This window comes from Schistocerca cancellata, chromosome 8 (assembly GCF_023864275.1).
Source record: "Schistocerca cancellata isolate TAMUIC-IGC-003103 chromosome 8, iqSchCanc2.1, whole genome shotgun sequence".
In the NCBI taxonomy this organism is placed as follows: domain Eukaryota; kingdom Metazoa; phylum Arthropoda; class Insecta; order Orthoptera; family Acrididae; genus Schistocerca; species Schistocerca cancellata.
The window spans coordinates 399,332,251-399,548,905 of NC_064633.1; the positions used below are offsets into that span (position 1 = coordinate 399,332,251).

Below are 216,655 nucleotides of genomic sequence, written 5' to 3' on the forward strand. Positions count from 1 at the left end.
TACTTGATCTAACTTACACTAAGTTACGCTAAGGACAACACACACACCCATGCCCGAGGGAGGACTCGAACCTCCGACGGCGGTAGACGCGCGAACCGTGGTAAGGCCCCTTAGACCGCACGGATAGCCCGCGCGGCAACTGGAGAGTCCCGAAGTCCCCACATGTGCAACAGAGCGTTACACCTGGCATGACTGGTTTTAGCCTATTCAGTGATGTCCACTCACTTCTCCTCGGATGAAATCCTCATAGAACGGCAAATGGATCTTGAAAGCCTTGATGTTTTATTGCTGCAGCATTCCATATCCTGCATCACTCTTCTTTAAGGTCAAACTTCTTGTTGTTTTTTCCATTATGCCACACTGGAGTGCGTGATATGAAGCGGTCTGGAGAAAGATGCAAGACTATATGAACTGGAAGGTCTTGACGGTGGTCGGGGGTGATGCAGCTTCCTCCATTCTCGTTCGGTTGCATCTTGGCTTTGCAATTCATGTGCTGGAATGTTACTGATGATGTGCAACCAAGGGATCGATGTGGATTTTAGTGTAACCATGATAACTCTTATTGATTCATTGAGATGGTTGTCTAGTTTCCTCGTATGAACATTGTGTTGCCACACTGGGGCACAGTGTTCCATTACTGGGTGTACTGGTGTCCGAGCTGCATTCCATAGATAGGAAGCTTCAGGACCCCAGGTTGTGCCAGCCAGTTTCATTATTATGTTCAAAATGGCTCAGAGCACTATGGGACTCAACTTCTAAGATCATCAGTCCCCTAGAACTTACAACTACTTAAACCTAACTAACCTAAAGACATCACACACATCCACGCCCGAGGCAGGACTCGAACCTGCGACCATAGCGATCGCACGGTTCCAGACTGTAGCGCCTAGAACCGTTCGGCCACTCCGGCCTACTCTACAGACTTAGAAAATTTCAACGCGTGTTACAAAGCATGCAGACTCCAACCTAATGCAGCCAAGAAAGAGGTCTGCGAATTCCACATAAAAAACAGAATCACAAACCAACAGCTCAATGTGAATTCCTGTCAATAGAAGTTTAGACACAATTTCCAGCATGAAGTTTAATATTAATTTTCTGTTAAGTTAATGAGCTCCAGGAAAATAGAAACATGTTACGGTAAAGTCTAGATGCCGGTCTTTCTAATGAGTGATGTCTATATTTCTGAACCTACCTGTTAGCTGAGCTGAAATTAGTGTTACCCACTAGAGTTATAATAGCAATTTGCAATTACCTTCAATTAACATGGATTACAACAAAATTAAACGCACTATTGGGATCTAAATCTTGAAAACTATAGTGTGACTGATACATCTACATGGAGCGTATTATGATTAAGGTTTTGGAAGATTCAGGCACTTACTATACTGTATATGCACTACGTAAACAACTAGATGAAAGTTGAAGAATGAGTAGAGAAAACAGTTTACTTACAGGAATGTTATCGTATGTGTGGTTGGATTCAGCATGCTCTTTTAAAAGATCTACATATGATGTCTGTTTGCTTTGTAATGCTTATTGGTCTCGTGGTTCTTTTCTAAGTGATGTGTTGATTATGATGATAAAACACTAAATGCTGCCAATCATATTTTTAAAGTGTAAACGACTCTAATTAAGGAATAACGTGATGCCTAGAGAAAATGGTGCAATATTTATTTCCGTATTATTGACCAATTTCAACTGTATAGTCGCTTTCCAGCAAAAAAGTACCTATATTCTTAAACATATCGGTACAAGATCATAAACTATGTCATTCAAGAAAAGAAAACTAGGAAAGAATACAACAAGAACACTGGAATTCTGTAAAACATGCTAAAAACACACCTGAAATCCAGGTTTCAGTGTGCATACATATGTCCAGATTCACGAGAATTAGATCAACCTGGTATTATGATTTTCATTGTGGTCTTGAGGATGCCAATTTTCCTAGAGTATTATCTCATAATACAATATTTATTATAACATCATATATGTTATGTTACTACTACACAAACCATGAAATTCAAATTGGTTCTTGAAATTAAATGAACAGTTGAAACTAGGTAATAGCACGGAAAATTTCAAATTATTATTATTGTTATTCCTAAGGTTTAAATGGCGGTTTTACATTTTTATATAAATAATTAAATACATATGAAAAGTATGTAGTATGGAAACAAAGACTGTAAACTTTTATAATTAAAATTCTAGGTCTCTCTTAACCAGTCCATAGATTTTGGTGTAGTTCACTGAGTCCACCAGGATATTTTTGTAATAAACGCTCTTCAATCGCGCGTTGCATAACTGGAGCAGCAACTCCGCAGTTACATGCCGGGGTGCCTTGAGAGTCGTGCATAGTTTCCTGGGAAGATCAAATCGGCTTTGTAGGGTCAGCAGTGAGGCGAGAATTTGCCTGGAGGAAACTTCTGCCAAACCTCTCTGCATTCTCGGCACACATCATATATAAAAGATGCGTCTTGCATTGTCCAGGGTGGGGTCTGGGTTTAAGTCTGCTGGCGGGCATATTCTGCAGCTGGTTATAAAGAATCGAAATTTGGAACTCTCTTACAGCTACTGATTTTCGCCTAATTGATAGTGAAGTAATGCTACATAGTACAGGCAGCCAGCTTTGCTTGCATCTGCACCGATTTTACAGACTGGACCAGAGTATTCTGCCAATGAGTAAACAAATGCCAATGTAGCAGTACGAAGAGTATCTGTGTTTGAACCCTGTCCTGGCCTAGCTAGTTTTCTTATGGGATCAGTGCTGATTTTCATGTGTTGTGATGTATTTTGTTTGTGGTTCTTAAAAGTAAGGGCTCGATTCGAAAAGACCCCCAAGGATTTTGGATATGGGTTACGTTCCCGAGAAACGTTCTCAAACACCACAGTTAATTTGGAATTCGCCTCACGACTGTTGAGATGGTAAGATTTTATCTCTATTTAGCGGAGGTTGGCTTTAATCTCCAGTTCCTGAAGTAATCACTCATTATGTGCAAGTTTGTCGTTAAAGGTCTGTCGAACTCTTCCAAGTTTACTACTTGATTAGCTAGTTCTAGCTCGTCAGCAAATTGGATCACCTCAGGATTAGTGTTGGGCATGTCGCCAGTATAAAAATATCAAAGGTTAGTGATAGCACAGAACCCTGCGGTAGCCTATTAAAAAAAAAGTTGAAAAATTGTTCAAATGGCTCTGAGCACTATGGGACTTAACATCTGCCCGAGGCAGGATTCGAACCTGCGACCGTAGCGGTCGCGCCTTTCCAAACTGAAGTGCCTAGAACCGCTCAGCCACAACGGTCGGCTGCGGTAGCCTATCATTCAGCCTTCGCCATCTACTACATTTTTCTCTAAGGAATACTTGGAATCGTCTCTGCCTACATTACATTAACCAATGTTTTGCGTAGTACGATTTCTGCAAATTTAAGTGGCCGGCCATACCGTATCAAATGTGGCCGTATGATCAACAAATGCTTTAGATGGAGAAAGATGAAAATTTTTGCCAGTCCGGGACTCGAACACGGACCTCCCGGTTTAAGTGTGCAGTTGTCTTAACCGTCTGGGCCATCCGGACATGCTTCCGGTTTGACACAAATTCTCAACTTGCCAGACATTAGTAGAGTCCACTGTCCATTCACCTACTCGCTCACAGCGCGTCTTCTATTCTCGCAAGAGGCTTGGATTCTGTTGAGCATCCACACTGAAGTTATCAACGCAGCCACATTAAGAGGTATACTATACACATACTATACACATCTGGTGATATCTATTCTATCGGACATGTCGAATCACTCGACGGAATTCTTTCACGTGATAATGACTTGTCTCGATCGCTAGTTGAATGAACATTATACAAACAGAAATGTGAGTGCCCCAGAAGATAAAAACAGTGAGCACAGAGTTTTGGCCCATGCTGGTGACGCGCAGCTCTCATAGTGATGAGTAATATGAAAGACGTTTCTAACAGATAGCTTTCAACAGTTTGGAAAAGAAATTCTGAGCATGTTAGCAGGAAACAGCGTCGTACTGCACGAACTATTAGTGTTAGAAGGAACTGTCTAATTGGTGCTGAAACACCTGCGTGTTAATAATTTCTTTGAGTGGGTTGGAGCTCTCGAAATGAGCGTTAGCCTGGAGCTCTAGAGAGGGTAGGACGTAAGCAGTGGGCACTGTGTGGCGGAACTGAGGTTTTGAAAATGTTGTTGGAAGCAGGAATGAATGATGATCAACGCTCAGTAAAGTCTTCGTCTGCTACAAAAAACTGAAAGAGTTAGCAAGTATGTTCCTCATGCTTGGTTGTGAAGAACTCAGATGTTTTCTGGTTTTGTAACGAAGAGTGCGACTTAATGAACGGGCACTAGGTGGACAGAGGACTCAAACCAGAAAGTGAAGACTTCAGCGGGATGGAAACAGTGTTTGGCAACAACGATGATGCCTTGGTGAGGTCTCACGGAAGACAATAAATTCCATTTGTTCCGTTGGAAACTTATGTTTTTGTGTGTGTCTTTTAGATTGTTATCCTGTTTTGTTTATGGGGCAAGTATTGTAAACAGGCAGGAGACGGTGTCGTAGCTGTTTCTGGTGCTTGTTTCCAGTCCGGTTGTCGAATCTCAGATCTTTTTGAAAGTTGCTGGATTACTATTGGCCATTAATTAGCGGTATAAAACAAGTGACAATTTTAACGATGTTTCGTAGTTAAAGACGAAGCGGGGGACCGTTATTGCACGATAATATATGTGCAGCATTACATAGAAATGAACGCGTCCTTTAGTAAACGGTTCTGAGAAAGTTTGCAGAGCAGTACGTGTCGGGATTTATTTCGTGCTCCGTACAGCGGTAAGAGTGCTTGGATTCTTGCCGCGGCCAGCAATGGATTTTCGCCAAACACTAAGGAAGCTCCGAGGTGCGGACGAAACGAACTTTTCATATATTACGGAGAATGATAGACTACCAAAAATACTATACAAAACAACAGGACGAAGAAACACAGAAAGATAGTAAACCAGTAGGGATAACAGGCAAAGATTGGAACAGAAGTTGATGCTGATGGTGATGAAAGATTACTTGCTTAGACCCGCATCTGCATCCTGCTGTTGCCCATTTACCTATTCTGTGGAGATGCACAGGAGAGAAAATGTACTAGGGCTCGTACGAGTACTTACCTGAACAACTATAACTTTTATAACGCTTTCATATTTGGGAAGAAGGAATAAACTCCTCTTTCAGTTTATCACCAACCCAGGGATGGCAACCTATCATCGGCGCAACAGAATTAATTAGAGATTAAAAAGCCTTTGAGGTTGCAATGATATTCCTGTATCAAGTAATTAATTTTGACTACTGTCGGACTCGTGATTTTGTGTGCGTTTTGAGGGCGGACGAGAAATACTAAACACACTGACGGAAAAAAAATCGCAACACCAAAAAATAATTTGTATACAGTAATGACATTTCTGGAATATACTTGTCCATATAAGTAATTAACATTACAAGATCAGAGGTTAGTGTAAGCGCGAGATATGCTACTGCAAATGTCAAATACTGGTACATTAATAACCGATGTAACCGCCAGAATGTTGAGTGCAAGCATGTGGATGCATTGTGCTGTACAGGTGCCAAATGTTAGTTTATGGTATATAGTTCCATGTCTTGGTCAGGCAATACAGGAGTAGTTAATGCTGGTTGTGGATTACGCTGGAATTGTCGTCCGATGATGTCCCTTACGACTGGAGGCAGATCTGGTGACTGTGCAGTACCGCTGCGGCATATACGGCCCACGGCAAAATACCAGTGGGACACATATGTTTGATCTCTCCCCACGTTGGAAAACGACGAAACGGTCGAAAATTTTTTTTTTTTCATATTGTAACTTCATACAACGTTATCAGTTAAAATAGCCACATATTAATGTCTTTCACTCCGAAAAAGAAGTTGGTAGTGAAAGGATTAACTACAAAATTAAATGGTTATATCACGTCACTCACAGTCTGTAAGAAAGAGCGATGAATAGAGAAAGTATTTTGTGTAAAGTAACAGCAGAATCGGAGAGGAAAGGAATATGTGGAAAACACTGATAAGGAGAAGGGACAGGATGATAGGACATCTGCTAAGACATGAGGGAATGACTGCCATGGTACTAGAGGGAGCTGTAGAGGGCAAAAACTGTAGAGGCAGACAGAGATTGGAATACGTCAAGCAAATAATTGAGGACGTAGGTTGCAAGTGCTACTCTGAGATGAAGAGGTTAGCACAGGAAATGAATTCGTGGTGGGCCGCATCAAACCAGTCAGTAGACTGATGAAAAAAAAAACATTGATTTGGTGACCGTCAAGATAGTCAAACAGCCCTGGTTACACCGTCACAGCCAAAGGTACTGCCGGCCGGGCTGGCCGAGCGGTTCTAGGCGCTTCAGTCTGGAACCGCGTGACCGCTACGGTCGTAGGTTCGAATCCTGCCTCGGGCATGTATGTTTTATGTCCTTAGGTTAGTTAGGTTTAAGTAGTTCTAAGTTCTAGGAGACTGATCACCTCAGAAGTTAAATCCCATAGTGCTTAGAGCCATTTTTTGTGCAGGCGAAGGCAAGATGACGTCATCCTGTAGAGCATGTTGGGTTACAAACACGTTATGTGGGCGAGTGTTATCCTGTTCATGGATGGCATTACAACAGCTCGAATCACCAGGCTTACAAATTTGCAGTCAGGATACACGGGAAAACCACGAGAGTGTGTAATCTCCCCCTTCCAAATCGGCCTTTTGGATTACGATATCAATGATCGAGATCGTGTATGTCTGATGACATTTTACAATGAGTAAGGCTGTCGTTACCGAAGGGAAATAATACCGGTTAGTACTCTTCTGAAAGAAGAATCTATTCTAAACCCAATCTAAATACTGATAATAAATTTGAAATGGAGGGAATTTGGTGCAATCGCTCACGAACCACACAGGGAGGAAAAGGGGTATCACATAATATTTAATAAAAAATACTGTTTAGCAAAAATGGGGTAATTAAACTATCGCCAGCCCAGGAGGGCAATGAATATCCAGACTCCTAAGAAAGGTAAAGGCAAAGAAAATTAAACAAATAATCATTGGCGTGGCAACAAAAGTTTCTCTTCCTTCTCTGTAGAACAGTCACGAGAAAATAAATGAATCAGAAAGCACTGAGTTTGCAGTGACTTATTCTGAACTACTAAATTTTGGAAGCAAAGTTAAATGAAGTTCCTGGTTAAATAAACGGCTGACTGTAACTGAAACTTCGTTACGTACTTCAGCATAACGTAACACAAAATTTGGAAATAAGTAGGCAGTTTACTTTTAATTATTGAAAGAATGAACTGAATATACTTAAGCCAAATGACTAACTGATTTAACTTTGACGTAAGAGCAATAAAATACGTACCAAGCTAGCAGAAGTCACTTGCCAAGCTAAATACAAAATAAATTAAATTGCGCCTCTTAATTTGTGCTGCATCTTTAGTTATTATATTTTACAGTGAAATTTTACTTTAAATGGGTGAAGTTAATACTCAAAACTGTAAATTAGTTAAGCCTCTGTTACGCAATAGAGAAATGAACAGTTAATGAGGCTACAATATTTAGACTGAAACTGGTCGAAATTTGAACGGACTTCATCTTTGAGAAGTAGAAATACGTCTACGAACATGCGTTCATGTCGAACAACTCCTCCTTGGTGTCACGATTTTTTTCTCTTCGGTGAAGAGAGTAATGATATCCCAATGTAGATATATTGATCGTCACTTTTGCTGGTCGTAAGTGCAATTTATTCAGAAGGTTTCAGTTTTCTCCAACATGGCGTTTTCCATTGCGAGGGACCTCCACGTGCTAAGTTTGAACGGTTCTCCAAGCGTTAATGCTCCAGAGAGGCGCCAGAGTTCTGGCCATTAAATTAGATAGAGCCTGGTAACATAACGTAACTTAGTGGCCTGCCCAGAACTGTGAAAACGACCACAGTTAGGTTGGCTACAGAAAGCAGGACCCTCTGCAGAGTCAGCCATTTTCTTCTAAACATAAGATTTTAAACAATTCCCACAGCAAGAGCTTTACTTTGCTAGAAGCCGAGTTCTTGTGCCGTCGAGGTATAGTTAGTCACCATACCACAAGGTTCTGTAGTTCAGGCGCCGTACTGAGGCCATTTAATTAAGTGCTAATGTCACCAGAAGGTTAATAAAGCAATGGTGATTGATTAGAGAAAAAATAATGGTATTGTTGCTCTCTACTTGATCAGGTTTTGTGGAATTACGAGGGAAATCCGTAATTACGATCGTGCCCCAACCACCGACACCTCCATGCCGCCGCTACCGTTATCTGCCACGTTCTACAGCCACGTGTCATCTGTAGTATCTGTCTTGCTTGCACTTAGCTTTCTTCTTTCTTTCTTTGAGTCATCAGCCTTATGACTGGTTTTATGCTGCCCCTCACGAGTTCCTCTCCTGTGTCAACCTTTTCAATTCCAGTCTCTGTTTTCGTCTACAGTTTCTACTCTCTACAGCTCCTCCGTTGAAGTTATTCCCTGATGTCTTAACAGATGTCCTACCATCCTGTACCTCATTTTTGTCAGTGTTTTTCAGGTACTCCTTCCATCTCCGATTCTGCACGGAATCTCCTCATTTATTACCTTAACAGTCCACAAAATTGTTAACAATCTTCTGTAACACCACATCTGAGATCTTTCGATTGTCTTCTGTTTCTGTTTTCTCACAGTTCATGTCTCACTACCATCCAATGTTGTGCTCGAAACGTAAATTCGTAGAAATTTCTTCCTCAAATTAAGGCCCATGTTTGATACTAGCACACTTCTCTTGCTCATGAATGCCTTCTTTGCCAGTGCTAGTCTACTCCATCCGTCATGCGATATTTTGCTGGCTAGATAGCAGAATTCCTTCCTTTGCTTCATGATCCCTAATTCTGATGTTAAATCTCTCGCTGTTCTCATATCTGCTATTTCTCATTACTTTCGTCTTTCCTCAATTTACTTTCAGTCCATATTCTGTACTCATTACACTGATCTTTCCATCCAAATGATACTGACTGACGTACTTAACATCATCTTTTGCCGGTTTATGGCGGTCTACTGCTGCATCATTAATGCTGGTGAGAAAAACTGCATTGTTGCCACCAATCTGTGGATGGGTGGCGTCCGACGTTCGCCCTCTAGTTTTACGGGGTATGTCAGATTGATGCCATATTTTTAGATTTTCAGAAGGCTTACTCACAAGGTACTTCTAGTCATATTGGTTGCCTATCGGTTATCTCCTCAGCTGTGCCACTGGATTCATGAGTTGTGCCTGAAAGGTTACAGTTCCTAGTGATTAAGTCATCGAGTAAAACAGAAGTAATATCTGGTGTTTCCCAGGGAAGTGCTGGAGGCTCTCTGCTGCTCCTGATCGACATAAACGACATACGTGACGATCTGAGCAGCCTTCCTAGATTGTCTGCAGATCTTATTGTCATTTACCGTCTGGTGAAGTCACAAGATGATCAAAACGAATTACAAAATGATTTAGCTAAGATATCTGTATGGTGCCAGGAGTGGCAATTGACTCTCAAGAATGAAAAGTATGAATTCCATCATATGAGTACTACAAGAAATTCGCTAAATTTCGGTTACACGATAAATCACACAAATCTGAAAGCTGTAAATTCAACTAAATATTTAGGGATTATAATTACGAATGAGTTAAATGGGAACGATCAGATAGATGATGTTATGGGGAAAGCAAACCAAAGACGGCGATTTATTGACGGAACACTTAGGAAGTGCAACAGGTCTACTAAAGAGACTGCTTACACCACGCTTGTTCGCCGTCTTCTGATGTACTGCTGTGCGGTGTGGGATCCACATCATATTTTACTGACGGAGGACATCGAAAAAGTTCAGAGAACGGCAGATTGGTTTGTATTATCACGTAATAGGGGATAGAGTGTCACGGACATAATACATGAATTAGTGTGGCAATCATTAATATAAAACTGTTTTTCGTTGCAGCAGGATCTTCTCGTGAAATTTCAATCACCAAGTTTCTCCTCCGGCGTGAAATCAATAATCATCTTGTGAGTGTTGCAGTGCTTCTTACTTTCGTGCTTGCTACGAAAATTGTAGAGACAAGGACTCAACATACAGCATAGGCTTGGAAGAAATACCACCAATACTGACAAATACAGCCGGTCTGGAATATATCAACTAACTTGTAACTGCTGTCTGTATATGTGGGTCAAAAACGTTGTAATTTTACTTCAAAGTACACACAACATCTAAGAGCACTGAAAAGCAATAGCGCACACTCAGAATTTGCAGATCACCTAACAGCACGGATTCACCACCCAGCAAACATAGAAACCGACTTAAAAATTCTTACAATTAGCAACAACCTGTACCAAAAATTAACAATAAAAGAAAACGATCAGATCCAAAAATCAATAGACCAGGGAAAGAAAGTAATAAACAAATGCACATTAATGCCTAATAAAACTCTCTTTTCCACAATAGATGAACTGTATAAATAACACCTACTCCAAGAGTGTATATAATCAGCTTCTTAAATTAAATTCTTGTCTCCCCACAATGCGTACCAAACACTCCACATTCGCCAATCCACAAGTCTGTCTGTCTGTCTGTCAGTCTGTCACTCTCTCTCTTTCTCTCTCTCTCTCTCTCTCTCTCTCTCTCTCTCACACACACACACACACACACACACACACACACAAGCTAAACACCACAAACATCAACAACACTTCAAATCAGCACGCCACATCCCAAATAGAAACAAATGAACACGGCACAGTCACAACAACAAGTAATGATGACAAAAACTATTTGTTTGGCAAGAAATAGTATAAAATGAATGTGTAATGACAAAACGAAAGAAACAAGAGTATTATGTCGACACCAAAAAGCAAAAACACCGCAGCATAAAAAAGTTGTAATAAGTAAAACACCAAACAACACGATACGTAGTGATCCTCGTTCGGGAAACCAATATAACAGGAATGAAAAAGAACGTCTTGCCGTTTACAGATGACTAGTTGTAGACTGCGTAGTAGACCTAAAGCTACTAGCATAAACATACAGTAGCTCCGTGTGAGGTGTGTAAACAAATGTACCCGTCCACTTTATTTACAAATATACTATAAAACCAGAAACTTTAGATATATTGTAAATAAACAGCACTGAACAGCTCAGCTCAGTGATACAGGTCTCAACTCTGCACTGTATGCTAAAAAATGTAAAAACATTCGACAGTAATTATAACTGTAAATATTTTATTGCAAAAAGATTCTTCAAAGGTTAACATGCAACAATTTTGTAGAAGAAAATAAGTAAACCCACTTAAGGCAGCACAAAAAGTGTTGAAACACCTCTGGGTGAAGTCAAAACTACAAAGGTGTCTTGGTGTCTCGCAAAGGCGTAAATTCGTCTCCAAGAGAAATCAAGCACCGCACGAAAACGTTGAAGTGCTCTTTTTTCTCGCGCTCCGTTTGCGAGTGGAACGGTAAGGAAAGTACACTGAAATGAAGACCCCTAGCTGCTTACAGGCGTTGATATAAGTCAACACGGACAGCTGAAAATGTGTGCCCCGCCCGGGGCTCGAACCCGCGACCTCCTCTTTACATGGCAGACGCCCTATCCATCTGAACCACTGAGCACACAGAGGATAGTGCGACTGCAGGGAGTTATCCCTGGCACGCCTCCCGTGAGACCCACATTCGCAACTTATTGTCCCGCACTATATTCATAGTGCCTCTGCCCATCATGCTCATTACTCGCAACTTCACTGTCGATTCCCGTAAGAGTTCGGGCACTGTTTGTGAGTCTGCACAGAATATTTATATTTATAGGTAAGGAAAGTGGTGGTGCGATGAACCCTCTGCCAAGTACTTCATTCTAAATTGCAGAGTAATGATACAGATGTAGGCGTAGACAGATTTCTGAGCCTCCCTCACAGCGGGGGTTGCCTGTCGGGACGTGACGCGTCGCCCAGAGTCGGGGAGTCCTCCAGCTGGTGACCGCGACTCAAGCCACACAATACGCGACGCCAGCAGCTTGGGATGGGCTGGGCTGGGCTGCCCATATCGACCCCGTGACGAGCCGCCGGCCGCGCCGGCTTGGCGGCGGTTCAGCCGCCCTCGCCCCAGCGACGCCGCCCCACGCGTCTGCGGCATCGGCTGCGGACTCGCACGCCTCACCTTCCCCCGAGTCCTCTGCACTAGCGAGCGAGCACCAATCAAACGTTGAGGACTGCACACCTCGGGTGACGCTTTTACGGCATTGCTCTTGCTTCCCGTTAAAGGTCCGCGAGTGAGGCGAGAAAGGGAACGATGGTCGTGCCGCTGCTCGTCCACTCGTTCCCTCTTACTGAAGCGTGCAGAAATGTGAGGCTAGTCGTGACTTATGTGGAGCACACGGCAGGTGCCACAGCACGACATCCCAGAAGGTCTGCTTAGTGGAAGAGGGGTAAAAAAAAAAAAAAAAGCGAACACTTATCTCGCCTTATCCGAAGATGCTCGGCCATTTCTGAGAAAATGACGGTCAAAGTTTTCGAGATACTTTATGGGCCTGTGAGCGAATGGCTGCTTCAGCTGAACCTGTGGCGCAGTGGCTAGCATCGCGGCATCACATGTCTGCACCCCGTGTTCGAAACCCGACTATTATATTTAGTTTTCTCTTCCGTTTATCTACCTATATCCGTTTACTTGCCTTTGTATACTGAAATGACAATGTGCTTGTTCGTCCACTAATCGTATGTCCGGTGAATGAATTAAAAAACAGTAACAATAAATGAATGAAAAAAATATTTGAAATTGTTTTCAGTGAAATTCCTAGTGTGTATGTTGATTCGTAACCAATTGCAAGCGCCATTGTTCGAAAACGTGATCTTTCATACGTGGTTTTCTGCAAAAGTGTTGTCAACGTGTCAAATTTTCAGCAATATTAAGGAAGTTTCATTCCCGACTAAGATTTATACGAATATACGGCGCTGTGGTAAACCTGACTTTTCGGTGATGCTCTCGGTGTTCAGAATTTCTATGTTTCGAATGTTTCTACGATCGGTGTAATCCAAGGGAATGCACAAAATATTCGTGAACAATAAACAACAATTAAGAACTGATATAACGATGAAATAAAAGAATATGAGAATTCAAAAAGATTGTAACCCTGCAAATACTATACGCACACGTATTATATAACGAATGCATAACACCTTTGTGAAACCAAGTTATAATTTTACAATTAATATAACGCCCCAATCCTTCGAAGGCAGCTGAAAATTTATTTCAGTAAACGATACCTATTTAGAGAACACATTTCACCGCCGTGACAACACCTATTGTGAAACTCAGTTATAAGTAATATAACGCCCCAATCCTTCCTGAAAATTTATTTCAATAAACCATCCCTATTTAGAGAATACACTTCACCGCCGTGACTTGTTTCCTTGTACTGTGTTCACAGAAACATGTCGAAAGTTACACATTCTCTGAACATAGATTAAATCATTTAATAAAGTTGCAGTAATCTTTGAAATAGTTTTAAACATTTACTTGGATAGCAACATATATATATACATATTCACATTTACGCATACTTGTACACAACAAAGGAATTATCTGAAAGGGGCAGAAATCTGTAGATGTGTTGTACATGTACAGACAGACAAAGAAGGTTGGATGATCTGTTCAACAGAAAGCTTCGCAACTCGAGAAAGTCAGAAAAGGGCTCATAGTCTGGGGCTCCCTTTGGTCTTCATCAGCGGCACCCTTAGAGTACATCAGTACGTCGACGATAATCTACGCCCTGTTTTATTGCCCTTCAGGGCAAGCCATTCTGGCCTTACATTTCAGCAACATAATGCCTGCCCGCACATGCTTATACAAGCATTATTTAGCTTGGCACTCATTCACAGAGTTGTTGGATGTCCTCCTGAAAGACATCACGCCAAATTCTGTCCAGTTGGTGCATTAGATCGTCAAAATCCCGAGATGGTTGGTAGTCTCTACCCATAATTCTCCAAACCTTCTCAACTGAGAAGAGATGCAACGACACTGTTGGTTGAAGTAGTGTTCGGAAAGCACGAAGATCCATGTGCGGAAAAGCATTATGATGCTGAAATGCAAGCCCAGAACGGCTTGCCGTGAAGGGCAATAAAACAGGTCGTAGATTATCGTCGACGTACTGATGTACTCTAGGGGTGCCGCTGATGACGACCAAAGGGAGCCCCAGACCATCACCCCTGATTGTCAAACTGTGTGCTGGGCGACAGTCAGTTTGGTATCCCACCACATGCGGGCCATCCCAGGACACGTCTTCACTGGTCATCAGGACTCTCTTCCAAGCGGGACTCGTCATTTAAGATGTTGATTTCTACTGCAGTCAGAGGGAGTCAAGACCGAAGACGTGTCTGGAGACGTCCCAATCTGACAGCCAGTCCTCTCTCCCCACACAGCCCGCCAATCCCTTACAGCACAGCGGTACGTCGACGGTATTCTAGGACCCTTTTCTTCCCCTTATTGCCAAGCGATCCTATGTTTACATTTCGACAAGATAATGCTCGTCCACATGGTGACAGTTTCTGCTGCCTGTCTTAGTGCTTGCCAAACCCTACCTTGTCCCGTTAGATTGCCGGATCTCTCCCCAACTGAAAACGTTTGGAGCATGATGGGCTGGGACCTCGAACTAGCTCGGAATTTGGACGATCTAACGCCACAATTGAAGAGAATCTGGCATTATTTCCCTCAGGATGACATCTAACAACTCTGTGAGTCAATGCCAAGCCGAGGAGCTGTTTGCACAAGGGCCAGAAGTGGACCAACGCTTTATTGATTTGTTCAATTTGTGAAGCTCTCTCTCTCTCTCTCTCTCTTGAATAAATCATCCAATTTGCCTGAAACTACAATAATTTGTTTTTCTGTACACGTACAGCACATCTACCGATTTCTGTTCCATTCAGACAAGTCCTTCATGGTCCGTACTGCTTTTGTCTTAGAGTACACAAACACGGTGAAGAAAAAATGCCGCAGTTGTAGGTCGGCATGGGATTCCTCATCCACATTCAAGACAAAAGTTTATCTATCAAAATCATATCGGATGCATTTTGAAAGAACTTGTATGAAAACGAGGTGCTGGCACATTGTTAGTCGTACTGTGCATCGAAATCTACAGAGGAATAACTGGACACTACCATACCAGCTCGCATAGCTCAATGAGTGGACTGCGGGGCTGACAAACCAACATCCATCATGGAACTATGTTTCGAATCCTCTTCAGGTTCCTTTTCTAATTTTTTAGACGTCCGTTCACTAGTTCTCGTCATTTATAAGTAGGACATCGTCTTGTCAACGACAATAGTCTATCACATGACAGTGGGATGCATTAAACTGCATGCATGTATCTTCTAACTATACACTGCACAACTAAAACTGGCCATGTGAAATGCATTTAGATCCTGTCAAGTCATGTAGGGCAGCTTCGCGATGGAATACTCAAACAATGAATACGTCAATATGCGTTTGGTGTTGGGTGCATCCGATAACCAAGCTGCTGCTGCTGCTGCTCGTTGCTTACATTGCTCGGTACCTTCAAAGGCATCCCGGAAAGGTTATTTCTCTTTACCTGGAGCAACGCATTCTGGAAATCAGTTAGCATCGTCTACAAGTAATGGACAGAGGTCATCCAAGGTCGAGTCATATTCCACAAACACAGTACGCGATTCCTGAAACCGTTCACCAATCACCTCGGTGAAGTAGCCGTGATGTTGCAAAGCCATTCCAGATGTCTCAAGGACTGGTTGTTGACCTGCTGCACATTGAAGAACAGCATCCATATCATTACAAGTTAACTCAGCACCTGTGGCTAGATGACCACATCGATGAGTAGATTTTTTGAAAAGGCTTTTGCACCAAGTGCACGTTTTATAAATAACGTAATGGGAACTGACGAGCCTAGCTTCACTCGTGAAGGTGTTCTTCGACCTCCACAACAGCCATTATGTTTATTGGTCGAAACACAACACACATGTCACGCGTGAGCGCGCCTTTCAGGCTTTTGGGCCCGTATCTACTGCCAGACATGTTGAATGCGACCCTATATCGTACGCGACAGCTATGGTTTCAGCATGATGGTGCACCACCTAACGTTTGAATGGATCTGCCTAACTATTTAAATGAAGCGTTTCAACTGAAATGGAGTGGTCGAGGAGCTCCAATGTTCTGGCCTCCACTTTCCCTGGAGCTTAATCCATTTCAATTTTATTTATGGGGCACTTAAAAGAACAAGATTACAGCACTCCAATCATGTATATAAACGACCTAATAGCTTGCATGCATGCGACTTCAGCAGTGGTGAATGCAGTTCTGTATTGCATAGGGTCCAGCAAAGTATCATCCAGCAAATGGCGAAGTGTTTGCAGTGCAAGGTGGTCGCTTTGAACATCTTCTTTACAGTGGCTGGCCGCTGTGGCCGAGCGGTTCTAGGCGCTTCAGTCCGGAGCCGCGCTGCTGCTATGGTCGCAGGTTCGAATCGTGCCTCGGGCATGGATGTGTGTGATGCCCTTAGGTTAATTAGGTTTAAGTAGTTCTAAGTCTAGAGGACTGATGACCTCAGATGCTAAGTCGTGCTTAGAGCCATTTGAACCATTTTTTTTCTCTACAGTGATCGTTGCTAGTACGCACATGTACTGTCTCTGTAAAATAAGCCTGGACGTCTTACGCTCAGAATGGAATTACTGTGCGTAGCACAATGTGCAATCTCACAGCCTACCTGTTGTATTTTTGTACCTAATTTCATGCAGACAATATTACCGTATGCATTATTATTTTATATTGGCTTTATTGTCCGCTCCCGGTAGCTGAATGGTCAGCGTGACGGATTGTCAATCCTCTGGGCCCTGGTTCGATTCCCGGCTGGGTAGGGGAATATTCTCCACCCAGGGACTGGGTGTTGTGCTATCCTCGTCATCCTCATCGACTGCAGGTCGCCGAAGTGTCGTCAAATTGAAAGACCGGCACCCGGCGAACGGCCTGCCCGAGGGGGGCCCTAGCCATACGATTAAATAAATAAAATTGGTTTTATTTGTATCACGGACGAAATAAAGCAGTAGTTACATTTGTAAGAAGTTCACTTTATGTCTTAATGTTTAGATAAAGGTATCACAAACAGAAAGAACGAAAAACACAAGATACGGCATTGTGGAGGTGTAAATTGGATACAATTTGATTCTTTAACTGTAAAAATATTTTTATTTTGAGCGGAAGCGAATCGAACATCGGCGAGTCTGCATATCCGTTCTCCATGGGAGTACATCATCTCACTGAGCTCCAGCACAGCCCAGAGATCATTCTACCTGTTCACGCCACGCTGCACGCAGGTGCAGCGTTACCACAGCCTCGTTTATTAAATCGCATTCCTTCTAATATCATGTCGGATTTCCTATTGTCCTTTGTGATGTAGCAGCTTGACGTGAGATACATTCAACAATAGCTGGATATCCCTTCGTGAACTATTGAGACGTACTGCCTCTGTAACCGTCCATAATTGCGAAACTGTTGCCGGTGCACGGTGATGTATATGAACTGACCTCTCGATTATGTTCCATAAATATTCGATGGGTTCATGTTGGGTGATCTTAGTGGCCAAATCGTTTACTGTTCAGAATGCTTTAAACTAGTAGCAAAAAATTGTGGACTGATTACATGGGGCATTGTCATCCATACAAATTCCATACAAGTCCATGAATGGCTGTAGTTAGTGTCCAAGAAGTCGAAGATAATCATTTCGATTTAATGATCGGTTCAGCTGGACTAAAGGACCCGCTCCATTGCATGTAAACACAGCCTACACCATTATGGAGCCACCAAGCAGCTTGCACAGTGCCTTGTTGACAATATCGGTTCATCATTTTGTGGGTTCTGTGCCACTCGAACCCTACCAGTAGTTGTTACCAAATGAAATCGGGACTCATCTGATCAGCTCGCGGTTTTCCGGTCGTCTAGGGTCCAATCGATATGGTCACAAGGAGAGGCGATGTTGTGGTGGAAAGGCACTCGCCTCGGTCGTCTGCTGCCGTAGCCCATTAACGCCAAATTTCGCCACACTGCTCTGACTTATACGTTCGTCGCACGTTCCACATTGACTTCCGCTGCTGGTGCACACAGTTTTGTTTGTCTGTTAGCACTGACAACTGACTGCTCTCGGTCGTTAAGTGAAGGCTGTCAGCTAACGTGTTGTCCGTGATGAGTGGTAATCTCCGAAACATTGTACACGCTCTTGGCTCTGTGCATCTCGGAATACTGAATTCTCTAACCATTTCCGGAATGGAATGTCCCAGGCGTCTAGCTCCAACAACTGTTCCGTGTTCGAAGTCTGTTAATTCCCATCGTGCGGGCATAATCACGTCAGAGACCTTTTCACATGAATCATCCGAGTGCAAATGATTGCTTCACCAATGCACTGCTCTTTTGTATCATGTGTAAGCTAGACTACATCTTTCTGCATATGTGCATATCGCTATCCCAAGATCTTTGTCACCTCAGTGTACAGTTACAGGACAGATGTTATGTTGGTTATTGCTGTAATGGCTACATAGAAGGAATGTGGTCTGTTGGTTAGCAATTGTAACTGGACTGTCAGTATTCTGCACACTTCTGAATAAAGCCACCAATCACAGCCCGATTGGTGCGCCGACTCGCTCACCGATACCTCCTGCACCCTCCCCCTTCCCCCTCTCCCTCCGCATGGGCAATAGAGTTTCGGAGTGTGGGCCGCCAGGTAACCATCAGGGCTGGTCAAACCGACACGCCTGGACCCAACTGAAAACTCATTGGCCACACATAAATGAACAGGTCGGGACAGACCCGCTCGGCAGGGTGGTCGGGCAACTGGTCGGCCTGTGTAAGGGATCCTCGCCAGGGGGCGCTTTCTCAGGAAGTGGAGGTTCCGCACCATTTCACCGGGAACTTCCATATTCCTCCTGTTGAATGTGAATAGAGAGTGAGAAAATTCCAAATAGTTGGCCTTCATAGCCTTGATGTGCCGTCAAGTCCTCAAATAAAGTATACACCTATGAACCGAAACACCACGACCTCCTGCATAATAGGGTAACGTAGCACAGCAGCAGCTCTCCGTGACGCTGATCCAACAAGTCATTCGTAGGTTTCTGGAGGCAGGTGGCACCAGATGTTTACACACAAGGCACGAAATTTCCGAAAATTCGGGCCGACAGTTTTTGGACTCGAAGGTGAAGTTCGGTAGCGTCCCAGAATTGTCCCATCGTGTTCGTCAGGCGACTTCGGTGGCCAAGGCGTCGACGTGAGTCCACTGTCATGCTCATGAAACCACTGTAGGACGATTCTGACCTTCACACACACAGTTATCCTACTACAGGAGCGATCGTCGTGAAGGAATACGTCAAGTACGAGGTGTGTGAGAAATGTAATAAGAGAGAAACCGCGATCGATCTGGTAACGCTGTGTTGTTCTGCTTGCGCAGACCGGTGTTCAAAAATGGTTCTGAGCACTATGGGACTTAACATCTGAGGTCATCAGTTCACTAGACTTAGAACTACTTAAACCGGACGTCACACACATCCATGCCCGAGGTTAGGATTCGAACCTGCGACCGTTGCAGCAGCGCAGTTCCGGACTGCAGCGCCTAGAACCGCTCGGCCACAACGGCCAGCTTAGACCGGTGTGTTCAACACTTCCAGATGCTCAGTCCAAGTTTGAGCTCCATACAGCTATCACATGCTTTTGGAGAACACCATCAGTGGAGTTGTGTTTCTGTTGTGTGTTACGAAAATGGAACAGCCATATTTTGAGCAACGGCATGCCATCAAGTTTTGTGTTAAAGTCAGGGAATTCGAGACCTTTTAAAATTTGAAACAGGCTTATGGGTAACATTCCTATTCAAGAACACAAGTTTTTTCTGGCACAAATCATTTTTGGAAGAACCGAGGACACACTAAAGATGATCGTCGCTCAACTTCAAAAACCGACGAAAATGTCGAACATGTGCATCCTTGTCGGATCAGTCAGGCCTTTAAAATAAGGATGATGGATGACCAGTTAAATACTTTCACTGTACATCAAATTTTGAGCGAAATTTTGCACATGCGGGTGGTCTGTGCCAAAATGGTACCAAAAAAGCTCACAACTGAGCAGGAGGACGGTCGAAGAAACGTGTGTCTTGATCTTCTTGACAGGATTGGTAGTGACATGTATGGTGCAGTCATATGACCACACATGATGAATCCTGGGTTTTTGAGTACGGTCCTGAGAGAAAGCGTCAGAGTGAGGAGTGGCAAACTGAGACATCTCCTCGACCGAAGAAGGCGCGAATGAGCATATCAAAGATCAAAGTAATGCTGATTTGCTTTTTTGAAAGTAGGGCACTGTGCATAAGGAATTTGCTCCTCCAGGAGAAAATATCAACCAAGAGTTCTTTGAAGGCTCAGGAAAATGGTGAATCGAGAGCAACCGGACACTGCAGACAAGTGGAGGCTGCATTATGACAACGTCCCATGTCACACAGCCTCTTCCATTATGGAATTTTTGATCTCAAAAGGAATTCGTGTTGTTCCAGAGCCGGCCTGTTTACCTGATCTGAGTCCTTGCCACTTTTTTCTTTTCTCGAATTTCAAAAATGTCTTAAAAGGGTGTCATTTTGCGACCCTGGATAACATTCAAAATAATTTGAACTACATGTTATAAGTCCTACCAGTTGAAATCTTTCAGCGCCGTGCGGGGGGCCTAGAGAGCTTAAACCACGTGAGCTCCCGAGACCCACTGCACGGCGTCCATGGAGACGAGGCGCACGCCAGAGCTTAAGTCTTGGTGTGGACTTAGTACTTGTGTACCTCACTTTTAAAAATGTGACTACGGCTATTCAGGCTGTTTCACTTGTGTTTCTAGACAATGACCACTTAGACAAATTATAGATTCAGGTATATCTTCTGAAGAAGGCTCAATTATTTGGGCTCAAACCTAGGTAAAGGTTGGTTTCATTACCGCAATCGAGGCTGATAGTTTCTTATACACTAGATTACCATGAGAGATGACTGTGTTCCAATGTTGAAACTACAAAAATTGTTGGATGTTTTCCTAAGGGATATCGCGCCAAATTCTGTCCTATTGGCGGGTTAGATCGTAAAAACCTTGGTTGGAGGGCCTTGTCCATAATACTCCAAACTGTCTTACTTGTGGAGTGATCCGGCGATCATGCTAGCCAAGATGAATTTGGCTAACACGAGGACAAGCAGTAGAACCTCTCTACGTGTTCAGGCAGTCATTAACTTATTGAAATGTAAGCCCAGGACGGCTTACCATGAAGGACAACAAAACAGGGAGTGGAATATTGTAGATGCGCTACTGTGCTGTAAGGGTACCATCACTCCAGGTTGACAGGCTGTATGGCAGGTGACAGTCAGGTTGTTATTCCACCGCTGTCCAGAGTATCTACAGACATGTCTCCACTGTTCATCGGGGCCTGGCATATCACTGACTGTAGTACAACTGCCCTCAATCCCGGTTTCGAATTGAGCTCCGGCGACCAACGAGGACGTGTCTGGAGAGGCCTTGGACAACAGTGAGATATCAGCCTGACTGTCGCCAGCCATATGGCCCCGACAGTCAGTAGTGATGGTCTGAGGTGCCATCTCTTTTCATAGCAGGCCCTTTGGTTTTCATCCGCGGGAACCTTACAGCACACAGGTACGTCGAAAACATTCTACGCACTGTTTTTTGCCCTTCGTGGCAAGCCATCCTGGGCTTACATTTCAGCAAGCTAATGCCTGCCTCCACACGGCGGAAGTTTCTACATTTTGCCTTCGCGTTTGCCGAACCCTACTTTGGCCAGAAAGGTCTCCCGTTGTCTCCCCAATTGAGTACATTTTGAGCATTATGGGAAGAGATCTCCAATCAGCTCGGTGTTTTGACGATCTAACGTATCAGTTGGGTAGGTTTTGGCACAATATCTCTTAGGCGGACATCCAGCAATTCTGTCAATCAATGCCAAGTCCAATAACTGCTTGCGAAGAGCCAGAGCTGGACCAACCCGTTATTCACTTCCTCAATTTGTGAAGCTCCTTCTCTTGAATAAGTCATCCGATTTTTATGACATTGCAACCATTTGTTTGTCTCTACATGTACATCACGTCTACCTATTTTCGTCCCTTTCGCATAATTACTTCGCGGTGCGTCGTTTTTTCTCTCTCGTTTTTTTCTCCCTTGGAGTGTATCTTAACTGTGTTGAATCGTAATTTGTAAATGTGGTTTAGTGTGCAACGATTTTTTTCTTGTGAACAATCGTACGATGTTAAAGTAATTTGTAGAGCATACATACATACATAGAGCATACATACAGAGCAGAAGAATTTATCGAGAACTACCATTCTATAATCGATAAAAGGCGTATTTCAGTATGAAGAAAAAATGTTAGTATCTAGGAGGTTACTAAGATTGTAATTTGATGAGTCGATTGCGACTGTTCGTGAAAGTAAAAGCAGGTTATCGGTGTCTGTAGCGTATTAAAAAGCTATCTACCCTAAAAGAAATGCATCACCATGCATACCTATCTGCCGAAACTTTACAACCATTCTCCGTCTCGTATAGTGACAGGCGAGGTTGCAGGCACACAATCCAGCAAGGAAAGTGTGTAAAGGGAGCAGAGATGAAAGGGGGCAATCCCCTGACGAAGAGCAGATAATTATTGCCTGGCGCCTGGGAACGAGTTGGTCAGCTGTTTGCGTCTTACCGTTCTAAGCATCTATGGAAAGTGCTGAAAGACGGTGAATCCATGAGTAGGCAACGTCTCATTACAGAGTGTAGTCGGAAAGCTGCCTGTTCTGTAAAGCAGGATGGTTGCTGATCTGTAAAGCAGGATAGGTAGTGATCTGTGGTTATCTGACGTCAGAGTGCTGGTGCAGACAAAAGTGTTTCCGAAGATACCGTTTAGTGTACTTTATTGATCAAGGGGCCCCGCAGCAGACGACACGTGTTTCATTGCTGATCCAAATCGTCGTTAGTGGGTACCGGGAGAATCGAGATTGGGAAAGAAAAAAAGAAAACCGCACAGTCAGGCCCTAAAGACCATGCAATAGTCGACCGATTGCCATATGATCTTTCGTTATTCGTTGCCAGATGCAGTGTGGAGGGACATGGGATTAGCACATTGCAGTCCCGGCCGTTCTCGACCTTTCGATGCCGGCCGGCTTGGCCGAGCGGTTCTAGGCGCTGCAGTCTGGAACCGCGCGACCGCTACGTTCGAGGTTCGAATCCTGCCTCGGCAGGGATGTGTGTGATGTCCTTAGGTTAGTTACGTTTAAGTAGTTCTGAGTTCTAGGTGACTGATGACCTTAGAAGTTAAGTCCCATAGTGCTCAGAGCCATTTTTTGACGTTTCGATCTTGAAAACGCCACCTCTCAGTCACGTATCTATTCACTTGGCATCAGCAGCCTCCACGCACCCTGATCCAGTCCTCCCATCAAGAAAAAATCCATGGCAGTACTGGGCATCGAATCCAGTTCCCCCGCTTGAGTGTCCGTCGTGTTGACCACTCGGCTACAGAAACGGGCGATCGAGATTGGACCATAGATAAATAAAAACGTGCCACCTGGTAGGACGTATTTGTTACACCAGTTTTGATAGTCGTCACCGGAATGTCGGGATCCAGGCCAATGGATAGTCGAAACATTCAAACCGGCCGTTGGGGGTAGTATAATGGAAGGCGAGACATTCACCGGGGATTGGAATGTGTGAGGATAACAGAAGGCACAATGACCTGTGGACTACGTAAACATTATGGCTGACCATCTCCACCCCTTCATGCTTCATGTATTCCTTCACGGTGATAGCACTGACCAGCAAGACAACTGTCTACAAGTCCAGAATCGTGCTTTAGTGTTTTTACGAGCATGGTAACAGACTAACGCCGATGTATTGGTTAGTAAATTTTCTTGATTCTAAAACGATAGAACACATCTAGGATGCTATAGGGTGCCGGCTTCGAGTCCACGAACTACTGGGCCCTAGTTTGCGGGAACTACATGAGCTTTGGATAGACATCGCGTGCCACATACCTCTGCCAGCTTACGAAATACTTGTTGGATCAGAGTCACGCTTATCTCTGCTTCGCTGCGCTTCAAAGGTAGGCTAATACGTTGTGAAGCAGACGGTCATAATATTTTGGCTCATCAGGGTAAGCTTGATTTGAGAACTTAACTGCATCCCGAGGCTACGATTGCCACCTGTTTTGAATTCCCTCATTCTCTGTTCAACAAGAGGAACTCGGAGGTTCTCAGTAACATATTAACAGAAACTCCACCTCCTGAGAAACCGCTCCCTGGAGGGCGTTAGTCAGGACTGTGCAGCGTACTGACAGCGACAGTTGCTGGCCAACAGTAAAAATGTGTTCCACGCACACACTGGTTTGGTCTACGGCAGTCGATACTCACTGGTTTGGTCTACGGCAGTCGATACTCAATGCGTCATTTGACCAGGGGAGATGTCACGTTTATTAAAAGAGGGTCTTCAGTCAGATGTACGTACATAATACAGAAAAATTATAAAAATATATGTATATGTGGACGTTCTACATCTCCTCCAAAACCACTGGAATGGTTTCAAAGATACGTGGTAGACATATGGTGTCATTCACTGTGTGAAAAGAATCACTGTGGGGTTATGAACCAGTCACAAAGTGGTGGGGTCGGTGTGAAAAGATGTAACACAACCTACGAGAGTATCCATACTTTAGCTGCCCAGTATTTGAGGATGACAGAACTTAGAGATTTGTAACAAACTTTACACATAATTTCAAACTTTTAAGAAACTTGTTCTCCTGACGGCAAACAAAAATGATGAAAGGAAAAAAGTTTATTGCTTACTGAATTTTCACTTTTGTTGCAGTAAAACTGCCACATGAAGCAATTCGTTTTAATTTATTACTTATTTACTGAAAACTGTATTCGTGACACATTTTGCAGAAAGTTGTCACGTATACATCTGAATGTACCAGAAAAGTTGCATCTTTTGCGACACTTAGTTCAGGAGATACATCGTCATAAACACTGCAAGACGTTTATTACTTCGTTGTTACTGATTCTATTCGCAACGTTTTTTACAGACAGTATCCACTTTTGCCACTGAGTGTACCAACAAAAAGATATCATTGTAGGATACGTAGTTCAGAAGATATGACGTCAAACATTGGGAGGCAAGAAAAAACTGCCACATCATACACAACGTTTTAATTTATTACTTCTTCGCTACTAACTCTATACGCAACAAATTCCGCAGAATATCCACAGTTGCCACTGAATGTACTTGCAAAAATATATTATTGTACAACCCATATTTCAGGAGATATAACATCATAAATTTATTTATTTACATATTATACGTTCACATTGGAGCACTTTATTCAATCCATGTAAATTTAAGTCTTAATACTAGTTGTAGATTTGACTTTCCTCTTCTGCTCCCAAAACTACTTCATCCTTTCCGACCTGGCTGCCCTTTCTTCATCAGTTATGGTGTATTTTTTGCGCGTAAATGTCTTAAGCTTAAATCTCGTGTCACTCTGTTTCAGGACCATCTTGTCTTCTCTGCCTTCAGTTTGCTGCATTGTCAAGCCTAACTCGTCTAAATCATCTTGAACTTCTTTAAACCAGTTGTTCTCGGTCTTAATTTTCCAAAAGTAGGTGAACAGTTGTTTCAGTAGCCTGGTTTCTGGCAGTCTGGGGATGTGGCAGAATAAAGCAACCCTGCTTTTACGCATTGTGTCAATTATTGACTCAGTTTATTGGTATAAAAATTCGTTAGATAATGGCCGCCACTGTCCCTCTACTTGGTATTTTTTGTTTATAATTGTTCTATGGATTCTTCTGTCTGCCCTCTATAGTTTGTCTGTGGTTGGTTTGGAGTTTATCTAGAACAGTGTTTCACTAGCATAGGTTGCTTCAGGTTTAATAGCAGAGTAGTAGTGTCTGAGTTTTGCATTTATCGAGAGACATTTCTTCTTGTATGTTGACTAGGTGATGCGTTGCGCTTGTTTCAGTTTAGTTGTTCTGCTTTCTATTGACATTTTCTCGTTTGAATTCCAACTTATAACCTCCCCAAGATATTTGACTTTATTTACAAAAAATGGTTCAAATGGCTCTGAGCACTATGGGACTCAACTGCTGTGGTCATAAGTCCCCTAGAACTTAGAACTACTTAAACCTAACTAACCTAAGGACAGCACACAACACCCAGCCATCACGAGGCAGAGAAAATCCCTGACCCCGCCGGGAATCGAACCCGGGAACCCGGGCGTGGGAATTTATTTACAATTTTAATTTGTTTGTTATCGTTCAGTGTAATGGCTGGTGTTTCAACCTTGAAGGATGGCATCGTTTCTGTCTTTTCAAACGAGATCTGTAGTCCGACTTTTGCGGCCATTTTTTCGATTCTTCAGTTTGGTGTTTAGCCTCTTCCACGCTATTTGCGAGCAGCGCTAGATCATCAGCAAAGGCCAGGCAACTGAGTTTGATATTTCTACCGATCTTGCTGTTTGGTTGGCGTTTCTTATTCCACTCTCTCATAACTTTCTCCAGTGCGCAGTTAAATAGTAGTGATGAGAGACCATCCCCCTGTCGAAGCCGCGGGCGGATTTCAAATGATTCACATAGTTTCCCTCTGAATTTAACTTTTGATTTAGTGCTCTTAAGGGTGAGTGCAATAAGATTAACGAGTTTCAGGTGAATCCAAATTCTGCAAGGATTTTAAGTAATGACTCACGATGGATTCTGTCATATGCTTTCTTGAAGTCAACAAAAGTGGTGACCAACTTCTTGTTTCTCACTCTTTGATGTTTCATGATTCACTTAAGGCTGATTATTTGATCTGGAAATCTTTTTCCAGGACGAAATCCTCCTTGATATTCTCGAAGTTCTTGGTCGAGTTGTTCCTGAATTCTTGTAAAGATAATTCTAGACAAGATCTTATACGTGACATCAAGCAGCGGAATCCCCCGATAGTTGTTTGGATCCGATCTATCACCCTATTCGTGTGTTGGGTGGATTATAGCTGCATTCCACGCTTTTGACATTTTTTCAGGATTCCAGATGTCTACTACGTGCTTATGGAGGTTCTGAAGTGTTTATTTGCGTTCTTCCACAGCTCTGCGACCAGTTGATTCTCCCCTGCTACTGCTTAGTTCTTGAGCCACCTAGTTGTTTCGATCACTTCACTGAGATCTGGTGGTGTAAACCTCTCTGGATTTTTTTTTTTTTGCTTGTCGTTCGAAATCTAGGTATTCTTTTGGTTCCTCGGCATTTAGTAATTCTATGAAGTGATCAGGTAGAATGTTGGTATTGTTTTGATTATTTTGCGCTAGTTATACATTTTCATTATTCATCATGAGTGTGGGTGGAGTATACTTTGAGTGATATTTTCTGAATGTCCTATAATAGTCCCGTGTTATATGTTGTTTGAATGATTCCTCTATGAAGTTTAAGGTTTCTTTTTGATGGTCTCTTTTGATTCTTCTGATTTCCTTGGCCGTTTGTCTTCTGGCAATGGTTAGCTATTCTCAAGATTTTTCAATTTTCTTTTGCTGGTCATTCAGCCATGCTTTGTGCCTTTTGTGTAGTGCTTTATCACATTCTTCAGTCCGCCAGGCACGTTTCTTTCTTCTTCTGACAGGGGCAATCTCTTCGGCAATGTTTTTCAGTTTATCATTAATCGTTCCCAGTTCGTCGCTTGGAAATGTTTTGGATCTCTCCGAATACAACAGATTATTTATTAAATAGCTAGGGTAATATTTTCTCCTACTGGTGGATTTTAATGGTTTGTTTTCCTTTATTGGGGTTAACTTGATTTTTATCTTTGAAATGTAATGATCTGCATCGATGTCCACCCCACGAAGCACTTTGACGTTATAGATTTCCTTGTGGTACTTTTTATCCATTGCTATATGGTCTACTAGACACTCCTCCATTTTAACATTAGGGCATTTCCAGGTCATTAACTTGTGTGGTCTTCTCTTAAATCTTGTAGTTTCGAGAATAAGTCCATTATCTATGCGGTTCGATTCGTCTTTGACCGTTCTTGTTAGTCAGTTTATGAGCTGGCCATTTACCAACAACAGTGCGATATTTGTTTTCTTTCCCAAATTTACCATTGAAATCTCCAAGCAAGATTTTAATATGGCTGTCAGGGATGTTTGGTATCAGTTTGTCCAGTTTTTCCCAAAATATTTCCGTTCCTTCCTTATCTTTCATACTGAAATGCTTGAGAAACTGCCGCGTCATGCATGATGTTTTAATATATTACTTTTTTAATACTACCTCTATTCCCAAAACATTTCGCAGACAGTAGGCACATGTAGCACTGGGTGTAGCTGCAAAGTTATATTACTGTACAGCACAGAGATACGACGTCATAAACATTAAACTTCCTGTAAATGGAATGGCAGGGCAGGGCGAAATTCTCTAGACATACAAATGAAGTATGAGCACAAATACACCTATTAAATAAGTGGAAATATATTTGATATCTTCGTATGCGAGCAAAGCTCCCCGAAAAACGCTCATCCTAAACGCCTTGAACGATTTCAGTCAAGTTTGGTCCAAACTGGAAAGAAATAGGGAAGGGGTAAAAACCACAAATCTCATACTGAGATGAGTATGATAACGTGAAGAGAGAATGTAGGGCGAGGAAGTGGACTGAGAACGGGGGGGGGGGGGGGGAGAGGAGACAGACAGAGGCAGGAGGAGGAGGAGGAGGAGGAGGAGATGGACAGAGATAGGGGAGGAAGACATAGACATAGAGACGGGAGAGGAGCCGACAGTGAGAGAGTGGGGGTGGAGGAGGTAGACAGAGGGGTGGTGGAGATGGCAGTGAGAGGGAGAGGTGGAGGTGATGTACAGGGACAGGGGGGATGGATATAGAGAGGAGGGTGGAGAGGTGGTTAAAGAGAGAGGGGGAGATGCATAGGTAAAGGGGGAAGGAGGAGGATGGACAGAGAAAGGGGGAGAGATAGAGATGATATGGTATGGACAGAGAGATCGGAAAGCAGGAGATGGACAGAGAGAGAGGAGGGAGGAGAAAATAGACTAATTGAAGGTTGGAATAAATAAATGCCCCCAACGCTGGATTTCTCAGCTAGTAAATCTATATTATTGACATCAAAATGTTGTGAAATAACGTCATGACATTTCAGGGACAGAAAATCTCCTGAATGGGCATTAACTTGGATTCCGAAGACAGGTATCGTGTTGAAACCCAGCTCGTTGTCTTCGTCCAAATAACTTCGGGAGTACCGGAGAGGAGTAATATAGGCCACTACTTTTCACTACACAAATGAATGATCTGGAGGATAACATAGGTCGCTCTGTGAGGCGGTTGAGTGATGACGATGTTGTATACAGAAGCTTTACAGCTCCGGGAATCTGAAACGAAATGCAGAAAAACCAGCTGAGGATCGACGTTAAACACAGCGACTAGCAGTGGGCTCTTAGCGTAAATAAATCGTATTTACTGAGCGTAAATAGCAGAAAGAGCCATTAGTGTACGATTAAATATTTGAAACAGTGGCAACCGTTAAATGCATAGGAATAAGCGGGCTCATCTACCTGAAGTGGAACGATCACCTAAAACAAGACGTAGGAATAACAGGTGCCAAGATGAGAACCATTGGAAGAATCATAAAGAAATGTAACTGTTACAAGGCGGAAGTGATTTAAAAACACTAGTTCGACCGATTCATGACCAATAGAAGGTAGTATTAACTGAGGGGATCGGGGAAGCTGCAAAGAAGTGAGACACTATTGGTCACGGATTCGTTCAGTAAGTACATGAACGTTGAGAAGACGTAGAAGAGAGCAACGATATATCGCGGAGAGGTTTGCTGTTAAAAATGTGAATGAAGATGTTGCGAAAATAGTCACGCTACAGATTACCCCTTCCCAGATACGCTTCGCGAAATAATCATTATGGGTAAAACGAAGAAATTATGGTTCATTCCACATGACAGAAGTGGAGAGAATCATAAGATAAATGTAAGCAAAAAAAAAAAAAAAAAAAAAAAGGACAGTTAAATGGTCACAGTGTTAGTGTTACTAAATTGGGTCTGTCAAAACAACAGTCAGATCATGTCATCGTGACATTCTGTCTCTGAATGATGCAGTGTAAATGAAGTCGAGTCATTGCTTCGAACAGCTTCCTAGCTCACGGTGTCTTCATACTATATTGTGTGTAAGACTTTGTTAGCAATAGCACGTCTGTTAACTCGGTATGTCTGCAATTTATTTCGCTAATGGGGTTCGCTTTGTCCATGACAAGGATGGCAGCATCACAACACTAACCTTTTCTAAATGCGCTGCTGAGATACGAAAGGCAAATGGAGAGTCCTAAGTAGTATAATGGTATTAGGCATGTAAAGTTAACTCAGCAATCACACTGGCCAACAGAGAATGGAACAGCGGCCAGCAGGCAGAAATAAACTTCCATTTAAAGACGGAAGTTGCCAATATCCGTAACTGCCATCCTGTCCCCTCCAGCGCCCTCCCCTGCCTGGACGCCCTGTCTCAGTTGGTCAACCCACGTCTCTCGTTTCATACTCCCTCAGACCCACATGCACACCCGGCAGATCTTCGGCAGCCATCTTATTTCCAGCTGAAGCAATATACACTGATTCAAGTGTGTAACACATAAGAAAAAATGCTTTTTCCTGTGTTTCACAACCTTTAATTTTTCAAGATCTAGGTTTCAATCAGTCAAAGAAGGTAAAAGTACCAAAAATATTGTCATAACTCTAAATTCATCGAGATCATGCAAAATACAACAAAAATTTCTTATAATGGTATTAATTGTAGATGCCGTAGTATCTGCTAGATTACAGGTTACTTACCGATTTCTCTTTACAAAATATCTTAAGTAGCCTATCGATTACTACACAATAGAAAGTCAAAGTTGTTTCAGTAATTTATGAAGTATTTAAGGATGGAATCTGCAATACAAATTATGTCGCTGAACACTACAGTGTGGGTGGGGAGAGATTTTGTGTCGACAGCTGTAAATTTCACTCTATTGACACTTCCAGAGAGAAAAGCCGAAGAAATGGTTAAACTCATGATAAATGACTTAACAATCTACAAAATAATGCAACAGTATTAGTTGTTAATATCAGTTATGTAGATAAAATGGGCGCTACTTAAAGAGTTGCGCTGTACCAGAACTACGGTTCGACGCTTTACGTACCCTTCATAAATGTAGTAGCAGATGGTAGAATTTACGGCAGTAACGGTAGCGTTCGTAGGGAAAGAAACACAAATGAATGTGTAAGAGAGCAACTGGGAGCCGTCGATTTTGCTTCGTTTTCTGTTTCTTTAGTTGTTTGTTTTGCACACAATTAGAAATGCACGTTATTCAATGTTACTTCATTGTGTATATTATATGCTTACAGAACATAAACTGCACTTTATAGCTAATAAAAACGAACTCATTGTTTACCTTCTGCGCTCTTATACAATGAAAGTGATTACTTTTGCTGCAAGTACAGTTTACATGCACAAAGATTTAAAAAATATACAATTATTGTTGCTATTTTGTGCTCAACAGAATGTTCTACATCATGATCAAAGCTAAGATTTTTTGTTACTACTGTTTATTATTGTTTATGATTAACAGGAGCATGTTTTATCTGGGTTCGACTAAGTATTAAAGTGATGTATGGTATTAAAGCGATGCATGGTATATTTTTGTTTTATGTTTTTTTATTATACTTTCTGTTGAGGAAATATCATTTTCTATCATATATGATAAATCTGTATAGTTTCCTTTAGGAGAGTTGTACCACAAAATCCCTCTGTTACCGTTACAAATCAACAATTTTCGAAAAATATCCGAATTAAACAGACAGTTAAACATTGACAATTTTCTCTTTATTCTTAAGTAACAGGCGGGAGGATAACTACATAGAACAAAATGTTCCACTGGTTACATGGCCCTTTATATATATTCTCACTCAGTTTGTAGGTGGTTCACCATTTCAGATTTTTAGGGGAATCTAGTAATACATGATTGCATACGTAAAGAAAGCGATCATTAGGAGGTAGCACCTGATACATATGCATCACACCTACGTACGTGTAACGGAACTACGACCTTACGTGACCAAAGCTACTAGGGAAACAACTGCACTCTACGTTTACTTATGACAGTCTACGGTAGTTTCACAACTCTAATGCTACTCGTGTTGTGCACGGAGCCCTCTTATCCTCTATCAGCGAACTTCTTGAGATTTCACCTGTAATCAATACGTATCCATGTATTTAGATTCTCGTTTATGGAACGTACGAATTTACAGTGCATTCAAATATTTTGTGATTGGAAACACATTTGACTTCCAAGTCACACGTATTGGGAGAGAATACCACAGCATTCAGAAGCCAAATGAACAAAGTTACCGCGTGGTCCAGTGGTTCTAGGCGCTTCAGCCTGGAACCGCTCTGCTGCAACGGTCGCAGGTTCGAATCCTGCCTTTGGCATGGATATGTGTGATGTCCTTAGGTTGGTTAGGTTTAAATAGTTCTAAGTTCTAGGGGACTGATGACCTTAGATGTTAAGTCCCACAGTGCTCAGAGCCATTTTGAACAAAGTTACAGCGTGTTGTAGGGAGACGGCTGGATATGTGGTCAGCACGAATAGTATTTGTAGCATATTGCTGTCGTGTGTAAGTTTAGGTCTATCATTGCCGTTTCTTCAGTGCCGACGCTACCGCTTTCTGTCATCCAGTGAGCGCCAAGCCTGTCACGTGACAGGTAAGGTAAGGGACTCGCTACGCATTCAGCTACCTGTTTTTGGCCACTTTTCAAGATGACCCAACTACCCATCACGTGCACATACATCATTGCAAATGGGAAACATCTCAGGATTTTGGGAAAGTTAGCAGATAAGACAAGCAAATATTTCCGTACAAAACTTTATTAATTTCTGTACATACATTTTCACAAAGAGAAAATTTTTCTTTATGATTATTTGGTGTAGTTTTTATAATATATAGCGTAATCTTTAACTTACAATCTGGATTAATATGAGACTCTTTTAATTCTTTCCCAGCCAGTAATTTGAGAAATACTCTGGATCACATGCTCTGCTGTTCTCGAAGACCACTCATCTGCTGCAAGATGGCAATGACAATCTTGATAAATATTAAAATAATGACTAAACCTGAAATAAATGTTAACAGCGACGATTAGCGGCAGAACACTCAAAAGAAATGAAATTTTCCAAAATGGTACATTCTTCAATTCTAATACTTATTTAACTTTTTCCTGTAAAATATCTGTCTTATAGTCTTATAGTTCCGTTCCTTCCTGCAAATCTTTTAGATGATAGCTTGCAGGGAGTTTAATTTTACCTGTTGCTTGCTGTATGAGGTTTTTGTTCTAACACTCCACATATTGCTAGCTGTGCGGCACCAGATCTTCTGCTGAACATCCTTGCTCAGTTGGCAGGCAGAAGATAAGGTTTACAACTTTCGAGAATGAGTGCCCATTAAATGTAGTTATGCCGTTGGCTGCTCTGTAGTTACGTGCACAAGTTCAGTCCACCAAATTTAGACACACCCTAGACATTCTTTTTAAGCTGATACGGATGGGAATTGAGGTTTATAAAAAAAAAAGTTTACATGTATTCCTTAACATTCTGGACTCCATTGATTTCGGCCAGTACTCTAACAAGCTACCGAGCGGGGTGGCGCAGTGGTTCGACACTGGACTCGCATTCGGAAGGACGACGGTTCAATCCCGCGTCCGGCTATCCTGATTTAGGTTTTCCGTGATTTCCCTAAATCGCTCCAGGCAAATGCCGGGATGGTTCCTCTGAAAGGGCACGGCCGACTTCCTTCCCAATCCTTCCCTAATCCGATGAGACCGATGACCACGCTGTCTGGTCTCCTTCCCCAAACCAACCAACCACCCAATCTAACAAGCTGTTTCCGTTGATGTTTACTGTAAATGCACGTATTTTATATTACCCGTCATAATCAGATTTTTCTATATGCTGTATTTTAAGAAAAATGTAAACCTTGGCTGCACATCTGGAATAACTTCTTAATTTGAAAATGGAAGTTGTTTTCGCCAAATACTCCAGTTTTGATTTTTTTGACTTTGACCTCTTCAATTTCAATTTTCTTTTGCTTGTGCATAACACATTAACTGCACTTAAATGTATAATTTCTTTGATTGGAAATGCTTGAATTCTGTTCGATAGACTTACTGCTTTTCTTAATACTTGCGGAATAACATTCGGAAATATCTGTATATGAGGGTATTGTGGAGAACAATGCCCTTGACTGAGAAAAATATGTTTCTCCTGCTTTGCTATAACACTTTTGTGTAATACTTACAACGTCTGTGGTGGAGTCAATGTTAAGAATCTCCACAGAGTTTATGAGCAAGAGGTTAAAGCTGCATTCAGACAGAACAGAGTTTACGAGCTTTCCTCGGTCTTGAGTGCCTCGAGAACGTACTTGCCAACTTCTCAAATTTCAGGTGTTCTTATTCCTCCAGTAGACAAACTTCATAACACTGATAGCACCACATAGCAGCTGTTCTGTCAGTTATTCATTAATTGGCACCACACGGAAGCACATGGCACAGAGTGCAGTGGAACACTTTGTATATAATGTCTGGCATCATTTAAAACACTTAAACAGTGCTGCACATGATCAAACAGACGATCCATTTTGTAGTTATATATTGTAACCTTCATCCTGGTTTAATACAATGTCCCTTAGCCAAGGAACACATAAAAGTAATTTCGTAGTCACGTAACAGGGCACTTTATAAAATCTATAGTGTGATTACTGGTAACTTTGTGAACTCCTGGACTTACCATGTGATATATATATATATGCTCTACATTTGAGCTCATATAGGTAAGAAAAGAGGATTATCTTATTTTCAGTTACCTAGTTTTGACTGATTTTCAAGGTCACCCAGCTACCCATATCTCATACACGCAGATTTTGATTTCCTTGAAAGAAATTGAAATTAGGCACACTAGGTGATCAAAAGTATCCGGATACGTCGCTGAAAATGACTTACAAGTTCGTGTCGCCCTCCATCGGTAGTGCTGGAATCAATATGGTGTTGGTCCACCCTTAGCCTTGATGATAGCTTCCACTCTCGCAGGCATACGTTCAATCAGGTGTTAGAAGGTTTCTTGGGGAATGGCAGCCTATTCTTCACGGAGTGTTGCACTGAGGAGAGGTATCGATGTCCGCTGGTGAGGCTTGGCACGAAGTCTGCGATCCGAAACATCCCAAGGGTGTTCCATAGGATTCAGGTCAGGACTCCGTGCAGGCTAGTGTCGTGTAACCACTCCGTCACAGGCTGTGCATTATGAACAGGTGCTCGTTTGTGTTGAAAGATGCAATCGCCATTCCCGAATTGCTCATCAACATTGGGCAGCAAGAAGCTGCTTAAAACATCAATGTAGGCCTGCGCTGCCACACAAAACAATAAGGGGTACAAGACCCCTCCATGAAAAATACGACCGCACCATAACACCATTGCCTCCGAATTTTACTGTTGACACTACACGCGCTGGCAGATGACGTTCACTAGGCATTCGCCATACCCACACGCTGCCGTCGGTTCGCCACATTGTGTACTCCACACTACGTTTTTCCAATGCTCAATCGTCTAATGTTTACGCTCCTTACACCAAGCGAGGCGTCGTTTGGGATTTACCAGCGTGATGTGTGGCTTATGAGCAGCCGCTCGACCATGAAATCCAAGTTTCCTTACCTCCCACCTAACTGTCATAGTACTTGCAGTGGATCCTGATGCAGTTTGAAATTCGCGTGTGATGGTCTGGTCTGCCTATTACTCGAACCTCTTCAGCTGTCGACAGTCTCTGTCAGTCAACAGACAAGGTCTGCCTGTACTCTTTTATGCTGTACGTATCCCTTCACGTTTCCACTTCACTATCACATCGGAAACAACGGACCTAAGGATAGGAGTGTGGAAATCTCGCGTATAGACATATCACCTGACGACGTTCGAAGTCCTTGAGTTCTACGGAGCGCCCCATTCTGCTCTCTCACGATATCTAATGACTACTGACTTTGCTGATATGGAGTACCTGGCATTACCTGGCAACACAAAGCACCTAATATGAAAAACGTATGTTTTTGGGGGTGTCCGAATACTTTTGATCACATAGTGTAGTTGAAAGCAAGGCATACCTTGCTTCTTACCTATATCAGCTTATAACCAGCCTTATGGGACAATGAAGCCACTCACTCAAGTGATCTTATAAAGTCATGAGAGGATTAGGAGAGCGAACTTTTGTTCCATTGGTCCAGAGGATGAAGGTCATTTTCCCACTTGAAGGCCACATGACCAGCTCCTGGAAACCTTAATCAGTGAACTCAACTGGTTTGAGCCAGTGCATCAGTGAGGGTTATCTGTAAAATGACAGCAGAAGTCCTTATATGTGGATGAAACCGGTCATAACCGGTTGCGCATTTCTACCAGCAGTACCTCCGGTGCGTTGGGTGGCTGGGGGCGGGAGATGGGGAGGGGAAGGAGGAGTAGGAAAGGTGCATGGGCAGGATGTGTAACACCCTCTCAAGGGGATTTGTATCTTGTATCCCCTTGGTGAAGTGATACCTGAGACCAGAAGTCCTAATCATGTGAATCGGCAAGAGATGATTGTTGTGATGGGTGACCTTCAATATCAGTATTGCAGTTGCATAACACCGGAAGTGATGTTATCAAATTCAAGGTTAATTATATCTAGAGCCTGTACTGAATACCTACTTATGTAATTAATTTGGAGGCATCGTCAAAGCGCAATATCTGTGCATCAACTGCTATTCCAATACAATTTGGACCTAATTTTTTAGACATCCATCTTCTGACTGGTTTGATTTGGCCTACCACAATTTGCTCTCTTGAGCTAATCTCTTCATATCTGAGTAGCCCTTGCAACCGACGTCCTTAATTATTTGCTGAAGGTATTCCAACCTTTACCTTCCTCTACAGATTTTACCCTCTACATCTCCTTCTAGTAGCACGGCAGTTACTCCTTGATGTCTTTATAGATGCCCTACCGCTCTGTTGCTTCTTCTTGTCGTTGTTTTCCACTTATTCCTTTCCTCATCTTATCAGTCCATCCAATTTTCAACTTTCTACTGTAGCACTACCTCTGAAATGGTTAGATTCTCTTCTATTCCGGTTTTCCCAAAGTCCATATTTCAGTGCCATACAATGCTGTGCTCCAAATGTACGTCGTCAGAAATTTCTTCCTCAAATTATGGCCTACCTTCGATATTAGTGGACTTCTCTTGGCCAGGAATGACCTTTAAGCCAATGCTGTCCTGTTTTATATATCCCCATTGTTCCGTTCATCATGGATTATTTTCCTGCCTAGGTAGCACAGCTCTTTAACTTAGTCTACCTCGTGATCATCCGTCCTGATTTTCAATGTCTCGCTTTTCTCATTACTGGTTCTTCTCATTACTTAAGTATTTTTTCGATTTACTCTCAGTCCATGTTCTATACTCATTAGACGGTTCATACCATTCAGTAGATGTTGTAATTCTTCTTCTCTCATACCCAGGATAACCAGTCATAAGCGAATTAATCTCGGTTTTTAATTCCACTCTCGAACCTTACTTTTATTTCCATCATTACTTCTTCGATGTGTAGATTCAACAGATAGGACTAAAGACTACATCCCTGTCTTACAGCCTTTTTAATACGAGCACTTTGTTCTTGATCTTCTATTCTCACTGTTCCCTCTGGGCTCTTCTACATATTGTATGTTAGCTGTCGTTCCCTATAGTTTCCCCTTTTTTTCTCAGAATTTTGAATGTCTCGCACCATTTTATATTGTCGAATGCTTTTCCCAAATCGACTAATCCTTAAACGTGTCCTGATTTTACTTTAATCTTACTTCCATTATCCATGTTGGAATTGCCCCTCTGGTGCCTTTACCTTTCCTAAAGCTAAACACATCCTGAATTTTCTTTTCCATTCTTCTGTACGTTATTCTTCTCAGCAACTTGGATGCATGAGCTGTGAAGCTAATTATGTGATAATTCTCGCAATTGTCAGCTCTTGCTGTCTTTGGAATTGCGTGAATGTTCCTTCCGAAAGTTAAATGGGTTATCGCCAAACTCACGCAAACGTGAATAGTCGTTTTGTTGCCACTTCCCCCAATGATTTTAGAAATTTTGATGGAACATTGTCTATACCTTCTCCCTTATTTTATCTTAAGTCTTCCAAAGCTTTCTTAAGTTCTTATTCTCATACTGAATCCCCTATCTCTTCCGTGTCGACTCATGTTTATTTTTCTATCACATCCGACAAATCTTCCCCCTCACAGCGGCCTTCGGCTGTATTCTTTCCACCGAAGCACTCACTTCTCTGCACTTAACAGTGGAATTCCCATTACGCTCTTAATGTTACAACCCTTTCCTGTAATTTCACTGAAGGCTGTTTTGGTTCTTATAGATGGAGTCAGTCCTTCCGATAATCATTTCTTCTTCGATTTTCTCACATATTTCATGCAGCCAGTTCACCTTCCTATTTATTTTATTCCTGACTGACTTGTATTTCTGTAGTCCTAAATTTTCCTGAACATTTTTGTACTTCCTTCTTTCATCAACCAACTGTAGAATTTCTTCTATTACTCATGGTTTCTTCTCAGTTACTTTCTTTGTACCTACGTTTTTCTTCCAATTTCTGTTATTGAGCTTTTTAGAGATCTCCATTCCTGCTCAACTGAACGGCCTACTGAGTTATTCCTTGCCGTAGTATCTATAACCTTGGAAAGTGTCATGCGTATCTCTTCATCCCTTAGTACTTCCGTATCCCACTTCTTTGCCTCTTGATTGTCCTGACTAGTCTCTTAAACTTTAGGCTGATCTTCATGAGCACTAAATTGTTATCTGAATCTACATCTGCTCCTTGGTAACCGTTCCATTCCAGTACCTGATTTCTGAATCTCTGTCTGACCATTACGTAAGCTAACTGAAATCTTCCCGAATCTCTTGCCTTTTCCAAGTATACCTCCCTCTCTTGCTTTGTTTGAACAGAATATTTGCTATTAAGATCTGAAATTTATTGCAGAACTCAATTAGTCTTCCTCCTCTGTCGTTCCTACTACCAAGGCCATATTCCCCCCGTAACCCTTTTTTCTACTCTTCTACTCTTTACTCTACAACCGCATTACAACCTCCCGTGAGTATTATATGTTCATCTCCATTTACGTACTGACTTATGCGTTCAATATCCTCATATACTTTCTCTATCTCTTCATCTTTCGCTTGCGACGTCGGCATGGATACCTGAACTATTGTTGCCAGTGTGGGTTTGCTGTCGATTCTGATGAGAACAATACTGTCACTGATCTGTTCACAGTAAATCACTATCTGTCCTACCTTTCTGTTCATATCGATTCTTAGTTCCGTTATACTATTTTCTGGTGCTGTCGATATTATCCTATACTCATCTGACTAGAGAGCCTCGCTTTTTTTTCATTTCACTTCACTGACCCCCACTATATCTAGGTGGATCCCAAGCATTTCTCTTTTCAGATTTTCTAGCTTCCCTACCACGTTACATTCAAGCTTTGACATTCCATGCTCCGACTCGTAGAACATTTCATTCCGTTTATTATTCAATCTTTCTCTCATGGTCACCTCCCCCTTGGCAGCTCCTCCCTGAGATTCGAATGGGGGACTATTCTGGAATATTTTTCCAATGTGCATATCGTCATGACGCTTTTTCAGTTAAAGACCACATGTCCTATAGATACACATTATATGTATTTAACGAATTGGTTTCCACTGCCTTCTGCGTCGTCATTCCGTTAATACTTGCTGATTCCTCCGCCTTCACTAGCAATTTTCCATCACAAGGTCAACAGAGTGCGCTGAACTTCTCTCTGCTTCTTCGCCCTCTTTGACAAGTGCATTGGCAGAATGAGGGTGACTTCTTAAGCAAGAAGTCTTCGGCCACCATTGATGTTACTTTTTATTCGAAATTTAATCAGTGGCGGAGTTCGAATCTGGGACCTAGGACGGTTTGATTAAGAATCAAAAGAGCTACCACTAGACCAAGCGTGCTTCATCCAGAGTTACTGTAGCATGAAAAGAGTTAAAGAGTATTTCTTTGATGTGTTCTGGCGCTAATTGACGCGACAAGGCAGCCATTAATATTTATTTCAGATTTGGGCATTGTTTTAATAATTATCAAGATTGCTTTCACCTTCTTGAAGCGAATGAGCGCTCTTAGAGAACAGTAGAGCATCTGATCAAGAGTAGATCCTTCGTAGCAGCTGAGACACCATAGGCACCATAGGCTCTGCCCTGTTGAAATTTGAAGGCAAGGTATAAGTCACGTGAGCCCGAGCAGCAAGCTAGACTCGTTGCAACAAGCCAAATCTCTGTCATTACTCGCTATGCGAAGTGGAGCTGATAGTTTTTCTGATTTATACCTGAAATCGAGCATAGATTTTACCAATAAAATGACTTGCCTTATTGCTGTTATACGTAATGTACTAATACAGTTAACCTTATTTTTCAGAAATTCCTAATAATGATGCAGTGGTTATCGCTATTTTATCCCACGTGGCCATAAGAAAAATATTGACAGTTCTTATCATAAACGATAGAATTACAGTCATTTGGTGAATGCCTGTTTTTGTTGCACTGCCGTTCTTAATTCACCACTTCCACAGGAGTAGAAGACTAACTGTCGGTTTGGCAGGCAGCATTAGTTTTCTCACGATTCCTCAACAATATGTGTGAAATGTTTTATTACACTCTTTTAAGAAATGAAATCCGTCATATCCATAACGTCCGTTTTCTGCCATAATAAGCGTTTATACTTTATGGCTTTTGCTTAATCTAGTACAGATACCAAACAGCGGACATAAAATATTAGAAAATATAGTAGAGAACTCCTGTAGTGAGTTAAATACTAACGTTCTGCCATTTCAAAACATTAGCCTTTCATTGAGTTTTACATATAAGTATCAACATACATCCTAACTTTCAACTCATGGAAAAATCTCTGCAAATATTTTAAAGTAGTGCACTTCCACAACTGAGATTTTCGTCAGTTTACCTAAACAGCATATAAAACAAGACTTATCTGCTTATCTTATTATTTCTGCTTGTAGTAAAACCCACAATATATGATCTGTAAGAAAAATGTCATATATTGTGCATTATAAATGCGTATTCGACTTCGTGCGTCATGTGACTTGGATGTTGGTTTCACTAAAATGACGTCATGCGCAGTATATGTTATCTATGAGCTACACAGATTAGACAAGTAAATACATCTGTACTTCGCCGGCTGGAGTGGCCGAGCGGTTCTAGGCGCTTCAGTCTGGAACCGCGCGATCGCTACAATCGCAGGTTCGATTCCTGCTTCGGATATGGATATGTGTGTTGTCCTTAGGTTAGTTAGGTTTAAGTAGTTCTAAGTTCTAGGGGACTGATGACCTCCGATGTTCAGTCCGATAGTGCTCAGAGCCATTTGAACCAATTTTGAACATCTGTACTTCAAGCCCGGGTGCATCTTAGTTTATATCACGTAACAATAGGATTATTACTCTAAAACGTATGAACTGAAACGAATAGCATTGACAATCTTAGTCATTTTTTAATAAATAAGTAACAGTGCTAACCAGAAATTCAGGTGCATAAGTAACATATAATTTTCCGTCATAGTCAGATCGTCATAAAAATGTGATATAATTGGAGTTTGTACATTGAGTAATATTTTCCTCCATTTTTATTTTTTTCACGCTACCAGAATTATTTACTTAATTATTTACTTAAATACGCTTTGGAAGAGCTACAGGTCAGATTTAGGACTACAGGAATTCACTTAGGTAAAAAAATTAAAGCTAGATTTTATTGTGAAGTGAACGGTAGATTATCGTTTGTTTGATAGCTACTTTTAAACGAAACAACATGCACATGCGATACACCTCTCGCGACACATGCGAACAGAAGATGGCGTAAGATTCTTGATCATAAACAAAGTGCGAAAGTTTTGTATTTATGTGTATAGAATCAGCTACATACCATCCAACGAACGTGACTACACGATTAGCTAAGTAACATCTCAGTACATAGCAAATAACTGGATTCCACAACACTACTGCAACCCCAGGTGTATATTGATGACATACAAAGTTCACCTTTTAGTATTTTGTTTACTAACAACCGCTTACACAGTTGCAGATGACGTGATGTTCGCTGAGTAAAAAACAGCAAAAACAAGAACGCACAGAAAATATGTCGCAAACGGCGACAATAATTCTCGAAAACATGCTGTAACATACAATAAATAAGGTAGTATGAAAGTATCCATAGAAAACTATATTTCAAAAAACCAATAGTAAAAATGTAATAAAGTGCCACTGTGTTTGTATATCCACACTTTCTTCTGCATGTTTCAGATTAAAAAACCCACTGATGATGGTGATATTTGTCGCCGAAACTAGTTTGGGAAAATAAAGAAATAAACGAATAACAAGGTGTTTTGCATCAAGGTGGACTCAATTTCTGATATTGTTTTTCTATGCAAACACGGACCAAATAGAAGAGTTCCAAGATAAAATTAATATATACGCAGGTGTCGTTAACTTTCAAACATCAATGAGTAACTTACAAACATAAATCAGTATTAAAAGTAATCTACGTCCGATTGTAACTCAGATTGTCATATGATACTAGTACACAGAATAACTGACAATTCTTTATTAAGACTGAACTTTTGCTACATTTATCTGCCAACAAACGCCAGAAAAGTTATTCTAAGCGTATAATAATTCCGGAAAATCTCCCACAATCTACTTCCATAATTTACTGTTATCAGTAACTGTCAGTACAGCAGCAACTACAACATTTTACTTAATTCATTGTTTGTAGTGTGAGTGTGGGTGTACTCGTATTTGTGTGTCATGTGAATCATATCAGTCAGCTGCCAGATATTTGCATAAATACATTCGCTCAGGTTGGAAGTTTTTTATATTAAGTGGAATTTCACAGAAGAGACGTGGCATTTTGAGATACATTCAGTCAGCAAGAGGTAGTGGCCATGTCGAGTACAGAGATGCTACGTGTCAAGCAGCATAGTATACTCCTGCTGTCAGAGTTTAAACTATACAGTGTGAGGAGAGGATATCGATTTAAATCATATGTGTTAATTTACATCTGCGCTATTGTAGTGGACGTTAATTGGTTACAAGGTCCATCAATTTTCATGAAACTTTCCTAACAGTCAGAAAACGGACGTGGTGACAAGTAGTTCTAGAAGTAAGATAGATTGAGAGATTGGAAATTAGGACCATGTTAGGAGGAGGAGATGGACAGAGAGAGGGGGAGGAGAGGGAGGTGTAACTGGCAGGTGGAAGATGGAGGGGGGTAGTGAGTAGATCTAAATGGAAGAGGGTGGAGGAGGTGAAGAGAGTGAATGGAGAGAGGGCAGGATTATATATACAGACAGGGCAAAGGAAGAGATGGACAGAGGAAAGGAGGAGGTAAGGGGAGTATGAGGGGGTATGAGGGGATGGACAAAAAGAGAGGAAGTACGAGATATACATGGAAGGTGAGGAGAAGATGGTCAGAGAGAGAGAGGAAGAGGGAGAGGAGATGACACAAAGGGGGTAGGAAGGGGAAGTGTAAGAGGCAGATGGAAGATGGAGAGATGTAGGGGGTACCTGGAAAAAGAATAGGGGGAGGAATGGATGGACAGATGGAAAGGACGGAGGAGTATATAATAACAGAGATTGGGAGGAGGAGATGGACAGAGAGGGTGTGGAGAAGATGGACAGAAATAGGGAAGGAGAAGGAGGAGATGCATGAAGATAGGGAAAGGAGAAGATGGGCAGAGGAAGGGGTAAGTAGGAGATTGACAGAGAGAGGAGGATGTATGATGGAGAGAAGGCAGAGGAGATGGAAAAGGAAGAGGGGGTAGGAGGGGATGGGTAGATCGAATAAATAATGACATGGTACTGACTCGAATTGAGGAGAAAATAAATTTATGTCATAACTGGGCTAAATGAAGGGGTCGGTTCTTTGTAATGGAGGGAAGTAATAAGTACAATTTATTGGGGGGGGGGGGTAATACAGTAAGTACACTGACTAGCCAGAACATTATGACCACCAATCTACTACCGCCTGGCGAGGAATGACTGCAGGTCGATCACCCCTCATTACAGATTTTGGACGTCGTGGGCTAGGCATACTGGTAAAACAGGGCAGGCGGTATACTGTGGTGGAAGTAACATCAGACTTTAGTGTATCTGAACATATAGTGCACTGATCACCCCTAACGATGAGCCCCCGCGGCCGACGACCCTTGCATGCACTAGTGTTATAACAACGAAATCGACAGCTCTAACTGAAATGGGTACTTGTATATCGGCACTGGACGATGGCGCAGTGACAGAGTATTGTATCCTGATACCATCATGCCGATGGGAGGTCGTGAATACATAGTCTTCCAGGGCAACAACTCCTTGACACATGTACTTTGTGACGGAGACAAGTTGTCGGCGGCTCCTTTGTGCTCTGGGAACAACCACATGGATATCCAGGGTCCAGTGGCACCATGACGGCCAAGGAGTATACTGTTTGCAGACGACATACACCCTTTATAACTATCATGTTCCCCGATGGCAGTGGCATGTTCCAGGAAGATAATGCACCACGTCACAAGGTGAGGAGTGAGTTGGAGTCGTTCGAGGAACACAGCGGGGAGTTCCAGTTGACATACTAGCCCCACAACTCCCCAGATCAGAACCCGATCGAAAACATCTGGGACGTGACTGAACATGGCGTCAGAACTCATCGCCCTCTTCCCCAGAATTTTCGGGAATTGGGTGACTTGTGTGTGCAGATGTGGTGCCAGCTCCCTCCAGCGACCTGCCACTAGAGATGGGGGATCCGCTCTTGAACTAATTCATAGAGTTGAATCTTTCAAAGGAGTGAACAATCAGTGATTCAGAAAAAAAGAACGGTAGCTCCAAACGTTTCCCACGGCAGAGAGAGAGAGAGAGAGAGAGAGAGAGAGAGAGAGAGAGAGACGGAGCATATCAGCAGCGCCTCTGCTGCTCACAGCACAGTGCACGCCACACAACACAGCCAGCGCCGGCCTCTGCCCTGCTTCTACCTTGGCTGCCTGCATTGTGCAGTGCCCCATTGGATTTTGTGTTTCACATATGCCGTGCCGTCTCTGTGCGTCGTCTGCCGCAGCTTAACTTCGCATCGCACTCTGTCGGCGATCGTTTCAGTCGCACGTCCTGCCCTCTGGGCAGTTGATGCGAGCAACAGGACAGAGAGCCACCTAGCGGATAACATAGGAACTACTTGCAACAACCTGCTCGCAAGGGAACGGACGATTTGTCTCGGAGCGGGTGAGTTCACCGCTCCCCCCACCCTCGGAACTCGCCCGCTCAACGCTCACCCCACCGTCTCGACTCTAGCCAGAGCGTTGAGCAAAGCGACTCAGGTGTCACTCTGGTCTCTGCGGTCTCAGCTCACGCAGTAATACAGCTCGCGGCTCGACCTGCTCGACTCAAGCGCCTCTGCATCGGAGTTCGTCCCTACTGGATATTGTTCTTCGTAGTAATACCGCTATGTATATTACATTATTATATTATGTATACATCAATTATTTTTATTTTATTTTTATTTGTTTAAACTGATTAGATTAGGTTCCTGATGACTCCTCTTACTATAGGATTTTTATTATGGACACTCGAATTTACGCTTTAATTACGAGCGAACCGATAAACGTATCGCAAAATGTGATACGCCAATATTTTCCTTGTTTTATTCTGCGTAAGGCTATATGCAGCACTTTCGTTTTACAGTCAAATTTATATTTTATTTTCTTATTCTGGTACGGATTTTGCGATTTTAGGCGTCTTCAGAAGGAAACGTTCACTTTAAAAATATATGGCTTGCGATGTATTTGTGTGAGGTTAATGAAATTTTAATACATTATAGCCAAATATATTGTTAATGTAAATCTCAAGTTACAACATTTTCCGATCACCCAAAAAACCACGATAGTGCAAAATAAATCAATAATCAAAAACTTTGTCATATCGTGGAAATTTCAATAAACAATACAAAATTCTTACTCATTATCTGTGTTACTTCAAAATAGGATCAAATAAGATCAAAATACAGGTATAGTACTGGAATAAACCAAGTTTAAAGGGCAATGTGCCTTCCATTTATTTTCTATTGTAAATGAGAGGTGAGTCATGAAAAAGAGCTAATTCATTTCAGGGAGTGAACAGTTCTGATCCAATCTCTGAAAAGAACAGTTTTGCCCATCTCTACCTGCCACGGCCTCATTGCTTCCACGCCACGACGCGTCGCAGCTGTTATCCCTGCGAAAGGTGGACATACCGGCTACTAGACAGGTTGTCATAATGTTCTGGCTGATAAGTGTACATTCAAATGGGGGGGGGGGGATAGGTTGCAGCATTCGTTCAGAGAGGAAGAGAATGAGATTATCCAAAGTATCTTGGGTAGCTGTATCATACCAGTCTTTGGACTGAAGACCACAACAACAAGACAGTAAGTAGTTATATCACTAACTGCAGTTGTCAACCATAACCTTTGTTCGTGGGACACCAAAACTGCACGCACTGTTTCGGCGTCAGTAACGTAAACGCGTATGAAACGCTTGATACTGAGTCTCATTAGGTCAACAGCACTGAGCAAAAGTCACTAAGAATGCAGTGCATCTTGGAATTCACTCGTCAGTCAGTACAGAATGAAATGGTGTGTTGAAACGCTTGCCAGTTTTTTTGTGTTGAAAAACACGTAACATGCCACAATACGATCGTAATTTGTAGAGTTCGTAGTTTCTCGCCACAATTGTTTATAACGATGACTCCCTTGAATTTAGCTCATTTAACATCCTGGCACAAGAAGAAGGAAGGACCGCCTGTGTTTTTATGTCCCTTCAGTGGGTGGGATTTTGAAATATGAAGCTTTGCTTCCATTCCTCCTACGGAAGGGGAATAAAGGAACCACCCCAGCATTTGCATGGAGTGACCTGGGGGACCGCAGGAAACCGATATCAGCATGACCGACTCGAGAACTGAAACCGATTCTCTCGAATGCGAGTTTAGGGCGTTAGCCAGGACACCATTTCACTCAGTCCCCGTGGAGATATTGCTGAGTTACAGTTCACTGAGATATTTTATAGGCTTTTCCATAAGTTACCTATGTGAACGAGCCTTTTCGACTCTACACCTTTTGTGAAATAAGTAAAGGAATAGAGTGACAGCAGCAGGCTCAAATTAATGAGTTCTAAACCAGGTATCGATTCACTCTTGGGTGATAAAGGATGTCAGTAATTCCAGTCAGTTCTTTTTAACACTGACCATTCGATTTTGAGTTTTCATCTAGCTGTGGCATCTAAGTGAATATAATAAAAAAAAAATTTCTTTATAAAAAAATATGATTATTTTTCATACCTTGTTATACAGTAAGGTTTTATTACACAATAGGTTGGGCATCGCTGATCTAACGATAAAGTGCGTCAACGACGTGCCATGCTGTGTCAATCAGTACATTATATTCGTATTTTGTGGAACAAGGTCTCTGTTTTACATGCAGTTTCGCTAGCATCTATGCAAATATCGGCGGAGACATGTGCAGTCCTATCTCTGACGTCTGCTGTAGGCATGACCAGCCAGACGACAACAGACGTCCAGTGGTGAATAATGGTTTTGCGTAAACGACGTCTTTTAAGTGGCTGTAGTGATTAGTGGCCCACAGTTTCACTGTTGGAGTGTGGTATCTAACTACAGGGTCTGGAAGGTGTCTGACGTCTGGAATACGTGAAAACGGTACTTACTTCAGTATAGTATAATGATTGATATGATGATTTCTCTGTAGGAAAACTGGCGTCAGATAAAGAGCACAAATCCTGCAAGTGGGTGAGATACGCGATTAAATCATATACTACATTGCAACCTAAGATCGCGTAGAAGTTACAACGAAGATTATCTTCTGTACATACTTTACCCACCGCAAGTAACTTACCTAAAAACCACTGGAACACAACTTTCCTTGTTGTGACACGTAATCTACAGTGATACATTAAATAACTGCAATATTTCAGAAAGTTTATATTCAGAGTGAAGTATTGTGTGAGTTACAGAGATCAAGGGAAGACTGAGGAAGGGGAATATAAACCATTTCAAAAGTAGTGCTACAGGGGATATCAATAATTAAGTGGACAGATGAATGCGCTGAGCTGAGTTATTCACAAATGAACAGATTGATTCTCTTCTTCTTCTTCTTCCTCTTCTTCTTCTTCTTCTTCCCAGGATGCCTCCTCAGGCCCTGTGTTCTCCTCTTAACAACGCTGGCGCAAGAACTGCGTCTAGTGGTTCTGCCAGCTTGCGCCTTCTCCCGGCTGCCAGACGAAACATCAATACTGCTAGTGGCACCTTGTGGGCATTCAACGAACCTCCAAGGAAGCCCACTACACAGAACTCAAGTGACACATTATTTCGCAAAACAATGTAAATAAAACAAATAGGAAATCTTCTTACCTCCGCCAGATAAATGGATATTTTTATTTTAGTACGTTGTGGGACATGGAGCTTCTTAATTTGATAGCTGCCTGTAACGGTCGTTCAGTAATATTTTAAAAAGAGACAAGTGCATCATGTTGTTGCTTATTTCATCCCCGATCTGATGCATATAACCTTGACTAAAATAGGTATGGAATTTTGTGGATATCGGAACAAATACAAAGGCATGTGTGGCATTTAACCTGGCTTCCTAATTGGGCAGCCTAGTCGCGTTTAACATCCCCAAATGTCACGCATTACTTTAACCACCGCAATACCAAGGAGAAAGGGCTGGCGTACTTTGTGTTCACACTTTCAAAATATTATAATCTTGTCAGTTATGTTACATTTTAAAATGTTGCAAAAAAGTATTTGCTGCTCCTAATGAATTCTTTTACGTGATTCCATTAATGTTTTAAATTTTTCAGTTAAGCTCAACCCACAAATTTAACTCTCAGTAGTAGATGTCACTTTCCCCAGTGAACATCATATTCAATATCTTCAGGTTCAGGACCTTACTAACACATCAGTATCTCTTTAAAAACAACAATGAACGAAGTTTGCATTTTTGAAATCTTTTAAAGGTGGACATAAAGTACCTTCTCGCCGCCTTCCTTCTTGGTAGTATACACAACTGAAAATATGTTTATGTTGCTAAAAGTGTGCTAAGACATATGTTTATGTTATAGACGCTACTAGCACATCAGTATTTCTTTAAAAAGTATGTTCTTAATATAGTTCAACAACAATTAACGAAGTTTGAATTTTTAAAATCTTCTTAAGGTGGACATAAAGTACCTTCTCGCCCCCTTCCTTCTTGGTAGTATACACTACTGAAAATATGTTTATGTTGCTAAAAGTGTGCTAAGACATATGTTTATCTTATAGACGCTACTAGCACATCAGTATTTCTTTAAAAAGTATGTTCTTAATATAGTTCAATAACAATTAACGAATTTAATGTTTGTAGATAGTTTGGGGTAGGCATAAAGTACTTCCCCCCCTCTGTAATGTACGTCATGAAAACTAATTTGGTATTGCTAGAGTCAATTGATATTTACAGTTAACAGTTCTCGTTTATTAACTTTGATGTCATTCGTACACCCATCTGAATCTTCCAACAAACAACCTGAAAACTACAACGGTAATTTGCTATCTGTACTAAAATAAGTAAGTCGGATTAAGGTTCTCTTCCAAGAAAATTAACAATATATCCATAATATAAACACAATGGACTGGCATAACTCCCATACTTACAACAACAACGTTCTGTCAACAGAATAACAACCCAGGTCATGACGAACAATTTTGTAAACAGAGTACACCAATACTAGAATGCTTCATCGCTCACATAATCATTAATGAATACACAGTGTGAACCCAGGCCCCAACGGAAAAATTTTGGAGTTTGTTAAGGGATTTTACAGGAAACCCATGGCCCGTTGCGGATAATTGCATTTCGTATGATTTCTTACTCCAGTTTATCTTTATATCTGTACAACAATGGAAATATCGATGTTATGCACTGTGTATTTTGTTTGGAAATAAACTTCTTCATGTCGATGATAAAACTTGGTGTTGTCAACAGTAATTCCCACTCTACTGTTCGCCCTCAAGCTTGCATTCGGTACTTCTTGGTTCACTCTCGGATTTGGTTTGCCGGTAGTATTAGTTGTACATAAACAGTGATACATAGAGTGGATGCGTTTACTAACGGGAAGTTGGCCGAAATGGAGCTCGAGTGCGGGTCCATGGACTGAATGGAAGAGCGGTACTACGACGCTGTGCTAAACTGTCCTAGCCGCAACGGCAGCCACAGCAAAGTACTTTCGCATATGTAAATAAGTCCCTGCGAGAAGCTAGAACGTTTCATGTTAGGGTGATGGCATATTTCTCGGTTTATCCCTGTTGAATAGATATTTTCACAGAAACAGAACTAGCGGGGGTAACAAAAACGAATAAATTATAATTACAGTATTAATATGTTATGAGCCACATAAGACTACCGGTCTCTTGTACCAAAGTAGTATTCTGCGTACAAATTAAATTGACTGAGGGACTGATAAGGAAATGGCCCCATGCTGGGCGCTAAGATATAGTGAACTACATTCCAAAATGACACATACATACATTTACGTTTATTATTATTATCATTTGCAGATGTATCTTCGAAGGGTGATGGTGTAGCTTAGTTGGTTCAGACTCTGCAACATCTGCTATGGCTGGAATGTCCCTCTCGAGAGTGCACTTGAAATGTGAAGGACTTCTTCCAAAGGCCGCTCTCTCCTTCGGTCTTGCCTTCTTCCTGATGTCTTGCGTGCGATCGTTCTCAAGCTTAGCCCCATTGCACACAGTTTGTCGCCGCTTGACTCGGTCACCAGCTGTCTTTTCCCACTGACTTGTACCGATGCTGGCCTTGGTCAGATCTCTCTTGGAGACATCTTTGAAAAGACGGTGCGGTCTTTATACTGGCCTCACACCCTCCCAAAGCACTTTTTTCGGTTTTCGCTCTGGACTCATGAGCCGGACATGTCCCAGCCACCTTAGACGTGGCTGGCTCAGGAGTGCATGAATGCTGGTTCTGCCTGCGAGCCGTAGTACTTCGGTGTTGGGCACTCTATCCTTCCAAGAGATCTGAAGGCTCCGGAGACAACGGAGATGGAAGCTGTTGAGTCGAGATTCGTGTTTAGCAAGAGTTGTCCATGTCTCACAGCTATACAGAAGGGTGCTGATGACGCAAGCGTTATATACTTCCAATTTAGTTTTTAATGTGGGTAGTCCATTCTTCCATACTCTGTTTTTCAAGCTACCCGTAACAGCCGATGGTTTTGTAGCTCTGTTAGTAATCTCAGTGTCCACAGACAAATTGCTAAGTATTGTTGATCGCAAGTAGGCGGAATCATAAACTACCTGGGGAGGGTGCCTTCAATGCTGATGGATGGAAGGTTGGTGGTGCCCTGCGCCATGATCTTAGTCTTTTGGAGGTTGATGGTAAGACCAAATTTTCAACATGCACGTGATAACTTGTTGATTACATACTGCAACTCATCCTCTGAGTTTGCTACCAGATCTGCATCATCTGCATATAACGACTCGCGAGTAACAATTGAATTGATTTTGGTCTTGGCCTTGAGACGGGCAATCTTGAGGAGGTTTCCACCAGACCTTGTATGTAAATACTCTCCCTCCTCCCACACTTCAAAAGCAAGTATGAGCAGAAGAGAAAGGAAAATGCCAAGCAGAGTAGGAGCTGACACACACCCTTGCTTCACAGGGCTATTTACGGGGAATGGTTCCTATGTATTGCCGTTGAAACAGACTGTTGCTTGCATTTTCTCATGGAAAGAGACAGTTAGTCGTAATACTTTAGGTGGGCATCCAATCTTTTGCAGCAACTTGAAGAGTCCAATTCTTCTCACCAAATCAAATCCTTTCACGAGGTCAACGAAAGCAATATACAGTGGTCTCTGCTGCTCACGGCACTTCGGTTGCAGCTGTCGTGGAGAAAAAATCATTTTCACAGTTGATCGGCCAGGTCTGAAGCAGCATTGAGGTTCTGGGTAAATTCTAAATACTAGGAACTACAATCGCCTGAGGACAACTCTTGTGTAATCCTTCTCGGCTGCACTCAACAGTGAAATGCCTCAGCAATTGTTGCAATCACTTCTGTCTTGTTTCTGTTTATACAAGGTAACAATCTTTGAATTTACCATACTTAGTGGGACGCAGCCTTCTTCCAAGATGGTTGTGAGAAGTTAACGTAGGTGCTGTAGAAGGACAGGATTTATATTTAATAATCTCTGCAGAGATCCCACCTTCACTTGGAGCCTTTCCATTAGCTAGGGAATCTATCGCTCTGCCGCCGGCTGGGGTGGCGGTACGGTTCTAGGCGCTACAGTCTGGAGCCGCGGGACCGCTACGGTTGCAGGTTCGAATCCTGCCTCGGGCATGGATGTGTGTGATGTCCTTAGATTAGTTAGATTTAAGTAGTTCTAAGTTCTAGGGGACTGATGACCTCAGAAGTTGAGTCCCATAGTGCTCAGAGCCATTTGAACCATTTTTATCTCTCTGCCAAATTCTTTCATAGTGGGCATTGCAACAAACTCTTCTATAACTGGCATTTGTTTGATTTCATCAAGTGCATCCTTGCTTACTTCATTTTCAGCTGCATATCAGCTCGAGGTAGTGTTCAACCCAGCGCTCCATCTGCTTGCCTTCATGAGTAATAACTTCCCCTGTTTTCGTCTTCAGAGGAGCTGTTTTTCTGACAGTTGGACCAACTGCATTCTTAATACCATCGTACATTGCCTTAATGTCCCCACAATCGGCAGCTTTCTGTACATCTGCACACAGATTTCGCCAGTAGTTATTTGCGCATCATCTAGATGTTTGTTGTGCCCTGTTCTTTACTTCTCACCAGCCATCCCGAGTTCTTCCATTTGGGTTTCTTTTATAAGCGAGCAGGACTTTCCGTTTTGCCTCAATGACTGGTTGCATCTCCTCCAAATTTTGCTCGTACCAGACCTTGTTTTTATTCTCTTTCATTCCATAGGCCAATACTGCTGACTTGTCGATGGCGTCAAAAAGTTGTGCTCATTTGTTATCAATATTCATTTCTGTTTGTGTATTTTTTGATAAAGCCCTTTCAAAACTACTAGCAAATTCTTGTTTTCGTTGTGAGCTATGAACATGATATGTGTTGATCCGCGGTTGACCTCTCTGTTTAACGTGGTGATATTTCTCAGGGGTGACCTCACTCTGCTCGCCACCAAAGCATGGTCAGTGTTGCAGTCAGCGCTATGATAGCTTCGTGTCAGTAGGACATTTTTTAGATCTGTGCGCCTAGCTATGACAGAATCACGTTGGTGCCAGTGATGAGAGCGGGGCTGTCCCCAGGTCGCCGTGTGTCGATCTCTAAGTTGGAAATACGTGTTTGTGATACACAGACCATAAATACAGCACACTTCTAGCAGTCTCGTCAGTGTATCTTGGAAACATGGGCCTGACATTCCAGGTGGCAATACGAAATGGTGGTATCTTCATTATTTCCTTTTTGTTTTTGTAGGTGTACTTTATCTACCCGCTTGTTGAAGATCACTTCTAAGCTCCACACACCCTACGAAGCAGGCGGATAGTGGCGGGACAGCACCTTATTGGCTTCCCAGTTTGAGGCGGGCGTAGCTGTCCAGCGATATGCGATGGTCTATCCCACCGGCGGAAGTGGCCCCCGGCGCTCAAGTCTTACGCCAGTCAGACAGCTTATAACCGGTAACTGCCTCTTCCCGTGTTGTTCCGATGTCTTTAGACGTCGCTGAAGTGTCCTCTCAAGGACGATAATTGCCTGGGTGCTAAGTGAGTCGCCCATGCGTCTCCCTCTCGACCAAAATGATAGTGTCCAGAGGAAAGGCAAGCCAATACGTGTGGTATCACTTTGTTTGCAAGAGTTGCCGGGAGGGGATGTAGTACGCCTTCCAACCGCCTTTTGGGCCCCACTCCAGATTTTCTATTAGGGTTTTCTCCCTTAGCGTTCATCCCTCCCGAGACTAACCACAAGGCAGTGGTATGCAAGATGAGGAAAGGAGTGGTAACTGAGGAAAGGGTAGGGTAGGGAGTATGTAGGATATAAGATGGGTCATTGGCTCCTCTGCTGAGACCTGTCTGGCTAGGTTAGATCTGCCAGTAGCTACACTACCGCCAGCATAGCTCTCAGCTTCCCGGAGCACGGACAGTGGCACGATAAGGCGGTGGCTCCTGGGAGAGAAATACACGGTACTGTCACATTAATGCGATCATCACCTCTGTTCGACGTGAACGTGCAAAATCAGTCACAATAACAGCTCAAGATGGCAGTTAGCAGCAGCACTAGCAGCGGAGGGTATAAAAAACGTGTTGCAATGGGGAGGGGGAAGGGAGAGGGGGCGAAAAACAGGACAGTCTTTGTCATAATGCGGAAACGGAACGATTTATCTGACGTCCAAAAGACTAAAGTCTAAATTTGTTAACTGTTCGCGAGCCGCTGTAGTAAAAGTACACTTGGATAGCAAAATAGTGGTATCCAAAGCCGACGGCGAGGCGACTGTGGTGCACCGTGGGCTGTAGATGACAGGGGTACAGATGGCTGCAGAGAAGTGTAAGGGCCAGTAGTCGCGCAACTGTTGAGGAGCTGGCCGCCCAGATGAACCAAAGGGCTACCATCAGTGTCTTCTCGACGACCATTCAGCGAACGTTGCTGCGTATGGACCTCTGCAGCACGCACATGGCTCATGTAGCCGTCCAGACCGCTGTTCATCAATGCTTTAGGCTGGAATTTGCACACCAACACCGCCACTGTACATCCAATACGTTGGCAACAAGTGACCTTTTTTAAGATCAATCACGTTTTGTGCGCCATCAGACAGAGCATACGGAATAGGTTCCCAAATATGTGACCTGCTAGAAGACTTCTTAAGTATTAGACTCCACCACCTTGTGCGCGATGGCAACTGTTCTCCAGGGACAAGGGTATTGTCAGGAATGCACCGTGGAAGAGTGATAGGACCGCTCTGTGTACGTAATTGATCTCGCGGATTGGGCGGACAGCAATCTACTGTGGCGTGCGTGAAGGTATCGTCGTTGAGCGACTGTAGCAGGGTATAAAATGAATTAGACAAAATTTATAGTTGGCATGGTGAGTGGCAGCTTGTTCTAAATGTAGAAAAATGTAAGTTAATGAAGTTGGAAAAACAAACACGGAATGATTGAATACGGCATTGGTAGTGTGCTGCTTGATACAGTGATGTCGATTAAACGTATAAGCATAACGCAGCAAAGCAACATGTAATGGAACGAGCACGCAAGGACGGTAGTAGAGAAGGCGAATGGTCAACTTCGGTTTGTTGGGAGAATTTTGGCAAAGTATGGTTCATTTGTAAAGGAGAGCGCTTATAGAACGCTGGTGGAACACGTCCTTGATTGATACTCGAGTCTCTGGGTTCGCACCAGGTCGGATCAAAGGAAGACATCGAAGCAGTTCAGAAACAGGCTGCTAGATTTTTTACCAATGAATTCGATCAACGTGGGAATACTACACAAACGCTTCGTAAACTCAAATGAGAATCTGTGGAGGGAAGACGACGTCTTTTTCACGAAGTACTGTTTAGAGGCTGATTTGATGTAGATTCCAGAAAGATTCTACTGCCACCAACGTCCATTTCGTGCAAGAAACACGAAGATAAGAGAAACTGGGGCTCGTACGGAGACATATAGACAGATGTTTTTCCCTTGGTTTATTTCCGCGTGGAACAGAAAAGGAAACGACTAAGATTGATAAGGGGACCCTCCATCATGCGCCACGCGCTGGCTTGCGGATTATGAATGTAGATGTACTCTCTTTGTCGTTGGCAGATTCAGTTTATAATCTCGTCGAACGAACGATCGACACATCCTAACCACACCTCCAGTCTTCATACAGGGTGACAAAATTGCCAACCTAGTGAGTCGAAAAATTCCCTCGGCAGCAGGTGGGGAATCCCACGTTGCTCTCACTCTGATACATGTTACGATACTTCATTCTGTGGACTGTGGGTTCCCTAGCGGGTTCCATGTCAGATTTTGTCGCGAACCCTGCTTAAATTTGTATCAAGTATTCATCTGCATTCCTGAGTTGTCAAGAAGGTTGCGATCCAACAACAAACACGCTTGTTTCTGACGAGAAGGCCTGTGCTTTGCTCGCGTCTCCAGATGTTTGGAAATCGGCAATGGCCATCTGTTGCCAGTCAGTCCTTCAGTCGCACAACCCTCTCAGAGAAAAGCAAAACCTTCAGTTATTCTGTGCTTGTTTGACTTTCTGGAATGTTTCACAGTCAGATGCAGCCTACGTGAAGCCCCTTTCTACTGAGAATTTCCTGGTGAAGTATTATAAAACACAGGAAATATCGCTGAGAAACCTCTGAAATTTTATCGATGAGTTAGGGCTCATCCCGTTCTCGTATATACAATGAGACGTGATAATTTCTGAATAAGCTACTGAATGAACAAGCTTGTTGCAGAGCATTTCGATTAAAATTTTTTAATGAATGTAGGACGTGCATTAACTAAACGAGTGTTTAAATTTCTTTACAGTGACAATGGGTAGTGATTTCTGTTATAGTGGCAAGATGATAACTTTACTATCTGTAAGGAAAAGCATAAACGTACCAGAAAGATCGCTATTTACGTGTTGTGAAAACGATTTTTAACTGTAATGAATCTAAATGAAGCAGTTAGCAACCCTGTTCGTGATCTACATGAAAGCAGCAGCTACAAAGCAAATCCACCACTTCCGCTGTCATGTGGTGATCGTAGTTTATTTTTACCTGTCCTTAAGGGGATGTTTATTATCTTTGGCCCGAAAAAAGCATGTTCTTTGAGAATTTTTTCCTGGGTGTGTTATAGATATCAATGTCAAATTTGGTCAAAATGTTTATTGATATTTCCTCTACAAACCGGAATTTTTTCGACCGGAAATGTCGAAGAGCAAAGGCGGAAGTGCCGTCGGAACGAAACAAAATTTCGATGTACACTTCCACGCGCGGTATGTCACAGGTCAGCTGGCTCGTCTGAAATCAAATTTGAGCTGACGGTAGCGAAGTATATAAGATTTTTTAGGAGTTATACCTCGCTTAAGTTATTTGGACCATAGGAAACAAAATTGCGACCATGTGAAACATAATAGGATTTTTTCATCGATTTTTCGACTTAGTCAGCCAAGTAAAAATATTTATAGTTGATGGATCGGAATAAAAGTGGTACACGTCCTAGAAAATTTAGTTAGCTTCGTCGGAAACAAAGAATCATGCCAATCGGTTCAGTAGGTTTGAAGTTACCATAACGCGCATTAAAAAAAAGAATCATTTCGAGAAAAACGCGTTTGAAGTTTTCACTACATATAAATGCAATATTATGCAATTTACGTTCAATCTGCTCTTCCGGGTCCATAAACTAGTCCTTTCTCTTCCTCATGGAGGGCGTTCTGCTCGATCTGGGCCATCCTGCGCTGCTCCAGAGCCGCTGGTACGGCCGGTGACAAGAGGTTTTCGGCCTCTTGAATCCAGTGGTCGTCCGAATGCTTGGCGAACTGCGTCGAATAGAGTCCCAGGGTGACGTCCATCGTTGTCATGGTCTTCGGAATTGCTGAATACCCTTCGTTAAAGCTGCTCACTGCCAGGAAAGTCGCAATCTCCACAGTCTTCGCACCAGAATGCAAATGCTTGGGGGCTAACTTCCAAACACACGCGTTCAAACTTTCATTTGAATTTGGGTGTTTCCTCCCAGGCACCGGTACAATAACTCGTCCTCCGAAAGGGCCTCGTAGATCGGATGAATCACTTTTTGAACTTCTTTGGAGAGCGACTGGTCGTGTCGATATTCTTCCAGACGTCCGGTAGCTTCTGTAGTGCGCCACTTGCACCAACTAGTTTCTCAGCAGGACAATTTTGGTGTTGTGGGTGGTCATCCGTCGAAATTCGTTGCTCAAATTGCCTTCTTCATCTGTTCCACCGAATTGGAATGCCGTCGGATTGCCAAGCCATAGTATATCGTAAGCTCCTTGATCGCTTGATCACTTGACCCTTGGGCAAGCACATAGAATAATTTTTCGCGGCTACAAAATCGAAATTTCCGAAAAAAACTGGTACGTGAAAAAGGACGATTTCAGGCAGGTGCATTTTTTTGTTCAACCGCGAACAACAAACATTTCCGTTCCGTATTCGGAAAAACTGTTTCAGGGGTGGATTATAAACATTTTTATGGATTCAAAAATGCAATTAAAAAAACGGGTTTTTGAACCAAAAGATAGTGAACCTCCCCTTAAACCTGAGCACACCTTGCTCCGAACAGCACTACATGTGGTTCTGTTCGGTGCCTAAGTGGGCAGGTGTCAAATTACACGGCAAGTGTCAAATTACAGACCATGAATTCATTTATGTTTACATAAGACATGGATCCGCCGCTAATCGCAAAAATGGCTCTGAGCACTATGGGACTCAACTGTTGAGGTCATAAGTCCCCTAGAAATTAGAACTAGTTAAACCGAACTAACCTAAGGACATCACAAACATCCATGCCCGAGGCAGGAGTCGAACCTGCGACCGTAGCGGTCTTGCGGTTCCAGACTGCAGCGCCTTTAACCGCACGGCCACTTCGGCCGGCCGCTAATCGCAGCCCACTTGCTTGTTATCTACGACACCGATAAGATTGCTTAATGGCCTTGTTAGTGTGCTATCGATGGGCTGCCTGTAGCTCGTCTAAAGTAAAATTTAATGATTGTTATCAACCTACAGAGATGTGATACCTATTTAGAAACTCATGAAAAAAGGAAAAATCATTTCAATTTCTTTTTTAACTGTTTTCATTGTCTGCCACCAGTTTTATATCGTAAGGTACGTGGACAAATATTTTTGCTACTTTATGTGCAACACCTACCAGAACAGTAATCTGTGCATAGAAGATACTGTTTGTATTGTTATATTTGTAATTGCTACTAATATTTTCGAATTGTGGTTGGTCCTTCATAACAACATCCATAAGAAGATGGGTGTATTATGAGGCAGTTTTTACTACACACGTACCTAGGTAGTATACAGGCCGATAATTCGTTAAACATTCGGTACACGAGGTACGAGATGTGTGGAACTTAAGATTTATATAACGTTTATTTTGCAAGGATGTGAGAATTAACGAATATACAAATCCACAAATTTTTAGAAATACTTATCGTTTCTATTACTTTATTTTATCTATCGATGCCCTGCCATGGCTTAGCCTGATGTCCACAAGATGTTTCAGTTCCATGTTACGAAAGGATAACAGAAAAACTTTGCGCAACGCTTGTTTATTTTCCGCTTGGAGTCCAAACAAAACAAGAATGCAGACAGTTAAAAATTTCTTGTTAATGAAGCCAGCGTTGGCACCATAAATTTATTCGAAGCTAATGCACTAAGGCGAGGCGCGGTACACACGTTGTTCCAATCTACCCTCAACACTGACTTCAACACATTGCCCACCTTCAGTTGGCGCCTTTTTTAAAAAATATTGTTGCTCGTGGCGTCATTGCATCAGCGTCAACAGAGCTTCACACCATGTTGATGCTATTCTTAGTAATTTAACGTATGTTTCAAACGTCGTTAATTTAATCTGTAAGCCAATTTATATGGTTCAGCCTACTATAAAACAAATGAGTTTCTCGCAAAATCGTGTTAAAGTATGCATACAGATCAGATTTACAATAAGTTGACTGAGACCAAACTGAACCAAGCTGTCGGGCATAGAAGCACTGGAAGTATAAGGAGCGAAATTTTACATAAATATGTCAAAATAAAACTTGAATGAAATATTTTTGTCATCTTCATCAAAAGATGGCATTTTTTTAAATGCGAACGAGCCTTGAGTCAGATTTGTCAAGGTAGTGCATATATAAAGTAACTCATATTTTCATATTAAACAAATATTTTCTTTTAGGAGAAATTAGATGTCTTAGTCGGTGTATTTTGACACACCACGTTGACACAGATCACTCAGTTGGTTCAAAAGTCTGGAGGAATGCGTTGATATCACGCTTGACGGTATTAGCTCTCGCAAGGTGTCTTCCATAAAATCCATTATCTCGCGTTCAATAACAAGGGAATTCTGATTTTCAGTAATTCTTAGCGCCGTTAGGCATAATTTCCATAAAGGGAACCAAATGCAAACTTGAACCTAATAAGCTGATAGAGTGGTTAGAAGTAAAATGACTGGTATGAAGACAGACGGAGAATTTCAAGTAAATTTTTGTTGCATTCGAAAAAGTACGTCGCATTACATCAGAACTAATATGTTAAATGATTTCATACATGAAAACTTAATTTCATGGAAATTTATTTAGGTTATAGAAACAGAAGCCAATGAAAAGAAATCAATCAGATATCGATCGAGTGTAAACTAGCAGTTTCTGGCTGTTTGCAAGCGGTGAATTCAACAGATATATACTACAGGTCGCACCAGAAAATTACTCCATCTGTCATTAACAAATGGAAATATGGAATATAAGTTAATCTTCTGATGTTTTCATCATCAAAATCAATAATAATACACAAAGGAAATATTGCTAATATGAAGGACTTGCGAAGCTCGATACTGTGATTTTCAGCACGATGTTTATAAACACGCACACTTAGGTATTTTGAACATACCGGTTGATATATTTTCTTTCGAGTATGCTATACTGTCATAGTTAATGATAAATCCTGAACGGAGTTTTTCCTGAGTTAAGTGATGATCCTTCTACCGAGAACCAGTCAATAATTTCTCTGATTATTTCGTTTGCTGTTCTATTGTTGCAACTCTATTGGACTTAATTCTGATGAATGAACAGCAGAAAGTAAGATTTATGCTGCATTAGTCGGAACACCAGTAGTCGTATGTCCCCATTCAAAAGAAAACTCTTTATGAAAACTAAGTAACGTATCTGATGTTACCCTTTGTTTCTTATCACAGAATTATAAAGGCAACGGTTGTATTCATTGAGTTTGAGAACGATAAACTTAAAGAATGTTTCCTTTTGCACATTCTAATGTCAAAGCAAGACAGCACTGTTTGCAAGCGAGACAGGCCTCCGTTCGATACTTTTGTAATTATTCGTGCACTTTGCATCTGAATATACTTCTCCAGTTGCGAGACACCATTCAATTTTATTTCTTCAGTAATAAATTAACGCTTTTGCACCAAACGTCGTGACTTTTCCTCATTTATTATACTTTTAGCAATATCTGCCTTTTCCTCAGTAAGCATTATTTTTTCCATGATGATCATGCCATCAAGAACAGAGAGAAGTTAATTACGAACCTCAAACATGTAACTGTAACCGTGATACGAATCTAGCCAGTTTTGACATCGTAAGCATGTACACAAATATTCCCATTAAAGAGGTGATTCCTATTATTGAATCCAATTTACGGATGTTCTCTCGTCTAGATTCACAAAAAATTAACGAATTCCTTCATTTGCTCAGAATTGTCCTGGACCATAACTACTTTGTCTTCAAAGACACCATATATGTACAAACAGATGGGTTGGCCATGGTATCTCCCATTGCCAGTATAATATTTACATTAATCACATCGAACATCAATTTTTTTCAACCCACCCACAATATCCTCAAGAGTAGTATGCTACAAAAGACACGTCGATGACATCATACTTTTGTATAACAGGACCGACGCCAAGCTCCAACTTTCTCAACACAACTTTAACAAAATGCACCCCAAGCTTCAGTGTACCATAGAATACCACTTTGGCTTTACATTCCCATTTTTAGATCTGGAAATTTCATTACCGAACAATAATGTTCACTTCAAAATATTTAGAAAACCAACTACGACTAGTTCTATTATTCATTACTCTTCAGTTCACCCAAAGCAGCATAAAATGGCAGGTTTTCGTGCTGTGCTTTACCGCGCGGCCAGAATCCCTCTCGCAAAAGAAAATTACCAGCGCGAGTTGGATACCATTAAATTCATAGGACATGCTAATGGCTACCAGCCAAATGTTGTTGATGTTCTTCATCAGCAAATGTAATCGAAAGGCGTTTCTAACGATCTGTACGGGATTAACCTGTCATCTACCAATAATGATAACTGTAAAAAAATTTTTGCAGGATCCCATATGTAGGTGTTATATCTGACAGGATTGGCAAATGGCTTAGGAAAGAGGGGGTTATACCTGCCTTCTACACCCCGCATAAGGTCGGGCACCTATTGAAGCACCACGAAACCAGAGAAGGCAATCGCTAAGCACAATCGGGCGTCTATCGCATCCATTGTAGTGAGTGCCCTTCCGCATACCTAGGCCAAACTGGCCGTTCCTTTAACATACGGTTCAGAGAGCATTAGTATCTTAGCAATTACAAATCCTCTCTCACTAACCACCTGAAGGATCATAACCATTCCATTTCAAATATAAACACAAATTGCAGGATTCTACATATTCAACGTAAGGGCTCGGTTTTAAACATTTTAGAAGAAATAGAGATCATCCGCAGCATTTTCCGTGATCCGTCTAGCATTTTGAACGAACAACCTGCGCTTAAGCACGCCGTCCTGCTGAATAACTTTTCTTTTCTGAAGCAGCGTCCAGCCTCATTTCCTTCTCTTTCTGGTTCCTAATTACTGTACGCAATACATGTGTACTATTTTTTATCGTCTCAGTGTTTTTTGTGGCCTTAAATAGGCTTAACAAATGTACGACATATGCCTGTTTCCTATAGTGAGGTCCGCTAGGTCCACCCACTTAATTTTACATAGCTTTAAAATTGTCCTCTCTTAATAAAAGTTCAATGGTTTCATTTTATCCTACTACTACGGCGCATTATAGTACTGTGGCATTATCTGTGCCCTCACTAATTAAAAATTTCCCTGTCTTTCAAGATGTAAAGGACGTCTCAGGCCTCATCTAATGTAAGCCTCGATTAGTTGTCGACGGTTGGTTAGCAGTTTTAAACTGATCCCACTTTTAATGTGTTCTTTTAATGCTATTTCTGCTAGCTATTAATTTGCATATTACTTTCTGACAGTATAGACTGTAAGGCTTCGCTACTTTCCTTGTTGATCAGGAACGAGAGTTTGTCAATAGGAGTGGCACATGTGCATGTTCTTTTATCTGATGACTGTTGTGCTTTGTTCCACGTTGCCACTTACATATCCCCACCAAATTTTAAACTTGTTTGCCACTCATGTAAAAGGAAAGTTTACGGTTTATATAATAATTTTATATTGCACCTTCCACTCACTTACCACAGTTCTGGACCGACCCGGTCAATGCGCTCCTTTACTACGCATAATGCACTTATAACTTATACCGTGTACTTTTTATGTATTTTTTTGTTTTTTCTTCATTTTAAACGTAAACCACTAAATTCAAATAGTGAACTGCCGGGCTAGTGTCCCCGTGTTCTTCTCTCTGTCAACAGATGGCAGTACTTTTGCCACTCTAGTTTTCCAATTCGCCTCCTCGTTCGTATCCGCTACTCCCTGTTCTGAGCTCATAGGCTGCACACCGCGCCTGGTATACGCGGCGCTCGGGGACAACAGCACAGCGTAAGTGTCGTGATGTCATTTACATACATTCCATACCCAGGCAGTCGTCCGTAGTACTCGCTGGTGCCACTTGCGCATTGACATAGGTTTCATAGCACCTAACGCGACCGGGGTTTCGAAATGTTTTTAAAAGTTTTTAAAACTTTTTAGGAAAATTTGTTTTTTGTTTTTTATGTGTGTTGTGACGTGTGAAAATTATCTCCCGTCTTTTGCTATTTCCAGTACGACATCTGAGGATGGGCTTATAACAGTCCTAGACCGATCGTGTGAAAATAAAGTAATTTACAACTGAAGCGGTAGTTTCAACCCCTGATTTTCCCGTTTCATGGAAATTTCATGTACATCGAAATACCTAAAACGGCAGGAGAGATCATAGACCTCTGGCGTACCTTGTTTTTAAGAATATTACTGCTCTCGTAATTACAAAGGTACGAGCCGACTACGTGAGAACGCGCACTAAGCGTGCGCAATCAGCTGATCGCCACTGAATGTCAAGGAGCTCGCACGTCTGCCGCTTGGAGCGCTGCCTCGCGCTTATTTCTTGTCGCGGCGTGGACGCTCTGTGAATTCCGTGATTTAGGAATTAATTATTCTGTTGTAATTGACTAGTAACTAATTTTTGCACAACATGTGAAGGAAATAAATGTCCATATTCTCTCTCCTACTCGAGTTTATTACACACGTGATTGAAAGAAACGTATAACTCAGAGCAGGGAGTTGTTAAATGCAATAACCGCCATCCATAGCCCACACGCCGAGCATGCCCAATAAACTGCTCCCTATTAACCCTACGAGTTCAGCGATACTGCTGATCCCGACTTGGCTCGGTTACATTTTGCTCTACTGAGCAGTCAAACGATGATACACACATTGTCGGAAAGATTTCCTCGCCTGACAGTGTAACGTAATCCTTAAGTCAAATTTCATGTCTTACTGCAGTTATTCGCCTTCGTTATTCGACGTCAAATTGCAGCGGAATATTATCGGAGAAGGGGGAAAACGTATGGCAGAAGAAAAAAAATAGTGTAAAAATTGATCAATAGATACCGCTGTAAAGGTCAGAATACGTAAATGAAAGAACCTGTCATGCGCACGACCCATTGAAGTAGGTATAAACACGCCATGTACACGGCCTTTTCCTCCTTTCGAGTCTGCTACGTTCGCCGTGACTGTCTCAATGCAGGATCGCGCTCTGTTTGTAAAGCTCTGCAGAAGTTCATGACACTGAAGGGTTTGAAAAAATGCGTTGGTCCGATGACTTCCGTGGGTCTGGAGAAAATGATTCGGAAATTCGAGAAAACGAGTTCTTTTGTGTGTAATATGGTAGAGGGAGAAAACGAACTGATTCGACGTCATTGGAAGGAGTGGCCATAGCAATGCAGGAGGGGACGAGTGGTGGTGTGCAAACGTGTAATGCACGGAGAATTGCCAGAACATTGGACATACCCATGAGCACGGTGCGCAAAATAATACGGAACATCCTTCTTTGCTATCCTTTCAAAATTACGCATATGCACGAGTTGCTTGCTGTTGATCTGCCAGCAGAGAGACCGTCGCTTTAGAATTTTCTGCTCGCATGGAAGTGGACAATGATTGGCCGTGGAAGATTTTGTGTACAAACGAAGCCCACTTCCATCCGACAGGATATGTCAATACACAGGATTGTTGAATATGGGCAACGGAAAATCCACACGCAAAACAACCAGTACCACTTCATCCTGAAAAGGTCACTGTGTGGTGCAGGTTTACGGCATCATTTATCATAGTGCCATATTTTTTCGAAGAGAGAAATGCTTCCAGTCCCGTTGCCTTTACCGTCACTGGTAAGCGCTACGAGTGTCTTTTGCAACCGCGTCATTCCAGCTCTACAACAGCGTGGATGTGTGATGGGATCATATTTATGCAAGATGACGCACTTCGGCACATTGAAAATCCAGTTAAGCAGCTGCTGAAGCGCCATTTCGGAAATGCTAGAATTATCAGCCGCCATTTTCCTATAGCCTAGCCGTCCCGATCACCTGACTACTTCACCGTGTGGCTTCTGGCTGTGGGGCTATCTGAAAGATGTTGTGTTCAGTGTTCCGATAGCAAACTTAGCTGCATTGAAGGCACGCATTGCGCAACACATTCTGAACGTGACCCCGGAAACACTTCGATCAGTTGTGGAACATGCTGTTTCTCGATTTCAGCTTGTTGCAGAAAACGGTGGACAGCGTATTGAACATGTTTTGCGCCTGTCACATGGAAATTTATAATCGGATTTGATTTTGATTGATGCTTTTTATGCGGGTTGCGGCCTCAGAACAATTAAAAAACCGATGCGATTGATGCTTTTTATGCGGTTTTTGGCATCGTGACAGTTAAAAACCGATTTTTCCCATCCGATGTGATATGACCTTGTCGTGTTGGATGGGCTTACGTAACTAACGATATCACATCTGTACACCCATGCAAACAGAGTAGTACAGTTTGTTTAACGTCAAACAAACACCTTAGGCATTGTTGTATGATTCATTTGCCATTTGTAGTTGACCAATATTAAATACTGATGCTAACAGCGCCGTCCGTTGCTACATTTTGTAACTATTTATTTTTCTTCTGCCATGCGATATCCCCCTTCTCCGATAATATTCCGTTGCAATGTGACGTCATTCTGACGAGTGGTGTTGTTTCTACAGCGGTTTGAAAGTTTAATTATAATCACCCTGTGTTTACTCGATCAGATGTCAACATCTTTCCAGAGCGTGTTCGGAAATTCCTATTACAAACTTCTAGGATTTGTAGAGGCGGAAGAGTACGTAATATTTACAATGGCAACCCAACTCCGGAAACGTCATCCAACGACACTCCAGAGTGTCAAAGGTATAGGCGTCGGGGTGATTCCATGATGATGTTACAATCTTTCTAGTGTGGTGAAGAATAAATGTCTTAATTTGAGGTTAGAGGCCTTGTACCGGAAATTGACGAGTCGAAAGTTACAAACAAAACCCGTTCTGATACCTCTGACTGTGGAATACATGTATCGGTTCTGTTACTGGTAAGAGTGTAGGGTAGGCAACTTCCATGGGTGGTAGTATGGAACAAAACAAGAAAAAATGCCTATTAAATATGGGCTCTAAAATGCACACCTTAAGAGCTAGAACACTTGTTCCATAGAGGAGATGTCTTCCACACTAGCGAAGATGAACAAGTGCTCATATCTTCTCAGGTATGCATTTTGGAGCCCATGGTTAGTAGACATTTTTCTTGTTCTGGTCCAAACTACCACCTCTGTAAGTTGTCTACATTACAATCTTAACAAAGACAGTGTCGGTAAAAATGTTCCACTGTCAGAGGTATCAGAATGATTTTCGCTTGTAACTTTCGACTCCTTCCCTTCCGAACCAGGGACCCAAACCTCAAATCGATACATTTCTCCGTCTCCATCATCCTTGAAAGTTTGTAACGTCATCACGGAATCAAATGGATATACAGACATTTACAGGCGCCGGCGCCTATAATTTTGACGCTCTGTAGCGTCGTTTCCGGACATGGGTTCTTATTCTAATTATTGTGTGGTCATTCTCCTCTACGAGTCATATAAGTTTGTATCGCAGGGAGATAATAGTTTTGTGTGTGACAGCTTATACTGTTTTCTCGGTGAATTGATTGATGAAATATTCTCAGACTGTCAGACGAGCGCAAATTGTCTTTAAGTTACATTTCTACGAGTTTTCTTATCGTCACCTTGAGGAGGACTGTCAGTTTCTGATGGAATGTGACCTTTTCTCACTACGGAACAGCAGCATCCCTTACCGTGTGGGTAACAGGTGATCCAAACGACAAAACTAATGCCTCTGCAAACATATGTTTTGGCCTGTGATGGTGGTTGTGCGGCGGAGGCTTTTGGTGGCTAAAGCCGCTTCTCTCGTGGAACTTCCTTTAAAACCGCTGTCCAGGGGCCGAGATCGCCATTTACTGGCATTTTCACTACGTGTTTGAAGACGGCGTCGGAACTCGTTGGCACATACAATATATCGAACGTGTGTTGTCGTTGCTTTGATCTACAAGTGAAGACTTGTCTGCCTGGTTGAGGGGTGTTCTTACGTGCTCCACACATTACTGCGGGATACAGAGAAGAGTGGGTATGGTTATAGCTCGATGATACTTTGTTCCAACACAAGTACAGGGTGGCGCACGAAATGTGTGACCTATTGTTTCTTTCACAATTTACGATGCACGTTAGATATCCCGCTGGGATCTCTACAGCAGTACCAGCAGAGCTTGGAAAAACAAATGAGTTACGAAATGACGTGTAATTCACGATACTCCCGCTAGGAGACTAGTAAGCAGCAATGGCTGACAATGGAAGACTGACGACACAGCAACGATAAGCAATCGTGTTACTTTTTCATGAAACGAAAAGCCTTGTTGTGACTCAGAGGCGTTTTCGACAACAGTTTAACACACGTTGGATCCCTTTCAATAAGACCATCCTTAGGTTGTACGATAAATTTGTACAGGAAGGAGCAGTATTGGAAGCGAATCGACCACGGCCTAAGCCTCTTTCGTGATGACTGGGTGTTGTGTGATGTCCTTAGGTTAGTTAGGTTTAAGTAGTTCTAAGTTCTAGGGGACTGATGACCATCGGTGTTATGTCCCATAGTGCTCAGAGCCATTTGAACCTAAGCCTCTTTGTTCGACGGAGAATATTGAAGCGGTACGAGTTGCTGTACAGAAAAGTCCCGGGAAATCGTGTAGAAAGGCAGCAGTGCAACTGGGAATATCCAGACGCTCCGTTCAACGCATTCTTAAAAGTGACCTCCATATGTACCCATACAAGATTACTTGTGCACAGAAGCTCACTGAAGAACACAAGCAGCAGAGACTATTCGGTCAGTGGGCGGAGGATAGGGAAGAAACGAGGCGCATTTTCATTTAGACGGTGTGGTTAACAAACAAAATGTACACTTTTGGGCCACTGAAAACCCACAAGTGCTTCACGAACGACAACATTATGCTTCGAGGATTACAACGTGGGCAGCAATTTCCAGTAACGGACTTATTGGACCCTTTTTCTTTGAAGAAACCGTGAGCAGCGAGCGTTATTTGAGCATGCTTCGCAATAGCCTCATTCCACAGCTTCTTGCTACTGTCTTGCCCTTCAACACGAAGTGGTTCATACAAGATGGAGCGAGGCCACGTACTGCAAACACTGTGTTGGAGTTTTTACACGAGAATTTCGATATGCGGATCATTTCACTCAGGTTTACAGGTCGCTTCAATGACGGACAAAATTGGCCCCCCAACAGTCCAGACCTCAATCCATGTGACTTTTTTTTGGGGGGGTACCTAAAGGAAACAATTTTCCCGGAACGTCCACGTGATTTAATGGACCTCAGAAGACTTATTCTTCAGGCTTGCAGTGAAATTACGGAAGACATGTGCCTCAGGGTAATCACTAACTTCAGTGTTCGTTTGAAGGAAGTTAGGAAACGAAATGGTGGACATATTGAGCATGTGCTGACTTAGAACAAATCTCCATCGACGGCTCTTCACTGTAATATATGTTCCTTTCAGATTGTATTGACAATAATGTTTCTATTCAAAAACAAAATGGTAACACATTTCTTGCGCCACCCTGTAGATACTTCAATTAATATGGATTAATGAAAACCTCTGTAGGTAAACATCGATAACATTTCATGCACGTTCCCCACCTTCCCCTGTTCCATAGATGAAATACTTCAGTTAAAATGAGGTCTTGTTGGTTTTTTCAGGTATGAATTCAATAGATCCTGTTGGATTCGCGGAGCAAATGAAGGAGTAAACACAGTGAGTGTCCTGTAAACTGTGGACAACTAGGACAGGTCTTTGTGTCAAGGGGAATATGGCAGTATAGGCAGGTCTGTCAAAAATCTCAGATAGGAATTTAGGAGATCACAGGAGTGGCACCTGTCAAGGTCTGCACCGGGTACACTTACTCTCCAGTAGCATTACAGATGAATATAAAAATGGTCCCAATACTAACTTCCGAGAGACACCTGACTAAATTACTTCAGTTTTGATTTTTCGTTAAATATGCAATATGTATCAACATATGTTATTCTGTTTCCATTCGTGGTCATACATCTTTGTAGATGATCATCAAATTAAAGAAATCAATCAACTTACGACAGATGTAATAGACTGATAACTCGTAGTAATATTCGATAACATGAGACAGCAGATACGAAATGTGACGCTATGTTGAAGCGGGATACCTGTTCCGCTCGCTGCGAGCGGGGTCCGTACTGGAGAGAGCGGGCAGTAGCGAGCCGCCAGCCGACATGCCAACATCTCTGCCGCTGCTGTTCGCAGCCATCTTCCTGTGGACCGGCGCGGTATCGAGTCGCCGTTATCCAGCTGAGATCGTGAGTAGTCCACGTCATTAGACGCTTTCTTGCTGCTTCATTTAATGCGACAGTGACGTTAACACAGCCGATATCGGTGTACCGCATTACGGGTGCGACAGTGAAGAGCAGTAAACTTTCCAGTACGTTTTTTGAAGTTAGAGCAGCTTTGCAGGAAACCTTCCGTGAAGTTTGGAAAAAAGGAAAGAGGTAATGGCAGAAGTAAAAATCAGAATCGTGAATCGTGCCTGAATAGCTCACTAGGTAAGAAGAAAAGGCGAGGTCCCTGCTTCGAGTTGCGTTCGGGCAAACAATTTTAATATACCAGAAAGTTTGAAAATAATACACACGCCGCTGTAGGGTGAAAAGATACGTTCTGAGGAATTGTGATCGTTTGACATAACTTTCCGATGTATTCAGTGGTATTGTATAACGGTTAACGTTGCTACCGCCGTAAACGTAATTCCAAAAGTCATTCACATTACCGTCCACCAAAGTGCCATTGTGCAGCAAGGATGGTTCTATATGTTAACGTGTAACTGTGTTGCCAACGAAACAACTTACATAAGGAAAAGTGTTAAAATTCATTAATCGTTCGCCAGTAATACTAGTGTTTCAGGTCTCTGCATTACTTCTCAGAGAACCTTCGCTTAGTACTTCGTTTTTATCGTGTGTTTTCTATATCTTCCTACCGTAAGCTGATTTTCAATTCTGCATAATATTTGTACTAAAAATTCTCATTAACCTATACTTTGTATTCTTGCATTTATCCTCCATTATAGACTACTGCCCTTTCGTGCACACTTTACAACGTAGAGCAGGTTCCCGCCCAATATTCTGGTATGTGTTCCTCCCGTGTTATTTCTTATATCCCATCATTCTCCCTTTCTCAATTTCTGTTTAATGTTTAACATTGTTCTGAAACATCAGATTTTAAATGTTCACAGTTCTTCCTGTAAGCTCTATTCGATGAAATTCTCTACTGAGATCATTCTTGATTGTTATACAAGAGTGCCTCCATGTTTTCGCTACTTCACTTCTGTCTTGTGCTCTCCATGAAATCGCCTTAATTGGTGCAAGCCTGTATCTTTTAATCAAATTGTTCTTCTCGGTATTTTTCGTAAATAAACGTTATTCTAATCGCTGCAACTAATTATACAGAAATTAATGCTTTTCTCTGAAGGTCCTGACAGGGAACAAAGAGGCTACTCTCCTTGGGAAAATTTTTGAAATAAATACTATATTTTTTTTCAAAGCGGCTAAGAAAGCAACATCCTCGAAAAACAATGAATTATTTCTGAAAAATAGAAACAGAAAAGTAAAGCACTAACTTGCAGGTTGCTTTTAAGACACCATTAGGCTATTATTTTGTCAAAACTATTTCTTCCTCTTTAGCATAAGGGAACCCTGGATTGTCTCTTTTTATTTTCCCCTGAACGCAGAACTAAAATTATAGTCTTTACGTTCAAGTGACGAAGAAGCTACTGTACACAACCAAAAAGAACTCAGCAGGTTGCCACACTGTGGACCCCTAATCTCTCATTCCTCAGCGCAGTATGAGGATCATTGTTAAAGTCGCTGAAACATGGATATCAAAGCGTCTTGTCAGAGGTTGTTTGTCATCTTGGATGTCAGGCCCCCTTCACTCTCTTTTCTGTCACTCTGGGTCATTTTTAGCTTAGATGTGTTAAACTTAAATTCTGTGCTGTATAGTTTGTCCTTTAAGTTCAGTACTTCTTTTGAGGATTCCTTATTTCGGTCAAAACGGTGTCAGGAGTCAGACTGATAGATTTTTTAAATATATTTTCCCCTTATCTGGGTTTGAGATGTTGATTATTCTGAGAAATCTTTTAGTCTCCTATTTCGAAGATTACGGACATCAGATAAATACTACACGAAATTGCAGATTATGAACGATGTATTACGTAACACAGACACAACTAGTACTCCAGACATCGAATAAAAGTTGCTCTACTGCATTAGTAGGCTACAGTTAAAAACTTTTTCTGTTTCTTAATTTATTGTTTGGAATATGTTTACTGAAACGACATACTACTTTAAAGACATTCCGTAGCTTTTGACGAGTATAGTACTGCATAATTGGTTAATGTAGTTTTCGAAATCGTTTTAGAAATGTTGCATCTTGGAAGGCGGACAGTGACTTAAATGTGTGGCCAAAATCTTCAGGCACAGAGCAGCTTCACCATCGTTGGTTAACTACGTCTGCTGACTGCTAAGCGGGAGTTTGCCTGCTGCGGTCGGCATTCGAGGACGTGCTGTGTTTACGTCCCAGCGGCGGTCGGACGAGACGAACATGTCGCAGGAGAGTACTGAGACTAAGTCGTTCGACGGCAGCACCTGTAAATACGCGCCTACTGAGCACGTAGCGAACATGGAAGAACTTTGGAAGAATAAGTTCAGATTTAGCTTCCCGTACGGTTGCAATGACTTCCATGGTACTAGAGGGAGCAGTAGAGGGCAAAAACTGCAGAGGAAGACAGAGATTGGAATACGTCAAGCAAACAATTGAGGACGTAGGTTGCAAGTGCTACTCTGAGATGAAGAGGTTAGCACAGGAAACGAATTCGTGGCGGGCCGCATCAAACCAGTCAGTAGACTGATGAAATAAAAAAAAAAAAAAAAATGGTTGCACTAAACAGCGGATAACCGCGACAGACGAGCGGTGTATTGTGAAACTAGGTTTTCCTGCAGCAGATAAACTGACCAGCTGGAACTTTATGACCACCTGCCTAACAACCGGTATGTTCACCTTGGGCACGGATAACAGCGCCGGCGTGGAAGCAGCGAGGCCTTGGTAGATAACTCCTGTAAATTACGGGGAGGGGAGCGATGTGCTTTTTACGCCACGCAAATCACATCCCAGGTGTATTTGATCGGTTTCAGATCTGGCGAGTTGGGTGTGGTGAGGCACGTCAGTTTGGAACTCATCACTTTTTTCCTCGAACCACTCCATCATTCGTGGCCTTGTGACATGGGGCAATATTTTGACGTCGGGGAATGTGGTCGTCGTGAAGGGATGTACGTGGTCTGCAATCAGTACGATACTCTTTGGCCGTCATGGCACGATCTCTACTGACCCCACGTGAATCTTGCCCAGAGCTTAATGGAGCCGCTTCCGGCTTGTCTCTGTCCCACAGTACAGGTATCAAGGTTGCTCTGGAAGACGTCAGATTCACGCCCTCCCATCAGCATGATGCAGAAGGTGTCGGGATTCATCAGACCGTGCAACGTTCTGCCACTGCGCCAACGTCCAGTGCCGATGCCCACGTGCCCATTTCAGTCGCAGTTGTCGATGTCGTGGTGTTGACAGTGGTACCCGCATGGGTCGATGACCGCTTGAGCCCATTGTTAGGAGTCATCCGTTCACTTGTACTCTGCCCAGCATTAAAGTATGATATTAGTTCCGCCAAAGTTCGCCGCCTGTCTGTAACCTCCCCCTCACTTATCGACCTTAATGACAGTGAAAAATTAAACCGCGTGTACCTAATGGAAATTTGGGAAAAGCAATCGTCACCGAAGTTAATCAGTCGGCAAAGAGGGAGGAAAGGGTTACATCTAAATGAAAGGAAAAATGCAAATGAAACCGGTGAAAATTAATTTTGAAAAGGGGCAAAGTTAATAAAGAAGTAAATGTGCAGTCGTTATGTTAACAATTAACTAGCGGTAATTAGGTATTTGAGATTTGGGGGAAATTACGGTCGCCAGTCCTAAGGACAATTACTATAGTAACTGAAAAAGAAAGGTTATTACACATATAATTAGCACTAGAAGTGTGGCAACTGAAGGTTGACACATGTAGTGTGAAAACTGAAAGTTTGCCAGAAGTAATAAATTTCGCTACACTCTGACTTAATTTAGCAAAAGAATTAATAAAACCGGAAAATTGAAAGTTAATTTAGTGACTGAAGTTAATAGTGAGCTTTCTTTCTGAAGCACATCGAAATTCAGTAAAATACGGTTAGTCTTGGACTACCTCAACAATCATTTCAAAAGCTACTTGAATCTACACAATTTAGAAATAAGAGATTTAACTTTGAACTTGAATTAAATGATTCTGAACAATTAACAATAGTAAAATTTAGTACGTACCAAGCTGAGCTGCAGTCACAGGTAAGATAAAATACAGTAACAAAACTCGCACTCTTAATTTGTGCTTGTGTAATCTGAATACCTTAACTGAACTTTGAAATTAAAGCAGTGAAATGATGTTACTTTAATGCTGGCGTTTGAATTTCAACGACACTCGGGTTCATTCCGGAAAAGGAAGGGACCCTGCTTGGTAATGCAATTGGGACAATGAGCAGCAAAGGTTCTTGCTACGTTGCTGTAATTTAGTTACGAAAATGGTACAGTTTGAAAAGCTGAGGTCTGCCATACAGTTCTAAAACTTTACGTGCTTCCAGTCTTCCTTGTTGGTTGATTGAAGGTTTGAAGCCGTCGATCGAGGAGGTGGCGACAGTCACTCATGTCGGCCGTCGCTGTTGCAGAAGCTGGATGTTGGCTCGCCTTCTTCTCGACACGGTCACCAGGCGAAACGGGCTCTTGATGTGCGCCAGCTAATGGTTCCCGTCCGCGACACCATGTCAGAAACTATCATCGAGAGTCGAGCGCAATTACATGCTGCCAAACCCCGAAAGCGCGGCAACTCGCGGGAGCTTCACACAACGCACCTGCTCCACTCGCTACTCCAGCCAGACTCCCTCTGCTCAGCCCGCGCTCCACGCGGCAGAGTTAACACTACCAAAGATCCTAAACACTTTCGTTCTTCACACGACCTATCGATGTAATCGTTCGATAGCAGTTTTCCCTAGGCAAGACCCAGCGTAAAAATACAAATAATATTTACGAAACAAACCAATTATACATCGACATAAATGCATAAATATATATATACAAATAGTAAAACAATTACAATATACGAAGACACAGAAATGTTATATATTCAGGTAACAAAAATAAGGAAAACAAATTTATAGTACAATAGATGGAAATAGGAGGATATGCATTTCCGGCGTTACATGTCCTCTTTTTACCCGTATACTCAGCCTACGACGCCCGGTGTAGGCCGCCCAATCCCACGAAGTCTGACCGTGGTTTCACCTCGGTTTCGCCACGCATAAAGAGACACTCATCACAGCACTCTTTGAATACAAGTCATATAGTTTCCGAACTGCTCATACCTAGCTCCGGGCTATCAGAATCTGTCCTAGGTCAGACTTAAACAGACCGCGCGCCTTCCCCAATCTACTTCCGGACAGCACGCTCGCTGATACTACACACGCCGTGAGTGTGTATGATAGCAGTCGTTCCTCGTCAGGTGACGCAGCTCTCGCCAGGTCGGGCTTATACCAATAATAACTCTGTGGTTGTAATGTTCTGGCTATCAGTGTATGCACTGTGTTTCGAAAATAATTTTACGAACTTCTGGGACAAGTTCTTCACAGCAGAACATGGCTCTGAGCACTATGCGACTTAACTTCTGAGGTCATCAGTCCCCTAGAACTTAGAACTACTTAAACCTAACTAACCTAAGGACATCACAAACATCCATGCCCGAGGCAAGATTCGAACCTGCGACCGTAGCGGTCGCGCGGTTCCAGACTGTAGCACCTAGAACCGCTCGGCCACCCCGGCCGGCTAGCAGAAAATGAAAAAGAAGTCACAGTGAATTAGTTATCTAAAATGCTTAAAACGCATAAGAGCTACGAGTACTTGTTCATCTGCGATACTGTGAAACACGTATCTTCTAGTGCAAGTTTTTTGCATTACATATTGCGGGAGAAGGTAGTACGGACCAAAACAAGAAAAAAATGTCCAGTAAACATAGGCTTTTAAATGCATACCTTAAGAGCCACGAGCACTTGTTGAGTAGAAAACACGTGTTTCGCAATAGCGATGATTAACGACTGCTCATAGCTCGTAAGGTATGCATTACAGAGCCCATGTTTACTCGAATTTTTTCCTTGTTTTGGTGTAAGGACCCTGCTCCCAAAGTCTGTAAAAGTATTTTTGAAACATCCTGTATGTGGAATTCAATTTTGATCTAGGTCGCAGTTTTTGTTAAAGTTAATTCAGAACTAGTACGTCAACGATTCATGGGAAAGACTACAGAAAAGGCTGATTTTGTGACACTCGGGCGAAGTTATCAAGGTACAGTATCAGTACCGCAAGCTGCTTTGGAATTATGCACTAAAAATGGTAACGGTTCAAATGGCTCTGAGCACTATGGGACTTAACATCTGTGGTCATCAGTCCCCTAGAACTTAGAACTACTTAAACCTAACTAACCTAAGGACATCCCACACATCCATGCCCGAGGCAGGATTCGAACCTGCGACCGTAGCTGTGGAGCGGTTCCAGACTGGAGCGCCTATAACCGCTTGGCCACCGCGGCCGGCAATGGTAACGGAACCAACATATGCTGCCGGGACTAACAGCTCAGTGCAGCTAGTGTTTCGGGCTACCAACACTTTAGAACAACATATTACAGCCAAAACACAAAAACGTGAAGCATGAAAATTTAGGCTAGCCCACGAGGCCCACAGTCGAACCGCTTAGCTCACAGGCGAACGAGTCACTGACACAACAACTTTCGGTCCATTTGCAGCCGCAAACACGATCGGGAGATTTTCAGCAAAGGAGGGAATATACTTCCTTTCGCGACGTACACATGGTTCTAACTGAATCACCAACAGAATGTCAATTTCTAGTTACCACTGAAAGTCAAAACGGTGCAATCACACCAATATATAAAACGAAGTCATTAGACAATGCTACGTCATTCTCTCACCTAGATTCAAGTAGAGACAGTCTAGTTCTAAACGAGCCCTGGCCTCAGAACAAGAGGATACTTCCAAATAAGAGGACAGAAAACAACGAAAATTTAGGAAATCAAGTAATAAACAAACTGGAGAGCTTCAGCTGTCAGTTAAAAACGATACCAAGACGCATTCAACTGAGAATATACATTCGTTAATGGAACATAACTGCAAAATTAAAGCCAACATGTGTGGCCGAGCGGTTCTAGGTGCTTCAATCTGGAACCGCGCGACCGCTACGGTCGCAGGTTCGAATCCTGCCTAGGACATGGATGTGTGTGATGTCCGTAGGTTAGTTTGGTTTAAGTAGTTATGAGTTCTAGGGAACCGATGACCCATAGTGCTCAGCGCCATTTGAACAATTTTTTTGCAAAATGAAATTCCACGTCCGGAACTGCAGCATGACCCAAAGGTTCCCTGATGTGAAGACGTATCTGCTTAGGCGATAATTATGAATAACAGCAAAATAAAATTTCATCTCCGGAACTGCAGTATGACCCAAAGATTCCCTTTCTGAAGAAGTGTCTGCTTAGGCGACAATCATGAATGGAAAAACGTATCATTTAACTATAAGGATGGATCAAAAAGTTTCCGTTTCAGTGTACTGGTTCAGCATATATACAACCTAGCGTGATTCCCGTGCGGGTATAAAAGCATCGAAATGTAGGCAAGATGCCAACATGGCCTTTGAACTGCAACTTTTTGATGCCCTTAAACCAGGAATGGGCAATAATTTTGGCTCGTGGGCCCTGCATTAGTTAACTTTGCATTTCAGAAAAGGTAAAAATAGTTACATGAATATTATGACTGTCTTGGCAGGCCGCACAAAACCCATTAGCAGACCTATATTTGCCCACACCTGCCTTAAATTATAAATGTGACGAGGGTATTTTCTGCCATCGAGATACTTGAATTGTGACAGCAATTACGAGAAACAGTTGATGTGGCCTTTTTGCACGAATTATGCTCTCCTGAAGTTGCAAATTTCACCAGATTATCACAATGGTATCAGAAGCCGGTACAACAGTCTTGTTCAGGCTCTGCTCCTAGCTGGTAGAGGCATCACATGCCTCTTCGAATACAAATTGTAAACATTTATGCACTACCATGGTCTGGAGCTAGGAGCGACAGAATGCAATTATCTAAAGTGCATGCAACTTGACGCCTCACAAATTTCAGACCGTATACGATTGTGGTGGGTCATTTTAATTGCGTGCTCGAACAGTAGGACCAAATTCCTTATTTTAATTATTGCACCAATCTCTAATTGATGGATGAGTGGTGCTAATGGATCCATTACAGTCGGCCTAAAGCTACGTCGCAACTGCTGTTGTTAGAAGTCTTGATACTATATACTCTTACATGTAAGTCCTGTTGGATATAATTGACTGTGAAACACTACCACTTAGTTTCTCGGAGCATCCCGCCTGTCGCTTTCTCTAGTGCCAAGAGTGTCAACCTACTGACAGAGGGATAATTATATCAATGGATAGCAACCCTTTGGGACAAACGCGTTTTTTCCCGGCCGAGATGCAAAAGCAAAAACGAACGGTGTTTCAGATATTCCAAGCCGAAAATTGCTAATTTTTTAAAGCATTGTACTTGGACGAAGGCTCAAAGGTGACGACATACTCAGTTTGTTTCACAGCGCTCAGAGAACGATATGAAAATTCTGACCACCCACAAGAGAGCCTACCACGTATGAAAAATTTACAAGGCTAAGATAGTCCACCTTACTAGCAAAGCAGCAAAAGGATATGTAGTCACTTCGAGGGATGGAATTAATTCAAAGCACAAGCACATGTCATGTAATTAAGGAATACAATCGAGAGAAACAACAACTCATGGCCATTTTCGTGGATTCGCAGAGACAAGTTCATAACACACAAAACGCAGTTAAAGACTACATAATCCAGCACTTTCAAGAACCCTACATCGCCGTAGTTGCCCCTGCCACACAATTTCCGACGTGACTTGCTCGATCCCCAGACTATACGCAGAAGGTGGAGGACGCGAACACCAGACTTTCTCAACCCTTCGACCTCGAAGATCGAACGCAGATCTTAAGCAAAGTCTTAGTTGATAAGGCGTACGGAACAGACAGTATCCTTACGAGCTTTTATAAGAGATTTGGGCACTTACTGAGGCCACATCACCTGCAGATCTTGACCCCAGAACATTAAAGGGGAGAGGGGGGGGGGGCATTTTGCATTGATACTAAACCATCGAAATCTTACTACTCCATATTTTATTCAAAGGGGATATAATTTATGATTTATGCACCAATTAATTAAAATTTTGTCGCCAGTGGTGTGCCACATACAAAATAAGAACAAAATGTCCTGTTTTACAACCTATACTAACAATACCAGACTGACGGGAACGGTGAATTGTACCAACTGCAATCATTAATTTTACGAGGGTTTAGTAATTTAGGGTTAAATGAAGTTTCAAATAGTATACGATTACCGGAGACTTTCAGTGAGGGAATAACGGTACTTATAGCCACAGAATCCAAATCAGCAATGTTGCAGAATTGTCGAACTATTACGTGGCTTAACGCTAACTTCAAACTATACTCTCGGGCACTTAAAGCACGAATGCGGACATTCACCAGCAAATATTGGGATACTATCAATCTAGCGCGGTATCTGGTCGATCTATGAGAGTTTCTTGCACTATACAGAATCGTTGTATAAATGCGAAAAAACCCTGGATCTTCTCAATTTTAGACTTTCAAAACGCCTACGGCCTCATCGAATATTCCTACCTAAGACAATACTTATTGACTTACTGCTTTGAGCCATATTTCGTTTAGCGTATTTTGCACACCAAAACCAGAGTTAGAGCCTATCAGTCACACACGTCACATGTAAATTTCCACCGAAGTTTGAGACGAGGATCTCCGCTATCGGCGACGTTACATGCGTGAGCCATTGAACTACTTCAACGGCGCCTACGTTCTGACGTCAGGAGATTCACGTAAATGACGACCTCAGCGTCGTCCTTGCTGGCAAAATAGATCTGCGTCTTACGCAATAGCTCATACTGGGTCATGAAGAGAATAGCGGCGCCATCGTTAACTGGCAAAAATCGCCCCTGCTACAGGTGGTTCCCACATGTCACGCTCTGTACGCAGCTCGGTTTGTGCATCTCAGCCAAACCCAAGCATATGTCACATAGACAATGGATGAAGAAAATGCTAGCCTTTTGGATAATCTTACGGGTGCGCCGACCGAGATATTTTTAAGGCAGCCGCTGCTTGGGCAATCTGGCCGTCTGACATTAACCTTTCCAGTGACAGCCACATCCATTTATAAATGCCCCTTGGGTCTGTGCAGTACTCTAATGTATTACAATATTGTTTACTCGAGATTTTCAATTCCTGTCATTTACTGGAAATTGTGTAACTAAATTTTTGTTCAACGCCTCTACGCCATTAGACTCGTATCCGTCACTCTTCATGCCTGAAACAGAATCCCCGCCATGTTATGGCAGTCGTATTTCATTATTACATTGTGAGAGGAACACCTCCACCGTTCTACAGCTTTTTTTGTACTAGCAAGTATTTCGGCGTCCATCAGTACACCCACTTTACAGGAGTTACCCATGGACAGACTGGAGCAGAATTTGGCGAAATGTTCATAAGAAATTCTTACATTCAGTTGTCATTTCCACTTAGGTTGACGTAATCTACGAGAAGGTTCCAAATAGAATGATGTTGCACAACACCATGTCCGCACTAAAGAAAGTGTCAGTTACGGTATACTCTCGCTCATTTATCCATTTTGAAACTAAGTCTTTAATTATTTTTTATTAGACACAGCCCAACAGAATTTTCCCTGACAAAGACAACTCACAATCTATTCTTTTTTCACCCACAATATACAAGCCCAACGCAATCTGACTGATATACCATTAATTAATGCAGAAGAATAGCGCTGAATTGCAAGAAATCCTAACAATAATTCAAATCCAAAAAACATGAAATCAAAGATGTATGAAACTACCTCCAGCCGTGTTAATTGCCTAAACTCATTTCCATCACGGATACCGATAGTGGAAAGTCCTTTCTTTTTCAAAAGTCACACATAAAGTCTTCATAACACGAACTACAGGAATTACAGCAAGTAGCAACAAAAGCCGGCTAAATAAAGGGATTCTGACTAGTATAGACTTTAACTACTAGGAGGCATACGGTTAGCAAAAGAAAGATTTTGTTGAAGAGCAAACAATGTCTTTAGAAAATTTTACCTTATTCATGTGACATCCACTTCCAAAAATTATATAGTTGTCAATAATTCCACTACGCAAACATTATCAACCATACATCTATTATCATTCCTTTCCTTGCATCTTTTCGTATAAGAAATTTCATCTCACTCTACATTGTGTGTCCTACCAACAAAGAGTCTCTACTAAGAAAAACATGTCCATACACTTCTGTATGTACTCGCTAATTTCTAGTACATCCAACAACATAATCTCTTGTCGAGGGCTCAGAGTGGTGTCAGCGTGTTTCAGTGGTGTCTACAGCGCTGCCAACATATAAACAGGCCAGTTACATAGCCCCCCTTCTCCCCTCTAAAAATCAAAGTGTTTTGCGCTGTCGCCAAGAACAAGTTGTTAAAATTTTTTATATTAACAATATAAAATAGAGCAGATGCACACAAAAGTTAAATAATATGCTGTTGCTCAATAAAGAAAAAATTCTCCTCACAGTCCCTAAAGACAGTCCTAATAATTCATCAGAAGAGAAGTCTACGCCAGTTTTACGCACAAAAGCTGAGCAGTATATGAAAATGCACAAGTAAGTAGTGGACAACCATGCAGTCTTGAGGAGGCAGTATTGTCCTCCCCACAGAAAGGTAGTGCTGACTCTTGACATGAAGATTTCTGTTGGTATCGTAAGATTTGTAACACAGGTCTGCAAAAAGATGTTTTTTGAATAATGTTTGAAATTTGATAACTGACTTTTATGTACTTTGTAGCGCTGATTTAAAAACTGCAATCCATTTTTTTGTATCACGTCAGGTTTTATCACAGAAAAGGAGTATTTTTGGGTATAATAACAAAATTTAAGCAATTTATCACACTTTTTCCAACATTATAAAATTTTATTTTATTTATAAATCATGTTCTATTCTACATTTCTAGTACTCTTCCATTTCTCTTGAAGCTCATAAGTCCTTATATTAACGCTTTCGTTTTCAGTCGAAGCCTCTTATATTGCTTTTCCTGCTGTGAACTCGTTGAGGATCATCTCTTTTTATCATCCGGCAGAAGTCCGCTATCATGTTGACGTTCCATCTTCCTTGATATCTTCTTTCCATTTCTTTGATGTCTTGGTGGAATCTTTCGCCCTGCTCTTCACTTACATCACCAAGGTTTGCAGGGAAATAGTCAAGATGTGAGTGGAGAAAATGAACTTTAATGCTCATGTTACAGACCACCTTCTTAAAGTTGCCGCGCATGTCTGCGTCGAATGTCTTGTAGTTTGGATCTCTTTTGTTTCCTAAGAAACCGGTAACAACTAACTTAAAAGATGTCCATGCTTCCTTTTCTTCTATTTCCATTTTGTCCACATAGTTGGGATCTGTCATTAGTTTTCCAATTTCTGATCCGACAAAGATTGCTCCCTTTAGCTTTGCCTCTGGTAAGCCGAGAAACTCTTCACAAAGATATCTTAAACATTCCCCTTCTTTTGGCAATGCCTTAACAAATTGTTTTATCAGCCCCAACTTAATATGAAATGGTGGAAGTAACACCTTTTCGGATCCACAAGGCTTTTCCTCTCAACATTTTTGACCCCTACCTGTAAGGTTTCCCTCAAGGACCAAGTTTTTTTTATGTAGTGTTGCTTTCTTTCTCTACTGCCCCATTCATAGAGAAAGCAAGGGAACTTTGTGTAGCCACTTTCTTTACCAACCAGCATTGAAATCACTTTTAAATTACCACATAGTGTCAATTTGTGGTCTGAATAGCAGAGTTTGCTTAAAACCAGTTCAGGATTTTCGTAACATTCTTTTAAGTGAAGCGAGTGTCCAACTGGTATAGAAGCATACTTCCTTTTGAAGGATCAGTTAAGAGTCTCCACTCATCAGGAGCATATTCTATTTTGATACGTGCCATAAGTCCAGGAAAATCACTGCAAAACACCAGATCACCTTCTTGAGGAAGAAAGATACAAACTCGTTTTCCCTCGATCGATACCAAAAAAAGGATCTACCCAGAGCCAACTTATGTTTATTTTTCCATATAGATCCTAAAACGTCTGCCGATTCTTTAGAAAGGCCTAGGTCTCTAACTAAATCGTTCAGTTCAGATTGTGAGAATGGAATGCGATCGGTTGTGCCAGGATCATAGCAACCTCTGTCTTCTTCACTATCACCTTGCTGAACTAATGGCTCGTGATCATCTATATCATCCAAAGAATCTGGAGGAGAGGGTATTGGTATTTCAGGTCCATGTGGAACAGGGCGAATGGCTGATTGAATGTTAGGGTAAGAAATATCCGTTTGTTTTTCAAACTGAAACCTCGTACGTTCAAGAACAAAAATAACAGTCATCACTATGATTTTTGGGCTCCCTCCAAACCATTGGTATTCCAGAATGTGAGGACTGCTTTTTACGTTGAAACCATTGCCTCAGTTCTTCAACACACACTGAATAAACTTTTTGGGGGGCCCAAGGTTTATCTTGATCGCCTAACTTTATACCAAAGTAGGCGAAAAATACTTTTTCAACAAAATCGGAAATGTTTCTTTGTTGCACAGCTTAGTGATGGCGGGGGAAGGGGCAGCGCAACAGATAGGCACCGACATGAAAATACTGCTGGTTTCTCCTAATTACTCTTTATTTTAGGTATATTTAATATAAAAACGGCTAAATCACAGTATATGGAGATTCTTAAAACCAAAATTCAAAATTAATAGAGTGCCGAAATATCGGAAAAAGCTAAAACTAGACAAGCAGTTTGTGAAATACGCGATGGAATTTTTCACTATTTTTCCAGAAATCAGCGTTGAAAACACTATAAAAATCACGTAATAAATCTGAAACAATTTTTATGTCGCGGACCTGTGTAATGGGCCACAACAGAGCAGACCCACAGCGGTATCAATCGAAATCTTGAAGAATATTGGTAGTATTGGTGGTTCACCACAGAGTAGACCCACTGCAGTCTTAGTAGAGATTGTGATAGTAGTGGGCCACTCACTGTAGCCCTTGTAGAGACGGCCAGCAGCCATCCGTTGCGACAGTGCGGGTGCACATTCATAAATGAAGAGTCTTGAGGATAATATAGCAAGTCCATGAGCCACCATTGTGTAGTCAGTATTGATGTGTATTACAGGTCACTGAGCCACCACTTGTGCACTCACTAATAATTTTTTGTAATATCCTTACAACTACCAATGCTTTTAATCAGTCCCTTGCTGAATTATCAACACAAGTGCAATCAGTAACACAGCCATACATATAGTATGACCAACAGACAAATGTGTGAAGTAAAAATAATTCCTACTGTTTACCTAACTTGAAGTACTGGTGTCTATACAATTACAATTTTAAAACGTAAGAATACAATTACAAACGTAAAGAAAACATCATTATTTGTATTATCATGTTTTTACTATAACATTTGTAGTAATACAGGCTTTACAAAAAGAATAGAAATAAGCATATATATTACTATTAGAGGAATTATAACATAATTAAATAAATAAAAAATGGGACAACATAACAGAATAAATAACGTCTGAATATCTTCTTAAAGTAAAGAACATGGTACAAAAACAGAGGTTAGGTTTGAGGATGACAGTATTCCTCATCATAGTGAATGTACCTTAGTTTTAGAAGGGAAAAAAGTTCTACCACATTTATCTTATCAGGTAAACAGAAAGAGATAGGAAGAACATAGAGACACAACGGTACACATAAACATATTGGAATAATACGGAGGAGAGGACAGGATCTATTTTCAAGTGTAAATGTGTCAAAGCATGCGTGTAAGTGTAACATTTGATGCTGCAGTACTTGTGGTGTGCATTTTACACCTCTGTTTCATTTTCCTGGTTTCAAAAATATCTTTCATGCTGATCACTCCTTTACGTTCAACCAAAACTACCTAATTTTGAACCAAATCTTCATTTAATTCTCGCAGACCTCTCTTACTTCAACATTTGTTTCCACAAAAAAAATCCTATCTAAGCATTCTATCTCCATTTATACTTTCAATCAGTGCTTATACATCCATATTTTTCTTACCTCATCATTCATTTCCAAGAAAATCCTACCTAAACCTGTTGTCACTATACCCTACTTATATCTGTTCATTTCCACTTCCAAAATAATTGTTACTCATTATACAAACTCTTTGGCCAGACCTTTTCCCTTTAGCTTCGTAATGCATTTCTGCCCAACTCATCACAACTCATTTTCTTATATAGCATGCCCTCTCTTAAGCTAACTTAAATCTACTGAGCTCAGATACATAAACTAGAGAACGAGGCAATGCAGCAGCACAAAAAATTAACACAAACAACAGCAACAAAAATTCAGATTGGCAAAGCAAGCAGTAGTATATCTAAATTAGCAAAGCAAATGGAACATTACAGATAATACAAGGCAATATGCAACAAACAAGAAAAATATATCAGTGGTAAAACTGGTTTAGCACAGTAATACAAAGTAATATTCAGTAGGACATCGCCTGAAAAATAGCAGCAGCAGATGCAATAACTTATAACTAAACATGACAAAGTACAATCAGAACAAATCTTACAGTAAAGACAGCAATGCAGATAAGGGAAATATACGTGTAAGCCTAAAATAGCATGTGTGCATCTGTGATCATCAAAACTATGCAAAGTGCCAGCACAAGGAACGAGATCTATATTATTTACAATGTGAAATACAATGATTCATGTCTTAACACTAAAGTCGTGCCCCACAACAACTTATTGTAGAAAAAAAAAGAGCCAAGTTCTTGAAAAGAAAGTTATGTTTGCATTTCCTGTTACTAGTCCCTTCTCCTTCTTACTGATCTTTCCTTTCCAAGTGATCTTCTGTAAGAATGTGGATCACAAAATTATTATTTAATGGAACTGTTGACAGAAAGTGTTCACATTAGCATATGTATTAAATTTTAATATATAAATCCACTGCTGCACACAGCTAGAAACCAGATATCAAATAAAATAAGCAATTCTGTGCAAAGCAAAGCATGAAAACATCATTCAATAGCCACGTGGCATTTCATAAGTCAGTACAAATTCTCTCAACTGTCGTAGAGAGACGTCATAACCATGTGTGTAAACGTAAGAATATTTTTTATCAATTCATAAGCAGTTCAGTAAGGAGCACAACGTTCAAACTCCTAAGTGTAATCATATGTTTATATTTAGTAGTGTACACCGTATTTGTGGTGTTTTCTGCAAAGAAATGTCAATAGCGAGGTCAATGGCCTTTTTTTACTACAGCTATGCGAGCGCTTGCGGGAGTACGGCGAGCTTCAAAGCGCCTGAAGCGGCAACAATAAAGTTGGAAGGCAACACAACAATGGGTATATTTCAAGGCGGCTAGTGCACAGGCCTGCACAGCAGAGCATTACGTCAAGGTTACATATACTCTTTACCAAAATATTTACGACAGCAGTGACAGTTTAATACAAATAAAAAAATTCGCATGTTGAAAAATTACAGGAGAAATGTGTATAAACGAAATCTCATCAATGACAGTTTCCAAAAATTTCCGTCGGCATTCGGGTACTCACATTCACATATACAGGGTAACTTTCAGGAAACATTCCTCACACACAAAGAAAGAAAATATGTTATACGGACATGTGTCCGGAAACGCTTACTTTCCCTGTTAAAGCTCATTTTATTACTTCTCTTCAAATCACATTAATCATGGAATGGAAACACACAGCAACAGAACGTACCAGCATGACTTCAAACACTTTGTTACAGGAAATGTTCAAAATGTCCTCCGTTAGCGAGGATACATGCATCCACCCTCCGTCGCATGGAATCCCTGAGGCGCTGATGCAGCCCTGAAGAATGGCGTATTGTATCACAGCCGTCCACACAATACGAGCACGAAGAGTCTCTACATTTGGTACCGGGCTTGCGTAGACAAGAGCTTTCAAATGCCCCCATAAATGAAAGTCAAGAGGGTTGAGGTCAGGAGAGCGTGGAGGCCATGGAATTGGTCCGCCTCTACCAATCCATCGGTCACCGAATCTGTTGTTGAGACGCGTACGAATACTTCGACTGAAATGTGCAGGAGCTCCATCGTGCATGAACCACATGTTGTGTCGTACTTGTAAAGGCACATTTTCTAGCAGCACAGGTAGAGTATCCCGTATGAAATCATGATAACGTGCTCCCTTGAGCGTAGGTGGAAGAACATGGGGCCCAATCAAGACATCACGAACAATGCCTGCCCAAACGTTCACAGAAAATCTGTGTTGATGACGCAATTGCACAATTGCGTGCGGATTCTCGTCAGCCCACACATGTTGATTGTGAAAATTTACAATTTGATCATTTTGGAATGAAGCCTAATCCGTAAAGAGAACATTTGCACTGAAATGAGGATTGACACATTGTTGGATGAACCATTCGCAGAAGTGTACCCGTGGAGGCCAACCAGCTGCTGATAGTGCCTGCACACGCTGTACATGGTACGGAAACAACTGGTTCTCCAATAGCACTTTCCATACAGTGACGTGGTCAACGTTATCTTGTACAGCAGCAACTTCTCTGACGCTGACATTAGGGTTATCGTCAACTGCACGAAGAATTGCCTCGTCCATTGCAGGTGTCCTCGTCGTTCTAGGTCTTCCCCAGTCGCGAGTCATAGGCTGGAATGTTCCGTGCTCCCTAAGACGCCGATCAATTGCTTCGAACGTCTTCCTGTCGGGACACCTTCGTTCTGGAAATCTGTCTCGATACAAACGTACTGCGCCAACGCTGTTGACCCGTGCTAATCCATACATCAAATGGGCATCTGCCAACTCCGCATCTGTAAACATTGCACTGACTGCAAAACCACGTTCGTGATGAACACTAACCTGTTGATGCTACGTACTGATGTGCTTCATGCTATGGAGCATACTGTGGAGCAATGAGTCGCATGTCAACACAAGCACCCAAGTCAACATTACCTTCCTTCAATTTGGCCAACTGGCGGTGAATTGAGGAAGTACAGTAGATACTGACGAAACTAAAATGAGCTCTAACATGGAAATCAAGTGTTTCCGGACACATGTCCACATAACATCTTTTTTTTATTTGTGTGTGAGGAATGTTTCCCGAAAGTTTGACCGTACCTTTTTGTAACACCCTATATACTACTTTTCATATTGATCATAGCTATATCTCGACTTCATAATACACATTGTCGTCGAAATAATAGCATCGCAACACACCAATCAAATATCAAAATTGTCGTAGCTTCCTTCAATAATCTCGAAATGTCTAAAAAAATGCTCTCTGCTCGTTTCAATAGTATCATCTACCGCAGTATCAAAATGGTTCCGAAAATATACAGTGGGACACCATAGTCTACATACACCCTAAAAATAACACTTGAAGTCAAAATCAATCAAGAAAATGTTATGCATTCACTTTCTGTGACATAAACAGACCTGTTAGTAACTGAAAAACAACATATACACCATATAATTAATAATAATTCCATATACTGACGTCTTGAGCATAAAAATGAAACAATGCACTGTGATGTTCTTCACTTTCAGGCTCAATCTAATTTTTTGTATTGCCACTTCTGCTTCGATCACAGCTTCCGAATGTCGAGGCATAGATTCAACCAATGTTTTTTGTGTACGCAGGTGTTAAGTTATTCCACTCTTTCACTAAGGCTGCTTTTAAATCATCTTTGCTTTTGATATTGTAATCACCTATGTCTTTATGTCGAAGTTTATGTGTCCTCTGGAAAGGTACAAGCTCTCTGATTCTCTTCTGTGGTTGCTCATTCTTCAGTACAAGAATAGATGGTAGAGCATTTCATTCAGTACATTTTGAAATAAGTGTAAGTATCTGTTCGAATACTGATGCTTCCTGTGACAAAGTCTGCAAAGCTTATTAATTTCTTTCATAATGCGTTTAGATGGGTTACAAAGTGGAGAGTACAGTAATACATTAAAAAAAAGGTTTTATTTTACGATTCCGAAGCATGCGTGACCAACTAGCAGATATGAATTGTAGTTCGTTATCTGAAATGACCTTGCCAACGTTTTCGACTTAATGTAAGAAACTTTTAACAAAGGCATTTGATATAGAACGTCCTGTGACTTTACGTAACGGTGTGAAAGAAACAAATTTCGAAGTAAGTTTAACAGTGACCAAAACGTACGAAAATCCATTCAATGTTTTAACAAGGGCTCCCAGGAGATCAATTGCAGCTAATTCTTTTAACCAAGTAGGAATAATAGAAAACAATGAAGCACGATGTGAGATGGTAGACGGTTTAGCTTTTAACGAAGTTTGAAAATAGAGAGAACTCTCCTAATTCTCTTTTTCATGTTGTGTAAATAACAAATCGTCCGAAGTATGTGATAACATTTTCGTGGACCAAAGTATGCATAGTTGAAATGATTGTACCAAATGAGTTTATCAACAAAATCGTCAGGAATACAAAGTGCCCATAGTTTGTCATCAACAGTACAACGTTTGAAGAGTATGTTATTTCTAACCAGATAATAATGACGAGTCTGCGTGTGTGCCTTTCATGCCATTTACTTTTAATATCTTTCCAAATTGGATCGCCAGTTATTGAAATTTTATTGAAGAGCCGAAGGAAGACTTCCTTCAACCGTCGGTCTAACTGTTACAACGTGCTGTATGTTGTCAGGTCGTTTCCAGGCGTCGTATCACAAGCAACTGACAATGCAGAATCCAGCTCCCACAGAGAGAAAGGCTGGTTGTATTCTTCCATGTTGGTCGAATGGAAATCAAGATCACCATTCTCCTAGGCCTGCCGATATCTATGGGATCCTGGATGGAATCAGCAGTAATGGATTTATATGATTCAGCCATTGTCTGAGCTTTATCCCTCATCGATGTTACAAGAGACCCCTGTATTCGTACAGCTGCTACTGGCGGTCGACAGCTGTGTCTTGAGATCATCCTGATGGCTTCCCATGCTTTACTTGCGGCTGTGGACTTATTGATGGAGTTCGGGAACCCTTGCCAAGACCTCTGCTTACTCTCCCCAATTATTGTCCTCGTCTTTGCACGCGCCATTCGAAAGTTTGCAAGATTCTCATCTGTACGGCATCGATGGAATCTGCGCATAGCTGCCATCCTGTGTCTCATTGCAAAACGACACTCACCGTTCCACCAAGGGACAGCACGCCTCCTAGGCACTTCCACAGACTTTGAGATGGATGCATCAGCGGCATTGTGAATCACAGCTGCAATGTGATACGCCCAGTCCTGGACGGCGTCACATTGCTCTAAAACAGCTAACTGCCTGTAAAGCATCTATTTAGCTTTCTTGACTAATCATCTCGGTGGCTTTTTTGATGATAAGGCATCGTGACAAAACATTTATCATCTGCTCTGATTCTCAAAGTATCCTTCTCGCTGTTGGACAGATGTACCGAACAGATCGGATGGTGCAACAGGTACAGGACGCTTTCCTCCTCTTGCACAGGCAAAACAAGGAAATCATTTTTTGCTGGGTGCCAGAGCACATAGGAATCCAGGGAAAAGAACTCACTGCTGCTGCTGCTAAGAAGGCTTGCTCCCTTCCTTCTCCTGCCCGCTGTTCAGTCCCTCTGCGGGCTGTCACTTCATTTGTGACCAGGAAGGCCATATGTTGGTGGGAGTCTCAGTGGCTGGCAGTGAGGAATAATAAACTGCGTTCCATCAAGACTTCAGTGTGACCATGGATCACCTCTTTCCGCATGCTACGGTGTGAAGAAGTATCCCTTCTTGGTCTTAGAGTGGGACATTGTTCATTGACACACGACTTCCACTTACGTCGGGAGGAGCCCCAAGTATGTCAGAGATGCGGGACACTGCTTTCAGTACGACATATTTTAACTGAGTGCGTTTTAAACGACAACCTGAGGGTTGAACTGGGTCTCCCACAGGATTTTGCCTCTATTTTAACTGATAGCGAGGCGAGTGTCGTTCGTGTCTTACGATATTGTGTGGTGTCCTGAATTCTTCCCAAAATCCTGGGTGTGAGATCTTAATGTGCCACAGAGTGGCTGGGTCACGTATTATTTCTAAGTCGTCATCCAGCCACAGTTATTTGTCACTTTTTACAGCATCTTTCCAAGTATTTTATCCATAAATGTTTTTAGTTATCCCGCTGTGTCATGCTGGGGTTTTATTGCAAGCTTCTCTGAGCCTCACCATCTTGGAGCTGTTTTACATTGCCTGTGGTGGGATCACACGTAGTTTTCCAGTTTCTTGATTTTCCTCCATAGGTTGAGAAAATCACCTTCGGTATAACATTAATGCAAGGGCGCCGATAACCTAGCTGTTTAGCGGCCTCTACCATAAATAATAATAATAATAATCATCATCATCAAATCGGATGCTTGTCTTGCTCAGGAGCATTGTCCTTTATAGATGCAGTGACGGAAGTTTTCAAAAGCTACTTTTTGAATGTAAAGAATAGTGAAATTTTTCTGAAGGTTAGCTTCTGTGTTGTTTTTCTCAACACCGGCCGGTACACGGGAATGTGAGTTCGCAACAATGTTTTCCGTGCCAGGAATGTAGACTACTGTGAAGCGCAATTCTAGCAGAAAAAATGCCCAACGTTTCGGTCTGTCATGATTTAATTTTGAAGACATAAAAAATTGCATTGCTTGATGATCACTACAAACTTGTATAAGTTTACCAGAAAGAAAGAAACGAAATTTGTCAAATGCCCAAAGGATAGCGAAAGCTTCCAATGTAGTGACGGAATAGTTTTTCTCAGATTTTGTTAGCACACGGATAGCAAAAGCTATGGTTTTCTGAACAGTAATGTCATTTTCGATAATGCCTTGAAATAAATGGGCACCAAGACCAACTTTAGAAGACTACATGCTAAGAAGAAATCCTAGGACAGATCCGGGTGTACCGAACGGAGTGGTGCAGTGGTTGGCACACTGGACTCGCATTCGGGAGGATGACGGTTCAAACCCGTCTCCGGCCATCCTGATTTAGATTTTCTGTAACTTCCCTAAATCGTTTCAGGCAAATACTGGGGTGGTTCCTTTGAAAGGGCACAGCCGATTTCCTTCCCAATCCTTCCATAATCCCAGCTTGTGCTCCGTCTCTCAAAAATGGTTCAAATGGCTCTAAGCACTATGGGACTTAACATCTGAGGTCATCAGTCCCTTAGAACTTAGAACTACTTAAACCTAACTAACTTAAGGACATCACACACATCCATGCCCGAGGCAGGATTCGATCCTGCGACCGTAGCGGTTGCTCGGTTCCAGACTGAAGCGCCTAGAACCGCACGGCCACAAAGGCCGGCACTCTGTCTCTAATGACCTCGTCGTCGACGGGACGTTAAACACTAATCTCCTTCTCTTCCTCTTCCTCTGAATTAATGCTGCCGAAAAAATGTTCAAACCAAAAGGAAGTTTCCGAAATTGATAACAAACGCCGAAACAAAGAAGCGCCGTACATTTTCTGTATTCTGAATGAAGTTCAATTTGTCAAAAGCGGAAAGATCAATAGAAGACAGCACTTTTACGCTATTGAAATTTTGAAGAAGTTCTTACAGCATTTGAAGCCTGTCTGCTTCAGGAATAATCATGATATTTATTTGTCTGGAATCTAAGACAAACCTGATGGATCCGTTTTTATTCTCAACAACAAGTAATGAATTATTCTATGAGCTTACAGCTGATTCAATGATGCCATCGTCAAGGATAGATTGTATTTCCGTTCTAACACGGCCCCTATAATGTGCCGGAATTACGTATGGTCTGACGCAAAATTTTGTGTGCTCACGAATACGAAATTTGTACTGAAATCTTTTAATTGTTCATGCTGTGTGAGTAAAAATTGTGGAATGTGATTATAAGCTGTCAAAAAGGTCCTGCCTATCAGTGCCATTACAGTTCTCAATTGTTTGAATTTTTTCTCAATTAAAACCTTAGTATCTAATACATCATCAATATCATCCCTGTCAGTACTTACAAAGAGATTATTAGTGTCAAATTTCGCCGAAGGTTCCAAACTGTGAGCTGACAAAAGGTAAAGCCGATTGATTTCCTTGTCATGGTTTGAAAGCCAATCTTCAAACTTCAAAGCTATTGGGTTACCTTCTTTCTCTAAACTTATTTCAACATCGTGAAAGTTTAAAATTGCTTTACACTCATTCAAAAAATCTGCACCTAACAGAATTTCCATCAACAATAATGGAACAATAAAAAAAATAATAAATCTGTGGCTCTTACAAAAGAATTCATAGTTGGTTTGTTGGTGTATATCTACACTTTTTCCAATAACTGCTCCTTGTAATTTAATTATTTTACGTAAAGGAAGTGTGGGGCAACCGTTCGATTTGTTACATTTACTGAAAGCTGTTTCACTAATTACCGAAACAGGACTGCCGGAGTCAAGTACTGCCGTAAATTTTGTCATTTGTTGACAAATTCTGCGTTGGGCATGGGTGTGTGTGATGTCCTTAGGTTAGTTAGGTTTAAGTAGTTCTAAGTCTAGGGGACTGATGGCCTCAGATGTTAAGTCCCACAGTGCCTAGAGCTCTTTTTTTGTTGTGATGTGAATTACAGGATATGCATTATTGTTCTGTTTCATGTCATGTTCCTGGAGTAAAATATACCTAATCACTTCCATTTTCACATAATTGATAGTCATGGTAGCCACATCAACAGCCTCATGAGTACGTTTTGTAGCTGCCTGCAGTGTGAGTCATTGTCTATTACCTCTTTGTTGTCGCGCATCGTTACTGGCATTTGGAGGTCTAATTTCAACAATCTTAACTTGCCGAGAGGGCCCTGTCATATTTGAATCACGCCAGTTCTGATTAAATTCAGGTCTCTTGTCATGACTATAGCGTCTGTCGTCTTGTCGGTAATTTCTGTAGTTTCTTTCTTGTTGATTAAGTGGTGGAGAATTTCTCCTAGAAGCGTAATTACAAGGTGGATTGTTGCGTCTGAAGTCATTTTTCTCCCTTGATAATAATTGTTGTTGTGGTCTTCAGTCCTGAGACTGGTTTGATGCAGCTCTCCATGCTACTCTATCCTGTGCAAGCTTCTTCATCTCCCAGTACCTACTGCAACCTACATCCTTCTGAATCTGCTTACTGTATTCATCTCTTGGTCTCCCCCTACGATTTTTACCCTCCACGCTGCCCTCCAATACTAAATTGGTGATCCCTTGATGCCTCAGAACATGTCTCCCCAATCCTATTCAATACTTCCTCATTAGTGATGTGATCTACCCATCTAATCTTCAGCATTCTTCTGTAGCACCACATTTCGAAAGCTTCTATTCTCTTCTTGTCCAAAGTATTTACCGTCCATGTTTCACTTCCATACATGGCTACACTCCATACAAATACTTTCAGAAATGACTTCCTGACACTTAAATCTATACTCGATGTTAACAAATTTCTCTTCTTCAGAAACGCTTTCCTTGCCATTGCCAGTCTACATTTTATATCCTCTCTACTTCGACCATCATCAGTTATTTTGCTCCCCAAATAGCAAAACTCCTTTACTACTTTAAGTGTCTCATTTCCTAATCTAATTCCCTCAGCATCACCCGACTTAATTCGACTACATTCCATTATCCTCGTTTTGCTTTTGTTGATGTTCATCTTATATCCTCCCTTCAAGACACCATACATTCCGTTCAACTGCTCTTCCAAGTCCTTTGCTGTCTCTGACAGAATTACAATGTCATCGGCGAACCTCAACGTTTTTATTTCTTCTCCATGGATTTTAATACCTACTCCGAATTTTTCTTTTGTTTCCTTTACTGCTTGCTCAATATACAGATTGAATAACATCGGGGAGAGGCTGCAACCCTGTCTTACTCCCTTCCCAACCACTGCTTCCCTTTCCTGTCCCTCGACTCTTATAACTGCCATCTGGTTTCTGTACAAATTGTAAATAGCCTTTCGCTCCCTGTATTTTACCCCTGCCACCTTTAGAATTTGAAAGAGAGTATTCCAGTCAACATTGTCAAAAGCTTTCGCTAAGTCTACAAATGCTAGGAATGTAGGTTTGCCTTTCCTTAATCTATTTTCTAAGATAAGTCGTAAGGTCAGTATTGCCTCACGTGTTCCAGTATTTCTACGGAATCCAAACTGATCTTCCCCGAGGTCGGCTTCTACTAGTTTTTCCATTCGTCTGTAAAGAATTCGTGTTAGTATTTTGCAGCTGTGGCTTATTAAACTGATTGTTCGGTAATTTTCACATCTGTCAACACCTGCTTTCTTTGGGATCGGAATTATTATATTCTTCTTGAAGTCTGAGGGTATTTCGCCTGTTTCATACATCTTGCTCACCAGATGGTAGAGTTTTGTCAGGACTGGCTCTCCCAAGGCAGTCAGTAGTTCCAATGGAATGTTGTCTACTCCGGGGGCTTTGTTTCGACTCAGGTCTTTCAGTGCTCTGTGAAACTCTTCACGCAGTATCGTATCTCCCATTTCATCTTCATCTACATCCTCTTCCATTTCCATAATATTGTCCTCAAGTGCATCGCCCTTGTATAGACCCTCTATATACTCCTTCCACCTTTCTGCTTTCCCTTCTTTGCTTAGAACTGGGTTTCCATCTGAGCTCTTGATGTTCATACAAGTGGTTCTCTTATCTCCAAAGGTCTCTTTAATTTTCCTGTAGGCAGTATCTATCTTACGCCTAGTGAGATAAGCCTCTACATCCTTACATTTGTCCTCTAGCCATCCCTGCTTAGCCATTTTGCACTTCCTGTCGATCTCATTTTTGAGACGTTTGTATTCCTTTTTGCCTGCTTCATTTACTGCATTTTTATATTTTCTCCTTTCATCAATTAAATTCAATATTTCTTCTGTTACCCAAGGATTTCTACTAGCCCTTGTCTTTTTACCTACTTGATCCTCTGCTGCCTTCACTACTTCATCCCTCAAAGCTACCCGTTCTTCTTCTACTGTATTTCTTTCCCCCATTCCTGTCAATTGTTCCCTTATGCTCTCCCTGAAACTCTGTACAACCTCTGGTTCTTTCAGTTTATCCAGGTCCCATCTCCTTAAATTCCCACCTTTTTGCAGTTTCTTCAGTTTTAATCTACAGGTCATAACCAATAGATTGTGGTCAGAGTTCACATCTGCCCCTGGAAATGTCTTACAATTTAAAACCTGGTTCCTAAATCTCTGTCTTACCATTATATAATCTATCTGATACCTTTTAGTGTCTCCAGGGTTCTTCCATGTATACAACCTTCTATCATGATTCTTAAACCAAGTGTTAGCTATGATTAAGTTGTGCTCTGTGCAAAATTCTACCAGGCGGCTTCCTCTTTCATTTCTTAGCCCCAATCCATATTCACCTACTACGTTTCCTTCTCTCCCTTTTCCTACACTCAAATTCCAGTCACCCATGACTATTAAATTTTCGTCTCCCTTCACTATCTGAATAATTTCTTTTATTTCATCATACATTTCTTCAATTTCTTCGTCATCTGCAGAGCTAGTTGGCATATAAACTTGTACTACTGTAGTAGGTGTGGGCTTCGTATCTATCATGGCCACAATAATGCGTTCTCTATGCTGTTTGTAGTAGCTTACCCGCATTCCTATTTTCCTATTCATTATTAAACCAACGCCTGCATTACCCCTATTTGACTTTGTGTTTATAACCCTGTAGTCACCTGACCAGAAGTCTTGTTCCTCCTGCCACCGAACTTCACTAATTCCCACTATATCTAACTTTAACCTATCCATTTCCCTTTTTAAATTTTCTAACCTACCTGCCCGATTAAGGGATCTGACATTCCACGCCCCGATCCGTAGAACGCCAGTTTTCTTTCTCCTGATAACGACATCCTCTTGAGTAGTCCCCGCCCGGAGATCCGAATGGGGGACTATTTTACCTCCGGAATATTTTACCCAAGAGGACGCCATCATCATTTAATCATACAGTAAAGCTGCATGCTCTCGGGAAAAATTACGGCCGTAGTTTCCTTTTGCTTTCAGCCGTTCGCAGTACCAGCACAGCAAGGCCGTTTTGGTTATTGTTACAAGGCCAGATCAGTCAATCATCCAGACTGTTGCCCTTGCAACTACTGAAAAGGCTGCTGCCCCTCTTTAGGAACCACACGTTTGTCTGGCCTCTCAACAGATACCCCTCCGTTGTGGTTGTACCTACGGTACGGCTATCTGTATCGCTGAGGCACGCAAGCCTCCCCACCAACGGCAAGGTCCATGGTTCATGGGGGGTTCCCATGTTGTCTATTTCTATGGTTGTCCTTGTCATAGTCATTACCACGGAAATGTGATCTTTCTCTGTAATTATTAATATTCTGCCAATGGTTGTCATACGGGTGGTGTCTGTTTTGGTCACGATTTGGGCTGTAACAGTAGACTTGTGTATGGTTATTGTTTCTGTCGTCACGAAATTGTGATGAATATGACGTGTAATTGTCGTTGCTTCCCTGCTTTCGAATCATGCGATTGTCCGTGTCGATTTCCAGTTCTTGAAAAAGTCTCTGAAAAGATTCGATTATCAGCTTTGCAACCTTCAGACAAAATAATATGTCTTAAGTGTTCAGGCAATTTAACCAAGCAAATGCGAATAAGTTCCTAGGGGCCTTACGGGTCTGACAAATACTGATTCTTGTGTAACGTATCTTCAAAATATTTTACAGGGCTGGAAAATTCAGACTGTTTCTCAATGAGTCATCATTATAATACAGTGTTTTACTCGATCTTGTGTAGCCTGAGACCAATATGCAAAAGGAAGGCATGATAAAAATCTCCTTCAGTGTGACAGTCGCGAATAACCAATCGCATACTTACAGCTGGTTTATTTTCTAAATAACCACACATAAATTCTAGTCTATGCTCTAATGACCAATTAGGAGGAAAACAATGAGAAATTGATGAAGCCAAGTCTGTGGATGTGTGTCATTACTGGAATTCTTGAATGTTTTAAATTTACGCATTGTGATGAAGAGTTTACAGTCAAAGTCATCGTGTCGGTGAGACACAAATCGGACATTGTTATGTCGTGTCGGCGCACAGTGGATCGGAACCCCAAAAAACTGGTCAGTTGTTGAATTTGTACCGAACTTAGTATGGAAGAGTTAACGAAGTTTCTGATTAAGAATATCAAAAAGTGAAAAAAAAAACAAAATTGTGGGTCCAAGACGGCGGGTTCTATGTACACTACTGTCATTTTATTCAAATAAAAGTAACGTTTAAGGAGTTATCGAGGTTGCTGATGAAGACTGAGTTCAAAAATTTAAAGAAATGATGGATCCATGATAGCGGTCAGAAATTAATGTCTTTTATTTATATTTATTTATATACTTATATTTATATAGTAGTATTTTGGGGGTGTTGTAGGGAATGGTTAAAAATATAAACCAAAAAAGTGGAAAGCTCGAAGAAAGGACCAAGTAGAGGATAGAAGTTGTGTAAAATATTGCAAAAAAATATTTCATTTTATCTACAATTATTTATTTTGTAACTTTTTTATAACTAAAATTAGAAGTTTTCGTTTTCTTATTCTTTTTTATCTTCATCACCTTCTTTTTCTGCTTCAGCTGAATCGTCATCATCTTCAAACACTATTTCCTCATCACCTGCATCTGAATCTTCACAATCTTCCGCCACAGGAACTAAGAGGGCAACGGCTTCTGGCCGCAATCTCTTCACTTTCTTTGGTGAAGATTTGCGTAAGGAAGAAATGTAGGTGTCTTCCATAGTATTAACTCTTGAAAACATTCGAGAGGAACTCCGGCAATATTGCTCTATCAACTTATTGACTAATTCCTGAGCATCCTCCGAAGATGAACGATCGGTAAAATGGCCGAAGAAATAATATACGGACCGTGAATCAACAATCTATGGATTGCTGTTGGCATGTTGCGTCATGGTTATTCTTTCACTTAGTACCTGGCAGTTGCTAAGGCGTATGCTCGAAACTTTTCAACGTCGATCTGAAGTCCGCTCGAAATCGTATGCAAAATTATATGAAAACGGTGGATTAGTTCTTCGTAAATTCCAGTTATCAGGGCTGATGTTGGAATGTTTTCAAAAAAACGTCGAGCTGTGTCTCCGTCGTTCGTACTGCCAAAACCTTGTTTTTTCAAGTCGATTAAAACTCCAAGCTACTCTTTGACAGCATTTTGAATGTTGGTATTCAGTATTGCTTTTTCCTCTTTATTATCTATTGTACGTCCTTGCTACGTTTTTGTTTTCATTTGGTATGCAAAATGAATACAGCATTCAAAACATCGAATCCAGGCGTGAAGATTTGACAGTCTGTAATGCAGATAATCGGCGGTAACTTGTCTTTTCAAAACATCGTCAATGTTATTAAACTGGGCCGACGTGGCCTGGCAGATTTTGTGTTGTGTTGGTGATAGCATTGCACACTTTACCATCTACCATGGTAATGCTTAAATTGTATTTAATGGAAATGTCTTTCCCATGAATGACTGTTTAGAATGCCTGTAGTTGTTCGGTCTGTTTGTCGTAATACGCTTTCTCATTTAAAGACGTTTGCTTTGTAAATTCTAACTTGAGTGGTCTGCAAAACGGGGCTGAAGACGGCTTCGGATTAATCCAAAAGAAATTTTCTTCTTTCATTTCTTCATTTACACCTGCAAGTTTCAGTGAAATACGCGAAGTGAAAAATAAACTTGCATCTGAAATACTCGAATCTGAAAAATTCATTTTATACATGATTTGCCCAGAAGTTCCGTCGAAGCCCCATTTAGAGATAAAAGCCATATTAGACATTTCTGAATCACTCATATGTACCGTATCGTCTCGTTTCAGCAGCAGGACACATTGAACGTGGTCTAACAAAACTTGCAACCTTACCTCAGCTTTTGATTCGGTAAAAGTGAGGGTTTCGCCTGGAGGGCTGCAAGCTTTTTTTGCTGTCAAAACAGTTGAGTACGGTGAATAAAATGTGTTTAAGCCTTTTCCTTCAGCCCCATTTCTCAAATGCTGGTAAGATTCTTTTGACTATTTCAAGTCCGAAAGAAGTGCTGGACCTTCGTTTACATCATACGAGGATGGCGATGATGTTGACAATCGCAAGCCTGCCTCGTATTTTTTCGCCGTGGATGGACTTGAGAGTGTGACGTCTTTCACAATCTTCGCAGCGTCCGGGTGCCCCGAAGATCGAAGACTCATTTCCGCAGCGAACGATAATTCGACAGGAATGAACTTCGTACGAATCTCCTCAGTTCTCCTTCTTTTGAACCTATGCGATAATGTTTCAAATTTTGTAGCAGGTCACCCTGTGGATTTAGTCACACTTGCAGGTTTAGCATCAATCGGAATATATACTATTGTATTTAACCAGCTTTCGCTCTTCTAGAAAAAATAATCTTGTCGACTAGATGTTTCCTTATATTTCTTAACTTTGTCAACATAATCGAAATGGCAGGCCACATATCATCGGGAATTGTAAATGTATGTCCACTTTCTTGTGTCAACGACTTTTCCAAATGTTCTATGACCACCTCCAAATCGTTTGACTACTACTCTTTTGTTATTAGAAAAATATCTTTAACCGAAAATCCGATTCTGGAATACTCTGGATCAGATGAAACTGAAATAAAAAAATAGAGTTGTGTTACACTTTCCGTCATTTTTCTAATAATTTTATTCTTTACAATGCTCCTACGCGTCGATTATAATTTAAATTGTAAAAAAAATGTAGCTCATAATTAATTAATTCTATTATAATTTTTGAAGATGTCTCAACAATGACTTTTGTAAGTATCATTTAAAACGTGACTCAAAACCAGAGCAGCAACTAGTAGCAGGATTTGAAGCTTAATTTACAAAGGTAATAATATATACTTGCGGACACCGCGCATAAGAAAGCGGAATGTCGTGGAATTAATAACTTATCTCTATTTTTAAGTACATTTTACAATTTTCTCTTCCATTTTCCTATAGTACGTTGATTGAAAATAAACTTACATAATTGATGATTTAACAGTGACATAAATGTTTCTGCAATTTTGTCATAGTCCAAGAGATGTGAATACATTCCCACTGCATTCTTATCGTTGCACACGTAAATTTTTCTCACTGAAGACTTTGGATTTGTCACAGTATAGATTTCTAACACGCACCACATGTTTCGATTCATACAAAGCATTGACTTTCTAGTAAATACTTAACATCTGAAACAAAAAAAATGAATCTTTTAGGAAAGTTAACACAAACCTTTTCGAGTTGATTGATGATGCTGCGTGCCGCAAGTATCTGTGTGTCATGGTTATTTTAGTTGCATTTGGAAGTCAGAGAGATTGCATGTGGACACCCTCTGTTATTTTCGACATTGTCGTACAAGAAAAGAATTAACGTGCGTGAATTATCAAATGTTTTGCACCTCGTTGATTTTTCAAGTAAGCACATCATTGTTTTTCTCATAAAATCTGTTGACCCAGCGAAAGTAAGTTTCGTTCCAGGAGATGTGAGAAAATACCTGTGGAAGAAATATTTTAACATATACTGCTACCTCATAAAGAAGAATTGCGCTGAACATTGAAAGAAAGACCGACCGTAATGACACTAGAAGTGAATTAAGAGATTTATATTTTCTGCAAAAAGTGAGTAGACTCTCATAAGTACATTTCAGTGTAAATTGTACACGATTTCAGAAGATATGATAAGCAGGCGAAGCGAAGATTGCCGCTCTGGTCCAGATGGGCCAGTCAAGACTGACCGACCGCCGTATCATCCTCTTGCAATGGGGGTGGGCGGATACGTGAGAACAGTCGTGCAGTCAGCAGACTGTTTTCCTAGCTGCTATAGGATTTTTCGAGTTTGGAGCCGCTGCCATATATTCAAATAGCTCCCCAGTTGAAGAGAAGTTGAAACGTCCCCTTAGAAAAATTATACATGACTGTGTTTAAACTGACACACAATATTTTTAGCGCAACGCAATCTGACTTTCAAAAGTCCCTACAAAAGAATGGCTCTGACTAACATTAACCTATACCTTTCACAAATCGCTTACCTCACCAAAAATCTTCGTTACTAGAACTACTGCAATGCAGTGAGCGCCACTACTGCCAGCTAAATAAAAGATTCAAACTACTGAAGGCACTAACTACTAATAGGCATAGTTAGCAAATGAAAGATTTTGATAGAGAACAAACACTGTATTTACCTTACTAGTGTTCAAAAGTCATAATATATATAGCAGTTCATGATATCCAGTCTTACAAATTTCAAAACGCCGCCATCTCTCTCCCCACATCCACCACTGCTGGCGGCTCACCTCCAACTGCTCAACGCTACGCGCTGTTCACCTCCATCTGCCCAACACTACAATGGCAGACAACAATGCAAACTAGCCACAGACTGCACACAGCACAGCCAGTGATTTTTCATACAGAGCGCTACGTGGCGTTACCAATAAGAAAACCTAAACAGCCTACTTACAAAGTGGACATCTCAAGAAATGACAATCATAAAAGTTGGAAAGAAAAATATAGGTACTAAGAAGGTAAAAGCGAAAAAACCATGAGTAACAGAAGAAATACTTCAGTTGATCGACGAAAGAAGAAAGTACAAAAATGTTCAGAGAAATTCAAGAATACAGAAATGCAAGTAATTTAGAGCTGAAGTAAATGGAAAGTGTAGGGAAGCTAGGGCGAAATAGCCGCACGAAAAATTTAAAGAAATATAAATGATTACTGGAAGGACTGACTCAGCATATAGAAAAGTCAAAAGAACCTTCGCTGCAATGAAAGGGAACGTGATAAAATTAAGAGTGCAACGGGAATTCCACTACTAAATGCAGACGAGAGAGCAGAGAGGTGGAAAGAGTACATTGAAGGGCTCTATGAGGGGGAAGAGTTCTCTGACGAAGTGACAAAAGAAATAACCTTCGATATAGAAGAACAAGGGATCCAGTATTAGAATCAGAATTCAAGAGAACTTTGAGAAACGCACGGTCGAATAAGATAGAAGAAATAGACAACACTCCATCAGAATTTCTAAAATCGTTGGAGGACACGGTGACAAAACGACTATTAACATTGGTGTGTACGATGCATGAGTCTGGCTATATACCTTCTTACTTTCGGAAAAAAACATCATTCACACAATCCAGATGACTGCTAGGGCCGGCAAGTGCGAGAATTATGACACAGTCAGCTTAACAGCTGATGTATCCAAGTTTCTGACAAGAATTATATAAAGAAGAATGGAGAAGGAAATTGGGGATTTGTTTGGTAACGATCAGTTTGGTTTTAGGAAAGGTAAGGCAACCAGAGTGGGAGTTCTCACCTTGCGGCTAATAATGGGAGCAAGACTAAAGAAAAATCAAGACACGTTCATAGGATTTGTCGACCTGGAAAAAGCGCTTGATAATTCAAAATGGTGCAAGTAGTTCGAAATTCTGAGAAAACTAGGGGCAACTTATAGAGAAAGACGGGTAATAAAAAATGTGTATAAGAACCAAGAAGCCCAATAAGAGTGGGAGACGAAGAACGAAGTACTCGGATTACGAAGGATATTAGACAGAGATTTAGTCTTTCGCCGATACCGTTAAATCTGTACTTAGAAGAACAATTGCGGAGGTGAAAGAAAGGTTCAAGAGTGGAATTAAAATTCAAGGTGAAAGGATGTCAAGGAAAAGATTCCCTAATGACTTTGCTACCCTCACTGAAATTAATGAATAATTACAGGATATTCTAATTGGAATCAATAACCTAATGAGTACGGAATATGGGTTGAGAATAAATCGAAGAAAGACGAAAGAATTTGAGAAGCCTCAGAAATGAGAACAGCGAGAATCTTAACATCAGGATTGGAGATCACGAAGTAGATGAAATTAATTCTGCTATCTAGGCAGTGAAATAGGAGGGAGCACATCGAAGGCAGACTAACCCTGGTAAAGAGAGCATTGCTGGCCAAGAAGTATCAATCATAGGTTATAATTTGAGAAAGAAGTTTCTGACAATGTACGTCTGGAGCGCAGCATTGTATGGTAGGGAAGCATGGACTGTGGGAAAACCAGGAAAGAGGAGAAATCGAAGTATTTGAGATGTCCTGTTACAGAAGAATGTTGAAAATTAGATGGACTGGTAAGGTAATCAATGAGGAGGTTCTCCAGAGAATCGGCGAAGAAAGGAACATATGGCAAACACTTACAAGAAGAAGAAAGAGTAGGATAGGACATCTGTTAGTACCTCACGCAATAGCTTCCGGGTTCTAGAGGGAGCTGTAGAGGGTAAAAACTGTAGAGGAAGATGTAGATTGGAATGTATCCAACAAGTAATTGAGGACATAGGTTGCAAGGGGTATTCTGAGATGAAGAGGTTGGCACAGGAGAGGAATTTGTGGCAGGCCGCAACTAGCCAGTCAGAAGACTGAGTTGTCATCACGCACCAAGAGCCGAACCCAAGCCCTCCACAAGGACGGAGATGGGCAGAAGAGATAAGATTGCATGTGGTTGTCAATTCAGTACATTGGCTCTCAACGGCAAGAATAGCGTTATTTGACCGTGTGAATTGTAATGAAACGTTGTAAGCTTCTGACACCGATGTAAAAGGAGGCGGGGCATATCACCACTGTTGGGATCGCGTGTTCTCTGCCAGGATGGTGGAGGGCGTGACCAGCAGACGACTCCTGATGGCAAATGCAAAGGCTTTATTTTAGTAACAAGAAGTCGTTACGATTGCAGGATGGCCCTCAGGGTGAATTTTCATCTCTTCGCATACACCGGCGGAGACGGCGGCTGGCATCTGTAGCCGAGAGAGCAGCCGCTTCTGACGATGATGCTTGTAGGACGATAGATTGCTCCGGCAATCCCTTGCTGATGTAATCGCGGCACGGTTACTGCACACCGAGCCGTCTCTTGGATGTGGAGCGCGCCATCGATCGTCACTTAACTCACCTGTTATTGTCCAAGTTTCGCCCTCCTGTTGTCTGACTCGCCTGGTCAGCAATCCACTTACAGGCCCTCATCCTCCTGAACTCTTAACAAAAGTCACAGCACTTCTTCAAACCTTCTTAATGTGTTTAGCCAATTAAAGCGTTTTTCCTCTTCAGAAGTTCCTTCTACTCATTCTTAATATTTACTTGGAGTTGGCTGTGTGTGGACCAGTAGTTTGTAGAGGAATATTTGGAATTTTCTCTGTTTTGTGGAGAGAGTGTTATGCAAATGAAATGATCGTGTGGCATTGTTGGCCGGGAGGCCCCTCCGGGGAATTCGGCTGCCACTTTGCAAGTCTTATATGAGGTGACGTCGCACTCGGCGACTTGGGCGTCGGTGATGGGGAGATGATGATGAGGACAACACCCAGTCCACGAGTGGTGAAAATCCCCCCCCCCCCCCCAGGCGGGAATCGAACCCGGGCCCGTTGCATGGTAGACAGACACGCTGCCACCCAGCTAAGCAGGCGGACAGTACTATACAGTACATTGGCAGCGAGGCGATTGCAACAAACCCATGTTTAAGTGTACTAAACTAAGACATATTTGCAGGGGGACGATGTGATCGTAACGGTGGAGACGGGTGCCCTCAGGGGCGTGGTGGCCTCCTCCATCAACGGCACGCTCTACAACAGGTTCGTCGGCATCCCGTATGCTCAACCTCCTCTTGGAGACCTCCGTTTTCGGGTAAGTCTTGCATTTTCAGTTGTTTTATTCAGGGGTTCCTTAAACAGCTTCACTAGGGGTACGAAATGCTTTTATTATTAGTATCATGACTGAACCATCCTTCTGACGTCAGGTTACATACTCGCCATGAACTTGTTGAAATTTAAAAGCAAGATTCTACAGTGACCAAACACAGTCAAACATTAAAATATTATTGCTGCATTATGACTGCTCACCTGTGACGCACTTCTTCTTAAACGTGCACTTGTCACTTGTTAATTACCTCTAAGTTTCAAACTGATCAGACATGACGTCAAAGGAATAATTTTTAGGGAAAAGAATACAGCTGAAGAGAGTAAACGAATTGTTTGACAACTACCTCTAATGATAAAATTAGCCAGTCGAGTTGTGTAAAAAAATATAATTTTTGTGTAAAGCTTACAGTGCAGTGGAACCATGATTTGATGATTTTAACCTTTACAATTTCATCGTGACTGTTGAACCGAAAGTGAAGAGGATAAAGTTGCGCCTGAGATACAAAATTCATACTTTATTTATTTATTTTTTGTTTTGTGGCTATGAACTACAGATTTTAAATAACTAAAAATACCATGATTTAGCACAACAGCTGAATGTCACTTCTTTATTGAAGCATTACCAGTTTCTAACTCCCATGTGGCCTTGCACTTCACCCTCGCAGTATGTGGTATCATTCATTGCCATTTTGTATGTCTGATACAGCAAACTCGATCGTGCGTGGACGGATGTCCGAGGATGGTCTGTTATTTGTCTGGAATTGGTAGTGTTCCATTACAGCGAGGTACAGCTATTGTGCCAAATCATTATTTTTGTAATTATTTTATCTTTATTTTGAGGCTGGATGACAATTGTCATCACAAGTGTCATTTACCCCAACGGGTGCAATGGTCAGGTGACGGGATGTTTGGCGGTTGCGGGAAGGTAGTGTGTGCATGCTTTGCTGTGATTTATAAAAGCTCTGCTTAAAAGTAAATCTGTATTTTCCTGAAAAACTGTGGAAACGTCACACTCGGTTATAGTTTGTAAACTATAGCAGCACTCTTGGAGGGAGGAAGGGAGGAAGTGGCATTCCTTGGAAGAACCCTGAAACTGGTCTTCAGGGTCACCCAAAATCAGTTGTCTGTTACCTGTCTAGTGGTATAGTTCAGCGTGCAGTGATTTGCGTCGATTCTTTTCGTGGGATTTTACTCACTAGTATCAATCAGTTTCCTTTTACTTACTTACTCATTTATTCCAAAGTGACATATACGCTTAACAGATTGCAAGAAAACTGGGGAATACGATGAAGAGGAGGTACTTGCGGAGTAACGAGGGTTCGGACGCTTCCTATGTAATTACAGCTTGTGTTAAAGAGGAGACACAAAATTAACTTTTTGCTAATATTACCAACCCCACTCAAAGGGCTGCTGTTTATACAATCGTCAGTCTCATCACTATGGGACGTATTAGAAAGAAACGTTTACTGGAATCGTCACGAAAGAAAACTAAGAATTTTGGGAGGAAACCCATCGTTATAGATAGTTTTATAAAATCGGTGTTTCCACAAACGGTGGAGAAATTTAACATAAAACAAAAAAGTTGCCTATGTTATGAAAATTACTTACTGCTGCAGAACAAAGAAATCCATTTTCCTTGGCAGAAAGACACAAGGCACTGCGTGTAATAGGATTTACCTCGAAGAGATCTGTAAAGGAAAGAACACGTAAATACTTGATACAAGTAAGGAAATTAAGGGAGCAACGTAGGAAGAGTTGCAGGGAGCTGGCGGTGATGGCATCATGGGCAATGTTAGTGGAAGGAACAGTATTATTGTGGTCAATATTAGATCAAAAACTGTGTTTTTTCCCATGCAGAGCATACTTATAAAGTGGGATGTACAACAGAGGATTCCAGGGGAAAATGAATTATGAAAATTTTTTAATCAGTTCTTGACTAAGTCAGTTCCGAATCTGCCACCCAACTGTGTTGCAGTTATGGACACTGTTTCTTATAACAACAAGGAGTGTAACGGAGCTCCACCTAGGTCCTCGATTTAAAAGGGAAATTACTCAGTGGATGCTGATGTGTCAGTGAGAAAGACGAAATTATTTGACTTATTGTACAACATAAGTACTCGAAATTAACAAAAGAACTTGAATCTCATGGACGCACTGTGGTGCCACTTTCACCCTATAATTGCGGATTAAATCAAATTGAACTGGCGTGGGCAAAACTCACAACTTTCGTCGGAGGAAGAAATAATCTTGGAGATATGTTCATGATGAAGTTACTGCAATAGGCGAAAGAAGATAGATAGCAATTTTCTGAGTTTTATTGTCGGTGTGCCACAATGTCATTCATTAATCATAAGGTTCATAGGCGATTCGAGTCTAACTGATCCCAATGTTTCAGGCAGGACACTGGAATCGCATTCAGGAGGACGATGGTTCAAATCTCCATCCGGCCATCTTAATTTAGGTTTTCCGTGATTTCCCTAACATTCCAGCAAATGCCAGAATGTTTTCTTTGTAAAGGGGGCTGATGATTTCCATCCCTATACTTTTGTAATCCAGCCGTGCTGTCGATGGGCCGTTATACTCTAATTTTCCTTCCTTTCTCCATGTCTCTCGAAGAGTGCGACAGTGAGCTATGTTATACAGAGTGCAAATCACTCTAGTTTACGAAAAATATAGATGCGTGGTGTAAGTGTGCGGGTGTTCCCTGGAGGAGTTAGCGGGGTAGGTTAAGCTGTGGGCAGCTGAAACATTTATTTATTTATTTGTCAACAATTTATAATAACAGGCTCGTGCCCATATCAGGCAGAGTGGTGGAGGTCGGACCCACTGTTCACCGTGCCCAGTGGATGGACGCCCATTTGCGTGCTGACTACACAGCTCGGGGGTGAAGCGACCTTGCATTACGCGAGGACTATTTTTTTCAACCTCCAATCGGTTGCGAAATGGAAATCACTGTGAAAGTCAAAGATTTTTTATTTGCTACATTTAGCTACTGATTCCAGCTACTTTCTACATAGTAACCGCCAGTTCTCCAAGCTGGACTGTACCTCTCTGTCTGTGCCAAAATGCTGACCTCATAGGCAGCGGTTCATGTGAGTGAAGAGGTGAAATCAGAGAGAGCCAAGTCCGGGCTGTACGGTAGGCTATCAAACACTTCCCATCGGAAACGCTGCAGGAGTATCGTCATTTCTCCTGTAGAGTGCGGATGAGTTTTGTCATTAAGAAGGAAAGTATAAGAGTTACGTTGTGTAGGTTTCAAGACATCAGGCGGGGTCCCTGAGCAGGGTCTTCACGTTTGGCAGGAGACTCTCTTATTCCAGGTATCTTCACGCGCTCACTGTGAGCTCAGAACTGAGAAGTACGAAATGACGGGATCGACGGGAATATTAGAGACACTGCACAACACATCTGCACAAAGCTTCATCAGGTTTTCACTGAGGTTTTAATTTCGCAACCGATCTGAGATTTAAAGAAAGTCCTTGTAAATTTTTAGGTCAGCTATAGTCCGGGTTGCGTAAGACTTTGGCGGGGCAGTTTGGCCCTGCTTTGCTGTTAGCAAGACTAGCATGAATCGTGCCCATCCTTGGTGTTTGATGGAGGCGTAGACATCCGAGGTACGAACCCCGACCATGATCTCTGGCTGACAGCGCCTGGCCTCCGTGAGAGTCCATGTGATCGGCCGCTGGGAGAGCCTCGGTTCGACGCTCAGTCCATTGATATTGTGGATGGACACGCTAGCAGGCGATCCTGTCAGGACTGGCGGTTGTGGGACGTTAACGTCAGGCCAGAAGCCTACAGGCAGCGGACGCTGACTCGATGACTCACCCATTTGTGGCCAGCCTTATCGGACGATCAGTACCTGTATGATACAGGACGGGTTTGTTGCAGTAGGTGCCGCAGTTTTCACGTACATCATTTGCCAGAACACTGCCAAATCGATTCTAGGTTATTGTTAGGTTCGCTAATTACGGACAGGATAGTCATGTTGCAGCTCCTAGGCATAGCGCTGTGCCAGCGGTTTGTGACAAGCAGTATGCTTACATCAACGATCCATTGTCTTGTCTCACGTTACAGTGGAATTACATACCGATACTGTTAACGAGCATCTTGTACGGAATCTTAAAGAGTATTCCGAGCTCAAACATTACGGCATTCCTGGTGAAACAGAGGCTCCTATCCAAAAATCAGCCCCGGTTCAGAAAAAGAACGCTCATATGAAAAACAGTTCGCTTTTCTCACACATAATATCTTGAAAGAAGTAGATGCAGGTAGATTTCGTCTTCATAGATTACGAAAAGTGTCTGACACTATACCACATTTTCGATTGATAATCAAGATAAAATCATACGAAGTATCTCTTGATATATGCTGTTGGGACGATGTTTGACTAACAGACCCAGGTACGTTATACTGGACGGCAAACGTTCAACATAAACATATCAGATGTCATAACAAAGTCTGTTTCTGACTCTGTTTGATAAATCGTTTACTTATTTTGCGAACATTAGAGAACTATTAAATTGCTCGCTGATGATGTTTTGTCTGCATGGAAGTCTTGTCGTTAGAAGATAGTAAGGAAATGGGGAAAGATTTAGATAAAATTTGGATTTGGAGTAATGAGTAACAGCTGTTTTTAAATATGCATAAAAGCATGATAATATCTGTAAGAAGAAGCAAGAACCTTGTAGTAATTGATTACAAGTAGTTAGCAACTTGAAAATTTCACATCATGCAAGTATTTAGGAATAACACTAATAAGCGACATGAATTGGGACGAACTCGCAAACCCTGTGGCAGGAAAGGTGAAAGGAAGACTTGGGGTTGTTGGAAACATTCCGGGAGAGTGCATCGCGGAAGTAACATGCAACACACTAGTGCGATCAATTCTGGAGCACTGTTCCAAGGTCCTTATCAAGTAGGCGTGACAATCCACATCGAACGAAATGAAAGACAGGTTGATAGTTACGTCATAGGTCGGTGCAACCGTATGCAAATACGAGATGATCTGTGGAGCTGAATGGGGATTTGAAGAAGAAAGCCCACAATGTTCTCGCAAAATTCACAAAGTTAAATTAACAAGTGTCAATAAATGATTCTGATGAAACTTGACGGGTGTGGAGAGGGGGCAACAGAGTGCAATACGTATTTTTTTGTTTGTGTCTAATTTAACTTTTAAGCGGCAAAACACCCTGGAAGGTAATTTGGCATTTCAGGTTTAGAGGGAATATTTTCGAAACGATTGCATATAAAAAGTGTTTTTCATACAAAGGTTGGTGTGTCGGAAGTTTTACTATCAAAAATTATTGTTATTATTATTATTATAATAAGCCTGGTGAAAGTTTAATCATCAAAAATCATTATTACGGCAACAAACACACGGAAATGTGTAAAGCTCTGTTTCTGACAATATTATCGTTATCCATATACACTCCTGGAAATGGAAAAAAGAACACATTGACACCGGTGTGTAAGACCCACCATACTTGCTCCGGACACTGCGAGAGGGCTGTACAAGCAATGATCACACGCACGGCACAGCGGACACACCAGGAACCGCGGTGTTGGCCGTAGAATGGCGCTAGCTGCGCAGCATTTGTGCACCGCCGCCGTCAGTGTCAGCCAGTTTGCCGTGGCATACGGAGCTCCATCGCAGTCTTTAACACTGGTAGCATGCCGCGACAGCGTGGACGTGAACCGTATGTGCAGTTGACGGACTTTGAGCGAGGGCGTATAGTGGGCATGCGGGAGGCCAGGTGGACGTACCGCCGAATTGCTCAACACGTGGGGCGTGAGGTCTCCACAGTACATCGATGTTGTCGCCAGTGGTCGGCGGAAGGTGCACGTGCCCGTCGACCTGGCACCGGACCACAGCGACGCACGGATGCACGCCAAGACCGTAGGATCCTACGCAGTGCCGTAGGGGACCGCACCGCCACTTCCCAGCAAATTAGGGACACTGTTGCTCCTGGGGTATCGGCGAGGACCATTCGCAACCGTCTCCATGAAGCTGGGCTACGGTCCCGCACACCGTTAGGCCGTCTTCCGCTCACGCCCCAACATCGTGCAGCCCGCCTCCAGTGGTGTCGCGACAGGCGTGAATGGAGGGACGAATGGAGACGTGTCGTCTTCAGCGATGAGAGTCGCTTCTGCCTTGGTGCCAATGATGGTCGTATGCGTGTTTGGCGCCGTGCAGGTGAGCGCCACAATCAGGACTGCATACGACCGAGGCACACAGGGCCAACACCCGGCATCATGGTGTGGGGAGTGATCTCCTACACTGGCCGTACACCACTGGTGATCGTCGAGGGGACACTGAATAGTGCACGGTACATCCAAACCGTCATCGAACCCATCGTTCTACCATTCCTAGACCGGCAAGGGAACTTGCTGTTCCAACAGGACAATGCACGTCCGCATGTATCCCGTGCCACCCAACGTGCTCTAGAAGGTGTAAGTCAACTACCCTGGCCAGCAAGATCTCCGGATCTGTCCCCCATTGAGCATGTTTGGGACTGGATGAAGCGTCGTCTCACGCGGTCTGCACGTCCAGCACGAACGCTGGTCCAACTGAGGCGCCAGGTGGAAATGGCATGGCAAGCCGTTCCACAGGACTACATCCAGCATCTCTACGATCGTCTTCATGGGAGAATAGCAGCCTGCATTGCTTCGAAAGGTGGATATACACTGTACTAGTGCCGACATTGTGCATGCTCTGTTGCCTGTGTCTATGTGCCTGTGGTTCTGTCAGTGTGATCATGTGATGTACCTGACCCCAGGAATGTGTCAATAAAGTTTCCCCTTCCTGGGACAATGAATTCACGGTGTTCTTATTTCAATTTCCAGGAGTGTATTTTCTCATAAAATTGCTAGGCTAAGTAGTGAAACTTTACTATCGATATTATAAAATCTAATATGTAGCCGTACAAGTTGTATTATTAAAACCTTATTCCGAAATGTCAGTACTCAAACATTTTCTCGAACTTCCTACTATCGGACGTGTGAATATTCTGACAGAGAATAAATATCAGAACTTAATTACTCAATTACTCCCCCTATAAATCACGAAAAATCATTTCTCTTACGTGTGAATGCGATTTTTAAATTCTTATTTAACATTTCCTAACAATTAACACTGTATTGCTGCAACTGCGTGAATATTCTGCATCCAACAAAATGCTACAATAATTCAAAAGAAATACTCCGATCCATGCAGAGTGCAATGCATGGCCACAACTGCTGATGCAAATACTCCCCTTTTTCTTTTTATTATAGAAACTGAATGATAAGGAGGGGTTCGATCAACAAGTCTTAAGCGGTGTAAAATATGAAAGTAATCAATAAAAACTTTTAATTTATTCTGTTCTGAAAATCGACGATTCAAAAACTGACAAACTTTACTCAGACTTCTTTTTTCTTCGACAGTTTGATTATCAAAAACTTTAATTATTCCACAATGTCTTTAATCAGTAATAACGTATCTCATCACAACTTAGATACGAATATTACTTTCAAGGTACTCACACAGATCCCACAAAGACTCTTCAGTGACCAAGCAAGCAACGGCTACGCACAGCAAAAAGGCAAATTACCGAAAATCCTCGATTAATACCAAAATTTCCTCTGACGCCTGGGTAGGCTGACACCTCTCCTGACGCGCGGCTTTTCTCCACGCCAGGCTGCGTCCGACTCCTCTCAACAACTGTTCGCTGGCTACCTCTCGCGACAATAATATCTCAGACTCAGAGTTTGTGTAATAAAGCTGGTTTCTGAAATACCTTTTCGGGGAAATAAGCACTATGCGCTGTCGGAGTATATTCAACTTACCTGATTAAAATATCTAAACGTACATTACTACTCTAATCATTTATTTTACTTATATTTTTTATGTTTTAAATTATTATTGTATGTTTTACATTGGTCTCTTTTTTGTTTTGTTTTCTAGTTTACCATTGCACATACTTATGTTTTGTTAACTGAAAGTAGTAACTCATTATTTTGATAGAAAATAATTACAATAATAATAATCTGTAAATAAATGTTCTTACCATTACGTGTTTTTACACCATGCACATAAAATGAACGAAATCTCTTCAGGTAATATGCACGACGGAGAAGAAAATATAAAACAAAATTTAGGAGGATTTCAAATTTTCATAAGTGATCCTCTAAGTATCCTGATTTGTATCAAGCGTATTTCAGTACATTGGTAAGCCATGGCAAAGAGAACTGGTTATGCACTAATGACTACAGCTTGAGTGTAGTGTTTCTCATGCTGAGACTGGCATCATAATCATGCAGCAGAATTAGACATGGAAATCTTCTCACAAAGTTCTTCCAACATTGAAAGCTGTATATATATCTTATGGTTGTACCAGTGCCGTCAGTTTCAATTAACAAATACACGTATTTGAAAAGGCAAACAAAGAAATCAATGTGATACGTCAAATAACACTTTAAAACATACAACAATTACAAGTAAAATAAATAATTAAAATATTAATTAATGTTCAGATAGTTTACTTAGGGATGTTGAAAGTACTTCGACAGAACAGTGGGTACAGCTTATTTTCCAGAAGTGGTAGTTAAGAAACCAGCTTTCTTGCACAGGGATGTATGTGGCTTGAAAGATTTTTTAAATTTATGTTGTAACAAAAGATTTGATTTTTAAAAATTAATTAACGGTGGTTTGGTATTTTGCAAAAAATTCAAATTAAATTTTGATTATACAATTTTCAACAACATTAATGACGTATCAATTTTATATGAACAACATTTTTATATACCATCGTTTAGAATGCATTACCTCAAACCCTAAAATACAGCCGGCCGGAGTGGCCGTGCGGTTCTAGGCTCTACAGTCTGAAACCACGTGATCGCAACGGTCGCAGGTTCGAATCCTGCCTCGGGCATGGATGTGTGTGATGTCCTTAGGTTAGTTAGGTGTACGTAGTTCTAAGTTCTAGAGGACTGGCGACCTCAGAAGTTGAAGTCCCGTAGTGCTCAGAGCCATTTGAACCATTTGAACCTAAAATCCAAATTACCTTTCTGGGTGTGTTTCATCCCTTAAAATGAAATCAAACACAAAAAAATACGTGTTCCACTCTGTTGCCACTTCTACAAACACGTGAAGTTTCATCCAGGCCAGTTATTGACTTTTGGCAATGTTCCCTTGGCAGCTGAGTAAATTGAGGGATCTGACATTGGAAGAAGGTTGAGCTGGAATTCTGCTGCCACCATTGTATACTACGCTTAGGCATCACGAGAATAAGACAACAGCCATTGGTAGAAGGTGACCACAAGTGATGCTGCCTCTTCCCTATCCTCAATGCTCTAGTGATATTCTATCCTTTTTTGGGAAACGGACAGAAGTTCGGTTGATACCAGTCGTTACCGGATCTCAGACTGTACAAATTATTACTGAAATTATAACTCGTTTCGAACCAATTAAACTACACTCAGTTTTAGCAACGTCCTTCGTGCCACAGTACAACGTTTATCACTCCACACCGAAACTTTAATACCTTCAGAACACGACAAAACAATTAGTTCGAGAATACGTTAGCAAGCGCAGCCACCCAACGACAACGGCAAACTCTAAGTATCCAGCCACTACCACAGCTGTATATGAAGTTATTGTCAGTTGGCAGAGATAACTTCTTAACGTGGACATGAGAAAACCGTCAGCAGCTGCAGTTTATAATCAATAAGATTACAAATATTACATTATACTAAATCAACACTTGCATGGATTATATACTCATATCAAATGTCTCTACATAGGAAAGTAACTTCGAAAGAATAAAGACAGGAGACATCAGAAAATAATCTTACAAATGTGAATATGAAACAAATGTAACTGGAAAACCGACAAAAAATACAATTTGTCCATTATCTAGAACTACAGCAATTAGCATGAAGGTAACTATTAATTAATAAGCACATTTCAGAAAAATTCTCAATTGTATCTTCATAATACCAAATGCATAATTAAACTTTTAAGAAACGTTGTTATCTGTGTAACATATTTAGCGAAATGAGTAAAGGAAGTGTATGGCATTAATTCATTGTCTACTAATTGCAATGTAACTCAGAATTGTCTTTTTTTCTTGCATTTTAATGTTTGTCACAGAAAAAATTAACTACCTCTAAATCAGAACATTCTTGATCCTTCTTGTCAGTTCTAATCTTCCTTTAAATAGAATTCATTAGGTGAAAAAAAGTTTTATTTTGAGGCAAAATGATCCTCTAACTAGTATTATAATTGTAGACAGACATCAAATAATTAAACAGGTAGTAAGAGTAACCGTTTCATCTAAAAAGTACTAATAGGATGCATAGCTATCAAAGATAACACATAAATGTCAATAATTAATCGGTTCAAAAATAAAGAAAGTAAGTTAGACGGGGCAGAGGTAGACTTCTGCTCCACAGTTTACATTGAATAAATGCGTGCTTGTGCATAAATACGTAAAAACTTTGGAATATTCAAACGTAAACACGTTTTACATCGCACTATTTCACTGAATCACTCATTGCGCTGAGTGGTTTCTCTGGTTTGTAAAACAAATGGCCAGCACTTAATTCGTTACACACAACTGAGGATTCCTGGCATAACGTTGTCTTGTGTAGCTTTCTTCATAAGTAAACCGATTCCATGTTGCTCTCAGTGGCCGCTAGCGCGCAGCCTGTTTGACGCAGCGGAAATTGGCAGCGCCACTCAGTGGAAGATACAACTCCTGAGATCAAGTCCTGTGACATCAGACTTCTCCTGTCAGCCACCTTATTCGATAGACTATGATGTGGCTTTGCTCTGAAAGAAAGAAACGAGACGACGGAGTCACTCCCAAAACAAAGCTCACACTGTCCATGACGTCGAACATGTAAATAATCACAGGCAATTAACGCGAGACGGCACCAAAACGTGATTTTTTACACACCATCATTCAGTCTCGTCATTCACACTGATTGTGTTTCCACACTAGTTCACTGGTACAGAAGTACTGGTCTCTAACCTAATCGCAAGGCGCATGCTCAACCAATTTCTTACATCAAATCACTGGGAAAGATATCCAGTCAGTCTGTCATATCCTAATACACTCCTGGAAATTGAAATAGGAACACCGTGAATTCATTGTCCCAGGAAGGGGAAACTTTATTGACACATTACTGGGGTCAGATACATCACATGATCACACTGACAGAACCACAGGCACATAGACACAGGCAACAGAGCATGCACAATGTCGGCACTAGTACAGTGTATATCCACCTTTCGCAGCAATGCAGGCTGCTATTCTCCCATGGAGACGATCGTAGAGATGCTGGATGTAGTCCTGTGGAACGGCTTGCCATGCCATTTCCACCTGGCGCCTCAGTTGGACCAGCGTTCGTGCTGGACGTGCAGACCGCGTGAGACGACGCTTCATCCAGTCCCAAACATGCTCAATGGGGGACAGATCCGGAGATCTTGCTGGCCAGGGTAGTTGACTTACACCTTCTAGAGCACGTTGGGTGGCAAGGGATACATGCGGACGTGCATTGTCCTGTTGGAACAGCAAGTTCCCTTGCCGGTCTAGGAATGGTAGAACGATGGGTTCGATGACGGTTTGGATGTACCGTGCACTATTCAGTGTCCCCTCGACGATCACCAGTGGTGTACGGCCAGTGTAGGAGATCGCTCCCCACACCATGATGCCGGGTGTTGGCCCTGTGTGCCTCGGTCGTATGCAGTCCTGATTGTGGCGCTCACCTGCACGGCGCCAAACACACATACGACCATCATTGGCACCAAGGCAGAAGCGACTCTCATCGCTGAAGACGACACGTCTCCATTCGTCCCTCCATTCACGCCTGTCGCGACACCACTGGAGGCGGGCTGCACGATGTTGGGGCGTGAGCGGAAGACTGCCTAACGGTGTGCGGGACCGTAGCCCAGCTTCATGGAGACGGTTGCGAATGGTCCTCGCCGATACCCCAGGAGCAACAGTGTCCCTAATTTGCTGGGAAGTGGCGGTGCGGTCCCCTACGGCACTGCGTAGGATCCTACGGTCTTGGCGTGCATCCGTGCGTCGCTGCGGTCCGGTCCCAGGTCGACGGGCACGTGCACCTTCCGCCGACCACTGGCGACAACATCGATGTACTGTGGAGACCTCACGCCACACGTGTTGAGCAATTCGGCGGTACGTCCACCCGGCCTCCCGCATGCCCACTATACGCCCTCGCTCAAAGTCCGTCAGCTGCACATACGGTTCACGTCCACGCTGTCGCGGCATGCTACCAGTGTTAAAGACTGCGATGGAGCTCCGTATGCTACGGCAAACTGGCTGACACTGACGGCGGCGGTGCACAAATGCTGCGCAGCTAGCGCCATTCGACGGCCAACACCGCGGTTCCTGGTGTGTCCGCTGTGCCGTGCGTGTGATCATTGCTTGTACAGCCCTCTCGCAGTGTCCGGAGCAAGTATGGTGGGTCTGACACACCGGTGTCAATGTGTTCTTTTTTCCATTTCCAGGAGTGTACAATGACAATACGAAAATTTCATTCCTGCATCAATTCGCTTTCATTCTCTTCCATTTATTGATGGTTCATCTTAATGTTCTCCACATTATGAATACCAGAGCATTTTTTGCCATTTAGCCTCTACAAAGTGACAAAATTTGGATGCAATATATCTCGAATTCTAAAGGGTCCCAAATAATAATGCAGATTTTTTTTTTAATTTCACCTTTTGCCTTTAAAGACTTGAAACGTTATCGTGTCAGCACATAATATCCGAGCTTATATACGATGGGCGGCCATGTTTTATTTTCCTAGGCAGAACTGTCTTCTCTATCATCCGTAATGTACTCGCCGTCATTCTTTGGTGATCAGCCCTGTTCGTGACAGAAAATCAACAATCTCATCGAAAGCATTGTGGTCCTTTTGTCAAGTAAAACTGTACAGAATGGCAGACAACTTATTAATCCAATTTTTATGTTTCTTTCCGCAGTATGAACAGACTCCCTAACACTCACATGTTACGGCCAGCAGGGTTAGACACTGGACGATATGTAGCCGTAACAATGTTCCACATTTTACAGCTATGTTATGGTCCATTGTATGAAAAGATACGCTGTGGCCAAATGATATTCAGAAAATAATCTTCCTTTTGTTTTTTAACTAAGATCTTTCTGTTGGCTTTTCTTGACAGGAAGAAGTGCAAAAATTTTGAAATAAATTCGATTACTACTAAGATCTGTGAGAAATTTACGCGAGACTGAGGGTGTGGTCTGAAGAGATCCAAGAAGACGATTTCGTCTATGGCTTGTGGGAGAATATTAGGAGTTATGTCTGGCTGTAGACTCCTAGTTACATTGACATAAATGCTCTGATAACTCTCCATACTCGCTGACATGTTGCTGAAGATCATTTATCTTGTTTTCATCATTTATTCAAACGTACAAGTGCGAAACTAGTATGTGTTCATTTAATCAGACCGTAAATACTGTGTTTTGGTATGCAAAATCTCCATGATTTTCAGGTTAAGTGCAATCTGCAGTGGAAAACACCATTATGAATAACGTAAAATTGCCAAATTGTATTCTGTATTTGATCCTGATGCATTGTATTAATGATTTTTAATATTTCATCCGTCACCTGCTCAGATTTTATGGTATGTAGAAACTTGCGCATTTTTACTGTTCTTCCATGCCGTTTTTAAAATTAATCTTGGTTTTCCGACAGGTGGACTCATCATGTACCTTTTAAATTCTCCAGCAGACATGATAAAGCATCGGGAACCACATTTGTTTCATCAGATATTGCTAGATTTAAAAATTAAATTCTTGTAAGACGAGGCCCCATCTAGCGAGTCGATTGTGCATTAATTTACACTGCAGTAGAAAATATAATTACTTATAAACGGTGCAAAATGTTGATGACTTTTTTAAGTAAAAGAGAAATGCTTCTGGTGCAAGACATTTTTAAATTGCAAGTATGCTTAAGATAAAAACAGAAGTAATGAAGGCACGGAAACTACTGAGGAACACGGGTTTAAAAAGAAATATTGGCATGAAGTAGCCTCTACCATTCATTGTGCAGTAGGTTGGGAAGATGTAGACAGATGTGTTAGTAGTGAATATACAAGGGAAAAAGATAGTAAGTGCATTACGCTTGTACAGAAAGTTCTACTTATCACTCGAAACAATAATTACAGTAAAATACCTAGAAGTTACCATCCAGAGTGATCTCATAAAGTAGCAGCAAGAAAAGTAAATCGCAGACTCTGATTCATTGAAAGAAATTGTATTTATCCAGTAAAGAAGTTGTGGCGGCTCCCTTTTCAAAAAAATTCAAAGGATTCGATCTTGAGTTCGTTCTATAATTTGATTTATTATAGTTTGTGGCAGGTCAACCACTGCTATAAGGGACCTAAAACGAAAATACCCTAAGAAAATTAGCTTTTCAATGTAAAAACATAACTAAGGCTCTAGGATACACATCTGACTGCTGTTAATGTTCTGCCGCTATGGACTCAACTAAGTTCCAAAGAGTACTACGAGACAAAACAAGGAATCAATTGTAGCCTCAGTTCCATGCAACAATAAAAAAGACTGTACACCCAGCAATTAATTAAATATAAGATAAACTTGTAACACTACCGGCCCTTACCAAATAGTCCCTTCTGTGAAGGGTTGAGCCTGACCGTAACAATACGTAATGACAAGGAATCTGTAATTTCGTAATCGCGAAGTTAGTGAAACAGTAACAACAGCAACGTAAACGGGTTTTGAATGGAGTTGTACTATATATGTACACACGGTCACCAGCCTAATTAGGCAATGCGGTGTCAAGTTTTATGGCAAAATGGAAAGAAGCTTCACCTAAAAATACTAACCTGACTTCATAACCGAACTAATCTCTTCTAACACAGTTACTCTCAATATAATACAGTAACTTGCCCTATCAAACAGCACCACAGCTAACCCTTATGCAGAGCGCGGAATGGCCAATAAATGTGGCAATACACACTGTCTCACAATAACACTTGGTAATGACAAAAACTGTTATGCAGTACAATGAGCAAATGCAGAATGACATATAAACCTACTAACAAAGTCCGACTGGAAATAGCATGAACTATTATTATTTGAATTAACTATCACAAAAAACCATCATGATTTTGAAACAGAACTGACTACTGTGGACTTCATAACTTCATAAATTTGCACATGAAGTTACTCTATACAAACGGGCGGTACAGTCATTGCTTAAAAGAAACGTTTTGGTGCAGGATAACTGATTGTACTGGTCTACCAATTTGAATGGATATAATCACGGGTGTCCACGCGTAAGATATGAGTTCCACAAAAAGTTGTTATTCAATACATAATACCTGGTCCATAGGATGTACATATTTCGATAACAGTTCTGCTGAAGGTGGTAGCGCTTGTGGAAAATTGCAGTGGCTATGAAATTAGCTATAAGGCAACCAAGGTTCTTAATGTTAGCCACGCCCTGATATAAATCTTCTTGATGTCGTAAATGTAACCAGACAGGATCAATAATGATACTATGTGCTGTAGGCCACTTTACGTTCAGTCCGAGGCTAATTTACATGCTCGGTAGCTCTTCTTGTCTCAGTGTCACAGTCAGAAGGCGACTATATCACTCGCCACAAACAAAAAAGCCTTGCGCGCCAAGTCCATCTCTTCCAGTCCCGCCAAACTGCTTCCGTAGCAGCGGGGCTTTGTTACAGGTTATACATTTAGCTTCCCTACTTATGGACCAGTAAAATACACAAAGTTTGTACAAATTATTACATTCACAGAGTATTACATATAAAACCAAAGGTACAGTTACTATATAATTCCTTAAAACGCCAAAATAATTAAAATAATTACTAAATATTTATAGACCAAAGATATTGACAATGCAGATACACTAGTGTACAATGTCGGCAGAGAACTTAAACGAATTATACTTACATCTGTCGATTATTGATGTTACAAACTCACTTCAGCCTAGTTCTCGTGTACCTTTCCACAGTATGCTTGGAACAGTTTTCGTTAGTCTTGCACATTACTCTCAACAGAATTAGACACTGGACGATATGTACATCGATGTGATGGATGTTATCATCTTGAGTGAATGAATTTCACATTTTAGAGCAACACCGTGGTCCGTTATCCGACAAAATACAATAGAGCCAAATAATGTCCAGAATATAATCTTCCTTTAGTTTTTAACTATGATCTTGTAGTTAGTTTTCCTCGGCAGGAATAAGCAAAAAGATTTTGAAAGTCATTCTACTATTACTAACATCTGTGAAAAGTTCCAAAAGACTCCTCTGGCAAGGTCCAAACAGATGATTTCGCCTAGTGTTTGTGGGAGAATATTATACAATAATCCACTATATTGCATTGCAGACATCATGGCATGTCGGCATAAATCACTTTCTCTGATAACTCTTCATGCTCCCTGAGATATATTATTGAAGATCACCTGTTCCTGAAGTATTTGTTTTTAGTTAAAGAGAGACTGACTACTGAATTAACAAAAAATTTTACAGAGTGTTAGGAGTATAATTGCAGATATTCCCACTCGTATTAATGGATAAGAACAATATACTGGACCACGTTACACCAGCATTTACTTCATTTACAGGCTAAAAACTGGAGCTATTGTGAGTAGTTTATTTTCAGGTTGGTTAGTACCTCCAAATACGTGTAGTACAAGGAAACCACTAATGCTTATTTTCCCCTCATCATCAAGTTAAGTACTAAAATGTGGACACGTGGATGTAAAAACGGTAGTCGATACTGCAGGCATAGCCCATTTCGTGGTACATATGTAATGTGTTTGCAGGAAAACTGGTAGATGCCAAGAAAAAACAACTGCTTTGCTGAAGCGGGTGCATATTAAGGTACAAATTCTCACCTGCACATATATCACTAACATCCTGTATATTCTGCCAGTAACAGCAAAGTTAATGTACCTCATAGAACTGAACTTCCTAACAGTCTTCTAAAACGTTAACCACAAACACACTAATCATAACCTAGAGCAAATATAAACATCTCAGTCCAGAATGGACACAATGCTAAGACTGAATAATGCACTATGTTAATTATCTTGTTTCCGCATGTACCCAGTGGTTGTAAACTCAGTGTGATCTGATCAGTTTCTTCCACACCTCCACCACATCAACATCATTCTTTCAGATACTGCAGTCTCTGGAACTCGAAGCTGGCCTTCGGCTCAGAAGTTCTTTGTAGGTTACATACATCAAATTTTCCCAAAAACCATTAACAAAAGGATTTTTATCCACTTATCGGCCTTCTCCTATCACTCATCACCAATCTGAAATTAATATTTCCCTCTCGTGTATTTGAAATTAATATTTCTGGGGGGAGGGGGGGCAGAAAAATATTTATTTAACAGGACCATTACGAAGTGCCTTCCAGAACAATAGTTTGGCTGATTCTTCAGTATGACTCAGTCAGCAATCCAGAAAAGGTTGGATTAGTACAAGAGACAGAGAAGACCCATCATAGAGCAGCGCGTTTCGTCACGAGTGGGAAAGAGTTGTGCAAGTGGTCAACAGATCCAAGTGGCAGACGCAACAGGAGAAGCGTTGCTCCTCATGGAGGAGTGTACTGTTGAAATTTATGGAGAGCACGCTTCAGGAATAGTCGGGCAGCACATTTCTTCTTTTCATATGTCTCACAACTAGAAAATCTGAGAAATTTAGTCTGTACAGAGTGTTACAGTCAGTCATTCTTCCTACAATAAACACTCTACGGTGGCTTTCGAAATACAGATGTGTAGATGAATCACGCCTGAAAACTGCCTAATTCATTTCAGTCTGCTGGGCGGTGTAGTTTAGATTACCGGCTGAAGAACGCCGTAGCTTATAGGTGGTCTTATTTTGCGTGCTCAGGCGCCGCAGCCGGCGGCCAATTGGTCCGGAGTCCGCGACGCGCTGACCATGAGCGACCAGTGTCCTCAGGAGGGCACCGGCAGCGAGGACTGCCTCTACATCAACGTGTACGTGCCGCTGCAGAACTCCAGCTCCAGCTCCCCGCTGGCCGTCATGTTCTACATCTACGGCGGCCGCTTCGCCCGCGGCAGCGCCACCAACAAACCACCAGACTACTTCATGGACCACGGAGTCCTGCTGGTCACCTTCAACTACCGCGTCGGCTCCATCGGTAAGCTTCTGCACAGACACGTGTTTCTAACGTCGCGGTCTCGTGTATTTTCAGCATCAAAAGTACTCTGGCGTGCAAAACGTAAAGGCGAAAGTAGCTGTCGTGTGACATGACCCTACCGAGTAACATAGCCTCGGTGAAACGTGGACCGTACATAGAAAGGACTATTACAGTACAGTATCACAAGGTACCTGACAGAAATCCTCAATGTGATGAAAAGAAATGACACTTTTATTCAAAGACAATAATTGCACTAAAGTCACAGCTATTTGGGACGGTCCCGTGGTCATTACAAAAGGCGGGACATGGTTCTTAATAAGGTGTAAGGTGTGTGGTCACGACGGAGGCAGTGCATGCCCTGTAATGTGCTTTCAGGATATCCACAATGTTGGTAAGGAGTTCCATTCCTCCACCTATGTAATTTACAACTGTTGAATAGTGGTCGGTGTTAGTGGACGTGTTGGAATACGTCTCCTCAAAGAAGTTCACACACACTCGGTGTGATTTAAATCGGGAGAACGGGGAAGCCAGTACATTCGCCGAAATCATCACCTTACAAGAGCTCCTCCACGTCCACAGTTCGATGCGGTCGAATATTGTCACTCATAAAAAAGAAGTCAGGACCAAGAGGACCCCAGAAAAGACGCACATTGGGAAGGAGTATTGTGTCACAATAACGCTGACCAGTGATTGTACCATGTTCAATGATTTAAAGGCTAGTACGACCATAAACATCATGAATGCCTATACCATAACACCTGGATCACCAAAACGATCACGTTCGACAATGTTGCATGTCGAAGAAGATCTCTGTGAGGTGAATAGCCTTCTGGTTACATACTCATACATGTAAACTAACTGGAATTTTGATACTAACAACTACGTTGACGGCTGTTCTTTGATGAATCTTCTCCCACACGTTCCGTCACCATCCCCTCAAATTATACCTTGTGAGTACCTATTTGTTGAGGACCTTGTCCAACTGTGGCCAGGTCGGTCCTGTTTCTGGTAAGTTCCTGTCCAAGAAGATAAATTTCTTTTAATTAGGATGACACCTGCTGCTTTACTTCGCTCTGTACATTTGTTCGTTTTCAAACAACCAATCATTACTTCACAGACGATTTTGTATTGATATTCCAAGAAGCACTTCAAGGATCGACGCGTTATGAGAAATAAGCACTTTATAAAAGCCAGTGTCACACACACTGTTCACTCAAGTTCTAGAATCACCTGAAATATTTATTTATGATCACTAAAATCGCAGTTTAGGGTCTCTATTGCTTGTATTATTTTAAAAAGCTGTCCTCTCTTGGGGACGTTTTCTTCTCTCAGTACCACATTTGCTCAAATGAACTGATGTGAAGCAGCAGCTGAGTTCAGCCTCAAGCCTGAGTTCAGTGTGAAGAGGCGTAGCACTATACTGCCTACACACTTTTCGCAGTAGATGTTTCAAAACGAGTTTTAATAAAACTACTAAATCGTTTACGGCGTAGTCTTTGACAAAAAAACTCTAGACTAACTTGTCACATCAGATTCGGACAAAATTCCAAGCTTTTGATGACAGTCTCCATATCGCCATCAAGGGCTATCTTAGAGTCGGCGAAAGAAAATCTCTGACAGTTTCAGTGACCTTGGCACGGCTTCTTCGCGCATCTACCTCTACCAATCGTCTAACGTCTGATCACAGCTCAAAGCTCTACAGCAGGCTACTGTTTTCGCCTGCATATTTTGTGCTTCGCAGTTGAAAGATGGCAACAATGTGACTAGCTCACAGGGATATTTCCTTTACTGGCTCTACTGTAGGCCCGACAGCCGCGAAATACGCGAGTCTCTCATTTTTATGGCTAGAGATTCGATTGGCTACGTTGTACATGACATAATGGAGAAGGTGAATGCTGACGTGGTTCCTTCTGCACCTACAGATTACTTTTGCAGTCGCCATCCAGCGGCAGTTGTGGCGCCATCATTCATTAACAGACGGTAAACATCATCGTCTGCGACCTATCTTTCTCAAGCACCCACTTTCATGCATTGCTGCCGTCACACAGTTTAATTTCCACGTCTATCCTAATCGTACAATCCCATAAAGTTCCGAACATGAGTCAGGATTCTCTTCTCTTCAAATATACTAATGTTAAACACAACGGTCAGCAATAGTCCTTATAGACTGCTGCACATAAGTTCTGCCACACTTACAAAAATATATAAATCACCGTGATCCTCAGATGATTATCCTTTACAGATAGCGTCCTTTCTTTCAATTTTCTGGGTGGCGAACAACTGATCAGTCGCGAAACAAAATGCGCCGCGAGGTGTCAACTTTAAACTGTCGTCCAAGATGTTGGAAACTGGCACATGACTGATTTTCAATTTTTCTACCGTCACATCGATTGTGATACGCCGATTTCAGAGCGCCAGTTCCTCGACATCTCTTGTGATTCCTCAGAGCGACATGGCCTGCCACTTCATTCTTCGTCATTCAGACAGTCATACACTAGAATCATCTGCCTCCCCTAAGCACTGTATCGTATAATGGTAATCGTTAGCATACGCTTCCACTAGTTCAGCATGGAGCGTTGTTCTCCTTCATTTGAACTAGACCAATTACAGCATTACACTGCACTTTAGCAGTGGACTGCCTCTATTTGTTTTGGTTCGTCTGGTGGTATGCTACGGTACTGCGGCGCGGTGATTTTGGTGAGTATCTTTATTGTAAGCGTGCATCTCTCTACAAATTAGAGAGCTATGAAACTTCACTGAAAATGACATTCAGCTGTTTATTTTTAAGCTCAATGCTATCAATTTCTATCAGAAGACCATTATGAAGCGGAAGCAAAGCGTAATCACCTTTTCACTACAACATTTGAAGTAAACAACTTCGAGGTGTGTAGAAAAACAGAGCTTCTATTACAGTAAATAATCTCCAAAAGACACAGCGATGTAGCAGATTATTTATTCTAACAGAAGATACACTATATGATCAAAAGTATCCTGACACCTGGCTGAAAAAAAATTACAAGTTCATAGTGCCATCCATCGGTAATGCTGGAATTCAATATGGTGTTGGTCCACCCTTAGCCTTGGTGACAGCTTCCACTCACGCAGGAATACGTCCAGTCAGGCGTTGGAAGGTTTCTTGGGGAATGGCAGCCCATTCTTCACGGAGTGCTGCACTGAGGAGAGGTATCGATGTCGGCACGACGTCGGCATTCCAAAACATCCCAGAGGTGTTCTATAGGATTCAGGTCAGTTCAGGTCAGACCTCTGCACAGGCCAGTCCATTACAGGGATTTTTTGTCGTGTAACTACTCCGCCACAGACCGTAAATTATTAACAGGTGCTCGGTCGTGTTGAAAGATGCAATCGCCATCCCCGAATTGTTCTTCAACAGTGAGAAGCAAGAAGGTGCTTAAAACATCATTTTAGGCCTATTCTTGATAGTGCCATGCAAAAGGAGTGCAAGTCCCCTCCACAAAAAATACGACCACACCATAACGCCACCGCCTCCGAATTTTACCGTTGGCACTCCACACGCTGGCAGATTCGCCATACCCAACATCCTGTCATCGGATCGCCACATTGTAAATTATGAACAGGTGCTCGCTCGTGTTGAAGGATTCAATAGCTATCCCCGAATTGCTCTTCAACATATGGAAGCAATAAGGTGCTTAAAATATTAATGTAGACCTGTGCTTGATAGTACCACGCAAAACAAGAAGGGGTGTAAAACCCCTCCATGGAAAACACGTCCACACCACAACACCAACGCCTCCGAATTTTACTGTTGGCACTCCACACGCTGGTAGATGACGTTCCGTGGGCATTCGCCATACCCACATCCTGCTATCGGATCGCCACATTGTGTAGCGTGATTCGTCAATCGACACAACGTTTTTCCACTGTTCAATCGTCCAATGTTTACGCTCCTTACACCAAGCGAGGCGTCGTTTGGCATTTACCGGCATGATGCGTGGCTTATGAGCAGCCGCTCGACCATCAAATCCAAGTTTTTTCATCTCCCACAAACTAACAACTGGCTACGCCCAGGAAACGAAAATTTAATGTAATCCACTGAGACACCTCAAGATGATGGTGGAAACCCTCGGAACGTGTCGTGAGAGTAAATAAAAAGTGACGGGCACAGGTAAACGTAGTCATTTTTCTTTTACATATGGACACGTGTATTTCATCACGTAATATACAACTAACGGAGACATAGACAGAGTCCTGATGCTATTTGGTCTTTATGAATTCTTACTTCGATACACGGAACTAAAACACTAAAAAATAGAATTTCTGAAGCCACCGGGCGTGTCTGGCTAAGAAACATAGCTCGATTACAAATTCATTTTACATTTCACTGAGATTTAATCAAATAACACAGCGATCTGAACCAAAGAACATTTCTGAGCAGTAGCTTAGGTAAGCTGGTGATCCCCTTGTTGTTCATGGTAGGGGTAACTTATGACATGTTCTTCCGAACATGCAATGCCGGGGCAAATTGATGATTACTTGGAGATGAATATTGTCCCATACGATGAAATACAATCTCGTCAATCTGCTCTGTGCGAATAATTCTTTATCGGATACCTCTGCCATCTCTCTGTGAATCGAACGACGCAGTTTCTTGCAATCTTCAACGTGAAACATAGGATTTGTATAAAAATGTGCCTCAGACGTATAGTTCGTTGAATGCGTCGCAATGCTTGAAACACACATTTCCGTCCGTTGGTTACTTACCTCAAAATAATTTCAAAGTCTTTTCCATCTGCATCATTTTTATTCTAAAAGTTCGCGACATCCTGTATTTAGAAGAATGACTATATTTAGAAACTTTAACTTCATGCGTTTGATAGAGAATGGTTGCTAGGTTATACTTGAGAATGAGCAGGTGTCAATAAAAAAATTGTATTTACGAATGTTAATAAGCTATGTCGTTCTTCTCTAAAAGATTTAGTAAGAGAGCAGGAAATTTTATTGTTGATGGTCTCGACGTAATCATGAGCATTGTCTTATGTATTCATTATTGTCAGCAAAATCAGCAGATCGAAGCTCACAGGGCTCTTAGTGAGATTAGATATATCAAACAATCAGCAAATCACATTGAACTGCCGCCGCAGGGAAGGCAACAAAACACTTATACATAGACTTTCAAGAGGCATCGTAAGTGTTTTGTCACTCATTAACGATATAATCACCAGACTTGGTGGAAGAATTATCTCTTCCTCCACAGGGAAACAACAATTATGAGAGTCATCATCGAGGAGGTCTCACACGTCTTTCTCAGAATTTCAGTGTGAAACATAGTACCTGGTACCACTCAAGTGGTTTGTTGTCTAATGATAAATCGTTCATGAGCATGTTATCACAGATCACTGCTTTATCCAAAAAAAAGCGGTTTTTATTAAAAATTCGGCAGTCTGCGCTACAAGACAGATAAAAATATCAATTAACGCAAACGCTTGATAACGTAGCGATCTGTTGGTGCATTCTACAAACGACGGACTTGTGTCACAAGGTCTGCTGCAAATTTCAACCTCATCGGAGAGGGCAAATGTTTGTAAAATCATTAAACAATACAGTACAAATTCACCTCTGGGATGCACCCGGAATTAAAACACACTGATCTGTTACGCAGCTGATTAAATCGAGTCGTTATCTAGGTTGAGAAATTATTTTTGCATGACAGCATGCGAACCACAAACTTCATCTCATGAGCTCTCAACACCAAAAGCAATTTCCACTGGAAGAGTTCCATTTTAAAAAGAGCACTTGTATAATTTATGTGTCAAAATGTGTGTTGTCTGAAGTCTGTACTCAGATGTAAATTACTGTTGATAATACCAGCTGCCACAGAACGCCGCATTTTTGTGTGGAATCACTATTTATTTGTTTAAACTTTGCAAGAGCTAGACAACAGGGGAGACGTTTTCCCTAAAAAATTACGAATGCCAAAATGAATTATTCATACTTGAATTTTACTCTATAGGAATGGAACCGTTTTTTACAATTATTTGTTTCAATTGGATTTGGAAGAATAAGACAACATGGGAGACCATTTTTCTCAAAATTTAGAATAACGAAATAATTTACTAACATGTCATTTACTCAGAGGTTGTTTCTGAAGCTAAAATCTTTCTTAGGTATACATGAAGTATTAGCGGTTTAATGCGACTCTCAAAATAATAATATAAACATCCATTAGGCGCCTTGTGTCACTTTATCTCCGTGGAGTGTCTCACAAACCTTTCTGACACGGTCGATTCTACGTATAAAATTGTTTGGGCAAGACTCAGTATTAAAGGTGGGCAAAGAATTATAACTGGAATCTACCGTCGACCACCAGATTCGCCTCCTGATGTAACCGAAAACTGTAGAGAAAATCTGAGTTCGCATGTACGTAAGTAACCCAATCACACTGTAATTATCGCAGGAGACTTTAACCATCCAAGAATCAACTGGGTGTGACAAGACATCGCGTGAAACATTATTAAATACCTTCTCCGTAAAGTATCTGGAACAGACAGGTCGGAACCCCACTAATAGTGAAAATTTGTTAGATCTAACGGCAAAAAATAGACCTGACCTCCTTGAGAATGTCTGCAGCGAAACTGTTTTCAGCAACGGTGAGGCGTTTACAGCAACAATGAATACCAAAGTGCAAAGGGCAGCTAAAACAAAAAGAAAGATTATAAGTTCAGCAAAGTAGACAAAGAAACAGTAGTGGCATACCTCGGTGAGGAATTGATGCTTTTAGCTCAGTATAGGAACAATAAGAGATGAAGAAGAAGAAGAACGAAGAGCTCGGATTAAAAAGGGTATAAGACAGGGATGTAGTCTTTCGCCTCTACTGTTCAGTCTGTACATTACTTCATCAATGGCGGAAATAAAAGGAAGGTTCAAGAGTGGAATTAAAATACAAGGTGAAAAAATTTCAATGATAAGATTCGCTGACGAAATTGCTAGCCTCGGTTAAAGTGAAGAAGAATTACATGATCTGTTGAATGAAATGAACAGCCTAGTGAGTACAGAAAATAGATTGAGAATAAATTGAAGAAGGAAGAAAGTAGTGAGAAGTAGCAGACATGAGAACAGGGAGAAACTTAACATCTAAGTAGACGAAGTAGAGAAATTCTGCTACGTACGCAGCAAAATAAGCCATGACGGACGCAGCAAGAAGGGCATAAGAGAAATTTCTGAGAATGTACGTTTGGAGCACAGCATTGTATGGTAGTAAAGCCTGCACTATGGGGAACCGGAAAAGAAGTATTTGAGATACGGTGCTATAGAAGATTGTTGAAAATTATGTGGACTGATAAGCTATGGAATGTGGCCGTTCTCCACAGAATTGGCGAGAAAAGGAATATATACATCAGGGATTAACTTCTATATTATTAGAGGGAGCTGTAGAGGGAAAAAACTGTATAGGAAGACAGAGGCTGGAATACATCCAACAAATAATTGAGGAAGTAGGTTGAAATTGCTACTGTGAAATAAGGTTGGAACGGAAGAGGAATCCGTGGCGACTCGCATCAAACCAGTCAGAAGACTGATGATGGCTCGCGCTTAGTAACTGACCATACGCTGTGTAGATATATAGCCAGTAGAACAGTTCGTATGCAGTGACTGTAAGGAAACTTCTACTGAAACACAGACTACTTTGTAAAAGATATAAAGCAAAGCATAGGCCTATAAATGGAGAGATGCTGCATTAAACGCTGCCGGCCGCTGAGGCCGAGCGTTTCTAGGCTATTCAGTCCGGAACCGCGCTGCTGTTACGGTCGCAGGTTCGAATCCTGCCTCGGGCAGGGATGTGTGTGATGTCCTTAGGTTAGTCAGGTTTAAGTAGTTCTACGTCTAGGCGACTGATGACCTCAGATATTAAGTCCTATGGTGCTCAGAGCCATTTGGGCCAATTAAACGCATGTGGCTGGCGAGAGAGCAATACGTGAAGCCGTCAATGACTACTGTAGCAGAATATTTTCAAAATATCTTCCACAAAACCGAAATAAATTCTCATCGTATGTAAAGGCTGTTAATAGCACCGAAGTTAGTGTCCAGTTACTCACGGGCGAGACAGGAACTGAATTGAGAATAGCAAAGCAAAAGTAAAAAATGCTTAACTCTGTTTTCAAAAGTTCCTTTACAAAGGAAAACCCAGTTGTATTGTCCCCGTTTAATTCTTGTACTGTTGGAAAGATGAGTGAAATAGATATTAGTGTCAGTGGCATTGGGAGACAGCTAAAACTGATAAAATTGAACAAAGCCCCAGGGCCATATGGAATCCCTATCAGAGCTGAGTTAGCCCCACTGTTAATTATAATCTACCTTACATCCCTCGAACACAAAAGCGTGCCCAGTAGTTGGAAGGGGGTACAGGTCACACGCATCTACATGAAGGGTAGCAGACGTAGCCACAAAAATTTCGTCCAGTATCCTTGAGATCCATTTGATGCTGTAACGTAATGAGGAACCTCGAACAGAATGACCTCCTCCGTGCCAAGCATCATGGATTTCGAAAACATCAATCATGTGAAACCCATCTTGCATTTTTCTCACATGACCTATCGAAAGCCATGAGTCAAGGCAGGCAGGTAGATACACTATTTATCGATTTTCAAAAAGCATTTGAAAGCCCTACACCTAAGCGTATTATAAAAAGTTTGATCGTATGAAGTACCAAGCGAAGTTTTCTGATCGGATTGAGGGTTTCTTGGTAGGGAAGATGCAGCAAGTTATCTCTGATGGAGAGCCATCGAATGACTTAAATTGGAGTGCACGCTAGGAAAGTATGTTGGGTTCCTTGTTCAATTTGTATGTTAATGACATTGAGGACAATATTAACACTAACCTCAGGCTTTTCGAAGATGATGTATTCATATACAATGAAGTACAATGTCCAAGAAGCTGCACAAAAGTCAGTGAGATCTTGATGAGTTTTGAAAGTAGTGCACAGATTGACAACTTGCTTCAAATGTTCAAAAATGTAAAATTATTCAAGTCACAAAACGGAAAAACCTAATATAACTACAGTATCAACGAGTTACAAAAATGGTTCAAATGGCTCTGAGCACTATGCGACTCAACTTCTGAGGTCATCAGTCGCCTAGAATTTAGAACTAATTAGACCTAACTAACCTAAGGACATCACACAAATCAATGCCCGAGGCAGGATTCGAACCTACGACCGTAGCGGTCGCCCGGTTCCAGACTGTAGTGCCTAGAACCGCACGGCCACTCCGCCCAGCCAACAAGTTACAGTTGGAATCTATCATCTCATTCAAATACCTGGATGTAGCACTTGATAGGAATATGAAGAATCACATAGGCTCGCCGTAGCTACAGCTAGTAGCAGACTGCGGTTTAGTGGTAGTGTACTAGGAAATGCAGTCAGCCTAAAAAGTAGACAAATTTGTAAAACTTTCGTGTCGTCTGAACAACAATTTTCATGGAATTTTCACATGTAACTTGAGCAGAGCCTGGGGCACCGTATAGGCTTTAGCTCATCAAAATCGGGTCACGAGAATGAAGGATATCAGGAGGTTGTACGGTGCTACTACTACTTCTACTACTGCTACTACTATTTCAAATGCGCCGATGCATCGATGCTCACTCTTGCCGATGCCCCTCTGTACGCACTAAACGCACCAATCGGCAGCGATGCTGTGCATGCCGACGCATCGTGCATTCGGACAGCTTGGGAAGGGGGAGAGCGTGGCGCACATCACGAGCTAAGCTTATCCAACAGGCAGACACCTGAGAGCAACTGATGAACCTTAATGACTCGCCGTCATTCACATACCAAAACTGTGGGTATATTTCGAAGGTACAAAAAAAATTATTTTGCTAGTACAAAATTAAATGATAAGAAAAATACTTAAAAGTATATCACTTCATTGTTATAATATTACAAGGTGTGTCTGAAAGTAGTCGATAATTGGTATACATTCTATGCAGTCAGCACCGTTTATATACTCCACAAAAAAAGGTACTCTCACAGAGGGGTTATGCAAATTGCTCACAAATTGATATTCACACAGGTATCAACGGAAAATGCAGAAGAGTAAATTTTCGTTCAAATGGTTCAAATGGCTCTGAGCACTATGGGACTTAACATCTGTGGTCATCAGTCCCCTAGAACTTAGAACTACATAAACCTAACTAACCTAAGGACATCACACACATCCAAGCCCGAGGCAGGATTCGAACCTGCGACCGTAGCGGTCACGCGGTTCCAGACTGAAGCGCCTAGAACCGCACGGCCACACCGGCCGGCTTAAATTTTCGTATGCGATGGATGAATGTGCAACGCTGCAGCGCAGTTTCACCGCGCAGATGGCGAGGATAGTAAACAAGGGACATGTCGATGTCAAGGAATAGATTCTTTGCGAATTTTATCCCGTGTACTCAGTTGGATAGTAACCGCCTCACAGATAGGCGCTTGAACAATATACTCAAATGTTATCGTTTGAGAGCGCACATGTAGTTGGGCTCAAAGAGATCTGTTTGAGTAATCGGCGAATCGATCGACATATGAATAAGAGAGATGCTGCTATTCGATAATGCTGGCAGAAATGTGTGAACCATGGCCGAACACAGCGTCAAGAGAGAATCAGTTGACCTGCGTCAAGAAGGAAGCACTCCACCTAGAGAGACAACGGGCCGAGAGGACCAAGCAGTCGTCAGAGAGGCGTTCAGACCCGGATTCATCACTACCGTCGGTCCGACGTGCAGGTGGTACTTTAGTTGTCACAAAGAATGTTAATAGGTGGCTCACAGAATGGGGCCTGCGCTCACAGCGCCCCTTGCGTCGACTAACTTTGACCTCTGTACACCAAAAGGTCAGTCTGCAGTGGTGTCGGGCACATTCAGCATATACTCTCATTGACTGGAGTAGAATTGCCTTCAGTGAGAGCCCTGTCCCTTAACGTTCTACATCGACCACGAGAGTCGATTCTAAAGGAAAACAGATGAACTGTCATTAACCGATACAACTGTGCGTATGAGTATAATCGATTCATCTGCATCTACCTCTACATACATACTCTGCAAGCCACCTCACTGTGAGTGGCGGAGCTGGCGCGTACCACCACCAGTCATTTCCTCTCCTGTTCCACTCGCAAGTAGAGGGACGGAGAAACGACTCTCTGTATGCCTATGTACGAGCGGTAATTTCTCATGTCTTATGTCTTATCTTCGTGGTCCTTACGCGAAATATATGGTGGCGGCAGTAGAGCCGTTCTGAAATCAGCTTCAAATGCCGGTTCTCTAAATTTTCTCAGTAACATTCCTCCAAAAGAACAACGCCGTTCCTCCAGGAATACCCATTTGAGTTCCCGAAGTATTTTCGTAACACTTGCCTTTTGTTCGAACCTACTGGTAACAAGTCGAGCAGCCCGCCTCGGAATTGCTTCGATGTCTTCCTTTAAGCTGACCTGGTGCGGGTCCCAAGCAATCGAGCAGTACTCAAGAGTAGGTCGCACTACCGTCCTACATGCGGTCTTCCTTACACATGAACCACATCTTCCCAAAATTCTCTCAATAAACCGAAGTCGACCATTCAATTATCTACCTTTGTCCTCAAAAGCTCGTTCCATTTCATATCGCTTTGCAACGTTGCATCCAGACATTTTAACAACGGGACTGTATCGAGCAGCACGTTACTAATGCTGCATTCGAACGTTACGGGTTTGTTTTTCCTACTGATCCAAATCAGTTTATATTTTTCTACATTTCGAGTTAGCTGTCATTCATCACACCAAATAGAAATTTTATCTGTCTTGTAGCCTCCTACAGTCACTCAACTCAGACACCTTCCCATACACTACAGCATCATCATCAAACTGCAGATTGTTGCCCACCCCTGCCACCGGATAATTTGTGTATGTAGAAAACAACAGCGGTTATGTCACACTTCCGTGGAGCACTCCTGGCGATGCCCGCGTCAATGATGAACACTCGCCATCGAGGACAACATACTGGGTTCTATTACTTAATACCCTCTCACGTATCTGGGAACCTATTCCGCATGCTCGTACCTTCGTTAACACTCTGCAGTGGAGCAAAGTGCTTTCCGGATATCTGGAGGTACGGAATCTGCCTGTTGTCCTTTGGCCATTGTTCGCAGTGTATCATGTGAGAAAAGCTGAGTTTCGTGCCACTGAAACTGAACATTTCCTCGCTAAGGATATTAGGTAGACATCCAAATACTGCCTTCTCCTACATGTATTTTGAGACAGTACTAACTCTGTGATAGACGTTTTGCTTATTTTTTTGCGATTGAAAACTGATGAAAACGCATGTCACACATTTTCATGACAATGAGGACGAGATACAGAGCTATACACATGGGATGAAACAAACACGAGGTCGAACGCCCCCTGCTGTGTTGAGGTTACGTGGCTTATTAACCAAAATACGCAAGCGGAGTCGAGACGAATGAGGGAGCATTCAGAAGGGCTACTAAGGGTGAAATCCACTGACATAGGCAACTTTGAGAGTGAACAGACTATTATGATCCATCGTCTGAGACCGAGATCTTCGAAACACACCGTTCAGCGCACAATGTTGAACGGCGGACTCGATCACTACATGTTCCCATGTTCACCCAACGCCATCATCAAATGCGATTGCAACTGCACACGAGATAATCGAGAATAGACCTTATAGGCACTAGCTGGCGGCTGTGACGTCACTTTTTCTCACGGTGTAGCTATATATGGGCATATGTTGCCTCGGTGTGCAGTGTGCCCGCTTCAGCCTTGCGATCACTGGAACCTATGCCGCTTTGAGCTGCAGGCCACCATCAGAGGAGGGCTTACCAGCAGCCAGCTGGCAGTCGTACCACTTCAAAGCGACCAAAGAGTGCTTGGCCGAGATGTAATTTTAATCACTCGAAGTGGCTGGAAATCCGAGAAATTTTTATTCAACGTTACCGCTGTGAAACTCTGCTTTCTTACAGAGTCTGGACCATGAATTAAACGTGTAGACCGGTGGAATGAATCACTTTTCTTGTTGCACTGGTTGCATTTACCTGTGATAATAGACGAAGCCTTCACGGCAGTTCTGGACCATTATCGCCGACCACATGCATCCTGTCATACTTGTCTTCCTCAATGACAGTGGTATTTGCCAGCAAGATAATTGCATAAGATCAGAATCGTCCTACAGGCGTTAACAGGTATGAAAGTGAAATGAGGCTGATATCTAAACCACCAAATTCTCCTGACCGAGCCCCAGGGAAAACTTCTGGTATGCTATTGGGCAACAGCTCTGCAGCCATAAATCACGAATATGAAGTTTGTAGGAATTGCGCGATCTGCACATAGACATCTGGCGCTACACACCTTCGAAAACCTACGAACGAATTGTCGAATCCACAGGAAGTAGGATTGCTGTTGCATTGCATTCCAAAGGTGGATCAACAAGTTATTAAACAAGTAGTCATTATATTTGCTTCCTCATCGTACATTAACAAGTGTGTCGCAAGGATTTCGTTACGAAGTTTTGAAACAATTTATGATGTCATCCCTGTAATTTTTTATATTGGGCTACTAGAGTGAGGAAATACCGAACATGACTGTCCTTGTCAAGCATACTGTTCATGGCAGTGTGTTTTCAACATCCCATTGAAACTCCACATTTGTATTTCGATTACGAATATCACGTAGTAACTTCAAATTTGATAAATAAGTATCGTATGCATTAACGTATATTGTATCAAGTAAATCTTTAGGTTTCTGCCAAATAATATCTCAGTGACGACACTCGTCTTCCCATCATCATCTTGGACAGAGTCAGTCCCAGGCTGGGTCAATTGGGAACATAAGCCTCGCCATCCAGTGTTGTTTTCCCACCATCTTCCTGTGCTTACTCTAGGCCAGTCCTCACCTTTTTTATCAGTCCTCCACACCTTTCAGCCGTCTACTCCTTGGTCTTTTTCTTGATCATTTCCTTCGTATCTCCGTGTCATGTACCTTCTTGGGAATCCTCTTGTTTTCCATTCTTTTTTTAAGTGTCCATAGAATCTTAGCTTTGAAGTTTCTATCCTGCTCCTCGAGGATTCCTCTTCCGCTATTTTCCCTATCCTTTCATTCCTTATCCTGCATCTCACTGTTATCCCTATCCTAAGTCTGATGATGATCATTTGGCATACCTGTAGTCTGCTTACATCTCTTTTCCCCATTACCTATGTTTCAGTATTGGCATGTAGTAACGTCTGTATATTACTTCCTTGCTTTTCCTGTGGGACATCTTTGTCCCACACCAGGTTCTTAACAATTCGCAAGAATGCTTGTGTTTGTCTGCGACGTTCACTTATCTCTTCCTTATTTCTTCCATTTTCCTGTTTCACACTTCCCAAGTACTTGAAATTCTCGATTTTCTTCAGTTTCTCGCCTCCAGTCTTTATTTCGCTAGTTGGTTAGTCTTTATTTTTAGTTATAACCAGGATCTCACACTTGTTTACATTAAATTTCATTCCATATTATCTGACAGTTTCTTTCCAAGCGTCCGGCTCTTCCTGAATCTCCTCCTTCCTGTTTCCTCAGATCATCAAGTCATCTGTGCACACCATTACTTCCCACTTCCCCAGTTTTTTCTACCACATTTGTCATTATCTCATACAAGATCACACTCAAGACGACAGGTCACAATGTACTGCCCTGTTTCTCACCACTTGTTTGCTGGAACCAACCAGCCCTTTATTTTCTCACTGTCACACAACTCAGACTTCCACAGTAAGTGTCCTCTACTCTGCTTGGCTTTTTTATTGCACTCCCTTTTTTTCTAGTGCCTCCCAGACTTTTTTCTAAAGATGTTCACAAATGCGTTTTCTGCACCAAGAAAGGCCATCACAACGTCTTCCCCATACTCATAGTGGTGCTCGTGGAGCTGCCTTTCTATTCTACTGGTCGTAATTGTCTTTCAAAAGGTATTACTTTTTCAGCGACTCAAGTTTCTTAGTCTTCAGATTGGTGGACATCCAAACGTTGATTGTACAAAAAGACAATGTCTTACAGAAACTGACGTGGATGGGTGACGCTTGTCAATACAACATAGTTACATTGTGCTATAATGTTTAATTTTTGGATCATTATAAATTCTCCTTGTAGTGTCAATAGCAACAATGATTTATGCCCCAGGCTTTCTGAGCCTCCTCAACGACGACATCCCGGGCAACGCTGGCCTGAAGGACCAGGTGATGGCCCTCCAGTGGGTGCAGCGCAACATCGCGGCCTTCGGCGGCGATCCGGACAAGGTCACCGTGTTCGGGGAGAGCGCAGGAGGATGCTCCACGTCACACATGTTCCTGTCGCCGGCTGCCAAAGGTACGGGAGCCGCCAGGTCCACTCACGTATCTGAAACAAGTAACTGATCCACACGCCTCAATACTGAGCAAACGTAACGTTACTGCAACAAGCTTTGCTTACATTGTAATCTAGGATAGGCGACGATCGTAAATGGTCTCTGATAAGGTTGGGATAAAGGTCCATCGCAAATGCGGCCTATAATTATTCACAAAATTAATGTTTTCAGCAAAATCATTAAGGGTACTGCATTTTTCACTGAATTTTAAATGCTGTCACGTAAGCACAAAAAAAAAGGTTCACGAGAGACATCACTCTAATACCGTGTGACTCGCCTCAACTCAGAGAGGAACAGAGGCCACAATTTATTTCACGTATGCTATTACGGCTGAAGCTACTCATACTGTAGAGCTACTAAATTGGGGGAATGTGGATTTCTGCATTCCACCCGCTGTTCCACGTAATTGCAGATATTTTCTGTTCGGTTAACTGTGCAGTTCTGTTCTAATGTACTTCACATACATACAGCTTTCATCAATTTGACCTTATTTTGTCGAAAGTGGGCACAAAATGGAAAATCAATTGCTTAACATTAATTCCTGGAAGAGTAGGAGATTTATTAATAACTGTATACAGCTTCATACTCTTTCTTAAATAACAATACTATTATTTCTGTGTTGTTTTTATATAATGCATTCATATTATAAGGTAGGACAGTGATAAACACACACACAGGGTGAATCACCTGCCACTACCTATAGGTCTTAAACAACTCGTGCACTCGTGTGTGGGCTTTTCATATTCTCTTGCTGGCTACAAGCAAACTATTAGTCACAAAGAAAAAAATGAACGGTACCTTTTTGTAGGAAACTCAATACACTTAAATTTTGTTCAGGGATACGTTGTCGCTAGAGACCGTAGTTTTCGAATTATTCCAGAAAAAACGTTATAAAGTGACGTACAAATGAGTTGTTCTTGAATAAAACGAAAAAAGTGGCCTCTAGCGAAAATGTATTCCAGTATAAAATTTAACTAAATTAAATTTCCTACAAAAACTTCTGTCATTTTTCTATAGAACTAATAGTTTGCATGTAGCAAGCGAGAGAGTACGAAAAAGTTGTACATGGCTTTTGAATGCATGGCAGGTTCCATAAAACCCATGGGCGGTGGCAGCTGAATGACCGTGCAGAGTGTATACACTACCAACAAGATAGTTGTATTCATTGCTTACAGTTTGGACGCGAGTGCATGATGAGAATAAATTGCAGTTGTTTCAAAGAAAATGCCTTTTTTGCATGCTGCACATCGAAATTTTTATTTTTATTTATGCACCCAGACGCGTTTCGCCCTTTTTACAAGACATCATCAGTGGGTGTCAAGTAACTTCTAATTCATTGCATCTAAGCAACTTAAAAAGATGGCGTTTACAGTGACGTTTAACGTAAACAATGAACTGAAAGTGCACTGTAAGATGTCCACCTGGTTGCCAGATGAGGAAAAGCAGTTTGCTTAGATGCAAACCACTGATGATGCCTTGTAAAAAGGGCGAAACGCGTCTGGGTGCATAAATAAAAATAAAAATTTCGATGTGCAATTTGTTAAAAAGGCATTTTCGTTGAAACAAGTGCATTTTATATACAGCTGCTGCGAAAATGGCCACTACAAGAAACGTGTTATATGATGAGAGTCTTATGAACATGTACGTTGGAGTTTCCATGCATCAAATTCTTTTTATTGTAATTGTTCGATGGGTAGAAGTTAGAGCGCTTGTGTTTTACAGTTTTTCCAGAACTTGCGGGCTCTAAGCTTGGAAGAATATTCCCAGTTTTTGGGACTTTTCTTGGCATCACTCAGTGATTCATCTGATCTTCCTTTATGGGAACTTTTCCAAATTATTCTAAGAATGACCTCACTATCACAATGTTTGTATTCAACCCAGGATCTACTGAAGTCCACAAAACATAAGCTTTGTATACAGTAAAAATTTGAATAATATCGCTGGCCGTCAATTTGTCTTCCGCTTACAGATATAAAGTTTGTTACTTGACTGTTTCAAAAGCCCTTTTAATTTTGTACTAATCGTAGATCATTTCTGGCATGTTTTCATCTTGATTTCTGATTTGGCCATTGTGGTGCATAGTACTCATAAGTGCGATATTTCTGTTTTTCTCTGGGATGTAACTGACCGCAGGAGTGACATTCGTGATGTACAACCATGTATAGTGTCCCTTTAATTTCTTGCAGCTGCTGTCTGAAGCAGTAAGAGAGAAAAAAGTTGTCGGAGGTTACATTCTGACGCCTTAGATTACTTATGAAGTCAAGTATAATCTCTTATCTTATTTTTTTGATGCTGCTCATACTGCTCTGCGTGCAAAGACGTTTGCTTTCAGAACATATGACGTTTTACTGTCGCAAAGCGCCCTTACTTTTATCCCACACTCTGCCGTTTACTTAGCACAGATATTTAAAATTTCTTCTGTGTCAACATTTATTAGTGATTTGTTCACCATCGTGAGTATTCACGAACACACTACAACACTACAACATTGAAGTAACCCACAGAAATCTCTTCCAGCTAGAATTCTTATGATAATATTATAGTACAATAATTACCATAATCCATGTCCATACAAATTATAAAAAATGGATTCACGTATGTATGTATCCATGTTTCACGTATCCTCCTAAACCATTGGACCGATCTCAATTGAAGTGTCTGGAAAGAATCGCTGTGGAGGTAAGAAACATCCACCTATCAAAGGAATGGGGCGAAAAAGTAGTGCAGCCCACGACGCGAGACTACTCATATTTTAGTCATCAAATGTTTGAGACTGAGAGCGCTTACAGACTAGCAACGAACTTTACACATAATCTCAAGCCTTTGTGATGCTTTTTCTCGCTGATGACCCTCACAAAATAATGATGGAATAAAGTTTGTCGCCTACTACATTTTTGCTCTTCATGCAGTAAAACTGCTACTTGAAGCAGGACGTTTTAATTTATTATTTCTTTACTATTAACTGTATTTGTGACACATTTTGCTGACACCCACATACACCACTGAACGTACCAGGAAAATTACATCATTGTACGACACTCAGTTCAGGAGAAACGACTTCATAAATATTAAGCTGCGTGAAAATGAAACTGCGGGGCGAAATTCGCCACACAGACAGGCGAAATATGTGTAGAAATACGCTTGAAATACGTTAAATATTTGTGAAACATATTTGAAATATGCCTGTGTGAGCAGAACCACGGGTTTTAAGCTCATCCTAAACTCCTGGAACGATTTCAGTCAAATTTGGCACACATGTTAGTTACAATCTGGAAATAAAATATACTGTAGGGGTAAGAAACAGCAGCCTTATGTTGGGGTGTGTGACAACGTGGAGAGAGAGAGGAGGAGGTTGAGGGCATGAACAGTCAGCGAGGGGGAAGGAGGAGATAGGCACACGTAGGAGGAGACTTTGAACGCAGATTGTAGTTTGAGCTAGACATATAGGACATTCCATTTCGGAAATTGGTTTGGAATTCGATATTCTGAGATCCACAGTGTAAAGAGTGTGTTGACAGTACCAAATTGCAAGCACTACCTCTCACCCCGGCCAACACAGTGGCCGATCGCCTTTACTTAACGACCGAGGGCTCGAATGGTTCAAATGGCTCTGAGCACTATGTTACTTAACAGAGGTCATCAGTCTCCTAGAACTTAGGACTACTCAAACCTAACTAACCTAAGGACATCACTCACATCCATGCCCGAGGCAGGATTCGACCGGTAACAGAAGAGTTTGCGTAAAGTAATCAATGCTAACAGACAAGCAACACTGCTTGAAATAACCGCAGAAATCAATGTGGGACGTGCAACGAAAGTATCCGTTGTGACAGTGTGTTGAAATTTGGCGTTAGTGGGCTATGACAATAGACTAATGATGCGAATACTTTTGATAACAGCACGAAATCGCCTGCAGTGCCTTTCTTGGGCTCGTGGCCACGTAAGTTGGACATTAGACGACTGGAAAACCATGACGTCATCAGATGAGTCCAGATTTCTGTGGGTAAGAGCTAATGGTAGGACTCGAATCTGTCGCAGTCCCCACGAAGTCATTGACCCAAATTGTCAACAAAACAATGTGCAAGCTGGTGGTGCCTCCATAGTAGTGCAGGCTGTGTTTACATGTAAAGAACTGGGTCCTCTGGCCCTACTAAACCGATGATGGACTGGAAATGGTTATGTTCGGCTAGTTGGAGACCATTTGCAGTCATTCATGGACTTAATGTTCCCGAACAACGGTGCAATTTTTGTAGGTGACAATGCGTCTTGTCATCGGGCTACAGTTGTTTGAAGAACATTCTGGACAATTTGAGCCAATGAAATGGACGCCCACGTCGTCTCACAGGAATCCCATCGAAAATTTATGGGACATAATCGAAAGGTCGTTGGTGCACTACTCATGCACCTACAATAGTTTCGCAATTATGGACGGTTATAAAGGCAACATGACTCAGTATTTCTGCAAGGAACGTGCAACGATTTGTTGAATCCACGCCATGTCGAGTTTCAGCACTACTCCGGGAAAAAGGAGGTATCTCATGCCTTTTGTCAGCTCAATGCATAAGGCAAATACATTTCTATGCATACATTATGATATGAAATTGATCCTTCACAACATCCACGAGTGATAAGTCAGTAAATTCAGAAAATATACTGAGATAAGACAGAAAATGTCTGATTTCTTTGACATAAATTCACGATGCCCCATACGGCGCCTTCTTAAATTAATAAGGAACGTTCTGCACCTAGGACTGTTTTTAAAATAGTGAAAATATTTCTTTTTGTGTCATATTGACCCTGAAAGGTCGTACATAACGATATTATATAGTACAAATCCAAACAATCACAAATTTTTTTGAGTTACAAACACCGCTTGCAATTGCAGACAAAGTCAACGTATTTCAGAGCCTCATTTCACAACATAGGTGATAAAAGAATACTGTTGTCAGGTCATGTAGACAGGAACGAAACAGCACAGTCAAGCGGGCCTTGAGAGGTGCGACAGGGTGCCTGAGCATTCATCGAACAAGCAACGTATGCGTGCAGCGCTGTGAAAGTGGCTGGTATCGTCTCTGGAAATTGGTGTGCCCACAGCGTATCTATCATGTAATGTCGTACCCATCATGAACTGTCATGCTATTCTCTTTTCAGAATATTGCATCTACATTATTTTGGTGTTGTTATAAATGACCTTCAAGTCTACTTTCAAATTTACTCTGTTAAGATGTTCCTTTCGTTTCTTTACCAGCACTAGAGGTACTCTCAGAATTATTCGAACGATCTGAACTGAGTTTCGCCTGATATGTATGCAACTTACATAACGTAGCTGTCTTAGCAGATCCTCGGCTCGCTTTTCGATACAGTCAAATGGTTCAAATGGCTCTGAGCACTATGAGACTTAACTTCTAAGGTCATCAGTCCCCTAGAACTTTGAACTACTTAAACCTAACTAACCTAAGGACATCACACACATCCATGCCCGAGGCAGGATTCGAACCTGCGACCGTAGCGGCCGCGCGGTTCCAGACTGTAGCGCCTTTAACCGCTTGGCCACCACGGCCGGCTCGGTACAGTCGTTTCATTATACAAAATGCTTACTTCAAGTGGCCAGAAGACATAACTGCTCCGTATGGCTATAGTTCCAAATGGAAATTAATATCACGGTAATGATAATTCTCGTATAACAAAGCACATTATTTTAGAAATGAATCAACTGTTACGCTTGTGATCTCAAATTGATACAGCACGTTTTAACTTGAAATTTCATAACGGAAATTTTTGCGTTGCACTGGGATCCGCCAGTCTATGCTGATTGAAACTAAAATGACGAGACGAAAAGTTTTCACCTAGCGGGATTTGAAACCAGTACCTGGGGTCATTGACTTTGTTACGGATAGACATTAAAATAAGTTTTTTTCACCAGTAGCGAGAAGTGCTCTTGTCTGAAATCGAAAAAAAAACATGACGTGAAGTTCTGTGGTGACTGGGAGTCGAGCCCTGGACTTATCGCTGTCGTTGACTACATACGAAGAGATGCTGAATATCGAATTCTTTTTCACCAGTAACTAAAAGTGGCATGTTTGAACCTAAAATGATACGAAGACCATTCTGTGTGTGACAGGGAGTTGAAACTGGTACCAACCGTTATTGCTGAAAACGGAAGGAGAGGTGTTAAAAATCATAAGCATTTGTCACCTGCGGTTTGGTGTGCGCATACTAGAATTTGAAATGAGACGATGGAAACTTTTGTGGGAACGGAAGCACTCACTTTATGGAGAACTTGAGACGTTCTTAATCTTGGAGAAACAATGAAATGATGGAACCGCATCGCCCCAAAGGCGTTAAATCCAGTGAGAGGAGAGATCTGAGCTCGAATCCCAGTCCAATATCAATATTTTCGGTATCTCAAGTTCATATACAATAAGAAATAAGTGCCCTCGACGATTAATAATACTAATAAAAAACTTACGTCATAAAAGCAAACTCGTGACTTAGTTATTGCCTGGTATAACTACCGCCCCTGTCATACTCCAAACTTCACCGACTCTCCTAAAGTAGGTGACAAAGGGACATGTGTAATGTGGCGTTAGATACACAGTGCCACCCTACATTGTTCATATAGACTTGCCAGAGGTGAAGAGGGTCCTCTTGTGCTTGTCATAATCGGTTGGCTCATGTGTGATTCGAACCCTGACTTAAGGCATACGTAGCATCATTCTAACAGACAACCACCCCACACAGAGAAAACATTCGTGATTGTTTCGTAAAGAAGACTACTCCGCACTCTATGGAGGTTGACTACAACCTGTGCGATGCATTCATTTCCTTGTTTGTCCACATCGGCGTATTCGACCACATAGGTATATACAACCAGTCTACCCCATGCGTGACTTAATTTCTTTAACACTAAGAACAAATCCATAATGTCAGCTGCACGAAGTGGTAACACGCCTAGGATTCGGAAATTTCTGCTGGAAGGCTTGCCTTCCTCTTTCCGTTCTGTGCTGGTGTAGGTGACAGACGTGAAGAAGGCCCCACCATCAAGAACGGGTCCACCCCCATGTTCACTGGCGTTTAACTGTCGTGATGTGAAGCAACTGCAACCTATTTAGCTACCGCAGCCGACATTACGTCTTCGATTTCGTCGCTCCACACAGTCAGGCTCGTGCTGCGATCACCCCTCAGTATTAACAGGGCGGCTGAAGGTCGCAGTACATCCGTAATATGGACACATACTGTACCCATTCACTGTCTGTCATCCATAAGCATGGCACTGTGAGAGGTCACCTTCGAATCTGCTGCTGATGGAATTCTGTCACGGGAACCGACGATCATATCTTTCTGCTGGGGATTGTCGCCACCGTCGAGATTTTTGACTTCTGTTAACATCGTCCCGCTGTTGTCGGATGGAACCAGTCGACGTTTCTTCTGTCGCTTTGGACTTGAGTGTCGGTATCCAACAACGACTGGAGTCGTTGCCATCAGGGACTGTCCGTTTGTAATGTCCTGCCACGACATCGGAGGCTGCTCAGTGTCATCTGAAGAGGACGCACCTGTCGACAGTCGATGATCGGATGAAACAGATTGGAGGGTCCCCATGTAAGTCAACGGGAACAACGTTAGATCAGGCGACATCTTCTCCTCCAACGTCGACGGTTGTGTGAAGCGACACTGCATACAGCTTGATCTAAGATATACTCCTTGCCCGTATCCCGAACAGGTATTTGACTGGCCATCGTAAATTATGATAGCCTGGCATCCGCAGATTTTGAAATAGGATGGGACATGCTTAGTAAAGTCTATGCCCACTGGCACATCCCACTCAGAACAGAGTACATGGTAAAGTGTGCCCATTTCTCCACCATAAGGCTTATTATATTGCTATAGGACCTCAACATTGCACCTCAGACGGCAACTCGAACGCGCGGACCATACTCTGACTGAGACTTGCATGTTACACTTTCACAGGTCCAATGTATCCGTCCAAATGTTGAAATTGAAGGTCACTCGTCTTTTAGTTAGACAATCCTTTCACAAGCCACGTCGCCCACGAGTTTCATGTAGACCACTCTGTTCACGATGGACAGGTGAATCCCTGTTAGTTCGTGATAATCGATGTGAACGTCATCTTGTAAAAACTGTTCAGCTTCCAGTGCATTGGGTTGCGCATACTCGGTCGTAAAACTGTACTTCAATGTCGACTTTGGCTGTGGGAATGTCATGGTTCGTCGAAGGAAGTAGGCTACATGGAGTCGGCTTTAAACTACAACAACCTCGCGCGTATGCTAACGCGGCAGGGACGTAAATAAGACATCTGAGTCGCTGCCCTGCCGAAGGCAGATTGTCAGTTCAGCGGGTGGGCCAGTGCTGATAAGTGTTCGCGCTCACTGCGGTACCTCTGATTAACAGAGATAACTGGTAACGTTAAATACTACATAAGTTACACGTTATATGTGGAATGGCCTCCCTGGAATCAAATAATAAATGACACACCAATGTCACAACTTAAGTGGAAATCATTCAGATTACTTATCGGAAATGGCAATGGAATATCAGTTGAATTAAGCAGCACAGTTCTGAACCATACCAGGAAGTGAATCGCCGGTCGCGTTGTTGCCAAAAGTATTCAACAATGTTGCTGATTCTCCATTAGATTAGCGATAGCCAACGCTGAACTGGCTAGCAGTTGTGAATCTCTCCTTTCGAAGATGCTACGAAGCCTGCTATTACCGTGTTGCCTGGTAGCCGAAATATCTAAAGTATAACCAAATGACTTGTAACTGTATTTTGATTAAAGCATAGTTAAAAATAATCTGCAGACTCGCCGACTGTAACTCAAACATCATAAATGACGAGGATGGGGAATTATGTGGATGGTCCTATTCTTCAGTAGCTGTCGTAACTACAGAGAAAAAATAAATAAAAATCTCCGAGTTTTCAGGATGACATTATAATTCTGTTGCTAACGGAATAAGACTGACAGGAAACCCGAATGGTAGGATAACATCGTGAAAAGAAGTGATATGGCAAATACCAACAGAATTCGAACAAAGATAATGAAACGTAGTCGAATTAAACGAGCTGATGCTGAAGGAATTAGATTAGGAAGTAAGGCACTAAAAGTGGTAGATGAGTTGTGTTATTGAGGCAGCAAAATAAGCGAAGGTGCTGAAATTGAGAGCACAGAAAATGCAGTAAGCAAATCATTTCCGAAAATGAGAAACTTGTTTACGGCCAATATATATTTGGATGCTGGAACGTCTTTCCGGTTGGTATTAGTCTGGAATAGTGTAACCGTGAATGGAATTGAAGCGTGGGTCGGACAAGAATAAAATAGGAGCTTTTGAAATGTGGTGCTACAGAAGAATGCTGACGATTGGAAGTGCAGCTCAGACAATGAGGAGATACTGAATCTATCTGCGAAGGATAGATATTTATTTCACAACTTGACTAAAAGTATGGATCGTTAGTTAGGACACGTCCTGAGGCATCAAGGAATAGTGCTTTGGTAATGGGTGGAGGTGCGTACAGGGAAAGGGGGTAGAGGGAGAAGATTAGTTGAAAAAGACCACTGTTTAAATACGGCAACAAGATACAAGTTTCAGCAGGTCGGAATAGTTATGTAGAGATAATGGACTTGTTAGTTTTCCGCGCGGAGTGGCCGCGCGGTTGGAGGCGCCATGTCACGGATTACGCGGCCGCTTCCGCCGGAGGTTTGAGTCCTCCCTCGGGCATGGGTTTGTGTGTTGTTCTTAGCAAAAGTTAAAGTAGTGTGTAAGTCTAGGGGCCGATTACATCAGCAGTACGGTCCCTTAGGAATTCACACACACTCGTTGGTTTCGCGTAGATAACTGCATCAAACCAGCCTTCGGATTGAAGACTATACCTGAAAAAACAAAGACAACAAATGAAGTGTTATGTTTCCCCCCGTCTTCTGAATGATTTGATGCAGTTCGTCATGACTTCCTCTCCAGTGCCAACCTCTCCATTTACACTGAAAGCGCAGGGTTATTGTAATTGATGGACCCATTTTCAAAACTTCGTATTTATTCAAGCACAAATCCTCTTGACGAACTGTAAGCTTCCAGATCTAAAATCATTTGGGAAATTTTGATTTCACTATTTTAAGACTAACAGCAGAAGAAGTACAATAGGGATTGCTTTCCAGTAACGCTCCTGAATAGATTCCTATATGAAACCAGAAGGTGTACAAGGGCATTTTACGATATAGCCTGCTCGTGGGCTTCACGCATTGAATTCATATCAAATACGTTTAGGAAATCGACAGTACATTTCAACGTTTGTCCGAAATATGCGCGGCCAAACACTATAGATGTGGAATGTTTCCACTCTGAAGATGCTAAGATGCCGCTGTCAGAACTACTGGGTATCCATCTCTCGTTTCTCAGTAACACAGGTTATGTCAAGATGCTCAATGATGCTGCGTGCCAGCGCGTTCTAAACGCGACCAAACAGATCCTCCGTTTTCATCAGGCTGACGGTAATGTCGGCGTGGTAGAAGTCGAACGTTCGGTATTAGGCATTAGAACTGCCATTCGAGTTACCTCTAGAGGACGTCATGACGGCCTTCTGATCATACGGCGCTGTTCGTGATCATAAAGGAGAACGCTGGTCCCACGTTCCACACATACCCTGTTCTCAACAGGGTGCGCGAAATAACAATTGATCTGCACAGTCACGTTCCGTCTTAGCTGACCATCAGCGGATGTTCGGCCATAATCACGTACGACGGACAGCCGTGTACTCGTTCTCGGTGTGAAAAAGAGGGCCATATCAGATCTGAATGTCTGCTGCTACGCATAACGCCACTACCAACTTCCGTTGTCGTCTACGGTACTTCCGGCCACTTATGCGACAGCGCTCAAGTCGCCACCGGCCACTAGGCGGCTCTTGGAATCACGTGAACAGCTATGTGTAGTGTGGTCGACGCTTATGTCGAACGTGGCTCCTTGGTCGACTTTTGGTTGACCCGACGGCGGCCTTTCTGCCTGACCGGCGCGAGTCCCTCCCGTCTTTGGACACGGAAGGGCGATCGCGCAAATAACGCTCCACTAAACGGCGCAAAAGGAGGCGCCGTACCAGGTCGCAACGGGATTCTTCTTCCTGTCCAGATGATACTCTACCTGTTGAGAAAATCAACGTTTTCAGCGTGTGAGACCTTGGACGATGTTGTCAATGCGTCTGTGGAACGGTGACCTTCAGTGGCTCTCGCATAGAAGGAACAGAAAGTCTCTATCTCTGAAGTCCCTACCGAAGAAAGAAGAATGCCAGCCGATATGGTGGTGTCTGCGACGTATTCACCTCTGGCGCGGAAAGGGGCTTTTGAAAAAACAGCAGATCCCATAATGGAGCCTCTGCCGTTAGGGGATCCGATCTGCTGATGTCAACTTCTGCGCTGTGCGATCGGCGCTGGCAGCACCCGCCACCGGATGCCTCCGTATCTTCACTGCAGCGACCTGTAGCTGCACCCCCCCCCCCCCCCCACCCCCACCACGCGCGTCACTGAATTTCGATGGCGTCCGGATGCTCGTCAAGATCCATCTCGTGAAAGAAATGATATTGACTTCGGAGCTCCACATTGCACTGCTACAGTAGATGTATTTAGAGCAGCGCTCCAGTGGATAGCAGCAAGTGACTTCTATGACTCTCATGGTGGTCGCCGTGGCCGTGAAGTGGCAGTGTATGTACTGGAAGATATCCTGACTGTCGTCATCATGTATCTCCCGTCTGCCAGGAGTATGGCGTTACAACTCACTCCACGCTTGTCATTAATGTCTGTGCGCCTTCTGACATCGGGAGGAGGAGATTGCCCTACTGTTCTTATGTCCACATGAACATCTTCTTCTTGGAGGGGACTTCTACTGTGTACATGCCCGGAAAGATTAATACAAGAATTTCACAACGTGCCAGGAGCTGCGCCTCATACCTCTACGAGGTGCATTCAAGTTCTAAGGCCTCCGATTTTTTTTTCTAATTAACTACTCACCCGAAATCGATGAAACTGGCGTTACTTCTCGACGTAGTTGCCCTGCAGACGTACACATTTTTCACAACGCTGGCGCCATGATTCCATGGCAGCGGCGAAGGCTTCTTTAGGAGTCTGTTTTGAACACTGGACAATCGCTGAGACAATAGCAGCACGGCTGGTGAATGTGCGGCCACGGAGAGTGTCTTTCATTGTTGGAAAAAGCCAAAAGTCACTAGGAGCCAGGTTAGTTGAGTAGGGAGCATGAGGAATCACTTCAAAGTTGTTATCACGAAGAAACTGTTGCGTAACGTTAGCTCGATGTGCGGGTGCGTTGTCTTGGTGAAACAGCACACGCGCAGCCCTTACCGGACGTTTTTGTTGCAGTGCAGGAAGGAATTTGTTCTTCAAAACATTTTCGTAGGATGCACCTGTTACCGTAGTGCCCTTTGGAACGCAATGGGTAAGGATTACGCCCTCGCTGTCCCAGAACATGGACACCATCATTTTTTCAGCACTGGCGGTTACCCGAATTTTTTTAGTGGCGGTGAACCTGTGTGCTTCCATTGAGCTGACTGGCGCTTTGTTTCTGGATTGAAAAATGGCATCCACGTCTCATCCATTGTCACAACCGACGAAAAGAAAGTCCTATTCATGTTGTCGTTGCACGTCAACATTGCTTGGCAACATGCCACACGGGCAGCCATGTGGTCGTCCGTCATCATTCGTGGCACCCACCTGGATGACACTTTTCGCATTTTCAGGTCGTCATGCAGGATTGTGTGCACAGATCCCACAGAAATGCCAACTCTGGAGGCGATCTGTTCAACAGTCATTCGGCGATCCCCCAAAACAATTCTCTCCACTTTCTCGATCATGTCGTCAGAGCGGCTTGTGCGAGCCCGAGTTTGTTTCGGTTTGTTGTCACACGATGTTCTGCCTTCATTAAACTGTCGCACCCACGAACACACTTTCGACACATCCATAACTCCATCACCACATGTCTCCTTCAACTGTCGATGAATTTCTATTGGTTTCACACCACGCAAATTCAGAAAACGAATGATTGCACGCTGTTCAAGTAAGGAACACGTCGCAATTTTAAGTATTTGAAACAGTTCTCATTCTCGCCGCTGGCTGTAAAATTCCATCTGCCGTACGGTGCTGCCATCTCTGGGACGTATTGACAATGAACGCAGCCTCATTTTAAAACAATGCGCATGCTTATATCTCTTTCCAGTCCGGAGAAAAAAAATCGGAGGCCTTAGAACTTGAATGCACCTCGTACAGGAAGCCTGGTAGGTACGGCGCACAGAACACCCGGTATTCAAGTTTCACACAACCCGTTTTGTTAGACCCCATTTATGTGCCCCGTGGTCAGGTTGATGCAGCGCTTGATTTAGAGCGCTGGCCTTTGGTGTTCTCTGACCACTAGACGTTCCTTTCCCGGCATGAGGTTTGGAGGAGTCGGGCATCAGGAAAACTCAACACTCAGTATCTGCAGGATAATGATTAATGCCAACGTATCACTGAGACGTGGACAAAGTAGAAAACGGCGTCTCTGATCCTACGCATCAGAGGTGGACTGGTGGTTGGAATGTCCCAAACCGATGCTCCGTCGCACATTCATCACTTACAGCAAGGAGGTGACCGCTTGGCACAGGCTCACTACAGACGTCAGCGCTCTCCGCGACCTTGATGCCAGCCACCTTCCCCTGAAGTGCAAACTGAGCGAAGAATGCTTAAGGCGAAGCTACTAGCGATTACGCGCCGGAAACTGTAGAACTCATGTGGTATGACGGGAGAATCCCTCCATACATCGTACTGTGCGGGATCGCAGTTATAGCAGACATTATGTTTCGACCGCCAATTTGTTATATTCTGAAGCCGCGTACTGGATTGACTCCAGAAATCTGAAAATAAACGCGTAGCTCTTGAAGAACGTCAGTCGTTACAACTGGAGTCATTGCGTACTAAGCTGTGTCGCGTACCGGCACAGTATCTCTACACCATTTTATTTTTCTTGTGGCTTAGATGTAACCTGAGTGGTTCAATCAGGACGCTAACAACAATATCGGTTTATTAAACCTGTTTGTCAATCTGTATAGCGGAGATGAGAGGGAGAAACTCTCCTTCGTTGAGATGGGTGATCGGTTACCACAAGTTGGTAATTTTCATGGAAATGGTAGGACTGAACTGCTGAAGTAGTAACTTGGCAACTTGGCAATATATCATCAGTCCGTTCTATATTTACAATATAGTGAAAATTGCCTTACTTCCATCAGTTAACTTCATCCTCTCAAGAAGTATACTATCTTATCAAAAGTTTTTGGACACCTACTAGTGGATATTAATAGGGGATGCTTCCAACCTTCGCCTCTATGAAGGCTTGAACTCTAATGAGGCTCTGAAAGTCTGTGGAAGAATGACTGCGCATTATTCCTAAGAAGACAGTGCTGTTGAAAACAGGAGTCTGGAGCAAACTCGACATTCTATTTCGTCCCAGTTGTGTTCTCTTGGGTTCAGGTCGGGACTCTGGGTAGGCCAGTCCATTTCAGGAATGTAATTGTCCACAAACCACTCTCACAGTTGGTGCTTTGCCATGCTGATAAAATTACTGTCTCAGAACTGTACCTCTACTACACACGATGCTGTACAATGTACTCATATGCTTTCACATTAAGCGTTCTCTTACGTGCAGTAGGGGGACCACACCCTAAGCATGGAAGACACTGACCTACCGTAATACCAACTCCTCCGAACCTCGCCGGCCCCTGTGGCAGAGCGGTTCGAGGCGCTTCAGTCCGGAACCGCGTCGCTGCTACGGTCGCAGGTTCGAATCCTGCCTCGGGCATGGATGTGTGTGATGTCCTTAGGTTAGTTAGGTTTATGTAGTTCTAAGTCTACGGGACTGATGACCTCAGATGTTAAGTCCCATAGTGCTTAGAGCTATTTAAACCATTTTTCTCCGAACTTCTTTGTTGGCACTACACATGATGTCGGGTAAGGTTCTCTAGGCATTCTCTAAACCTGAAGTCTTCCTCTGCGCTTGGTCATGGTTTACCGTGGCTGTTCGTCCGTGCTCCACTTCAAAGTCATATCACCAACAGTCGATTTGAGCAATTTTATAAGGGTTGAAAGGTCTTTGATGGATCTGTTACTCATGTGACAACAAGTGTCCAGTCCATGTACGATATCACCGAGTTCTTCTGATCGACCCGTTCTGCTGTTTGTGCTTTTCTGTTGACAACGCAAGCTTTTATACTGGCGGCTCCGCCTCTCTTGATGTCTACTGCGCAGTTCGGCATTACATGAGATGTCCAGATACGAAAAAAAAAGAAAGGCCCACCACGAAGGAAAGAAAGGAAAGACGCACCACGAAGGAATTCTCCGAATGAGACGGAAATCGGTAGATGTGATGTGCATGTACAGACAAACAAATGATTACAATTTCAGAAAAATGGATGAGTTATTGAAGAGAAATTGCTTTACATAATGACGCATTGGTCCACATGTGGCCCTTATGCAAGCAGTTATTCGGATTGGTATTGATTCATAGAGTTGTTGTATGTCCTTCTGAGGGATATTGTGCGAACTCGTGTCCAATTGGCACTTTAGATACGGTCTGACAACGAGGAGATGTGGTCTGGGGTGACATTTCGTTTTACAGGAGGACCCCTTCGGTTATCATCAGTAGCAACCTCACATCACAGCGATACATAGACGATATTCTATTCCTCGTTTTGTTGTTTCATGGCAAGCCATCCTGGTCTCACATTTCAGCAACACGATGCAGATCCGATTACGGCGAGAGTTTCTACTGGTTGTCTTAATACTTGAAAATCCCTGCCTTGACCAGCGACGTCACCGGACCTCTACCCAACTGTGACCATTTGGAGCGTTTTGGTCAGGGACCTCCAATCAGCTCGGGGTTTTGGCGATCTAGAGCGCTAACTGGAGAGAATTTGCCAGCCGGCCGGAGTGGCCGTGCGGTTCTAGGCGTTACAGTCTGGAGCCGAGCGACCGCTACGGCGACTGATGACCTCAGAAGTTAAGTCGCATAGTGCTCAGAGCCATTTGAACCATTTGTCTGTACATGTTCATCACATATACCGACTTCCATCCGATTTAGATAATTCCTTTGTGGTGCGTAATTTTTTCTTACTTAGAGAGTGAACTTTTGATCAGATAGTGTCGACTGGACTGAGAAACATGCAACAACTGACAACCTTAGATCCAGCTGTGATGTATGTCTCCAGGCTTGTTCAGCGGGGTGATCATCGAGAGCGGTCAGGCGTCCGCCAACTGGACGGTGGAGCCGGTACCCCGAGAGAAGGCGTACCGCCTGGCGGCCGCGCTCGGCTTCCAGACCGGCAACCTCTCAGTCGCGGAGGAGGACGAACGCCTCGCTGCCTTCCTGAGGGCCGCCAGCCACGAAGACCTCACCGTCGACGACACACGTGCAATGTCTGACTTTGTGAGTTCGTTTGAGTCATCTTCCGAACCGTCTGTCAATAAACTGCCCAGAAAAAGTTTTTCGCCGCGCGGAGTGGCCGGGTGGTTAGACGCGCCGTATCACGGATTGCGCGGCCTCTCCCGCCGGACGTTCGAGCATGGGTCTGTGTGTTGTTCTTTAGCATCAGTTAGCTTAAGTTCGTTTAAGTAATGTGTAAGTCTAGGGACCGATGACCTCAGCAGATTGATTCCTCTGGCATTCAGACAAATTTCGTTTGAAAAAGTTTATCGTCAACTGTACGTCTGCGAACATGCTTAGCTTTGCTCCAAGGCGAACAGAGAAAGGAAAAATTAGCCTTATGAAGCAAGAAATAGCAATTTTATCGTGAAATAAAAACAAAATAATACTCAAAATAAGTTGAGGCTACTGTGTGGCTTAGGAAAGGGTGGGACTGTAAAATTGGGTATGCGTTGTGTGGGCGTAAAGCTTTAATGTAAATCAATTTTGTTAAATAATTTAAACCAATATAATAACTATAGTGCCTATACGAGAAGGGACAAACCAAAACATAGCGCACAGCTTATCAAAAGACACTTGATGCTTAGTAGATTAAATAATGCTGTACAGAACTCCCGCCTCACAGAAATAATCAGCTTTAAAAAGGGGCACGGATAAATACACAGAGTTACGAAAGCGGTACCCGTATACACATCACCAAATACCAGTGAAGTGGCACGATGTATCATACAGAAGTAACATACCAACAAGCAAACACTTCGATACGTAATCTTACATTACAATTAACAACTGCTGACACCTTAAGCTAGCTCTAGACAGACAAAAATTCGGAATTTGTTGTGGGAAATTGTGGAATACTCCCGCTACAGATCCTATAAATTCATAAAGTTCCGATTGGGAGGTGGGGTGGTGTGGAAGGGGGTTAATACAGCCTTCAAAACGGTAATAAAGGTGCGTTCAAAGAAGATATTTGTCTTTGAGTTTCGTTTTGTGGAAAACCATTGGATCACAGATGTTCGTACAGGCTTGTAGAAAATCTACGGATATCAGGTAGCGAACAAAAGCACGACGAGTCGTTGGGCGATGCGACTGTCATCGTTGCAATAACCTGTCCGGTCTTCCATGTGTCGGGCGGTCGCATCACAGCTGCACAGCTGTAGCTCCTGCAGTGCTGGAATGTGCGACATGCTCATTCGAGATGATCGACGACTCGCAATAAAATACCTCGCTGCACAACTGGACGTCTCCGTTGATAGTGCTGACACACACACTGGATTCGTCGCTGCCTGACAGAAGACCATAAAGAGCAACGAAGGAACATGTCTGCGGAGTTGCTTGCTTATTAGGGGGGCGATTGTGTCACTTTTTTGTCTAACATCGTCACAGGCGATGAAAAATGGATTCATCACTTCAAACCAGAAAAATGAAGTGGCGCTACACCATCTCTCTCCGATGGAAAAGTTCAAAGCCTCATCCTCATCCGGTAAAGTCATGGCAATGGACTTCTGGGACGCTGAAGTGGTTATACTGTTTGATTTCCTCTCTCAAGGTCAACGAACAGCTCTGAGATGTATTGTGCTACCCTAAAGATACTGCAGAAATGACTTCAACCTGTTCGTCGCCACAAAAATATGAACGAAATTCTTCTCCACGGAAGGCCTTACACAAGTGTGCCACCCGAGAAGAGTTCACAAAACTTTATTTGGCAACATGAAGAATGTACTCCGTGGGAAGCAGTATGTAGATGATGGGGTGGTCATCGTTGCAGCAAGATGTTGGTTCTGACGTCAACCAGTCGATTGGTATCATGTGAGCATACAAGCCCTTAGAGTAAGGTGGCGTAAGGCCGTCTTATTGCACGGAGATTATGGTGAAAAACAGAGTTTTCTAGCCAATCGGGAAATAATATGGTATACTGGAATTCTGCATAAAACGAATCTGGTTTCAGAATAAAGAACTGTGTTGCCTTATTTATTGATCGCGCCTCATATGTACACACACTATATGCCTTGGGTTGTGAAGCCAAAAACCGTCTGCTGCTCCAGTTGGAACGATGCCCCATGTTGACAGTAAGGCACACAGCTGTCACATCTGCCCAGCTGCCTGATGATCCACCACGCTTCCAGCTCCGTCTCCATGCGACCGTTCTCGAGATCCAACGTGCTAACTGTTCTCACTCTCACCGCCGATTCCCACTCCTCTGCTCCATGGCGCTGCCTGTTCCTGATAACGGCCAAGCCAGTACCAGAATAAGCTCTGCTATTGTACCTTGCAGTGCCCGGGACGCACGAGAAACACACGCCCCGCAACGTACTTGTGTCGCCACACTAGTCGGCTTGTTCACCACACTTTGCGAACGCTCGTCTCTGTGCAGGGCTCACAGGAAATCAATATTTAACTGAAAAGTTAACCACTAAAGTGTTAATTTTGTCTTGTGCTGTCGAGAGCTTGCATGCATTTAAAGGTGCACTCAAGAATTATTAAATGCGTCTGAAATAGTTACTATCCAACCACCAAAGGCAGCTGCTGGCGATTCTAAGACCTGCAGTGTCGCGTGCTGTGAAGTATGCGCTTCAACCTCTCATTGTCGCGGACCTCATGCATTGTGATACACCTGCTGCCCACGGTGGACTGGTGCTGTTTACATGATGAAGTTCCCATTTCGATTTTGTGCGTCACAATCTGCTTCTCTCTGACGGGATGCCGCTTCTCACTTCACCGTAGCGCTGCACTCTGCGACTAGCGGGTACCCGCACCCTCTGGTGCATCAGGAATGCATACATAGCGCAGGCGAAAGTGCAAGGAGTGCCAAGAATTCCACTGTGCTGTGGAGTTGCTGATTCATGGCCCAGTTTTGAAGGATACATCTATGAAATCTAGATCTCCTGCTGGACGACGTTCAGTACCCTTTTGCTCCAACCTGTGAACTGTAATGTACTCAGGTACTCCTTGTCACGCTTTTCACAAGTGGCCGAGATGTTGCTGTCGAAGCCAAGGATGAGCAAAAACAACAGGTTACAACAGATACCTCTGGTTTACTTCTGAATAAACCATATATTTCAGTATTTGTTTGGTCTCGGCTATAACAAGTGTTTTTAACTAATAAACGGGTAAAAAACCGAAGTATGAACTAGCCATACAAGCAGTGCTAAAATTTTACGTTTTTAAATAAACATTTTTTAAGGAACGAATAATTCTTATATGTAAAATTTTGATTGCTTTATAATATTACGTTGTTGTAGAAAACGGGAAAAAGGATTGGTATTATTTTAGTAACAATGCTGACAGCAATGTGCAACAAACACATTGCGTAAGAATTGGTACGGCATTTCTGAGACTACAATGTATCTGTTACCAAGTGGCGTGACCTATTTGCGTGTACATGCAATGTGCGAAACTTGCCCCATCTGATGTGTATGGTAATTTATCATTGTGTTCCTCGAACATCAGTTGTATTACAAAATGGCACCATCCCTAATCTGGAAGTGTTTTTACGAAGTTTGATGTCAATGAACTACAATACTTCATTTGCTTTCCTTTGAATAAATCATCCGATTTTTTCTGAAATTATCATAATTTCTTTGTCTGTACATGTACATCGCACGTACTGATTCTCATCCCGTTCGGTTAATTTTTTGGTGGTGTGTGGATTTTTTATTAGAGTGTATTTTTGTATTATTAATATGAGTACTATCATTTTAATTGAACGGTCTGAAATTACATTATTCTTACAATTAAGTCAAAACCGTTCAAGTTATTCACAAGAAATCTTTTTTGTTAACATACCGGCAATGTCAGATTTTTGCCCAAAAAATAAAAATGTGAAATACTGAAAGAAAAGATAATGACTGAGAAAAATACAATTGGAAATTAACAGAAATGATTAGGAGGAAATGTCAAAATATTACCCCTTAAAGTGGAGAAACAAAATTAATCTTTAAAAAATCACAGTTTTATTCTGTCGAGCTCGTCAATGCTAAATCTCTGATTTTCTAGAATAATGTTATATTCCAGAAGGTCACAAGTGGAACCGTGTAGCCAGCAGTACAAAGTGCGTAGGCGCGTTAGATCGCGCCGGACCTAGTTCATGTACGGGCTGCGCCCTGTTACAGGAGCTGCGCCGCTTCAGCCCCGTGGCGTGGCAGCCGGTGGTGGAGCCGCCGTCAGAGGGCGCCGTGGTCGTCGAGCCGCCGGTCGACATCCTGCGGGAGGGCCGGTACAACCGCGTGCCCGTCATGACCGGAGTCACCTCTGCAGACGGCTCCGTTTTCGTCAACAGTAAGAAACCTCCTCCACCATCGACGTGAGGAACAATAACGAATAAAACCTTTTTCTTATTGGTCAAATGTTTAAGTACAACAAAAAGAAGCCTCCCTAGAAATTAAACAATGTATTTTTGTCCGAAGAGTAGAAATGAACAAGTAGGGTATCAAATTGATCACTGTGAAATCTTATTTTTGAAAAAAAAAATGTTCGAAAGTGTTCTGCACAATTAAGAAAACCTTAATGACCTGAAGGAACATTTTTCTCTGAATTTTTATAGGGATACGAAGTGTGGGAAACGGACAACTGGGGTATCAAAAAGACCAGCGTGAGGTCTAGCTTTGCAAAAACGGTTGAATTCCTTAAAAATAAATAGGGTAATTAAGAAAAATTTAATTAGTTGATTGAGAGAAAATTGGAATATATCACGAACAGCTGCTGAAATGTCAGAAAGTTTGTCTCTTCAAGGCCTGCCGGCCGGAGTGGTCGCAGGTTCGCATCCTGCCTCGAGCATGACTGTGTGTGATGTTCTTAGGTTAGTTAGGTTTAATTAGTTCTAAGTTCTAGGGGATTGATGACTTCAGATGTTAAGTCCCATAGTGCTGAGAGCCATTTGAACCATTTGATCCTTCAAGGCCAAGTAGCTATTATTTCACGTTGAAAAAGTAAAATAAATATCGAATTACAGCATAGATTAACTCTCTTAACAGTGATAGAATTTCGATAGATGTTTAAATATGTTTTATAATTTCTGACCAAAACTTAAAAACAGAAAAACTTTGAAGAATAAACGCTCAAATGTTTTGTGAAATGGTATTTCTAAATGTAGGAAAAAATAGATTAAGGAAACATTTGAAGCGCCTCATTCGCTAAACTACATTTCGAGCATCACTCAAAGATGCGACTAATGTTTGTGTAATTTATTTTATTTCTTGGTTTTGGACTTATCTTTTCCAAAATATTCGAGCTACTTTTTTTAAAAAATTTGTTTTATTTCATTTGCTACAAACGCCAGAAAAATATCACAAGTTCTCAACTCATGTCATAATCACAATAAATATATAACTTTTGTCATACAGAGACATAATTTCGACTACTTTATTATTTACGAAACAGTGTTTTACAAGATAGAGGCATTGGTTCCATTTTATGCAGTTAGTTTTAGTTCTGCTATTGGAGCGCTGCTATCGACAAGTTTGTGATGATGAAATGTATAAGTCATCTGACCAGTGATCCGTAACGGAAACCATTCAATACCTCAGCAGTTTTGTCCTTGTAACACCCACTGGTCCATTGCGCTTCGAATCAAGTTTCTTTTTGTCCACTTTTAACGAAAAGATTTCTTGATCTCACCTGTTGAACTGTTCAGATAGATTGCTGTTGAACTTTCTCCAACGCGTACTACGATGACCTCTTTTAATCTTGGGAAGTTCTATGCGGCAGTGTCAGCAAGTTAAAATGCATCTACATCTATACATACACTCCGTAAGCCACGACACCATGCATGAGGGAGGGTACCAAGTACTGATACCACGCATTCCATTTCCCGTATCATCTCAAATGTAGTTTTTCAACCACGTTTCACTGGTTTCAATATAGTAAATAGTGTAATATTAACCCTAAATATTTTGTTTTCAAAATGAAAAGATCGCATGGCATTTGTTGGCCGGGAAATCCCCTTCAGGGTTCGGCCGCTGTATTGCAAGTCTTTTTAGATGACACCACTTTGGCGACTAGCGTGTAAATGATGATGAAGGACACACAACACCCAGCCTCCTGCTGAGAATCGAACCCGGTCCCCCCCCCCCTCTTTCTTCAATTTTTTAAACTTTTATTAATTTTTTTTATTTTATTCCGCTCTTGGACAGGAAAGAGAAACTAAAAAAATTCTGCTTGCCACCGCCACTTGTGTTCTAACAAAAAAAAAGCACCTCTTCAGGCGTTGGCGCCTATCTACGCCTATCCCAAAACAACTGACCTATTACAAGAAGGGTGTATGAAAGAAAGAAAGCAGGGGGAAAGAAGATAGCGAGTAGCAATAAAAATGAAAGTAGTTGCGAACGGGATTTTTAGTTTATTTTATTGCATTTTTTTAGTTTTTTTGCGTTTCTTGTATGTATATTTTTATTTTCTGTTATTTATTTATTTTTTTGTTTTATGTTTTTTATTTTTTAAATATTTTGTATTGTAGTAGTATATACACCAGAATTCCAGGAGTCGCTAGCGCCTTCCGATTGGCAGAACATCCAAACGTGTCTTCTCGAAATTTTAGGGGAGATTCCGTTTGTACTGCGTTCACAACATCACGTCGGCAAAAAAGCATCTAATGGCTTTGCTTGTATCTGCGGTTGCGAAAAAGTGCACAGTGTTGATCGTTAAGGTACGTCCAATAACCTAGTTCTGTTTTCTCATCGGGGCCAAAAAGGTAGCGGACCGTATGACCGCGTATCCAATTGATGGCGTTGGTTTTTGTTGTGTGGCAACGAATCACATCCGGGGACACAGGTGCCACATGGGGGATGTGTGAGGCGTGGTAAACATTCACGTGTTGCGCACGCTGTATAATGTCGAGGGTTGCAAGCCGATGGCCCACAAGGCCAGCCCTGATCGTTTGGAGGAGACGTCGACTGGTGGTTGTCGCTGAGCGACGGCGGTCATTCATAAAATCAATGCCCAAACAGCAGAAGCTGGTGGCCACTCTTAGGGGAGCAACATATCTCTGAGGTAGACCCTCACCAATGAGCAGAACCTTCGATTTGGAAATGTTAACAGAACTCCCCTTTTTCTCCCCATATGCCGCCACCCAAGTCAGAGCCACGTGAATATCGTCTTCATTCTAGAGGTAGAAGACTAGATCGTCAGCATAGGCTGTACAACAAAAGTGGTGCCCATGCAATGTCAGGCCCACCAGGCGTTAGTGAAGCCCCTGAAGAAGGCGCTCTAATGTCAAAGCGTACAGTATCGTGGAAAGTGGGCAGCCCAGTCGGACACAGCGCTCGATCGCTAGAGGCGCGGTGAGGCGACCATTACAGACTATTCTCGAAGTCACGCCACATTACCACGGTTACTATATGAGCCGGAAAACTCATGCGTTGGAGGACCGATTTCAGAAAGGTATGGTCGACACGGTCGAATGCTTGACTGAAGTCAAGCGTTTTTATTGCGCCACATAAACGTTGCTACCGCGCGAGCGCGATCATGTCCCTGTAACGGCAAAGGGCCGTATTGATGTTGTTGTCACCACCCAGCAAAGTCTGATCAAGGGAGTGACGTATCTTGCTGCCTTCTTGAGTCGTGAGGCCAACAAACGGGTAAAAAATTTTCACGTCACTCTTGAGTAGAGCCGATAATCACAGATCCGTGATCGGCCATATGGCTTGGGGACCAGGATGATGATCCCATCAAGGAATGTGGCTGGGATCGTCGTTGTGGGTGACATCAGTTCACGACAGATGGACGTCCAAGCAGGTACCAATAAATAGCTAAAACACTTATAAAAGTCGAGGTGAAGGCAGTCAGGTCCAGGGGACTTGTTGGTATCTCCCACCTTGATTGCATCTAGAACTTCATCGGAGGTCACTTCTTCCTGAAGTTCTTGAGCCAGATTCTATGGCATGGTGTTCATAGTCAGTGCTGCTACCTCCTCAATGAAGGTCGGGTGATGTGGGACGGCAGCGTCATTCGGCGGAAATGAGAATAGAAGGCATGACCAATGGTGCATTGCATAGTGTATCGTGTTCATTCCGAATCGGTGACGTCGTGGATGAGAACTTGATGACGACATCGGCGGTCAGTGTGGAGGTGGTACATCGATGGCGTTTCGTGAGGCATATGGTCATGGGTGCAGGAGCTAATAAGGGTCCCATCCAAGCGTCGTCGCATGAGTGAAGCGAAATGCGCTTTAGCACGATGCACTATCGTCTGACAGACAGGAAACAATGCCATCGAAGTGCAGTCACGAAGCACCACATAATAAAAGTCTATGGCGCTCGCTTACCAGGCTTTGAAGTCTTTGGCATATCCCATCAGTGTCCTGCGTAGAGCTGGTTTCGCTCAGCATATCCAGCTGGGTAAGGTGGATATGTATGTGGGGCGACGTCGACGACAGAGGGCCCACGCATCCTCAACGATCCGTCGACAATCAGGGACAGTCAGGTGGGAAACGTTTAATTTCCACAAGCCGCAGCTGTGCCAGACCTGTTGCTGGGCGAGGACGACATCGCAGATGTAAGCGTTGTGGTCAGAGAAAGCTAGAGGCAGCAAGGGAACGTGTGAGGTATATACGATCGAGGCGATTGGTTGAATGCACCGTGTAGTATGTGTAGCCTGCACGGCTGCCATGCACCTTTGTCCATGTGTCAACAAGTTGAAGTGGTGGCACTGTGGAACTTAATTTCTGAGGTCATCAGCCTCCTAGAACTTAGAACTACTTAAACCTAACTAACCTAAGGACATCACACACATCCATGCCCGAGGCAGGATTCGAACCTGCGACCGTAGTATACACATACCGTAGTGGTCTCGCGGTTCCAGACTGTAGCGCCTAGAACGGCTCGGCCACCCTGGACGGCACTAGTTGAAGTCTGTCGATGATGACGGAGAGGGCCGCACACGGGGAATGATGTGGAAGTTGGTCATCAGGCCCTTGAGTGGAGCTTAAATTGCCACCGAGGATCATTTCATCCAGGAGACTCTCAAAAAGCGGCGTTACCTCGTCAGCAAAGAAGGTGTGTCGATCACGACGTCGACTGGAGCCCGACGGCCCATATACATTTAGGATGAGGACGCCGAACAGCATGGGAGCCATACCTCTAGCACTAGGAAGGTACACTACATCTTCAGCAGGGAGTCCAGAACGGAGGAGAATCGCGACTCCACTACCGTTGACGGAAGCATGGGAGATGTGTGCTACGTAGCCAGTGGGGGCATGGAAATCAGCGATGATCGCTTCTTGGAGTAGGAAATGTCGACATCAGTAGCATAAATGATCTCTCGGAACATTGCCAGTTTATGGGGAGCCCGAATGGTGGCCAGATTCCTCTTCGCGATGCGGTAGTGTTGTGGGCGTGCTCCCACCATTGGCACAGATGTTCCGGTAGAAATGTCTGGCTGGCGTGTAACGTCCGATGCAGTCACTGTAGCTGCAATCACCGGGTGGAAGGAGGGTCAGGCACCTCCATGGGACACTGGATGACGGGAGGGCCACCATCGCGATCTGCTCCATTGTCGACATCATCAGCCCAGGAGACTAGAATAGGTGGCAAGCGACTGTCGCACTCCTCGAGGACGAATTGTGGTGACGCTGCTGTAGTGGGGTCCAGGGAGGCTCTCTCCATGGAATCCCTCGTAATCGTGTGAGATCGTTCCTCAAATGGGGTATCGTGAGCGGCCACTCCTGTCGTCGGGGCGCTCGAAGGTAGATCACTGTATTGTATCAGCTTCACTGCCTGTGATGACACATGGAGAAGTGTGTAGTTAGATGGCGTTTGACTTCTCTTCTTCCTCTTTCTGGGCGACCGATGCTTTCGGAGGTGCTGTTCTGTATGAGAATGTGGACGTTCAGTGCCCGAGGTCGCGCCTGTCTGAAGAAAAGCTGAGGTAGGTACCGCACTTGCATCGATGTCCATCGTGCTCTGGAGAGTTGGTGGTGTCGTAGCCGTCAGAGGAGATTGTGCCAGTGAGGCCGTGGCAGCAGCGTCACTTCCAGTGGGGAGTGCAGGGCGGAGAACAGGCACTACCTGAAGTGACGCATCGGGGCTGCGTACGGCTGTGGCATAGCTGTCTGGTAAAGAAGTGACCGTCGCTTTGGGAGGTGAGTCACTGGTCGGAACATGGGGAAAACGTCGGTGGAGACAGTCTGACCGAACATGGCCCTCTTGTCCGCAACCGGCACACGTCCGCGGTTGGCCAACATATATAACGATGGCTCGCACGCCACTTATTAGCGGATAGGATGGTAAATGTTTGGAGAGTTCTAATTTGATTTGGCGAACACCATTCAACACGTGGTATGTCGTAAATATCTGCCATTTTTCCGCGATGTGCCCCACAACATTGGCCTAGGGTCGAAAAGCTTCGACGACCACGTCTTGTGGCACTTCGAAAGGGAGCACGAAGACCCGAATTGTTCGAAGACCGAAATGGACCTGATCTACAGTTACCTCTCCAATATGCCCGTCAGAATGCTTGAACTTGAGTCCGTGTGCGTGTTATCGAACTACCTCAGCACATGCTGTCTCCGTCGTCACCTTAATATAGACGATACTGCCAGTGATAGAGAAGTGAATACCTATCAGTTCCTGGGGGTCCATACGTAGGTCTTCGTGAATAAATTGTTCAATTTCATAAGCGCGTGGTCGCATATGTTCGGCTTGGAATGTTACTTTTAGTTTTGCTCGGCGATAACAGTGCGCCACGAGGTGCAGTAGTAACGGACACTCCACAACAGGAAATACCGCGACGCGGAAGTGAACAACTGCGGTGCGCTGTCCGGCGTGGGGAGTCGATCCTCACGTGACAACTGCCGAAAGCCGACTCTTGCGCGGTAATCGGTAACGCTACCGCTGCGCTACGGAGGCGAACATTTTATGTTCATCTCCTGAAGGATGGATCTACCTATCGGAAATAAGGTAGAACATGTGTTTAGCAGTCGCTATTGAGTTAGAAGCAGCGTTTCTTAGTCTTAGTGGTGCTGTAAGAAAAATATATCCAAAAGCGTTTTCTTACAAGAACAATCATGCTGCTATGTCACGAAGAAAGAACTAGTTTGCATTCATTCAGGTTACCAAGTTATCTGAATGTCAGATGAACCAGAAGTGGTACCTGCAATGCTGCTGGCACATGGGTTGTATTTAGAGCAGGATCATTAAAATTTTTACTAAAGATATCCGGTATATTTTCATGGAAAACACATTTTTCGCTATACGTAGCAACTTTGGATGTTTTGCGAATTGAGATAATTATTGTTTGATTCAGTTCTCCAAAACGTAATACTTGCCTCAATAGCATGCTTGAAAACAATTGCGGTTTTATATTCATGTTACACTTGCTGTTTAACGTAGGACATTTCAAGTTATTGCTAATATTGGTCGATGGATAAGAAAAGTTTTGTGAGGCTGGAGTGAGAAATGGATAGCATCAGTAGATAAATGATAGTTGTGGTACAAACTCTATGACCGCCTTTTGTATCTCGCATGTTAAACTTCTCAGATTTCTCGGAGAAAATTCTAACTGCAGTATCAGATGACCTTAAAACTCGAAATTACAACTTGTATCCCACCAGAAATGGCCCTAGATGTAGTTAAAATGCGAATTACATACTGGATATTTGGTATTGCCACGTTCCATATAATATGTGTATACATTTGTCAACAATGCTGCTAGGCATATAACTATTGCGCTTTACCTATTGTAGAAATCTGAAAGTACGCACGGCAGTTAGTTATGAGTGCATTGAGAAGTCCGTAATACGTGGAACATTCCGAAATTAAATTTCGTCATCGAAAGTCTCCTCGGACTTGATTCAATATTTCGGCGAATCAACTGTCCCCCGTCTTGAGGAGAACGCTGCTGCGCTGCCAACCTAATTTCAATTGCCTCTTTATAAATACTGTTCCAAAAACCGGAAGTGTTGGGTACTATCAAAGTCTCGTAAAATTTAAAAAAAAATGGCTCTGAGCACTATGGGACTTAGCATCTGAGGTCATCAGTCCCCTAGAACTTAGAACTACTTAAACCCAACTAACCTAAGGACATCACACACATCTATGCCCGAGGCAGGATTCGAACCTGCGACCATAGCGGTCGTATGATTCCAGATTGTAGCGCCTAGAACCGCTTGGCCACTCCGGCCGGCGTAAACTTTCATCCCGTGTCCATTATTAGGTCAATGTTTTATGGAGTTTTGTAGCTTCGTATGACGGCGATGTTCCACATACCTGTCCTGAACTGTGTTTTATGTATGCCGGGCCTGGGGTATGGAGTTTGGACCATCCCCAGTGGTGAATGGAGAGGAGCATAAAACAGTGGCCTTTATTCCTTATGCTGGAGGCATGTAATTTAAGACTGGAAGAATTTTAAGCAGGTTTAATATTAAGAGTGTGTTCCCTCCAACTTCGGAGATTAGGGCACTACTCAGCTTGGGGGCTAGAAAATCTGGCATATATAAAATTCCCTGTCAATGTGAGAAGGCTGACATCAGCGATTAGATTAGCACAGATTCTCTTGCGCTAAGTCATAAATGCACTGAGTAAATGAATGTGACAAGTACAGATTCTACCACTAGATCATTAATTAGTTTGTATTCTAAAAGGATAGAAGTTGAAGCAGTGAGTTAAAATTTGTGTGCTGGCTGGAAGTTGAACCGGGGTTTCTTGATTACTAGGCAGATGTGATACTACACTACCATAGAATTATGGCTACGAGAGATGTACGGACTACCCTAGTCCAGTGGCCTCCTTAACATAAAATTTAATTCATTACTTCTGCTTCTATCCTTATCGACGATAAAGTTAAGACTCAAATGTCTTCAAGAAAATGTAATCCCATTATGTTAGGAGATCACTTATGCCTGACATACAGGCAACATTTCCCCATTACGTACAAAGCTTGGGTAGTGTTCCAGTATCGAAGAGCCATAGCAATACTGACGATTTGAGAAGAGGAAAATGGAGTGAAGGTATGAATTGAAGTTTAAGAGAAAGTTGAGACTCTTATCTCTCCAGGAAACGTAATTACATCACATCAGTAGTTTGTATTGCTGGTTAGTTTCGTTACTCAGCCGGCAGCGGTGGTCTCACGGTTCTAGGCGCTCAGTCCGGAACTGCGCGACTGCTACGGTCGCAGGTTCGAATCCTGCCTCGGGCATGGATGTGTGTGATGTCCTTAGGTTAGTTAGGTTTAAGTAGTTCTAAGTTCTAGGGGACTGATGACCACAGATGTTAAGTCCCATAGCGGTCAGAGGCATTTTCGTTACTCATGTTTCGTTACTCAAGGTACGTTAGGAAGCTGTTTATTTTCCAACTGGATTAGTATATAGGGAAGCCGTTTCCTCTAAACGACATCATATACTATTGTACAATATACAATTTGTGCGGATGTTTTTGAAGATTTATGATACAGTACCGAAAGAGATAACAGAACTGTTGGAATGTCATCTGCTTTGAAAAATAACTGGTATTTGTGTGAACGTTGAAAATGAGATAACAACATTTTCTTCAATTTCATGAGAGAATCTGAAGATTGAGCAGATGTATTGTGATTTACAGTGTCTGGAGTGATGGAGAGTGCGTCTGTGGCGGCAGATCTCAACGAAAACTTCACGTCCCTGGTGGGGTCTCTGCTGCCGAGGCCGACGAGGGAAGAGCAGGAGGTGGCGGCGCAGCGGCTGGAGGACTTCTACTTTGGGGACCAGGGACTCTCGCAGCAACAGCCGCAGGCCATCTACGATGTCAGTATCAATTTCTCGTCGCTTCTTATACACAGAACAGTAACATAATCTGCTCCAATAATTGAAAACTTCAATAACGAAATGTGACTTAAACTTTCTTGACACACCAATGGACGTTCCTAAAGGAAAAGGTTTTAACATGCCATCGACGACGTCGTCATTAGAGATAGAGCTTAACCTCCGATCTGGAAGGATAGAGAATGAAGTCAGCCTTTCTCTTTCAAAGAACAAGTGCCGTAATTTCCGTAAATCTGTTAGGAAAATCACGGGCAACCTGCATCTGGATGTGTGGACGCGGATTTGAGCCGCCGTCCGATCAAATACAAGTCTTACCACTATGCCACCTCCATCAGTACAACTTCACGTGTCACAAGAGCTAGAGTAACTCTTGCTAGTACTCTTTTCCTCCTTCTTCCTCTTGTCCTTCTTCTAGTTTAGCCATTTGTATCTGCTAGTGATTGGAGGCTTCTTCCATATTGCTTCGCAGCCGTGTCATCAGTTATTACCGTGTTTCAGCTTGAGCCATCTCTCCTAGGACTTCTTTTCCATCCCAAAGGTCTCCAACTAACCATCCTACACTCCTGGAAATTGAAATAAGAACACCGTGAATTCATTGTCCCAGGAAGGGGAAACTTTATTGACACATTCCTGGGGTCAGATACATCACATGATCACACTGACAGAACCACAGGCACATAGACACAGGCAACAGAGCATGCACAATGTCGGCACTAGTACAGTGTATATCCACCTTTCGCAGCAATGCAGGCTGCTATTCTCCCATGGAGACGATCGTAGAGATGCTGGATGTAGTCCTGTGGAACGGCTTGCCATGCCATTTCCACCTGGCGCCTCAGTTGGACCAGCGTTTGTGCTGGACGTGCAGACCTCGTGAGACGACGCTTCATCCAGTCCCAAACATGCTCAATGGGGGACAGATCCGGAGATCTTGCTGGCCAGGGTAGTTGACTTACACCTTCTAGAGCACGTTGGGTGGCACGGGATACATGCGGACGTGCATTGTCCTGTTGGAACAGCAAGTTCCCTTGCCGGTCTAGGAATGGTAGAATGATGGGTTCGATGACGGTTTGGATGTACCGTGCACTATTCAGTGTCCCCTCGACGATCACCAGTGGTGTACGGCCAGTGTAGGAGATCGCTCCCCACACCATGATGCCGGGTGTTGGCCCTGTGTGCCTCGGTCGTATGCAGTCCTGATTGTGGCGCTCACCTGCACGGCGCCAAACACGCATACGACCATCATTGGCACCAAGGCAGAAGCGACTCTCATCGCTGAAGACGACACGTCTCCATTCGTCCCTCCATTCACGCCTGTCGCGACACCACTGGAGGCGGGCTGCACGATGTTGGGGCGTGAGCGGAAGACGGCCTAACGGTGTGCGGGACCGTAGCCCAGCTTCATGGAGACGGTTGCGAATGGTCCTCGCCGATACCCCAGGAGCAACAGTGTCCCTAATTTGCTGGGAAGTGGCGGTGCGGTCCCCTACGGCACTGCGTAGGATCCTACGGTCTTGGCGTGCATCCGTGCGTCGCTGCGGTCCGGTCCCAGGTCGACGGGCACGTGCACCTTCCGCCGACCACTGGCGACAACATCGATGTACTGTGGAGACCTCACGCCCCACGTGTTGAGCAATTCGGCGGTACGTCCACCCGGCCTCCCGCATGCCCACTATACGCCCTCGCTCAAAGTCCGTCAACTGCACATACGGTTCACGTCCACGCTGTCGCGGCATGCTACCAGTGTTAAAGACTGCGATGGAGCTCCGTATGCCACGGCAAACTGGCTGACACTGACGGCGGCGGTGCACAAAAGCTGCGCAGCTAGCGCCATTCGACGGCCAACACCGCGGTTCCTGGTTTGTCCGCTGTGCCGTGCGTGTGATCATTGCTTGTACAGCCCTCTCGCAGTGTCCGGAGCAAGTATGGTGGGTCTGACACACCGGTCTCAATGTGTTCTTTTTTCCATTTCCAGGAGTGTATTTGCTCCATCTGCTGGGCTCTTGCCTATTGTGTAACCAGCCCAACGCCATTGCAACCTGGTATCTATCTTGAGTACGTATGTTACATCAACATCTACATTCATACTTCGTAAACCATTGTAAAGCACGTGGCAGAGGGTGTGTCCCATTGTACCAATTGTTATGGCCTTTTCCCGTTCCATTCACGTATGGAGCGCGGAAATAGTGTTTAAATGCCTCTGTGCGTGCTGTAATTAATCTAATCTTGTCTTCACGATCCCTATGGGAGCGCGTAGGGGTTGTAGTTTATTGCCTGCCGGAGTGGCCGAGCTGTTCTAGGTGCTACAGTCTGGAACTGCGCGACCGCTACGGTCGTAGATTCGAATCCTGCCTCGGGCATGGATGTGTGTGATGTCCTTAGGTTAGTTAGGTTTAAGTAGTTCTAAGTTCTAGGGGACTGATGACCTCAGAAGTTAAGTCCCATAGTGCTCAGAGCCATTTGAATCATTTTTGTAGTTTATTCCTAGAGTCATAATTTGACACCGATTTATAAGTGGGGATAATTTAAGCCTATCTCCAAGTACCTGCCAATTCAGATATTTCAACACCTCTGTGACACTCTCCCGCTGGTCAGACAAACGTGTAACCATTGACGGTGCCCTTCTCTGCATATGTTCAATAACCCTTGTTTGAACTTTTCGGTACAGGTCCCACACATACTCTAGGATAGGTAGCACGAGTGGTTTGTAAATAATCTCTTCTGAAGAGTGATTGAATTCTCTCAGTATTCTAACAATAAAACGAAGACTACCACCTACTTTGCCCAAAACTGAACCTATGAGATCATTCCTTTTCAGGTCCTATAATGCTTACACTCCAGTACTTGTATGAGTTAACAGATTCCAGTTGTGACTCACTGACCAAAAAATCCTCAACCCGATCACAAATTTCGCTTGATACCCCATGCGATCGTACTTTTGGTTATAGTATAGCATAGGTGTGGGAATGAGTTTTTTTTAATCGGACACTACTGCATCTGCCGGACTGCCTACATTTATGGCTTTCGGTAAGTCATGCGAGAAAAGCGAGGGTTGGGGGTTGGGTTTGACATGATCGATGTTTTCGAAATCCACGCTGGTTAGCATGCATGACTCTGTCTCTTCGAGAAAGGTCATTATGTTTGAGCTCTATATTCTAACATTTAAAACAAATGGATTGCAAGGATATTGGACGGTAGCTCTGTGGGCGACTCCACCTACCGTTCTTGTAGACGGATGTGACTTGTGCTATCTTCCATCTAGTGGGTATTGTTTTTCATTCGAGGAGGTCTACGATAAATTATACATTAACGTAGGGGCTAACTCAGGTTCAAATTGAGTGTAGAAACCGACAGTGATAAGGGTAATGTAAAGCCAGACTATGGGCACGAACCCCTGAGACATTATAAAGAACGAGCTTATCAAAAGAAAAACGCAGCTAACAGACGTCTTCGAGAGAGTTACAAGGCTGGAATGGATACTATTACTGCTCGTATTAGCAAGCATAACAAGCTACGAGAACTTTTGGCTGTTGATTTCACAGTTCATTGCCAGATAGTTCTTTCTTTCCATTTAATTTCCCAGTTCCTTACGAGTAAGACTTTAATATCTTCGCTCATGTTATTGAGGAAATATCGTCTAGTTCTTTCGAATGGTATTCATCTTCGACGATATTCTACATATCCTTGGTGGATTTTCTTATCTTCCGCAGCTCGAAGTGCATGTCCAGACGAACAAATTCTTCTACCTATAATTTTTCTTTTAGCATTTGACACATCTACTTCGGAAACAAGCGCAACGATTCCCGGCGGGTTCAGGGATTTTCACCTGCCTCGAGATGACTGGGTGTTCGTGTCGTCCTCATCATTTCATCATCATTCATGAAAGTGGTGAGATTGGACTGAGCAAAGGTTGATAACCGCGCAGTTGAGCGCCCCACAAACCAAACATCATCATCATCAAGCACAATTGCTGCGTACCAGGAGACGGCCTGAGGATGGTAATGTGTGCCGAACCCGATAGTCAGTAGGCAAAATATATAAACTACGACTGTACACACAAACTTACACTTTTTCAATTCTATAATGGTTACTGTTCCACCAACAATACGTCACGAATATGTTTAATTTTAGAAATGGGGTCTCATGATTCATATAAATCATAGACTTCCCTAATACTTAATTTTCTCTGTTCCGCTGTTCTTTTACACTGAGTTCCTTCAAACGTCTCGCTCAAGACATTTCTTTCAAAGTTATTGAGTTTCACCTCTCCTGACATTGTTAATGTCCAAGACTCAAAAGCTTATGTTAGAACAGACTTATCTTTCAATCTTTGGGATAAGTACTGAGCATGGTGGATCTGTCGTAAGAAATTGGACTTGGATTCTCTAGGACGGTGGTTCAGACTTTCGTGTGGTTGAAACGTACCTTTCTTGTTTACTGAAATATTTCAAGAAAAGTTTCTGAGTAAGCGACCTTACGAAACATTAGGAAGAATGTATAACTTCGCGTAGTTCAATAATCGCGTCAGTAAGTCACTTCTCAATGACGATTGCGTAAATTTCTCTTTTTAGAGGCGCCGGTAGGTGCAAAACCTTTGCTCAATCTGAAGTTTAGGTGTTTTGTTACCTCAGACCGGTCATCGTCAATATAATTTAAAGTGGAGCTGTATCAAGCCAGTGAGTGTCTTTCCTGACATCATTTTTCGACGATGCGTGACCGATCAATAGAGAATAATTCTTACACAGTAAATCACGTACGTTAATGGAAATGATAGGCGAATTAATGTCCGCCCTCCGTTTAACGAAGAGTTAATGATAGAACACGAATAGTGTTCTGTCGCTTCGTCATCGAACAATTTGTCTCCACCTCCTCTTATTTGACGTCTGAAAATTATTATAATACAGTAAAAATTGCTTTCATGAAAAGGAGATAAGGAAGGTGATTACTCTTTTAAATAATTAAAACGGATAGGTAAAATAAAGGAAGTGATTATTTTACAGCAAACAAAGAAAACAAAACTTACGTCCGAGCTACGCGGGCTCACACAGGCGAAAGGCATAAACGTAATAAGATAAGTGAACGCATACGAATGGCATATTAAATGAAATTCTTTACAGAATACACGTCAGAATCCATTGTCATTTATTTACTGGCATCGTAGATTTTAAATGTCACTTAAAAAAAGAAAATAGTGGTACATGGTCATTCAGATACGTATTTTCCTGTGATATGGGCCAATTTCATGATCTATCCTTCGATATTCTCAGCTTGTGCTTAATCTCTCAGGACCTCTTCCTCGAAGGGACGTATAAGTTTCGTATTGCCAAATAGCAACTATTAACTTTTTTGGAATGTGCTATTTATTTCTTCTTTGGCATTGTTATTTGTAATTAAAATTTCCAAGGTAAGTGAAGTGATTTCCTGTACTAGTATGCAAATATGTGCTGCATTAGTTTACGTAAAAATGTCGAAGTTTTTAGTTTTATCAATCTTAATTTGCTATACTGTTCGAAGTAAGCTACTGTATGATATTGTGGTATGTGAATAAATTTGTCACTCATTTTGTGCTATGTTTGCTATGTCATCAGCATACAGCGCTACCTAGAATCTGAGTTCTAGTTGCGTAAAAAGGGGTGACATATTTATTTTCCTGTATATCTGCACTATTACAAGATTTGTGAAGCAAAGGTTACGCAACATATTTCTTTTTGGATTCAAAAGTAGGGACATAGCTAATGCAATACCAGACAAATGAGGCACACTGGGCATCAAAACGGTAATGCTATGGAAATTTCGTTCAGTAATAGAACAATTACTAGTGACTCAAACAAACGAACAGTAAAATGTTCAATAAGTTTCTAAAGTTACCTGATGAAGGGTGTTATGAATAGTATAACTTTCGTTTCGGTAGCAAAACCTTGCTTAGCTACAAAGCGATCTATATGCAGAATGTAAGACATATGCATAAGAAACAGTCTTTATTGACTATAAATACGTGAATTTAAAAGAGTGCTAAAATACGTTTAAAATGTATTGTTCGAATAGATTATTTTATTTATCAAATAGTCAGTCAACGTACCAAAACAAAGATTTATAAGAACTACGTTCATAATTCATTTCAGTTACATCTGGGAGGACACAGCAGGCTTAATAAATTTGTATCTTAAAATTGTGCTAGTATCGAATGTGGTGCCGGAGACTACGTAACTAGCAGTGCTTAAGAAAATACAGTTTTAGGTTATAGCCTGGTGGAACGGTGTCTCCAATCACAAAGAATCTATTCCAACATACACGAGAATGAGTAAACCTGTTTTATAATTTGGAGAGAACTATCCGTTTCAGAACAGACAGTTGCGATACAAAATGTGTTATAGAACGTACATTTTTAGGCGTACCGCTTTAAAAGGTGCGTCTGAAAAGTTTGGAGAACCTCTCATAAAATAAAGGAAACAATAGTTACAAACGAAATACATTTATTGGTCCTCAAACGAATCATCATTAGCTACAACACACTTCTAACATCGGTTGTAAAACTGTTGCAAACTGTCAGCAGACTCTTCTTGTGTAATCCCTTTCAGGGATAATTTAAGGCGGAGAAACAAAACATAGTCTGTTTGTGCTAAATGTGAGGAAATAGGAGAGTTTTGAAGAACAGTCAGCTTGCGCTGAGCCAAAATGTTGAGCGCGTAAACATTGTGGAACCCAGCAACGTGTGACCACGGTGCTTCGAGCGATTGCACAAGTCTGCTGACGGTGACCAACAGACTTACAACCGATGTCAGAACTGTATTGTAGCTAATGCTGATTACTCTGAAGGACAATACAGGTACCTTGTTTGTAACGCTTCCCTGCTTTGTTCTGACACGTCAGCAAACTTTTCAGACTCACTTCATATGAGCAAGTAAATACTAGCACTGTAGGTGTATTCTGTGATGTTTGATGAGGAAAGGTCTGGTCAGGGGATCTTTTTGGCCGAATTCTTTCTAATAATTTATCCCCTTAACTAATTATTCGTGCACAGTGTAACTAAATTTCCTCACAGTTATCTTAATAATTCTACTTTCAACATAAATTGCCATGCATATGATGGCAGTAGAATCGAAAAATAAAATTTTGTATTACACTAATTATAACTATACATTATTTCTAATTTTCAGATGCTTTCCGATCTGTATTTCATCCAAGACACCCAGGCATTTGCTAGGACAGTGGCAAACACAAGTACTCTGCCTATTTACTTCTATTATTTCGACTACGACGGCTACGGCGCCACAGAATACGGTAAGAATTCTTCTCGAAAAGATTTACAAACTTAAATCGAATGAAAGCAATTTTGTTGTTCCAGTACGAAAATGATGTAATATCCAAGACTCAAGAACCTCCCTCAGAGCTCCAAGAAGCAAAGTTACGTGTTCAGGTCCCGGAATGCCACACATTGTAACCTGTTACGGACTTTATAAACAGCGCACACTCCCCTGCAGAGTGAAGTATCCATTCTGGAAAAGGTCGCCTAGCCCTAGGCTATATCATTCAGCAGAGATATTCTGTCTTCGAGGATTGCTAATCTACAAAAGTATGGAGACCACATTCTCTGAAGTTTGGAAAGTAGAAACAGGTAATGGAAGAATTAAGGCTATGAGCCCGTATCGTGGGTTGAGCCTGGATTGCTTACGGAAAGCAGTGTTTCGATCCGATGCCTATTCCGACAAACAACTTTAGTCACGAGGTTTCAAAAATTCACATACTCTGCTGCAGGGTAAAAGGTTCACTGTAGAAACGAACTCCTAGACTGCGGATAATCCCAAGTTTTGGATACAGTTTTAATCTGTCTGGAAATCATTTAAAATTCTGATCTTAACGCAGTCTATGGTTTACGAGCTCAAGCATGTCAATCTGAAATTTGACCGCACATTGGCAATTCTGTCTTTACATGGTATGATAATCTCTTAGTTCTTGAATTTAACACCTGCTTCTAAGTACTCTGAATCTATCGTTTACATCATATTGTCATATTATACATTCTCTGTTACTCATAATGTATTTGAATCAGAATTATGAAAGACATATTTGTTGGTGTCATATTTTACTTGCTGCTAGTGAAACCGGCTATGCTTTGCAATTACTAAATGTGTCTGGGGATTGGATATAGGTCTTAATCTCTTCATGCTCCCTCTGTCCATTTCCTCCTCATCGCTTTCTCTGTCCATAACCTCCTCCTCCCTCCGCCCCCTCCACCTCCTCTCTCTCTCTGTCCATAACGTCCTCCCACTATACTCTCCAGTTTCTCCTCCTTTCTCTCTGACCATCTTCTCCTTCGCCTCTTTATGTCCACCCTCAGTCTATCTCCTCTCTCCCCCCCCCACCCCACCTCTATCTCTCTGACCATAAGCTTTGTTTATAGTTATTGCGAACGCAAACTTGATTGGGAGTTAAATTTACTTAAAATGAGTGGGAAAATGGTTGGTGTCACAAGTGTGTGAGACATGAGAGAGACCTGTCCAGCTGCTGTACCTATGAGGATAGTGGTTTCAGTGAGAGTATTTTGCAATTCTTATCTACAAATGGGTGGGACTATAACGTTTCAGATGCTCCAGGTTCGTAGTAATACTCTAATCACAATCCAGTAAGTCATAGAAACTACTTTCCTATTTTCCATTAAAACTAACTGTGGGGAAGAAAACAAAGCAAAGACAACGTTGTGTAGGCAATTTTTTTTTTTACAATTATGTACGAAAAGAAAGAATAAATTTCAGAGAAACCATTTGTCTAATGGTTTATAAGCCCTGTTATCGTAGTTAAAACTGACCGAAAATGTTAGGATCTGTATATTTTCGCAGCACAGCATTTTCACTCTCGCAGTTATTTTAACAGAAAACCTGCAAATTGTGGTTTAGAAAAATTTACAGCCTATGTCAGTATGAATATTTATTAGAGAATCGTGTAGAAATTGGAAGTAAATTGGCCAAGCACTTCGAGAATTTTGCTAAAAACTTTTCTATCTTCTATTGCAGATTTATTTATATACCGTATATATTACAAATATGTAGCCTATGTCCGTCTAAACGTTTATTAGAGCATTGTTTTAAAATCTGAAGTAAATTGGATGAGAGATTTTTGGTGCAACTTTAAGCAACGACTTATACATAGTGGTATTCTTATTATACAGTATAACAAAAACATCTGTCAGAACTTTTATCTGACTATCACGTAAAAATTAGAAGTAAATGGGTCAAGAACTTTTCGAGATTTTTCCTAGCAACGTTTCCGCTTTAGTGTGTACACAGTTACATATCACGTTCATTAAAAAATATTTAACTTATGTCCGTCCGAAAGTTTATTAGAGTACGTTTAAGAATTTTTCGATATTTTTGTTAACAAAGTTAAACAACAACTGGTTATTATATAGTAGTATGGATGATATGGTCCTCAAAAAATACATGTCGAGGCAGCTAAGACTGACCAGCACAGATGTATCCAGAACTTGCACACTTCGCTGAGTTAAAGAAGATCGTGTTGTGAATTATCAGACGTGCAATAGTAATCACCAAAAACATGCAGTCAGGTCCGATGACCTTGGAGGCCAGTAATGTTAAACTGAATCATTTGGTCGACGGCCACAGAAAAAGTGTATACTAAGTTGCAGTAAAGAGAAAAGAAGTTGTCATAATTCGGCAGTTATAATATTAAATTTGCTTGCACGCTTCAGAAACTTCGCCACGTTGACGGTTATAATACAGAGAAAACAGCAGTTCGATATGTTTATCTTCATTTTCTCGGTATCGTTGGGTCATCAGTCTTCCCTACCTCACCGTATGTAGCTCAGTAAATGGATTTACGACCTAGTAGATGATAAACCTTGCTGCTGGTTTGTACTGAGCTAATGCAGATACATTTCACAGGAATGGCACACGCTGAGGAGACTCACTACCTGTTTATGCAAGAGGACGGGGGACCCAACAAGGACCCTGAGTCCGACGATTGGAAGGTGCTGCAGCAGCTGGCAACACTCTGGACAAATTTCGCTAAGTACCGGTAAGTACTTTATTTGTAACGTTTACAGTAAACACGATTATACCAATAACAGGGGCTGTTCGGTAAGTTAAGCACTGATGATGTCTGATGGGCTCAAGAGTTGGGACAGTGGAGGGATTTCGTCACAGTTGTGTCGCCCGGCTCTTTGCGAGTCTGATAGTGCCGCGGAAAGGTTACTGAACAATTTTTTTGAATCTAAATGTAAATTAAACTGACCACTATAATCGAAAATACCGCCGCCTGCGAATTGCATTCTGTAATTCTTTTTCTGAACTCGAATGACGTGGTGATTCATGATTTGTGGGATTTATGGATAGAAAATAACGAGTGACAGTGGTATATGAAAATGAGGTCGTTTGTTACGGATAGGTAGGACGAATTTTTATGAAGATTAAAAAAAGCGGACGACTATCTGTTCTGACAAATGAACTCATTGCAAAATTAATGTCAGTATCAGAGATAATCGTCGGTTCACGATTACAGAATTAGTAAGCGAAAACACAGGTAGTGCTCTACGAACTTGTGACAAACTTTGTTATCACAAACATTGTGCCCAATGTGTCCCAAGATGCTGGCTTACGTTTACACAACGAAGAGAAAGAGTGCCGTTGCTGATGCGGTACTGTGCAGAAGGAAACAGATTCCTCTACCACGATTAGACAAGGAATGAAATGGGGGCTGCGTATGTCAATCTGGAAACAAAAGCCAATCAATGGTATGAGACCTTATAACACTACCGTCTGCTACTGCTATACCATAACCTTAAAGTTGGAGGCAGGTCGTGAAATAAAACTATGTTGTTAGAGGAATTATGGTATAAAGCAACAGAGCAGCGTTACCCTCTGAGAGGAATTTTGTTATGTTGACCTTGTTGTACCTAACGGAGGTGGCTTATCGGAAATGAAAGTCAGAATTTCGGAAATATTTGAACAGTATAAACAATGTTTTACCTAGCTACACTGTTTAAAGAATAAGGAAAACGGTCGCCAGCATAATTAGGCAAGAGAAGGATTAACGTTCTTGTTTAAGAAAGTAGGTATGAGTAACTTCAACGGACAAACATAGCCTCTATTTTACCACGCGCGAGTGCAATGAACTCTGACACCTGCCTATGTTAACGTTAAGGTTGGGACTAACAGCTAGAGCAGCACAAACTATTTGCAAAAATATAACAAATAACTAAACACACTATTACTTTCAGAGATTATTCAAACTGGTCTTTATAACGTTACAATTAATATTCACTGCAGAATCATTAATTGGACATAGGTTCAGTATTATTGTTCAAACATATTCCTTGCTGACATAAAATTATAAATGTAGTTCACTGCAAAATTATGAACTGGTCACAGGTTAAGTATCTCTCAACTAAATACTATTCTGTTTGGAATGAAAGTTAAATGGAATTCACTAACAGGTTACTTCTCACTGTCTTTTGAATAAAGAAATTATTGTTTTCATAAATAGTGGTAAAGGATAACCTGCTGATTTTATTACACTATTAATATGCACTTTCAATACCCAAAAGAAACAAGTGCTTAGCAAGCATGAGTGTATAACTTTCCATAAATGCAGTTCACGACTTTTGCTACAGTGGGACACAATGTTGACAACTTTACAAGAAACTGACTCACCTTTTAAAGTTTACTACAGGCACCATTATGATAATTAACTAAACAACACTTTATAAGCCTCAGTTTTAAGGGCTTTTAATCTTTAAAAGAAACTGCAAATTGTCTTTATTACCACAATTTTCTACTTTCAAGTAAATGATTAAATAGGAGACTTTGAAACTCCACAAAACTTTAAATTAGACTGTTTCCATCCCTGGGAGGCTTTCACAAGACTACATTTACTACCTCCCAAAATTTCACTAAATCCATAATAAATCTGAACAGTCCCTTCTTACCAAAGATCAAACGACATTATTCTGAGGCTTTCATTTTTTCCACAAACTAGGACACTCGTTAATCATAGTTTAAATGGACAGGAACCTGAAAGGTGTTGTGATAGGGAAAATATCAAGGTAGGTACATAAATTCAGCTGTAAGTTACCTTATATTTGAGCACATTAACACATCCAATAAGCTGATCCTTCACTGTTCATCATTATTGTATTCCGTTACAGTGATTGCCCAATGTGGTGGCAACTGCATGTTGGTAGGTGGATTTGCAGGCAGATTTGCTGGACTCTGTCCCTTCTTGGTGGCGATGATGGATACCAATTCCAGAATCGTTCCAGCTATTTATCCATCCATCCGAGGCATTGGAAAGTGGCAGAAAAAGCCTCTCTCGGAACCAACACAATATGCAACTTTTACATGGCAGTTCACAGTTTGGTATCTCGTCCCCGACTGACTCTTGTTCCACCTTTTCTACCTAGGCCAACCACAATTTGCGCGCTCTACACAGTTCCGTTCCCGAGGGGGACCACTACACCTTTTATATACTAAAGAACTAAGAACCCTAAGTGAGGATCAGCGGTTTACGTAACAGCAACCAAACACATTAAATAAAACAGAATATTTGCACATATTGACATTTCTACAAAAAATTATTCCCACAGAAATTACAATTATATATAGTAAGTTTTGTTCCCTCCAAATGGGACAAAGAATTTAAATGACAGATGTACTAATTGCATAGAATCAAACCACGACATCAAAGTTTTAACAAAGAAAGGAGTATACAATTTTATGTTATCGATTCAAACACATTTACAGATACTCAATGTTATAACATTAAACCAAAGTAAAAAAGCAATATAAATCCGTACAGCATTAAGAGCTATGGTGTTATCTAGCCATGAGAGCCTTTAAAGTGCCGCAAAACGAAATCTGTATAAAAGCTAGTGAAACTATTTTTGAGACAGAAAGGGGTATTCCTTGTTGTAAGGCAATAACGTCTAAAATTTACTGTGAAATACTGAACAAGTTCATAAGAGCCATCCAGAATAAAAGGCTTGGTATGTTGAGCCCTGGCTTCCTTTTTTGCTGCACTACGGCACGAAAGTAAATGTTGCTTAAGGGTTTCTTCTAGATACAGCCCTGATTTGCCAAGCAGAATTGCCACCTGTTTCTGAATGTGAAGAAACGAGAGAATCACAATGGTTTGTAGGTGATGATGAGTTAAAAAGAGAGAGTCAAGCCAGGGCTTAGCACATAGGCGACAGAATTCTGTACTAGGGTAATAAAATACTCGTCCTTGATATAAAAGTGGTTTAATGTGGGGAGTAATTAAAAAGAAAAATAGCTGACAGTTTTAGCTTAAAGTTGTATGCAATAAAAAGCTCTTTGATTACCGATATTTTTATTATTATTATTATAAATATTATTATTATTAACAGAATCACTTTTCGAAAACCGTCGTAAAATTCTTCGTTGTGGGACAGCAACGAAATGTAAGAACTCGGTTTGGAATGAGGAAGTCGGTCTGCCTCACTGGGAAAACTATAGCAAAAGAACGTTGTGGTGTGAACCATTATTTTTACTCGAAAGTTGTTTTCAATCCTCTTTCATGTTTGTATTGGGGAATTCTTATGGGCTTCGACTGAAGTGTCCCGGCTTGGGACACTTTCACAGTAAGTCAGTTGATTACGCTCAAAAATCAATTTATTGATTTGTTTGAAACAAACTGCAAAACGATTTAGAAAAGATATCTGAATGGTGCGAAATGTGGCAGTAGACTTTAAATAACGAAAAGTGGGACATCATCCACATGAGTGCTAAAAGGAACTCAAACTTCGGTTACACGATAAATCGGTTTAATCTAAAAGCCGTAATTTCAACTAAATACCTAGGTATTACAATTACGAACAGCTTAAATTGGAAGAAACACATAGAAAATGTTGTGGGGAAGGCTAACCAAAGACTGCGTTTTATTGACAGGACATTTAGAAAATGTAACAGACCTATTAAGGAGTCTGCCTACACTACGCTTGTCCGTCCTCTTTTAGACTACTGCTGCGCGGTGTTGGATGGATCCTTACCATATAGGACTGACGGAGTACATCGAAAAAGTTCAAAGAAAGCCAGCACGTTTTGTATCATAGCGAAATATGGGAGAGAGTGTCACAGAAATGATACAGGATTTGAGCTGGAAATCATTAAAAGAAAGGCGTTTTTCGTTGCGATGGAGTCTTCTCACGAAATTCCAATCACCAATTTTCTCCTCCGAATACGAAAATATTTTGTTTATACCGAACTACATAGCGTGGAACGATCACCACAAAGAAATAAGGGAAATCAGAGCTCGTTCGGAAAGATGTAGGTGTTCATTCTTTCCGCGCGCTTTACGAAATTGGAATAATAGAGAATTGTGAAGGTCGATGAACCCTCTGCCAAGCACTTGAATGTGATTTGCAGAGTATCCATGTAGACTTAATCAGTTTATGCTTACAAATATAAGTTCTGCGATCCTATAGCAGTTCAAAACAAGTCCGTCTTGAAAATGAAGGAATGAATTCTTGGCCAGCTTAAAGTTCTTGGAAAACGACACAAGTAAATCTCTCCGTGAGACTCCCTTCTGGAAAGTTATTTTGGAAACGAAACATACTACCTTTTTAGACATTAAAAGTAAGCGGAAAATTAAGGTTCCATCTCACGAACAGTGCAAGGAAAATGGTTCAAATGGCTCTGAGCACTATGGGACTTAACTTCTAAGGTCATCAGTCCCCTAGAACTTAGAACTACTTAAACCTAACTAACCTAAGGACATCACACACATCCATGCCCGAGACTGGGCGACCGTAGCGGTCGCGCGGTTCCAAACTGTAGCGCTTAGAACCGCTCGGTCACTCCGGCCAGCCCAGTACAAGGAGTTCCAGCATCAGAGACCAAGGCCGGAGCAGCCAGTCGTGATTCGCGATGGTCCCGGGTGACAAATGCGACGTCAAGTCCTGGCGGAGGCGTGATGCTGCCGATCTTGTAATTTTGCTGACGGAGACGGAACTGCCTGCTGCTCGCCAGACGAGCGGATGACCACCTGATAGCTATTGGTCTAGCGATGTGGGCTCCGATTGGCTGAGGAAAACGGCACCGCCGATGCAACAAAAAGCCGTTTGACGTGACGACCTTTATTGATCTTGCGCATGCCCTCTGAAGTAGCGTGCTTCCTGTAGGTCAATGGAAGTTCGCCTGAGTCCGGTTGGTGCGCCTGCAGAGCTGGAGCGATGACCGCATAACGGTGCTGTGTTGCGGGTTGGCGGCATTGCAGGAGACCCCGGAAATACGCCATCGATGTTTCCACACTGGACACAAATTAATTACACACAGCCAAAACACATAGTACGCTTGCGAAATTGGCAACATATGCATATTTTATTAAGCTACTTACCTTGTTGTCCAGCTCCACTGATCTCGACCTCCAAGGGAAATTCTTTTGAAGTATCTTTTCGATTAGAACATGAGTGTAAGCTGTTACACTAATTGCTATCATTAGCGATAATACCGACCCAGTGGCTGGTGGTTCCTATTTTTACTCTTAAAATAGTTGAGATTCATTGTCTTGTAGACTTGATGCATCCTTCCAGGAATTCCACTGTTACGCCTGCCACTTTCTTCAGAGTAGGACTTCTATCCTAAGTTCTCAAGTATTTGTTGGATATATGCCAGTATACACTTAACGACAAAAAAAGAAAAGAAGACCAGAAACACACACCATGTAGGAATGACCCGAGTTACTGGATGCCATCCTGAGGGTATCGTGCCAAATTCTGTCCAACTGGCGTGTTAGATCGTCAAAACCCTAGCTGTTTGGAGGCTCTACCTGTAAAGCTCCAAACTCTCCCAGGTGGGGAGAGGTCCCACGAAACTCTTGCCGTGTGCGAGAGGGAATTAGGTTGCTATAACGAAAGACAAGTATGTATTGTCATGAAGGGCAACAAAACGGTGCGTAAAAAATCGTCAACTTACTTCTGTTTTGTAAGGGTGCCGCATACCACAACAGAAGATGTCCTACTGTGAAAAGGAGTGGTAACACAGTAACACAGACTACCTCTTCTGGTCGTTGGTCCTCATGGCGGGCGAGAATGAGGTTGGTAACCCACTGTTGTCAGGGGCGTCTCCAGACGTCTTTACCCTCCCTGCCTTATCGTGGACCGAAGTAGAACTGTTGTCAATGATAAGTTCCGCTTCGTACTAAGCCCCAATGGCCAGCGAAGATCTGTCTGCAGACGCTCTGGACAGCGGTGGGATATCAATCTGTCCCTCGTGAATAGCCCATCAACCAGGATTGATAGTTTGGGGTGCCATTTCTTTTCGTAGCATGACCTCTTTGGTTGCAATTCGCGGCACCCGTACAGTACAGGGGTATGGTAAGTCCACGATATTCTGTGCCCGTCCCCTCTGTAGAGATAATGAGATAATCATCTTTAATGCAGCCGTACATTATCCAGGTGTATGTTTACCTTCTCCTTGTTTGCTTTTAGTTTTAATTTATTTTTATTTTCAGTGACCCTGCTCCTTCTGGAAGCCCAGTGACGTGGGAGAAGTACAGTTCTGAAGCCTCCAACTACCTGCACATGCGGCTGGAGTTTGAGACCAACCAAGATCTTCTCCATGACCGCACTGAGTTGTGGAAACAGATATTGCCCGTTTAAAGAAGGACGTTACATGTCGTCGCAGACACTCAGTTCGTTTCACATCAATGTGAACTTAAATAAAACATCATTTTCCTTTTAAATAATTGTATCATTCATTTCTCAGTCATTTACCGGCATACACTTCCTGATGGAATATGTAAAATAGCAGTTTACGAAACACAGTATGGATTGGCCATGAAAAGTCACATTAACACAAGAAATCCTACGCACTACAATGAAGCGTCTATGTTGGCAAAACTTCGTGAATCGTGCTTGGATACACCTTTCCAACATAAAGTTGTGTATTCGACTCGAAAATCCAATACCTATGGCTCCCGAAATGCATCTGACTGGTTATTGAAACATTTATCATTACCAGTGCGAAAAGTGTACTCACTTATAGGCAGAATGATGTGTTTAATTAATTTATTATTAGTTTTCACGAAGTAAGGAAATTCTCCTTTTGGTGTGGTCAAACAGATATATTTTGCTTGTAGTAAGACTGTGATCATTTTTTTAGACTTGAGAACGTATGCTTTTCAGCTATCGGAATCGAGTTTGGTGGCTTCTGAGAAAATATGCTTCGTTACGAAGTAAACCTGACCATGTGCCAAATACGACATGTCTCTCTTATACTTTTCAGATATTAAAGGTACGTATTTGAAGAATGATGATTGTAACTTTGAAATAATAACAGTACAAATAAAATGACCATACTTTGATTTGATGTTCTTTTGCACGTAGTACACTTGCCTAACAATGTTTACGTTCATCCAGTCTCGATTAAGAGCTATGTTTGTTTACATTCAAACTGAAGTAAGCTATGGTTCTTTGGATATCCACAGTAATTGAACTGGTAATTACTGATCAAAGAAGCCTGTTAAATTGTATTCTACTATCAATATATTCTTGAAAAGTGTGGGGTGGTGAGTGGTGAAGTCGAAGTTGTCCAGTGCAAACACTCATGATAGCAAACAACGTCTTTATTAGCTTCGGAACATATCGCTTTGCAGTTTGGAGCGGCAAACACTCCACCCTCATTGACCATGGCCGACACTTCCTTATGGGGATTGGCGTCTTCGCGAAATAGCGTGTCAGCGCTCAGCAGTGCTGACGAAAATGGCGCAATCCCTGTACATAGCTACTAGGCCACGGCCGAAACGTCAGTGCTGGAGATAATCAGGTTTCTAGGTGTCGTAAAGGAATGTAAGGCTCTGTTTGGATAACGTTTCCAAAGCTTTTTCTAGCCAAAATTTTTAGAAGTTCCATGCATGCCGTGCGTTTCTTTCGTGGATACAAGGGCAAAGAATAGTTGCTGTTCATGTACAGACAATTCAGATATTAATTTATTTTACGCCTAATATCAAATAGTAAAAATAATACATAACTTTATTGCTGTGGTTGCAGCGTCAGTTGGTAACAGTATGTTGAAACATACACAGATACCGCAGATTTACAAATCAATCAGTCTTCAATGCAATAAATATCCAGTAGATCACGATGCTGGCCACTATGAAAGTCTGTAAATGTTATTCAACAGGCAAACACACAAAATGAGATCAGTGTATTAATTTTGTAACTTACGTACACCCACCGCTGTACCTCCAGAGAGGGGATACTTCCAGCTCATTGGCAGTGGCGTAATCTTTTGTGGCAGCGCCCTCGTACCGCAGTAACGGTTGTAGGAAACGGGGTTGCGTAGCTGGCGTCGCCCATATTTGAAAGTGTGGCCGACTGGATAGCGGACGATTCCTCACCCCTTCCCGCCCAACTTGGACGGTACGGAGCGGGGCCTATGGCGTCGATAGTGATGAGAATGGTTGCTTGGCTGGGGTCAGAGCAGACAAACCCGTATCCCGACATCGCGTCTTGGAAGCCCCAGGGAAACTGCTCCGGAAATCCAGGCGCAGGACGCATCCGATGACACAGATAGGGGCGAGGAGGGTGCTTCAGGGGGTGCCGGCGACTAGCCTGCGGTGACGGCGTCGATGTCCATCAGAGCGCCGACCTGCGGCGCTGGCGGCAACGGCGTCGCAAGTGGGCAGACAGAGAGTTCATAGGTGAGACGGCCCTGAGTGCAGGCAACCTCCCGGTAAACTGGGAAGGAGGCTGTGTTGCGGGGGTCGGATGTGGCTGTGACATGGCGGGCAGACGTCGTGCAGTGAAGGAATCTGAAACAGTTGAATCTACGGCAGCATCATTGAATTTATGGAGTCGTGGCTGATTTTGGTGGCGCTGATGCGTGCCTGTGCTTCTGCGAGTAGCACACTGCGCTCTGACAGCTGATCTGAGAACAACGCCGGATTGCCAAAAATGTGGTTTTTTTGTACACCCGATACGGAAATCTGATGTTCAGCTGAAACTTGTTGGTGAATCTGAAGCTCGAGCACAGCAGTAAGGATTAAGCAAATGCAACAAGGTCCAATGGCGTCTCCGATGCAAACGTTCCGCCGGTGAAATGTCAGGGGCAGGTAAAGTGTCTTATGAACTCAGAAACATCAGTAAGGCATCTTCACATGAATGTGAAGTTTGGAGTTTTGATATTTACGTACAGTTGGCTTCGCCGTTAGACTGTGCCGAGAATGCTGTGCTGTGCTGTGCTGAAATGCTGTGTTCCATTGTGTTTGCAAAATCTTGCAAACTCCTTGGGAGAAAAAAGGAGGTCCATTGGATGCGGAAAGCCTTCGAGGAAAAACACAGAACCCAGCGCCTGACAGCGCTGGCGGCATTCGTCAGCTGCATTGGGACAACGAACAGGCATTTACTGTAGACATCGACAGTAATGGAACCAATGTGTTTGCCAACAGGGGCCAGGAAAGTCTGTGTGGAGGCGTTGCCATGAAATATCAGGATGTGGCCAGGACAAAAATTCCTGGCGCTGTGAGGCCTGGTTGCTCGTGCAAGCGCAACATTGTGCTTGTTTGAACCAAGCCGCGTACAATGTTTTTGCGTCAGCTGCTTAGTGCGTACTCTTTCCCAGTGAGCTCTATGTGGAATATTTCACACTTGCTGTTGCAACGAGGCGGGATTAACACTCATGTATGTGTAGTGTATGAAGTAGAACGACATCATTCACAACAGATATACTGTTGTCGTGCAAAAGTATCTTCACATTAAGGGATCGGGAATACATTTCTGAGAGCGCGGCAAACCTTTGCAAATGTAACAGTTTAGCAATTTTAGTGATTACTCATGCTCCGTGACGTGTGCGATCCGCCGTGAATCAACAGGAAAAGAATCAGTTGTCTGGAATCAGAATAATCGAAATGTAAACAAGAAGCTTCCGATGCGTCAAACGCTGCTCCTGTGCCTACAGGTAAACTAGAAAATGTGTCGCCTTTTGCGTCTGCGCCGTCGGGTGATACAGAATTTCATACTGATAGATTGGCAAAAACTGCTACCAACGTTGAAGCTTTCGAGACGTATGGTCGGGAACCTGTTTCGACGAATGAAACAGTGCAGTCAAAGGCTTATGGCCCGTGACCAGGAAAAAATTCGGCCATACAGGTAATGATGAAATTTAGTGACACCATACATTACACCCAGGGCTCCCTTCTCCAGCTGACTATATAATTAGTCCGTGGACTGTTCACAGTTTTGGAAGCATATGCGTTCTGTTTTGCCAATGTTTTGGGATAATACCGCCCAGATGCCATGGGACGCGGCACTGACTGCAAGCACAAGTGGTTTGAGCAGATCGTAGTGCGTAAGGCAAGGTTGACGAAGTAATGCATGTTTCAGTCTTTTGTCCAATAGAACGGAAGATTTTTAGGTCTCAGGTGGTTCAGAGACACGGCAAAATGCGCCGCATTAGGAATGATCTTTGTGTAGTAAATCAGTTTTCCAAAACCAGCTTCCAGTTCACGTAAATTCGTAGAAGATGGGAACTGCTGAATTTCTTGCAGATGTTACGTCGAAGGACGAGCACCTTTGCTGTCGATGATATGTCGTAAGTATTGAATCGTTGAGTTAAAAAAAGAACATTTCTGCAAATTTCGTTTGAGGCCAGTTTCAGTTAAAATTTAAAGACAGTCCAAATTTTTAAGGTGTCATTTCGGTGTTTGTCCAGAGACAGTTATGTCGTCAAGATAACTAAAGAAGAAGGCACCTTGGACGGTACTTTTTCGAAAAATTTTGAAACAATGCAGGTGGTGAAGCACTTCCGAAACTTAGACGTTGATATTAAAAAAAAAAGCGACATGAATATTCGCTACAAAAATTTTCCTTGTCCCTTCCTCCAATGGTAACTGAAGACAGTATACTGCAAGATCAATTTGTGAAAGGAACTATCCTCCTCGATAAACAATCCTAAATTTTCTCTACATGTGGAAGCTGCTACTAATTAATGACTGTGAATTAACCTTACGGTTGCAATCCACACAAAGACGAATCTTCGCATTTGAATTATGAATGACGAATAAGAGTAATGCCCACTGACTTTCTGAAATAGGTTTTAAGACACCAACGGATTCAAGTATCTGAATTTCTGTAGTCACGTCGTCACGTAATGCATGCGGCACAGGGCTGCAAGGCAAAATTTTGGGTTGATTATTAGCTTTCGGCATAATGTGAACATGACATCGCTTGCAGATCCTAGATTACCGTCGAAAAAATGTTGATACTTGTCACAGAGTTGTTAAAGTGCACCACAGGAAACGGTTGTGTTAATGGTATGCACATTGTCCTGTATGTCTAATCCTAAAACATCAAACGCACCCATGCCGAAAATATTTGGGCTCGTGTGTGAATTGACTGCAGTGAAAGAGACTTTATTGGTGGTGTGTTTCTATTTTGCTGCTACAATGGAAATTTTGCGGTAAGGACTATGGGACCAAACTGCTGAGGTCATCGGTCCCTAGGCTTACGCACAATTAAATCTAAGCTAACTTACGCTAAGGACAACACACCACCTCCGACGGGGTTTTGCAGGTAAGTGGCGCGTTCTAAGCACTGAAATGCTGTTGCCATTACAGGCACTGAGAGGCAGGCTTGAAGTCTGCATGTTGGTTGGCCAACTTTTTCATATGTATCTATGTTAAGCAACGTCACAGAAGCAGCGATATCTAATTGAAAAGGCACTGACTGATTACAAATCTGCAACGTAATCGAGAGTTTACGACGTGACCTCCAAAGTGGTCTGTTTTGTGTTGCGAAGAACTGTTTTTTGTTTCCACCAGCGCACTAGAGCGCTTTCATGAATTTCGGGACTGAGAGAGCCTTTTTGAAGTGTGTAATATTCCCGTTAAATGTGTGTGTGTACGCTTTCTGTCTTCGCTTCTCTGATTTCTGAGTAAAATATAAACAGGAAATTACATTTATTTGCATTCATTTCTGATTTGCATTGTTCCCTCATGAAACAGAGGAGGAATTTATAGTCTTTAACAGGCAAACCTGTTTTGTATGTTCCATGCTATGACAATAATTGCATTCAGCGTGTCTGCAGAAGCAATTCTTCCAGTCATGCGTGACGCAGCATTTCACACATGACTTCGCATTGCGCAGAACTGGGACAGTGCCATTAGAAAAGTTATGCCGGCGCGGCAAACGCTGTATGCAGTGTGCCCGGCCCTGTTTATGCGGTGCTGACTTCCGAGTGCTGCGTCCGGGGCTGTGGCTACGGCACGGGCTATTTGTTTCAAGCGACGCGATGAAAGTGCCTAAATAGTTTTTGTTTTATGGTAGTGTGTAATTATATTTACTGGTATTTTGTTCAAATGGTTCAAATGGCTCTGAGCACTATGGGACTGAACTTCTGAGGTCATCAGTCCCGTAGAACTTAGAACCACTTAAACCTAACTAGCCTAAGGACATCACACACATCCATGCCCTAGGCAGGATTCGAACCAGCGACCGTAGCAGTCGCACGGTTTCAGACTGAAGCGCCTAGAACTGCTCGGCTACCATGGCCGGCTGGTATTTTGTCTGGGTGATAACGTGAAGTTGAACTCGTGATTAGAGAAACAGTTAAGATCATATCTAAGTTCGTAAGTAATCTCTTAATTCTCGAAAAGCAATCAGCAATACAAAATTTAGTCTAAAATGCAACATTAAAGTGTCTACTGCGGCGCTTATGGCGAAAGTACAACCTGTTCTTTTAAATTTGAGGAAACAGTCCTGTTAGCAATAACAGAAGCAAACTGACTGTGAGAAAAATATGAAATACTACTCTTTACTAGAAATGCTCTGTCTGAAATGTATGTCACTGTTGAAATGTGAATTGTATGACACGTTAATTATAAATGGCATGCCGGTTTGCGCAATGAATAAATGCTGTGCTACTGCTATCTCCAAACTACTGCAGTGCAATGTATGCTTTAAACTACAGAGACATCCACAAAACTTCTGCGCTAATAAATCTCATTATTGCAATGATCGTTGTCAATTAAAATTCTTTTGCGGAGACACCAGGGAAAGCAAACCTACATATGTGAAACTTCAAATAACGAGACAAATGCTGATTAACGGAAAAAACTGACAACCGAATAAGTTTCATTGCAATGTCGGCAAATAGTACCGTCCAGATTTGTCATGTATGTAGTCACTCTAAGTCTACTGTGGTTGAATCACAGAAAGTAAAAAAAGATATATATGTCCTGACAAAAAAGTCCCCATTACATTACATCACTTGCTAATAATTATATTGCTCAGTCGCGAAAAGTGCAGTAATGATATAAGTATCGACTGTATCTCAGTTCTCCTATTCAGAATACTGTTCAATCATAACGAGTCTAAGTAATAAGTGTGGCTCAGCGCAAAAAGAACACTTCAAATAAGCACTATGAGAAATCGTCCTTAGTTACATCGAGAAAAAAATTATGTTGTACAAAGTGGCACTTATTGTGTTGGCATTCAATGGCCATTTTCAGAAAATACACAAGAAATAAAACCTTATTTCTAGAAAATTTGAGAATGATACGTTTGCTTTACACGTTCATCTATCGCTAAAAGTTTTTTGTTAGAGTAGTTCATGAAAAATGATATGGTAACATAACATCACAATAATCACCATACAGTTACAAAAGACATAGAAAATAAGTGGTAATACAAGAAATATGACTTGACATAAAAATGCATAAATGTTGACAATAGCACGAGAAATGAAATTGCATGGTTAAACAAGTAATGGAAATACTAACCAAATGAGCGAAAAATTGTCCTGGATTAGGCTGGCTCAAAGCACTATGGGACTTAAAATCTGAGGTCATCAGTCCCCTGGACTAGAACTAACACACACATCCATACCCGAGGCAGGATTCAAACCTGCGACTGTAGCAGCAGCGTGGTTCCTGACTGAAGCGCCTAGAACCGCCTTGATTAAGGAAGGGAAATTGCAATGTTGTAGTGTAAATCTTTTAGTAAATGTGTATGTTGTCTGCTGATTAGCAGACTGCATAAAAAGGACCATATCTCTCTCTCCATTCAACATTTGTAAAATGTCTTTCGCATATTTCGATTACTTCATATCTGTCTACCAAATTCTGCAAACCCTACTAGCATATGCTGTCATACAAATATTGTTTCCACTCATAACTGTAGTTCATTAATCACTGTAATCTGTGCTCTCACATATTTCTACAAAATTCTGTAATCCCTTCTAGCATATGCTGTCATACTAGCAAAAGGAATGTAGTCATAAACAAGAAGAAAATATATCTCAGCAATCAGAATGCGATGCAAAGAAAGTAGCAGTGCCAAATACAGTGTATATAACATAACACATTATAAACAAAGTGGAGGCAAGTTCACCTTAACTAATGATCATCATTCATCAGTGCAATTTAGTATAATACCAGCAATTCACTAAGAAAAATTAAGTGTAAACAACATACCTATCACATGTAAGACCTATATTCTGAAGTAAGAAAACAGAACATTATTGTAAAATGTCAGTCTTCAGTGAGTCAAAACACAACAGCAGATAAAAATGAAAAATGTTTAACGTAGCAAGTGTAGAAAAATTAAAGATACTTACCTGAAAAAGTAGCACATCTGACAATACACAGATAAATGTGAAGAAAAAAATTCAATTGAAACTGAAACTATAGTGTAAATAAACATCATCAGAAGAAAATCACTTAATCAACCATGGGTTACTGACCAAGACTGCGGTGGTGGAATGATATTTGCTGCAAAGAAGGGTTAAATGAATCAAAGCATATATCAAGTTGTCAAAATCATCAATTATGTGTTCTAATGACGAAGAAAATTTACATATCTCTCACAGGTAAAAAAATCTCATTCTACAAAATTGTGATAAAAGAGCCCCTCTTTTCACAGAACTCTACTGCTGTTCTTTCTTTACCTCAGATTAATCCACTTAACCAAAGTAACTCCATGTATATCTTATCAGAAAAGAACAAGTCCTCACAAAATCCCGAACATTTCACTCACCCCCAAAGCAATCTGTAAAATCCTCATAAACACCATGATTTAACCCTCATGCTATAGTCCTCATAAGACAATAATCATCTCAAATTTTCGTAGCATCATCATTATAAGCATCATCATTGTGTTCAAAAGCACTATAATCATTCACCTGCAAAAGTCGTATAATGTCATCATCATCTTCGTTCAATTAATTATCTGAGAATAAACACAATTTTACATTATACTTCAACACAAAATGGGCTAAAATCGGCTAAAGCTCGTCATCAACGTAATCAGAAACCTACTTAAGATTAATTCTTTCTTGTTTATGGTGCAGAAACGTGGTGCAAATTATTCATTTTCTTATATCCTTATACATGACTTTCATCTGTTAATTCTGTATTATAGTGCTGCATAGGAAAAACTAAGCTCCATGGCTTGTTAAAAATCTACGTTAATCTGCAACAGTAAAGTTATATCATCTGAGTGTAAGAAATAGTATAAAAGAAACAGGTTGTTTTATTATTCACAATCATTTCGGACACGCAGTCAGAGTATGTAGAGAATCCAGGTAGTTCATGATTAGGCAGAAAATGCAGGTGAATTCTCGTTGCGCTAGTGTCGAATTTTCATTTTTTATTTATTATTTTGTGAGAATTATTATTTCAAAATGAATACTGAGGAGTCAAAGGCAAAATCAGAGACACAGGACGTCATCAGAGATCAAGGTATGGAACCTTCAATAAGTCAGGTGGCTCGGCTCAGGGCCAATGGGATAGATTTACTCAATAGCTTGACAGAGAACAGATGAAGTTTCTCCGTTTTTTGGTAAGATGTGTTAGCGTTCTTGGAGGGTATCAGCTCATCAGCTGGCAGAGGAAGTTGCTCAGATAGTTATTGCACAGTTACGTTGCGTTTTCCTGTGCTAGAATACATTTTGTGAGTGGAGCGAAGTTATTAGTGCATAGTGCTGAAGCACTGAGCAGCTTAGACAAGGAGTAGAGTAGAGGTACAGGAAAGAAAGTATTGCGTGATGTTTTCGTGAATAGTTGGAAGTGGTTCTATGAGATATGATAGACAAGTTGATGAATTTGCAGACATAAATAGAAAGTTGAATGTAAGCACATATGAATTATTACAGAACGGGTAGGTGGAAAACGTGATTTTGAAAGAAGCCAAGCAGCGAGCTTTTTTGAGGGGTAGGCATGTCGAGGATGCTGTGCACTGGGACACTAAGGAAATTCACGCTGCAGTGCGACTAGTACCGGTGTACTAAAAGTGCGCCATGTCCATGGGATTAAGGGATTGGAGGCATATGTTCACTTTTGACTTCAAGTGTTTTAGTTGATCTCTGATGACGTCCTGTGTCTCTGATTTTTCCTTTGCCTCCTCAGATTTCATCATCATCATCATCATCATCATCATTTAAGACTGATTGTGCCTTTCAGCGTTCAGTCTGGAGCATAGCCCCCCTTATACAGTTCCTCCATGATCCCCTATTCAGTGCTAACATTGGTGCCTCTTCTGATGTTAAACCTATTACTTCAAAATCATTCTTAACCGAATCCAGGTACCTTCTCCTCGGTCTGCCCCGACTCCTCCTACCCTCTACTGCTGAATCCATGAGTCTCTTGGGTAACCTTGCTTCTCCCATGCGTATAACATGACCCCACCATCTAAGCCTGTTCGCCCTGACTGCTACATCTATAGAGTTCATTCCCAGTTTTTCTTTGATTTCCTCATTGTGGACACCCTCCTGCCATTGTTCCCATCTACTAGTACCTGCAATCATCCTAGCTACTTTCATATCCGTAACCTCAACCTTGTTGATAAGGTAACCTAAATCCACCCAGCTTTCGCTCCCATACAACAAAGTTGGTCGAAAGATTGAACGGTGCACAGATAACATAGTCTTGGTACTGACTTCCTTCTTGCAGAAGAGAGTAGATCGTAGCTGAGCGCTCACTGCATTAGCTTTGCTACACCTCGCTTCCAGTTCTTTCACTATGTTGCCATCCTGTGAGAATATGCATCCTAAGTACTTGGAACCGTCCACCTGTTCTAACTTTGTTCCTCCTATTTGGCACTCAATCCGTTTATATTTCTTTCCCACTGACATTACTTTCGTTTTGGAGATGCTAATCTTCATACCATAGTCCTTACATTTCTGATCTAGCTCTGAAATATTACTTTGCAAACTTTCAATCGAATCTGCCATCACAACTAAGTCATCCGCATATGCAAGACTGCTTATTTTGTGTTCACATATCTTAATCTCACCCAGCCAGTCTATTGTTTTCAACATATGATCCATAAATAATATGAACAACAGTGGAGACAGGTTGCAGCCTTGTCTTACCCCTGAAACTACTCTGAACCATGAACTCAATTTACCGTCAACTCTAACTGCTGCCTGACTATCCATGTAAAGACCTTTAATTGCTTGCAAAAGTTTGCCTCCTATTCCATAATCTTGTAGAACAGACAATAACTTCCTCCTAGGAACCCGATCATATGCCTTTTCTAGATCTATAAAGCATAGATACAATTCCCTGTTACACTCATAACACTTCTCCATTATTTGCCGTAAGCTAAAGATCTGGTCCTGACAACCTCTAAGAGGCCTAAACCCACATTGATTTTCATCCAATTGGTCCTCAACTAATACTCGCACTTTCCTTTCAACAATACCTGAGAAGATTTTACCCACAACGCTGATTAAAGAGATACCTCTGTAGTTGTTACAATCTTTTCTGTTTCCATGTTTAAAGATTGGTGTGATTACTGCTTTTGTCCAGTCTGATGGAACCTGTCCCGACTCCCAGGCCATTTCAATTATCCTGTGTAGCCATTTAAGACCTGACATTCCACTGTATTTGATGAGTTCCGACTTAATTTCATCCACCCCAGCCGCTTTATTGCACTGCAATCTATTGACCATATTTTCCACTTCCTCAAGTGTGATCCTATTTCCATCATCATTCCTATCGCATTCTACCTCGAAATCTGAAACATTACTGATCGCATTTTCACCTACATTCAGCAACTCTTCAAAATATTCCCTCCATCTGCCCAAGGCATCCACAGGATTCACCAGCAGTTTTCCTGACCTGTCCAAAATACTTGTCATTTCCTTCTTACCTCCCTTTCGAAGACTGCTAATTACACTCCAGAATGGTTTTCCATTAGCTTGACCCATAGTCTCCAACCTGTTTCCAAAGTCTTCCCACGATTTGTTCTTGGATGCTGCAATTATCTGTTTGGCTTTGTTTCTTTCTTCAACATAACTTTCTCTGTCTACCTGGGTTCTGGTATGTAGCCATTTTTGATACGCCTTCTTTTTCCTTTTCAGGCTGCCTTGACTGTATCATTCCACCAAGCTGTTTGCTTCATCCTACTTTTACACACTACTGTTCCAAGACATTCTTTAGCCACTTCTAGTACTGTGTCCCTGTACCTTGTCCATTCCTTTTCCAATGACTGTAACTGACTACATTCAACTAACTGGTACCTTTCTGAGATCGCTGTTATGTACTTGTGCCTGATTTCTGCCTGATTTCCTTATCCTGAAGTTTCTCCACTCTTATCCTCCTACATATGGACCTGACCTCCTGCACTTTTGGCCTCACAATCCCAATTTCACTGCAGATTAAATAACGATCAGTGTCATCAAAGAATCCCCTGAATACACGTGTGTCCCTCACAGCCTTCCTGAATTCCTGATCTGTTATTATATAGTCAATGACAGATCTGGTTCCCCTGCCTTCCCAAGTATACCAGTGAATGTTCTTATGTTTAAAAAAGGAGTTTGTGGTTACTAAGCCCATACTGGCACAGAAATCCAAGAGTTGTTTCCCGTTCCTGTTGGGCTCCATATCCTTTCCAAATTTACCCATAACCTTTTCATACCCTTCTGTTCGATTTCCAATCCTGGCGTTAAAATCACCCATGAGCAGAACACTGTCCTTGTCCTTTACTCTAACAACTACGTCACTGAGTGCCTCATAAAAACTATCCATCTTATCTTGATCTGTCCCTTCACAATGCGAATATAGTGACACAATCCTAGTTTTCTTGCTAGACACTATCAAATCTATCCACATCAGTCGTTCGTTTAAATACCTTATTGCAGCTACGCTGGGTTCCATTTCTTTCCTGATGTAAAGCCCTACACCCCATTGTGCTATTCCTGCTTTGACTCCTGACAGGTACACCTTGTATTCTCCCACTTCCTCTTCTTTCTCACCCCTTACCCGAATGTCACTAACAGCTAAAACGTCCAGCCCCATCTTACTTGCAGCCTCTGCCAGCTCTACCTTCTTCCCAGAGTAGCCCCCATTGATATTAATAGCTCCCCATCTCATTACCATTTGCTTGCCAAGTCGTATCTTAGGAGTCCCTGGTTTGTCAGTTAGAGGTGGGACTCCGTCACCTCCAAAGGTCCGAGGCTTTTTGCTCTGATTGTTGCCAGCATCATATTTAAAGTACCAAGGAAGCAGGTTGCTAGCCTTACTTGCCCTGAGTCCCATTGGGTTTTACCCCTAACGGCTGAGGGACTAACTGGTGGATTTGGTAGTCTTTGCCGTATGAGCACAAAGGTGACCACGACTCAGAATATGTCCGAGATGCCCAGCCTTATTCCAAAGTAACTGGTATCCCGACTGTCGGGACCACTTACTTGGCCACTCTTACGTTGCCCGTGGTTCATGAACTAGGACATGACTACAGGAACCCACACCATGAACCACCCTCAGTCTTCATTTTAAAATAATAATTATCACAAAATAATAAATAAAAAACGAAAATTCGACACTAGCGCAACGAGAATTCACCAGCATTTTCTGGCTAATCATGAACTACCTGGACTCTCTACACTCTCTGACTGCTGTCCAAAATGATTACAATTGAAACGAACTACCGCTACTGATTTAGAAAAAAAGGCCAAACGCCAAAGCAAATTACACTGGATGCAATGAACTGGCACTAGCCAATCATCCCTAACACTCCCTTTAAATTGGGATGAATTTACTGGTTCCTCTTGTTTTACAGACGTAACGTTCGAATAATCATGACCCCTGTCCTTCAACCCCATTACTGCCACCACATAAGAGCAATAAAGAAAATGTTCTCGCTCACCTCAAACGGTTAAATCGAGGGCTACTACTTGGATGAGACACTTTGGAAGTGACACACCCTCTGCTGTAGGCAGTGGCGACGTCTGCACCCTCGAAATCACGCTGATGGGTGTGACTGATGAATGGTGGGATCGACGTGGCCCAGTACAAACGGTGTTGACAAAGAACAATGTCTCTATTAGCTAAGTGAGGCAAACACGCTTCTCCTCGGTGCTTTGGCCTGCGGTGTCGTAGGGACGGTGGCTTCCGCCTGGATTACTGTGTCGGGGCCCAAAAATGACACAAGCCCCAGGAGGGGCGGCAGCCTACTAGGCCACGGCCCTGACTTCAGTGGCGCCTGCTTGCCTCAGCGATTGCAGTGGCCCCTTTGGAAGAGCCCCTCTCGCCCAAGCGCGTTCTCTGCAGCAGGACATGGACACTTCTTTGTTTGAGATTCAACCCGCTGTTCCTGGGCAACAGTCAGATGGTGGCTGGCACCTAGTCACTTTTGGAACTCACTGCTGGCGCCAGAAGGCGACAGCGGCAGGCTAGCGGCGCTGGGGCATTAAGCCCCATCAGGAACTTAGGCAGGTGCTGCATAAACTCGAAGCCAGGGCTGCAGCTGGTGATGATCCATCGTCCCACAGCTCGGCGCAGCCCCATCATTATGGTGGTGATGCAAAACTCGGCGATGATATGGAGAAGAGACTGGCTGACAAGTCAATGATGTATCTGGCCTGCCACAGTATACAGTACTATTTATAGCTCCCTCTGGGACATTCGTTTTCCTAAAACTCACAGCTTCTGACATCGTTCATAACAGAAAATAGCTCTGGTATGATGACATCACTTCCCCGATCACAGCGACTATTGGTGTGCAATCCTGTTTCCTGCTTCAGTCAGCGGCATTCACAATGCAACCCACTTGCCTCTCTGCTTATATTGTCTGTACATTCTTACATGTTGCCACATGGGTGGCTTCAAGTGCGTAACAGCTAATGCAATACTTCTTGTGCCTTACTTACTACTTCTTATTACATTTCGCTAAAACCTAGACTTTGGCGTTAGTCTCCATGAAAACGACTGATTTTAAAATACGGTACGAGTAAGGACCGTGTCAGAACTCTCCATAACATTGAAAACAATATAGTCAACGCTAATCTTTGCATTTTGGAAGCACTCAGATATCGATGGTAACAAGCTGAGGGCGAAACATGTGAGTGCGATTCTAAGCATTGTTATGAGACGAGGTCTGTCTGTGAGAGTGGAAGTAGTAGTAGTGTCGGTCGAGAGCTCGGAGACAGAAGACGTGTCAAGCTGCCCTCACGTAGGCGATGGCAGATTTTGTCACACTCAAGGCCTGATTTCATTTATATGGCCGGGAAATATTTAGATTGCTTAACTACGCTTGAAGATGGAATTCAAGATAAAATTCCTAAGCATAGCGCAAAAGCAATTGCAGGGTTTAGGCTTGTGATTATTAGTCCAAGTTTGCAATAATCCCATGTTTTGCTTGTCAGTTAAAGAAGCCTCCTTATCCTCCAAATAATAATAATTATTCTCCACATCTGTTTAACATATAAGTGTTGTGGTTATTTAATGTCAATATAACCTTGAAATTGAATTACTTTGGTAATCTGACACTCAGCCATTATTGATACCTGTGTCATCGTCTATTATTGGTTATGGGTTATGATGATTCTGAAGTTTTAAAGAGACTTAATTTATGAAATACCTTCTCACAAGTTATTTAGTAGTTAACAGGACCCATACAAACTCCTTTTTATTAAATTCATTCTTAGTAACAACAAGCTTTAGCCGCTGCTGCTGCATGCTGCTTTGAATTGCTGTAAACCAAATGGAAAAAGGCAGTTATCCAAAGAGGTGAGTGCACAACGTAGGACCAAAACAGAGACACTGACACACCACAACGTGTCATGTACGCTAATCTAGGAAATTCTGATGCACAATCCAGATTCTGTATCTTGTTCAAAAACGCAGTCAGACAGCTTATCCAAATGTTAGTTTTAAATTTTTCATGTAACGATCTTTTGAGGGCTTAAATGACAGTGAAACTGACACTGATACAAAACACACACAGTGTTATGCATGTTAGATTCCGTTTGCTTAACGAGTCCATTTTCACAGACGAACATAGGCAATGTTTGTTGTAGCTACATTACATATTAGTTGCACATACGCCATCAAAGTATCATCCATCCAAAGTTCCTCATCGCCAAGTAATTGAAATACTAGAATACTCTTCTTTTACAAACTGACGTTACACTTGCAACTATTGTCTCCGCGAACATGGCGTGTGACCACTAGGGTAGGTGCACTGTTGTCATTATAGGCAAGACAATGCTTCCTCATAGATAAGGCACACTCGGCTGCGAAAGTTAAAGAAGCCAGGACAATAACGAAACGTTATGACATCAAAGTTAGCGGTACTCGTTACATGCCTCCAGCCAGTGGCGGATTTACATATAGCGCCACTAGGCACGGGGATAGGGGCGACAGCTTAATGGAGGGCGGAATTTTTTGCTCTGTACTCATTTTAATCCTGTACGTTTTAAAATAACTGCGCTTACAAACGACAAAAATTTTTAATATTTTTAAACAACTTGCTAATTTAAATAAGCCTTAAGAACGAAATTCGACAATACAAGCTTGGAAATATACATAGTTTACTTGGTGACTGAATGGAAGTTTAACAATGGGTTTCTGTGTGGTACCATCTTTATGATTGTTCAGAATATTTTGAAGTAAGCTGTCAGGACGGCAATCTACAATACAATGTTTGAAACGTTATTATTCTGAGAATGTTGTCGGCTTCTATTTTACCATACCATATGCTCCCTGTGAAAATACCGGGACCCCTGAAAAGCTGTGATAAACTAATCAGCACTTTCGTAAATACTGTGACATCTAAAACGTGACTCTACTTAACTTTCTTGTAGAAATTACGGGGAAGTATCAAGTCAAACCTTCATTACTGTAATTAATGTGAAAGGTTTTGTGGTCTTCAGTATCTGAGCTTTGATTTAAAGACACCCGTTTACCAAAACTTGTCGACACTGGGAATCTTTTTCAATTTTTAAACACGCGAAAAGAACATAAGCAGAATATCTATTGATGTGCGAAATACACTTCACAACAGTTTATAAATTTTATTTATTTATTTAGTTACTTTTTTGGCGAAAAAAGAAGAAAAAAACAACTTTTGTTTGCCTCATTTATTGTGCTGAAGCCTGCACGATATCGAAGTTTCCACTCTGTGCAATTGAATAATACGTGACATTGCATATTTTATATTAAACTTCTTAACTAAGCTTTTATTCTTCGAGGAAAGGTTACATTTATTTTATGTTGGAACAAAAGGTGCATTTGCGTGTAGACAGAATAGCAGTGTTCTCACAAATGACAACGCACCACGTCAACTGGCAACAAGACTACATAAACTTTGTAGTCTATCTTCTCTGTCCACAGAGTCACTGAGTCACTGAGTCACTGAGTCAATCCAGCACACCTCACTGTAAGAAACTGGAAAAATTATTTGTTTTTTAAATTGGAAAGACAGTGTCAAGAACATACAATGTAAGCTATCACGGCCGGTATTGTCTTCACTTAAAACTTCCGGGCTGATAGACCGTGGTCGAAGTATAAAACTCTCCCCTGACGTTTCGTTTCGACTGCGGGAGACGAAACGTCAGGGGAGAGTGTGATACTTCGACCACGGCCTATCAGCCCAGAAGTTTTAAGTGAAGAGTGTCAAGAACCTTCAGAACATATTTGCATCCCAGCTAAAATTCCTGTGACACGGGAACGCGGGAAATAGAAGCCACGAAAGGGACTGTCCAGTTTTCTTTACGAAACGAATTCAAGCCGGCAGGTGTGGTTCTACTGTTCACTGACAACAGAGAAACAGGCGACTATGAAATTAAATTGTTCTGGATTGTCGTTCTTTCATAGCACAATTAAGTTGAGGAGGCCTAATCCGAGTTGGTCAGTTCATCGCTCCGTGTTTAAAGGAAAAATCTTTGTGGTCTTGTGCGGTGTTTAAAGTAAAAAGTTTTGTGTTCATGTGCGGTGCAGTACGATTGTAGCTGGATACAGTCATTTTTTTCCTTTTATAAATTTTTTCTTTTGTTTTGACTGTTAGTTGACAATTTTGTAATTGTCTTAACATGAATAACAGTGAAAAAAGCAAACGTGCAAAATTAAGTGGGGTGGCATTTCGGAAATTATCGAAGGAAAGGTGAGAACGAGAAGTCAATGTTCTAAAAACGCTTAGCAGAGTAGATAAATTTTTCACAACAAATGATGCTGGTTCGACTTCGAGTTCAAGTAGTACGGGTGAAATTTCTGGCATTGCAGCTGTTGTAAAAGATGTAAATACAGACGAAACAAAAGTTAAAAATGAAGAAAAGTAAATTGTTCCTGATTTAGAGTTTCACGAAAATCTAAGTGTTGAGTCAAACATTACTTCAAGAAATAACCTCGTTAGTGATGATCCTGCAGAATGTTGTGTCAATGAATCAACAATCAACGTTCTCTTACAACGTGACATTAATCAAAATTCTAACGGTGATTTTTCTAATTCAAGAAGATCAATAGACGATAAAACCAGCTATTTGAACAAAAATGTATTTTACCGTAAACTTTTAAATGGTGAATCTGCTTTGCGTGTAGCACTGGTGCTGTTTTATTTTGTGCACCAAGTAAATTGTTCGGAGGTAAGGCCGCGATTGCTACTAATGGTACTGCAGATTGGAAAAATATTTCTAATATTTCATCTTATCATGAGAATGCACTAGAACACAAAAATTCTGATTTATCACTCTTAACAAGGAAAAATTCTCTTGGAACAATAGATAATCATTTCGAGTCTTATGGTGAGACAGAACAAATGTACTGGCGCAGTGTTTTGAAAAGGGTGTTTGTAGTAGTGAAGAAGTTAACAAGTCGTGGACACGTTGAAAGATTCCATTCATTACGTAATGGTCAGTTTATGATGTCTCTTCAAATTATAGCCGAGTTTGATCCTTTTCTCGCAGAGCACATTGAACAATATGTAAATCCAGGGCAGGGACATACAAGTTATCTTTGTTCAACCTTCTGTGATGAAATAGTAGAGCTTCTTTCTGAACGAATAAAAAGAATTATCATAAGTGAAATAAAACAGGTCAAAAATTTCTCTATAATAGTAGATTCTACTGCGGACGTTTCACATATTGATAAATTATTTTTCATATTAAGATATGCGAACGAGAATGGTGAACATGTTGAAAGTTTCCTTCTGTTTTTACCAAACTCGGGACACAAGTTCACAAACTTAGCTGTGGCCGTACTAAAAGTCCTGTCTACAAATTCCATTGATATTACTGACTGTAGAGGCCAGTCATATGACAACTCAAACAATATATCAGGAACCTACACTGGTTTGCAGGCACGCATTAAAGAACGAAATCCGAAAGCTCATTATGTGCCTTATGCGGCACATTCTTCGCACTTAGTCGGCACTAGTGCTCCGATCTGTTGTCAGGAAGCATGTTCATTTTTCAATTTAGTACAAAACCTTTATAATTTTTTCTCTGCTTCTACACAGTGCTGGGATAAAATTCTTTTTTCATGAAACCAGGAAGCAAAATGGTAAAACGTTTATCAAAAACACGTTGGCCAGCAATAGAGGAAGCGTGTGTAAGTCTATATGAAAACTGGGATGGCGTTATCAATGCCCTCACACATATTGCCAATAATACGTTTGAAAAACCACTTATGCGAAATGAGGCTTCAGCTTTATTGAATCAAGTCAGAGGACTAGAAACACTATTCATGATGACAGTTTGGAAGGACATATTTCAGAGATTTAATAGTGCAAATCTGAAATTGCAAAGTGTAAATATTGATACTAGAATAGAGCATGCATTATATGAATCGCTTGTAGGACCTTTGCATCTATTCGTGGCCTGTTCGACTATTATGAAAATAAATCAGTGGAGATTGTGACTAATATAGACTATGAATGCACCTATCAAAGATGACGAAAACGCTAACATCATGATGAAGAAGAAGCGGACTCTGAAGAAGTTTTTCTCATTGGAAGCGAAAAATTTAGGGTCGAAAGATTTCTTCCAGTACTTGTCAACTTGTACGCCGAATTAGTGAGGAGGAAGGAACGCCATAAAACAGTTGGACTCCTTCACAGTTTTCAGTAACCTTGAACACAGTTCACCAGATGATATTGCTGAATATGAAGCAATTGTCATATGACACAGATTTAGAGCCTTCCTTCCGTATTGAATGTGTACATTTCTCGGAACTTATAAATATATTGAGATAAGTGATATACCAGTCTGAATGCGTAAATTTTTACGAAAAGAGAGGTTTCAGTTCATGTTTCCGATTGTTGACATTGACCTCAGTTTATTTCTATGTATGGCAGTTACAAATTGTTCAGTATAACGCTCGTTTTCGTCTCTTAGAAGACTAAAATCGTACCTACATTCTACTTTGTCTGAGGAGAGGTTGAACGGCTTGTCCATTCTTCACATCGAAGCGGACCTCCCAACTGATAACCGTCTGAACTACGAAGATATGATCAACGAGTTTTCTGCCATCAAAGCAAGACGCAAACTTTGCTGACTGGTGAGTTTGTTTTTTTATTCATATTAGTTTTAATAATATAAGATTATAATGTGATTTTTATTATAACTTAGAGCACATTCATTGAATTTACAAACTACGTATTAGCTGTTTATTTTACAACTGCCGGTGGCGGAACGCGGAACTAAACCTCGTTTACGTGCAGACGCGACCGAAGGCGTCCGACAATACTAAACAATACCCGAATGACCCAGGCCGCTCGGCGCTGTACAGTCAAGTTATACTGATACTGTAGTATATTACAACTGATGCGTATTCTTGGCGTCTGCTGAAAGGCACAGTTATCGTGGAAATATACGTTCACGGAGAGTACGTTCAGAAGAAAAATTGTCAATAAATAACGTAGTTCAGTTCTGTCGATAAATACATAAAAGCTTTGCTAATACTGTTAGAAGAAGCTATGGCGAGAGCAGTAGCTGCAGTACAAAACGGTTCAGCCCTTAGATGGATTAAAGGTACTGTGTTCACTTTTTATGCAGCATCTAGCTACACAGACCCTAATGCTTTAAACGTTAACTATTGGATTATAAGACAAATTTGATTTATCAACAATAGACTATAAAATTATGTAACAGCAAATCCAGTTCTATGTTTGTTCGTCTGTATTTAGTTACCAGTTCGTGCACCGAAATCTCTATTTCATTTTCATTTCTTAAGCCTTCATATAGATTCACGTATTAATACAGAATGTGTTTTTTTTATCTGATACACATTGAAATTATTAGATCGTTAAACGACAGTTTTATTTTAATTTTGAACGCATCTCTGTAAAAGTACGTATTAATTACTAATGTATGACATGATCGCTTCAATTTTTAGATCGTAACATACTTTTTATTTTCATTTGCAACGGATTCGTGTAAAATAACATATTAAAAGTGAATGTATAACAAAAATGCGTTGTCTCCTACACGCTCTGCTGAATTTTTAGGCTATAAAAGAAATAATGAACCGTGGACCTTGGCGTTAGTGGGGAGGCTTGCGTGCCTCACCGATACAGATAGCCGTACCTTAGGTGTAACAACAGCAGAGAGGTATCTGTTGAGAGGTCAGACAAACATGTGGTTCCTGAAGAGGGGCAGCAGCCTTTTCAGTAGCTGCAGGGGCAACAGTCTGGATAATTGACTGATCTGGCCTTGTAACACTAACCAAAACGGCCTTGCTGTGCTGGTACTGCGAACGGCTGAAAGCAAGGGGAAACTACAGCAGTAAATTTTCCATGAGCATGCACCTTTGAAGTATGATTAAATGATGATTGCGTCCTCTTGGGTAAAATATTCCGGAGGTAAAATAGTCCCCCATTCGGATGTACGGGTGGGGACTTGTGAGGAACACGTCGTAATAAGGAGAAACAAAACTGGCGTTCTGCGGATCGGAGTGTGGAATGTCAGATCCCTTGATCGGGCAGGTAGGTTAGAAAATTTCAAAAAGGGAAATGGATAGATTAAAGATAGATATAGTGGAAATTAGTGAAGTTCGGTGGCAGGAGGAACGAGACTCCTGTCAAGTGAATACAGGGCTATAAATACAAAATCAAATAGGGGTAAAGCAGGAATAGGTTTAATAATGAATAAAAAAATAGGAATGCTGGTAAGCGACTACGAACAGCATAGTGAACACATTATTGAGGCCAAGAGAGACACGAAGCCCACACGTACCACAGTAGTACAAGTAGCTCCGCAGATGACTAGGAGATTGACGAAATGTATGATGAGATAAAAGAAATTATTCAGATAGTGAAGGATGACAAAAATTTAATAGTCGTGGGTGACTGGAATTCAATAGCAGGAAAGGGGAGAGAAGAAAATGTAGTAGGCGAATGTGGAATGGGGGTAAAGAATGAAAGAAGAAGCCGCCTGGCAGAATTTGGTTTAAGAAACATGAAAGAAAGTTACATATGTGGAAGAGGCGTGGAGACACTGTAAGGTTTCAGATAGATCATATAATGGTAAGACAGATATTTAGGAACCAGGTTTTAAATTGTAAGACATTTCCAGGGTCAGATGTGGATTCTGACCACAATCAGTTGGGTATGAACAGTAGATTAAAACTGAAGAAACTGCAAAAATGCAGGAATTTAAGGAGATGGAACCTGGATAAACTGACTAAACCAGAAGTTGTACAGAGTTTCAGAGAGAGCATTAGCGAAGGGTTGACAAGAACGGGTGAACGAGATACAGTAGAAGAAGAAATGGTAGCTTTGAGAGATGAAATAATGAAGGCAGCAGATGATCAAGTAGGTAAAAAGAAGAGGGCTAGTAGAAATCTTTGGGTAACAGAAGAGATACTGAATTTAATTGTTGAAAGTAGAAAATTTAAAACGCAGTAAATGAAACAGGCAAAAAGAAATGCAAAAGTCTCAAGTATGAGAATGACATGAAGAACAAAATGGTTAAGCAGGGATGGCTAGAGGACAATTGTAAGGATGTAGAGGCATATATCTCTAGGGGTAAGATAGATACTGCCTGCAGAAAAATTAAAGAGACCTTTGGAGAAAAGAGAACCCATGTATGAATATAAACTGTTCGGACTGAAAACCAGTTATAAGCAAAAAACTGAAGGCAGAAAGGTGGAAGGAGTATACAGTGGGTCTATGCATGGGTGATGTACTTGAGGGCAATATTATGGAGTTGAAAAAGGACGTAGATGAAGATGAAATGGGAAATATGATACTGCGTGACGAGTTTGACACAGCACTGAAAGACGTATGTCGAAACTAGGCCCTGGGAGTAGACAACATTCCATTAGAACTACTGATAGCTTGTCACAGCCAGCCATGACAAAACTTTACCATCTGGTGAGAAGCTGTACAAGACAGGCGAAATATCCTCAGAATTCAAGAAGAATATAATAATTCCAATCCTAAAGAAATCAGGTATTGACAAATGTGAAAATTACGGAACTATCAGTGTAATTTGTCACGGCTGCAAAATACTAACACGAATTCTTTACAGACGAATGGAAAAACTGATAGAAGCCGACTTCGGGGAAGATCAGTTTGGATTCCTTAAAAATGTTGGAACACGTGAAGCAATACTGACCATACGTCTTATCTTAGAAGATAGATTAAGAAAAGGCAAACCTACGTTTCTAGCTTTTGTAGACTTAAAGGAAGCTTTTGACAATGTTGAAAGGGATATCCTCTTTTAAATTCCGAAGGTGGCAGGTATAAAATACAATTTGTACAGAAACCAGATGGCAGTTGTAAGAGTCGAGGGGCACGAAAGGGAAGCAGTGATTGGGAAGGGACTGAGACAGGATTGTAGGCTATCCCCGATGTTATTCAATCTGTATATTGAACAAGCAGTAAAGAAAAAGGAATAAAAATTCGGAGTAGGAATAGAAATCCATGGAAAAGAAATAAAAACTTTGAGGTTCGCCGATGATATTGTAATTCTGTCTGAGACAGCGAAGAATCTGGAAGAGCAGTTGAACGGAATGGACAGTGTCTTGAAAGGACGATACAAGATGAACATCAACAAAAGCAAAACGAGGATAATGGAACGTAGTGGAATTAAATCAGGTGATCCTGAGGGTATTGGATTCAGAAATGAGACACTTAAAGTAGTGAATGGTTTTTGCTATTTGGAGAGCAAAATAACCGATGATGGTCGAAGTAGAGGGGATATAAAATGTAGACTGGCTATGGGAAGGAAAGCGTTTCTGAAGAAGAGAAGTTTGTTAACCTCATGTATAGATTTAAGTGTCAGGAAGTCGTTTCTGTATGTATTTGTATGTCTGGATGTGAAACATGGATGATAAATAGTTTAGACAAGAAGAGAATAGAAGCTTTCGAAATGCTGAAGATTAGATGGGTTAATAACAGAACTAATGGGGAGGTACTGAAGAGAATTGGGGAGAAGAGGAATCTGTGGCACAACTTGACTAGAAGAAGGGATTGGTTGGTAGGACACTTTCTGAGGCATCAAAGGATCACCAATTTAGTACTCGATGTAGCGTGGAAGGCAAATATGGCAGAGGGAGACGAAGAGATGAATACACTAAGCAGATACAGATGATTGTAAGTTGCGGTAGGTACTTGGACATGAAGAAGCTTGCACAGGATAGAGTAGCATAGAGAGCTGCATCAGAGAAATCTTTGGACTGAAGACCACAACAACAACAAAAGAAAAGTTATTTTCGTTGTGTTCGTTTCTGTTGTCTTTCGACAGAAGAATGTGCTAACACAATGCAGTTTTAACATTGTTGTATCAGCGGCCGTACACCAAGTACAGTTCAGGTACCATATTACATTTTGATTGAGTGCGATTAGACCACTGACACGTCTCCTTCAGAACAACTTTTAGCAGAGTTCGGAAACCGCTGAGAGCGCTCCCACCATAAGTGGCGATTCTGAAGTGATTAGGTAATAGTTATTATTTAAAATATGGTTTTTTTGGGGGGGTATATAATATGGTGTGCCCAGTGGCACAAAATTTTTAAATCCACCACTGCCCTCAGCAGAATTTCCTCAGAAGCGCCACAGAGTTTTTTTTTTTTTTTGAAGAACCAATGAAAAAGAAAATAGAAATCCACAAAAGCAAATAACAGAAGAACCACACAGGAATGGTTCCCTTCTGAGATTTTGTGGTGTAATACAATACAAAATATCATATAAACACTACATTCCCTCTTCCCTTCCCCGAATATTACAATTTTGAAATATTTTATGTATGTGGCAAGGATACAATGAAAATACATAGAAATTAAACTAGTCGTACAACCGGATTAAACAGCAAAAATGTTTAATGTTTTAGTAAAGATATCCATGAAAAGTACTTAATACAGCCCTTTTAAATGTCTATAGCATACACTGCACTGTAATCCTACTAGTGTTATTCGTGTTCATGTAATCTACAGAAGTCAAATGAAAGGTTACTTTACATAATTTTACAGGTAATTTTCTTGTTTTTGGACTTTTGGGACTTGAATGTAATATTTGTATCATTTAGTTATACTTGTGTAGCCTCATTAGAGATACTGCACTGCCCATGAATTAGTTAGTACATCTTTGAATTGTGAAGATGCAGGGGTGTTAAGTGTTGATCGTATGGATAGGGGAAAGGGAGTTGCAGCAGGCGTCATGCCAGTGAGCTTGTACAGGAACAACGCAGAATGTAGTGCTCTTGGAAACTATTTTATTGATTTGATGGAAGATATTATTATTACAAAAGGTACAAAAGGATTGTTATCATTATGCACTGCGTGAGTTGCATTTACTAAGATGGATACTATGTTGAGGAGACTGGGATTTAAGGTAACGAATGAACATGTGTTACCTTGTTATGGCAGCATTTAGTTAGGCATTCTTTGTCATATTCAATGTTAGTGAATTTAAAAAGACGAAAAGAATTTGGCCCTTAGTATGAGGACTTTTGTGTTGTAGTAAATTTTCACATTTAGTTACATTACGGTACTTCCACAGAGCTGATCTTATGTAATTGTAATTTGTAATGAAATATTTTATTACTGCTTGCTAAGCTTTCAATGGTGAGATGAAGTAAATGGAATAGCGTTAAGAAATTTTTTTGAGATTAATCTTCTTATTATAGTTTCAAGAGAACAGTTTTTGCCAAGGAAGTAACTCAGATTATCCTACGTCATTATGCAGCTCTTATTCCCTGACAAACTTTATTTTTTTATGAGACATAAATTTTATAAGAACCAAGTTTGCATTGCGTGTCTCCAGGAGACTGCTTTGCACTATCATGATTCTCTGTAGTTAGTAGTAGCTCAGAAATTGAGATGCACCTTTTCTTGTTTTGTTAAAAGAGCAGTTGCAGGGTATTTTCCATTGTGACTCACGTATGTCAAATACAGGAGATGCGAGGTTTCAGTTTCACAATGTCAATTAACAATGTTAAGTTTAATTATTCTCATTAAAGTTCGAAGTCAGTTTTTTGTGACAGACATTGTTGTTTCAAACAGGGCTTACTTCATTTACATTGTCGCAGTTAGATTTGCTTTACATTACGAAAAACAGATTTAAATCTTAACTATTAATTTTTAACTGCAAACGAGGGATTAGGTTAAGGTTACATCCATAAAGATACTGTACATTCAGAAAGAGACGCTCAGAGATTAGCTTAGAGTTACATCCATAAAGATACTGTACATTCAGAAAGAGACGTTCATATTATCTTTTTTATGTATTAGATAACTATCAACATGCACGAGTTGTAAAGAAAAAAAGTGTCATTAGCAAATCTTCATATCACTGAAAATACTTTTTATGACTGTATAACTTACTGTAAAAATATACTTTGATAAGATTAGAAGTTATGATTCTTCAACAGTTAATGTATTCAAATACTGATTCAAAGGAATATTGTTATATGCATGTGCTCAATGTGTTAAACTTTCAAAACGCTGCAGAAATAACACCACTGGTGAGAATGATGTCAAACTGCAACGGAATATTATTTGAGAAGGGGAAAACATATGGCAGAAGAAAAAAATAGTGTGAAAATTGATCAATAGATGTCTCTGTATGGGTCAGAATACGTAAGTCAAAGCACCTGTCATGCGCACGACCCACTGAAGTTGATATACACGCCGGGGGTTACACAACTTTTCCGTTTTTCGCGTCTGCGACGTTCACCATGAATGTCTCAATGCGGGATTGGACTCCGCTTGTAAAGCTGTATAACAAGAATGATGACTGTGCACACATCGCTCTACGGAATTTCCGGACACTAAAGGGTTTGAAACAAAGCGTTGGTCCGATGACTGCCATGGGCTTGGAGAAAATGATTTGGAAGTTCGAAAAGACAGATTCTTTTGGTGTGCAACCTGGTAGAGGGAGGAAACGAATTGATTCGACGTCAGTGGAAGCAGTGGCCACAGCAATGCAGGAGGAGACGAGTGGTGGTGTGCAAAAGTGTAGTGCACGGAGAATTGCCCCTACATTGGACATACCAGTGAGCACGGTGCGTAATATCGTACGAAACTTCCTTCTTTGTTATCCATTCGAAATTACCCTTGTGCGCTAGTCGTTTCCTGTGGACCTGCCAGCAAGAGATACCCTTACTTTAGAATTTCTTGCTCTCATGGAAGTGGACAATCATTGGCCATAAAGATTTTGTGGACAGATGAAGCCCACTTCTATCTGACAGGATATGTCAATACACAGAACTGTCGAATATAGGCAATGGAAAGTCCACACGCAAATCGACCAGTACCAATTCATCCTGAAAAGGTCAATGTGTGGTGCGGGTTTATGGCATCATTTTTCATAGGGCCATATTTTTTCGGAGAGAAATGTGTTTCCGGACCTGTTACCTGTACCGTCACTGGTAAACATTATGAGTGTCTTTTGCGTAACCACGTGGGTCCAGCTTTCCAACAACGTGGATGTGTGGATATGATCGTTTTTATCCAAGATGGCGCACGTCCGTACACTGCAAGCCCGGGGGAGGAGCTGCTAATGCGCCATTTCGGAAATGCTAGAATTATCAGCTTCCATTTCCCTACAGCCTGGCCGTCGCGCTCACCTGATCTTAATATGTGTGAGTTCTGGTTGTGGGGCTACCTGAAAGATGTGTTGAGTGTTCCGATTGCAAACTTAGCTGCACTGGAGGCACGTATTGCGCAACACATTCTGAACATGACCCCGAAAACACTTCGATCAGTTGTCGAACATGCTGTTTCTCTATTTCAACTTGTTGCAGGAAACGGTGGACAGCATATTGAACATATTTGTCGCCAGTCACACTGAAAGTAATAATCCGATTTGATTTTAATGATACTTTTTATGCGGTTTTTGGCCTCAGTACAATTAGAAACTGATGTGTCATGCTTTTTATGCGGTTTTTGGCCTCAGGACAATTAAAAAACGATGTGACTGATGCTTTTTATGCGCTTTTTGGCCTTGGGAATATTAAAAACCGACTTTTCCCATACGATGTGATATGACCTTGCCGTGGTGGATGGGCTTACGTAACTAACGGTATCACACCTGTACACCCATGCACACTGAGTAGTACAGCTTGTATAACGTCAAATGTACACCTTAGGCATTGCCGTATGATTCATTTGTCATTTATAGACGACCACTATTAAATTATGATGCATACAGTGCCATCTATTGCTACATTTTGTAGCTATTTACTTTTCTTCTGCTATACATTTTGCCCCTTCTCCGATAATATTCCGTTGCAATTTCAGGTTAATCTGACAAGTGGTTTATTTCTACAGCGGTTTGAAAGTTTAAATTTAATTATATCTTTTTTGTTTCATAACAGTTTGCTCCAACTTTCCTCTGCCGATAATGTTAATATCCTCTGCTTGGATCTCAGTCTGCTTCACAGTACCTAAGAATATCTTCCCACCTTCCTCCGCATATGATAAACTTTCTTCTTGTTCCCTCAAAGGCAAAATATCATCACATTTCTTACCAGAATCTGTCAAACTCTGACGTTTTTCTACTGAACCTTGTTTCTATTTCACAATACTTTGCGCTGTCTTTTCTGCAACAATAATCTTCACATCCTTTGCCTGAATACTCAGCTCTAAAATAATTTCTCATCCACTTACAAGACATCTGCCTCCATACCAAGAGTATGGGCATCCGATTTTGTACTTTCACCATCTGGGCATTTTTTATTCCATCATCTGCTTGATACTTCCGTTTCGAAATACATTCTCATCCACTGGCAATACATTTGCACCCGTACACAGAAAGTTAGCAGGCAACTGATTACTGTCACTGGCAGTGCATGTAATAGTCCTTTCGTAATCTGAGATTGCATTAGCTGACCTTCTGCTTGACAAGTTGAGAGATAGGCATTTCAATTAGAAAGTCGGTGTCTAAACCTGCCTCTAAATCTGGCTTCTCAGGTGACATACAATCTGTAAGAACAGTACGTGAGTTTTATAGTTCCTCCACTTCCTCTTCTGTATTCTTTCTCCAAGCTTCTCTAATGTTTTCCCCGCTCTCCTCATCATTTGCCCCAAATACTAATATCCATTTGTACCTAATGTTGATTCTCTCACTACTCTTGTCTCTCTTCAAATACTTTCTTGACTTTCCTTCGTCTCACATTAAATGAAGATTTAATTTGTTTCCTACTTATTTCAGGTCCTTTTGTGGTTCCCGTACGATTGTCTCTATATGTTCCGGTCTTTAGGTTCAATGCTGTTACCTTTGCTATCTTCTTTCGATCTTCTGTTATTTTCCTCCATTTTCTCTTCCATTTTCTATTCCATAACCATTTCCCATCCTCCCCTGACGTCTTACAACAAAACTGAATTCCTGCAACACTAACTAATTTCTGATGACCTTTTACTACCGAAAGCCAATTGTACAAAACACAGGAATAACTAACGTCCTTCGACAAAAATCCGCCATGTGCCAAGTAATAGACAAGTTTCGCTTACAACAGTAATTTCAAATTTCGCACCGAGTCAGGTGGCGCAATGGTTAGCACACTGGACTCGCATTCGTGAGGATGACGGTTCAAAACTCGCGTCCAGCTGTCCTTACTTAGGTTTTCCGTGGTTTCCCTAAATCGCTTCAGGCAAATGCCGGGATGGTTCCTTTGAAAGGGCACGGCCGACTTCCTTTCCCATCCTTCCCTAGCCCGATGGGGGCGATGACCTCGCTGTTTGGTCCACTCCTCAAAATCAAGCAACCAATCAGATTACGCGCAGTTATTATTGCAACATTTACGTTTATTTCTGTGGCTGTTGACTGCTGTGCTGTGGTGTGATGCTCAAACTGCGCTGCGCCTTGTGTCGTCGAGATGGTTGTCTCGAATCCCTTCAACCCAAGACGATGCAGAATTCCTCTTTTTGTGCTGAACCACAGAAAATCAATGTGTCGTAGATTTGTGCTGGATGTATGATTCGTCTCTCCGCACATAGACTACTGTTCACTGTTAATTCTCATTATTGTTCTTAACAGAAAAAGTAATCCTCTGTGCACAGTACACCATGTGTAATAAGTCTGTGACTGCCTGTGTCTTTAGTTCTGATTATGTATACTTTGCGGCTATCGGACTCGAATTTGATGGCTTTAATCGGAGAATACGCTTCATTACGAAATAGACCTGACAATGTGCCTAGTACGAAAACGTCTCTCATACTTTTCAAAGTAACTTAAGTAAAGAAAGAAAAATGTCACTTTGAAATAATAACACTACTACATAAATTACCGTATTTCTGTTTACTACTCCTTTTGCACTTAAATCACTTCCTTAGCAATACCTATGCTTATCCAGTCTAGTTTAACGATTAGGTTCATTTCACACTCATAGTGAGGTAAGCATTACTGGGTTACATTTCGACATTAATTAAACAGATAATCACTCATCATGGAAGCCTTTTCATTTACGTTCTACAGTCAATATGTTCCCCCGCGACAGTTACCGATTCTGAAACA

At 41.9% G+C, this 216,655-nt stretch overlaps 1 protein-coding gene across 1 annotated transcript; it reads left to right on the top strand.

Moving 5' to 3' along the window:
• Positions 1 to 70,013: 70,013 nt before the first annotated feature.
• LOC126095117 (venom carboxylesterase-6-like) lies at positions 70,014 to 186,205 on the top strand. The gene is made up of 10 exons (XM_049909825.1): positions 70,014 to 70,119; positions 105,621 to 105,755; positions 123,690 to 123,960; positions 139,104 to 139,289; positions 155,572 to 155,789; positions 159,899 to 160,064; positions 169,316 to 169,497; positions 176,673 to 176,796; positions 179,415 to 179,547; positions 185,998 to 186,205. The coding sequence occupies exons 1-10, from the start codon at positions 70,036 to 70,038 to the stop codon at positions 186,143 to 186,145; spliced, it is 1,647 nt and encodes a 548-aa protein (XP_049765782.1). The 5' UTR covers positions 70,014 to 70,035; the 3' UTR covers positions 186,146 to 186,205.
• The last annotated feature ends 30,450 nt before the right edge of the window (positions 186,206 to 216,655 follow it).

Excerpts from the sequence above, each read along its gene's own strand:
- LOC126095117 (XM_049909825.1), top strand. The coding sequence starts at position 70,036 with ATGCCAACATCTCTGCCGCTGCTGTTCGCAGCCATCTTCCTGTGGACC. Across the intron at positions 105,756-123,689 it reads TTGGAGACCTCCGTTTTCGG|GCGCCGCAGCCGGCGGCCAA; the intron begins GTAAGTCTTGCA and ends TTGCGTGCTCAG. Across the intron at positions 176,797-179,414 it reads CTACGGCGCCACAGAATACG|GAATGGCACACGCTGAGGAG; the intron begins GTAAGAATTCTT and ends TACATTTCACAG.